Source organism: Mobula birostris, chromosome 11 (assembly GCF_030028105.1).
Source record: "Mobula birostris isolate sMobBir1 chromosome 11, sMobBir1.hap1, whole genome shotgun sequence".
Lineage (NCBI taxonomy): Eukaryota > Metazoa > Chordata > Chondrichthyes > Myliobatiformes > Myliobatidae > Mobula > Mobula birostris.
Genome location: NC_092380.1, coordinates 27,031,893 through 27,316,854, shown reverse-complemented (window position 1 = coordinate 27,316,854; position 284,962 = coordinate 27,031,893). Strand labels below are relative to the sequence as shown.

Here is a 284,962-nt window from a genome sequence, read left to right as displayed (position 1 = left end):
AATTGCAGCAGGTCAAGGTCCTTGCTGAGGCAGGAGTTGATTCTAGCTTCTCAAAATTAGGGCACATGGTATTGGGGGCAGAGTACTGACATGGATTGAAAATTGGCTGGCTGACGGAAAACAAAGAGTAGCGTTTAACGGGTCCCTTTCGGAATGGCAGGCGGTGACCAGTGGGGTACCGCAGGGTTCAATGCTGGGACCGCAGCTGTTTACAATATATATTAATGATTTAGATGAGGGAATTAAAAGTAACATTAGCAAATTTGCCGATGACACAAAGCTGGGTGGCAGTGTGAAATGTGAGGAGGATGTTATGAGAATGCAGGGTAACTTGGACAGGCTGGGTGAGTGGGCAGATGCAGTTTAATGTGGATAAATGTGAGGTTATCCACTTTGGTGGTAAGAACAGGAAGGCAGATTATTATCTAAGTGGAGTCAAGTTAAGAAAAGGGGAAGCACGAGATCTAGGTGTTCTTGTACATCAATCACTGAAAGCAAGCATGCAAGTACAGCAGGCAGTGAAGAAAGCTAATGGCATGCTGGCCTTCATAACAAGGGGAATTGAGTATAAGAGCAAAGAGGTCCTTCTGCAGCTGTACAGGGCCCTGGTGAGACCACACCTGGAGTACTGTGTGCAGTTTTGGTCTCCAAATTTGAGGAAGGACATTCTTGCTATTGAGGGAGTGCAGCGTAGTTTCACAAGGTTAATTCCCAGGATGGTGGGACTGTCATATATCGAAAGATTGGAGCGACTGGGCTTGTATACTCTAGAATTTAGAAGGCTGAGAGGGGATCTTATTGAAACATAAGATTATTAAGGGATTGGACACGCTGCAGGCAAGAAGCATGTTCCCGCTGATGGGTGAGTCCAGAACCAGAGGCCACAGTTTAAGAATTAGGGGTAGTCCATTTAGAATGGAGTTGAGGAAAAACTTTTTCACCCAGAGAGTGGTGGATATATGGAATGCTCTGCCCCAGAAGGCTGTGGAGGCCAAGTCTCTGGATGCTTTCAAAAAAGAGATGGATAGAGCTCTTAAAGATAGCGGAATCAAAGGTTAAGGGGATAAGGCAGGAACTGGATACTGATAGTGGATGATCAGCCATGATCACAGTGAATGGTGGTGCTGGCTCGAAGGGCCGAATGGCCTACTCCTGCACCTATTGTCTATTGTCTAAAACACTTCGTCACAGTAGATGTGAGTGCCATTGGGCGATGGTCTTTGAGGCAGCTCACTCAGCTCTTCTGGGGCACTGGTCTTAAGGATATCATGGTTGAGAGCAAGAAACTGTTATGGAACCTGGTGGCGTCAGACTTCAGGCTTCTGGCATGGCCCAGATGGTGGGGATCTTTGGTGATGGCTGTTGCCTTCTTGAGGCAATAACTCATGTAGGTACTACTGATGGTGGGAGGGATGGGACCATGATGTATTGGGCTGAGTCCACCTATGAGTATAATTCAGTAATGTTCTGCTCTGTTATATTCTGTTTGAAAACAAGGCCTGCTCACCCAACCTGGAACAGCTAGTGGTCAAATGACATCTTTTTTTATCTGCTGAAGGGAGATTTCCACCAACATCCTGGTAGCAGTGTACATTCCCCCTCAGAGCAACATCAGGCAGGCACTGAAGGAGCTGGGCATCACAATCAGCAGGCACGAAACAGGGCACCGTGAGGCCTTCCTTATCATTGTGGGAGATATCAACCAGGCCAGCTTGAAGATGTCTCTGAACAGCTACCACCAACATATCACCTGTGAAACCCAAAGGAGCCAACACACCTGACCACTGTCATACCACCATCAACTTACCATGCCATCTCACAGCTGCACTTTGGAAAGTCTGATCACCTGGCTGTACTTCTACTCCGAGCGTGTACGCGGAGACTAAAGACCGCAACGCCAGTGATGAGGACCAAGAAGGTATGGTCAAGAGAGGCGGAGGAGCACTTACAAGACTGCTTTGAGTCAGCGGTCAGGTCAATATTCAGGGATTCATCTTTGAATTTGAAGGAATATGCCACAGTTTTCACTGACTTCAAGACCAGTATGGATGAATGTGTGTGCTTTTGAGAGCACACCAGACATACCCAAATCAAAAGAAGTGGATGAACCAGGAGATTTGTAGTCTGGGGCAGAGTATATCTGTGGCATTCAAGACTGGTGATCCAGAACTATACAAGAAGTCCAGGTACGACCTATGCAAGGCTAATTTAAGAGGGAGAAAAACCAACTCTGACTGAGGTCTGAGATGGAATCGGATACACGTCAGCTCTGGCAATTACTTTCCTACAAAGCAAAACCGAGCATCACGAATGGCTATGATGCTTCACTCCTGGATGAGCTGAATGCCTTTTAATCACGCTTCGAGAGGGAGAATAAAACTACCCCTGTGTGAATCCCTGCAGCATCTGATGACCCTGTGACCTCTGTCTCGGAACATCTTTCAAGTGGGTGAGCTCTCGCAAGGCGCCAGGCCCTGATGTACCCAGTAGATCACTGAAAACCTGTGCAAACCAACTGGTGGGAGTGTTTAAGGACATCTTCAATCTCTCACTGTTACAGTCAGAAGTTGCCACCTTCTTCAAAAGAGCAACAATGATACCAGTGCCCAAGAGCAGGGTGAGCTGCCTCAATGACTATCAACCAGCGGCATTCACAGCTACTGAGATGAAGTCATAGCTCAGTTGGGACCTGGACCTACTGCAATTTGTCTATCACCACAATTGGTCTACAGTGGATGCTTTGTCTCTCCACTCAGCCTTGGATTACCTGGACAATAGTATTACCTGTGGTTATTGATTATAGCTCAGTGTTCAACACCATCACACCCTCAGTACTAATGAACAAGCCCCAAACCTGGGCCTCTGTACCTCCCTCTGTGATGGGGTCCTTGATTTCCTCACCAGGAGACCACAGTCAGTGCCGTACAGAAATAACATCTCCGCTTTTCTGACAATCAGCACTGGCGCACGTCAAAGACGTGTGCTTAGCCCACTGCTCTACTCTCTCTATACCCACGACTCTGTGGCTAGGCACAGCTCAAATGCCATCTATAAACTTGCCGACAACACAACAATTGTTGGCAGAATTTCGGATGGTGATGTGTACGGGAACAGGGTGGATCAGCTGATTATCCTGGGCCCAACATATTGATGTAATTACAAAGAAGGCACGATAGCATATTTCATTAGGAGTTTGAGGAGTCTGGCTATATTACCAATGGCACCGTCCAGTATGAAGAGGACACTGTACGAGATCAGAAAAAGCTGCAGGAAGTTGAAAGCTCAGCCAGCTTCCCCAGCATTGAAGACGACGCCTCAAAATGGTGGCATTCATCACTGAACTGCACAATGGTGGGGGTGGGAGGGGGGAGGAGATTAGATTAGATTAGATTATGAGGACACGCAGTCCTCTTTTATTGTCATTTAGTAATGCATGCATTAAGAAATGATACAATGTTCCTCCAGGATGATATCACAGAAGCACAAGACAGACCAAGGCTGAAAACTGACAAAAACCATATAATTATTACATATAGTTACAACAGTGCAAGCAATACCGTAATTTGATAGAGAACAGACCATGGGCACGGTAAAAAAAAATCTCAAAGTCTCTCGAAAGTCCCATCATCTCACGCAGACAGTAGAAGGAAGAAAACTCTCCCTGCCATGAGCTTCCAGCGCCACAAACTTGCCGATGCAGCATCCTGGAAGCACCCGACCACAGTCCGACTCTGAGTCCGTCCGAAAACTTCAAGCCTCCAACTAGCCCTCTGACACCGAGCACCGAGCGCCATCTCTGCCGAGCGCTTCGACCCCATCCCTGGCCGTCAGCAACAGGCAAAGCCGAGGATTTGGGGCCTTCCCCTCCGGAGATTCTCGATCGCACAGTAGCAGCGGCAGCAAACCAGGTATTTCAGAAGTTTCACCAGATGTTCCTCCGTGCTTCTCATGTCTGTCTCCATCAAATCAGAATCGTGCACGGCATCCTACTTACATATACCGATATCATTCACCGGAGAGGCCGCACACGCTGAGTCGCGCCGCCATCTTCTCCTCCCTCCCAAAGAGTTACAGGGGGATGGGAACCAGAGCACCACAACAGATAGTGGAGTACTTGCGGAGAAAATGTTGTTAAAGCTTCATACAAAGTCAGGAGTCAAAAGTTTCAACATTGTCGGACTAAGATTCTGAGCTATGTATACTTCAATGCAAAGACTATTGTAGGAAAGGCTGACCACATTCCTCAACGTTTTTACTCCCTCTGCACCCACAATATGTGAGGATCTTGTCTCAAGCAGGAGAAAATGTGCCGATGCTGGAAATCCAAGCGACACACACAAAATGCTGTCAGCAACTGTCAGCAGGCTGGATGGAAAGCGAGGTGTCTCCCAGTGGAGGTTGGTTGTAGGGGATTCGTAGCCTGTTCCTTATTTAGAACCTTCAGCAATTTGGGCATCGAGGGAGAGAGGAAGAGGAGAGCCATCCGCAGTACCACCACCACCGATGTGGCAGAGAGGGCCTCAAGATGGCTGTGGCTCAAAAGAGGGGAGCCATGGAGTCATAAGTAGCTAGCCATCTGGACACAAGCTGGGGTCTGATCAGCCCCGGCTGGGTCACCTGGAGGAGGTTGTATGATGTTGAAAGACCTGAAACACCCGATGATTCCAGGAACATCACTGAAGATGTGTCCAGAAGCATCAATAGATGTATGTACACAGCAGGCCAGGCAGCATCTGTGGATAAGAGCACAGTCAACGAGTTGGGCCGAGACCCTTTGGCAGGACTTGTCTGTGGGTTTTAGCTCCACCTTCAGCACTGCTGATCCAGAGTTGCTCCACAACAAGCTAACCCAGCTAGTAGTACCCTGCAGTATCTGTCAGTGGATTACAAACTCCCTGAAGCAATATGTAAGGCTGAGTTCCTACTTGCCTGATCCAATATCTACAGAGCTGGAGTCCCTAGGGCAGTCCTACATTGAGTTCAATGCTGACTGGCAACTCCTGTAATGTTGCTGGTGTTAAACTATATCAATGTCTGCTGTTCCTTTGGGTTCATTGGATGCGTGGAGAGGGGGAGCTTGCTACTTAGGCACCCGCTTGCTCTCCATGTTGTACTGCCCAGGCATACATATCTGGACAGCAAGTATGCAACGTCCAAGGTCAACTCTGACTGACGGAGGCCCTCACTAATACCAATATATTGAAGTGGGACAAGCACGTTTCGCTCGTCACCAGGAAAGCCCAGCTGAGATTATTCTTCCCACACCAGCCAGAAAACAATATCTCAGGGCGTGTCCTGATGAACTTTTACTCAGCTATCATTGAGAGTGTTGTGGCCACCTCTATCGCCATTTGCTTTCCCGTTGCCTCCTCCCTCTCGACGTCCAGGTTGTAGTGAGTGGTCCACTCGTTGGAGAAGATCATTGGCTGTCAGCGACTGATATTAAACAACCTGTTCATCCCCGGAGTGAAGGAAAGAGCTGAAAGAATTGCTGCTGACTCCACCCATCCTAGCAGTCACCTATCCAGCAAAATTGTCGCCAGGGAGATGCTACGAGTCCATCACCACCAGACTACACACCATCTCCGAAGCTTCTTTCCTGTAGCCATCCAGCTCCTCAACAAAACTCACTCAGCTGTAATACCCTGACTCTCCCCGCACAGCATCCGTTAAATGGCCTTTCCTGTTCTTCTTGTTCCATTGATATTCATTGAGTCTGTTCATATGTTCACATTTATTAAGTTTGATTATTAACATTTGCAGATGTGACCGTTCTGCTAAGTGTAGCTTTCTCATGGCTGTTTGCACTACTGTCTTGTAAATTGTTGGTTGCTATTGTGTTGTCTGTTATGGTATTGTCTTGTGTTTTGTGCTTGGCACCAAATGACAGTCAATTCAGGTATGTCTCACATGCTGGCAATAAAATGATTCTGATGAGCTTTTAGATTTTTAGATTATGAGGACACTCAGTCCTCGTTTATTGTCATTTAGAAATGCATGCATTAAAAAAATGATACAATGTTCCTCCAGTATGATATCACAAAAACACAAGACAGACTAAGACTAAAACTGACAAAAACCACATAGTTATAACATATAGTTACAACAGTGCAAAGCAATATCGTAATTTGATAAGAGCAGCCCATGGGCACGGTAAAAAAAAGTCTCAAAGTCCGGATAGCCCAGCATCTCACACAAATGGTAGAAGGAAGAAAACTCTCCCTGCCATGAGCCTCCAGCACCGCAAACTTGCCGATGCAGCATCCTGGAAGCACCCGACCACAACCGACTCTGAGTCCGTCCAAAAGCTTTGAGCCTCCGACCAGCTCTCCGACACCGAGCACCGAGCACCGTCTCTGCCGAGCACTTTGATCCCGGCCGCGGCTGCCAAGCAACAAGCAAAGCCGAGGACTCGGGGCCTTCCCCTCCGGAGATTTCGGATCACACAGTAGCGGCGGCAGCGAAACAGGCATTTCAGAAGTTTCACCAGATGTTCCTCCGTGCTCTCACGTCTGCCTCCATCAAATCAGAATTGTGCACGGCACCCTACTTGACAGATTACAGATATCCATCACCGGAGAGGCCGCGTGCACTGCATCGCGCCGCTACCTTCTCTTCCTCGAGCTTAGGGCATGAATCAGCACGTGGAATTATTACATTGTAGCCATTAGTGAGACTTGGTTGTAGGAGGGTCAGGACTGGCAGCTCAATATTCCGGGGGGTTCCGTTGTTTTAGATGTGATGCAGTGGGAGAGATTAAGGGGGGATGGGTGGCATTACTAATCGGGGAAAATGTCACGGTCATCCTCAGACAGGACAGATTAGAGAGGTTGTCTTGTGAGGCTTTATGGGTAGAAGCAAGGAATAAGAAATTTACAACTATGTTAATAGGTTTATATTATAGACAACCCAACCACCTGCAGGATTTTAGCCGAGCAGATTTGTAGAGATCGCAGACTGTTGCAAGAAACTTAAGGGTGTGATAGTCATAGTCATACTTTATTGATCCCGGGGGAAGTTGGTTTTCGTTACAGTTGCACCATAAATAATGAATAGTCATAAAACCATAAATAGTTAAATAGTAATATGTAAATTATGCCAGTAAATTATGAAATAAGTCCAGGACCAGCCTACCGGCACAGGGTGTCTGACCATCCAAGGGAGGAGTTGTAAAGTTTGATGGCCACAGGCAGGAATGACTTCCTATGATGCTCTGTGCTGCATCTTGGAGGAATGAGTCTCTGGCTGAATGTACTCCTGTGCCCACCCAGTACATTATGTAGTGGATGGGAGACATTGACCAAGATGGCATGCAACTTAGACAGCATCCTCTTTTCAGACACCACCGTCAGAGAGTCCAGTTCCATCCCCACAACATCACTGGCTTTACGAATGAGTTTGTTGATTCTGTTGGTGTCAGCTACCCTCAGCCTGCTGCCCCAGCACACAACAGCAAACATGATAGCACTGGCTACCACAGACTCGTAGAACATCCTCAGCATCGTCCGGCAGATGTTAAAGGACCTCAGTCTCCTCAGGAAGTAGAGACAGCTCTGACCCTTCTTGTAGACAGCCTCAGTGTTCTTTGATCAATCCAGTTTATTGTCAATTCGTATCCACAGGTATTTGTAATCCTCCACCATGTCCACACTGACCCCCTGGATGGAAACAGGGGTCACCGGTACCTTAGCTCTCCTCAGGTCTACCACCAGCTCCTTAGTCTTTTTCACATTAAGCTGCAGATAATTCTGCTTACATCATGTGACAAAGTTTCCTACAGTAGCCCTCATCTCTCTTGCTGATGCATCTAACTATGGCAGAGTCATCCGAAAACTTCTGAAGATGACAAGACTCTGTGCAGTAGTTGAAGTCTGAGGTGTAAATGGTGAAGAGAAAGGGAGACAAGACAGTCCCCTGTGGAGCCCCAGTGCTGCTGATCACTCTGTCGGACACACAGTGTTGCAAGCACACGTACTGTGAGTCTGCCAGTCAGGTAATCAGGAATCCATGACACCAGGGAAGCATCCACCTGCATCGCTGTCAGCTTCTCCCCCAGCAGAGCAGGGCGGATGGTGTTGAACGCACTGGAGAAGTCAAAAAACATGACCCTCACAGTGCTCACTGGCTTGTCCAGGTGAGTGTAGACACGGTTCAGCAGGAAGATGATGGCATCCTCAACTCCTAGTCGGGGCTGGTAGGCGAACTGGAGGGGATCTAAGTGTGGCCTGACCATAGGCTGGAGCAGCTCCAGAACAAGTCTCTGCAGGGTCTTCATGATGTGGGAGGTCAATGCCACCGGTCTGTAGTCATTGAGGCCGCTGGGGCGCGGCGTCTTCAGCACAGGGACGAGGCAGGACGTTTTCCACGGTACAGGAACCCTCCGGGGTTAGTAGTGATAGTAGGTGATTTTAACTTTCCACATATTGACTGGGACTCCCATATTGTAAAAGGCTGGGAAAGAGTTTGTCAGATGTGTTCAGGAAAGTTTGGTGATTCTTAACTTGGAGTGTTGTGTGCAGTTTGGGTCACCTACCTACAGCAAAGATGTAAACAAAACTGAAAGTGAAGATAAAATTTTCAAGGATGTTGCCAGGACTTGAGGATCTGAGTTATAAGGGTGAATAGGTTAGGAACACCGAATATTGAGGGGAAATTTGATAGAGGTATACAAAATAATGAGGGATATAGATAGGGTAAGTGCAAACAGGCTTTTCCCACTGTGGTTGGGTGGGATTACAACCAGAGGTCATGAGTTCAGTGTAAAAGGTGAAAAGTTTCAGGGGAACATAAGGGAGAACTTCTTTACTCAGAGGGGGTGAGAGAGTGGAATGAGCTGCCAGTGCAAATGGTGTATGGAGGGTCAATTTCACTACTTAAGATAAACTTGGATAGGTACACGGATGGCAGGGGTATCGATGGGTGTAATCCTGTTGCAGGTCAATGGGACTAGGCAGTTTAATGGTTCAGCAGGGACTAGATAGGCCGATGGGCCTGTTTCTGAGCTGTAGGTTTCAATGATTCTATGACCCACATCACCCAGTACATGCCGTCCTCTCATTGCTACAGGAGCTTGAAGAGACACACTCAACAGTTCAGGAATAGCTTCTTCCCCTCTGCTGTCAGATTTCTGAATGGACAGTGAACCCTTACTATTTTTCCCCTCTTTGTGAGCAACTTATTTAATTTTCATATACTTAATTTATTGTTTTTATTATCATGTATTGCATTGTACTGCTGCCACAAAACAACAAATTTCACAACATATGCCAGTGATATTGAACCTGATTCTGATTTTGAAAAATTCCAATTCCAAACCACCAGTACAATTGCAATTCCCGAAGGAACCAGCAAGCGGCAGCAAAGCTGCTCAAAGTGATTAACTCACAAATTTAACCCTTCTTTTGCCTCACACATCAAAGTTGCTGGTGAACGCAGCAGGTCGGGCAGCATCTCTAGGAAGAGGTACAGTCGACGTTTCAGGCCAAGACCCTTCGTCAGGACTAACTGAAGGAAGAGCTAGTAAGAGATTTGAAAGTGGGAGGAGGAGGGGGAGATCCGAAATGATAGGAGAAGACAGGAGGGGGAGAGATGGAGCCAAGAGCTGGACAGGTGATTGGCAAAAGGGATATGGGAGGTTCATGGGACAGGAGGCCCAGGGAGAAGGAAGGGGCGGGGGGAACCCAGAGGATGGACAAGGGGTATAGTCAGAGGGACAGAGGGAGAAAAAGGAGAGTGAGAGAAAGAATGTGTGTATAAAAAAAATAGCGGATAGGGTACGAGGGGGAGTTGGGGCATTAGCAGAAGTTAGAGAAGTCGATGTTCATGCCATCAGGTTGGAGGCTACCCAGACGGAATATAAGGTGTTGTTCCTCCAACCTGAGTGTGGCTTCATCTTTACAGTAGAGGAGGCCATGGATAGACATGTCAGAACGGGAATGGGATGTGGAATTAAAATGTGTGGCCACTGGGAGATCCTGCTTTCTCTGGCGGACAGTGCTTAGGTGTTCAGCAAAATGGTCTCCCAGTCTGTGTCGGGTCTCGCCAATATATAGAAGGCCACATCGGGAGCACCGGACGCAGTATATCACCCCAGCCGACTCACAGGTGAAGTGTCGCCTCACCTGGAATGCACAGGAAGGGTGTGTGGGATCCATCATTATGTCACTGACCCTTTTCCAGCACCTTTCTGTACATGTGTTCTTGATGGTGGGTAGGCTGTTGCCAGTGATGTGTTGGGCAGTTTTGATTACTTGGTGTAGTGGATTCCTGTCCACTACAGTACAGTTCCGTACCATGCAATGATGTGGCATGTTAGGATGCTCTCCAGCATGCATCTGTAGCAATATTCTTTCCATTTTTACTTTACAGCTGTGTTTCTCCCACACTATCACCGACTTTATCCGCTCAGGGGATCTCCCATCCACTGCTACCAACCTTATAGTTCCCACACTCCGCACTTTCCGTTTCTACCTCCTACCCAAGATCCACAAACCTGCCTGTCCTGGCAGACCTATTGTCTCAGTTTTCTCCTGCCTCACAGAACTCTGGAGCACCTTGATGGCATGAACATTGACTTCTCTAACTTCTGCTAATGCCCCACCTCCCCCTAGTACCCTATCCGTTATTTATTTATATACACACATTCTTTCTCTCTCTCTTTTTTTTCTCCCTCTGTCCCTCTGACAAGACCCCTTGCCCATCCTCTGGGTTCCCCCCCCCCCCCACTTTCCTTCTCCCTGGATCTCCTGTCCCATGATCCTCCCATATCCCTTTTGCCAATCACCTGTCCAGCTCTTGGCTCCATCCCTCCCCCAGCCCCCCGTCTTCTCCTATCATTTTGGATCTCCCCTCCCCCTCCCACTTTCAAATCTCTTACTAGCTCTTTCTTCAGTTAGTCCTGCCGAAGGGTCTCGGCCCGAAACGTCGACTGTACCTCTTCCTAGAGATGCTGCCTGGCCTGCTGCGTTCACCAGCAACTTTGATGTGTGTTGCTTGAATTTCCAGCATCTGCAGAATTCCTCGTGTTTACTGTTTTTTTTTGCCTGTTTTGTTCCCAGGCAACAACCTTTCCCCACGAGCCACACCTACACCGGCTAGCCATGGGGACCAGCAGATTAATCGCTGCGATGCAGACAGGAAACAGTTAATGGGTGGCTCACGCCTCTGGTATGTAGAGCTGGAGCGGACATACGAGTCCAATGCGAGACCTGCAGAACCTGCGATAGGCGGGATAGTGGGAAAGGTGGGGGAATGGGTGTTGGGGGTGTGGACAATTCGGCCGTTTATGTTGGTAGTCTGTGCTCCTGTTGAGTGGACTCCTCAGTGCCCCCCCAGAATCCCGCCTCTCCGTTTTGTGGATTAGGGTTCCGCTGGGATAGTGAAGAGGTTAGAACCCTGTCAGGGAGTGTTTGAGAGGTCTGTGGTCTCTCCCCTCGGGTCTCGTTAACCCTCATGTTATGAAGGAGCCCAGGGGAGAGAAACTGCTTCCGAAGCGCAGCCAGAAACACAGGGATATCGGGGCCTCGAAATCTACTAGGAATGCGGACAGCGGGAATAGGAACGGATTGTGGGAATGGGAGGGAGAGTGGGTATAGGAGAGAGAATGGGAATGGAAGGCAGTGGGAATGGCCGGAGCCTGAGGCGACCTGGCATTAAAAGCCTTTTGTGTCACAATGTCAGCATTTCGCAATTAACCGCATGGGGTACTCAGTTCCCCCTCCCCCACCCCCACATCACAACGACATACGAATTGGCCAACTAGCGTATGGTGGAACCTGGGGAGATCTATAGGGATCAGGGTGTAGATAGTAGTAGATAGTTGGATGGCTGATGTTGGTGTGATCTCCGTGAGCTGAAATTTCAGTGCCGTAGCTCTCGCTTGCTTATTCAGTGAGAAAGCGCCCACAAAACAGCACAGTGACAATAAGCATATCGTGAAGTTTGCTGAGGGATAAATCCTGGCCCCCGGACCCTGCTCTTGCCTGTCATGGACTGTCTGTACATGTCGGGCAGGACAGGCACAGCCTCGATTTCAATAGACAATAGACAATAGGTGCAGGAGTAGGCCATTCGGCCCTTCGAGCCAGCACCGCCATTCACTGTGATCATGGCTGATCATCCACTATCAGTATCCAGTTCCTGCCTTATCCCCATAACCTTTGATTCCACTATCCTTAAGAGCTCTATCCATCTCTTTTTTGAAAGCATCCAAAGACTTGGCCTCCACAGCCTTCTGGGGCAGAGCATTCCATATATCCACCACTCTCTGGGTGAAAAAGTTTTTCCTCAACTCCGTTCTAAATAGCCTACCCCTAATTCTTAAACTGTGGCCTTTGGTTCTGGACTCACCCATCAGCGGGAACATGCTTCCTGCCTGCAGTGTGTCCAATCCCTTAATAATTTTATATGTTTCAATAAGATCCCCTCTCAGCCTTCTAAATTCCAGAGTATACAAGCCTAGTCACTCCAATCTTTCGATATATGACAGTCCTGCCATCCCGGGAATTAACCTTGTGAACCTACGCTGCACTCCCTCAATAGCAAGAATGTCCTTCCTCAAATTTGGAGACCAAAACTGCACACAGTACTCCAGGTGTGGTCTCACCAGGGCCCTGTACAGCTGTAGAAGGACCTCTTTGCTCTTATACTCAATTCCCCTTGTTATGAAGGCCAGCATGCCATTAGCTTTTTTCACTGCCTGCTGTACTTGCATACTTGCTTTCAGTGACTGGTGTACAAGAACGCCTAGATCTCGTTGTGCTTCGTCTTTTCCTAACTTGACTCCATTTAGATAATAATCTGCCTCCCCGTTCTTTCCACCAAGGTGGATAACCTCACATTTATCCACATTAAACTGCATCTACCCACTCATCCAGCCTGTCCACGTCACCCTGCATTCTCATAACATCCTCCTCACATTTCACACTGCCTCCAAGCTTTGTGTCATTGGCAAATTTGCTAATGTTACTTTTAATGCCCTCATCTAAATCATTAATAAAAATTGTAAACAGCTGCAGTCCCAGCACTGAACCCTGCGGTACCCCACTGGTCACCGCCTGCCATTCCGAAAGGGACCCGTTAAACGCTACTCTTTGTTTTCCGTCAGCCAGCCAATTTTCAGTCCATGTCAGTACTCTGCATCCAATACCATGTGCCCTAATTTTGCCCACTAATCTCCTATGTGGAACTTTATCAAAGGCTTTCTGAAAGTTCAGGTACACTACATCCACTGGCTCTCCCTTGTCCATTTTCATAGTTACATCACCGGACTACACTTACAAAGTAAATTCTTTCTTCAAAATGTTGCATTACTAAGGGTGGTTCTAGTAAATGAAACTCAAGGATGAGCTTGCAGAAACAACAAATAAACAAGAAGGCCAGAGGAATGTTGGCCTTTATGGAAGGGCTGTGCAATACATAAATCACGTAAGTCTCCATGCTTGAGGAAGGATAAGGTTAGTTGGTTGGAGGCAATCCACAGACTTTCATTTGGCTGCTTGCCTGGGAAGAAGTAAAAGATGCGCGAATACAGATTGGGCCCATACTTCTTGTATGTAGAATGAGAGGCGGCCTCACTCAGCACAAGACACAGGAACAGAAAAAGGCCATATGGCCCCTCAATTTCCAACGCACCCCCAACCATTCAATATGTTAGTAGATTGGGAAAATCAGGAAGGTGCCGGATCGTAAAAGAGGGAATTTGAAGAATGCCTATTAGAAGTATTTTTAGAACAGGTTGTGGTTGAGCCCACTAGGGGAAAGGCAATTCTGGATAGGATGTTGTACAATGAGCCAGATTTGCTTAGGGAGCTTGAGGTAAAGGACAGTGATCATAGTATGATAGAATTCACCCTGCAGTTTGAGAGGGAGCAGGTAAAGACAAATGTGCCAGTATTACAGTGGAGTAAAGGGAGGCATGAGGGAGGAGCTGTCCAAAGTTGATTGGAAGGGAACACTAGCAGGGATGAAGGCAGAACAGCAATGGCTGGAGTTTCTGGGGGCAACTGGGAAAGTGCAGGATAGATGCATCCCAAAGATGAAGAAGTATTCTAAAGGGAGGATGATGCAACCATGGCTGAAAAGGGAAGTCAAACACAGCATAAAAGCAAAAGAGAGGGCATATGATATAGCAAAGAAATCGTGGGTAGTTAGAGGATTGGGAAGTTTTTAAGAACAAACAGAAGGTAACTAAAAATGCATAAGGAGAGAAAATATGAAATATTAGTCTTGCGAGACCATGGATCTGTGCCTGGAAAATCTTCACTCTGGGCAAGGTTGTATGGAAGACCAGCAGTTGCCCATGCTGCAAGTCTCCCCTCTCCACAACACCAATGTTGTCTAAGGGAAGGGCGTTAGGACCCATACAGCTTGGCACCAGTGTCGTCACTGAGCAATGTGTGATTAAGTGCCTTGCTCAAGGACACAACACACGTTGCCTCGGCTGGGGCTCGAACTCATGACCTTCAGGTCACTAGTCCAATGCCTTAACCACTTGACCACGTGCCCACACGTGGTAATGTAAAGGTAAGCTCGCCAATATTATCAAAGAGTAAAAGAGAGATGAGAGTGGACAGCAGACCACTGGAAAAAGACGCTGAAGAGGTAGTAATGGGGGAACAAGGAAATGGTGGATGAACTTAACAAGTATTTTGCATCAGTCTTCACTGTGGAAGACACTAGCAGTATGCCAGAAATTTGAGTGCGTCAGGAGGCAGATGTGAGTGTAGTTTTGATTACTAAGGAGAAGGTGCTTGGGAAGCTGAAGAGTCTGAAGGTAGATAAGTCACTTGGACCAAATGGATTACACTCCAGGGTTCTGAAAGAGGTAGCTGAAGAGATTATGAACTTTCAAGGATCACTAGATTCTGGAATGGTTTCGGAAGACTGGGAGATTGCAAATATCACTCCACCCAAGACGGGAGCAAAGCAGAAGAAAGGAAATTGTAGGCCAGTTAGCTTGACTTTGGTGGTTAGAAGATGTTGAAATCCATTGTTAAGGATGAGGCTTCAGGGTACTTGGAGGTACATGATAAAGTAGCCCAATGTCAGCATGGTTCTGATTGGCTGCTGGTGACTAGAGGTGTTTGCAGGGGTTCGTTTTGGGACTGTTTCCTTTTATCTTATATGTCACTGAGTTGGATGATGGAATTGATGGCTTTTTCCAAGTTTGCAGATGATAAAAAGATAGGTGGAGGGGCAGGCAGTGTTGAAGAAGCATAGAGTTTGCAGAAGGAATTTGACAGATTAGGAGAATGGTCATAGAAGTAGTAAATGGAATATAGTGTAGTAAAGTGTATGTTCATGCACTTTGGTAGGAGGAATGAAGGCGTAGACTATTTTCTAAATGGGGAGAAAATTCAAAACTCAGAGGTATTAGGAGTCCTTGTGCAGGGTTCCCTAAAGGTTAACTTGCAGGTTGACTCGGGGGTAAGGAACGCAAATACAATTTTAGGATTAATTTCAAGAGAACTAGAATATAAAAGATGTAATAGAAACATAGAAAACCTACAGCACAATACAGGCCCTTTGGCCCACAGAGTTGTGCCGAACATATCCCTATCTTAGAAATTTCTAGGCTTACCTGTAGCCCACTATTTTACTAAGCTCCATATACCTATCTAAAAGTCTCTTAAAAGATCCTATCATATCCACCTCCACCACTGTTGCTGGCAGCCCATTCCATGCACTCACCACTCTCTGAGTAAAAAATTTACCCCTGACATCACCTCTGTACCTACTCCACAGCACCTTAAACCTGTGTCCTCTTGTGGCAACTATTTCAGCCCTGGGGAAAAGCCTCTGACTATCCACACGTCAATGCCTCTCATCATCTTATACACCTCTATCAGGTCACCTCTCATCCTCCGTCGCTCCAAGGAGAAAAGGCCGAGTTCACTCAACCTATTCTCATAAGGCATGCTCCCCAATCCTTGCAACATCCTTGCACCCCTCTGCACCCTTTCTATGGTTTCCACATCCTTCCTGTAGTGAGGCGCCCAGAAGTAAGCACAGTACTCCCAGTGTGTTCTGACCAGAGTCCTATATAGCTGCAACATTCCCTCTTGGCTCCTAAATTCAATTCCATGATTGATGAAGGCCAATACACCGTATGCCTTCTTAACCACAGAGTCAACCTGCGTAGCTGCTTTGAGTGCCCTATGGACTCGGACCCCAAGATCACTCTGATCCTCCACTTAGCCAAGAGTCATACCATTAATACTATATTCTGCCATCTTATTTGACCTACCAAAATGAAGCACTTCACACTTATCTGGGTTGAACCCCATCTGCCACTTCTCAACCCAGTTTTGCATCCTATCAGTGTCCTGCTGTAACTTCTGACAGCCCTCCACACTATCCACAACACCTCCAACCTTTGTGTCATCAGAAAATTCACTAACCCATCCCTCCACTTCCTCATTCAGGTCATTTATAAAGATTACGAAGAGTAAGGGTCCCAGAACAGATCCCTGAGTCACTCCACTGGTGACCGACCTCCATGCAGAATATGACCTGTCTACAACCATTCTTTGCCTTCTGTGGGCAAGCTAGTTCCGAATTCACAAAGCAATGACCCCTTGGATCCCATGCCTCCTTACTTTCTCAATAAGCCTTGCATAGGGTACCTTATCAAATGCCTTGCTGAAATCCATGTACACTACATCTACTGTTCTCCCTTCATCAAAGTGTTTAGTCACATCCTCAAAAAATTCAATCAGGCTCGTAAGGCGTGACCTGCCTTTGACAAAGTAATGCTGAGGTTTTATGGTCAGACCACACTTGGAATATTGTGCAACACACCCAAAATGGTGGAGAACTCAGCAGGTCAGGCAGTGTCTGTGGTAAAGAGTAAACAGTCGAGGTTTCAGGCTGAGACCCTTTGATATATTGAGCAGTTTTGGGACACTTATCTAAGAAAAGATGTGCTCGTATTAGAGAGGGTCCAGAAGAAGTTGTGGGAATGAAAAGCTTAACCTATGAGGAGCATTTGATGGCTCTGAGCCTTTACTCACTGGAGTTTAGAAGAATGAAGGGAGAATCACATTGAAAACCATCAAATATTGAAGGGCCTAGATAGAGTCAATGTTTCCTATAGTGGGGGAGTCTAGAACCAGAGGACACAACCTCAGAATAAAGGGACATCCATTTAGAACAGGGATTAAAAGAAAGTTCTTTAACCAGACGGTGGTGAATCTGTAGAATTCATTGCCATGGATGGCTGTAGAGACCAAGAGATTGAGTATATTTAAAGTGGAGGCTGATAGGTTCTTGGTTAGTCAGGGATTCAAAGGTTATGGGGAGAAGGCAGAAGATAGGGTTGAGTTGGTTGGGGTTGACAGTGGGTGTTGTATCCCAGCTGTCTACATGATACAGAAGCCAGGGCAGTACACAGCTGATGAATCCAAAGGAATGGCAGAGAGAGGCACAGTTTAGCGCCAGTGGCATTACAGAAGTTGCCAGTCATTGTTGAAGACAATGTGATCCTGCCTTAGGGACTCCAGCTCAGGATTTTTTCTCGGGGGTTTACTCCTTAACCTTTTCCCTTGAGCGGGCGTAGCTGCTAGACAGTAGATGTTAGAGATCAGTGTTCCTTCTCCTGGATGAGCTGCCAACCACGGCTGACGAGCCCCTTCTGCTCGAAGCGGCTGGTTTTAAGGCACCAGTAACCCACTTTTGCCCCCTCCCCTGCCAGCCTTAGTAGTCAAGCCCAACATGAAAGCTAGGAGCTGGACTGGGTTGTCAGAGGCTACTTGAGATGCATGACATTGGGAGCATTTAATATGTAGTGGGAGCCTATTCCCACTACTACTCCCAATTATAACAACCTTAAAGAATCAGAATGGGGTTTGGAAGGCATCACCCATCATTAACGACCCCCATAACCCAGGAAATGCCCTCTTCTCATTAGTACCATCAGCGAGGAGGTACAGGAGCCTGAAGGCACACACTCGACGATTCAGGAATAGCTTCTTCCCCTTGGCCATCCAATTTCTGAATGGACATTGAACTCATGAACACTATATTTCTGAGTATTTTTTGTTTTTATTATTATGTATTGTAATGTACCGCTGCCACATAGCAACAAATTTTATGGCAAATACCAGTGATATTAAATGTGATTCTGATAATAAGTTAGCCCTGATGAAATGGAGGAGCAGACTCACTGGCTGAGTGGCCCAATTCTGATCCTATGTCTATGGGTCTTCTGATCGTAATGGATTTAACCCAGGCAACATCTCTGCTTGTGTGCCAGTTCCCCAGTGCTCTCAATTTTCTGATACAGCGCTGCAGGAGAATGTTTCAGAGGTTTGTGTCCACCTCCGGAGCTACGATGGCGCTCGACAGTGACTTCTTCGAGCTCATGCGTGAAAACAACTTAATTTCTACCTTTAATGTTTCCCTTTTACCTTTTCAAGGTGGATGGGGTTCTGTCGAAAACCCTGACCTACAGCTCCACTCAAACTTCGATTCGTTGCCGTGATGGGACCCGCTCCCAGGCCTCACCAACCAGACACTTCTCCATATCCCAAGGATGTGGCCTAGAAGACGACCGAGCCTTCAGGGTCCCAAGGCTTTGTGGCCCTGGAGATGAGCCAGTTCTGTGCCGGTGCCACTGACTGAAGAGTCGCGGGAGAAAACGGAACATCGGGAACAGCGGATCAGATGTCAGGGGCTCTGTACTCGGATCACACACTCTCTTTCTTTCTCTCGTTGGCGGGGGAGAGTTTGTTGCCGAGTCGTGAGTCGGAGAACTTGGGGTAAAATGCGATGTGGCAGACTTTAACACCGTAAATCAGCAAGTTGTTTGTTTTCGTTGATCTCCCCTCTCGCTGTGAAGGGAGGGTTGATCTCCCCTCTCCTTTATTGGGGGGGGAGAGCCTGTGGTATGTCAAATTGTTGGGTGAATGATTATTTTTTGTTGTACTGTGGATCATGGTCTTTCTTGGGGGCTTTGCTATGGCTGGCTTGGTGGGTAGAGAGTGCTGAGGATTTTTCATTGCTGAAGTAAGTGGGGGAGGGGAGAGTCATTGCTTTGCTGCTGCTTGTGTGTGGGAGGGGTGAGTGGGGGGGCTTTGGGGTTCTAACATTCTCACTGTCACCCATTTATTGGGGCACTCTTCTGTTCTTGTGGATGTCTGCGGAGAATAGGAATTTCAGGTTGTATATAGTACACATTCTCAGACATTAAATGGAACTATTGAACTAGTGAACCTCCAACATTCTTCTCTCCACAAGCCTCTGGGGTCAAGAAGTAAGGAGGTTCAGCCCTCCCTGTGAGAAGGTGGAGTTGGATATGACGATCGGCAGGGTGGACACTGACTGGATCAAAATCAGGTTTACTACCACTGACATTGGACATGAGACTTGTTGCTTTGCTGAAGCAGTTTAGTGCTAGACTTAAACATCTATAAGTTACTAAAATAAATAAGTATTGTAAAGAAAGGAAAAGCAATGTGTGTTCTGTGACTGTTCAGAAATGACTGGAAGAAGTGGTTTCTCAAATGTAGAGTGCGTGCCTTCAGGCTCCTGTACCTCCTGCTTGATGGTAGTAATGTCCTGGCTGGTGGGGGTCCTCAGTGATAGATGATTCCACCCAGTGGGGTATCTGGAACTGGGGGGATTATTTCATTCTAAATGGTCACATGATTGTAAGCAGAAAATTCTGCTGTCTGGGATTCCCTGCCCCAGAAAGATGTAAAGTGGAGACTGTAGACACGTAATCGACTGGGAGTCAAATGTTTGGGGAGAGGGAAGGGCAGTGAATTGGATCACTGTTTGCTTCTCTTTGCAAAATTGGAGTCCACCCATGCAGCCTGTGCTCAGTCTAGAGGTCAGTGCCCAATTCATTGACCAACCCAACTTCACCTGAATGATGTGCCTGTTAACTGGCCTCTGTAAACTGATGGGAGAGAGTGGGTAGAACACACTGAAATTAGGTGTTTAATGGTCAGTACAGACTCAGTGGGCTGAAGGGCCTGTTTCTGTGCTGTTTGACCCTATGACTGACGTAAGCTTGACCTCAATCCCTGGAAGGTCAAAGTTGACACAGGTCTTGCTTGGTATGAGGAGAGAAGATGGCAGGGCACGCTCCAGTTGTTCTCACATCTATGGTCACAGATGCTTCAGGATAGAGGCCCCGATGAATGTTAATCGGGACCAGCCCCTCGCCGCTCTTCCCATTCAATCATTATTTCAGGCCAGTGAACTTGCAGACAGACGCCAGGCACGGTCTTCCCCCGGGGAGACGGCCCCTCCAACTGCATCCCAGACGGACTGACTGTCCCCAGGGAGAGTGAGCCTGCTTGGGACAGTGACCAGAACAAGCTGGCAAACAGATTTGGTTCACTCCCCCGCTGTGTGGTCCTGACGGGGAGGGGCGGGCGGGGCGAGCTGGGTGGGTGGGTGACTGGGAGCAGCGCAGGGAGTCACAGCACTCTGACAGCAGGTGGCTGCATTGTCGGACACAATTGCCTGCTGACTTAACGCTCACCCAGGTCTGTATGAAGTGGGCGGTCCAGCAGGAGCCCACAGCGGCTGTTTCACTAATTAATTAATCATTGGCAGGAGATCAATTGTTACTGAGATCCAAGAGCCTGTCCCACAGCTCTGGGTTACTGACTGCCTGGTTAACCCGACATTCCCACTACTGCTCCTGGCTCCTGGACTGGTGTGTGTGTGTGTGTGTGTTTGTGAGAGATAGAGACTGTGTGCGCACCCTGACGTGGTGTGAGTGTGTGTATCTGTGTCTGTTTGTGGGTGTGGGTGTAGGTGTATGTGCTTGTGTGTCTGTAGGTGAGTGAGTGTGGGTATGTGCTCATCTTTGTGTGGGTGAGACTGTGTGTGTGGGTGTGTGCATGTATTTGTGTGGGTGTGTGAGCCTGTGTGGCTGTGGGTGTGTGCTCATCTTTGTGTGGGTGAGACTGTGTGTGTGGGCATGTGGGCATGTATTTGTGCGTGTGTGTGTGTGTGTGTGTGTCTGTGAATGGTGAGACAGTTGGCCTTGAATGGTGAGACAGTTGGTCCAATGTTGGCCTTGATATCCCGATCATCAAAAAGTGTCTTTATTTTTGAAGATCAGGAATATCAAGACCAACACTAAGCTTCTGGTCTATAAAGCTAAAGTTCTCCCCTCCTTGCTATATGGACAACATTCGGCAGGCACACAAAATCCCTAGAAACCTACCATCAAAACTGCCTCCGAAAGAGTCTGAGAGTTTGCTGGAAGAACAGGCGTGCTAACTCCTGCGTCTTGGAGGAGGCTAACATTAACTCCATAGCCACAATCGTGACTCAACACCAACCGCAGTGGGTCAGGCACACCATCCGTATGTCTGATTCCCGTCTCCTGAACCAACTCCTGTTCACCAACTCAAGGATGCAAAGCATATCCCCAGAGGGCACAAAAAGTGGTTCAGGGACAATATCAAGACTTACCTGAGGAAGTGTCACATCACCCAGAATGGGTGGGAGAAACTAGCACAGGATAGGAAAAGCTGGAAAGGACTGTCTATCAGGGGACTGCACAGCTCGAAGAATATTCCACTGTGCCACTGAAACTAAGGGGCTTCAACATAAGGAGAGATTGGGAAACACAACCAGCTACATCCACCACCACCTCAATGACCTGCGCCTGCCAACACTGCAATAGGACTTGTGGATCACAGATCAGCCTCTTCAGTCATCTCACAACCCACAAGTGACCAAATCAACCACCAGGAGAAGAATCATACTTGACTATGAGTTATCGCAGATGATGATGGGGGTGAGACACTATGTGTAGGTGAGACTGTGTCTGTGTATGTGACTGTGTGTCCATGTCTGGATGTGTGTGAGAGAGAGAGAGTGTGTCAGTGTTTGTGTTTTGTTTTGTGTGAGTGTGTGTGTGTGTATGTATGATTGATTGTGTGTTGGTATTGATATGTGTCTGTGTGTGGGTGGGTGTGTGTTTTTATGTGGGTGAGACAGTGTCTGTGTATCTGACTGTGTGTGGATGTGTATGAGTGGGTCTGTACGTGAGTGTGTGTGTCTGTGTGTGGTTCTGGGTATGTGTGAGTGTGTGTATCTATGTGTGGGTGTGTGTGTGTCTGTCTGTATTTGAATATGTGTGACTGTGAATGTTTGTGAGGGTGTGTGTTTGTTTAGGTGAGTGTGTGTGTGTCTATATGAGTGTGTGGGTGTGTGCATGTGGGTGTGGCCGTAAGTGTGAGTGTGTACTGTAATATCCAATAAGGACCAATGCTGAAATGCTTGCTGTTTGTGTACAAATTGGACATGGATGTGGGAGGCAGGATCAGCATTTCATTGGTGACACAGAGATTGGAGATGTTGGTTCATGGTTGGGTTCTAGTTTACCCCATGTTTCTTCCAGGTTTCATTTTTATATTCTTTACCCCACTCCTAATAAGCCTGAAATGCTCTCTACATTTATACCTTTTTTCTCCACTAGGGTGACTTTATACGCACATGATATTTCCTCAGATATCCTTTTGAAAGCAGAGCTTCACGGCAGTTTTCTCTGAGTTGGACAATTAACGTCAGAGGGGTGTAAAGAGAGCTGTCTTTCAATCAGGATGGCGATTGAGATTCCAAAGGCAGAGCTTCGTGCCAGTTTCTCTGAGTTGAGGAGTGACCAATCAGCAGGAGACTGTGTGTAAAAAGCACTACCTTCTAGTCAGGTCCGCCTTCAAGACTTAAAAAACAGAGTTTCATGGCAGTTTTCTCTGAGTTGGATGTCAGGGGAGCATAAAAAGAGCAAGTTTTCAATCCGGACGGTGATCGAGATTTTGAAGGCAGAGCTTTGCAGCAATTTCTCGGAGTTGAGAAGCGACCAATCAGCGAGAGGGATTCATTAGAAAGGGCCAATAAAAATAGCACAGGTGGAAGCAGAGCGACCTTTCTTGTGAGTGCGCCTTAGTGTTTAGAGTGGCTTCGGCTCATCAGGCTTGGGCCAGAGTTAAGTATTCTCTCTTTCCGTTCTTATTTGTTCATCCTTATCTGTTAGGCATTGTAGTTTACTGAGAATGGCTGCAGGCACAGTGCTTTGAACTGTGTGTGGGATGTGGGAAGTCTGGGGATGTACCTCCAGTCTCCCAGATAGACACATCGGCACCAGATGTACCGAGCTACAGCTCCTGCGAGAACGTATTAAGGATCTGGAGCTGCACGCGATGACTTTTGACTCATACGGGAGAATGAGGAGGTGATAGGCAGGTGCTACAGGGTGGGAGTCACTCCTAGGTTGCAGGAGACTGGTAACCAGGTGACTGTCAGGAGAAGGAAGGGAAATACACAGCCAGACAGAGTATATTTGTGGCCATTCCCCTCAATAATAAGTACACAATGTTAGATACTGTTGAAGGGATGATCTACCAGTGGGAGCCACACTTGTTCATACCAAGGGGCTGGAGACTACCTAGACAGTATATGAGGTGTTGTTCCTCCAACCTGAGTTTAGCCTCATCATGGCAGTAGAGGAGGCCATGTATGGACATATCTGAATGGGAGTGGGAAGCAGAGTTGAAGTGGGTGGCTACCGGGAGATCCTGTCTGTTTTGGCGGATGGAGCGGAGGTGCTCGACGGAGCGGTCCCTCAATCTGCGTCGGGTTTCACCGATGTAGAGGAGGCCGCACCGGGAGCACCGGATACAATAGATGACCCCAACAGACTCACAAGTGAGGTGTTATGAACATAGAACTCTCCAACTTCCAGTAATTCCCTCCTCCTCCCTTCCCCTATCCCTATGTCACTCTGCCCCTCCCCCAGCTGCCTACCACCTCCCTCTTGGTTCCGCCTCCTTCTACTACCCATTGTGTTTTCCCCTATTCCATCTTCACCTTTCCTGCCTATCACCTCCCTGCTTCCCCTCCCCCACCCCTTTATCTTTCCCCTTACTGGTTTTTCACCTGGAACCCACCAGCCTTCTCCTTCCCACCCTCCCCCCACCTTCTTTATAGGGCCTCTGCCCCTTCCCTCTTCAGTTCTGACGAAGGGTTCTGGCCCGAAACGTCGACCGGTCTTTTCCACGGATGCTGCCCGACCTGCTGAGTTCCTCCAGCATGTTGTGAGTGTTGCTTTGACCCCAGCATCTGCAGAGTATTTTGTGTTTAGTTGTATCTTCATAGAAAATATTAGAAAAACATGATTTTAGAAAAATCATATCAGAAAAACATGATTTCCCCTTTATGAATCCAATCTGGCTTTCTGCTAACATATCTATTCTTATCAGCTGCTTTCCCATCTCATACTTTAGCATTGTTTCCATAATCCTACCTACGATACACGTTAAGCTTACTGGTCTATAGTTACCAGTGTCAGTGCTTCTCCCAGCCTTGGGTTTGAACATTTTGCTCCACTGCGTGTATTACCACTTTAAATCAACCCCATTGTTCCTCAATTGATTCAACATCAAGCAGTTCCTTCCAGTTTACCTTCTAAAATCTTGGCCGTATCTGCGCAAACTTTGCCTTTCTGAAATTCAATTTAATGGCTTTGGTTTTTACTGATATACTCTCCCAAAAACTTTGAGACTAACAATATTATGATCACTTGCTCCTAAAGGCTCAATAACTTCCGTACTCAAAATTCTATCCTGATTGTTACAGAATATCAGATAGAGATAGGCTTCCCCTCTTGGAACTGGAGTGATAGTGCTGAAGATGAGGTAGGTGGTTTACAAACGGAGGCAATATGTAGTGAGGAGAGGCTGTTGATAGGGCAAAATTGCAGTCAACAGGATGAGTTGCAACTTAAAAGGTGGACAGAATTGAAAGGGGTGAATACTGGACAGAAGGTGTTATATTTGAATGTGCACAGTATACAGAATAAGGTAGATGAATTTGTAGCACAGTTACAGATGTGTGTGTAAGTTGTTGTAGGCATCATTGAATCATGACTGAAAGAAATTATAGATGGGAGCTTAATGTCCAAAGATACACATTGTATTGAAAGGACAGGCAGGAAGACAGAAGGGGTGGTGTTGCTCTGTTGGTAAAAAATGGAAATCAAATCATTAGAAAGAGGTGACATAGGGTGAGAAGGTGTTGAACCATTGTGGATAGGGCTAAGGAACTGCAAGGGTAAAATGACCCTGATGGGAGTTGTGTACAGACCCCCAAACAGTGGCCAGGATGTGGTCTACAAATTAAATGGGAGATAGAAAATGCATGCCAAAAGGGCAATGATATAAGTCATAGGAGATTTCAATATGCAGGTAGATTGGGAAAATCAGGTTGGTGCTGGATCCCGAGAGGGGGAATTTCTATAATATCCATGAGATAGCTTTTTAGAGCAGCTTGTGGTTGAACCCACGAGGAGATCATCTGTTCCTGATTGGGTGTTGTGCAATGAACCGGAGAGCTTAAGGTGAAAGAACCCTTAGAGGCAAGTGATCAGATTGAATTCACCCTGAAATTTGAGAAGGAGAAACTAAAGACAGATGTGTCAGTATTACAGTGGAGTAAAGAGAATCACAGATGCATGAGCAAGTAATTATCTAAATTTCAGGGAGGGTAAGATGAAGGAATACATACCAATCCTCATAGAGGGACCAGAAGTGGAGAGAGTGAGCAGTTTCAAGTCCCTGGGTGTCAAGATCTCTGAGGACCTAACCTGGTCCCAACATATCGATGTAGATATAAAGAAGGCAAGACAGTGGCTATACTTCATTAGGAGTCTGAAGAGATTTGGTATGTCAACAAATACACTCAAAAACTTCTTTAGATGTACCATGGGGAGCATTCTGAAAGGCTGCATCACTTTCTGGTATGGGGGGGGGGGGGGTGCTATTGCACAGGACCGAAAGAAGCTGCAGATGGTCGTAAATTTAGTGGGCTCCATCTTGGGTACTAGCCTACAAAGTACCCAGGACATCTTCAAGGAGTGTCGTCCATTATTAAGGACCTCTAGAACCCAGGGCATGCCCTTTTCTCACCGTTACCATCAGCTAGGAGGTACAGAAGCCTGAAGGCACACACTCAATGATTCAGGAACAGCTTCTTCCCCTCTGCCAGTTGATTCCGAAATGGACATTGAACCCATGGACACTACCTCACTTTTTTAATATAAATTATTTCTGGCTTTTTTGTATGATTTTTAATCTATTCAATACATATATACTGTAATTGATTTACTTATGTATTATTATTATTTTAGTTTGTGTTTTTTTCTTCTATATTATGTATTGCATTGAACTGCTGATGCTAAGTTAACAAATTTCACAACACATGCCAGCGATAATAAACCTGATTCTGGTTCTGATTTGATTGGAAAAGAACATTGGCAGGGATGACAGCAGAGCAGCAATGGCTGGAATTTCTGGAAGCAATGTGGAAAGCACAGGATATATACATCCCAAAGAGGAAGAAGTATTCTAAAGGTATGGTGACACAACCATGGCCAACAAGAATAGTCAGAGAATAGTTAGAATGGAGATGAGGAGGAATTTCTTTAGCCAGAGAGTGGTGAATCTGTGGAATTCTTTGCCACAGGCAGCTGTGGAGACCAAGTCTTTATGTATAGTTAAGGCAGAGGATGATAGGTGCATGATTGGACAGGGCATAAAGAGATACGGGGGCGGGGAAGTCATGAGATTGGAGCTGGGAGGAAAATTTGATTAGCCATGATGAAATGTCAGGATTGGTCTCCTTTCGGATTAACCGGCTCGCGATATGAACGTTCCCGACTCGACCCTTGTTTTTTATGAGGCCCAGTGGCCAGCTTGATGCTCAGCCTGGCACGGATGGAAAGCGTGCTCGGAGGGTGGCCCGACCTGGATTTGAACTCGGGAGCCTTCGCTCCGAAGCCCGGTGCTGATGCCACTACACCACCAGTCATAGTCAGACCAGATATAACCCCCAGGGAGACAGGTCAGATTTGAGAGTTAACTGAGTCATAGAAGTGGAGCTATGATACAAAAAGCAGGTCAAACTTCCACCCTTGTGGACTTCAACATCTCAACAAACAGAACAGTAGGAAAAACAATAATTCCAACAGCTAATTCCATTGGAAAATTGCAACAAAAAAAGTCCTCAACCCAATTTAAAGCAGTGCCATTCCACCTGGAAACTATTCACTGCTGCGGAAGCTAATTTTGCAAAGGCTAGAAGAGTCTTAGCTACAGTTTGAGGTAGAGTGTTAAGCCCAATAGGGATTAGTCTTGCCAAAGGGTTTTGGTCTGAAATGTCGACTGTACTTTTTTCCGTAGATGCTGCCTGGCCAGCTGAGTTCCTCCAGCATTTTGTGTGTGTCGTGGGGATTAGTACGAGTCCGCTAAGGAAACTTGTAAAACAGTTTTTCCCAACCTGAGGTCCACAGACCCCTTGCTTAATAGTATTGTAAACCGTAATAAACCTTAAAAAGTGATGCTCCTCTGAAAGCAGTATGTCAGAACAACTTCTGTAATTGAAAATTTGCCCTTCTGATTGAACCGAATCAGTGCTATAATGAGAGCTGTACAGACAGCTTTAGACTAATACATGTTTTTAAATTCATGAAAATTGTTTAGGGCCAAATAGTTTAGGCCTCAAATCATTGGCTTTGCCTATTGCCTGTTGCCGGGACGGGGTCGGAGTGCTCGGCAGAGATGGTGCTCGGTGCTCGGTGTCGGAGAGCTGGTCGGAGGCTCGGAGTTTCTCGGACGTACTTGGAGTCGGACTGTGGTCGGATGCTTCCGGGATGCTGCACGGGCAAGTTGGCGGCGCTGGAGGTTTACTGTCTGCATGAGATGATGGGACTTTCGAGAGACTTTGAGACTTTTACCGTGCCGTGGTCTGTTCTTATCAAATTACAGTACTGCTTTGCACTGTTGTAACTATATGTTATAATTATGTGGTTTTTGTTAGTTTATAAGTCGGTTTGTCATGTGCTTTTCGTGATATCATTCTGGAAAAACATTTTATCATTTCTTAATGCATGCATTACTAAATGACAATAAAAGGAGACTGCGTGTCCTCATAATCATAATCATAATAGTTTTTTTCTCTCTCTGCTTGCTGATGATAACACCATGCAACTGAATACACAGCAATAACTGAAGGCTTGTCTGTGTATGTAACATTGTCTATTTAGGAAGTGATATTATAAATGTAACCCAAAATTTAACATTATCAATTGGTCTCCATCAGTAAAATTTGTTATAAGCTTGTGTCTCTGTTTCCAACTTGTAGTCGAAGTCTATCTGAAATAGAAATGTATTTGCAGGAACACCAATAGTTCTGAAGTATTATTCACACCACAATATGAGCTACGCAAACACGAGGTATTCTGCAGATGCTGGAAATTCAAGCAACACACATCAAAGTTGCTGGTGAATGCAGCAGGCCAGGCAGCATCTCTAGGAAGAGGTACAGTCGACGTTTCAGGCCGAGACCCCTCGTCAGGACTAACTGAAGGAAGAACTACTAGCTTACTACTAGCTACTCTCTTACTAGCTCTTCCTTCAGTTAGTCCTGACGAAGGGTCTCGGCCTGAAACGTCGACTGTACCTCTTCCTAGAGATGCTGCCTGGCCTGCTGCGTTCACCAGCAACTTTGATGTGTGTGACAACATGAACTATTCAGGTCTGTTGGATTAAGGACAAATAGGAAATCTGGGTAGGCGCAATAGTCTATGGGACCAAATGTCTAAAATGCTTCTTGGACCTGTCAGTTTCAGTCCACCAGGGAGGAAGACATTTCATTTCATCTTAGCTTCAGCTTCAGTGCATCTTTCCACTTCATCTCCCCATGCAAGAACATGGGTCAGGAGCTCTGCTGAACCAGTTAGAACTGCAAAAAAATTGTTGTGTCGCTGGGACTTTTAACAATGGCGTGGGATCAGGGCCATAACTGGAGAAAGGGAAACACCAGACGGCCTTTGTGTCAAATATATTCATATACTTATTGGCCATAAAGGGAAAGTACAATAAGATACATGACCAATGGAGGTCTTCATTTAAAAAAATGGGTTTTCACAATGTTCTAGTCTAATGGTTTCAATGCCATATTCCCATGAGTGGGACCATTCAATGCCATAACAGTGTCTATACTTTTCTTCAAGTGTAGACAGATCCATGTCAAGGGATTCCTCTATTATTTATTTATTTACGTAGCGATACGGTGTGGAATAGACCCTTCCAGCCCTTCAAGCCACACTGCCCAGGAACCCCCAACAATCTCTGATTTAATCCTAACCTAATCACGGGACAATTTACAATGACCAATTAACCTACTAACCTCCCTTGGACTGTGGGAGGAAACTAGAACTCTTGGAGAAAACCCACACATTCCTCAGGGACAAACTCCTTACAGAGACGCTGAATTCCAAAGCCCCAAGCTGTAATAGTGTCGCACCAATAGCTATGCTACTATGGTGCCCCAATATTGAAGGTATTAGTTTACTTGCAATATCTGGGTTGGAATCTTTCAGTTTTGATATGGGTGTTATTAATAATTTCCACAAGTGATTCTTTACCTTCCCGTGTATCTACGTTCATTTCACCTGCAAGACAGTCGAGTGAAAGTTTAGTGGATGGGAACAATCATTTTGCCGGAGGCAAGGATTAAGAGAGCCAGTGAATTAGTTCACATATGACCAAGAGGTAAAGGCCATTTCATGAGATTTAAATTAGAATCATGATTGTTCACAGATCCCCTAAATCTATTATTCTCTGAGTAATTAAGTTTTAGGGGTTTCTGAGCCAGATAAGACAATTCTTGTAGAAAATGTGAGTTCATCTATGAATGGGCAAAAGGTAAGTAAGGCAGCACTGAACAATACTAGTATATGCACAAATATTAAAATTAAAATACAGCAAAAGCAACATTTCTTCCTGGAGTTTGAGTCTGTCCTACTCTGAAAACAAGAAGACAGTCTGGATGTATTATCCCTGGGCAATGAGCCTATGAGATCTTCCTCGAGTGAACAGGGATTATTTCATTACTTTTCAGATCTAAACATATGCTTTAAATCTTCAGTACATCTCATCCCCTCCACCAGGGGGCAGTAGGGGTTTGGTGGTGGATCCATGTGCTATAAGGGTTCTACTCATTCTGGGGCAGTTTTGATGTTATCTTCGGAGTTTGGGTTTGGTAGTATCTCAGAGAATTCTTAAACAATCATCCTGGTTATTTTTATTTGTTACTTAATTACTACAAAAATCCCTGGCCTCCCTTAAAGTCCATCTCGGCAGCTTCTTTTACTTGTTCGCTTCCTAGTTTACTACCATAGTTGTGTTAGAGGTCTGCAGTATGTCTTGGGATGTGTAACACCTGTACTGGTAGTCTAGTCCAGGGGTTCCCAACCTGGGGCCCACAGATCTCTTGTTTAATGGTGTTGGTTCATGGCATAACAATGGTCTAGTCAGTAATAATTCATAAATATTCTTCACTGTGGACAAATGTGGGAGCAGTGTTCTCCGTCCGGCAGTTGATCAGATGGGAAGATCTCTTTCTACCGCTTCCAGTGCAGACCAAGCTTGATTCTGTTCTTACTTGTTTTAGGCATAGTTCTAGGGCTTGAGCCTCTGCAAATTGAGTTGTGTGATTCATTAAAGGTTGCACTCATGTGGTTCAAATTAAATTTCTGATGAACAGTTTCCTTTTAAAGTTCAACGTTCACATTTCTCAATTTTATACTCAAGCGTTGCATTCCTCCCCCGCATCTTGTTTGGCGCACCGGCTGGCAACCTTGCCATTTCTTTCACGTTTGTCTGCTTTACGGGGCTGAGCTTCCGGCTCGACGCTCAACCCAGCATGGATGGACAGCGTGCAGGGGACCTCTTGTTGTGAGGTCCGGAGTGGAGACTACTGGACCACCAGCACAGACAGTTATATTCAGAGAGTATAAATGAGTGGACCCAGCTGTCTGAATTTCCATTGCTGATCCATCACAGTCCCATATTTGAGAATTGTGCTCAAATATAGGATGTTCTGCTACATTGGGTCATAGAGAAGACAGTGCTGTATCTTCCATTAAAGGGAAGGCTTGTAAGTCAGAGCTCTCAGGAACATATTCCCACTTTAAAGTGTCATCTTGTAAAAGTATTAGCCATTTCCCATATCTAATTATGGTAGCTCTCTGTTCATTTATATAATAGTTGGTTTGTTTCCCTGCAGTGGTCCTACTGCAATGTGTATGGAATACCATATTAAGACATCATTCCAAGGCAATAGATTTCTGTTCTGTTGGGGTAAAATTATGAGGTACAGTGTAAGGGGGCTTGTATTTCTTCTCCCTCGTTGTAGGAGATGACTGCAGCAGTTTTTGGAGAAACATGAATTCACAGAACAAGAGATTTTGTTAGCTCTCTTGTCTGGAGGTCTATTGCTTGCTGAGCTGCATGCATGAAAGATGTAAGTAAGATTGAAAGAGTACAGAGAAAATTTACGAGGATGTTGCCGGGACTGGATGACCTGTGTTATAAGGAAAGATTGAACAGGTTGGGAGTTTATTCCTTGGAATGTAGAAGACTGAAGGGAGATTTGACAAATGTGTACAAAATGATGAGGGGTATAGATAGGGTAAATGCAGGCAAGCTTTTTCCACTGGGACTACAACTAGAGGTCATGGGTTCAGAGTGTAAGGTGAAATGTTTAAGGGGAACAGGAGGGGAAACTTCTTCACTCAGAGGGCGGTGAGAGTGTGGAACGAGCTGCCAGTGCAATTTCGATTTTAATGTTTCAGAGAAGTCTGGATAGGTACATGGATGGGAGGGTTGTGGAGGGTTATGGTCTGGGTACAGGTCGCTGGGACTAGGCAGTTTAAATGGTTTGGGATGGACTAGATGGGGCAAAGGGCCTATTTTTAGGTGCTGTAGTTTTCAATGACTCTATGATTCTATCAATTTCTCTGGTGCCTTGCTGGGGTGAAATTTTTCCGGTTTGCATCTGTCGTATAACAGTTTTAACTATTGAGATATCCATTCTGAAAGCACTAGTATAATTCAATAGGCTTAGGGTTAATTGTAATAATTTTATGGTCTTTGGATATCCTACTCATGTGACGTTTTGTCTAAATTCAACAGTTAAACCGTATTCCCAATTGGTGATTGTCACACCGAGGAAACTTACTTCTGTAGGAGAGAGCCAAGATTTTTTAATGTTAAAATGTCTGTCTCTTATACCTTTGTGAGTTAATCGTTGCAGCATTTATTGTAATGAGTGTTGCTGTATCAAAATGGCAAGGGTTGAAATTTACCAAAAATACGAGCTTTGGCAAATGGAACAGCGAAGCCAGGTACGCCACTATACTATTCATCAATGGGGCATTGATTAGAGTTGCTAAATTGAGTAGAGTTGCTAAAATTCTCCTGTGCAGTTTTTATTGCGTTAACATTGGCTTTCTCTTTCATTTGCCCTGTGTTGCAGGGGAGGGAGTGGATGTTTGAGATGGTCCCATTTGAGATGAGACACCAGCCCATTCAGCTCCTTCCTCACTGCCACTCAGGGCCCCAAACAGTCCTTCCAGGTGAGGCAACATTTCACTAGCAAATCTCCTAGGGTTGTCTATTGTATTTGGTGCCTCCAATGTGGCCTTCTTTACATCGGTGAGACCCGTTGTGAATTGGGAGACCAGTTCTTTGTGCATCCCCGCTCCATCGGCCAAAAGCAGAACTCCTGGTGGCCCAATGTTTTAATTCCTATTCCCATTCCCATTCTGACATGTTACATAGAAAATAGGTGCAGGAGTAGGCCATTCGGCCCTTCGAGCCTGCACCGCCATTTATTATGATCATGGCTGATCATCCAACTCAGAACACCGCCCCAGCCTTCCCTCCATACCCCCTGACCCCCGTAGCCACAAGGGCCATATCTAACTCCCTCTTAAATATAGCCAATGAACTGGCCTCAACTGTTTCCTGTGGCAGAGAATTCCACAGATTCACCACTGTCTGTGTGAAGAAGTTTTTCCTAATCTCGGTCCTAAAAGGCTTCCCCTCTATCCTCAAACTGTGACCCCTCGTTCTGGACTTCCCCAACATCGGGAACAATCTTCCTGCATCTAGCCTGTCCAATCCCTTTAGGATCTTATACGTTTCAATCAGATCCCCCCTCAATCTTCTAAATTCCAACGAGTACAAGCCCAGTTCATCCAGTCTTTCTTCATATGAAAGTCCTGCCATCCCAGGAATCAATCTGGTGAACCTTCTCTGTACTCCCTCTATGGCAAGGATGTCTTTCCTCAGATTAGGGGACCAAAACTGCACACAATACTCCAGGTGTGGTCTCACCAAGGCCTTGTACAACTGCAGTAGTACCTCCCTGCTCCTGTACTCGAATCCTCTCGCTATAAATGCCAGCATACCATTCGCCCTTTTCACCGCCTGCTGTACCTGCATGCCCACTTTCAATGACTGGTGTATATTGACACCCAGGTCTCGTTGCACCTCCCCTTTTCCTAATCGGCCACCATTCAGATAATAATCTGTTTTCCTATTTTTGCCACCAAAGTGGATAACTTCACATTTATCCACATTAAATTGCATCTGCCATGAATTTGCCCACTCACCCAACCTATCCAAGTCACCTTGCATCCTCTTAGCATCCTCCTCACAGGTTGGTCCATGGCCTCCTCTTGTGCCATGTTGAGGCCACCCTCAGGGTGGTGGAATAACACCTTATATTCCACTTGGGTAGTCTCCAGCCTGATGGCATGAATATCGATTTCTCCTTCTAGTAAAACAATTCCCTTCCTCTTCCCCTCTTTTTCTATTCCCAAATCTGACCTCTTACCTCTTCTTGCCTGCCTATCACCTCCCCCTGGTGCCCCTCCACCTTCCCTTTCTCCTATTGTCCACTCTCCTCTCCTATCAGATTCCTTCATCTCTAGCCCTTTTCCTTTCCCACCCTCCTGGCTTCATCTACCAGCTTGTAATTATCCTTCTCCTCGCTCCCCCACCCACCATCTTTTTATTCTGACATCTCCCTCCTTTCCTTCCAGCCCTGAAGACGGGTCTTGGTTCAAAACGTTGACTGTGTGTTCATTTCCAGGTATGCTGTCTGACCAGTTGAGTTCCTCCAGCATTTTGTGTATGTTGCTTTGAATTTCCAGCAACTGCAAAATTTCTTGTGTTTATAATAAGAATTGCTGAATATGTTGGGGAGTATGACTGGCCCAGAAGGCCTGTAACCTCCCAGAATTCAGAAGTAGCTACTTCAGAAATTCCTTCAGCATCAGCTGGGGGTGTGGTGCATACTGCCTGCAAACTCTGAATGGTCAGAGATCCAGCAACTCGATGGGGTATTTATACTGGGGAAACTGCAACAGCTCTCTGTACAGATGTTCATGTATTCTTCTTCTACTGACTAGAGTCAATCTTTCTCGTAATTCTAGTACATGTTCCCAAGTATCTGGTCCCCAGGCTTCACTTGTACCTCTAGGGTTTACTTGTGTGGGCACGACCTCATGTGTGTCTGGAAGGAGTACACAATATCCCTATAAGCTATAGATCACATAAGCATGTGGTCTCCATCTAAAAAGGGGTCAATTTGTTGTCTTTAGGCATGAATTATTGTTACATTGTTAGGATCTGGTACAAATTGTGATGGTCCAAATCCAGCAGGTCATACCACCTGCTAAGAACTCTCTGGGTTGGACCACTGCTAGATAATAATTCTACCTAAAGTGATACTTTTGTTGTAACATGACCACATTTGATGGTATTCAGTTTGCTGACCGCAAAGTTTTAAACTCAAATGAAGACCTTAAACTTTATCAGATATAAATAGCCACTAGTACTCTCACTAAAGGGAGATTATACTGTAGCTATCCAATCTTCAAAACTATTTTACTTCCTTGTTTATCCTCTTTGGTGAGTTTAGCTGCCAATACCCACTATTTGAGCAGTGAGTCCCCTCCCCCCGCCAATGAAAAAAACATTTCCAGATAACAAAGTAGTTTAAAACATAGCTCATTTAGTGATACACATTTAAATGCACACAACACTCTTAAAAGACATTTAAAACTTACAGAGGATTTCTATCTTAAACATTTTTGAATTACAAACTATTTCTAATACACAAGACATCTCCTAAAAATAAAGCAGAAATCATTTCTAAGCGTAAAGGATTTCTCACATAGGATTTCCAAAACAAAGGTACAATTCCTATGAATTGAGAAACATACCATCAAGTTGCAGATGAACAAGTAGTCCATCACAGAAGCTGGAAGAATGGATTCTAGTTCACCCCGTGATACTTCCACATTTTCTCTTTATGTTCTTTATGTTCTTTACCCCATTCCTAATAAACCTGAATACAAAAAAAATCTATGCCCCTTTTCTCCGCTTGAGTACTTCACACTTGAATTATATTTGTTCAGATATCCTTCTAACACAAATGTTCTACAAGCTTTTTTTTTGAGACATAGATCTTAGCTAGCTACCTTCAGAGTACATAAACCTTTATATATTGATATACGTTTATTTATTGATATACTAAATGATATTATCCAACTGTTCTGCAAGGGATAGTGAGCCAGCATCTACTTTTACAGACAAACCATCTGCAAAATACGGAGCTTGTTTGTAAAGCTGTGCTTTTAACTTCAGACTGATTACTGCCTCCATTTACATTTTAAGAACTGAAGACTGACTTCCTTTTATGACCAGAAACTAAGTAGACTGCCAGCTGGCAGTTCACTTACAACTGTTTGTGATCTTACAAGTGGCAGCTGCTGTGTTTGGAAAGCAAGCTTAGTAAATGCGAGACAAGAAGAAAATATCCAACACACCTCCACTTATCTTTGTATTGTTCACAGACTTGGCCACAAAGCCATCAATTCTGTCATCCAAATCATCGACATATAACATGAAAAGAAACAGTCCCAATTACAACCCCTATGGAACACCACTAGTCACTAGCAGTCACCTAGAAAAAAACCCTCTTTATGCCTACTCTTTGTTTCTTGCCAGTCAGCCAATCTTTTATTCATGTTTCTATGTTAACATCTTTCCAGTAATACCATGGGCTTTTATCTTGTTAAGTAGCCTCACATGTGGTAATTTATCAAAGGTCTGCTGAAAATCCAAGTAAACAACATCCATTGACTCTCATTAGTCTATCCCGTTTGTTATTTTCTCAGAGAATTATAACAGATTTGTCAAGCAAGTTTTCCCCTTAAGAAAACCATGCTGGCATTGTCTGATTTATCTAAATCCCTGCGTTGGCCAGGGTCGGCCATGGATATTGCAGCCTGGGTGTCTATTTGATATGCAAGCCAGATCAGTGTGATATGGAGAGCAAGTTTTTGCCTATGCAGTAGGCTTCCCCTCCCCACATAGCTGATGAATCTGATGGAACAGCAAAGACCAATATGGTTTGGCACCAGTGGTGCTGCAGGGATTGTCAGTCAGCATTAAACTTAACACGGGACTGCCTTAAGTACTTTAGCTCTGGATTTTTCCTTGAGGGAAACTCCCAAAGTCTTCCTCATGAGTGGGTATTCCCGCAAGGCAGCAAAGGGTTGAGATCTGAGTTTACCTTCTTCCCGATGTGATTGGTGTTAAGGTGCCAGTAACCTGCCTTTGCCCTTCTCTTGTCAGAATAAAATGGTGCCTTTTCTATTACTCATTGAAATCTGGTATCTCACATCCTGGCTTCTGTTAGGGGCTGTATATAACTCCTATCATGGTATTTTTAACCTTGCAGTTCTTAACTCTATCCACAAGGATTCTACATCATCCGATCCCATGTCACCTCTTTCTAAGGATTTGATTTCATTTTTTACCGACAGAGACATCCCATCCCCTCTGCCTACCTGCCTGATTTTTCAATACAATGTGTATACATGTGGAGGAGGGGTTAGCGATTCAGAGAGGGCCTGAAGGGAACTTCCTTCACCCAGAGAGTGGTGAGTACCAGCAAGACTGTAGGAGAGAGTGGTTGAAGTTGGGTCACTGATCATATTTAAGGATTTAAGGAAAGTCTAGGGAGTGACCGACCATGTGCTGGGAGATGAGACTGATATGATGGATGCTCACTGGCAGGCATGACCAAGATGGGCCAAGTGGCCTGTTTCCCCACTATCCAATTCGACGATGGTACAATGTGCGGATGTGAGTGTGTCGGTGTGAATACTGTAGGTGTGTGAACTAGTGTGTCTCTCTAAGTATCTGTGCATGAGTGTGTGAGTGTGTATGTGTGTGAGTGTGTGAGTGTGTGTGTGTGTGTCCGTGTCCATACAATACTCTGTAAAGGTCCTGGACACATATATGTGCTTAAACTAGGATGCCTAAGACTTTTTGCACAGTACTGTATACTGGTTAAAATAAGAAGGCAGTTGGGAAATAGAAATATATGTGTTTAGCTCAAGTGTTATTTGGTAAGTGGAAAAACATAATATTTAGTATTGTGTAAAAGTATTAGGAACCTTAGCTAAATAGATGAGCCGAAGACTTTTGCAAAGTACTGTGTGTGTGTGTGTGCGTGTGCATTTGTGGGTGGGTGTGTGTGTGTGTGTGTGTGTGTGTGTGTGTGCGTGTGCATTTGTGGGTGTGTGTGTGTGTGTGTGTGTGTGTGTGTGTGTGCATTTGTGGGTGTGTGTGTATACACACCACATTTCTATCTACTACGTAGGGACACAGCTGTCCCGAGAGTGCAAACCCCACCCCCTGAACAAGCTGTCATCGGAGTTTTGAATGTGTAAGAAGCCTCTCCTTACACAGAGAGTCTCTGTCGAGATGTTAACATGAAAGCCCTGGCAGCATCATGAATATGATGAAAAGATGCAGCCGCGAGGCCTCGGCAGTATCTGGCCCGGCAAATGGGGCTTGGATTTCCACAGAATGGGTTTCGTAGCAGAAATTACAGCGAGGAGTGCAGAGAAAAGCAGCTGTTATCAGCCAGTCCACACAGAGCGAGGGAGAGAGAGAGAGAGAGAGATGGGGACAGAGAGAAAGGGTGAAAGATTGGGGGGAAGAGAGAGGAGTAAAAGGGAGTGAAGGGAGAGAGAGGGGAGAGGGGGAAGAGGGGGAGATTGGGGAGAGAGCAAGGAGGGGGAGACAGATTAGATAGAAAGGGGAGAGAAGAATTGTCCACTTATCAAGTGCAAAACCATGTCAGGGTGTTGTCCTGTTCCCCAGGGAGATGACAACATTTAACAGACAGCTGCGAGGCACACAGAGATATTGTGAAAAGCACCTGCATCCTTCCCTTCCCCATCCGAGTTACCCTTCAATACAGAACAATACTCATTTATTCATGAGTGACCGAGGATGGAACGCCAGGTCATACAGCCTGGAGACAAACCCTTCAGACCACTGCTGAGTTCAACCTCCCATCTCCGCTGGCCTACAGGGACATCATTCCACTCTCGTTAACTGCCCGCCAGATTCTACACATGAGGGGTAAATTCTTGCAGCGTATTAACTCTCAGACCTGGGGTGCCTCACAGGAGCATCCTTTGATACCAAACCATAAACAGAAAACTTGGTTTGAAGGGGTTTTTTGGAGATGAAGGTCTGGGGAGGAACAGATGCAGGGGATGGTACGAGGGTCCCCATCTCTAACCTCAGCCCAGTCTCACTTTAATCCAAGTGAAATAAAATCTGCAGATGCTGAAAATCTGAAAGCAAACAGAAAATGCTGGGAACTTTCAGCAGGTCAGGTAGCATCTGTGAAGAGAAACAGTCAACATTTCAGGCAAAACTAATTGTTTTTATACCTGTTTCACCAACTCCTATGATCAGGCTGACTATCCAATCTCTCAACTTCATTCATTTGACTTTTGTTAAACAATCTGAGCTAAACCTCTGATATGACGTCTCTCAACCTCCCCCCACAACCCCTATCCTGTCCTTGTTAACATGCTCTCTCTCCTGATTCAACTGTGACACAACTTTAATTTCTTGTTCCTGCATTATCTCTGTAACCTCTCCTGACCTCTGAGATTACTGATAGTATCTGTGCCTGTCTGCAGATTTAGTTGCTGCACCACACCTTCAGCTGCTGAATTCTTTCCCCAAACCTCTGCCTTCTTCTTCAATACAGAACCATCTCTTCTCAGCACCTGCTCCAGCTCAGCAACAAGCTGCATGGATTCTTGTGGCTGCTACAGGAACTGAACTCTCTTTTGTATCTTTGATGTCCAAGAATGACTCTCTTCCCCTATCCTATTTTGGTTTGTACCCAGACTTGGCACTGAAGGATGTTGGGTTCATGACCATAGCCAATTTTGTCATTTCCTCCACCACCCCACCCATCCACGCATGGTTACCATTCTGAGCAACCAGAGTTTACGGTGAGTCAGAATGACTGAGCAAAATTGGACAACAATCGAATGAAGTATGTGCAGAAACCTGGTGGCCAGCCCAGTTCCATAATCTCAAAATGGAATTCTTCCTACTGCTAAGTAGCAATGTTGGAAATCCTTGCATTATTCACTGCAGCAGTTCAAAGCTTCACTCAGTCCAACAATGTTGCCACAAAACTTCAGCGCTGTTAAACTGAGCTGGTCCTCTTCAACGACTCTGCCCGAGCTCAGAGCTCCACTGAGACAGACCAGCGCAGAAGATACTTTGGGAAACCACTATCTCAAAGACCTTCTCCAAGTCACATTCCATTCACTATGCTTGTTCCTTCATCATTGTTTGGTCCAATTCCTGGATTCTCTCCCCAACAACACTGGGGAGCACGGCATGGTACAGACTTCAGTGGTTTTAGAAGATGCCACCATCAACTTGTCAAGGAGCCATTGGAGAATGGACAAGGATATTTATCTCTTAAGGATTAATTTAATGAATTGCAAATGTTTGTAGGCTGTTGAGAAGGAACAAAAGCCAAGGTGACAATATCTCCCAACAATGGTGATCTGGACACCACCAACCACAACACCCAATCAATTAACAACACTTGCCCGAGGTTGGTGGTTTTGTAGGTGGTGAGCAAGGTTGTCAAAGCAACAACGTGGCATGGGTCAGTAGGAAAGCTGAGTGAAGCAATGGTAGATGGAACTAAATCTGGAAAGTGTGAGCTCGTGCATTTCGGGAGGCTACACAAAGGTAGGGTGTACACAGTAAATGGCAGGGCCCTCAGGAGTACTGATGATCACATGGACCTTAGATTCAAGCACAGAGATCACTGGAAGTGGCCACACAGGTGATTAGGGTGGCAACACGACATGTGGCATTCTAGGATTCCGAGGTCGGGACATAAAATATAAGAGCTGGGGGGCGGGGGGTTCCTGATAGAACTGCATAAAGCACTGGTTAGGCCACAGCTGGAGATCTGAGTGCTGTTCTGTTTAGCACTATGGGAAGATGTGGCAGTGTTGGAGAGGCTGCAGATGACGTTCACAAGCACGTTGTCCAGGGTGGAATGTTTCGGTTATGGGGTGAAGAAATATACATCACTGAAATAGATCATCTTGTCAGTGTCACATCACAGTTTGCGGGAGCTTGCTGTGCACACTTTGGCCGCAGTATCTCCTACTACTCTGGACACTGGAGGGGAAAGAGCAGAGTAGTGCAATCACACATTACTGTGCTGCAGAGTGCAGTGAAAACAAGTAAAAATATTGGAAATAATCAGCAGGTGAACAGCATGAACAGAGAAAAGCAGGATTAGTTCCAGGTCATGGACCCTTCACACAAGAACATCTTCCTTGATGTCACTTTGACCAGCTCTCAGTCAGCTGTCACGGCAGCCTAATACAATGCCAGGTTTGTTGGCATTTGTTAAAGTTCCTGGCAAGTGGTTCTGCTATGTCGGAGGTGTCGATGTGCAAATCGATGTGAGGTAAACATTTGCCTCTCTGGACTGGGGGAGTGTTCACCAGACCTTCATTTCTAGACAACTTTCATCCTGGTCAGGTGATCCCCATTGTTGGTGAGGGAGCACAAGGTTTGGTGACGACCTCAGCCTGGATCAGCGAGAGGTCCAGACCATCCTTCACACTAGCACAGTGATGACAGGCTAGCTCTCAGAGGAGAGGCAGGTGAGAGGGCCTGCTGGAGTCTGCACAGCCTGTTTTCCTGACGTGGAACCTAAAATTAGGTCATGATGCTGGACAGCTCCAGTGAACCCCGGTTTGATCCTTGGGTGCTAGCTGTGTGGAGTTTGCACAATCTCCCTTCCTTGGTCTCAGTTCCTTTCTTGGTCTCAGACCCCATGCTGGACAGATCTCTGGTATCCAAGAGTCTGCTTCCTAGACTGCCCCCAGTTTTGAACCATTGCCTTCAAACTCCTCCCCTTAACACTGAAGTCCCAGCCCACTCCCCCAACAAAAACCTCACCGAGGAATTATACTTCCAAAACCATCTCTGACCAAATGGCTGGACACCTGGCCGAGCAGATGCTGATGGTACTTTCGACCAATGTCTGTCTCTGGCTCAAGGTGAATGCCTGTATTCCCTGGAGATAGATATATACTGTATATATAGTTGTGTCAAATACTCTGTGTGCATTTATGTGTGACTATATGAGAGAGGGAGAGAAGGGGAGGAGAGGAGGGAAGGAAAGAGGAAGGGAGAGAGATAGAGAGAGAGAGAGGAGGGAGACAGAGGAAGGAAGAGAAGGATGGAAAGAGATGGATTGAGAGAGGGGAGGGAGGGGAGAGAGAGAGGAAGAGAGGAGGGAGAGAGGGAGGGAGAAAGAGGGTGAGAGAGGGAGAGAGAGAGGGAAGAGGGAGAGAGCGAGGAAGAGAGAAGGAGAGAAGCATGGTGTGTGTGTGTGTGTGTGTGTGTGTGTGTGTGGACTGGATGATATGAGAGAGAGGGACAATTTGCTGTGTGTACACAGTGTGTGAGTGTGATCGCGGGTGCCGTATGCACTCTCGGGGCTTTACGGAATGGCTCCCATGACCGATGCATGGACCCAGTGTTGGCTATGACACTGACGCAGGAGGCTGCCAGTCCCGGCTAAAGGGAGTCCCCCAGGGAGACGTTACTTTGAGGAGAGGGAAGTGTTTTTGGAAAGCGGAGAGCCTTCTGTCAGAAGAGAGTTGAGTGAACTGACTGAGGAACTGAACAACAGGGGAGGAGACAAGTACTCTAAAGAGCCAGGGGGCTGTGCCCAGTGAAGTGACTGACACTGGACTATTCACAGGGACACAAGGCATGTGTTGAGTTATTTCACTGCGCAGAGGGAGGAGTTAGGTCTCGGGGTATTTAACCCAGGCAGGGGCTGGGAAGTTCAGAAGCTGGAGTTTCAGGGACATGGAAGGGGTGGGGAATGCGTGGGGCAGCTGTGGCTCAGGAAGGCTCTGCCGGGCCCGGCCGGACCCCAGCCTGCTGCAAGGGCGCGTGTTGCTCACGTTACTGGAGATGGAGCTGAGGTATCTGCCGTGCCGGAGGACCATGGCGAAAGTGCAGAAGGAGATTCGGCCTCACATGCGGAGCAGGCTAGCTGTGTGGATGCTGGAGGTAATGTGTTCACTGATCCAGGCCTGAATGCAGACAAATGTGTTCAGTCACGGAGCACAGGCTCCAAAGGGAAGATAATCAATGTCATTTCTACGTTTAAAGTGAGGAAGATGTTATTTATAAATAACATTTTCCATCTCATTCTAAAGCATTTTACTGCTAATTTTACGCCTTCAAAGTGCACTCGCTGTAACAATGGGGCAGTCAATGTACGCACAGCAAGCTCCCACAAAACAGCAACATGATGGCATATTTCTGCCATGTTGTTGTGGGATTAAAGGTTACTCAGGGCTGTGGTACTCAAGCCTCTTGACCCACTATTCCTGGTTAAACCAGAGTGGGAGTGTGACACACTGCACTTGGGAGAAGAGTCAGAATAAGGACACCAGGCTTCAAGAGTAAGGTCAGACCACTCAAGGGTGATTCCAGGAAGGACTTTACACACTGAGGGGCAACATTCTCTCTATTTTTCTTTACAGCTGTGCAGACCAACCATTGCTTTGAGCAGGAAATTTTTACATGGCCTGAAAACTGCGTGAAACTGTAAATGTTTTTCTCTTGTAAAATGCACATTAAACAAAGAGAAATCACAACTAAACAATGTCAGCAGTCAAAACAAATGACAGGCACAATGGTAAAAATAAAATATTTTGACCAGATGGAGTTGGCATTGAGTGGGCCGGTGGTTTATTAACAATGAGCTACCAAATTCCGTTCTGTGTTTATTGTTACAATTTGTAACAGTGTTGTAACTTGAAACACTGACAGTGTAAATACGCCGAAACTCTAAAATTTATTATTTAGAAAACGTATGGCTTATATTCATTAACACAACTAGTTACAGTATATTTCACAAATATATTAACAGATTTCAAAATTATGTTAACATAATTTCAAAATTAAATTAACATTATATAAAATAAAATTCCACCTGTGTGGCAACAAAGGTAATGTGCATGGGAGCATTTCAGTTGCTGTGCAGCCACGCATCCACACAGTTTAAAGGGAAGAGTGCCAAGGTGGTGTGGATATCTGGAAGCCTCTCACTCTCCTCTTGAGGCTGGAGAAGGGGTTTGATTGAATATTTTGAATTTGATGCCCTACATTTTATTTGGGTTATTGAACCAAAAAGAATAGATCACAAGCTACAATTTAATTAACAGTTTGAAGAGACTAAAGGGTCTTTTGCTTTTCTTATGCCGGACAGGGTGAGGTGGGTGTAGCTTAGTCAAAGCCTGTTCACATGGCACTTGAAAAGGAGGAATTTTCACTAAATGATAACACTGAAGGTTATAGAATAGCACAGCATGGAAACAAGCCAGCTGGCCCATCTTCGTGATGCTGACCAACTAGTCCCGTTTGCCTATTTGACCCATATCCTTGGACCTGTCCAAATGACTTTTAAACATTGCAATGCTACCCTCCTCTACCACTTCCTCTGGCAGCTCATTCCATCCTGGGTGTAAAGGTTGCCCCTGCAGTCCCTTTTAAATTATTTCCTTCTCATGTTCAATCCATGTCCTCTCGTTTTTGACTCCCCTACTCTGGGAGAAAGGTTGTGACCTCCTTGTCCGCGCCCCTCCTGATTTTGTGTACCTCTATGAGGCCACTTCTCAGCCTCCTACACTCCTGTAAAAACAGTCCCAGTCTATGCAGCCTCTGCTAACGACTCAAGCCTTCCAAGTTCCTGTAAAATCCTTGAGAATCTTTCTTGCACCTTGTCAGCTAAACTACATCTGTCTTGTAGCTGAGTGATCAGAACAGTAACAATATTCTAGGGAGGTCATACCAGTGTCTTGTTAAGCTGCAATGTAACATCCCAACTCATGTATTCAGTGCCCTGACTGATGAAGGACAATATACTGAGCACTGTCTTCACTCTGACAGATGAAGACTAGTGTACCAAATGGATTCTTCACTACCCTGTCTGCCTGTGACACTACTTTCAAGGAACCACGTACCTGGAACCCTAAGTCCCTCTGTTCTATAACACCCAACAGGACCCTATCATGTACAGCGTAGGTCCTGCTCTGGTTTAATTACTCAAAGTAACAATAGTTAATCATTTGGATAATCTTAATCTAATCAACAGAAGTTAGTATGGTTTTAGAAACATAGAAAACCTACAGCACAATACAGGCCCTTCAGCCCACAATGCTGTGCTGAACATGTACTTACTTTAGAAATTACCCATAGCCCTCCATTTTTCTAAACTTCATGTACCTGTCCAAGAGTCTCCTAAAAGACTCTATCGTATCCACCTCCACCACCATCACAAGCAGCCCATTCCACACACTCACCACCCTCTGCATAAAAAACTTACCCCTGACATCTCCTCTGTACCTACTTACAAGCACCTTAAAACTGTGCCCTCTCATGATAGCCATTCCAGCCCTGGGGAAAAGCCTCTGATTACCCACATGATTATGGAAGATAAATCCTTGTTAATAAATTTGCTGCAGTTCTTGAGGATAAGAGTAGCGTTATCGATGGGGGGGCGGGGAGGGACCTGTAGATGTAATATATGTAGAGTTTAATAAGGTGTCACATAAAAAGCTGGTGCAGAAAATAAAGGCCCATGGTGGTGGGTTTGCATGGATTGAAGACTGATTACAGCAGAGGGGACAGTTGAAATAAATGGGCCTTTTCCAGGCTAGAAGCACTGGATACTCTGGGGATGAGATTTTGGCTCTGAATTATTTGTAGTCTAGATTAATGGCCTGGAGATTGGTTAGGGTGCAAGATATCCAATTCTGCCAAAGATACGAAAATCACTGGAAGGTTATCTTGTAATGAGGATAGTGGGATCTGTAGCAGACTGCAGGTATTTTGAGTAAGTATTGAAAACTTGGCAGACAGAGTTAATGAGCAAAACTGTGAAATCACACACTTCAGTAGGAAAATTCTAAAGGCAAACTATTATCTGAATGGAGAAGGCCATAAAGGCATAGGAGGAGAATTGGGCCATTTGGCCCATCGAGTCGGCACATCAATTCCGTCATGGCTGATTTATTTTTCTCAACCTTATTACCTTGTCTAAGAAGGATTACAGAGGAGCAAAGTGGGGACGGATTTGGGTGTTCCTACATATGGATCACTCAAAGTTAGCTGAACTGGTTTAGCAAGTAGTTAGGAAGACAATGTGTAGAATCAGAACTGGGTTTATCATCACTGGCATGTGTCATGAAATTTGTTAACTTAGCAGGAGTAGTTCAATGTAATACATAATATAGAAGAAAAAATAATAAATAACTAAATCAATTACAATATATATATTGATAAAATTAAAATTGTGTAAAACAGAAATAATATATATTAAAACAGTGAGGTTGTGTTCATGGGTTCAATGTCCATTTTAGAATCAGATGGCAGAGGGGAAGAAGCTGTTCCTGAATCACTGTGCGTGTGCCTTCAGGTTTCTGTACCTCCTACCTGATGGTAACAGTGAGAAAAGGGCATGTCCTGGGTGTTGGACGTCCTTAATAATGGACGCTGCCTTTCTGAGACACCGCTCCTTGAAGATGTCCTGGGTGCTTTGTAGGCTAGTAGCCAAGATAGAGCCGACTAAATATATGACCCTCTGCAGCGTTTTTCGGTCCCGTGCAGAAGCCCCCCACCTATCTTTATTGGGAGCTAGAGTGGCCTTTATTGGGACAGTTTTGGAGTTTGGGATAGGAAGGTATTGTTACTATTGTTCAGGGTGTTGGTGAGACACCCTGAGTATTGTGTACAGTTTATGTCCTCTTGATAGACCGACATTGGAGAGTGCCCACGAGAAATTCGCAAGGCAAGAGGCTTGTCCTATCACACGTGGCAAAAGAAATTAAGTCAGGTCTAATTCATCTCCTTTTTAATGTTCTTATCCAACTGACCAAACGTTCCGTATCAATGAATTAGGGTTTAGACCTTCACAATTGTCTTAATCCTGGTTCTCAGAACTGGGACGCCATACTCCAAATGCGTCCACAACAGTATTTTATCAAGTTAGCCCATCATTTCCTAACTCTCGTGTTCATTCTCCGCGTAAACTATTTTCTCAATCGGTTCTGCCACAGCTCGTGGTTCTCGCTCCCCTTTTAGAATTGTCGTTGGTGTAGTTTACCAGCGGAAGTCAGAATTTGTACAGTACGATGGAGTCATCTCCACAACATTGATCTAAGACAATTTGCTGAGCCGCGCAAAAGGCGATCTGTGCGGATCAACTTCACAAGCATTGGAGGAACATAAGCCATAAACGAGGCTTTAATAGCATTCAATAATAACAACCTTCAGGAACAGGCCAGGTCAAAGTTTGTGGGAAATTGGTGCTCTGGAGACGCGATGAAATCTGCCCCCAATGTCGGTCAATGCTGCCCTCTGCTGGCCATAGTCAAAGAGCATGAAGACAGTCCTTTCGATTTGTTAGACTCGTACGTAGCATCACATACCCACTTACAATAATCTCCTCACATTACCATCAATTTACCCCGAATTTTACCACCGATCGACTCACTGGGGGCAATTTACAGTGGCTAATTAACCTACCAACCCGCATGTCCTTGGGGAAAAAGCCGGAGCACGTGGCGGTAAACCCCTATCGTCGCAGACTCCACAAGGACAGCACCCGAAATCAGGATTAAACGTAGTTCTCTGGGCTTCCCGGTTTCAAACCTTAAGAAAATTCTTTGAGAGAGGGAGTCCAGGCTCCCTTGAGGAAATGTTTCCTGCCCAGAGCGAAGGGTCCCTGACCTGAAGCGACGGTTGGCGCTTTCTGCTGGCGGGCTGTCAAACGGGATTAAATGGGGTTGAGACGGATAATAAATGAACCACGATCCATGGGCTACTCTTATATCTTATAGTGTTACGGAATGTCAGATTTCCAGCCTCTGCATTTGGTATTTTAATGCAAATGTCGCCCTTCTTTCTGCATCATTACCCCGCACCAGAGACCTGCATATTCTTCTTTCAAATGCTGCACACGCGGGGTCAGGGGAAGGTCGGGCACTTCATGCAGATATTGAAAAGGGCTGTTCCTAGTTTTCGCAGAGAGCTTCCCATCGCCCCTCCATCGTGTTCAGTCCCACAGCCGCTCCAGTGCTTAAACATCCCCCAGTTTCCAACGATCCTTCATTGGTAGCATGTTCTCCAATTAACACCCGCCACTCTCTCCTCCTCAGCGCCCTTCCTGAAACTGTCATCAGCTTTTCAGTCTCAGCGGGCGGCTTGCTGTCAAACCTCAATCCAGTCAGGCGTCCTGAGCGGTAATCACCGCCTAACGTGCCTATGTTTCTTTAACGATAGGTTTGTGAACAGGAGACCTGTGAGAAGGAGGTGTTCCCTCTGTCCATGAACTACTTGGACCGCTTCCTGACTGTGATGCCGTTGGAAAAGTCCAGGTTCCAGCTGCTGGGGGCCGCCTGCTTACTCCTGGCATCGAAAGTCCGTCAGACCAACCCGCTGCCTGTGGAAACCTTGTGCACCTACACGGCGCACTCGTCCCGGCCGGAGGATCTGAGGGTAAGTTGCTGGGGGACGGGGACGGGGACATAAACACTCTCTCCCCCCCCCCCCGCCCCCCGCAACAAGTTTGATTCCACGGTGGAGCTCAGTTTCCTAGAGTCAAAATCACTAACCGGACGCTAAATTACGTACCCCAGCGGATCGCCGCTGATCGAGCTGCTCCTTGGGTTAGTTCGGGACCAGCTGGGCTTCCCATGACGCTTACAACCTCAAGTATTCTCCGTTAACAGCCCTCAGGGCTTGGTATGATACCGAGAAAGCGACACATTGTCCTTACCGTTTCCGGGTCTGAGGTGTTTATGGAGTTAAAGTATACCACAGAGGCAATGAGTAAAATGGGGGAAGAATGCAAGACTGAAAGTGTTGTTTCTAAATGCGCGTAGCATTCGGAATAAGGTGGACGAACCCATGGCACAATTAGAGATTGGTCGGTATAACTTTGTGGGCATCATTGATTCGTAGCTGAAAGGAGTCCATAGTTGGGAGCTTAACATCAAAAGGATGTACTTTGTATCGAAAGGACAGGCAGGGAGGCATAGGCGGTGGTGTGGCTCTGTTGGTAAGAGATGGAATTACATCTTCAGAAAGAGGTGACATAGGGCCGAGAATGTTGAATCTTCACGCGTGAAGTAAAGAAACTGCAAAGGTGAAAAAAAAATGGGAATCAAAGGATCCGGATGTAATAAGGATAATGTCACAATTGTAATGGTGGATTTCAATATGCGAGAGGATTGGGAAAATCAGGTTGGTGTCGGATCACGAGGGAATTTGTTGAATGCCTATGAGATTGTCATAAGGGGACGTTGGGAGCGGACCCTTATGCAAGACACAGACTCTGAAGTACCAGGAACAGGACAAGGTTTATCAAGAAAGCAAGGGGAAGAAACAACGCTGGAAATGGACACAGGCCCTGGAAGAGACAAAGACACTGGGTCTGGGCTAGGACTAAGACTAGGAAAGCGGGACCACGACAAGGAACTTGGAATTAGGAGTCTGGGCTAGGACCCCGAGCCAGAGACTGGACAGAGACCCGGAACCTGGGTCTTGACTCAAGCTCGGACCCCGGATCTAGGCGAGGGCAAGACGTGGCTACAGGACTGGACGTGGATCTCCTGTACAGGACGAGGCACATGGACAGGACCAGAACACAAAGCCTTGACTTGGACAGGTCGAGGTGCTTGGACTAGACGAGGTTCTTGGGCGTGGCTTGGACTAGACGGCGTTCTTGGGTGTGGCTTAGACTAGACGAGAGGCTCCTGGACAGGACGAGGGAACTCCAGCGCAGGACGTGTCTCTCAGACTAGGTTTGGCTCGGTTCTTGGACTCAGCTTGATTAGGCTCTTGGGTATGGAGCCGGGACCCTCCTTGAGGGCAGGAGCAGGACTCACCTAGGACGCAGGGCTGAGGAAACTGTGAGAGATTCAGAGGGGGAGGGAAAGGAAAAAGTCCAGCAGGGAATCCTTGGTTTGCAGAGGTATTTATGTGCCAGCCCAAAACGAGAATCAGGTGCCTCAATTAAGGCACCCAATGGAACAAGAGAAAACAGGAAAACCCGGAATAAGGATCGATGAACTGGACCGTGAACTGGAATGCGGATTTCATGGACCGGACCATGACAGAGATGGCTTTTTAGAGCAGCTTGTGCCTGAGCCTACTCGGGGAAAGGCTATCTTAGATTGGGTGTTGTGCAATAACCCAGATCTTATGAGGAAGCGCAATGTAAAGGAACTCTTAGGAGGCAGTGATAATATGATTGAATTCATACTGTAATTTGAGAGGGAGAAACATAACTCACATATATCAGTATCTTAATGGAATAAAGGGAATTGCAGAGGCATGCGAGAGGAGTTTGCATAGGTGGATTGATATGTCGCACAGAGGAGGGGGTTCTCAAATGGTAGGTGTAGACAACCATGGCTGACAAAGGAACATAAGAACATAAGAAATAGGAGCAGGAGTCGGCCATCTGACCCGTCGAGCCTGCTCAACCATTCAATAAGATCATGGCTGATTTGGCCATGAACTCACCTCCACCTACTTGCCTTTTCCCCATAACCCATAATACCCCTACTATGCAAAAATGTATCCAACCTTGTCTTAAATATATTTACTGAGGTAGCCTCCACTGCTTCAATGGGCAGTGAATTCCACAGATTCGCCACCCTCTGGGAAAAGCAGTTCTTCCTCATCTTCATCCTAAATCTACTCCTCTGAATCTTGAGGCTATGTCCCCGAGTTCTAGTCTCACCCACCTGTGGAAACAACTTTCCTGCCTCTATCCCTTTCATAACTTTATATGTTTCTATAAGATCTCCTCTCATTGTTCTGAATTCCAAAAGGTAGATAAGGGCTGCCTTTTAAAAGCCAAGGAAACGGCAGATAAGGTAGCAAAAGTGAGTGGGAATCTGGATGATTGGGAAGCTTTTTAAGTCCAACAAAAGACAACTAAAAAGGCTATAAGAAAAGGAAAGATGAAATATGAGGGCAGATTACCCAATAATATGAAGCAGGATACTAGAAGCTTTTTTTTCAGTTATATAAAGAGGGAGGTGAGAGTTGATATTAGACCACTGGGAAATGATGCTGGTGAAGTAGAAATGGGGGACAAAAAATGGCGGATGAACTTAATGGGTACTTTGTATCGGTCTTCACTGTGGAAGACACTAGTGGTGTGCCAGAGGTCCGTGAATGTCAGGGCACAAGAGTGAATGCCATTGCTATTACAAAGGAAAAAGAGCTAGGCAAACTCAAAGGTCTGAAGGTAGATAAGTCACCTGGACCAGATGGACTATATTCCAGGGTTCTGAAAGAGGTTGCTGAAGAGATAGCAGATGCATTGGTGACAATCTTTCAAGAATCACTTGATTCTGACATGGTCCTGGAGGACTGGAAGATTGAAAATGTCACTCCACTCTTTAAGAAGGAGGGAAGGCAAAAGAAAGGAAATTATAAGCCAGTCAGTCTAACCGCAGTGGTTGGTAAAGTATTGGAATCTATTATTAAGAATGAGTTGTTAGGGTACTTGGAGGCTAATGATAAAATAAGTCAAAGACAGTATGGTTTCTGGTAAGGGACATCTTGCTTGACAAATCTATTAGAATTCTTCGAGAAAGTAACAAGCAGGGTGGACAAAGGAAAGGCAGTGGATGTCCTTTACTTGGATTTTCAGAAGGCGTTTTATAAGTGCCACACATAAGGCTGCTTAACAAGACAAAATCCTATGGTGTAACAGGAAAGATACTGGCCTGGATAGTGGAATAGCTTACAGACAGGAGGCAGTGAGTGGAATAAAGAGGGCCTTTTCTGGTTGGCTGCCAGTGACTAGTGGGGTTCCTCGGGGGTCAGGATTGGGACCGCTACTTTTCATTTTGTCAATGATTTGGATAATGGAATTGATGGCTTTGTGGCAAAGTTTATGGATGATATGAAGATAGGTGGAGGGGTAGATGGTGCTGAGGAATGTGATTGCAGCAGGAGTAGACAAATTGGAAGAATGGGCAAAAAGGTGGCTGATGGAACACAGTGTTTGGAAATGTATGATAATGTATTTTGGTATAAAGGAACAAAAGTGCAGACTGTCATCTAAATGGGGAGAGAATTCAAACATCAGACGTGCAATGGGACTTAGGAGTCCTTGTGCTAGACTCCCAAAATGTTAATTTACAGGTTGAGTCTGTGGTAAAGAAGGCAAATGCAATGTTGGCATTTATTTCAAGGGGGATAGAATATAAAAGCAAGGAGATAATGCTAAGACACTAGTCAGGGTGTACTTGGAGTATTGTCAAAGATTCTGGGTCCCATATCTCAGAAAGGATGTGTTGTTATTGGAGAGAATCTGGAGGAAGTTCACGAGGATGATTCTGAGAATAAAGGGGTTAATATATGAGGAGTGTTTGGCAGCTTTGGGCCTGTACTCACTGAAATTTAGAAGAATGCGGGGGGGCGGGGGTCTCATTGAAACCTACGGAATGTTGAAAGGACTAGATAAGGTGAATGTAGAGAGGATGTTTCCTATGGTGGGGTATCGAGAACTAGAGGGCACAGCCTTAAAATTGAGGGGCGACCTTTTAGAACAGAGATAAGGAGGATTTTTTTTAGTCAGAGAATAGTGAATCTGTGGAAAGCTCTTCCATTGACTGCTGTGGGGGCCAGATCCGTTGGTATATTTAAGTCAGAAGTTGATGGTTTCCGGATCAGTCAGGGCATCAAAGGATACGGCGAGAAGGCAGGTGTAAGAGGTTGTGTGGGATCTGGGATCAGTCATGATGGAAAGGCAGAGCACACGGGATGGGCTGAATGGCCGTATTCTGCTCCGGTGTCTTATCCCAGGCAGCCTCTGGGGGAACTGGAGGGGTCGTGTCCTGCGCCGATATCTATTCACATCCCACTGTTCATTATATCAGGCTATGTTCTGTTATCTCATCGTTGTTTGTCATAGAGTACGGAATCAAGCATTTCAGTCGACGGAGTCCATGCCTCCACCAGCCACACATTCCACTGTCTGCCGGAGCTTGCCGTGTAGAAATCCGCTCTCCCGTTCCACTGTCTGCGGGAGCTTGCTGTGTGGAAATCCGCTCTCCCGAACCACTGTCTGCCGGAGCTTGCCGTGTAGAAATCCGCTCTCCCGAACCACTGTCTGCGGGAGCTTGCTGTGTAGAAATCCGCTCTCCCGTTCCACTGTCTGCTTGCTGTGCGGAAATCCGCTCTCCCGAACCACTGTCTGCCGGAGCTTGCCGTGTAGAAATCCGCTCTCCCGAACCACTGTCTGCGGGAGCTTGCCGTGTAGAAATCCGCTCTCCCGTTCCACTGTCTGCGGGAGCTTGCCGTGTAGAAATCCGCTCTCCCGTTCCACTGTCTGCCGGAGCTTGCCGTGTAGAAATCCGCTCTCCCGTTCCACTGTCTGCTTGCTGTGTGGAAATCCGCTCTCCCGAACCACTGTCTGCCGGAGCTTGCCGTGTAGAAATCCGCTCTCCCGTTCCACTGTCTGCGGGAGCTTGCCGTGTAGAAATCCGCTCTCCCGTTCCACTGTCTGCCGGAGCTTGCCGTGTAGAAATCCGCTCTCCCGTTCCACTGTCTGCGGGAGCTTGCCGTGTAGAAATCCGCTCTCCCGAACCACTGTCTGCGGGAGCTTGCTGTGTGGAAATCCGCTCTCCCGAACCACTGTCTGCGGGAGCTTGCCGTGTAGAAATCCGCTCTCGCGTTCCCTGCAGTACAGTACTCGACTCGCGGGGTTCCGGACAGACTGGGAGTGAAGGTGAATGGGCATCCTCACCAGTTACACTTAGGCTGCCAACAATTCCGAAAACAAGGCAGCTGCTGAACAAGATAATTGGCCGGAAACACCATCCAGCCCTCGCCGCAGATGTGTCGGGGGTTCCTCAGGACCTGTTACTCTCATGTGTTGGTCTCCATGGAGACGAGGCCTCAGTGTCCCCCCCTCTTTATATCTTCCTTGGAGCCGTGGCCATTCGCCATGACGCCGAGCCCCTGATTACCCATTTTCAGCGCGGACGTCATTGATTAGTTGAGTTTCAGCACTGGTTCCATGCGGTCGGCCTGCACCGACCAGCGCCCGCTGTCCAGAGAGACCACTGGCTCGCTCCGTCCACTGACCGAGTGACCCTTTTCCTTGCAGTTTCCGGATCCACTGGGCGTGCCCATCATACTCCACACGTTCTCGCCATCGCACACCTGGCAGAGAAAACCACGGACCTGACGCGGGGAGGTGGTCAGTCTGGACAAGATAGGCCGAAGGGCCGGTTTCTGTGCTGTGACTGCGAATCCAAGACTCGAAGCGTTCAGGGCCACAGAAACGCAAAACCTTTAATGCCCGATTTGCTGAGTCGCCCTTCTTAAAAATAAACCGGGGAAGGTCACGGTAAATGGGGAGGGGAGTGTGGAGCAGGAAGGGGCGCTCCCTTTCCATTGGGATAAGGCAGGGGTCCCCAACCTTTTTTGCACTGCGGACCAGTTTAATATTGACAATATTCTTGCGGACCGGCCGACCCGGGGGGGGGGGGGGAGGTAGGGTTGCCAACGGACAAGAGTAGCAGTCAAATACGTTGTGTTTACCCAGATAAAGACTACAATGACCATGAAGCCTTGCGCGGGCACCGGTGCGCATGCGTGACCTTCGTGTACATGCCGATCTCATTCTACAAATCGTTTTTGGCGATTCTGTTCCGGGGGGGGTGTTAATCACGACCGGAATATAGGTGATAAGTGGCTAATACACTCAATTTCCTTTCTAAAAGGGTTTACCTAACGAATTTAATATTAAACACACAGCGCATATTTTCCTCGCATGAATACAGTGATAAGTCGATTATCGGGGAGGACAGGGGAGCTTCAAGTAAGTATGGAACGAGCTTCCAGTAGAAGTGGTAGAATCAGGTTCGATGTTGTCATTTAAAGTTAAATTGGATAGATACATGGACAGGAAAGGAATGGAGGGTTATGGGCTGCGTGCAGGTCGGTGGGACTAGGTGAGAGTAGCGTTCGGCATGGACTAGAAGGGCCGAGATCGCCTGTTTCCGTGCGGTAATTGTTATACTTATAATTGTTATAAGTCAATTGCATCTTAACATTTTAAGTAACGTTTGGATATTAAACACACAGCACATATTTTCCCCGTATGAATATATAAAATTATTGCAACACACCAATATCGCTGAATCAGTGGGAGCCCTGGGCTTGTTTCCCTGCAACAAGACAGTCCTATCGAGGGGTGATGGGAGACAGCGATACTCGAAGGGGGTTCCTTATGTCCAGTCTATTCCGCAGTTTAGTTTCCGTTGCATTCATCGCAGAAAATTACGCTTCGCAGAAAAATGTTGGAAATGGAAGCAACGTTTTCAGTGCTTTTGTGGCTATCTCAGGATATTTAGCCTTGACTTTGATCCGGAATGCCGGCAGAGATGTTATGTCAAACATACTTTTCAGCCCGCCATCATTTGCAAGCTCGAGGAGTTGATCTCGTTCCCGCGCTGACATGGACGACGCGCGCGTAATGGCTCAACAATGGGCGGAACAGGGAATGAGGAAAGGTGCAGCTGACTCATATCGCCAAATCATATCGTTTCTTCGTGGCCAGGTAGCAAAAGCTTTGCGGCCCGGTGGTTGGGGACCACTGGGATAAGGGCTGGGAGCGCTGTTGGGTCCGGAACACCCCTTTGAAAGGTCCCGTCGTTGTGTGGCGTCCCCACCCCACTAACTCCCAATCTGCTGTGCTGAGTGAAGATATCGTTTCAAGGGTCCCGCTCCTTCTGGTCTCTCGGTTACCGTCGTCCTTAAATTATCGTCAGAATTGTCTAAAACGCCTTTCTAAAATGTCCAACCCGACTTCTAAAGTGCTTTCAGACTCTGGAATTTTTCCAGTAAACCCCGTCTCGTTCGCCCAGAACCTTGCAGACTGGAAGTGAACACAGTTTTCTCGCTCTCTCACACGTTCGGAAGTCACAGTGACATGCTCGTTCACCCTGCTTACAGGAGGTGCTCCCGGGGGCTGGGGCCCGCTTGGTGCCGAGAGCAGGGGCAGATGTGGGGGGCGGGGTCCCCGTGAGCCGGGCTTTGTCTGACGGCCACTCTCACTCGACAGGCGATGGAGTTGCTGCTCTTGGACACGCTGCAGTGGCACCTCGGCGCGCCCACGCCGCAGGAGTTCGTGGAGCAGTTACTCGAAGTACTCGGAGCACAGGCGGCTGGGGAACGGCTGATCCGCAAACACACCGACACCTTCATCGCGCTCTGCAACACAGGTGCGGGGTGTCGGGTCCGCGCGTCTGAGGAGGGATCGGTGTGGTGATGGTGGTGGTAGGGGAGAGGAGGGAACATTTGTGTTGGTGGTATAGGGTTAATGGGGGGTGGGTATGTGCGGTTGGCGGAGCACGGGGTTGGGGCTGGCCGGAGAAACGTCGGTAGGGGTGGGTATAGGCGGGTGAGCTCTCTCCACAGTGTTTGAGGGAGGCTGTAGATTCCCAAGGCGGGCGATCCAGGGACTCGACCCGCCGCCGCTAATTCCCGCATCGTTGCAGACGCTGAGTTCGTGTCGTTGCCGCCTTCGGTGATCGGTGCCGCCAGTCTCGCCGCCGCCGTCTGCGGCCTTCGCCTGTGTCTGCCGGGAATTCCTCCAGGACCCCGGGTGCTCACCGACCACCTCGCCCGCTCCATCCGCTGCGATCCGGTAAGTTGGTGCTAGGACCCCTGTCTCCCAGTCCCAACCCAACCCACCTCCACTCTCTTCCCCCATCTTCCCGTCCCCTCCACTGCCCTGGCGGGTCTCCGTTCCCAGTCTACGCCCCCTGGGTAAACTTGTCCCTGACTCCCCAACTCTCCCAACCCATTTGCCACTGGTGCGTTCTGACCAGCTGTGGGGCAGAGATGAAACCTTTCCCAGCCGGGGTCGAGGTGAACACCCGCTGCCTCTGCGTCCCTGCCGGCTTGTCGGTGACCATAAGACAGAGGAGAAGAACCAAGTAGTTCAGCCCATCGAGTCTGCTCCGGATTCCATCACGACTGATCTATTATCCCTCTCAACCCCATTCTCCTGCCTTCTCCCGTATCCTCTGAAGCCCCGACTGACCAAGAACATATCAACCTCTGTTTTAAATTTACCCAATGACTTGGCCTTACAGCCACCTGAGGCGATGAATTCCACAGGTTCCCCATCCTCTTGACTAAAGAAATCCCTCCTCATCTCCGTTGTATCTGTACGTTTCTCTAGTCTGAGGCTGTGGCCTCTGGTCCCTGATCCCAGGCACCTCCTCTCCACTACCACTGTCCAGCCTGTCACTATTCAGTAAGTTACAATGAGATCCTCCCACATTCTTCTGACCTCCAGCGAGTACAGGCCCAGAGCCATCATATGCTTCTCATATGTTAACCCTTTCATTCCCAGGATCATTCTGATGAACCTCCTCTGGACCCTCTCCAACATCACCACATCTTTTCTGAGATAAGGGGCCCAAAACTGCATGTTCCAAGTGCGTTCTGACCAATGCCTTATAAAGCCTCAGCATGACATCCAAAGGGCCCGTGGTGAGCGTGGGTCGGTTAGGCCGAAGGGCCTGTTTACACATTGTATTAATTCTATGACTCTATCCATCTCTCTGCCTACTGATAAACAACTTCCCTCCAAAGAACATTTTTACATACTCACGCCCTTCTATTCCAATTCCATCACCTCCCACCCTACCCACTTCCCAGTCCAATATGCCCTCAGGCCTCCCTCACCCCCTCAGTGTCAGCACCCTGCACTCAGGACAGGTTGCACACAGGGTCGTTCATCACTGGCATCTTTCAAATGGGTTACAAATCTGCGATGGTGAAGATACCAAGGCCAGCCTGTCCCAGTGGGGGCGAGGGAGCTCCCGGGGCTGTTCCTGCTCCCCATTCACCCTCAAACAGTACCATTACCCTCATGGTGTGCTTCATCAAAGGACGAGTTCAGGGGATGAGGGGCAAGTCCAAAATCACAGATGTACTCTGCAGGTCAGTCAGCATCTGTAGAGGGAGGAACAAAGTCAACGTTTCAGCTTGGAGCCCCTTCATCATAACTGGAACGTTGGGGGGACTTTCCTCTACCCAACTACCGAGTGTTTCATTGTTCTCTGATTCGATTTCAGATTCCCAGCATTGAGGTTTCTCTGATTTCCATGAAGAGAATTTATTGAAACAGACAGGGTTTGCTTCGGTTATGCGGGGGGGGGGGGCGCAGGAAGCAGGCGAGAGCCCTTCGGTAGTATCAGGTTCCTGTAAAGAGAGGATGCTCATCTCTGGCAGCAGTTTGGACCAGATGGAATACTGGAGGGGGTGGGTTGTTTTATGGGAGGCTGGGATTGTACCTGGTGGACAATTGAAGCACTTGTAGATTTGACTGATTCTGCATTCTGCCCCCAGGCTGATGGGAGATTGGGGGGTGGTGGTGCGGGATGGACGGGGTTGTTGTGAGGGCTGGCATAGACTTGAATGGCCAAATGACCTGCTTCAATGTTGCAACAAAATCAACAAAGTGAGTGGGATCTTGCTGTGCATAGATTGGCTCCTCCTGTACTTCCATGGCTATGATGTTTCTCGTTTGCTGTAAAGCACTTCTGGGGAAACGCAAGGCACTTTGAAAATGCAGGGGAAGTGCCCTGTTGTTCATTGTCAGGATGGGATCCAGTCCAATTCTGTCCAACCTGTGTTCTTCCCTTGTGCAGGAGTGTGTGAGGACGTGTCAGGAGCAGCTCGAGGTCTCCCTACACACCCGCCTGAGACAAGCAACCCCCCAAACTCTCCCCCCGCCAAAGTCGGAAGAACCGGAACGTTCCAGGACACCCACAGACATCCAGGACGTGAACTTGTGAGGACGGAACACACTGTTGCCCAGCCCTCGAGTCCTGCACTGTTTGTCTATGGAATTGCCCCTGTAGCCTGCCATCCAGTCCCGTACTCGCCACCTTGTGACAACATGGTCCCAGTTCCCAATTCCGCAGATCCTCCCAAATGCCCTTGCTCTTCCCCCGCGAATTCTCGAGTCATTTTGATGTGATAACCTTCATCGTCGTGTCTGGGGATATGGGAAAATAGCCTTGTACCATTGGATCAGTTGTCAAAATAGAATGGGCTCGTTGAGCTGAGCAGCTGTTTCTATCTTGCGTTTAATCTTCAGTCTTTTAAATCAGTGAACACACCATGTTTCTCCTGTAAGGCCTGTGCTATTTCAGTTTGCATCGGGATCCACCTCTGGGACTTGATCTGTCTGAGGTGTTGAACCCAGTATCTACAGGGCCTGGCTGTTTGCCCAGGGTGGGGATGAACTGGAGGGAGAGGGGACTACAACCTGAGAGCAGTGGGCCAGTTTCCATCCTGGTGTTGGACCCTCTGGAAGGGGAAGCGATCCCACAGGATTCCTAGTCTCCAACATGGAGGCAATTTCATAGGAAAGCTCCCTGGAGGAGACATTCCTTCCCAAACCTCCCACTCACCCCTTCACTCATCTACTTCATACTTCCCATTGGCCAATCCCAGTGGCTGCATTACTCCTCTGACCCTGGAACTGGCTGAACTGGGTTGGCCTTGGAGCAGGAAGCCAGGGCGATGATTCATGCCTTTTGCTGTCAATCATCCAAAGTGCTCACCATTCACTGGCTCTCTCAACTGTTTCATTATTTAACTATTTATTTTAACTGTTTATTTTAATTAAAATAAAGTCTGTATTTAAGTTAATGTTTAAAGTAATGTTAATTATTTTCAATGTTAAAATAAAATTCATACTAAGCTGGTCAGATTCTGATCGCATGTGCATTAACCAAGGCTACCTGAAGAGACTTAAAAGTCTGGTTTCTCACATCCAGTGCGATTATTTCACTCTGGAGACATCACAGTAGAGCCCTGTTTCTTCTCTTGATGTGCAATCCTGAGCACAGGACCAGAAAGCCATGACCAGGAGGGATTCCTTCATTCTCCCTCACACCTGGAAGATTGCAGAGCTCCCTAGTCAGTCCATAAAGCAACAGCTCAATCAAATAACTGACTGGTCTGGCCATAGGTGGGGTACTGAGTGCAGTGCTGCTCACCATACCTCAGGGAAGTTGTGGTAGTGCTGAGGAGATTCATCTGAATGTTGCTTGGGATTGAGCAGAGACTGAGATTGTTCTCCTTGGAGTAGATGGGGTGGAGGAGCGGGGCTGACTGAGGAAGACAATATTACGCAGTGACCAACATTTCCTCTTAGCAGAAGTGTGTAAAACTAGAAGGCCTAGGTTTAAGGTTGAGATATGAGGAAGACGTGGAGCGAGGTTGCAATCTGGAACACACTGCTTAAGGGCACGGTGGACACAGACTCGCAGAACTGATGGATGAACACTTGAAATTCCGGGGCTTAGCGTGTCACAGACTGAGTTCTAGGAAGTGGCCAATTAGTGTAGGTAGATACCCAGTGGCTGGAAGAAGCATGGAGTGCAGAAAGGATTGTCTCAGGTGTCTCCTTTAGCCTCAGGACTGCACAGCTTGGCACAAAATGCAGGTTGACCCTCCCAGTGTGGTGGTAAGGCAGTGCTGCACCCTCAGAGGTACTGGTATGCAATGAGGCACTGAAAAAAATATCCATGGCACCATTTCAAATGTTCATGGTTGTGACCATTATTTCTCAACCTACATCTGACCATGACTTAACAGTCAGTTTCACACTGTGGAACCTTTTGCTGTGTCCACATTGCTACAACTGGCTACACTTCAAAGCAATGGCACTGGTTGCTTTAGCTTGGTAGAGATCCCTGGGCCCCAGATCCTACTGCACAGGCTGCCTTCCTTCACAATGTCCCAGCAGCAAGTTCAAAGGACAACTACAAATTGGTCAATAAACTTCAGCTTTCCCAGCATTTGCAGTCTCTTGTGTCTCCGGCCTCTTGCTTGACTGGATAAGCCCTCTAAAACTGTTGCACACTTTAAGACGATGATTTTCAAACAATATGAGCGTATTACACAAAACATCTGGCAGCCGGTGGCGTAGTGGCATCAGCGCCGGACTTCGGAGCGAAGGCTCCCGAGTTCGAATCCAGCCGGCTCCCTTGCACACTTTCTATCCGTGCTGGGTTGAGTGTTGAGCTAACAACTCTAGCTAGAAAGCCTGCTAAAAAAAACGCCATCATGACGGTGTCCCGATGACTCCAGTCGGAGTTAAGGGCTTTCTTCTTCACTCAGAACGTCTGTTGGACAGACCTCATCCTAGAAGTCTGTGAGATGATCTTTGTTACATCTTTCTAAGGGCCCTACTGAGAGGTCGACATTAATCTTCAGGTCTGATCTTACCGGTAGCCTCTACGTATATAACAGACATTCAGGACCAGCTGTGGGACTGTGAGACACACATATACAACCACACAGCACAGTTCAGGCCCTTCAGCCCACGATGTGCTGATCTTCTAACCTACTCCAAGATCAATCTAACCCTTCATAACCATCAATCTACATTGCCCATTTCTCTTTCAGTCATGTGCCTATCTAAGAGTCTCTTAAATGTTCTTAATATACCATCACCACCACCCGAAGGTGCATACCATGCACCCACTACTGTGTGAAAAACCTACCTCTGACATCCTCCCTAAACATTCTTTCAATCACCTTAGAAGTATCAGCCAATACCACACTGAGAAAAAGGCACTGGTTGTCCACTCTATCTCTGCCACCTATGACCTTATACACCTCCATCAAGTCTCCTCTCATTCTCCTCCTCATCAATAAAGGCTCTAACTCACTTCACCTTTCCTCCGAAGACACGTTCTCTAATCCAGGCAGTATCCTGGTAAGTCTCCTCTGCGCCCTCTCCAAAGCCTCCACATTCTTCCTACAATGACCAGACAGGGTGTCATCAATGAGGTCAGTATTTAGTGTCCATTCCCTGAGAAAGGGGTGGTGAGTCCATCTCCGAACTATAGTTTGTTCTTCTGGTGACAGCTCTATAGGTATGGAGTCCCAACAAGGAACACCTTCTCAGTGAAGGTCATGAATGCTTGCTAAGGTACAAAGAATCAATGATTAACTGTACTGAACAGTGGAGGGGCATCAGCCAGACCCAATGGGGTTGGTTGTCCCCGGACATATAGTTAATGCAGTTCTCCCACCTGTGAGAGGTGAAACAGTTCAGGTAGGCTGTCTCTGATGAAAAAAAAATATTCAGCAGCTTTAGGTTTCTGTATCTTGCCACAGGATTGCATATGGAGGAAGGGAGAATTGATGGGGTGTCAATTTGACAATGTGTCTTGTCAGCATCCAAGGAAAGTTGGGAATGTTGGAACACTGAGCCGACATTAGTTCTACTGTCTGGGAAAAGAGCAGATTGGGAGATTGTTTGAACATTAAGCATTGGGATATTGGGAATTACCTCTGGGATACTGACCACTTAAGGTTGTTGTACCTGGTGGTGGTGATGGAGACAGGCTCCCACGATCTATTAAATGCTCCAAATGGCTTGCAGCTCAAATAGCCTCTGACAACCAAGTCCAGCTCCTGGCCTTCACGTGTGGCTTAGCTACTACGTCTGGGGGAATTGTTTATACTGACAGGAGAGGGGGCAAAGGTAGGTTATTAGCACCTTAAAACCAGTTGCTTCGGGCAGATGGTGCTTGTCAGCATTGGTTGGCAGCTCATTTAGGAGAAGGAAAACTCTGATCTCAAACCTCCACTGCATTTCAGCTGTACCCACTCATGGGGAAGGCTTCGGGTGTATATCCCGAGGAAAAAATCCGGAGCTGGAGTCCCTGAGGCAGTCCCACACTGAGTTCAATGCTGACCGGCAACTCCTGCGACCCTGCTGGTACCAAACTGTATCAGTCTCTGCCGTTCCTTTGGGTTCATCAGATGCGTGGAGAGGGGGAGCTTGCTACATGGGCAACAGCTCGCTCTGCATATTGTACAGCCCAGGCTTGCATATCTAGGCAGCTAGGACACAATATCCATTGTCAACTGTGACCAACAGAGGCCTTCACCTCACCTCACTGACCACTGCCATACTTGGTATTGAAGCCAGAGACTGGAACACCAGAACATTGTACACCGGTTGACGGAGGAGTGGGTGATGGGCGGCGGTGAGAAGGTGGGTCGGCGGGTGAGAGGGTGGCGGGTGAGGGGGTTAGCGGGTGGGTGATTGGATGAGCGAGTTCTTATGCCTCTGCAACAGCCGCCACGTTTGGACAGCTCTGAAACATTGGCATTCAGTTTAGATTTGCACCAGGACTGTCAGTAAAGCTAGGAGGTAGAAGTTTTGACACAGACCTTTATGTAAATACATTAAATACAATTTCACTCACCTGGAAACGCGCGTGGCACTAATAAATTAAATAAAAAATAGACGTGACGATGAAGTGCGTCGGGCTGACATATAAAAAGGGAGAGTCTTTTCCTCGTTCCAAGTATAGAGTAAAAATGAACAAAAAAAGTCAAAGAATGTTCCAGAACAATGACAGAACATTGCACAAGTTAAATAAATACAGTAATTGTCCATTTACAAAAGAAACACTGAAAGGTTTGAAACCATTCAATGCGTTAACAGCAAAGCCTGATTTACATGTACAACAAGAATTAAACTGGCCATACTTCACACGAGGACTCCCTCAGGCTACCGTGGTTTCAGCATGAGATGTGCTGAGGGTAGAGGGAGGGGAGAGCAGGGGCATTAGAAGGTTGCCGAGGGAGGGGGAAGTGATCTACAACAGGGAGAGGGACGATTTCCTCCGCAGTTACCCTGTTTTATCAGCCAGAGGAGAGGCCCCTGTCGTGCTGTTCTCCTGGTCCCGGTGTGATGCACAAGGCAATCTCGGGGACTGGGGACAGCTGACCAGGCCGTTGCCTCTGCTTCCCTGCGGGAACCCACTCCACCCCCTCGGACAACAGGACCCCGTGCTCCGGAGACAAAACTTCCCTAAACGGGAGAGTCCTTGGGACACACGCATGCTCAATATCGATATAAATAAAACCAAGGTTCCGCTGCGCACGGCACTGGTGAGGAGTGGGGGAGGTATTAAATGTAACCAGTCAGTGACAGCACCTCAACAATACTCCGTGGCCAATTGAATTTGTACCTGGGGCAGCCCAGCCCGAGCTGCGGGGGGTTAAGGCAGCAGTCAGTGGCCACATGAGGGGGAGCGACGAGAGTGGGTGAGGCTGCGCCAAGCCCCAGGCAGAGGCTAACTTACATCTACGCCTTGCTCCAGACTTAGCTGGTTTTAGCACCGCACTCTCTTTGGAGCCTGTGGCCAGAACCCATCCCCATCGCTCCTGAACCCGCGGCGCCCAGGGACCCGACCATCTAGCTCCAGGGGCCAGAACAGCACCGAGCGATCCCAGAGCAGGGCGAAGTACAGAGTAAAGCTCCCGCTACACCGACCCGTCACACGCTCTCAGGTCAGGGAGAGCAGGAGTCAGGTACGGAGAAGAGCCCCCGGCGGTCTGCGGACAGCTGAAGTGACAATTTCGAAGAGCTAGTCGCTGTTCCCGGTTGCCCTTTACTCGTGCCCCTCTCAAGACTGCTGTCCAGGTACAGTGGGTGGGAGGGGGTGGGGTTGGGAGATGTCCAATTCTAAATGGTTCGGGCAGGCAACGGGTTTGAAAAATAAAGTTCAAGGTCTTCAGCACGGATGCCTTTGAAATTCACACACACACATACTCACACTCACACGAATAAAACCCCAGCCTCGGAGAGGGAGTATGGGAGCAGGGTCGTTCTATTTACATCCCGAACCGAATGACGCTTTAAACCGGTGTGGACCTTCTCCATCAGCGTGCACCCTGCCAGCCACCTGAACAAGCCAGACAGGCTCTGCACTGTAGGGGCCCCGAGCTCTGATCTGGAACCCACAGAGTAACAGGAGAACAAAAAACAAGGCAGCGTCGCAATCGTGATCTCGGAGTCTCTCTGGGCTCTCGCCTGCTCGTCCTCGACACGAAGAAAGTCTTTTGCTCTCAGCAATCGGATGAGGTTTGCTTGCTCGTTGCTCCTTCCTGTGATGGTGCACACACCCCGACAGCTGCTCAACCCAACACTCAGAATCTGCGGAGGAACAAGTCCCACTGAGTCAGAGCTGGGAACAGACCCTTCGGCCCATCGTCGCGGTGCACACACCCCGACAGCTGCTCAACCCAACACTCACTAGGGCTAAGTTACAGTGGCCAGTCAACCCACTGCTCGTGATATGGGAGGAAATTGGAGCACCAAGTGCCGAAGGGAAAGTAACATGCACGATCAAAGCACCAGGCATTCAACCTGTGTCAATCTTCCCTCACACACGCCCCGGGACGGACCCTCACATGTAGCTCCCCCCATCTCCCCATTCAACCCGTGTCGTTCGGTCAAAACTTCCCTCGCAGACGCCCTGGAACAAACCCTCACGCGTGACTGCTCAAACACTCCACATAACTTCCCCTCACACAGGCCCGCGACGCCCCCGTCCGCCGCGGTCTCGAAGCGTGCTCACCTGCTGAGTGCTGTTAGCATGAATACGTCCGGATTGATGGGGTGTCGGCCCGCGGAGTCCCTGAGGCGGCACCTGTACCGACAAGAGGGGCGGCGTTAACTCCGAGTGCAATCTGTTTTTAATTAATTAATTTTTTAAATGAGTTTCTACAAAGCAACAAAAAATACAGTGCAAAACAAACATGTCTAATATACAATTCATAACAATAAAGAAAAAGCACCCAAAATAAAATCATATAAAGTTAGTATCCTCCCCACCCTCCCACTACGCAACTCCAAACCAACCATTTCGGTGTAAAGAAAGTTAAACAGAGCTTTCGTCACCACAGAGCTGTAAATATAAAAAAAAAGTATATTGCCGACTACCTAACCTATAATATATTTCACATGAAAAAAACCGTAAAACTTAACCAGAAGAAAAAAGCTGAAAGCAAGGGAATAAAATACAAAAAAAAGATAAACCTTTAATCCAAAGAGGAATTATGAAAATATTCAAGAAAAGGTCCCCACACTTTATGGAACTTCATGTCCGAATTAAGAAGTGAATAATGAACCTTTTCAATGTCTAAGCAGGACATAATGTCTCTAAGCCATTGAGAAGAGTGGGTGGGGCAACATCTCTCCACCTAAGAAGAACTATAATTTAGCCAGAAGAGAGGCAAAAGATAATGTTCGACGTTTAGTCGGAGGCAAATGCATGCCAACTTCACCCGAAGTGCCAAAAAGAGCAATCAAAGGGTTGGGTTCTAAACGGCAATTAAGAATATGGGATGCAATCTGTTTCTGCTCCACTTCGTGGCGATGTGCCTGGAGTCACTGAACACAGACCCGGGTTGTCTGCGGCCCACTGATCAAGGACCTATCTACAGTAATCCCATTTACCAGCACTTGGTCTGTGGTCTTTGACAATTCAAATACTTATGTTGTGAGAGTCGATCTGGTGACTCTATGCACTCTCTCCAGTGTGATCACGGTCTTCCTATGGTGTGGCAACCAGATCGTATGCAGTACTCCAGCTGAGGCCAGAGCAACGCTTCAGAAAGCTATATCACGACCATCCTGTGCTAATGTTCTAAAAAACATCTCGTATCCGATCTTCATCACTTTATCCGTGTGCCCTCTCCTTCACCAGTGATCCTCTCAATGCCCTTCTTTGCTGCTGCTAGTGCCTCCCCCTGCAGGCCCATAAGAACATAAGAAATAGGAGCAGGAGTAGGCCATCCGGCCCACTGAGTCTGCCCCACCATTCACGGCTGATCTGTCCGTAAACTCAGCTCCATCTACCTGCCTTTTCCCCATAACCCTTAATTCCCTTACTATGTAAAAACCTATCTAACTGTTTCTTAAATATATTTAGTGAAGAAGCCTCAACTGCCTCCCTGGGCAGAGAATTCCACAGATTCACCACTCTCTGGGAAAAACAGTTCTCCTCATCTCTGTCCTAAACCTTCCCCACTGAATCTTGAGGCAATGTCCCTGAGTTCTAGTCTCACCTACCAACGGAAACAACTTTCCTACTTCTGTCTTACCTATCCAGATCAGTGACAGTAGCCAGAAGTGGGTTCGAGCCCCTTTCCTGTTGTTAGCAGATATACACAACAAGCCTGCCCAACACCGAAACCTTGGAGGGGGATGTGGTGTTGAATTCTTCTCAGGTTGACATGGAAAATTCCCTGAGTCCTGCCAGTACCAAGTCCTCAGCCAGTATCACTACTGAGTGATATTCTGCTTTCTGCTGTGGGGCCACTGACTTACACAGTACTGCACTTTGATTTAAGTGTTCAGGGGCTGTGGAGTTAGTGCAGGAAAGCAGCACTGAGGTAGAATTTAAAAACGCAAACACGAGGAAATCTGCAGATGCTGGAAATTCAAGTAACACACACAAAGTGCTGGTGGAACGCAGCAGGCCAGGCAGCATCTATAGGAAGAGGTACAGTCGACGTTTCGGGCCGAGACCCTTTGTCGGGACTAACTGAAAGAAGAGAGAGTAAGAGATTTGAAAGTGGGAGGGGGAAGGGGAGGGGGAGATCGAAATGACAGGAGGAGACAGGAGTGGGAGGGATGGAGCTAAGAGCTGGAAAGTTGATTGGCAAAAGGGATACAAGGCTTGTGAAGGGAGAAGATCATGGGACGGGAGGCCTAAGGAGAAAGAAAGGAGGAGGAGAGCCCCGAGGAAGATGGAGGGCAGGCAAGGAGTTATAGTGAGAGGGACAGAGGGAGAAAAAAGAGGAAAGAAAGGGGAGAAAAATAAAAAAATAATAAATAAATAAGAGTTGGGGTAAGAAGGGGAGGAGGAGCATTAACGGAAGTTGGAGAAGACAATGTTCATGCCATCAGGTTGGAGGCTACCCAGACGGAATATAAGGTGTTGTTCCTCCAACCTGAGTGTGGCTTCATCTTTACAGTAGAGCAGGCCGTGGATAGACATATCAGAATGGGAATGGGATGTGGAATTAAAATGTGTGGCCACAGGGAGATCCTGCTTTCTCTGGCGGACAGAGCGTAGGTGTTCAGTTACAATCTCACTGGACGGTGTCTTCCTCTGTGTTCCTGCAGCGCCCCCAGCACAAACTATTCCATTCCCCCGGTTGGCCAGTCTCCATTGTGTCTACGGAGAGAAGTGGGCTGGGTGCGTCTGGTCAATGGCTGCCCCACTTACTGTCTGCCTGCACCTTCCGCAGCTGGACGCTCTGTGAAGCAATGGCTGCTGCCGTCACCCGGAAGTTGGCGGGGAGCGTTTCCGACGTGTCCGACGTCATATCACGCATCTCCTTTGCTCGGAACCGCTTGCGCCACGACGGGGCTCGACTGAAGTTCTTGGCGTCGCCCTGGAAATGATCGGAGGGGAAGGAGGAGAGGCTGCGTCACTGGTGACACACTGGAGCGGCAGGTAGTGCTGATGCCTCACAGTTCTAGTAGACCCACTCAGTCTGACCTTGCTGCTATCTACGTGGAGTCTGCACGTTCAACCTGTGACTATGAGCACATTGAGTGCCTCAGCCTGGACAGGACGGCACAAATCCTGCTCCTGGATTTGGGCGGGGGGGGGGGCGGTGGCGGTGGTCAGATTAGCTGAGTGTTTGTGGGTCTCTCCAGACCTTTGGGGTGGCTGATGTTAATAGTCCAGGTCATACAGCTTCCAGACAGGTCAGGGTTACTGTTGGTCAATAGACCAGGAACTTTCTACTGGGTCTGATGTCATGACATCGGGGAAAAAAAACCCTTTCCCCAAGATAATTTGTGAGGTTTCTCTGTCAAAACCAAGCCTTGCCCCTCATCTCCATTATTAAATCATCCACTTTAAGTATTTTTTTTAAGAAATTTCCAGAGTTGTACACCATGGCGCTTTCACACACTGAGTCCCCCCATCTACACTAATCCCATTATATTTTCTTTTCATTGCCTCCACCCAAATTTTACCAGTGACAATTTACAGTGACCAATTAACCTAACAACAGGCACGTCTGTGGGACGTGGAAGGGAACTGGAGCACCTTGGGGAAACCACATGTTCACAGGGAGAACATGCAAACTTCACACAGGCAGCACCAGAGGTCGGGATTGAACCAGGGTTGCTGAAACTCTGGTGAGATAGCTCCACCAGCCACACAGCTGTGCCGCCAACTTTATTGTGATCTCCAAAAACCTACTTTGTAAAATACAATGAGTACTTGTCCTTCTCTACATTCTCCACTCCCTTACAAACCATCAATACCAACATGTTTCAGACAGACCAGAATGTCAAGGATATCGCTCTACAGGAAGGCCACCACCTTTCAGAGAGACGACAGTGCGCTTTTCACGAAGCTAATGACCTTCGAGCAGACCAGTCAATGCTGGTCTCAATGTTGTCACTGAGACAGCCCACAGAGTAAGCTTCTTGGAGTGAACCTTGACAATGACCACCTCATCCCTTTCCAGACCTCTTTGGCAAATGCACATCCACAAGGAAGTGCACAACTGTCTCATCTGTACCAAAACCAGTGTGTGGTTGGACTGAGTTCTAGATCATGCATAAGGGATCTCACTGGGAGTCTCTCACGATCAGCCAGGAAAGATCTCATCTGTGGATCCCGGGAACGAGGCATCCTGCCAAATGACTGACAGTCTTCCCTGGGAAGTCATCCCACAGATCTCTGGACATTCTGTGCTGACCACTGCCTGATCGACAAATAGTCACAAGTATTTTTCTACTCTGGTGTCTCTATGGAGGACAGGTGGTGCTGGGCGGGACACAGGCCAGGCATCATGGGGACAGGGAGCACCTTAGTGTTTGCGTATTGCAGTCCCACGTGGTGCTTGATGCAGCGCCATCAGGTGGCCATCAGGATGAGGGCAATGTCAGGTACCAAAACCAAATCCTAATCCCAGTCTGGGCTTCAAGGCCCACTACTTTGTGATTCCACAACCCCCCTCCCCCCCCCCCCCAGTCCTGCTCCCACTCTCCAACCCACCAACTCAATGACTGAGCGATCAGCTGGGATTGCACCGACCTCTTCATGTCGTCTGTCTGTTCCTTGAAGCAAGAGGTTGTTGAATTCATTTTCCAATATCTGGCGAGCCTGTGGAGGCAAAAGACAGTTTTAGGAGCATGTAAGTAAGATGCTGCAGCTAGTCCAACCCCGCAGGAGGCTCCAAGAACTCGTCACCCCCCTCTCCAGCTTCAGGCAGCCGTGAAGGGCAGCTCCTAGACTTCACTGAAATGACTAGAACTAGAGGTGAAAGGTGAAAACCTGCAGGGGGGGGGAAGCTTCTTAACTCAGAGGTGTGAGAACGAGGAACGAGTTGCAAGTGGAAATGGTGGATCCAGCCTCGATTTCAATTATTAAGAGAAGTTTGGATAAATACATGAATGGGAGGGTTTCGGAGGGCCAGATGCAGGTCAATGGGGCTAGACAATAATAGTTCATCACAGACTAGATGGGCTGAAGGGCCTGTTTCTATGCTGTAAAAAAGACAAGTTGCATCCAGAGGAAAAGGTACAGACAAGATCATCAGGTGAAAGATCATTAACTCAAAACATCAACTCTATTTCTCTCTTCAAGAATCCAACCCAATCTCGTTTCTGACACCTTTTGTCCTTACTTCTCATTTCCAGAATGCTGCTTCTTTTTTCAGTTTTATCAGACTTGAGTAATTGACCTTGAATTGAATGGAATTTTGCTCTTTGTAAAAGGAGACGATTCTTTCAAGGTGCAAACATTACTTTGAAGGTCATCACAAGTTCAGGGAGGCGTTAGATTCCTGCGCCCTTGGCTAACCTGCCGTCAACCACTTGGTTCCCAGCGATGTGGGCTCCCACAACTCCTCAGGAACTGTTCCTGACAATCAACTCCAAACTCTAGCTGAGTCATTCTTCCATGTTTAGAAGGAAATCTTTTGATCTACTGCGTTGTATGAATTAAATTAATTTTACTGACTCTCAATTCTCCAACCTGATACTTCTTATATTCTGTTATAACACCTGACCATTCAGCCCATCTCATCTTTACGCATTTTCAATGCAATCCCAACAATCCACTAATTTCATGGGAATCTCTTTCTTGCCCGTGAACTCCAGCCTGATTCTCCCATCACACTCACCCCAGGGCAATCTATAGTAACCGATAAACCAGCACAACTTTGGGATGAGAGAGGAAACTGGAGCAGCCAGGAGGAATCCCATTAGTTCACGGAATGAACATGTGAAACTGCACACAGACAGTTCCCGAGGTCAGGATCAAACCCGGGTGGCTGGAACTGAGAGGCAGCAGCACTGTGGCTGTGCCACTGAGCCACCCCTTCTTTCTCTCCAAGGGTCCCACCATGTTCCTCTGAGTCCGCTGCTAAGTTGTCACCAGCTGAGAGCTCTCCCAGCTCACCAAACCTTGCCTGGACTTGGCAGGTACGTAAAAGGTGAACTATGTCCGTGCACGCAGTCCCATTCTGTTGCCTGTTCCCTAGACGGGACTGTGCACCAACTGCAGTGTGAGGGCACATGGTAGCGACCTGTGATCTCTCAGGCACTGCTATCAGTATTCCCCCATTCACGCTGAGGTCCCTTGTATATTCCAATCCCCTTTCCCTCCCCATCACCCACCATCAGCAGCTCCCAAAATCTCCAACCGCTTTCTAACCAATCAAAATGCTGGAAAAGATCTACACTGGGCTTTGCAACCATCTTTGGTGGGAGTGGGCGAGATCATCCACCACCCAGGTTTGACATTACTCCCATCCCCACCTCCCATGACCCCTGTCGGGGGCTGTCTGTCCACTTGGGGAAGGTCTGCAGCTGGCTTTCTCTCCTGTGCCACCTGGCCCTTGCCCTCCTACCCCACCACAGCCTTCTACAGCCTGCTCCCCAGCACAGCCGCGCCACAGCGAGGTTTCAGCACTCCGAGCATCACGTGTACCTGCGTGTTCTGCATTGGGATCTGCAGCAACAGCGCGATGTCGTTGTGATCGAAGGTGTCGTCCAGGGCGATGAGAGCCCCGTGCACCCCACTCTCCTGAAGGTTATTGCTGTATTCCTTCAGCCCGATCGCCTGGACCCACGCCATCATCCGGTCATTTGTCCACACCATTACGTCTGCGGAGGACAGGAAAGGTCTGAGTGATGCCTTCGATGTTCCGATACGCCACACGGGGTCAGGGGATAAGGTCAAATGTAAAGGGGGACTAAAGTGGGGTAAATCTCCCTGTTACGGTTGGCATGGGGGTGAGCGAGTCTGCTGGGAGAGTTGGTAGCTGCAAGTCACTGTGACCGTATAGAAACTGGCTGAAGTTGGAGGGGTGTTGGGAGAATAATGCACGGGATTCGTGTCCAGTCAGTGAAAATATGTGCTTGGTATTCAGCTGGGTTTGAAGGGCTAGATTTGCTAGAAATGCTGAGATTTATACAGTGTAGACAGATTATTTTGTTTCCTCATCACATGGGAATGTTTCCAGGCGTTGGGGAAGACAGACCCTGGTAATATAACAAGCATTAGCACTGAATCCACAACACGAGACTAAGCTCGGCCCCACTGCCCCGGCGGGAGATGGCCACTCTCTCTGGGGATCTGCACGGCACTCACCCTTCACCTGTGACAAGCTCCCCTCCCGTTTGCTCTCCAGTTCCTTCTTGTCGTAGTTTAGCCGCTTCAGACACATGATGCCGTAGTGGAGACTGATCCTGCAACATAGAAACTCCACCATCAGAATGGCTCGGACCGGACTGAGAGGAGAGAGACCTCGAGTTACAGCCGGTGGTCACTCAGGGAAAGTGTGTCCTGGAGGACAGACTGTGGTCACTGAGGGTGGGGAGTTTCCTGGGGTACAGACTGTGGTCACTGAGGGTGGGTGTTTCCTGGGAGACAGACTGTGGTCACTGAGGGTGGGGAGTGTCTGAGGGTATAGAGTGTGGTCACTCAGGGAAATGTCCTGGGTGCTTGAAACTCACGCCAGGGTGACCGGATCTCATGGTTGGGTGACTGGAACTCACACCTGGGTGACTGAAACTCATGCCTGGGTGACCGGAACTCACGCCTGGGTATCTGGACTGCACGCCAGGGTGACCGGATCTCACACTAGGGTGGGGGTTGGGAGCTGATATTTGCCTTATGGGAAACACCTGTTCTGCTGTGGTCCCGTCCCACCGAGGTGGTGACTCCAGTGCAGTGAGCTCCCACAATCGGCGTGGCGAAGACATTGGTGTCAGAGTGGCAGGCTTTCTGAATGGCACACTGTCGCTTCTCTTCGTACCCAAAACTTTTCCTGCATGCGCTTGTCAGGACAGGAATAGGATGATGGCACAGAGGAATGAGTGGCTGAGGAGCTGGTGCAGGGGCAGAGTTTCAGATTTCTGCATCACTGGGATCTCTTCTTGGGAAGATATGACCTAAACAAAAAGGACGGGTTACACCCGAACCCGAGGGGGACCAGCATCCTTGCAGGCAGGTTTGTCAGAGATGTTGGAGAGGACTTAAACTAATTTGTCAGGAGGATGTGAACTGGAATGATAGGGCTGAAGATGGGGCACTTGGTACACAGGCTGATGCATTGTGTAGTGAGACTGTGAGGAAGGGCAGGCAGATGATAGGGCTAAATTGCAGTCAGTGTAGTGAGCTGAAGTGTAACATGGGGGCAAAATCGAAAAGGGTGATGAATACAGGATGGAAGGAATAAAGTAGATTATCTTCTAGCAGTTTGAGATCGGCAAGTGTGACATTATGGGCATCACTGAGTCGTGGCTGAAAGATCATTATTGAGAATTGGCATCCACGGATACACCTTGTATCGAAAGAACAGGCAGGTAGGCAGAGGGGGTGGAGTGGCTCTGGTGGTAAAAAATGAAATCAAATCCTTAGAACGAGATGGCATGGGATTGGAGATGTAGAATCCTTCTGGGTAGAGTTAAGAAACTGCAAGGGTAAAAAGACCCCGATGGGAGTCACATATATGCCTCTGTCAGTAGCCAGGATGTGGGATATATATTACAAAGGAAGATGGAAAAGGCATGTAATAAGGGCAATGTTACAATAGTCATGGGGGATTTCAATATGCAAGTAGATTGGGAAAATCAGGTTGGTGCTGGATCCCAGGAGAGGGAATTTGTAGAACACCTATAAGCTGGCTTTCTAGGGCAGCTTGTGGTTGAGTCCACTAGAGAAAAGACCCAATTCTGGATTGGGCTTTGTGTAATGAACCAGATATTGATTGGGGAGCTTAAGGTGCAGGAATCCTTAGGAGACAATGATCACAATATGAGAGAATTCACCCAGCAGTTTGAGAGGGTGAAGGTAAAGTCTGATGTATCAGTATTACAGTGGAGTAAAGGGAATTAGAGGCACGAGAGAGAGGAGCTGGCCAAAGTTGATTGGAAGGGGCATCAGCAGGGATGACAGCAGAACACCAATGATTGGAGTTTCTGCGGGGAAGGCACAGGATACATACATCCTAAAGATGGAGAAGCATTCTAAAGGGAGGAGGCAACCGTGGCTGACAAGGGAAGTCAAAGAAAGCATAAAAGCAAAAGAGAAGGCATATAATAAAGCAAAAATTAGTGGGAAGTTAGTAGAATGGGAAGCTTTTAAAAACCAACAGAAGGCAATTAAAAAGTCATAAGGAGAGAAAAGATGAAATATCAAGGTAAGCTAGCCAATAATATCGAAAGTTTTTTCAGATGTATAGACTAAAAGAGACGTGAAACTGAATACTGGACCACTGGAAAATGACACTGGAGAGGTAGTAGTGGGGGACAAAGAAATGGCAGATGAACTTAATTAAGTATTTTGTATCAGTCTTCACCATGGAAGACACTAGTAGTATGCCAGAAATTCAATAGTGTCAGGGGCAAATGTGAGTGCAGTTTATGTTACTATGGAGAAGGTGCTTGGGAAGCTGAAGGGTCTGAAGGTGGATAAGTCACCTGGGCCAGATGGACTACACACAGGGTTCTGAAAGAGGTGGCTGAAGAGAATGTGCAGGCATGAGTAATGATTTTTCGAGAATCACCAGATTCTGGAATGATTCCAGAGGACTGCAAAATTATAAATGTCACTCAGCTCCTTAAGAAGGGAGGGAGACAGAAGAAAGGAAATTATAGGCCAAATTCAGTGGTTGGGAGGATGTTGAAATCCATTATTAAGAATGAGGTTTTGGGGTACTTGGAGGCATATGATAAAGCAGGCCAAAGTCAGTATGGTTTGTTTAAGGGAAAATCTCGCCTGATGAATCTGTTGATAATTTTTGAGTGAACAACAGACAGGATAGACAAAGGAAAGTTAGTGGATGTTGTTTACTTGGATTTTGTTTTCTTTGACGAGGTGCCACATATGAAGCTGCTGAACAAGATAAGAGCCCATGGTATTACAGGAATGGTACTCACACAGATACAAGATTGGTTGATTGGCAGAAGGCAAAGAGTGGGAGTAATGGGGCCTATTCTGGCTGGTTGCTGGTGACTAGTAGTGTTTCACCGGAGTTGGTACTGGGACCGTTTCTTTTCACATTCTATGTCAACGATTTAGATGATGAAATTCAAGCAACATGCACAAAATTCTGGAGGAACTCAGCAGGCCAGGCAGCATCCATGGAAAAGAGTACAGTCAATGTTTTGGACCAGGACCCTTCATCAGGACTGGGAAAAGAAAGATGAGGAGCCCAAGTAAGAAAGTGGGGGGAGGGGAGGAAGAAACAGAAGGTGATAAGTGAAACCAGGAGAGGTGAAGTAAAGAGCTGGGAAGTTGATTGGTGGAAGATACAGGACTAGAGGAGGAATCTGATTAGAGAGGACAGAAGACCACGGAAAAAAAACAAAAAGGGGGAGGAGCACCAAAGGGAGGAGATAGGCAGATAAGGTGAGAGGGGGAAATCGGAATGGGGCATGGTGGGGTGGGGGGGGTGGAATCTCACTACTGGAAGCTTGTGCCATCAGGTTGGAGGCTACCCGGACGGAACATAAGGTGTTGCTCCTCCAACCAGAGTATGGCCTCATCATGGCAGTAAAGGGGGCCGTGGACAGAAATGTCGGCATGGAAATGGGAAGTGGAATTAAAATGGGTGGCCACTGAGAGATCTCACTTTTTCTGGCGAACAGAGCGAAGATGCTTGGCGAAGCAGTCTCCCAATCTGTGTCCCATCTCACTGATATACAGGAGGCCACACTGGGAACACCGGATACAGTAGATGACCGAAACAGACCCACAGGTGAAGTGTTGCCTCACCTGGAAGGACTGTTTGTGGCCCTGAATGGTAGTGAGGGAGAAGGTGTAGGGGCAGGTGTAGCACTTGTTCTGCTTGCCAGGATAAGCGCCAGGAAGGAGATCAGTGGGGAAGGACGAATGGACAAGGGAGTTGCATAGGGAGCGATCCCTGCGGAAATCAGAAAGTGGGGCGGGGTGCAGGGGGAGGGAAAAGATGTGCTTGGTGGTGGGATCCCGCTGGAGATGGAGGAAGTTATGGAGAAACCATAACTTAGATGCTGGAATTGATGGCTGTGTGGTCATGTTTGCAGACATATGAAGATAGGTGGAGGGGCAGGTAGTTTTGAGGAAGCAGGGTCTGCAGAAGGACTTAGATTGGGAATGGGCAAAGAAGTGGCAGATGGAATATAGTGTAGGGAAGTGTAAGGTCATGCACTTTGGTAGAAGAAATAAAGGTGTAGACTACTTTCTAAACAGGGAGAAAATTTTAAAAAATCAGAGGTGCAAGGACTTAGAAGACCTTGTGCAAGATTCCATAACGGTGAACTTGCAGGTTGAGTCAGTGGTAAGGAAGGCAAATGCAATGTTAGCATTCATTTCAAGAGGACTAGAATATAAGAGCAGGGATATAATGTTGAGGTTTTACAAAGAACTGGTGAGGCATCATTTGGAGTATTGTGAACAGTTTTGGGCCCCTTATCTTAGATAAGATTTTCTGGTATTGGAGACGGTGGAGAGGGTCGAGGAGGTATACGAGAATGATTCCAGGAATGAAAGGGTTAACACACGAGGAGCTTTTGATGGCTCTGGGCCTGTACTTGCTGGAGTTTAGAAGAATGAGGGGGGGTTCTCATTGAAATTTATTGAATATTGAAAGGCCTAGAAAGAGTGGATTTGGAGAGGATGTTTCCTATAGTGGGGGAGCTGAGGACCAGAGGGCACAGCCTCAGAATAAGAGGATATCCCTTTAGAACAGAGATGAGGGGCGATTTCTTTAGCCCAAGGGTGGCGTATCTGTGGAATTCATTGCCACAGGCAGCTGGGGAGGCCAAGTTATTGAGTATATTTAAAGCAGAGGTTGATAGGTTCTTGATTAGTTAGGGTGTCAAAGGTTACCGGGAGAAGGCAGGAGAATGGGGTTGAGAGACATAATAAATCAGCCATGATGGAACGGCAGGGCAGACTCAATGAGCCAAATAGCCTAATTCTGCTCCTGTGTCTTAGTTTTATGGTCTTTTCCTGAGCAGATTACACATTGGTGGTAAATCCCTCAGCGAGTTGAGGGGGTGGGGCAACACTGTCCTCACCGACTAATGTCACTCCAGCCAACCATCGAAGGGCTGCTGTGGGATCTTGCAGTGTAATCCGTAGCATCCTGGTGCATGCTGGTATCTGATTGTGGGAATATCTGCATCGGACTCACTTGGCAGTTCACACTGACAAATCAGGGGCACGGCCGTGTAGTGGTTAGTGTCGTGCCTCACAATGCCAGTGGTTAAGGTTCAATTACTGCCCCTGCCTCTAATGCGTTCGTACGTTCTCTGTGGGACGATGTGGGGTTTCCATGGGGTGCTTTGCTTTCTTCCCACATCCCAAAGAAGTCCGGGTTAGGGTTAGTGAGATGTGAACGTGCATGGTGACACTTGCACACCCCTGGACTGTGTTGGTTGTTGACGTACATAACGTGTATTTTGTGATGCACTCACGGACGAACGAAGCTGATCTTTGACGGGCTGGGACACAGAAGGACCCTAACCCACCCTGATGCCTGATCCCCAGCCCAGAAGTCAGCTCTCTTTCAACCTGGACCCCCGTGCACGTGGCAGATCTCCGACGTGGATCAGAGGAGCTCAGTTCACGTACGATGAGATCAATGCGCTCACCAGTGAGCCACGTGCCAAACATCGGGGTCTAGGAGTATCTAAGATTTACAGCCGCTCTTTATCAAAGACGTGGCCAAACCCACCGGTGCAGACGTTCACCATGGTCCCACTGGAAGGGCAATGAGGAAGCCCCAGGATTTGTATCGGGGTGCGGGTTGTGCACAGCAAGATCCCACGAGAGCCTCTGGACCACTGGCTGGAGTGTTGTCAGTGGGTGCGCTGACCACGCATCAGTAGGGTGGGGCAGTTCTCTGGGTGAAGAACGTTGAGGGGGCAGCACTGGGACAGCGTGGCTGAGAGTTTCAACCCCCGCCCCACCTGTGGAAACTGTCCACCATCTTCAGCTGGCCGCGAAGTTCTTTCTTGGTGAGATGGTCCAGCATGCGGGCGTCAACCAGAGACTCCATGAAGTAACTGCGGTACTGCGGCAAGCCAAGGCTGGGAAGCCAGTCGTTTCCCACCCACTCGTGGTTCATGTCTCCGTGGGCCAAGATCTGAGGGTGTCAAAATAAATAAAGTCTCACGTGAAGCCGGCCACTCTCAAGGTCCACGTGCCTACCCCGATTTTAATGATCAATGGCATGCCAAGGACCAGGTGATTGATGAGAATAACAACTGCTGCACAAACACAACGTGAAGAAACGTCAACCGGAGCTCCACAGGAATGGAATCAAACATCCGAAACTGGAACTACCAGGAGATATGGGGAAAGAGCAAGTCTGCAGGTTTTAAGATGCTTTTACAAAGGGAAATGGCTTCATGGAAAGAAGTCCAGAGTTTGGGAAGTTGCCAGTTGAAGGAGATACCAACAGCAAACTGATGGAAATCCGGCACAAGCAAGGCAGAACTGGGCAGAGACTGTGAGGCTAGAGGTGGTCACTGATTCAGTAAGTCTTTTCTGTACTGAACAGCCACTCTAACCTACCTCTCACAGCGGCTAACGCCAGCGACCAGCGTTTCCATAGCAGCTAGGAACTAAAGGTATTGGCCTTGTTTCAAGCATTTGGTTGGTCAAACACTTGCAGCTGGAATCCAGTAAATAATTTTAAAGCCCTATTAGATTAAAAACAAATGGAGAAAAAAAAATTGCCCAGAATAAATGTGAGGAATTTGGTCTCCAAATATCTCCAGTAAAACAACGTTCAAGCTTCAGGCAGCCTCTGGATTTTGCTGGACAGTGTTCGGAGCTTCCCAGGGTCACTGACTGCCTCCATGGGTCACCACTTCTGTTTGTATTTGGCCCCGGACGTCCCAGTATATGACCCTCCTCATCCACAAAATGCTGGAGGAACTCAGCTGGTCAGGCAACATCTATGGAGGAGAATAAGTCGACGATGTTTTGGGCCGAGACCCATCATCAGGCTGTGTCTCGTCATAAACATCACTTTCATCACCAAGTCTTGGCCCAAGACATCAACTGCTTATTCCCCTCCATAGATGCTGCCTGAGCTGCTGATCTTCCCCCAGCATTGTGTGTGTGTGTTGCTGAATCTCCACTCCCTCACCACAAACACCACCTCCACCATCCCAACCATTGTTTGGCCACTCATCCACCACACAAACCCCCACTTACCCATCCTCCAATGGACTGTCAATCAAACATTAAGCCCCACCCCCACACACCACCATGTTGACACGTTTGTCCATAAAAGAGAAGGTTTCAATGATTAATGTCCTGGGAAGGTTCCCAGTGATAGCCCGGAACTGTGCCCCATTCCTTGGGGCTCCAGGACAACCCTGCTGGCAGGATTGCCATCAGCTCCTGGAGAATCAGGGCACAGCTACCAGCTCCTTGCCTGTTTGCCGTCCGCGACCCCCAGCCCAACTTCAATACCCTAAAGCGAGATGTGAACGGAAAACAGGAACACAAAACCCACCTGGTCCCAGCTGATTTCCTTGGCTTCCTACCACCGGACAGGTTAGAGGTTAGTGAGGCAGAGGGTGAAAGGATGCAAGAAAAAAGTTAGTACAGGGTTAGTGTGAAGTATGTCCCACTTTGTGTAGACCACAGGTACCAGGAGTGAAGGGAAGGAGGAACTGGGGAAGAAGTTTGGCCGTGAAGAGTGGCAGAGAAGGCTCGAGGAGTCAAACACTTCCCCCTGATCCTCTCCTTCTCCTGCCCTCTTCCCATCCTCCGACTCCATCCCTGCTCCTCCTCCTGAACCACCACCCTTCCCCCTCTCCAATCCTCTTCCTCCTCCCCATTCTTCCTCCTCCTGAATCACCTCCCTTCCTTCTCTCCAATCCTCCTCCTCCTCTTCTCCCTATTCCTCTTCATGAAGCTCCTCACTTCCCTATTCCCACCGCTGACGCCATCCGCAGCTCCTCTTCCCCCGTGTCACTATGTGTGCCGGCAATATCAGAATCCAAGTGCAGAGGAAAAACAGTCTCCGACGTAGGGACGGTGATGACAGTTCATTCATCATAAACATCGGCGACTCAGCCGTGCAACACTGTGAGAATTAACATTCTCAAAACTAGGACCCTGCGATTAGTGCCAATCAGGCATCCACTAGTAACATGGAATCCCTGAGCCTATCAAAATAAACTTAATTAAACAGAAAGCACCAAGAAAACATATTACAAAGAGCAATACAACTTGAGAAAAAAAACACAAGAAACTCTAAATGACTAACTACTCTTGTTAAACTGCAATAAGCCAATTCAGGTGCTATAAAAACCTCAGAACCCAATGCTCTCCAGTGCCTCTCACAGGCCTGTTGAGCTCATTACTTCCTGTTCCTCCTCCTGAAAGCCTTCCTCTCCTCCTGCTCCACTTCTTCCTTTATTCAACAGGCTGGTGGTGTCAACCTGAATAATTTGCCCAGGATGCCTTTAACTGACCACGGTGCCAACCTAACCCACCCCAGTGGCCTGCACACGGACTGTATCCGTTTATTGCCTGTCCTGTGTACATATACAGCTCCTCACACACACAGGAGTACAGGTCCTGAGGGTGGTAGTTTCTACAGCTAGGTCTTGGGACAAGGTCTCTATTCAGTGCTCTTCAATGATCACGTTTAATCTTATGATATTCTCCCCATGCCCAAGAGGCAGGATGCAGGGAGGACACTGGCCTCAGCAGATCAGGAGAAGGATAAGAAGGATTGGGATAAGAAAAATCTTCAGGACGTTCTTCCCTGGAGGATGTGAATGTTAAATAATTGAGTTTATTCCAAACAGCCGTCAAAGGGTTTCTGGATATTGAGGGTTATGGGAAGAGCGAGGAAACACACTATTAGATTAGCTGTGATCAGCCTCAGAATCGAAGGACATCTGTTTCGAATGGCAATGAGGAGGAATTTCTTTAGCCTGAGGCTGATGAATCTATGAAATTCATTGCCACAGACAGCTGTGGAAGCCAAGTCATTGGGTATACGTAAAATGGAGGCTGATGGGTTCTTACATTAATGTTGTTAGAGATTAGAGAAAGCAGGAGAATGGAGGTAAGAGAGACAATAAATAAATGACTATGACTATGACTAAATCAGACATAATGGAATGGCAGAGCAGACTTGATTTGCTGAATGGCCTAATTCTGCTCCTATGTCTTATTAAATAATGCCACAGGAGGCTGGAAGGGTTGAATAGCCTGCTGCTGTCCCTATTTCCAATTTTCTTCAGGCCAGAGTCTGCCTGTTCCCTCAGGGGGACAGAACCATCTCACAGTCCTTATTCAAAGCAGATCTACACCCCCACCCCATGTATGTAGCCCCCAACTAACAAGATAAACAGAATACATAATGAGAGCTGCTGTGTGTGAATTGGCTGCATTTGCTAGAAAATGTTTGATTATGGTTCAGACATTATGTCATTGAGTACAGTGTACTGCAGATGATATGGGAAGTGCCACCCTGAACACAAGTTAAACACCATGAGTTTTTCACTTCGTGAAGTATTTCTGAAGCTGGAATCTTTTCCCCACGGCAGGGGTGTCACTTCATGTGAACTCTTTGTTGAACCTACACTCTCCTTCAACATACCCTCTGGAATTCCTCGATCAAACCTCTTAAAAGTGTGACAGGTAAACTTTAATAGTCCCAAGCAATGAACAAAACCAATGACACCTTTTCTTCGTGAACTTCAGTTTGGAACGTTACTTGCTTATTTTCATTGTTTGCGTGATTTAGTCCTTTCTGCACACCGGGTGTAGTCAGTCTTTTGTTTTTAAATGGGTTCTATTGGGTTTCTTTGTTTTGGGGCTGCCTGTCAGGAGACAAAACTCAAGGTTTTAAAACTACGGAATACTGTGCATACGTTGATAATAAATGTACTTTGAACTTTTAAGTCCATGCTGTTGTAGTCCGGAGCACATCACTGATTGTGTTCCCATATTCAATACTGTCCAATAAACTGCGGCATAAACACAACCCAGGACAGCTGTATCTCCAAATGCAGACAACGGCCTGCAGTGTAGTAGGATAGCTTTTTATTTTTTTTATTTATTGAGAAAGTGCAGAATAGGCCCTTCTGACCATTTGAGCCTAGCAACCCTAGCCTAATCACAGGACAATTACAGAGACCAATTAACCTGCCATCTGGGGCATCTTTGGACTGTGCGGGGAAAGCAGAGTACCCAGAGGAAACCCACACCGTCACGGGGAGAACATCTAAACTCCTTATTGACTTTACTGTCTCAGAGGGATTTGCAGGGAACGAGATTTTACACAGCGAGTGGTTGATGTGTGGAAGGAGGTGGTGGAGTCAGATACAGATTTTATATCTTGCTGTGACAAAGCAACACATTTCACAATATCTGTCGGTGATAATAGACCTGATTCTGATTAGTCACTGTGTTCAAGAGGCGTTTAGACAGACACTTAAATTGGCGAGGCATAGAAGGATACAGTCCTATTGAGGGCAAATGAGATTAGTGTAGGGGGAAGGTCAGCATGGATGCGTTGGGCTGAAGGGCCTGTTTCTGTGCTGTTTAACTTTGACTTAATGAAGTTACATGATTGGCTACATTTAGTTTGGCCCCTGGGTGTAACACCAACCTCCCACCAGCAGGGGACAGTAAGGCTCCACCTCTGTCTGCAGCAGCAACTACCATATGGAAATTCATGAGCATTTCTATCTGAAAATTGCCGGCGACCTCTCAGCCCCTCAAACCTATCCCACTGTTTCAGGGCTGATCTGACTGTAACCTCAAACACTGCACTTGACTACTCATGGTAACCTTGCAACCCTCACTTGTCAAACACCTCTTAAAAAGCATTTGGACTGCTACCACTGCCCAATAAGCGGAATTCCAAAGACTCTCAGCCATCAGAGAAAAGAAATTCACCTCATCTTGGCCTTAACTAGGTGAACCCTTACATTAAAGACCTGTTTCCACACCCACTCTATCAAACCGTTCACAATTTTTCAGTCAAGTCCCCTCTCCCTCTCTGGTACCTATTCAGTACAAACTTAGCCTGCCCTCCCTGTTATGAGACAACCTTCCCCTTCTAGGTATTGGTTGGGTGAACCTTACCCCAACTTGTTCCAGAACACTGTGGCCCCACCAATGCCCAATGCAACTGAAGGGTAACCTCCCTGGTTGCACTTTTAATTCTTGCAACAACTTGCTCATTTCTCCCTGTGTCTGCAAACTAGTGTTTTGTAAATTCTCTGCCTGTTCGCTCTACAATCTCCAACCATCTGCAAGCCGTGCTTCTTTAAATTGCTGCCATGGTCAATTTCACATTTTCCATTTTCCGGAGCTTTGGCCATGATTTAACCCAACTATGTCTCTTTGTTTAGGTGCCGTCATCTTTGTCAATCATACCATAGGGGAATTATATCAAAATAGGGACTGAATGTTCATCAGTAATGTGGACTAACCACGGTCAAAGCAGCAACACCTTTAACCTCAATTTATTATCAGAGTACACAGATGTCACCATATACAATCCTGACATTAATTGTCTTGCAGGCATACTCAATAAATCCAATAACCAAATTAGAATTAATGAAAGACTGCACCAACTAGCATGCAAAATATAACAAACTGTGCAAATGCAAAAAGAATGAAGAAATAATAATAAATAAATAAGCAATAAATAAAGTAATAACCTTCATCACCTTATAACCAACAGCCCTGACACTAACCAATAAACATAGGAGTAGAGGGAGAGGATAATTCCGACAATTCGGCACCCACAGGTTGGCAGATTTTCTGAACTACTGGATGTGACTCCCACTAACATACCAAAATGTTTCAATACACTTTTTGTATCACATTTACAATAAAAAAGCTCAAGAAATATACAAACACTCCCACGTTTCTGAGTCCGGTCCCAGCTGTGGCCACACCCTGGCTCACGGTCCGGACCCCTGTCTCCAACTCCGGTCAGACACCGGCTCACGGTCTGGACCCACGTTTCCAGGTCCAATCCCACCCACATTTCCGAGCCCTGGTCTTGTGGACACTGAGCCTAGCTCCAGTCACGCCCCTGGATCCCCGGCTTCCAGCTCCAGTCTCGGCTCTGGCTACAATCCGGACTAATGGGTGAGCCTGTTGCAGGAACGTCAGGGTCCCCAAACAGCCGGAGGCTGGATCACCTGAATCTTGCTGGCATTTAAGATGAACATTCTTAGTCTATGAATTCTTCTACAGAACATTCAGGAGGTGGTGGACATTGAATCAGAGGGCAGATAAGATAACAGGTCACTTTTAGTAAGAGGGGAACAGAGAAAACAAAATAACAAAGAAAACAGAGCAACAATTGCAGGGTGTTTTAAACAAGGTACTAAGTTTAAAGACTTAATTGTTGCTTTCACCTGGCTCGGCTCAAAGTTCCAGCTAGTAACAGAGAGCCAGGCAAATTAAATCTCAAATCACAATATCCACTCAAGCTGAGCCTTTACCACAGTGAAACATCCAGTTATTAAGAAAATAACAAATTTGGGCAGATGATCAACGGCTCATTCAATGGCCTTAAGGAGAGTAAAGAGGAGAAGTGGCACAGGATGACAGAGTCACAGCCTAGAAACAGGCCATTTGGCCCTTCCAGTTCATGCTGACCATCAATCACACACACAAGGAGCAAATTCCAGAGCTTTGACCCAAGCCAGGTGAAAGCAACAATTAGGAGAGAGTGAGATCAACGAGCGGTGTGAGAGCGAGAGCAAGGTGTTTCTACGAGGCACGGCTTGACTGGGAACCCGTACAGATTAGTGAACACAGAGACCAAGTGCACTGGGGCATCGGGGTTCGGATGACCTCACATTACGGACGTTAAGGGGAGCCGGCGGGAGTGCACTGGGAGGGTTAGATCTGGAGTAAGAGTGGCGTGGCTGGGAGTTTTGGACAAATTAAGGGAGAGGGGCAGGTCAGATACAGGTGGAACCATGCAGATCGAGTGACGGAGTTGTCCGAAACGCACCACAGGCTCAATGTCATCACTGGGTTTGCGAGGGCCTCGTTTGGTTTTGGGAAGGGAGAAAGTTTCTGCTCATCCAGTACACGGTGTTAAATGATGTCTGATGCCAGGGGCAGTGGTGTGGGGTCTGGGGGTGGGGGCAACCCTGGAGGCACCGGGAGAAAGAGCTGACAAAGGGAACACCCAACTTTAACTAACATGGAAATTGAAAACGTGGAAATAATCCTGTTAGATAAAACTAGTTTCAAACTATCCCTCCCCTCCCTCACTTTCTTCTTTCCATAGGGATCACTCCCTACACGACTCCCTTGTCCATTCGTCCTTCCCCACTGATCTCCTTCCTGGCACTTATGCTTGCAAGCGGAACAAGTGCTTCACCTGCCCCTACACCTCCTCGCTCATTACCATTCAGGGCCCCAAACATTCCATAGAGGTGGGGCCACATTTCACCTGTGAGTCTTTGGGGTCATTTACTGTGACTGGTGCTCCCGATGTGGCCTCCTGTATATCGGCAAGACCCGAAATAGATTGGGAGACCACTTTGCCGACCACCTACGCCTCATCCGCCAGAACAAGCGGAATCTCCCAATGGCCGCCCATTTTAATGCCACTTCCCATTCCCATTCCAACATGTCAGTCCATGGCCTCCTCTACTGTCGTGATGAGACCACACTCAGGTTGGAGGAGCAACACCTCATATTCCGTCTGGGTAGCCTCCAACCTGATGGCATGAACATCAATTTCTCAAAGTTCCTGTAATGCCCTCCTATCCTTCAGCATTCCCCATTCCCATTTTCCTCTCTCACCTCATCTCCTTACCTGTCCATCACCCCCCTCTGGTGCTCCTCTCCCCTTTTCTTTCTTCCATGGACTTCTCTCCTCTCCTGTCAGAGACCCCCTTCTCTAGCCCTGTACTTCTTTCACAAATCAAGTTCCCAGCTCTTTACTTCACTACTCCCTGGTTTCAACCCTCACCTTGTGCTTCTCTTTCCCCTCTCCCTCCCTCCCACCTTCTTACTCTGACTCCTCATCTTTTCTTCTCCTGTCTTGGCTGGAAATGTCGACTGTACTCTTCTCCAGAGATGCTGCCTGGCCTGCTGAGTTCCTCCAGCATTTTGTGTGTATTGCTAAAACTACGCCAGCCTTAGTATAAAACTGTTCGGACCCCAGCAAAGTGCGGATACCTCAGGATAAAGAGGGAATTTGGTTGCAAGCTTGTACTGGAAGAGCTGGGGTTGTCCTTACAGTGGGGAAGATGGAGAGAGATGAGAGGTTAACGGGATGAAGACAAGGTCACAGGGCAGAGCTGTTCTCAGGGGCATTAGGACTGAAGGAGGAGGGAGAGAGGGAAGAGCTTGTTATCTGAATTCACTGCCATTAAGGTGGTGGGAACAGAATTATTCTAGATCTTAAATACAGCATTTTCCTGTTGGAAAATAAACTGCTGGAAAAGAGTAAAGAACGGGAATAGTGGGTTTGCTCCACCAGGAGATGGCACAATCTCAACGGGCTGAATGTCCTCACTACAATTATAACTACCCAAGCAAGTAGTCATTAACAAGAGAGCAGAGTTCTGCTGAGCAACCAAGGGCCCACACAGAGGGACACCATCACACTCACCGTCTTCGTGGCTGCGGCCAAGGACTCCATCTCCTCGTGGGTCACCCACACGTTGCCCGTGTTCTGCTCACGTGGCCCAGGATGGTTCAGGCAGGTCAGAGGACAGGCAGAGAGCAGCCAAGAGAGAGAGGGAGATATGGGTTCAGAATCTTCATCCCAGCAAGGAACTGCACAGACATTATACACTGTCACCATGTTACACTGACTTGCACGGGGGGAGAAAGGGGGAGGGGAGGAAAAGGAAGGGGGGGGAAGGAAGGGGAGGAAAAGGAAGGGGAGGAAAAGGAAGGGGAGGAAAAGGAAGGGGAGGAAAAGGAAGGGGAGGAAAAGGAAGGGGAGGAAAAGGAAGGGGAGGAAAAGGAAGGGGGGGGAGGAAGGGGGGGGAGGAAGGGGGGGGAGGAAGGGGGGGGGAGGAAGGGGGGGGGAGGAAGGGGGGGGGAGGAAGGGGGGGGGAGGAAGGGGGGGGAGGAAGGGGGGGGAGGAAGGGGGGGGAGGAAGGGGGGGGAGGAAGGGGGGGAGGAAGGGGGGGAGGAAGGGGGGGGGAGGAAGGGGGGGGGAGGAAGGGGGGGGGAGGAAGGGGGGGGAGGAAGGGGGGGGAGGAAGGGGGGGGAGGAAGGGGGGGGGAGGAAGGGGGGGGAGGAAGGGGGGGGAGGAAGGGGGGGGAGGAAGGGGGGGGAGGAGGGGGGGGGAGGAAGGGGGGGAGGAAGGGGGGGAGGAAGGGGGGGAGGAGGGGGGGAGGAGGGGGGGGAGGAGGGGGGGGAGGAAGGGGGGGGGAGGAAGGGGGGGGAGGAAGGGGGGGGAGGAAGGGGGGGGAGGAAGGGGGGGAGGAAGGGGGAGGAAGGGGGGGAAGGGGGGGAAGGGGGGGGAAGGGGGGGGAAGGGGGGGGAAGGGGGGGGAAGGGGGGGGAAGGACAGGGTGAACAGGGAAACAGAGGGTTGGCAGGAGGAGAGAGGAGAGGGGACAGGGAGAAAGGGAAGGTGAGTGGTGGAGAGGAGAGAGGGATGGGATTAAAAAGGATGGGAGAGGGAGAAGAATGTGTGAGGCGGACAGGAGAAGCAAGAGAGTGAGAAAAGGAGATAGAGAAAAGAATATGGGGAGGGGGAGCAGGGAATGGGGGAGATGGGGGGATAGGAGAGACAGGGCTCTCCTAGGCCTCTGCCCCATGCAGTGTCCGTACCATTCGCGATGTGGTGGGGGCCGAGGGGCTGGTGAGAGACACCATTTCCTGGATGGCCAGTCGAAGCTTGAGCCTGTGCAGGGGGTTACTGATCCCGATCTCCCGCTGGATCTCTGTGTCGGACAGGGCTGACATGATGGCCCCGCTCTTGACGTTGGCCCTACAGGCAGCCACGTACCAGGCCGGCATTCCAACCCACAGCTGGAGGGAGAGAACAGAGGTGCCATGAGTACAGACACACCATCCGTCTGCTCAAGCTGAGGACCCAGTCGGCTGGAGTATTGATCGCAAACAACTGGTCTGAATCCCGAGGCAAAATGTTGAGGAAGTGCATTGCCTTTATTAATTCATTAATACTGATAACAGTGACCATGTAAAGATTGGACTGCAGGAAAGGCCAGCTGGTTCACTAACATACTTCAACGTGCTGTCATTACCCAGTCTGGACCACAGGCGACTGTATCTGACTGCTCCCTGAGATGGCCACAATTCACAGGGCATTAGAGATGGGCAATGACTGTTGGCCTTGCCAATGCACCCAGAGACCACGAAAGAATAAATGAAAAAGAGAGACAGCAAAGCCCTTCGGCCCACCACCTCCATACTAACCATCAACCACTCATTTACACAAATCCTACACTGATCCCATTCTCCCCCCTCCCAGATCCCACCACTCCCACGCCCCCTGGTGGCTAATTAACCCGCTGACACACACGCCTTTGGGCCGAGAGAGGAAACCACGCGGTCGCAGGGGGAGCCTGCAAACTCCGCGCAGACAGCCCCGGAGGTTCGGGGTTGAAACCGGGTCTCTGTCAGGTCACGGCCGAGCACTCTGTCCCCAGATCAGGCACAAGATGCTGTCACCTCCAGCCACGCCACGACGGTGGGTCCATCCCAGGAGGCAAACGGGAGTCCCTGGCGACAAGCTTCTTCCAGCAGCTCATGCCTACAAAGCAAGGGGACATTTCTTCAGTGAGAACAGCCTTGGAGAGTCAAGGTAAAGAAATAATACAGGCACTGGAACAGGCCATTTGGCCCAACATTCTGTACTGTACCAGAACCCAGTCATCAAGGTCCTTTACCTACAACAGATCAACGTTTCATTTTGAGTTCCTTTTTCTGCTACATTATGGGGTCGAGAGATTATTGTGTTTTACACGTGACACCTCACTGCAGTTTCATTTTGTATATGGGAATCTTCCCCTACCAGTGGAGAGGTTTCAGCCTGTGTTTATCAGTGTAAAATTTTAAGTGTCAGGATGTTTGAATCAGGTTTCTGATACAGAGCATCTCTAATGTTCTGCCTTCAACCATTCAGAAATTCCACCAGTCCTGGCTACATCACTGGGTAATGTTTCCTATCCTCTGTTCAGACTCTCTGGGGCTCTAATTCCACTGCTGTCTTTAAACCTACTGGGTTCATTGGGACATTTATAGCCAGGGGTGGGTAATGGGGTCAAGCTCTCACTACCTATAAAATGCTGCCAATGGTGTGCACCTTAAATAGCCTCAGACAACCAAGTCCAGCTCCTGGCCTTCACGCGTGTCTTAGCTACTAAGCCCCGCAGAACCATTTCTACTGACAGGAGAGGGGGCAAAGGCAGGTTACTGGCACTCCGGGCAGATGGGGCTCATCAGCCGTGGTTGGCAGCTCATTCAGGAGAAGGAAAACACTGATCTCAAACCTCCGCTGCCTTTTGGCAGTACCCACTCAAGGGGAAGGCTTTGGGAGTAAATCTCGAGGAAAAAAATCCAGAGCTGGAGTCCCTGAGGCAGTCCGATATTGTGTTCAATGCTGACTGGTAACTCCCGCGACCCTGCTGGTACCAAACTGTATCGGTCTCTGCCGTTCCTTTGGGTTCATCAGATGTGTGGAGAGAGGGAGCTTGCTACATGGGCAACAGCTTGCTCTCCATATCGTACTGCCTAGACGTGGTATCTAGACAGCTAGAACACAATATCCATGGTCGACTCTGACCAATGGAGGCCCTCACTCACTCACATCATCTACACAGGAATTAAAATTTTGTTGGGATATTAATAACCTCCATAGACCAGACAATCTGTTGACCCAGCACCCGCAATGTTGCAAACACACTGGATAATCATGTTATCCTGTAGTCACCGCATTAGGGTTGCGGTTGGGGGTTTAGTTTAGGGGGTTGGAATTCCGGTCAGAGTCGGGGTCGGAGTCAGGGTCAGAATGTGTGCTTAACGCTACAAAGGATTCTGGTCTACATCCAGTAACAAGAATGGGTAGACGTACTTTTTCTTATTCCTTCGGTCTTTGTCCACCGGTCCTCCCAGTTTTGAGAGCCCCAGGGTGTCTTGCGGAGAGACCTCTGTGTCTGATGTCCCTGCTGAGGAAAAGACAGATGAGCTAGTGTTAACATCCTGTTCCTGGGGTGCAGTGAGGGAGATGCACACCCACCCCCCACCCCAAAGCAGTCTGCCATATTTCCAGAGAGTGTTTGCACATCACTAAAGGTTAAACACGCTCTTTATTATTAATCCTATGCCTCGGGGCTCTCTGATGTCTTAGTAACCCTCTCTGGCCCAACAACCTGTGAGTGCCAGCGATTCCAGCCGCTCTCTGTCTCGCTCGCTTTGCTCCATTGGGATTTGCAATTAGGTCCACTCACTCTTTCTCTAAACACTCGTTAAACGTCCTTTCAAGCGGATTCTTTTATCCTTTGTCGAACTAGTATCAGTGTCAGATTTTAGTAAATCTTCTCAAGCCCTTGTTGACACATTTGACAATGAGGATTACTTGCAACCTACGCGGGCGACCACAACCCTCGCCACCATGCTGAAAATATTCACTCTAACCTTTTCTGAAATGAAGTGGCTTCAGCTATTTTTTGCATCGAAGTCCCCCAAAACTCCTCGTTAAAGGCAGAGAGGCGTGCAGTGTGGAAACGGGTTCTCCAGACTCCATGTCTCCCAACATCTTCAGACACACACTCCGACATGAATCCACGCCAGGTTTCACCCCTCACTCACTCACTCACAAAGTGAATTTCCAGCACACAATTACCTTACCGATCGAGGTGTGCCTGGGACGTGGGGGCAAACCAGAGCACCCGGGGGAAACCCAAGCTCCACACAGACAGTGCCGGTGGTCAGGATTGAACCCAGGTCTCTGGCGCTGAGAGGCAGTGGCACCACCGTCCCACTCAATCCCTGCTCCACATCCCGGAGGATGACCTCATTCAGGGATTGAGACCCCCTCAGGTAAGGTCAAGGCAGTAGCAAATAGGAATAGTCTCGCCAGACGGACTACACGGACCGCTGGAGTTTGGTGCTTATGATGATCTGGGGGCACTCACCCCCTCTGACAGGCATCATCGGCTCAAACGTTAACCCACCTCCTCCACACTTGTCCAACAGTGAGAAGCCTGCCTACCTTGTGATGGAGAGTCTCTGACACCGTGCCCCAGGCGACCTTTCTCCTTCTTTCCAAACAGCCGGCCAATCGACGACTTGATGCTCTTCTTCTTGGGCACCTTGTGCAGGGAGTCCTGACTGCTGTTGCTGCTACTGCTGCCCAGGCCGTCATGGAAACCTGACAGACTGAGAGCAACGAAGGGACATCGTGAGCTCGGGTACACCCCATCCCACCCTGCACATCCCCCAGGGATCCGTCTACCGTCAGCCAGGCACATGAGGTTTACAGCCATCCTCTCTGGCCTCACCGGGAGGGGCTCTGGTCTGACTCACACAGAGAACATCGAACACGAGAGCACAGCAGGGGCCCTTCGGCCCACAATGCTGTGCCACCCCTCTAACCGACTCCAAGATCATTCTAACCCTTCCCTCCCACATAGCCCTCCACTTCCTTTCCCATCCTCGTGCCGGTCGAAGAGAGGCGTCAAAGATCTGACCCTGGCGAGACTTCGGCACTGAAACACAGGGGGTGGGGAGCGCATGTCAGAGTTCCTTGCAAGGGTCACATTTGACCACGGAAGAACCTCTGGATGCTGGAGGTTCTGCACCATTGGAAGACGCGAGTCACCCACCCTAGGGGTTTTGTGCACCCTCAGTACCACCACAACACCCACCCACAGAGGCGGGTGGAGGAAGGAGCTTCCACAGTCTAATCCCCTCCCCACAGGGTAAACACTCCCTTGATCTTGGCTGTGATACATTGTTAAATTAACACAGGACAAAGGCAGCACAGTCTGACACACTGTCACACTAAGTCTTACGCTGTCAAGTCCTCCAGTTCCACCGGACCTCCCCGTCAGGCCTCTCACCTGTACAGTACAAGCACAGTCTGCATCACTTGGAGACGCACTTCCATGACCTCAGATTCCTCCATGACGACAGCCACAGCTTTTAAAGCAGTCATGTCTCTCTACCGGGCATGACCACTGCTCACTGGGAAACAGGCCATTGGGCCCGACAGACTGGTGCTGGACACTGCTCTCCACACAAGCCTCCTGCCCCTTTCCCTTCCTTCCAGTGCCATCTCCAGTCTACGGATATTACACAAAATGCCGTCAACGATTATTTATCCCAGATTCCAAAGAGCTGAGGGGGTGGCTCGACTGCTGAGTCTCAGGTAGATCCGACTGGGAAAGGCAACTTCCTTCCTCTGGGCCCAATCATCTGACAATCACCCTCTCACACGGACAGATGTATCTCTCAGTTCTTGGTGGGATCTCCAGGACAAGAGTTTTTAGCTCTGGCTAATGAACTGGTATACTAACTAGCACAACATCGTCCCCTGTCCCAGCGACCTCCCTTGTTCCCCATGAGAATGAGCTCCGCCCTCTCTCGGGCAAGAACATTGTCCAGAACTGGCCGCTGAAACCGAGTGACTCCCCCCCCCCCCCCACTGTGTCCAAACTGTGGGTTCATTGCCGGTAGAAGTGCTACCCCTTGCCCAACTCTCTGCCTTCCCGAGACCCTTTGGCCCCTCGCTCACCTGCGAGTCTCGCGGCCGTCATCCAGAGCGCTGGCCTGCAGAGCCTGAGTGACCCGTTCCAGTCGCACGGCGCGAGGGGTCGGCGGAGGGGACGTCTCGCACTGGATGGTGGTCTTGTCTTCGCGGGAGTCTTCCCGACTCAGGGAGTTCTGCCGAAGGGACAAACATTTTATTTTATTGTATTTTATTGAGATACAGCGTGGAATAGGCCATTCCACCCTTCGAGCCAGCAATTCCACAATTTAATCATGGGACAATTTACAATGACTAATAACCCTACCAATCGGTAAGACTGCACTGTGGGAGGAAACCAGAGCACCCGGAGGAAACCCACGCGGTCATGGGGAGAACGTATAAACTCCTCACAGGCAGCGGGGGGGAATTAAACCCAAGTCACCTGTACCGTAGAGCGTTGTGCTAACCACTATGCTACCGAACCACCTCAGTCTGTGAGTGGATCACCTAACCTGCTACATGCAGAAACACCACGTTTGAAAAGCAGAACAATGGGGTTAGTATGTCCAGGTCTATACAATGATGGTAGTTTGAGGGGGTGGGGGTGCATTCAGCCGATTGAACCAAGAGCTGGAAATATTGAAAACACTCAACAGGTCAAACAGCATTTGTGGAGAGAGAAGCAGTAAATGCTTCAGGTCTCAGACCCTTCACCTGACCTGAGAAAGAGAGAGAAGCAAGTTAGTCCTGTAGCACCGAAGGTGGGAAAGGGATGGGTAGAACAGAGGGAGTATCTCTGATACTGTGAGAACAAATTTGTGAGCGGGGCATGGGCACACAAGACTACAGGTGCTGGAGGAAAGAAAACTCAGTGGGTCAGGCGGCATCTGTGGGAGAGAAAGGGGATGGTCAACGATTTGCATCAAACCTGCCTCCCGGTGCAAGGTCTCAACGAGACACTTCACCCACCCCTCTGCTGCCTGGCCTGCCGAATTCCTCCCGAGTTTGGCGTTTGCTGAATAATGTAGCAGTTAGTGTCAGACCCAGCTTCCCACCTGTGCAACGTGTTGCCAGTGGAAGGTTGTGAGATGTGGGCAGCTGCTCAGACACATCTGAAAGGGTGGCCTTTCTTCACACAGAGCTGGGAACCCCTACAGTTCTCCCCAAGGCTCTCCGTGCACTCTCAGCCAAACACTTTTTGACTAAGGCAAGGAGAGATTTTGGGGAATTGTCGGGGGGGGGTGGGCTGGCCCGTGGGTTCAGCCACCTTACTGAATGGGGAGCAGACTGACGGACTTGGCTGTAGGGCCTCAAATTGTTACCCATAAACTTACCTTAAAAATAAAAGGGTGGGGGGGCTGTTACAATTTCAAACAAACAGATGAAATGCCACTCTACTGGGGGGGGCGCCAGGAATTCCAGAAGTCATTCATTGCGATTCTACTATTGATGGAAACGGAGTTTGTTTTCAATGGGACCAATACCTGCACACAGAGACTGTAGGAAGGTACAGCCCACAGAGGTTCATTGTGGGGTCTGCAGTTCCAGGAGGCGATGTGCACAGTATTGGTCCCTACACCTGTCAGCCTGAGTAGTCAAGGTCAAGGAAAGGGTCAGCTAAGCGATGTCCTGCCTTTTTCTGCAAAATTCCTTTTCGTGGATGTGGACATCACTAACTACCCTTGGGAAGATGGTGATGAGCTGCCTCGCATCTAGCAATCACACACCCCACTCCCCGACTAGCACTGGATTTGATGGAGTCACTGACGTTGGGTTCGACCCCCCCCCCCGGGGAGCTGGGCTGACCGCCGCACTTACCGCGTTCCCAATGCTGAGCCGGTCACACTCTCGGGCTGGGCTGTGCGGAGTCATCCTGGGGGTGGAGTGCCCGCTGTTGGGAGGCGAGGGGCTGGCGAGGGTGGAGGCAGTCACCGAGTGCGGGAGGGTAGCGGCCGTGCGGTAGCGGCCGGACTGTTGTCCCTCCAGGGTCCCGCTGCCCACCCGACTCTCGATCTCTTCTGCCCGCAGTTCCGTTGTCTCCTTCTCCTCCTGAATCATCCTGGAAACAAAGATGAATCTGAGCACAGAGGGAATGGCTCCTGTCATGGAGTCCACGGATAGTGGTGAGGGTGAGGGTGGGGAAGGAGGGAAGGATGGGGAGGTGAGGTGCATGTGTGTGTGGGGGGGGGATGTGTGGAAGGGTGTGGAAGGGGAGAAATGGGGGGGAGGAGGGGGAGGGGGGAGGAGAACTGTGATGAAGGGACAGTGAGAGAGAGACACTACATGGGAGCATAAACCCCCTTCTGTTCCCAGTATAACCCAGCCACTGTTCACAGTTTAACTCTGTCACCATTCCTGGTGTAACTTGGCCTCCTTTTCCGGGTGTAACCTGCCCGCCTCACCCCACCATTCCCAGTGTAACTTTCAACCAGTAACTGAGGGACACTCCCCACCAACACGTCCCTCTCCCCTTCTCCTCACCGGATTTCCTTGTTGATGGCTTCCAGCTGCTCCTGGAGCATCAGAGCGAGCGTCTGAACATCTGTCTGGCCACTGGGAGACAGGATGTCAGCAGAGCTGAATATCGTCTCCCTGTCGTCATCATCGATGTCCGAACCATCAACGTCGCTCTCAAAGGCCTGGGTTACGTTTGCCAAGACGTTGGCCTGTTGGGCTCGCTCCCACTCCTGTTCGTTCAGAGTCTGCACCTGTCCGGTCAGGGTGAGCAGTCAGAGAAGGAACACGATTCCCCTGTCCCCACAACCCTCACTTCCAGTGTCCCTAAACCATTCACATAACCCCCATAGACCCTAAAGGGTCTGACACCGCAACCCTATACACACACACCCCAAAACTCAACCTCATCACTCCTCCCAAACCAACACCACTCACCCCACTCAGATTCCAACCCCTCAGGCCCCTAAACCCATCTCACTCACCCCACAAACACAGTCCTCATACGCTAATCCCTCACGTTCCCAGTCCCCTGTCAAACTCAGCCCGGTTCCCACACCCCTAATCTCACCTCACTCACCCTGACCCCCATTGCAATCCTTCAACCCACACCCCTCACAATTCCCCAAACTCACCCATTTGCTCAAAACCCCAACCCCCTCACATCCTTAAACCTATGCCACCCACCCTCCACAGACCCAACATCTTCAAACCCCCAACATCTTCAAACCCCCACAGGCACCAGCACTTCCCCCGACCCCCCACCCACCCCGTGTTGCACTACATTTGCCCCACACTCTGTCGCCTGGTTTACAGGTAAATCCGGGCCCTGGGCTGAGCTGCACGGAACACAACCAGGGCCCAGCTATGCCACAGTGGCCAGCCTTGCCTGCGACTCACGCGCAGCCCTGAAACGAGAGCAGCCGCAGACGGAGCAGGAATGGCGGGAGCCGGGGGAGTGATTGCCGTTGAAGTTGCCCAGTGAGCGGAAGGGGTTGGGAAACCACACATCATCAGGCCTGCCTCCACAGAAACTGTACCCTCCACAAACAGAGAGGGATATGAGGTGATGATTTATCCAGCAAACACAGACCGGCGATGCCACACAGTCCGCCCCACGCTCACGACGAAGGACACGTGATGTGGTGGCTCTCTGCGCCTGTTCAGAGGGAGTCACACTCACCACAGTGAAGTGGGCTGGAATCCCATACAGGATGGAGCACGAGGAGGACAGAGTCTGATGTCAACCTACCGACGATCCAGTCATGTCTCACACTTGTCTTACCAGGATAGGCTGAGTGAGCTAGGGCTTTTCTCTTTGGAGAGAAGGAGGGTTTGAGGTAACTTGACAGAGGTGTATACTTAGATAGAGTGGACAGTCAGAATTATTTTCCCAGGGCAGCAATGGCCAATACCAGAGGATATCCATCCAAGGTGATTGGACGAGTGTAGGGGGGATGTCAGAGCTAAGTTTTTATTTACGCACAGAGGGTGGTGCGTGAAATGCCCTTCCAAGAGTAGATGTAGTTACATTAGGGACATTTAAGAGACTCTCATATGGGCACATGAATGAAAGAAAAATGAAGGGCTGTGTTGAGGATAGGGGTAGAACAGGTTTAAAAAGTCAGCACGACACCCTGGGCCAAAGGGCCTGTACTGTTTTATGTTCTATGGTCTTGCCCAGCCTTACTGACGCAGCAAGTGACAGAGGACAAAGCTTTTTCAGAGGATACGGAGCATTAGCACCTTTTGGCAAAAGAGTGCAATGAGGCAGCGGCGCAGTGGGTAGAGACTTGGTGTCAATCCCGATCTCCACACTATCTTTGTGGAGTTTTCACGTTCTCCCTGTGACTGCGTAGGTTTCCCCCGGGTGCTCGGGTTTTCTCCCACATTGGGTCAGTAGGTTTATTGGCCCCTGTAAAGTGCCCTTGTCGTGGCCAATTAATAATGAGATGAATAGAGTGTACGTGTACGTGTGCAGGGGGTGGGGGAGTGAACAGGAATGCGAAGGAGGTGGGGAGAGACAGTGACACACAACACGCGAGTCTGCCATTGCTCGAACCTGGAGGAACTCAGTGGGTCAGGCAGCATCCGTGGAGGTGGAGGGAGAGTCGGGGTTTTGGCCCGAGACCTTGCCTCAGAGCTGAGATGCCATTGGCATAAATGGGCTGCTGGAGACGGCGGGCAGGAGGGTAGGGAGCTCTGGATAGAGCACACAGCCCATTACCTACATCTGCTTTCAGTTATTTCTGACATGGCCCAGCAAGCCGCAAAGTTCAGCAACAATAAAAGCTGCAGGACCCGGAGCTTGACAAAACTGACAAATAGAAAGTCAAAGTGAGAAAGGAGCTTTTTAATGTGCAAACATAGTTCGTGGTGCACAGGTTGTAAAGCCAGAGAAGGGTCAGAATTTCTGAGGAGGGTTGGGGGAGGTTTGAAATCCCGACTCTGGATGGGTGACCGAGCCAGAATCTCACTGCACCACTCCAGGTGATTACATACTGCCCCATTGTACTACGCTGGATGTTACTTGCATTCCCCGACAGCAGTCTGCTTCTCATTAACAGGCTTACACAGAAACTACTTACGTGCTGCAGAATCCGGATGGAAGCAGGAAAGAGGGTTGAAAGAGTGAGAGTGAGAGGCAGCACTGACATTTAGGAGGGTTTATACACTGTGAGCAGGACGAGGGTGCTCCTGCCCTGTTTTTCTACTCGATAAACCCTGATTCAAACCTTTGCTCCACATCCCTCAGTCTCATTTCTCAACAAAAACTGTGCATCTCTCTCTTAAAGGGCAACACACACACACAATGCTGGAGGCTGCATCAAGGGAAAGGAATAAAGACTTGACGTCTCGGCCCGAAACATGGACTCTTTTATACCTTTCCATAGATGTCTCATGACCTGCTGAAATCCTCCGGCATGTTGTCAGTGTTATTTTGGATTTCCAGCATCTGCAGAAACTCTCAAAGGGGCCAACGCTCACCCAACAGACGGTGTGGCAGGGAAAAGGTTCAGAGGAACTTGATAAGATAAAATTTTATTTATCCTGAAGGAAGTTATTGTTGCAAGGTTGCTCAGTCAGAAATATGTACTTTAAAATAAAAAAAAATAAGCATTGAAATACAAAAAAAACCAAAATGTGCATTAAAAAGTAATAGTGCAAAACACACAACACACATCAAAGTTGCTGGTGAACGCAGCAGGCCAGGCAGCGTCTCCAGGAAGAGGTACAGTCGACGTTTCGGGCTGAGACCCTTCGTCAGGACTAACTGAAGGAAGAGCTAGTAAGAGATTTGAAAGTGGGAGGGGGAGGGGGAGACCTGAAATGACAGGAGAAGACAGGAGGGGGAGGGACGGAGCCAAGAGCTGGACAGGTGATTGGCAAAGGGGATATGAGAGGATCATGGGACAGGAGGCCCAGGGAGAAGGAAAGTGGAGGGGGAACCCAGAGGATGGGCAAGGGGTATAGTGAGAGGGACAGAGGGAGAAAAAGGAGAGAGAGAAAAAGAATATGTGTATATAAATAAATAACGGATGGGGTACGAGGGGGTGGTGGGGCATTAGCGGAAGTTTGAGAAGTCGATGTTCATGCCATCAGGTTGGAGGCTACCCAGACGGAATAAAAGGTGTTGTTCCTCCAACCTGAGTGTGGCTTCATCTTTACAGTAGAGGAGGCCGTGGATAGACATGTCAGAATGGGAATGGGACGTGGAATTAAAATGTGTGGCCACCGGGAGATCCTGCTTTCTCTGGCGGACAGAGTGCAGGTGTGCAATGAAACCATAAACTTATGTACTTGAGGAGGAGTTGTCGAGTCTTATAGCCACAGGGAGAAAGGATCTCCTGTGGTGTTCAGTGATGCACCTTTAGAATCAGTCTGCTCCTCTGTTTGTCCAGAATGTGTGGCAGTGGGATTAACCTAACAGCATGGGGGCGATGGGCTGATTGGTCTTTCACGATATTGTACATTCCTATGATTCCATGTTATTCCATGCAATTTGGGAGAGAAAGTTCCATTTAGTTTTGATTTTGAATCGGACCCCCTGTTCTCAATTCCAACATCAGAGGAGACAGGCTGGTAACAGCTCCTCTGATAAATGTGCCTAACACATCAGAGACTCTGATCAGTCACAACCACTTCCCTCGGTTCAACAGGTGCCAGACCCTGGGACAGCAAGCACCACGTGGCGCCCATGAGTGGCGGTACTGGATGAACCAACGCAGAGACCGGCTCACGTCCAGTCAGCTCCGAGTCCCGGCGCCTGCGGTTTGTAGGAAAACCCTTGGAAGTCCAGAAGAGCCAGAGTGAAGCATGAGTAAGAAATGTCACAGTGATAATGGTGCAACAGGAGGAAGGGCTACCTTCAATGCCCCAGTACTCAGTTGAGACCTGGTACTATGAAACAATTTATTTTTATTATTATTCCTAGCTTGGACCACAAGATCATCAGACGTGGGAGCAGAATTAGGGCATCGAGTCTGCTCTGCAATTCCATCATGGTTGATTTATTATCTCTCCCAACCCCATTCCCCTGCCTTCTCCCTGTAACCTTTGACCCCCTTGACTTGGAAGACTATGTGTGATGGAGGGGCTATATTGATCTTGAATCTAGGGTAAAAAGACCTGTAAAATGTTCTTAAATATGTTTTGAAAATATAGGGGAATTGGCAAACTACCCCTTCAGCCATCAGGCTCTTGAACCAAAGGGGATAACTTCACTTGCCCCATCATTGAAATGCTCCCTCAACCTATGCATTCGCTTTCAAGGACTCTTCATCTCACGTTCTCAGTATTTATTGTTCATTTATATATTATTATTATTTCTTTCTTTTTGTATTTGCACAGTTTGTTGTCTTTTGCACAGCGGTTGAACGCCCAAGTTGGCGCGGTCTTTCATCGATACTATTATGGTTATTATTCTACTATTGATTTACCAGGTACGCCCAAAAGACAATGAATCTCAGGGTTGTATATGTGACAGGTAAGTACTTTGATAATACATTTACTTTGAACTTTAATAAAGTCAGATTTCTGACAATCAGATCATTCCTAACCTGGGCCATCTATGTTGAGACACAGGGGAGGTGATGAGGGTACGGGAAAATGAGAGTAGGATCACTAGGATTGCTCCCGTTAGCAAGAAATGACCTGATGGGTCAAACGGCCTCCTCCTGCACTGTTCTAGGTGTTTTTGAGCACAGGTGAGGAAAACCTAAGGAGGGAAGGAGTCTGGTGAGATGGTGACTGGACAACGTTCCCCAAAGGGGCTGCGGGGTGTGGGGTTGGAACAGGTACGTGTAAAGGGGATTGGATAGAGATCTGCAAAGGAATAACTTGCATGTTCGGCTGAGACCAAATGTTGGCGGACCAAATGGACACAGTGTTGCCTACACATCATTTAGTCAAAAGATTCCACAGGATGGTGAATCTGTTTAAAAATATTGCCACAGACTGTGAAGGCCAAGTCATCGAGTATATTTAAAGAGGAGGTTGACAGGTTCTTGATTAGTAACGGCATCAAGGATTACGGGGAGAAAGCAAGAGAATGGGGATGAGGGGGAAAATAAATCAGCCATGATTGAATTCAGACGCAATGGGCTGAATTCTGCTCCTATGCGTTCTGGTCTTAAAAGCTTTAGACTGAGGATGCTCATGTTGCACCTGACACTCAGCCATCCTTCTCTGGAGGAGAGGCCATTCAGCCTTCTGTGCTTGCCCTTTGGAAGGCTGATCCAATAATCCCACTAACCCTACAGGCTCCCCATCACCCTGGAATGGTTTTCAGCATCAGCCCAAATTTTTCCACAATTTATATATTCTGTCATTTTTTTTTTTTGGACTATACTGCAGCCACTAAACAACAAATTTTGTGCCAAATGTTAGTGGTGATAAACCTGATTCTGAAATACTTGCAGACGTTACTGATGGATTTACTTAAACACCGTCAGAATCAGCTTTATTATCACTGACATACATGTGACAGCAGTACACAAAATATACTATACAAGTTACAATAGAAATATTTAAAAATAACTAGTGTTAAAATAAGGCCAAAGTAATGAGGTGGTGTTCATGTGCTGTTCTGAAATCTGATGGTGGAGGGGAAGAAGCTGTTCCCAAAATGTTGAGTGTCCAGATCACAGTCTCCGTCTACAGTTACCCTGCTTTGGGTCTCTATTGTCCGGTTAATGAATTGCTTGCAGTTCTGTGCACAGTCTTAGGCACATATATAGCCAGGGTGCCCAAGTCTTTTGCCCAGTTCTGTAGTAATTTTATGTATTGCACTGTATTGCTGTCACAAAAAAAAAAAATTCATGACGTGTTGTTTTTTTTGTGTGCCATACTCTGTCAGAGCCTCGGCGACCACTTTTCAAGTGGTTGTCTTAGAGGAAAGATTCTGTGAGTGGTCCCCCGCGTCCTTCTCACAGCGCAGTCTTTTTCTTTTTACGAGGCCGAGTTGCGAGCTCGACACTCAACCCAGCACGGATGGAAAGCATGTCCGGGAGCAGCCCAACTGGGTTCGAACTCAGGAACCTTCGCTCCAGAGTCCGGCACTGATGTCACTGCGCCACCAGCCGGCTAGACATGTGTAGGTGATGATAAACCAGATTCTGATATGGGGTCTATTTTGTGGACTGAGAGCAGGAAGGGGAAAGGAGAGAGGAATCGTGGTTGGAAAAGGGGGAAGGGAGAGGGGAGGCAGTGGGAAGCACCGGGGGGGGGGGGGCATTCTGTAATGATTAATACGCCAATATTTGGAATTAAGTGACCTTGCCTGGTGTCTCAGGGCTGGGTGCGTCTGCACTTGCGCCACCCCTCCCCCTCACCTCTGGCACTCCTCTGCCACCTGTTCCCCACTCCTCCCCTAGGAATCCACCATTGCCATTCTCAAAATCCTTTGCTCCCACCAGATTTACGAACTTGCTCTCCGCTCCACACTGCAGTACTGTGCAAAAGTCTTGGGGGCACATGGCTATATTTGTGTGCTGAAGGCGTTCGCATAGCACTGTCCCTATAGTTAGTTTCCCCTTGTTTATTCCATCAAAGCTCCCGAGAACTAAGAATTTTAACCGTGTTTGTCCTTAGCCCCTGCTGAAAGTCAGCCCATTGGAAGAGACGACCAGGCTCACTGACAAACTTCCAATGTCTGCACTCGGTGCTCAGTTCGTACCAGAGGGGCTGGGTCCCATCAACTTGCAGTCTTCCGGCCTACCTTGGAAGGATCATCCTTCAGAGCTGCCCAGCGGCCTTTGTGGGGCCTCCGAAGGACCCCAGTGGTGCTATAGATGTCCATGTGACTGCTCATCGAAACTCCAGAGCTGTGGGAATAGCGTAGCTCTGATGCACTGCCCGGGAGGGACCTGTCGGTCAGCGGAAAGGGCAAGAAGTCAGGAGAAAGTCCCAGCAGACCAATACCTAGTCACAGTGCAGGAGCCTCTGCTCCCTGTCGCTGGAACGTCAGCTCTAATCGTGCAGGAGGGAATGGACGCTGCTCAAAAATCTCCCTCAAAATGAGTAATCATTCACAACTTCGGGTCCGGAAACCCAGCATGAGTAACTGCTGGTAAAGCGTTACCCACAGCCACAACCAGGACGTGTTCCTGTTACGCCCCCCCACCATGGGGCGGAGGGGAGGAAGGCGACGGAAAGGGGGGGGGGGAGGTGCGAGGGAAGGAAGGGAGGCAGAAGGAGGGGGGAGGAAGAGAGGAGCAGGTGCGTGGAGAGCAGCGGAAGAGGGGAGGAGGGAGGGAGGTGGGGTCTTGGAGGTGGAGGAGAGGGCGAAAGAGGAAGTGTATGGTGGAGGGCGAAAGAGGAGGGAGTGAGGAAAGAGGTGGGGAGGCAGATGGGATAGGGCAGTGAGAGGAAGAGAGGGGAGGGAGTAGGGCGGTGGAGGGGAAGAAGACAGAGAGGTGAGGGAGTAGGGAAGCCGGGCGGGGGGGTGGGCAGAGGCCCCTTGCTGCCTTTCGGGTTCATCGTCATCATAGCTTGTCACACTAGACAGCCAGCCACTCTGGTGTTGTTTGGTTGATGTTGAGCAGGTCAGTGTCAGCTAAATCAGGTGAGAGTGGGCAGTTGCGCAGAACGTGATCAATGTTCAGGTCACAACCAGTTTACCTGGAATAAGCATCGCGGACCCCGGCCTTCGTCCGTAGCTGTTCCAGCTCCGTCTGCATCCTCTCCACCTCTGTCATCAGCTGCTCCTGAGAGGAGATATGGGTTAGTGACAGCAGCCCGAGATTCCCAGCACCACTGCTCTTTGTCCAACCATACTGTGACGGCTTTAATTCCATAGTCAGCGGTAAGAGAATCTTCAGCCAGGACCCACAGTCTTGGCACAGACTCTCAGTGCAGGGTTGGAGACTGCAAATTCTTGCCTGGTATCGCCCATTCACAGTCTCCGCACCCCTCCTACTGTGGAACACCTAAGATCAACACTGTTCCATCACCGTGGCTGAGCCCTCTGCTCTCTGGGTCCCAGGTAATGCAAATCCATTAACTGCTCCTCTAAGATACTTCGCTTCAAACAAACCTTTGGTCACTTGCCCTAACATCCCGTTATGCAGGCAGTTTTGGTAATTCTACTGTGACATACTCTTGGAATAGTCAATATATTTTTGAGAGAGCTGCTCATGCCCGAGATAGAAGTTAAAGGTGCATTTCAGGAAAGGGTGGGTGGTCTGGCTCGAGGTCTGTCTCAAGAGAGGGTGGGCTGGTCCAACCATTGAAATGTCGCTGGGCAGAGTTGGCCGAGACACTTGGGGGGAGGAGGGAGAGAGCGAGAGGGGGAGAGAGGAGGAGGGGGGAGAGAGGAGGAGGAGGAGGAGGAGGAGGAGGAGAAGGAGGAGAGAGGAGGAGGGGGAAGAGGAGAGAGAGAGAGATGGGGAGGGGTGACGGGGAGGTAAGAGGGGGAACAAGGACGGGGAAGGGGCTGGAGGGGGGAAGGAAGGGACTGGAGAGTGCGGAATAGGCTGGCGAGTGGGGAAAGGGGTGTGTGATGGTGGTTCAGGCTGGTGTTGCTGTGAGCGGAGGCTATGTGGAGGAGTGTGTTTTCAGAGGTTGTATGAGGGTGTATTAGTGTGTGGGAAAGATGCGTTTGTGGTGAGGATTTGTGGGAAGTATTAGTGTGAGGAGGTATGCACGTGTGAGTGGGTGCGTGTGAGGGGGTGCGTGGGTGAGCGGGTGCATGTGAGAGTGGGGGCCTGCTGAGGAAGGTATCTGTGTGCAATGGGCTTGTCGATGGGAAAGCGGGCAGACTTTTACAACAATGCATCGGGTTGATTGTGTCCACGACTGTACTCAACCACACCCGGCTCTGTGGTGTGACAGTCCGAGCCTCCTTCACCACTCTGCTGTTCGACCTGTATCGACAACATCGATTGCCACTCTCCTGTCCAACTGGACTAGCTGGGGAAACCCAGACGGTCGACTGCGCCCGGCTCTGTGGTGTGACCTGTTATCAGTCCGACCTCCTGCGGGCACTCTGCTATAGACCCAGTGGTTCCTGAACTGCACAGACCACATCGCAACTCCACCCTCCCGTCCAGCTCAGGGCTGATGTCTGCTGTAGTGATGTGTAAACATTCAGCCAGCTTGTGTCAGCTGTTGACTCACTGGAGAACAGGAGAGGGCAGTGTCGACTCTCAGCTGGTGGAGCTGCTTGCTCATATCCAGAGACCTGGGCTCAACCCTAACCGCATCACATCGCCTCCTTCCTGTTTAACTCGATACACCTGACAGGTCCCATGTGGTGATGTGGAGGCGTTTGTACAACTTAACCTATTTGTACGAGCTCTTCCCCAACTGGAGGACAGGAGAGGATGGAGCAGGTTCTCAGCTACAGGAGCAGCAGCCTCACGTCCAGAGACCTAGGTTCAATCCCGACCTCTGGTGCTGTCTCTGTGGAGTTTGTACGTTCCCCCTCCGACCGTGTGGGTTTCCCCCGGTGCTCCGGCTTCTAACCACATTAGCGGTGGACCATTGGAGACCATACGGCTTGAAGGGATAGTAGAGGTTTCATGATGGCTAGGCCAGTCATGATGGGCCAAAGGGTTTCTGTGCTGTGCCAATATTGGCCAGCATTCAATGCCCCTCCGTTAAGCCCCAGAGGGAATATTTGTCGGAATGACGTAAAAGTACAGGGGAGGAGTGTTGCACGGTGGGGAATTTCCCAGCCCATTATAGTCTCCATCCATGGTCACCTCCTTGCACTAGTGCAGTGGGAGAGTGACTGGTGGTGTTTCGTCAGCGAACAAGGCCCTTAATGCTCTCTAGAACAGCAGTGCCCAAGTGATAGCATCCAACGTGGGCACGAGGCAGGGGTTCTAACCGGAGGGAGAGGCCATCCTTCAGGAGTGCTTTGGTGGAGGGCTAGCCTTTGTACTGGAGGTGGAGAAGTGGAGTGGGGGGATAGTGTTGTCTGCCTGGCAACGCTGATGGAGTAATGAACATTGCCATTTTGGAAGGCTGGGAGAAGGTGGGGCTCCACAAGAGGGAACAATGGCAGGAAAGGTGAGGCGGGATTGGTTGAAGTCTACAGGTGATATGATGGTATTAATTCCTATCCCTGACCACCCTTGGTGGTGATGATACTTCTCCCAGATTAGGAGCAGATACAACCTCAGTACCAGGCAGCTGGATCCCACTACGTGACACTAACTAGAAATGCAGTCAACATGGATGGTCTGTCCCACCAGAACCACAACAGCTCCTCTGGCCTCTTGCCTGCCACCTTGAAATAACCTCATTGTCCCCAGTCACTGTCAGTAGAGAAGACCAGAGAGGAAATACCTTATTCATCAGCACCTCTTCATGGGCTTTTTTGACGTTAGACAGCTCCTGACTGAGCGTATTCTATGCAGGCAAGGAGTAGAAAGAAAGGGGAGGAGGGAAGGAAAGAGACAGAGAGAAGGAGAGGTATTAGAGCAAGCCAGTCAGACAGCATAGCAGAAGGGTTTGGAAAGTTTGCCAAACAGAAGAGTTACAGGTCATTGTGTCTCTCTCAGCGTGTGGACAACAACTACCAGTTCATTCCATGGTACCTCTTCACTGAACAATCCTCCAGCAGTTATCATATTATTTTGCTGGTACCTTCTCCATCAGCGGTAGTTTCTAAAAGCCCACTGGTCTCGCGGTGAAGAAGGGTTAACCGGGTAGAGAACCGTGACCTGGACTATCTTTGGTGGAGAAGTCAAATCAGGAGCCGGGCAAGTATGAAGAACCAGGAGCTTCCCCCTGCTGAAAGATTCTCCGGGCACCCTGTTGCCATGCCAACACCACAGGCTGCACATTAAGGACCTGAACTGAAACATCTCAGCTCCCTGTCCACTAGAGGACAGCGGGCACAAGTACTGAGCTTCCAACCATGCCTTGTCCATCCTTGTATGACAGACCTGAAGGTCCCCCTTACAGAACCCAGTGGCAGCTCCCTCATGTGGTGGAGCCAGTCTTCTACCATTTTTTGTGCATCTCTTGATTGAACTGGTCTCTCCCTGGTACCCTTGTGGAAGAAACGTGACTTCCCACTCATCGATCTGTGCCTCACTACTGGCTGTACATGGCAAGGTGTGGTAGCAAAGCATCCACCATCCTAAATGTTCAGTGCTTCCAGCTTCATCACACAGTGACTGCAATGCTCTCTGCCAACCCCTCAGGCATCGTGGGAATTAGCAACAGCATCAGTATTCACCGAGTCCTGAATTCACGTAGAGTATTCAGCGGGCCCTGGATTTGCGTAGAGAGGGAAGTAGCCAACATTGTGAGTGTCTGCCTCACATCTCACCAAAGGATGATGGACACTAAACCCTCACTGCATTTAAAGAACACCTGAATGAGGTGCAGTCAAAAACTTGGGACAATAGAGGACAGGAACAAGCCCTTCAGCCCACAATGACTATCCCAATCAGAATCCCAACTGCCTGCAGATGATGCATATCCCTCCATTCCCTTTCCTAAACATCACTACCAAACCTCCTCCCACCATCACCCCTGTGAACCCATTCCAGGCCACTCTGTGCTAAAAAAAAAATCTTTAAACTTAAAACGATGCTCTCTAGAATGTGACATTTCCACCCGGGGTAAAGACCGTCTCCTCAATCTATGCCTCTCATAATTTTATAAACTTTTGTCAGCCCCTTAAGGGAAAACAGCCCAACCTAACCCTGACCGCCTCTTGCAGCTAACACCTCACAACATCCTGGTGAACACAATACTCCAAGTGTGGCCCAGCCAAGGAGTTATACGACTGCAACACGACTTACATTTTTTATACTCAACACCCTGAGCAATGAAGATAAATTCCATACACTTGTTCCACTTCCCCTCCTGCTTATGGTGCCACTTTCAAGCAGCTACAGACTTGCGCCCCAAGATCACACTGAATACCAGAGCTGCTAAAAGACCCTGCCACTTACGAACCAGATTCAGATTTATTTATCACAAAGCATCCAGTGAAATGCTTTGCTTGCATTAACAGCAAATACACCAGAGGATGTGTTAGGGGCAGCCCGCGAGTGCCGTCGCACATTCCTGTGCTGACCCCATAGTGTTCCACAGAATAATACAAGCAACAATAACAATGACAAAAGAAAACACGGCAACAAAAGCAAAGCAAGAGACTCACACACCCAAGAGCGACCTCTAACCCCAAGATGCCAATCACAGGCTTGAGCTTCAGGCCTTGGCTTCCGGACTTGCACGGAACCACGACCCAGACACTCATGACACCTTTGGGCCTCTACCTTCAGCCTTTTCTAAAGATCCTCTCCAATAATTTCCCTGCCACTGATGCAAGGCCTGTAAGCTCCTGGTTTGTCCCTATACAGAGGAACAACAGTCTAGGCCTCTGGGACCTCATCTGTGACTAGAGAGGACACAAATACCTCTCTCAAGGTCCCAGGCATCTCCTCTCTTGCCTTCCTCCATAACCTGAGATTGATCCCATCAAGACCTGTGGAAATCCTCCTCAATGTTCCTCAAGAGATCCTACACCTCCTCTGCTCTAGGATATCAGTATACCACTCCCTGATCCCACCATCTTCCATGTCTTTCACCTCAGCGAATACCGATGCGAAGTACTTATTTACTATCTTCCCCACTAACTCTGGCTCCAGGCGTAAATTCGCTCCGTTCTCCTCGAGTGGTCCTGGGCTACCCTCTTGTTTTTAAATGATGTATGAAATACCATAGGGTTCTTTATAATCCCACCAGTCAAGGACATTTCATTGTTCATTTTAACTTCCCAATTCCTTGCTAAAGTACTTTCCTGCTTCTTACATACTCCTCAAAAGCCCAGTCCGATTTCAGCTTCCTGAATCTTGCACATGATTCCTTTTTCTTTTTGACTACATTTGCAACATCTCTCACCATCCAAGGTTCATGAACTTGTTTCTTAATCTCCTGCTGGCCACTGGGAGACCTGGGGCACTAAGCCCATCGTAATGAACGAGTGAAATCTACAACCCACTGGGCTATTGTGACCAACAAAGACGTGATGGATGGAAAGGCCTCCTGTGAAGGTCACGTGGTCACAGTGCTTCATACAGTCGGTGCTGGATGTGACACAGCACTGGAGACGCGTGCCATCCCAGCCAGGATGCACAATGTAGGACAGCACCAGTTCCTGAGTGCATCACTGCAGTCACACACAACCACCGGTGCTCTGCTCCATCACAGCCCAACAAGTCAAAGATGTTTTAGATAAGGCACCTTGGTTCCATTGGGTAGCTGGTCACAATGTCTCAAAAGCACTGGAGACCATTCAGCCCACTCTGCTGGAACTAGCTTTCTGACTTCCAGAGGCATTTTTCACTGAAGTGGTTCTTCTGCTCCTCCCACTGAAGGGAGAGGCATCAGATGGGGTAGTGGGTACTGGGCAAAAGTGGGCGGTAGGGAGCAGAGGAAGGAAGGAGGTGAGCGAAAGGAAGGGCAATGATGAAATCCAAGGGACTTTGGATTGGAGAAAATTGATGAAATGAATGGGTTTATGTATTGGAAGGGGGGAAATGATGGATTGGAATAGCAGTTGATGGACTGGAGGGCGGGGATTGATGCAGTGGAAGGGACGTGATGAAATGGAAGAGGGGGTTTGATGAGCTTAAGGCGGTGGGGGTTCGACAGATTGGAAGGCGGGGGGTCCGACCGATTGGAAGGCGGGGGGGGGTCCCGACCTACTGGAAGGCGGGGGGGGGTCCGAGCGATTGGAAGGCTGGGGGGGGGGGGGGGGGGGAGGTCCGACGGATTGGAACGGGGGTTGACAGATTGGAAGAGGTGTTGATGGATTGAAGGGGGGTTGATGCACTGATTGGGGGATTGATGGATTGGGGAGGTGACATAAAGGAAGCTTTATCAAGAAAAGTGTGCTCAGTATGGATTAGACACAGTTTAACCTCTGTGGGATTTCCCTACCCCTGCTCCCTCTCCCCGCCCCCACCCCCGCCAACAATCGCAGCCCACCCTGGCACTTTTGCCTGGTCCCACCTTTTCCTCCAGCGCGGCCATCCTCTCCTTCAGGTGCAGCTGCAGCCGCTCATTGGACTCGGAGAGCAGTTTGTCGACTGTTTCGGACAGACGCTTGTTGTGCTCATCGTTCATTTTCTCCCTCTGCCGAGCCTGGGGTGAAAAAACGCAGGTGTTAGACGGGCAGAGTGGACACCGGCATGGGACAAGGAGGCACCTGGTGTGCGGGAGGGAGAGGACGGACACCTGGAGTGGGGAAGGATGGGGTAGCACTACTCCCTCTAAGCTGCGCGGGTGCTCGGCGTGCTCCCGCCCACGTAGCCTTCATTGCCGCACAGCTGGATTGGACTCAGCTAGAAAAAGTTTTCAAAACGTGAAAGATTTCCTTTGTTGTATTTTATTTCATTATACCTTTCAATAAATAAATAAAATCAAAAACTTGTGCTTTTCCATTTTTAATTCTAAATATTCCTAGTGTGCATATTACAAAATAAACCATTTAAAGCACCACCCAATTTTCAAGCCGTGTGAAAACTTTCCTGCTCAGAGGGGAACATTGCAGGGTGGGCACTCAGCGTGGTATCTTTTAGACACTACCTTCCAGCTGTATGCCAGAATACCCCCAGTACGTCAGTCACACCGTACTGCTTCACAACTCTCCTGGGAAACACCTCCGATGGTTTCCATGGTAATCGAGGTGCCGTTAATGGAAACGCAAACCTCACCTGCCAGTAATGAGGCCACATTCTCCCATTGCCCGACGGCAGACAGCAGGCCAGAGCGGGCTAATAGCAACCTCGAGCTTGAAAGCCACCCTACCCCCACACCAGGGCACCTGCTCCTCATCAAGCCTCACCCAATCGGCAGTCCTGACTGTAAACTTGCAGTGGATCTGTGCATAAAATCTGCCTTTAGTTCATTGGATGAATTACAGCTATGCTACTGGGATATTATTCTGGAGGCTTGACGAGCAGGAGGTGTAAATTCAAATCCCAGCACACCATGTGGAATACTTACATTCAATTAATTACATGATCTGAAATATTTTTCTTAAATAGGACTGCTATTGAGTGGTTGCGACTGGAGTATTGAAACAGTTTACCTAGTTTTCCAAAGCCTTTCGGAGAAGGAAGTGTCCGATCTGTCACTTACACCGAAAGGGTGAACATCCCTCTGGTGTGACAGTGAGCTCAGAGGAACCATGTCAAACCACCACCACCCCCCTCCCTAATTTAATGCACGTGGTCTGTTTGGGTTTTTTTTTTCCAGCTATAGAGATTATTCTGAACACCCAATTGCTGAATGGTGTCATTAAACTGGAAAGGGCACCAAAAAGATTCACAACGGTGTCACTCGGACTGGTGGGGCTAGAGTCACAAGCAGAGACTGGATGCACTGGGATCATTCTCCCTGTGGCAATAGAGGCTGAAAGGTGACACTAGAGAAATTCATGCAATCACAAGAAATACAGACAAGGAGAGTGGTTACTATCTTTCTCCCCCAGGGTCTTTTGTTTGCTAAATGCCATTGAGTCATCGTGGACTAATGGTGACCCTATGGGTAGTTGCCCTAAATGAGTGTTGATTCTCGCAAAGGCGGCTCATTGTAGATAACATTGCGTTCATAGCTGTCCTTATTATGCCATCCATCCGATTGGTGGTCTTTCTCTCTTCCACTGTCCTTCCACCTTGCCGAGCATGATATCCTTATCCAGAGCCGTTTCTTCCCATGATGTGGCCAAAGAGTGATAGGCGGAGTCTTGTCATTTCAGCTTCTAGAGAGAGAGACTTGGTTTCATCTTGCTGAGGACCGATTCGTTTGTTCTGCCGGAGGTCCTCGAGATGCGTAGTGCAGGGAAGACTAAAACTAGCCGATGAGGTTTAAGGTACCAGGAGAAAGATTTAAGTGGGAGCTGAAGAGCAAGTCTTTTTCTCTCCCCACCTCCCCACACAGAGGGTGGTGGATACAAGGTCCAAGATTTGGCGAGGAATACGATTACAACATGTAAAAGACATTTGGACTGGCACATGGGTATGAAAGATTCGGGGATGTGGGCCAAACACAGGTAAGTGAGACCAGATTAGGATGGCACCAGGGTTGGCAGGGATGAGTTTAGCCAATGGGCCTGATTCTGTGCTGCGTAACTCAATCACCCTCTGTGTTTCGTTCTGGCACTTCCGTCCATGAGTAAATTTGTTTTTAAATCTTCTTTTCAAAAGGTGAAACATTAAAATATAAAAACAGATCTGAAAGGGAGAATGCATGAAGTTTTATTTGCTGAACTGAGGTATACAACTTACACATCACCTAGTGTCACTTTAGGTACGTACATTCAGTCAAAGTGTACAAGTTACTTGCACTTGTGCTTTTATACAATTGCTTTTATATTTATATTTATTGTGTTTTTTAAATTGTGTTCTTTAACTTATTGTGTTTTTTATGCTGCATTGGATCTGGAGAAATAACAATCCTGTTCTTTACAAATGTGCAGCAAAGTGACAATAACCAACCTTGAACCGAATGTCGAGGAGAAAAGATTCAAAAATTGTCTGCACTTCCACTTTTAAACATGATCTTACTCAGAAAAGCAAATGTTACCTACAACAGAACGTTAATTTCCTTCTTCTTTTGGCGTGCGCCTGCGTGTGTGCGAGTCTGTGCGTGTGCGTCTGCGTATCCGTGCGTGCGTGAGTGATGATGTCTTTTTCATGGCTTTTACAAGGCACAGAGCGAGAGAGAGACTGTGTGGCGCGCCACTCCTCACACAGACATTTTTGCAGTATTGTTCCCTTTATTTTATGAGGTTGAGTTGCGATCTTGACACTCAACCTGGCACGGATGGAAAGCGTACTCGGGAGCGGACCCGACTAGTTTCGAACCCAGGAACCTCCGCTCCCTGGTCCGGCACCGATGTCATTGTGCCACCAGCCGGCCTGTTAATTTCTTTTTTCATTTCTTCATGGGGAGTGGGCATTACTGGAAAGGCTAGTACTTATTCCATGGACACCATAAAAATAGGCTCTTTGGCCCATCGGGTCTATGCTGATTGGCCACCCATTCACCCTCATCCTACATTAATCCCATTTTTATTATTCTTCCTAGATTCTCGTCACGTTCCCGCAGATCCTTCCCTTCACCCACACACACGAGGAGAAAACATACACAGTCACAGGGACGGTGTGTAAACTTCATACATACAAAAAAGGATTGAGTGCTTTCCCGGCATATATGATGAATAAACTCTTCTCAGGTTTCCATCCGGGTACAGGTATCAATTTAACCAATGTTTTAATGACAAACTCCGCCACCTTCATCAGGGATGGCACCTGGGCATGTCTAGTTTGGTGGTATTTATACCCCCGTCATCCATCCCTCCTGATTGGTTAGTCCTCATCCAATCAGGTTTCCGTTCTCCCACCTTGTTGACAATCAAATTCCACTTCTTACTTAGAGTGAGACCTTTGTCTCTGGTAAAATTCTTTTCCTCTAGTTTTATTTCAATGGCTGTCCCAAAAGCCATTGGTGTGACACAGTAGTTTGTGCCCAAGTCAATCCTATGACCATTGCAAACGCAATGTTCTGCTACCACTGATTTCTCTGGGTAACCCAAACAGATACACCTCCTGTGCTCCTTGATGCGGGTTTCCACCGTGCGTCCAATCGTGGAAACATAGGGAAGACAAGCGGTAGTGACAGGCTCCTCATCGTTGTTAGGTTTCCACTCAAGGGTCCAATTGATTTCCTTCACCTTGAGGCCATTCTGTAGGAAACCCGTATGGAAGCTCAAATCTCAGCTTTGCAGATCAAAGATGACCTGGGACAGGATAGCTGGTATTTACAGAATTCCTTGTGAACGTGGAGCGGCGTATATTGGCCAGAAGGGGCACACGGCGGAAAACCACATCAAGGAGCACAGGAGGTGTATCTGTTTGGGTTACCCAGAGAAATTGGAGATGGCAGAACATTGCATTCACAATGGTCATGGGATTGACTTTAATGGCACAAACTACTGTGCTACCCCAGTGGCTTTTGATTCTGCCTGAAGGAAGCTATTGAAATAAAACTAGAGGAAATTAATTTTCACAAAGCCAGAGGTCTTGCTCTAAGTAAGAACTGGAATTTGATAGTCAATAGGTGGGACAGTGGAAACCTGATTGGGTGAGCACTAACCAGTCAGGAGGGATGGATGACGGGGCTTTAAGTACCACGGACTAGACATCCCTGAAGAAGATGGCGGAGGTTATCATCGAAACGTCGATTATAATCTATAACTGTACCTGGGTGGAAGACCGAGAAGAGTTTATATATGCTGGAAAGCACTAGATCCTTTCTCATTGGGAGACCTTACCCTTTGTAGCTCCTGGTTCTTCTCCTCCAGCTCTGCTTCTAGTTGGCACAGCCGCTCCTCTATGTTGCCATGTCTCTCCTCAGCCTGGGAAGAAGGAAACACTTCAGATTAGTGCGATCGGACCTTAGAGTGCAGCACAAGTCGTCGAGGTAGGGTATGTGGGATCTCTCTGTGCCCCGAAGCACCCACAGCTCAAGTCATTCTAATCCCTTGACTCTCGGGTCCAGGGGTTTAGGCTCCACCTCAGTGAAGGACAGAGGGAGGTACCATCAGAAATAAGACATCACCCCTCGGTCAACATAACGATCTCTTATTCCACATAACCACGTCCTTCACTGCATGAGGGCCAACAGATCCCCCCGATTACACCCAGTGACGCAGGCCTCCTGAGCACTAGTACCTTGTGGGATCTTGCTGTGTAGGATATGGCTGCTACTGGAGTCCTTCACCATGCAGTGTACGGTGGAGATCACAATGCTACTTTACCCTGTGCAGCAGTGCCAGTGACCCATAAGACCACAAGATGAGGGAGCAGAATTAGGCTATTCGACCCATCGAGTCTGCTCTACCATTTCACCATGGCTGATCAATTTCCCTCTCAACCACATTCTCCTCATAATCTTTCATGCCCTGACTAACTGAGAATCTATCAACCTGTGCCTTAAAGACACCCAATGGCCTGGCCTCCACAGCCAATTGTGGCAAAGAATTTCACAGATTTGCCTCTCTCTGGCTAAAGAAATTCCTCCTTATCGCCATTCTAAACGGACCTCCCTCTGTTTTGAGGCTGAGGCCTCTGGTCCTGGACTCTGCCACCACAGGGAACATCCTCTCCGCATGCGATAGGTTCCAAGCAACCATCCCACCACAGGAACCCTACCTTGTTGAGGGCGGCCACGCGCTGAGCCAGTTCTGCCTCCACCTCGGGCAGGGTCTCTGCCTTCCGCAGGGTCTGCTGAAGCTTCTGCTTGGAGGAGTCGAGCCACTCCTGGAGCTGGCGGTTCTTGTCTTCGCTCTGAAAGATGAACGCACCCTCAGTGAGGATGTGACAAGGGTCAGCAGTTCCCACCCCACCAGAGGACGCTGCCCCTCCCTCATGCACACGAGCCATTGGGCTGTCTGCCTCACAGGATAAAGTAGCTGCTTTATTTGTTACGTGTGTACATCGAAACGTACAGTGAGATGCGTCACTTGCATCAACGACCAATAGTCCGAGGGTGTGCCAGGAACAGACCACAAGTATCACCATGCTTCCAACACTGAGTTTGCATCCCTACAACTCACTAACCCTGGGACGTGCAAGGAAACCGGAGCACCAAGACGAAAACTCGCGTGGTCACGATGAGAACATAAAAAACTCTTCAGACAGCGGTGGAGTTGAATACGGGTCGCTGGCGCTGGGTTAGCGTTACACTGGCCACTACGTTACCGAGTAGCCCGAGGTAAGGAGCCAAAGTGAAACCCTGGCCACCACTCCGTTAGTGTGTTCAGTTATGAAGGCTGTACCTTAAGGAAGTGTGGGCACATGGCCAAGTGGTGAAGGCACTCGACCAGCGATCTGAAGGTTGTGAGTTTGAGCCCCAGCTGAGGCAGCGTGTCGTGTCCTTGAGCAAGGCACTTAACCACACGTTGCTCTGTGACGACACTGGCGCCAAGCTGTATTGGCCCTTGCCCTTCCCTCGGACAACATCGGTGTCGTGGAGAGGGGAGACTTGCAGCATGGGCAACTTCCATACAACCTTGCCCAGGCCTGTGCCCTGGAGGGTGAAGACTTTCCAGGCGCAGATCCATGGTCTCGCAAGACTAACGGATGCCTTTACTTTAAGGAAGGTGTCTCAATACCTTGGAGAGGGTGCAGAGGTGAGGCACCAGTGCCAGAGGTGAACACCAGACAGAGGTAGTTAAAGTCATGAAGGATATGGGAAATACAGATGGAGAAAATGCACCCAGGGGCCAAGGGCCAAGGAAACAGAATAAAGTTTTGGCAAAAGGCCCAGAAATTATACAAGGAAGATTTTTTCTTTAACATAATCTGTGGTTAGGACATGGAAAGCACTGCCATGGATGATGATGGAGGCAACTACAGTTGGAACAGTACTTTGGCCCATCTTCAGAACAGAGCTCAGTAAACATCTGAAAAGGCCAAGGGGCGAGAGCTGGCATGAACTCACCTTGGAAATGTCCACTTTCCCTGCTGTAACCACTCAACAACAACGGTACTGACGGGGTGGGGCAGGGGGTTGTGAGCTTTCCCTGGGGACAGGGACGGGAGAGAGTCAGTAACCAAGAGTTAAGGGAAGGCTGAGCAAGGAAGTGGTGATCCCTTGATGGAAATGGTGGAGAGGTCAGAGTTCAAAGTGCCATGAGTAGGTGACTGAGGTTATGCCAAGTCAGGCAGGTAATGAAGATGGCACTGAACGCAGTTGTTAGGCACAGGTACCAATGGAGACGGGCATGGGGAAGGGTAAAGAGAAGAGGGGCTGGGGTAGGACAGCCAGCGCTGGATGGCTTTCTTTTCCCTGGAGTGGAGGAGGTTGAGGGGCATAGATAGTGTAGGTAGTAACAAAACCAGACAGCAAAAGGAGATTGGCGTAGGCAGGTACCCAGTGGTTGGCGTGGGCATGGTCTCTATGCCACGCACTGTCTGAATCGTAAGAGGGCATTCACATGGCAGGGGAAGGGGTGTGCACCACGAACTGGATGACCTCACATTGGGATAAACGAAGGGGGTGAACAGTTCACTTTCTAACAGCCAGGGTCTACATGGGAGACAGCAGGAGCACTCCCTCACAAAGAGTGAGTAGGTGGTATAGCTGATGGTGCTGTCTTCCAGCTCCACTGAGCTGGGCTCGATCCCAAGCTCGGGCCCTCCAGTGGCTGGGCGAGCTTCCTCTCAAGTCCATAAAGGCATGGTGGCTGGTGGGTTAATTGGCCGCTGTATCCACTGGTTACCCCCAGTGGAAGTGGGGGGCAGGAGAACTGGGATAGGGAAGGGTCATGTGAGGAATCTGGGAAACTGAGGAGGGGAGGGGAATGTGAGACTAATGGGAATGATTCGAGAGCCAGCATGGACTCGACGGGCCAAATGGTCGCTTAAATGATGCGAAATGTTAAAAAAATGAAAATAAGAAATATGAGTGGATTCTCTGTGCCAGACTCAGTTGAGTAAAATTTTGGTGTGACCACACCCTTCAGGTTCATACAGGTACCACAGGGAGAGTTATGGACTGGCCTTGATCCAGTTAGCATGCAAGAACCCGAATTGCTCCTCCTGTAAAGAATTCTAGGACTGGTTTGTGATCCGTGGACACAACCAGTTTGGTGAAGAGTTAATTCATGGGGTTTTTTGTCTCGACCCGGAAAACAACCGTAGAGGTAAAAAGTTGCATATGGTTGTGGTGAAGCGTTTTATTGGTTTCATGCGATAGGTTGGCAGGGATCTGATGGGGAGTTTTTGTACAGAGGGTGGGGGGAGGGGGGTGGTTAGAGTTTGAAACACACTACCTAAAGGATATGCACTATCGAGAAGCACTATAGAGAAGCCTACAGACTTATTGGTAAATGGGATCGGTGTAGATCAGTACAATGGGGGCTTGAACATGGGGGGGCCGAAGGACCTGTTTCTATAGCAACCAACAACTTGCTGGAGAACCTCAGTAGCCAAGCAGCATCTGTGGAAGAAAATGAATTGTTAATAGTTGGGGTCAAGACCCTACTTCAGGACCAGGCGTGACTCGATGACATCAGGACAGTTACCTGTTTGTAGAGGGACTCCTTGCTCGCCAGCTCATTCTCCAGCTTGTCGTTAGCATCGTGCAGAGATGTCGCTTCCCGCTGGGCGCTGAGGTAACGTTTCTCCAGGGTTGTTATTCTCTCTTCCATGTCCTCCCGTTGTGCTAAGGCCTGGGACAGGGACACAGGGTCAACACAGAGGTACAGAGGTCTCTGAGCACATGGGTACCAACCTTCACCAGAAGCAATAACTTACAATTATATAGCACCCTGAACTAATTATTGGGAGTGACACCCTCAGTCATATTAAGCCTCAGCTGTCCCCCTGCAACCTATTCTCTCTCATCAACTATCTTTCTGCAACTATCTACATGAATGGGGTAGCTTACATGGTCAACTAATATAACAGCACATCTTTGTGATGTGCGAGTCACCAGGTGACTCCAAGGTGAGCATGAAAACTCCACACAGACAGTATCCAACGTCAGGATCGAACATGGGTCTTTGGAGACGCGAGGCCACAGTTTGAACCAGTGCACCACTTATCATCATCATTATGTGCTGTGTCATATGACATCATTGTCATGTCATATGACATCATTATGTGCTGTGTCATATGACATCATTGTGTCATGTCATATGACATCATCATTATGTGCCATTTTGTATGTTGTAGGTGATCATGTTATCTGACCATGATTGTTCTGTACAAATATTTCTACAGAATTTGTTTTCCATTGCCTTCTTCTGGGCAGTGTCTTTACAAGACGGGTGACCCCAGCCATTATCAATACTATTCAGAGATTCTCTGCCTGGTGTCAGTGGTCACATAACCAGAACTTGTGATATGCACCAGCTGCTCATACGACCATCCACCACCTACTTCCATGGCTTTGTGACCCTGATCACCTTGCCCAAGGGCGACCTGCAGGCTAGTGGAGGGAAGGAGTGCCTTACACCTCCTTTGGTAGATACGTACCTCCACCCTACCACGCATTAGAGGAGTCTCCAAGGTTTTTCCTGTCATTCACCTGGGAGAACCAGGAATTGGGAGCTGGACCTGGAACCCATGGATAATGGGATTGCTCTGACAGCTGGCAAAAACTAAATGGTCCAAATAACCTCCTGTGTTGTCAAATATGGAATGCAAAGTGGTACATCTAAATATGTTTCCTATGTTTCGCTTTCGATTCTTCCGCCCATAGCCTTTTATGTCTCAAAGTTCTCCGTCCTTCTGCCATGGGCTCCCCCCGTCGAATCCCGGCAGATCCCTTTGTGATCTTCAGTGCCTTACTGTTGCCGTTGGTGGGCCTGCACTTGTGAAATCTGTGCAACATTTTATGTGCTCACAGGGGAGAATGCGTAAGCTCCACACAGACCGCAGCCGAGGTCGGGATTGAACCGGGGTCTCTGGTGTCGAGAGTCAGCAGCACTGTTCCCAGGGTGACTGAGCCTCCCTTGGGGAGGTTGAAATCGCAGATGTCGGGGTTGCGGTGGAGGTAGTTTCATTTGGTGTCCTGGAAGGAGCTGGACACATTCTGTGCAAGGAGACAAAAGCTGTGGGGAGTGTGTGGGGGTGGGGTGGGGTGCAGGACAAACATAGCACATAGAAACATTCCCTGTCAAATGAGCAGTGGAACTGCAGTCTCCGCTTCAGCAAGAACTATCTCTTCAACTCCCCGTCACTCAGCAGCACTGCAGGCAATAAAGTGCCCCCACATCGAGGGGCAGAGCTTTGCATCACCCATTGGGTAAAGGAGCCAGTCTGAGTGCCCATAGAAGGGCAGCCCTCTGCTGGATCAGACTTCTCCTTCCGGACATGGATATCACTTGAAATGCCAGAATTCATTACTCATGCCTATCTGAGGAGGCACATAGGTGGCATGGAGTCACATTTAGACAACAGAAGGTAACAATGGAAACTCTTCTCCCTGAAGCAATGGGGTTCTACTGCCTGGATCCCACGAATGAGACCAGCGTTAGTTCCAAAACTCAAACAGTGAAAAAAACCACAAAGGAAATGTGAAAAGGCAGCAGGAAGTGCTGGGAATATTTTGCTGGACAGGCTGAAGTTATGGAGAGAGAAAAAGAGTTAACATTTCAGGTTCAACATATTGCCATTCACACTGTTTCATCAGAGTTCTGATGAAAGGTCATCATCAGGTGGAAACATTAACCTTTCTCTCTCTCTCTAAAGACATCTGCCTGCCTATTGGATCTTACTGTCTCTACTTATAACACAGTTTTATTATACCATGCATTAGGGTTAGGTTTAGGGTTTAAATTTAAATTTCCCTGTTACCACGATGAGAATAGAACTCAAGACTTTGAGTCAATGCTCCAGAACATCTACTGCTTCACTGCTCTGTAGCAAACCCCCTCAACGTTCACGGGTGGGAACCAGGTACCTCTTTCAAATCCCGCTGGAGCTTGGTGTTGGCCTCCTCTGACTTGATGAGATCCTTGCGCGCAGTACTGAGCTCGTCCTCCACCTCGGCCACCTTCCGGCACAGGACGGCCAGCCGCTCCCTCATCTGCAGCAGCTCTGTGCTCTGCCTCTCGATCAGGTCGTGGCACTCGGAGTCACCGTCGCCGGACAGCGCCGTACCGTTCGCCAGCCTCTGGGGAGACGGACATGGAGGGGATCTTGCGTTAGTGCGGACAACCCCCACCACTTGGCAGAACCGCCCTTGGTCCGGATCCACAATGTAACCGATCCGGGGACTACTCAGGAATATCCACGGACATCTCTCATGGCCAAAGGTCCAGTGCAGATGACCAGCCACTTGTGACACCAAGGTAGCTCTGGGCGAAGGTGGAGGAGGGCCACTCCCTCGCTTGGGATGTGGGGTTAGAGCTGTAACTGGGGAGGGGGATGGTTTTGAGTGAGAGATTGCAGGTCGCGAAGCTGGGAGTCGAGCAGAAGCGATGATGGCAGGGCAGTGGGTGAAGGGTGTGGAAGTTGGGGTCATGGTTCTTTGGTTAGGGAGGTGGGCAAGGTGTGGTCCACAACACAAGCACAGTTGATTGCGGCCTGACCAACACACTCACTCCTGCACTAATTTCCCTCAGTACTCAATGGCAGTGTGGTCCAGAGTTGGTGTACTGAGTCCTGAGGGTCTCGGCCTGAAATGTCGACTGTTTATTCATCTCCATAGATGCTGCCTGGCCATCTGAATTCCTCCAACATTTTATGAGTGTTCATGTGGTACAGGATGAGTGTATTTGATGAGGAAATCACATTGGAAGTGTAGGCACGTCATGCTGGGAAGTCCCTGCTGGAACCTCCGGGGTGACCTGAGACTGCGTGGAATGGGTCCCGATCCCCGTTTAGCCAGGGTGGGGTGTCTGTCTGCAATCGCTTGGCCCTGACTAAAAAAAGGATAACACAATGGAAGTCGCTGATGCCAGACCGCTGCCACACCCTCCCATCAGTCACTGACACAAGGAACCCAGGGGGAGGGAGTAACAAAGGCAGAGAGTCACCAACCTTTAGAGCAAAGTTCAGTCTCAATGCTTCATGATCACAGGAAGGACTTGTCCAATTCACTACCAATAAATTTGCATGTTAATGAAATTTAATTTTTAACTTGAGGCAGATTTTAACATGAATTTGCGTCAGTGTTACATGATGGGATGGATAAATTGCAAATTTTCTGCCCATTTTATTGTGGAAAACAAGGAATGGAAAGTTGCTCAAAGCTCAGATTCTTCTCTGTCTCTACAAGAATCTGAAGAGTTTGTAAAAATGAACCTGAACTTTAGGTGGGGGGGGGGGAAGAGGAGGGTTTACTCTCACCACTGAAGACCATTGAATGATCAGAGTTATGGACCAAGTGCTGGTAAATGGGTTTGGATGGCTGGCATGGAAATGATGGGCTGAATGGCCTGTTTCTGTGCTGTAGGACTGTGATTGTAAAGGCAGGATAACCTCCCACACAGTGCTGCTTGTTGTCATTTTACAGAAGGCACCACACACACTTACATCCTGGGCTGTTGATTCCAACTCCTCTTCCAGAATTGAGACCCTTTCCAGAGCCACTCGCAGTCTCTCCCGAACCTGACAATCAGACAGCACAGAATTACCGCTCGGTATCCCCAGGAATGAGAGAGCAAGCACGAACTAAGAATAATCCAGGCTACTCTAATGTGGAGAATCGTGTAGTGGACATGATGGCCCATTCCAGTCTCTGCACTGTGGGAATTTACACAGGTTTCCCCCGGGTGCTCTGGTTCCCTCCCACATCCCAAAGAAACAAGGGTTACGCGCTAGACAGTGCCTGTGAATTTCTCCACCATTTGGTGAGGGGTAGAGTCTTGGGGAGGGGAAGGAGGTGGTGCGGAATTGATAAGAATGTGAGAAAGGGAGAATGGATCTGTAGGATTCACACAAGTGGGTGTCTGATGGTTGACATGGATTTGATGGGCTGAATGGCCTGTATGAATTCTGTATCTTTTCATGATTCCATAATAGTTTTGGAGCAATGGACTTTGCTCTGTCGACAGCTGGAGAAGGTGGAATCGGTCAGAGGAGCTTAAAAGGGAAGGTAGATCGTGATTTCTGAACGCAATAAGGGTTTGGTAGATTAGAGAAGAAGAAAGGGATTTTGGTGGCAGGGGAGGCAGGTAACCAGAGGAAACAACGGAAGAACAGGTGGTGAGGGGGAATATTTTTACACAGACGTGTTACTGAATTAAAAGGCTCTACTTGTGGAAGCAGATTTCACAGCATCTTTGAAAAGGGATTTCAGCCAGTGAGTGGTGAATCTGTGGAATTTGTCACAGGCGGCTGTGGAGGCCAAGTCATTGGCTATATTTAAGGCAAAGGTTGATAGAAATTTGATAAGTCAAGGCATGAAGAGTTACGGGGAGAAGGTTGAGATCCGCCATGGTGAAATGGTGGAGCAGACTCGAGGGCCAAATGACCGATTTCTGCTCCTATACCTTATCGTCTACGTTCTTATGGGTTTTGATACATATGCGAGACAGGGAACGAGCAGGGAGAGGAACTGCTGCAGAGCTCTTGCAAGGAGCCAGCACGGGTGTGACGGGACAAGCGTGGACCTCACCTCTGCTGCTTTTCCGCGAACAGGGACAAGAGCAAAGACGGAACAGCATGAGATTGGCCAAGTGGCCTTCACCTCCACTGCTTTCCCCACAAACGGGAGCACGAGCAGAGACGGCACAACGTGGGGTGGCACCTTCTCATCTAAAGCTTTGTGATGTTCGAAGAGAGACTTCAGGGCCTTGAGCACCTCGACCTCGCTGGAGACGCCGGCGGGAGACTGGGCCTGGCGCTTCACCACCGTCATCCTGAGGGAGCGTTCGTGCCGCGACACCAGGCACTCCAGGTGCTCCAGCAGTAGCTGCAGGGAGCGACAACAAAACCTGAGCTGCAGCCGCGGATCTAACCTGCCCGGAGCAACGCAGCCACCCCACAGCCCCACAGCGCAGTCCGTCGCACAGCCAGAGATAAGGAGCACAGCACCCTGGTACCTGGAGAGAAACAGCTACAAAATCTGGTGGCTACACCTCATTCGGAAGAGTCTCCGATTTTACCAGAACTACCAATTTCTCAGGGTTCTAGCTCTATTATCAGTTAGTTTGTTTGATCCATTAACATCACATTTGCCTTTGTAGCTTCACCTTCCCACCCCCTTCTGTCTACTCTCCCTCATCCACCATTCCATCTACTTGTTTCCTCATTTTAACTTTTCATCAAATATCTAACCTCTCCCAGTGCTAGATCTTCTTTTTCCCACTCCACAGATGCTGACAGGCCAGCTGAGTCATTCTAGCCTCCTCAGTTGCTGCTGGATTTAGATAGCACCTGCGATGCATGAAAACGGCCCGCAGGAAGGGTTATCAATTAAAACATTCATAGCCAGCCACACAAGGGGGATCAGAGCAGGACACCCGAAAGAATGAGGAGAGGTGTGGGAGAGACACGGGGAGAGAATTCATGGTCTTGGAGCCGGACAGTGAAAGAGAAGGATAGGACTGAAGTGATCTCAGAGGGGTCTGCAGATGGAGGAGATTGGGAGAAGGAAGGAGGAAGGTGAGGCTGGGGAAACAAAGGGGAAATTTAAGTTACAGCAGTGCTGGTGATGGGCACAGTCCAGGCCAGCAGGCCTGGGAGAACAGTGGCACAACTGGAGGGAAAGTTGGCTCTTGTGAGTATTTTCTCTGCGTCTACAGGGAATGATCGCTGGGCAACCCAACGGTAATAGTTCCTGCTGTCATCACTGAGGGCAAGGCTATGGCTGAGGAAGAGACTCCAGACGTGAATCTGATTTTCATGTCCTGCTCCAAGAAGGTTAATGGACAAGTAGACCAACGCTGGTGACCACAGAACTACTTTCATTGGCTCACTGCTAATTCCTCTGACAAACCATTTCTGCTGTTCCTTTCCCATGGCTGTTGCCCAGGGTGGGGGAAGATTTGGGGGCGGCGTTTGGGAATTTCTCACTGGGGGTGAGCTGATAGGAGCACATTTTTGGGCCAGGGCACAGAACTCACCCGCGTGTTGTTCCTCTCTGCCTTCAGCTCTGCGATCTCCTCCTCCCTCTCCAGAAGTTGCTCTCGGCACAAGTTCAGTTCCTTCGTGAGGACGGCAAACTCCTACAGCGGAAAAAGGGTATCGGGTAAATGACGGGTGACAGGTTTCCACTGCCTGCAGGAGTAGAGAGGGTGAGGAAAGGATAAAGAGGTGGTGGATGGGAAGGAGACCTTGGTGTTAGGGGGTTGGTCAGAGCACTGGCCATTAAGTATGAGAATATTACATATCTAGTGGGCTCAGCGCAGTACATCATGGCACATTTGTTCCTACCATCGTAAGTATCTACTGCCTCAAGGAGGCAAGATCCATTATCAAAGATCCCCATCATCTGGGCCATGCTATCTTCTTGCAGGAGGTACAGAAGCCTGAAGTCCCACACCACCGGGTTCAAGAACAGCTTCTCCTCTTCAACCATTCAGTACTCGAACCAACCAGCACAACCTAAACACCACGTCCCTATAGCAACACAGCGGCCACTTTGCACTACACTGGGAAAATTGTGTTCTTTTTTGTCAAAAACGTGTGCCACTTTTGTTTTCCTTGTGAAGCTGCTGGGTGCCTGCGATGCTGCTGCAAACATGTTTTCCATTGCACTGTGCACACAATAAAATCCGCTTTGATGAGCATGGACTAGGAATATTTAATAGCAAGTTCTTACCGCACAAAATGGGAGTGGTGCCATCACAGACAGGTCTGCAGGGACCTAGAGCATTGATCTGGAGACGTGTGCTGCAAACCCCCGCCTTCTGTGGCAATAATGGAACCTAAATTCAGAGCCGTTGTATACAGTGACATATATATATATAAAATTGGATAATAAATTTACTTTGAGCTTTGAACTTTAAAGGTAAACAGGACGTTGCCAGTCAGCGGAGACCCTGAAATAAATTGGGAGCAAAAGGCCAGTGGTAGTAATGCTGACCGGGAATCTATCGGCTGACAAAGCCTCTTTTCCTCTGTGCAGAAGGAAACACAACAACTCTACCTGGCCTACATTCTGTCCAAATGCAAATCCACCAAGGTGGTTGACTCCTAACTCACTGAGTCACAGGAAACAGACCTTTCAGCCCATCAAGTCTCTGCTGACCATTAGCCACCTGGTTACCTGCAAAGTTCAAAGTAAGTTTTTTATCCAAGTATATACGAGGGGTGATTGATAAGTTCGTGGCCTAAGGTAGAAGGAGTCAATTTTAGAAAAGCTAGCACATTTATTTTTCAACAGAGTCCCCTCCTGCATTTACACACTTAGTCCAGCGGTCGTGGAGCATATGGAATAACTCAACAGGGTGATTGATAAGTTTGTGGCCCAAGGTAGAAGGAGATGAGTTATACGGCTCTCGTTACATGCACATGCAGTTCAACTCTTTGCGTGATTGTGTAGAAAGCTTGAAGTTAATAACTCATCTCCTTCTACCTTAGCTACGAACTGATCAATCACCCCAGACGAGTTATTAACTGATGAGTTATTCCGTATGCTCCACGACCGCTGGACCATGTGTGCAAATGTAGGAGGGGACTATGTTGAAAAATAAATGTGCTAGGTTTTCTAAAGTTGACTCCTTCTATCTTAGGACACAAACTTATCAATCACCCCTCGTATCTATGTCACCACATTCTACCCTGAGATTCATTTCCTTGCGGGCATACTCAATAAATCCAAAACAGAATAATAACCATTATAGAACCAATGAAAGACCACATCAACTCGGACACTCAGTGTGCAACAGACAATACACTTTGCAAATACAAAACAAATACAAGAGAAGGTGCAGGTGCTGGAAACACACAAAATGCTGGACACACTCATCACCTGTGGAGTGGAATGAACTATCAACGTTTCAGGCTGAGACTCTTCATCAGAGCAGACGTGCTTACACAGGCAGCGCCCGAGGTCAAGGTTGGACCCAGGTCAAGGGAGTTGTGATGCAATAGTGCCACCTTGTCTGAAGACGGCCCAGAGGATACTCAGGGATGGGATGAAATGAGAGCCTTACTGGGCCCACAATCCCAGCAACAAATATATGAACAGTGGCATTAAACTGGTGGCTTTTCCCCACAGATACGAGACTGAGAATGAATCTCTGCAGACACAGGACAAGGGATCAAAGTTCAGGGTAAAGTTCACCATATACAACCCTGATAGTCACTTTCTTGTGAGCATATTCAACAAATCTATAGAATAATAACCATAACAGAATTAATGAAAGACTGCCCAACTTGGGCGCTCAATCAGTGTGCAAAAGACTTCAAACTGTGCAAATACAAAAAGAAAGAAACAATAATATTAAATAAGCAAGCAACAAATATTGAGAACATGAGATGAAGAGTCCTTGAAAGTGAGTCCATAGGTTGTGGGAATGTTTCAATGTTGGGGCAAGTAGAATTATCCCCTTTGGTTCAAGACCCTGATGGTTGAGAGATAATGTGTTCCTGAACCTGGTGTGAATCCTGAGGCCTCTGTACCTTCTTCCTGATGACAGCAGCGAGAAGAGAATCACCAATATTGATAGCTGATTATGGGACTCCAGGAATGCATCCTTGGAGTTTACAGCAATTGAGATTAAATCAATGATTCACTAAGATATTTATACACCCTCCCAATGTCTGTGAGACTTGGAGAGGAAGAGCTTCTCCAGTTGTAGCAATATTTACTCCAGGACTCTGGGAAAGAGATGTGGGGGTTGTGGGTGAATATTTGTCTGTCACTGGCTGTGATCTTGGGCTGCAGAAAGTACCTCAAATCCCCAACACGCAGCCCTGGACAAGACCTGGTTAGACCCAACGGGCGGCCCTGGACAAGACCGGGTTAGACCCAACGCGCGGCCCTGGACAAGACCGGGTTAGACCCAACGCGCGGCCCTGGACAAGACCGGGTTAGACCCAACGCGCGGCCCTGGACAAGACCGGGTTAGACCCAACGCGCGGCCCTGGACAAGACCGGGTTAGACCCAACGCGCGGCCCTGGACAAGACCGGGTTAGACCCAACGCGCGGCCCTGGACAAGACCGGGTTAGACCCAACGCGCGGCCCTGGACAAGACCGGGTTAGACCCAACGCGTGGCCCTGGACAAGACCGGGTTAGACCCAACGCGCAGCCCTAGACAAACCCAGATTAGACCAACATACAGAGAATTGGATGAAAAATAAACAAGTCACTGATGCTGCTTCCTCTAAATCTTGTTCTAGCATTGTCATGGCACAGCCACAGCCATTTGTCCCACTGCGTGTATGCTGGCTCTTTGGAAACCAGGTCCCACTCCTAGCTCAGAGATTTCTCCTTTTTTTTTTGCTGCTTTCTAATACCCAACCACCCTGGCCCTTCCCTGCACAGAATAATAAACTGCTTAGTCATACTCTCACCTGTGAGGCAGGAGGTTGTGGGAGGTAAGGTACTCATTCAAGTTTGGCACTCTAGGCAGCAGTGGGGGAATGCCAAACTGTGGCAGTGTCATCTTTTGGAAGTGGTTGGACAGGTCATTGGGTTCATAGAGTCAGGCCCTATGGGCCACCAATGCTCTTGCTGACCATCAACCACCCATTCACATTAATCCTACACTAATTTAATTTTATTCTCTCCATGTTCCCATCACTTCCCTCCAGATTCTCTTGCTGACCTAAAAAACTAGGGGAACTTGGCAGCCAACTAGCGTGTTAACCCACCCATGTCTGGGATGTGGGAGGAACCAGAGCACCCAGGGGAAATCCACTGGGTCAGAGAGAGTGCACAGGCTTGTTCTGGACTGCGCTGTTCTGCCGAGCATTGCGGGTAGGACCCGCTGGCGCCAGAACGTGTGCCCACACTTGCAGGCTGCCTCCAGTACAACTTTGGACATGTCGGTCGTTCGCTCAAATGATGCATTGCACTCTATGTTTCAATGTAGATGTGATAGATAGATCTGATTCTGGAACCTCCACACAGTCAGCGTTGAACTCAAGGGCTCACGAGCTGCGAGCAGAGACTCCAGTAGCTAAACCCCACTGTGCTACGGCTTGAATCGGGGTCCTGCAGGGAATGCAAAGGTCCAGCTACTGTCAGCAGCCCTGGCCAACATCCCAGCCTCAGGCTCTGGGGTTTAAACACTTCTTGCTTCAGATTTCCAGCTGAGGGAGAAACGCCAAATCATTTCCATTGGCAACAGCACCTCAGAAACATTCACAGAAGTCATTTGGATTTTTCTGTGGGTTTGGTGAGCTGCAATGTGTATGTAAATTCCTCTTCTGACATTTACAAAGACTCAGCTGTGACCCAGAGCACAATCCCAGCTTGGTGAAGTAAACCTCCATCTTCTCCACCAATTCGTATCCTTCTGCCACTGAGGAAGGCCAAGGGCCATGGCTCCTCTCACACAGCGAGCACTAAACAGAGTCATGACTGTGGGCAGCAATCTGTGCACAGCAAGATCTCACAGACAGCACAGCGATCACAGCCAGATTACCTGACACTGTCATCAATTTGACAGTGATCAGTTAAGCTGTTTTAGTGATATTAATTGGAAAGAGATGAACGCAGATGGTGCTGGGCCCCAAGATCTCCATGTTCCTCCACATTGCTAAGAATCCTGCCATTAACTTCGTACTCTGCTTTAAAGTACAACCTCATTTTCCAGGATTGAGCTCTCTCTGCCACTTCTCAGCCCAGTCTGCATCCTGTCAACATTCCATTATAACCGACAGCAACTTTCCACAATGCCACCAATCTCCGTGTCATCCGCAAACATGAGGAGGGGAGGAGAAGATGGCGGCGCGACGCAGCACGCGCGGCCGCTCCAAAATGATATCGGTATTTGTAAATAGGTACCGTACACAATCCTGATTTGATGGAGACAGATGTGAGAAGTACGGAGGAACATCTGGAGAAACTTCTGAAATGCCCGCTTCGCTGCTGCTGCTACTGTGCGATCAACAATCTCCGGAGGGGAAGGCCCCAGATCCTTGGCTTTGCCTATTGCTGGGGCCGGGGTCGGGGTCGAAGCACTCGGCAGAGATGGTGCTCGGTGCTTAGTGTTGGAGGCTCGAAGTTTTCAGATGGACTCAAGAGTCGGTTGTGGTTGGGTGCTTCCAGGATGCTGCATCGGCAAGTCTGGGGGGCTGGAGGTTCATGGCAGGGAGAGTTTCTCCCTTCTACCATCTGCGTTAGATGATGGGACTTTTGAGATACTTTGAGACTTTTTTTTACCGTCCCCATGGTCTGTTCTTTATCAAATTATGGTATTGCTTTGCACTGTTGTAACTATATGTTATAATTATGTGGTTTTTGTCAGTTTTTTTAGTCTTGGTTTGTCTTGTGTTTCTGAGATATCATACTCGAGGAACATTGTATCATTTCTTAATGCATGCATTACTAAATGACAATAAAAGAGGACTGTGTGTCCTCATAATCTAATCTAATCCACCCTATCACTTACTCAATTACACTCAGAGGCCACTTTATGAGGTATCTCCTGTGGCTAGTAAAGTGGTCACTGGGTGTATGTTCGTGGTCTTCTGCTGCTGTAGCCCATCCACTTCAAGGTTCAACACGTTATGCGTACAGAGACGCTCTTCTGCACACCACTGGTGTGAATCATGGTTATTCAAGTTACTGTCACCTTCCTGTCATCTTGAACCAGTCTGGCCATTCTATTTTGACCTCTCTCATTAACAAAGTCTCTTCACGCACAGATCTGCCGCTCACTGGATGTATGTTTGCTCTTTGCATCATTCTCTGTAAACTCTAGAGACCGCTGTGCATGAAAATCCAAAGAAATCAGCAGTTTCCGCCATACTCGAACCCCCTTCCCCCAACACCACTCGGTCAAAGTCACCAAGATCATATTTCTTCCCCATTCGAAACACAAGAGATTCTGCAGAAGATGGAAGTTGAGAGCAACACACACACACAAAATGCTGGTGGAACTCAGCAGGTCAGGCAGAATCTATGGAAGTAAATGAACAGTTGACATTTTGGACCAAGACCCTTCATCAGGACTGGAAAGGAAGGGGGAAGATGCCAGAATAAGAAGGTGGGGGAAGGGGGAAGGAGTGCAAGCTAGGTGACAGGCAAAGACAGGTGGGTGGGGGAGGAGTAGTGGGAACGAAGAAAGAAGTTGGGACGTGATAGGTGAGGGGCTGAAGGAGCAAGAATCTGATAGGAGAGGTGAGTGGACCATGGGAGAAAGGGAAGGAGGGGGGGTCACCAAGGGAGAAGAGGTAAGGGTGGGGAATTAAAGAGGAAAGGGGGAGGGGAAAATCACTGGAAGTTGGAGAAATCAATGTTCATGCCATCAGGTTGGAGGCTACCTCGATGGAATATGAGGTGTTGACCTCATCAAGGCAGAAGAGCAGGTGATGGACTAACACGTCAGAATGGGAATGGGAATGGGAATGGGGACAGGCTACCAGGTAATCCTGCTTTTTACAGATGGAGTGGAGGTGTTCAACAAAACTGTCCCCCAATCTACATCAGGTCTCAGCAATGTAGATGAGGCCGCATCGGGAACACCAGATATAATAGGCAACCCTAAGAAATTTGCTCACCCCATTTTCCTGCTGCCTTACAAGCGATAGAATCCTTTTCATCTTCCTCTATGGCCCATGAGCCTCCGCAACCAACACATCATTCTCCGTAACTTCCCCGATCTTCAACGTGACCCTACCACCAAACACAGCTTTACCTCCCCTCCTCTCCTCTTTCCACAGGGATTGTCCCTCCTTTACCCCCTTGTCTGTTCATCCCTCTCCATTAATTTCCTTCCTGGCAGTTACCCCCGAAAGTGGAACAAGTGCTACACCGGCCCCTATACCTCCTCTCTCACTACTATTCAGGCCCCAAATAGTCCTTCCAGGTGAGGCAACACTTCACCTGTGAGTCTGTTGTATCTGGTGTTCCCGGTGTGGCCTCTTGTATATCCGTGAGACCCAACATAGATTGGAAGACCACTTTGCTGAGCACCTACGCTCCATCTGCCAGAAAAAGTGGGATCTCCCAGTGGCCACCCATTTTAACTCCACTTCCCATTCCAACATGCCGGTCCATGGCCTCCTCTACTGTTGTGGTGAGACCACACTCAAGTTGGAGGAGCAACACCTTGTATTCCATCTGGATATCCTCCAACCTGATAGCACGAACATCGATTTCTCGAACTTCTGGTACTGCCCCCTACCACCCCTCTCCTTCAACATTTCCCATTCCCTTTTCCCTCTCTCACCTTATCTCCTTGCCCACCAATCACCTCCCTCCGATGTTCCGACGGCCTTCTGTCCTCTATCAGGCTCCTACTCCAGCCCTGTGTCTCTTTCACCAATAACTTCCCAGCCCTTTACTTCACCACTCCCCCTCCCGGTTTCACACATCACCTTGTTTCTCCTCCCCTCCTCCCACCTTCTTATTCTGACTCCTCATCTTTTCTCTCCAGTCCTGCCGAAGGGTCTCTGCCCGAAACGTCCACTGTTTACTCTTCTCCATAGCTGCCGCCTGGCCTGCTGAGTTCCTCCAGCGTTTTGCGAGTGTTACATGACTTTGTGAGGGGCAGGTTGTGTCTCAGGCTCATGGGGCATGACCTGCCCGTCACAAAGCCAGGGTGACTATCCCAACTCAGGCAATGTTCCTGAACTGGAAGCGGGGGGGACCAACATCCTAGTAGGCAGATTTGATAAAGTGTGAAATAGGTTTGAAGCGGAACTGGAACCGGAGTGAGAGGTCAGATATTTATTTATTATTTATCTCGTGATATAGCGTGGAATAGGCCCTTCTTGCCGCTTGAGCCGAACAGCTCCAGTTAAACTACCTAGTACATCTTTGGACTGTGGGGGAAACTGAAGGACCCAGAGGAAGCCCATGCACTCCACAGGGAGGATGCACAGAGACTCCTTACAGAGGGTGTTGCAATTGACGTTTAAATCCATCACCCTGAACTGTAATGGTGTTATGCGACCGTGGGGATAATGGAGTAGTTGGTGTAAAGGCAGACACCTCTTACAGCAAGCTCTCCGGTCAATCTCTCCTAATATCTCCTTGTGCGTTTCCTGAAAAGCTGTTAGGGATATTGCAGTATTAATGGTGCTATGTAAATGGCAGTTGTTGTTGGACTTGGCAACATATTTACTCAAAAGCAAAGGAGCAATAAGTGGGATTTGTCAGAATCTGAAAGCACTGTAGCGCAAGAGGAGGCTGTTCAGCCCATCAACACCTCTCTCCACCAAATCCCACAGCCCTGCTAATTCCACTCATTTCCAGTACGCTTTTCAATTTTGTGGTTCTTGCCCTAACATCCTCCTATTCCCCTGTCACTCCACATCTTCCTTACACCCCATACTCTGCCTCCACACCACCTCACCCCTCCATGCCTCCTTTCTCTCCACCTCCATGCAAAATGACTCAATCACCCCTCCCCACACCTCACTCCTACCCCCTCTACCCCTCCCCACCACAAATGCCCCTCCATCCCACTCCAGCACAACTACCCCCTCCATCCCTCCCCACCTAAACTACCCCCTCCATCACAACGACCACTCACTCAACTCTCCCTCTTTATTTTGTTTTACATCTGTGCGGACCAACCATGCTCTGAGCAGAAAGTTCATTCAATTTATTCATTTATTTAACATGGCCTGAAAACAGCACTGGCACTAGAAATTGTCTTTTTTTGTAATATGTATATTATGAATATTTAGAATAAGAATCGAATCATATACTTTAGAATATTTTAATGAAGGGTATAATGAAACGCAGTACAACCAAACAAACTCTTTCACATTTCACAAACATTTAAACTTAGAAGGCGTTGGTGTTCAAGGTGCCAGTGGTTTATGACCAATGAGCTATTGACTTCCATTCTGTGTTTATTGTTACAATTTGTTACAGTGTTGCTACTTGAAACACTGTCAAAATATGCTGAAGCTCTAAAATGTTTCAAAGTGAAGATTGTAGTATGTTTATTATTTAGAAAATTAATGGATTATATTCATTAACATGACTAATTACGTATTTTTCAATATTAGCATAATTTCAAAATTATATTAGCATTATGAGAAAGAAAATTCCAGCTGTGCAGTAACAAAGGCTATGTGCACATCAGCATTTTAGTTACTGCACAGCCATACACCCACACAGCCGAGCAGGAACACTCTCACTCCACCCGTCTCCCACTTCCATCACAACTACCTCTCACCCCCACCCTGCCTCCACAACCCTCTCCCACCCACCACCAGTACATTCCAGGTTTAAAATAGGCTTACAAACACGACTGCAATAGGATTAGGAGGCCGGTAGCACCAGAGACCCCAGTGAGGCTGGTCACACCTCAAACACATTGACCAGCACCCTCAGGTACAAGGGGAAAAGGAACTGAAGGAGTGAAGGAATCCTGCTACAAATACTTTGCGAGCAAAGTGAAACCATGGGGCATTAAAAAAAAAAATTGAAGTACATTTTGCTGAAAGCGACAAACGTCACAGTTGGAGGAGAAAGAGCATGAACCAACCAGGGAATGAGAAGCCCCATCATTTTCCGATTGGTCAGATAACTGGTGCGCTAAGGATAGGCAGGTCGAGTGGTCAATGATGGGAGTGTGAGGATCAGGGCAGGTCGAGTGGTCAGTGGTGAGAGTGTGGGGGACAGGAGTGTGGATCAGGGTAGTTGGTAATCACTATGTAGGGTGATATAATGGGTGACAGATGACAAATTGAATGTAATAGAAACTAGATTTACTAGAATGTTACCTGGGTTTCAGCACCTAAGTTACAGAGAAAGGTTGAACAAGTGGGGTCTTTATTCTTTGGAGCGTAGAAGGTTGAGGGGGGACTTGATAGAGGTATTTAAAATTATGAGGGGAATAAATAGAGTTGATGTGGATAGGCTTTTTCCATTGAGAGTGGGGGAGATTCAAACAAGAGGACATGAGTTGAGAATTAGGGGGCAAAACTTTAGAGGTAACACGAAGGGGAACTTCTTTACTCAGACAGTGGTGGCTGTCTGGAACAAGCTTCCAGTAGAAGTGGTTGAGGCAGGTTCGATATTCTCAGTTAAAGAAAAATTGGATAGGTATATGGACAGGAAAGGAATGGAGGGTTAGGGGCTGAGTGCAGGTCGGTGGGACTAGGTGAGAGTAAGCATTCGGCACGGACTAGAAGGGCCAAGATGGCCTGTTTCCGTGCTGTAATTGTTAAATGGTTATATGGTTATTCTATATGACTCACAAACACCTTCACTGAGTTACTGGGTTCACTCAAAGAGCAATGACATCAGTGTAAGGTGACTGCTTCTGGTTTGCTCGTAATCGAAGTAACGAGCTGCGATTTTTTGTGAAGCACACAAAATGGCTCACGCATGCTTCAATCACAAAATCCTATGACTAACCTGCAGATCTTTGGAATGCGAGAGCAAACCGGATCAGCCGGAAGAAATCCATGCAAACTCCTTACAGACAGCTGTGGGATTGAACCCGGGCTGCTGGTGCTGTAACAGCATTCTGCTGACCGCTGCGTTACTGCGCCAGACATAACGAAGCCTCGAGGTAGAGGTCCAACCACAGTCGGTGATGGGAACTTCCACAGCAGTGGCTCGGGCTACGGGTCATGGATTAATTCCGGCCACTGCTCTTCACCAGGTAGGAAGGCCCTGGCAGGATGGGTGGAGGGAGCACAGCGGTTCACAGGGGCTGAACGGGCAGGGGAGCTCCCAGCCCCCTACTTCAGGAGCTGGTGCGGGAGAGAAAAAAAAATCTCTGATCTTAGAAAGAACCATACTTCAATAACCAGCACTGACTCTGCAGAAAAATGGTCTCAGTCCAAGGGAGCCACCAATCCAGTGCCTCCAAGAACAAAACCATTTGGCCTATTAATTAGAGGAATGAACGAACATGAAACAAGTCATGGCCCCGGAATATTGCTCAGTTAAATTCCACAGCAAAAGAGCAGAGCGCTGCAGGCAAATCATTCCTACACTGGCCCTGTGCCAGGATCACACCAACCCGGGCTCACAGAGGAGGGTCTGAAGTGTACGAGTCAGCTGGCACAGCTGCAAGTGCTGGATTGAGGGAGGAGGCTATTCGGCCCATTGTAGCAGTCCCAGCTCCTTAAGAAGCAATATTTAAAATCACTTCACACTTTACTGATACAGTCTCACTGCCACCTTCGCTGATCGAAACCCCTTGCACTGACATCGTTGCCCACCCTCTCCCCAGCATGCCACACGAGTCCACTTTTCCCTCTGGTTACCCCCCTCATTTTAATCCTCCGTTCCCATTCTTTCTCTGAAAGCCACGATTGAAACTACTTCCATTGCAGAACTGCTGTGGTGCATTGCAGACTGCAGTGTTCTCCGTACAGTTCCCCATCCCAGTTGTATTAAACCAACAGCCTGAAATAGAAGCCAATGGAAACTACTTCCTGCTGTTGTTCCAAAGCCACAACACAGACAGATGTCTGATCATCGGTAATCAGCACTCCACGATCCATCAACAACCTTCGCCCCCTCTCGAAATCTCTGGGTCGTCCTAGCCTCACCTGGTTAACCCAACACCGTAAACTCTGCACAAAACAACCAACTCATTCCTGACCAGCATAACCCAGATCAAACAATGGACCGTGTCAGCTCAACCTGCCCTTGATATAAAGGGCATGAAGATAACTTTCACTCTGTTACTCAAAATACAATTTGAGTGCACCTCCAGCCACACGCAAGGAGAAAGCTCCTTACAATTTTTCTCAACTTTCTGTGATCCCAAGATCTGTCCACTCCAAACCCTTGGTGCCAATCCAGTACATCTCCATTCCAATATTTCTGCTTGATACCATTGGGTCAAAGCCAACACAACTGATTGACATTGTAACTGTCTTTAAGAAACCCATTTTGTGAGAAGGTTTAGCAAACTCTAAAAGAGCAGAAACATTTTTGCTCATGACACAAACGCCGTCTCGCCACTGACATTGATAAATCCAGGACTCTATGAATTCTCTTATTGCACAACTCTGACAGTGGCTTCACAGAGGCTAATTCATACGTTTAAGAAATAGTTTCCTGCCGAGTTCTGTATTTGCAACAACAGCAGTTGGGTCTCAGCTGCAACTTAGTGGCCATCTCACCCCTGAATCAGGAATGTGAACTCCAGGCCCACACCACAGACCTGGCACAAATATTGATGCTGACACATCCAGAATGAAGTCCTGGATCTAAAGCTGCTCACAGGGCTAAACCTCCAGTCCCACTCAGACACTCTTTCCCACTGCAAACTGTGCCCTCCCCCATACTCGTCTAAGCCCAAATGGCTCTGCTAGACGCTGTGGGCATGCTATGTTAGCACCAGAATGTGTGCTGACATTTGAAGGCTGTCCCCAGCATATCCTTAGGTGTCTGGTTGTTAATGTAAATGACACATTTAACTGTACAGTATGCTTCCATATACAGTACTGTGCAAAAGTCTTTGGCACATATACATAGCTAGGGTGCCCAAGACCTTTGTACAGTACCATATTAATTTTATGTTTTCCACTGTACTACTGCCACACAGAAAAAATTCATGACATGACAGTGATGATAAACCTGATTCTGATATGGATCTCCATTGTGGACTGATAGTGGGAAGGGGGCAGGGAGAGGGGAATAATGGTTGGGAAAAGGTGAAGGGAGAGGGGAGGGAGTGGGAAGCACCAGAGAGACATTCTGTAGTGACCAGTAACCAATTGTTTGGATTCAAATGACCTTGCCTGATGTTTCAGGGCTGGGTGTGTCTGCAGCCACGCCACCCCTTACCCCTAACACCCGACCCACACCCCTCCCTTGGTGCCCCAACCTCGCCATTCCGAACATCCTTTGCTCCCGCCAGATTTACGAACTCGCTCTCCACTCCACATTGACAAATACAGTACTGTATAGTCTGCTCCACATTGACAAATACAGTATTGTGCAGTCTGTACCTTTGAACAAACTTTTACACATGATAAATAAATCTGAAATCCGAATCTGAATTCTCTGCCCCCACCAAGTAGTGAATTCAAGATCTCTCTCTGTAACAAAAGGCTTTCCCCACATCTCCCCTCCCCTTGTGTCTCTTGTCAAATTTATTTTAGTGCTCCCACTGAAACAATCTGCTAACCTATTAACCCATTCAACTGATAACAATGTCCACCTCTTTAAAACTGCCTCTCAGCCTTTTGGTGTCCGGGGAGAACAAACCCAGCTGCTCCACGCTTGCCCACACGTCTGCACCCCTGGCTGCGACAACAGACTGCCTCACCTGCGGTGCCCCACACTGGGACGTCCTGAAAGGGATGTGGAAGGCACTGCACAAGTTGCAGGCCACTCTCTCAGTTGTGGGTCCAGCTCCGTCAGAGTGAATGGATGAGGAGATTACTCATGTTAAATGTACCTGCCCTGTTTCAGATGCCTTAGACACACATGGAAGGAATGTCTACATCTCTTCTCTGACCTATGACCTCCTGACTGACGAGCCCACCAAACCTTTCACCAAATACACCACCAGCACTGTGGTAACCGGAGGAGCGAACCAGAAGTTCCGTGAACAAACGCAGGAAGAACTTGCCATGGCCTCAGAAGATTGCAGGCTCGAGCACAACGTTCTACAAGCCGGAAGAAGTGAACGACAGAGCAAAGTGTAGGCCGTTGCTCGTGTGCAAGTAGAGGGGGAGCGTTGCGTTGCCATCACTAGCCGAGGGGTTCGAGCAAGGATTGGGAAACCTCTCTCAACCTGTATCTTACAAAACAGAAGCTCACTTGTAATTTAGGGAACCTTCTGCACAGAGGCTGGGGAACCAATAATTGTGCACAATGGTCGATCGGTTTGTTGTTATCACACATAGTGAAGCAGCAAGAAGCTCGTCTTCCATGCTGTTCATTCTGATCAATTCATCACAACAATACATTGAGGGGGTACAGGGTTAAACAATAATAATATTGAGGAATACAGAACAGACAAGGCACAGTTTAGTCAAACCATAAGGTACCAATAAGGTCACAGGGAGGTAGATTGCGATGTCAAGAGCCGAGGGAAGCATTCAAAAGTCTTATAATGGCAGGATAGAAGCTGAAACACCAGAGATTCTGCAAATGCTGGAAACCTGGAGCAACACGCACAAAATGCCGGAGGAACTCCGAAGGTCAGGCAGCATCTGTGGAAGGGGACTAAACAACTGTCGCTCTGCTTTGAGACTCTTTGTCGGGACTGGAAAGGAAGGGGAGAGACTGTGGGGGGGGGGGGGAGGGGAAGAGTCACCAGTTGGCAGGTGAGTCCAGGTGAGGGTGAAGGTAGGTGGGTGGGGGAGTTGCGTTAAGGGATAATGAGAGATGCTGGGAGCTGACAGATGGAAGAGGCAAAGGGGTGAACAATAATGAAATCACGTAGGAAAGGACAGTGGGCGATGGAATAAAGGGAAGGAGGTAAAGGTGATAGGCAGGTGGGGAGGGGGCATAGACTGGGTAATGAGGCCGCAGGAATAAGGACAAACCAAATTTGTGTCTCTGGGGTGGGGGTGAAGAAGAGGGGGGAGGAACAGAAGGGAGTGGTTACCGCAAGTTAAGACAAATTGATGTTGGTTTTATCGGATGGGAGGCTACTCAGATGGAACGCAAGGCCTTGCTCCTCCAACCTGCACCCGACCTCACTGTGGCAGTAGAGGAGGCCGCGGACAATCAGGTCAGTGAGGGAATGGGAAATGCAAATGAAAAGAGTGGTCACCGGGATGCGCTGGCTGTAACAGCGGATGGAGTGAAGTACTCAACAGGGCAGCCTCCCAATCTGCGTTGGGTCTCATCGACGTAGAGGAGGCTGCACCAGGAGCGGGAGGCACTAGCTAAAACAAGTTAGTGTCACCTATTGCATCCTGTGCTCCTCTCCTACCTAGATGTGGACTGAAGAGCTTGTTCCCACATTGTACTATTCTATTATCTCCCAGCTTCTCACATCATTGCCTTTCATTCCTCTTCTCCTGGACTCACCTACCATCTGACAACTCAAGTTCCTCCCCCTCCCCCTACCACCGTATTCTGGTTTCTACCCTGCTCCTTTCCATTCCTGATGAAGGGCCTTCCATTGTAGGTACTGTCTGACCTGCTGAGTTCCTCCAGCATCTTTTACGTGTTGGGATAGAAGTCGTCTCTGAGCCTGTTGGTATCTGCCTTCATGCTTTAGTATCTGATGGTGGTGGGTGAGTGGGGAGGGGGGTGTGAAATGAGAATGTCCAGGGTGGGAGGAGTCTTTGATTTTGCTGGCTACTTTCCTGAGGCAGCAAGAAATGTAGACAGGGTCCATGGAGGGGAGGCTGGTTTCCGTGATATGCTGAGCAGCACCCGCAATTCTCTGCAGCGCAATAGCTATACCAATACATTACGCATCCAGACAGAATGCTGTCTAATAGTGTATCAATAAAAATTGGTAAGGGTCACTGGGGACGTGCCAAATTTCCTCCCATTCCCCCACTCCCAGTGACGCTGAGCCGTGACAGATTGAATCACTGTCAGAGATGGGCACAGTCTACTGCCAGGACTGTGCCCACCCCACACTAATTCCCACGGAAGTAACCAGGGCGTAAAGGTGGGCGCAACCCTGACCGAGGAGAAAGTGGGACCACAAGCACCTACCTCCATAGCTGTGCCAAAAAGGGTCCCTCCACACGTGCCGAAGAACATCTGGCTGTGAATCTCCAGAGTTACGTAGACTGCCCGGTGTCCGGAGGCGTACATCGTGAGGGACTAACGGTGGGCAACAGGAACCCACCCGTACACAGTGCTCCACCCGGGCAAAGGCTGGAGGTGAGCGGCCTGCATTGTACTGATCAAAGCTGCGGCTGGACAGGAAGAGAAAAGCGTCCTGCCTAGTAGTGGCCTTTTGAACAGGAGCTCTGGTAATGGGTCCGGTGGCGTTTGGTGTAGCCTGGATATCTGCACAAGAACTGGCCACGCTGGGCTTCTGTCTGGTGTGGAGCTGGAGTCAGCAGCAGGAGCCTGCCAGCCTAGGCTTTGTGCCCGGAGCCAGCGGAGAGGGAAAGGTAGAGCCGGCAGGTATCCTGGGCACTGCTCAACTAACGCCGATGTTGCTCCTGTGTTGAAGCATTAATTTAGAATCCCTTTGTTCAGCTTGCCTGGCTGCTCCTGCACCATACTTCTCATAAACTCTGCTGCCTGTTCAGCTCAGATATTTAACCAGCACTGGATCCTGACAATCACAGTCCTAAAGACTCTGCTCTTGCCTTCAAAGCCTTACATACCAAGAGAGAGGACGAGAAGCAGGCTGCCTGGCCCGACCAAACAGTATGAGCCTCACCCTCCTCATCATTTCTTCATTGCCCTCAATATATAACCAACATATAGGAAAGACCGGCGCGTGGCCAAGTGGTTAAGGCATCGGTCTGGTGATCTGAAGGTCGCTAGTTCGAGCCTCAGCTGAGGCAGCGTGTTGTGTCCTTGAGCAAGGCACTTAATCACACATTGCTCTGCGATGACACTGCTGCCAAGCTGTATGGGTCCTAATGCCCTTCCCTTGGACAATATCGGTGGTGTGGAGTGGGGAGACTTCCAGCATGGGCAACTGCCAGTCTTCCATACAACCTTGCCCAGGCCTATGCCCTGGAAACCTTCCAAGGCACAAATCCATAGTCTCACGAGACTAACGGATGCCTATAAGATAGATAGGAAAGAGATTGAAAAGTCAGGCTAAATAGTGCCACAACCACCTCTCACTCGACATCAACAAAACCAAGGAGCTGATTATTGACAAGAGGAGGAGAAAACTGGAGGTTCACGAGCCAGTTCAAATCAGGGGATCAGAGGTGGAGAGGGCCAGCAATTTAAAATTCTTCAGAGGAGAGGATCTGTCCTGGGTCCAGAATGCACAATTTCAAAGAAGGCACAGCAGTGCTTCTATTTCCTTAGAAGTTTGCGAAGATTCAGCACGTCATTTCAAACGTTGACAAACTTCTATAGATGTGTGGTGGAAAGTATACTGATTGGTTGCTTCACTTCCTGGTATGGAAACACCACTGGCCTGGAAAGCAAAAGCCTATATAAAACAAAAGGTAGTGGCTACAGTCCAGTTCATCACAGGTAAAGCCTTCCCCACCACTGAGCACATCTACAAGGAGCACGGTCACAGGAAAGCAGCATCCATCATCAAGGATGCCCACCAAAGGCCATGCTCTCTTCCTGCTGATGCCTTCGGGATGTATCAGAGCCTCAAGCCCCACACAACCAAGTTCCCCTCAACCATCAGGCTCTTGAATCATATAGGATAACTTCATTAACCCCAACACCGAACTCATCTCACAACCTATGGACTCACTTTCAAGGACTCTACATTAGAAATATCATCCTCCCCCCCCCCCCACCCCTTTGATGACAATCAACACTGGCACACCTCAAGGATGCATGCTTAGCCCACTGCTCTACTCTCTCTACACCCACGACTGTGTGGCTAGGCACAGCTTAAACACCATCTGTAAATTTGCCGATGACACAACTACTGTTGGCAGAATTTCAGGTGGTGATGAGGAGGCGTACAGGAGTGAGATCGATCAGCTGGTTGAGTGGTGTCGCAGAAACAATCTTGCACTCAACGTCAGCAAGACCAAGAAATTAATTGTGGACTTCAGGAAGGGGAAGTTGAGGGAACACACACCAGTCCTCATCGAGGGATCAGCATTAGAAAATGTGAGCTACTTCAGGTTCCTGAGTGTCAATATCGCTGAGGATCTATCCTCGGTCCAACACTGATGCAACGACAAAGAAGGCACAACAGTGGCTATATTTCATTAGGAATTAGAGGAGACTTGGTAAGTCACCAATGACTTTTACAAATTTCTACAGATGTACATTGGACCATAGTCTAACTGACTGCATTAACGTCTGATACGGAGGATCACTGCACAGGATTAGTAAAAGCTGCAGGAAGTTGTGAACTCAGCCAGTTCCATCATGGGCACTAACATCCCAGCACTGGGAACACCTTCGAAAGGCAATACCTCAGAAAGGCAGCATCCGTCATTAAGGACCCACGTCACCCTGGTCATGCCCTCTTTTCATTGCTACTGTCAAGGAGGTGGTACAGGAGTCTGAAGACACACACTCAACTTTTCAGGAACTCTTTCCCTCCCTCCGCCATCAGATTTCCGAATTGACAATGAACCCATGTGCACTATCTTACTATTTTTCCCCACTTTATTTTTGCACTATTTATTTTTTTTAATATACAGTGGATTCTGGTTAATTGGGTCATTGGTTAACTGGGGCAGCTGCTTATTTGGGACAACTCTTGAAGAACAGGAACTAATTGAGAAAATAGCCAGGATACCCTTCGTTTGTCTGGGACACTGTGCAACTGAATTGGGTCAGGAGACTGTTGCCGAACAGTTTCTAACTAGCGTCAGTCTCACATACGCATTAGACACTACACCCTGCTGACAGCAAACAGTTGCTTGTGTTATTTTATCCATTTGGGCCAACAGACGCCAATTCAAAAAGCACTGGTTTTTGTTCTTTTGTTTTTTAATTTTGACTTTTAAAAAAAAAACTTGAGACCCTTGCCCAGAGGCCATGAAAAGATTTGACACTGGCTGGAAAAAAGTTACCAAATTGGGCCGAATTAAAAGCCTAACACCACTCGTCGTCAACTGACAGAGATAACGGGAGTGGCAAAAATCTACAATTGCACACTTGATACATCAGCAAGATAAACTGAGAGAAGAATGGGCACTAGGCAAGGCACAACAGGGAACAGCTAAAAACAAAAGCGTGAAGGTAAGAATCCAGAGTTTTTAATTAAGATGCAATGCAGAAGAAGCCCTTTGAGCCATGCTGATCAGCAATCCACAAATTTAATCCCAGGGACAATCTACAATAACCAATTAACCTAGCAATCGGTATGCCTTTGGATTGTAGGAGGAAACCAATATGGTCACAGGGAGAATGTGCAACCTTACCGGCAGCAATGGGAATTGAACCCAGGTTACTCAGACTGTAAAGTGTTGTGCTAACCACTACGCTACCATGCCACCTCATGCTGAGGAGGCCCTCAGTCAACGGTTTTTCATTGTAACTGGGCGAGGTGTGTGTCAGTGGAGAAATGTTTTTAAAAAAAAAAATCAGGAACTAGCTAAGAAGCCGGTCATGAAGATTTTAAAGCAACAGATGGTTGGAAGTCTCATTGGAAATGTAGAAACCACATTAAATTCAAGAAAGTACACTGCAAGAAAGGTAGCACTGATGCTGGAAATGCAGAAACACAGAAATCTACAAAAATTTCCGACTTTTGAGCAAATGATATAACAACCTCGATGAAACATGCCTTTTTTTTTAAAAAAAATTATGCCATGCCAAATAGTTCCCTTTGCTACAACCGTGCAACACTATCGGGTTCAAAGAAAGCCATGGATTGCATAACAGTGTTGTGTTCAAATTGATCAGGAACAGATAAAACAGGGAAGTGTTAAACCTCGATGCTTTAAAGAGACTAGGAATGGATAGTTTACCAATCGAGCACCATGCTAATCAAATGCATGGATGACTTCCAGAATTTTTAAGAAATGGCTGAAAAGTCGGGATGTTGAGCTGCAGCAGAAATCAAGAAAAGCTCTGCTTGTTGACAATTGAGCAGTACACTCTAAAGTAGAATGTTTGAGAGACATCCAGCTGGAATTTCTGCCTGTCAATACAAAATCCTTGGCGCAGCCAATGGATATGGGAATCATAAAAATTTTCAGAAGATATTATATCGCAGAAAGTTGGTGAACTACATTCTCAAAGCAATTGAAGAAAATCTACTAGCATTTTCAAAAGCCAAGGGAGTAAGTGCAAGGGTTAATCTTTTACAGGCTGCACAATTTGGCAGTGATAGCTGGTGAGGAATAAGCAGCAAGATAATTCATAACTATTTTGCTCACTGTGGTTTCAAGCATTCTGGCTTGCAGATGCAGGAAAGAGCCAGGAGTGAAAATGAAACAATTTTGCTACTTCAACAAGTTAGTAGCTGAAGAACGGTCTTGGCCTGAAATTTCAACTGTTTACTCTTTCCGCAGATCCTGCCTGGCCTGCTGAGTTCCTCCAGTATTTTGTGTGGGTGGCCGAGAAATTGAAGGTATCAACAATCATCTTGAATGTTATGATAAAAGTAAAGCTTTGGAGGATGCAATCATTGAAAGCATTGTATCAAAAAAATCACCAAGGCAAAAGATCTGAAGGTGTGGAAAATGATGAAGGTGACACACTGAATCTGAGCTAGTGACTACACAGGATGCCAGGAAATGTGCTGTTGTATTACGACACTACTTCATGCAGAAAGTCAATGAAGATAGTCCATTATCTGCACTACGTGTCATAGAGAAGTACAGCACACAAACAGACCTTTTGGTCCACCTAGTTCATCCCATCGACCTGCACCTGGACCATTGCCCTCCATATCCCTACTATCCATGTACCTATCCAAATTTCGTTTACACATTGAAATCAAGCTTACATGCACTACTTGTGCTGGCAGCTCATTCCACACTCTCACAATGCTGAGTGAAGAAGATTTTCCTCATGTTTCCCTTTAACTTCCCACCTTGCACTTTTAAGCCATGACCTCTGGTTGTAGTCCCTCCCAACCTCAGTAGAAAAAACTCTGCTTACGTTTACCCGATCTATACCCCTCATAATTTTGTACTCTTCTATCAAATCTCCTCTCAATCTTCTACGTTCTAAACAATACAGATCTAACCTATTCAATCTTTCCTTATAACTCAGATCCTCCAGACCCGGCAACATCCCTGTAAATTTTCTCTGTATTTTCAATCTTATTTACATTTTTCCTCTAGGTAGGTGATCAAAACTGTACACACTACTCCAAGTTAGGCCTCACCAATGTCTTATACAACTTCAACATAACATCCCATTTTCTGCATTGATTTATGAAGGCCAATATGCCAAAAGTTTTCTTTATGATCCCATCTACCTGTGATGCCACTTTCAATAGGTTATGGACCTGTATTCCCAGATCCCTTTGTTCTACCATGCTCCTCAGTGCTATGCCGCTCACTGCGTAAGACCTATCCCGGTTGGTCCCTATCAAAATACAACACCTCGCACTGGTCTGTATTAACTTCCATCTGCCACTTTTCTGCCCATTTTTCCAGCTGATCCTTCTGCAAGCCATGATCGCTTTCCTCACCATCCACTACACCCTCAATCTTGGTGTCATACGCAAATTTGCTGATCCAATTAACCACATTATCATCCAGATTATTGATATAGATGCCAAGCATCTATGGACCCAGCACCGGTCCCTGTGGCACATCACTCGTCACAGACCTCCAGTCAGAGAGAGGACCGTCTACTACCACTTGCTGGCTTCTCCCACAAAGTCAATGTCTAATCCAATTTACAACCTCATCTTGAATGCTGAGTGACTGAACCTTCTTGACCAACCTCCATAAGGGACCTTAGCAAATGCCTTGCTGAAGTCCATGTAGACAGCATCCACTGTCTTGCCTTCATCCTCTTTCCTGGTATCTTCCTCGAAAAACTCTACAAGATTGGTTTGACTAACTTACCACTTATAAGATTAGTTTGCCATGCTGACTTTCCTTAACCAGTCTATGTCTATCCAAATACTTAGATATCTACCTTCTCATGGCCAAGTGGTTAAGGTGCTCGTATAGTGATTTGAAGGTTGCTAGTTCGAGCTTTGGCTGAGGCAGTGTGTGTCCTTGAGCAAGGCACTTAACCACACATTGCTAAGCGACGACACCAGTGCCAAGCTGTATGGGTCCTAATGCCCTTCCCTTGGACAACATCGGTGGTGTGGAGAGGGGAGACTTGCAGCATGGGCAACTGCTGGTCTTCCATACAACCTTGCCCAGGCCTGCGCCCTGGAAACTTTCCAAGGCGCAAATCCATGGTCTCATGAGACTAATGGATGCCTATTATATTACCTTCTCATACCCTCTTATAATGTGAGATATTTAAATAATATCACCATTGTTTTCCAACCTCTGGAGTGTTTAACACCTCACCTATACTTCTTTCTGGTTCACCCAGACCTTTGCTTTCCTAATCTGGTTAGTTGAGTAGCCTTGGTAACTGCTCCAATAGTAACAGCTGCTGTACGCCGCAAATCGCTCTCCTACTTAGTCACGTTCCTCAAAAACTGATCCACCATGATCTCACACATAATTAAGCAGAACCTTGTCTATGGAGAGGTGTTACCGCGTTGGAGGTGCTACACAAATGCAGCCTCTTGTACTGAGCTGCCTCAGAAATGGGCACAACTGTCGTTCCCAGAAGGTGAAGGTAGACGTTGAGAGATCGCTGGAGACCAGGTCCGATATTAATGTGAAGCCTTCGGACCCCATTCGAAAGCACGGTCTCAGTGAGGAACTGATTTAGCTTCAGATGTGCAGATACTGACAGGACATAGAGGGTCATTTCAGCAGCTGACGGTGTACTGAGCAAGCTGCAGTGAGGGAAGAGAACCCAGGCATTGAGTGGTGTGAAAGCACAGCAGGACCCTGGTGTACGTGAACAGGTCCATAAAGGTCAGGTCTATCCCCACCCCCTCCCAGACTTAACAGGAGTAGGCCATTCAGCCCCTCGTATCTTTTGATGAACCTGTGGCTGCCATCCCTGTCTGGAATGCACTCCAGAAATGAGTCTCTGAAGTACACTTGGGGAAGGAATTCACTACACTCTGGGTGGAAAAAGATTCTTCTCATCGGAGTTCTGAATTACTCAACCAGTTGTGACCCAGTTACCGAGTCCCATCAGAATGTCGATGCTTCAGTGAGACCATAGGCCAGTCTTCTGAAGTCCAGTGCATCTCAATACAGTTGCTTATTATTCCTACGACATTCTGGTGGACATAGTCTGCACTTCCTAGGTGAAGCCGTGAGCATGGAGTACTTTCCCTTTGTCAGGTGGGGGGGGGGAGGGAACTTCGACTCAGACCATGAGAGGCCTGTGTCAGGCATTTTCATGCCTTACAAGGCACAGATCGGAAGTCTGTGTGGGGTGCCATTCCTTGCACAAACTAGAGCAATGTGTGGTTAAGTGCCTTGCTCAAGGACACAAACACGCTGCCACAGCTGAGGCTCAAACTAGCGACCTTCAGATCACTAGACGAACACCTTAACCACTTGGCCACGTGCCCAACACAGGCAAGGTAGGGTAAACAAGGGGTTACACTAGATAAGGGCACACAGTCGGGAGTAGGTAGGTGGAATGGGAGATATAGTGGTGTGCTTGTCCCAGGCCTGGCCAAGATGGCTATTGACTGGTCCAGCTCTCTGCCTGAGCCTTCTTCCAGGGTCCATTCATGCCTGGGAGTCCTCGGAGAGGACAATCTTTAATTGCCCTTGGGACGTGGAGCTGCCTTCGTGAACGACCGCAGTCCTTCAGTTGAAGATACTCTCACAGTGGTATTGAGCAGAGAATTCCAGACTGACACAGAAGAACTGAAGAACTACTTGCAATAAATCTCCGTATCATTATGTACAATGTGGAAAGGAGCCCTGTAGGCAGTGGTGTCTCCATGTACGCAGTGATGGAGTACCAGAGATCTCCATATTATTGTGTACGACTTGGAGGGGAGCCTGTGGGCAGAGGTATCCCCAAGCATTTGCTGCCTTGGTCCTTACTGGTTGAGGTTTCAGGATTTGGAAGTGCTATTGAAGTAACCACGGTCTCTTTTGTTGTTATTTCACTCTGCAGCCAGCATGGAACATGCTAGGGGAAATATTTAGGATGGGTGCACTGGGAGCCAGTCAAGCAGACTTCGTCCTGGAGCGCGCATGAGATCCCCTTGCCTAACGGATGGCTGAAGGCTGTGGGAGCTGACGGGATACCAGCCTCCGACCTCTTGTCGATAAGGCGTGTATGTGGCTGGTCCACTTCGGTTTCTGGTTAACGGAGAATCCCTGGACTAGGTTACAGCATCACTACCGAAGGTTGAAGCTGGGTGTAGCAGGTACAGCTCAGGGCATTGGAGTTCAGAGTTCAATTCCAGTGTCCTCTGTAAGAAAGTTTACACATTCCTACTGTGTGTGAATGGGCTTTCTCCCACAGTCCAAAGATGTACTGGTTAGTAGGTTAATTGGTCATTGTAAACTTTCCTGTGATTAGGCTAGTGTTAAATTGGTGGGTTGCTGGTCATGACAGCTTTGTGGTTTGCAAGGGCCTGTATCTTTAGAATTAAAAAAAAAATCACTGCATCTCTAAAATAAAAAACAATTCTCTTTTATTGGAACTAAGCACTATCCATTGGTTCACTTGTTAATACAGCACAAAAACAAGCCCTCATGCCAATGAGATGATGCCAACCATTGATCACCTAATTACACTAATCCCATTTTGTTTCCACCCCACCCAACATTCCCAGCACCTCCCCCTAGATCCTACCCCTCCCACACACACACACACACACAGTAGGCAATTTACAGTGGCTAATTAACTCACTGATCTGCACATTATTGGGATGTGGGAGGAAAGAGGAGTGCCCAGAGAGGGGAAACTCACGCAGTAACTGGGAGGACATGCGAACTCCACACAGACAGTGAAGGATGAGGGGAATGTTTATCGGCCGGAGGGTGGTGAGGGTCTTGATCCCTCTGCCTGGCACATCAGGTTTCACTGGACAGCTGGGACCAGAAGGCCACATTCCAAGTGCGGGAGGAAGGAGTTAGATGGTCATCGGCCAATGGCCTCAATGAGACCATGATCCAGATTCAAATCCGTGAAAGGAAACTGAATTCAATAAATCAGAGCAGACACCAAATCCTGGAGGGAAAAGATCAATTCCAAAAAAAGGATACGTCACAAAAACCTACAGGTGAACTCACTTGCTCCGGGAAGGAGCAGATCTCACCGGTTGGGACTTGTGTACAAGTTTGCTGGGAGGTCCGAGCATTAACCGGGCAGAAACTTGTGCCTCTGCACTGCTGGCATTTGGGGCATGAAGAGGAGGCAGGTCTGAGAGGCTGTAAGTATGTCAGAAATGCCTGGCTCGATTCCACAGTAACAGAGGTGTGACTGTGAGCGGTCAGCAGGGACGAGGACAGATTGAGAGAGAGTCAGGGTGCAGATTAAACTGATTACGTTGTTTTCGAGAAGGTTGGGCTCCTGCTGTAGAGAGAGGAACAGACAACAGTTCCGACTGCTGATCCATCATCTGTAAATGTTAATGTTGCCCCCCCTCTCCAAGGCAGAGTACAAGGCAGTTTCCCTTCTGGCTTCAGATTGCTTAAGACAAAAGCGGCTGCAGAAGCTAGGACCTAGATAGAGAGTAAAGCTCTGGAAGGGGCCAGAAGGTTGAGCAGTACCCGAGTCGGCAAAGGGTGCAGGTTGAGGCTGTGCACAGATTCCACGTACAGGGACTTTCCAGGATAGTACAGGAAACAATGCTGAGTACTTGCAAAATCACTGAGCTTTGGTTTGATGACTCATTCACAAGAGCCCATGGTTCCTGCAATTTGACAGATGGTGCAGTGGCAGCTTCGTCAGAATCCCCGGTTCCAGGAAGACGCAGCAAAGGACCGCTGCTGAGGGAGAGCTGCCCTGCCCCAGGCTCCACACTACGGATGAGTCGGTAAGCCGAAGGCTCACCCCCCCACAAACCCTCCGATGGCCATCCTCGTTCAGCACAGCCAGATCCCCGACCAGTGACCATACTGCAGCTTGTGGGATCTTGCTGTGCACATTAGCCACCATGTTTCCAGCATTGCAACATCTGCAAGGATTTAAATCCAGACAGCATACAAACGGGCCCTTCAGCCCATCAAGTCAATGCTGACCATGAAGCACTCATTGATATACTAAATGAGATACTATCCTCATTTTATTCTTCCCACAGTTTCAACTCTTTCGCCCCCCCGCCACACATTTCACCGGTCACCCCTTCGCCAGGGACAATATACAGTGGGCAATTTAGCTACCCACTGGTATATCTTTGGGATATGGAAGGAAACAGGATCACCCAGAGGGAAAGCCAGTCACAGGGAGAATGTGCAAACTCCACGCAGACCGCAGATCAAGCCGGGGTCACTGGTTCTGTGAGGTAGTAGCTCTGCTTGGGTGTAAAACACTTCTGGGGAGTCAGTAATTAAATCTGAGATTTTTCCCCCCCTTACGCCTAGTACAACACTGAAGATTTACAAAATACTTCTCACCTCTGCTGCTCAGGCTACGAGCTTACTTTGCTAGCGTTTGACAGTAAACACTTTTACTGCCAGCTTCCATAAGATATGGGAGCAGAATTAGGCCATTTGGCCCATCGAGTCAGCTCCGCCATTTCGTCATGGCTGATCCATTTTTCCTCTCAGCCCCAGTCTCCTGCCTTCTCCCCATATCCCTTCACACCCTGACCAATCAAGAATCTATCAACCTCTGCCTTAAATATACATAAGGACTTGAACTCCACAGCTGCCTGTGGCAAAGAATTCCACAGATTCACTATTTTCTGGCTAAAGAAATTCCTTATCTCCATTCTAAAAGGACACCCCTCTATTCTGAGGCTGTGTCCTCTGGTCTTAGACTCTCCCTCCATAGGAAACATCCTACCCAGATCCATTCTATCAAGGCCTTTCGCCATTCAATAGGTATTAATATCATCCCTCATTCTTCTGTATTCTAGTGGATACAGGCTCAGAGTACATCAAACTCTCCTCATATGACAAGCCATTCACCCCGGGATCATTTTTGTGAACCTCCCTTAAACTCTCTCCAGTTTCAGCACCTCCTTTCTGAGATAAGGGTCCCAAAACTGCTCACAATACTCCAAGTGAGGCCTCACCAGTGCTTTATAAAGTCCCAACATCACATCATTGCTTTTACATTCCAGTCCTCTGAAATGAATGCTAACATTGCATTTGCCTTCCTCACCACAGACTCGAACTGCAAATTAACCTTTAGGGAGTCCTGCACAAGAGCTCCCAAGTCCCTTTGTACCTCAGATTTTGTATTTTTTCCTCCATTTAGAAAATAGTCAACCCTTTCATTTCTTCTACCAAAGTGCATGGCCATACACTTCTCAACACTGTATTCCATCTGCCATTTCTTTATCCATTCTCCTAATCTGTCTCAGTCCTTCTGTAGCCTCTCTACTTCCTCAAAACTACCTGCTCCCTACCCACCTTCATATTGCCTGCAAACTTTGCAACAAAGCTTTACCATCAATTCCATCATCCAAATTATTGGCATACAACCCAAAAAGAGTCTGTCCCAACACAGATCCCCATGGAACACCACTAGTCACCACTGCCAGCCAGAAAAGGCGCCCTTTTTTTACCCCAACTCTTTGCCTCCTGCCAATCAGCCCATCAGCCCCTTCTTTATCCATGCTAGAATCTTTTCCCCGATGTCGACGTTGCCTATCTGATCCCAACACATGGTCAGTATTCATACTCACTTCCCACCACCCAGTAGTGCAGTGGGTACAGTCATTGCCTCAGAACTTGAGTGACGCGGGTTCAATCCCGACCTCTGGCATTGTCCGTGTGGAGTTTGCAGGTTCTCCCTGTGACCACGCGGGTTATCCAGTTTCCTTCCTCATCAGGGTTAGCGTTAAGGTTAAAGGCCAGCAAGTTGGTTAATTGGCTAGTGTAAATAAACTCATGTGTAGGTGAATAGCAGAACCTGGGGCAGCCAAAGTGAATGTGGAGAATAAAATGGGTGCTTGATGCTTGTCACAGAACTGATGGGCTGAAAGGCCTCTTCTCATGCTATAGGAATGTAAGGCATTTAAATTACTTTCACTCCTACCTCAATGGTCAATGTTGGGAATGGCTGTTCAGCAGGCGGCACACACAGTTGATGTGGTGTGCTGACGGCAGAGGGCAGAGAGCTGGAGGACAACCAACCATCCAACAGTGCTCACACCCGAACCAATATGTTCAGACTGTCAGACGCACTCCCTCACGGCACCGTGTCAGAGGAGCCGGAAGCAGACTGAGAAGCGAAGGGCCGTGAAGCGGCCCGCAAACGGTTGGGTCGTTTCATTCATGAGTGCGGCCACCCGTCAGGTGTTCTGTCGTCATGGTGGAACCAGCACACAGCTCCTGCACAGCAAGTGCCCACAAAAATGGGATGCGACAACTACCAAATCAGTTACAAAAAAACAGAAAAATAAAACATTTGGAGCAAGGCACTCAACCCATCGTGTCTGTGCTAGCCCCATCACTTGCCTCTGCAGGGTTTGGCTCTTCGAGTGTGGAGTTTGTCTCCTCTTGCCTCCAGGCAGCGCGTTACAGACCCAAGCCCTCTCATTATCTTTGTTCCTAAGTCATATGCCATGTTGTATGGCATGGGCGATCATGGTCTTCCCATGGCCATGACTGTTCTTGGCCAAATTTTCTACAGAAGCGGCTTTCCATTGCCTTCTTCTGGGCAGTATCTTTACAGGACGGGTGACTCCAGCCATTATCAATACTCTTCAGAGATTGTCTGCCTGGTGTCAGTGGTCGCATAACCAGGACTTGTGATGTGCACCAGTTGCTGGTACGACCATCCACCACCTGCTCCCACGGCTTCACGTGACCCTGATCGGGGGTGGGGTGGGGAGCTTCGCGGGTGCTACACCTTGCCCAAGGGTGACCTGCAGGCTGGTGGATGGAAGGAGCACCTTCCACCTCCTTTGGTAAAGACCCCGACACCCATCTGATTACGCATACTTTTTGAAGATTTAAAAAAAACTTCTGTCTCCCCTCCTATCCTTCTTCAGACTACTTGCAATCTAAACTCACTTGGTTTTTGACCCCTTCAATTAATGTCCGCTCCCTCCAGGATCCTGATACTTCAACTCTCTCAGCACTTTTCTGTTCCACGGGAACCCTGTACCTAATCCTGCCTCAGTAACGGGGGGGGGGGGGGGGGGGGGGGGGTTAGATTTGGACCACATCACCAAGCTCAATGCCTGTGGACCTGTGATTTTGAAATGATCACCTGCGAGATCAGATTGAAGCCCCGGGAAGTCAGCAGCTCAGTGTTCCCTCCACACCGCCTGGACTCCTCTTCCCCGTATCCCGCAGCCGCGCTCCAAAATCCCCAGTGCCCTTCCTGCTTCCCCGATAACGTGGCTCTTCCCACTGCTCCCGTAATTTGCAAGGACGCAGTGAAGAGTGGATTTTCCCCAATATCCAACATCACAATTGGCAACGTCAGCTCTCTCCAGCAGCATGTGGCGTGCAGGGCCAAAGAGAGCGACTGTGCGGACAGATTAAACCACTCGGAGCTGTTGCTATAATCAGATCTCCCAGGCTGGGTGACAATCTGCTCCCAGCAGTAATTAGCATCCACGCCAATCAGAAGTCGTCCACACCACCGGGTGGCAATCAGCGTGCTGGAAAAGGAGATTTTGTTCATTCATGGGATGCAATCGTCGCCGGGAGGGGCGGCATTTACAGCCCCTCCCCAAACAGCCCTCACCGTTCCAACACGGACGAGATGTCGATGGAATGGCGCCAATCGCCCCTTTAGAGATCCTAAGCGAGCCCACATTGGGGAACATCACAGCACAGTCTGTGCACATCTTGGCCAATCTCTTGCACCGCTCTGAGATCTTTGCTAGATTACTCACAGAATCAATGACGTGAACATTGCCAACAAAGTCAGCATTCAAGTCCTCCTCAAGTCACCCGTGGCCCCTATCTAAGGAAAATAGTCAAGATTTCATGATAAAAATCAACAATTGTAAGTGCGAGGTAAATTTAGAAAATACTGGAATGTTTAGCCATTACACAAATCTGTGGAGAGAGAATTATCGTTTCAGGTTAATATGAAACAACTGCCTCACGGCCGTCAATCCCAACCTCCAATGCCCTCCATGTGGAGTTTGTATGTCCTCCGTGACCACGTGGGCTTCTATCCCACGTCCCCCAATGTCCCATCAACCTGTAAATTAGCCCGGGGGCTGTCACCCGAGATATAATCAAAGAGACGTCACTGGACGTTCAGGAGAAAGCTGCAGCAATGCAGGAAAGTAAGGTGGGGAGGAATGTGGGACAAAGTATTGCAGCTCAGAACCAGCAGGCACACAAAGGGGTGAATGGTCTCCATGTGTCATCATGAATATTGCGTGTTTCTCCCTCCACAGATGCTGCTTGACCTACTGAGCACTTTTCACCAATGAAATGGGTTTTATCTTAGCCCAGGAGTGATGTTATCATCTTTTACCCCCCCCCCCCGACTAAAGTATACTCTGTTTGATTTCAACTTCCCCCGCTGCCAGGAATGGGCTACTGTCTCCGAATCTTAGTTTCGGACGGCTAGAGCAACGGACTAGGAGCACTACTGTAAAAACCCCCTCACCTCGTCCACTGCTCTAGATTCAAACAGGCAAAGGTCGACAGGAATAGGGGTTGACAGCAGGCTTGTCCGTCATCGGTGGGGGCTCATCTCTTGTGGCTCCAGCTATCCGGGTTCAACCCCACTTCTGATGCTGTCTGTGCACACTCTCCCCGTGACTGCTTTGGTTTCCCCAAAGTGCTCTGCTTTCCTCCCATATTCCAAAGACATGCATTTTAAAAAATAATGTAGAGATACAGTGCAGAATAGGTTCTTCTGGTCCTTTGAACCGTGCTGTCCAGCAACCCCTGATTTAACCCTAGCCTAATCAAAGGACCATTTGTAGTGACCAATTAACCTACTGAACAGGAGGTCTTTGGACTGTGGGAGGAAACTGGACCACCCAGTGAAACCCATGTGGTCACAGGGAGGACATACAGACTCCTTATAGATGACGTCAGAATTGTACTACAGATTCTGATGTGCTGAACTGTAAGATTATCTTGCTGACCGCTGCAGTACCGTGGGTTTGTAAGTTAATTCCCCCTTCTGTAAAGTAGTACAAGGCGCAAGAACCTTTTTAATCGCCAGTGAGATCATTCTGCTATGGAGAAGGGAGACTGTCTTTTCTAATTGGTCGTGAGATCGTTCTACTATGGAGAGGGAGAATGTTGCCCAGGTTTTCTGCGTTTTGGATGTGGACTTGGACTGTGGATTCCAACCTCCCACTCCAGTCTTATGGTTTTCTCGTATTGTGCAATTTTTGCCCGATCTTTCTCATCTTTTGTGCGCAGGGGAGGGAGAAGCGGTGTGCCTGTTCTGTACGTGTTCATTTTTTTTTTTTGCACAGCGAGAGGAGGGATTTGGGGGTTGATGATCGTGCTGCCATTCTTTTCCTTCTTGGTTTTGTGGCTATCTGGAGAAGAAGAATTTCAGAGTTGTATACTTTGATAATAAATGAACCTTTGAAATATGAAAAAACCATGCCCCATTAAAAGTTTCCTCCCCCAGACAGTTAATCTGATCAACCATTCTATCACCCCCTCTATTACCCCCATCACTGCACTGTAAACACTTTAAACCATTTTTTAACAATCCTGCTTACATTGTAAGTACATGCTGGTGTTAATGTATTTATGCACATTTTATTCTATTTCCATAGTTTAACCTCTTATTTTTATATAAATTTGTTATTCTTTATAATTGTCGAATGTTGTTTTTGTTGCATGTTGTGGCAACACACCTCAGCAAATTCCTAATGCATTTAAATTTATATAGAGCTCAGAAACAGGCCATCAGCCCACCAAGTCAGTGCCGAACTATTATTCTGTCTAGTTCAATGGACCTGCACCCAGACTGTAGACCTCCATACCTTTCCTAGTCATGTATCTACTGTATCCATATTCCTCCAAAATGTTGAAATCGAACCCACATCCACCACTTCCACTGGCAGCTTGTTCCACATTCTCCCTGAGTGAAGTTCACTCAGACTCACTCTCTTCTGAGTGAACCCACCCCCTCACCCAATGTTCACCTGAAACATTTCAATTTCACCTTTCATCCTTAACCCATGACCTCCAATTCTGGTCTGGCCCAACCTCTGAAAAGAACCTACTTGCATAACTATATTCCCCTCATAATTTTGTATATGGTGAATACAATTGATCTTTGATCCTACAAGTTGCCTTCCGTGTAGATCAGTTGTGGAATCTGTGGCGAGTGGAGCAAGGGATGATTAAATAGGATGATTACAAGTGGGTGTTGGATGACAGGCTGAACTCCGTGGCTCAAAGAGGCCTTGCGCCTGCTGTATGGTGTGGCTCTTTCAGAATGACTCCTGGCCCTCCTGCGCAATATCCATCTTTTTTTTTTTAGGAACCTGAATCCCGAGCCTGAACAGACAGAAAGTTGGCTTATGTCCACGAATACCAATTTTAATTTGAAAGACACAACAATTTTGAAAGAGGCCGTGGGGCCTGGTTTGTTGCCAGGGAGAAGGAAAATAGCAGCTATTATGGAGAGTTTGTCAACATGAAGACTTCATCAAAAACACCGACAACTCAACTTCAAGTTGAAGCAAGTTGTTCTCATCTTGAATAGATGAAAAGTGAGGTTATGCTGAAGGACAACGTGGAAACAAACCCACTTTGATATATCGACCTGTGTTGGGGAAAGGTTGCAAGAATAATGTCATGAATTCAAATTCCAACTCCGAAGGAAAGAGCTGGATAAACTCAGAACAATGAATCGGGAAATATCAACACTCCCCAGGCAACTACAGGCATGCTCTTTTCCTTCTCTCACAATACCAGTGGAACAGGACTCCCCAGGGCAGAGTGGCCCTTCCTGGGCACTGTGCATCCCCAAAGGTTCATTTATTATCAAAGCATATATCCCTATACAACACTGAAATCTGTCTTCTCCGGATAGCCACGGAACAAAGAAAGAACATGAAAGACGTTCAGATAGAAACATCAAACCCACACTCCCCTTGCACAAAGAAAACAGCATCCCAACCATTGACACCCAAAAAAACCCCTCGCCCGCACAAAAAAAAAAATTGACAGACTGTCATTCCCCAAACACCTTCCCCTTGCACAACAAAATTGAAAAGGAACAGGCTATAAGAAATAATATATAAAAACCATAAGTCTGTAAAAATCCACAGTCCATAAACACAATAGTCCAATCCATAAATGCAGAAACATGATCCCATCCTACGATATCTAAGACATTCATCGAAAGTGAGGCCTACCCGCCTGCCACAGTGAGCCTCACAACAGTAGGCTGCTCACAGATTCCTTATCAGGCAGCAATCAAAAGGAAGGCAGTCGGCACTGAAACTTTTGCCTGCCTTACACATTCACCTCAGTGTCTCAATCTCCCTCACTGAAGCACAGGTGGATAAGGCAGCACAAGGATCAACCAAGGGAATGCATTTTAGACAGGGAACGACAGAACTTGATCATTTTATTTCCTTATTTTTCAGGATTTCGACCACTGACAGGACCAATGTTTAATGCCTGGACTCAACTGCCCCTTGAGAAGGCAGTAGTAATCGAGAGGTGAGGTTATTGAAGAAGGCATTGTGGGAAAAAAAAATCAAATACAGTCCAAACTGGGTGAAGATGGCAAATTTTCTTTAATCCTACACTACAGTAGGGTTGAAAGGCTAGAGTAACATAATTAGAGTGCTATTACAGTTTCCTCTGGGTGCTCTGGTTTCCTCCCACATTACAAAAGGCATACAGGCAAGATGTGGGACCGGCAACGTTTATGGGTTGGCCCCAAGCACAATCCTTGCTGATTTTGTTGACACATTTCACTGTATTGTTTGATGTACGAGTGACAAATAGAGCAGATATTTAAATCTGTAATTAGTGAATTGGAACAACCGGGTGCGGTTTGTAATGAGCTCTGTTAAAATAACTGAGTTACTGAATTCAAATTCCACAGTGGATTTTGTGATCGAGTGCTTGGATAGGGTGTGGCACGTGACCAAGTGGTTAAGGCATTGGACTAGTGATCTGAAGGTTGTGAGTTCGAGCCCCAGCCGAGGCAACATGTTGTGTCCTTGAGCAAGGCACCTAACCACACAATGCTCCAGTCCACGCAGCTGAAAATGGGTACCAGCAAAATGCTGGGGGTTAACCTCGCGATGGACTGGCATCCTATCCGGGGCGGTGGGGGGGGGGGGGGGTGGTAGTCTCATACTCTCAGTTGCTTAATGCCAGCCTGATAAGCTTATAAGGCTCGGGACATACTTCAATTGTTTGGACTTGCAGTGCAAGCTGGGTAACTTCAGCAGGGTTTACAGAGGGTCAAGTGGGCAGCACTGGTTCCCACATACCTGGGACAATGTGATACATTCTCTCCTAGGAGAATTAGAGAAGACAGATTCACTTTCAATATGATAAAGGGAACAGATTTAGATGTAGTTTTTAAATGTGAGCTGAACAAGGACCCACTCCCCTTGGCAAAGTGGGTTCATAGAAAAGACCCTTTGGCCCACATAGCCCAAACGTATCTGCTATTCCAACGACCTGCATCTGGACCAAAACCCTTCATACCCCCTCCCATTCAGCACCAATCCAAACTTCTCTTGAGTAGGCATCCTGGTCAGCATGGAGTAGCTGGGTCGAGGAGCTATACCACTTGCTCACTGCTGGAGGAGGAAAATGGAAGGATCTCCAGTGGGATGGGGAAAATTCTGCCTGGAGCAGCAGTAGAAGCACCAGCCTGAATATGGGGGAAAAGCACCTGAACAGAAGTGACCTACTGGGGCTGCAGCTCTGCTTTCACCTAGCTCAGACACGATGGGCCAAACGACCATCTCCTGTACTGCAAATTTCAATGGATGTTAAATTAGCCTAAATTGATTTCACACGTTTCCACAGCCTCAGAAGCACATCCCACGTCCTTTGTTGCCTGTTCCCATAGCAATAGTGTGCGGACTGGGTAGACGGACTATCGAGTCTGTCTCACACCTTTGCCCCAACTTCCCATGGCTCCTGTGAGCTCTCGATACAAAAACAACCTTTCCTGCCTGGATTCCTCCCACTCATCTGAAAAAATGGAGCTTCTCCTCCCAGTCACCGACCTGAACCATTGACAATCTACCGGACGAACTCATTGGGCCAAGCAGCCTCTGTGGGAAGAAAGGAGCCGTCAACGTTTCAGACCAAAACCCCATGCCAGGGATCCTGAACATTCCTTCTCCACTGAGATGTTGTGGGGCAGCAGGACTCGGCCGCTGAGGGGGGAAAACGTCCTGAAAGCCTCTGGGTATTCCTTGAAACTTTCAAAACGAGGCCCACCTCCATGACAGGACCTCTAACTAGAGGGCTCTCTTTGGGAGTCTGGTGTCAGCTGGGAGCGTCCTGATGTCCCAGTGAAGGGTTATGGTCCAAAATGTCAGCTGTTTATTCCTCTCCATAGATCCTGCCTGACTTGCTGACCTCCTCCTGCATTGTGTTGTCAGCCCAGCAAGTGGGTTTGGAGATCCGGCTGGGGGATTAGGAGATACCACCAGCAGTGATTATTTGTCCATGCTGTGGCCATGTTCTCTGAAATTGGAGTCAACCATGTCTGATAAACCATAAACTTTCTAGTTATGTTTGAAGCTTTGATCTAGAACTTTCTCATAGTTGCATACAACCATTTGGCCCATTAGGTGCATGCCAGCTCTCAGAACCCTCCTAACAATCACGTTTCCCCAATTTTCCTGGTAACTTATTCCTCCAACCCTGCAATCAAACTACTCCTGCAAGTGCTGTTGTTCACTTACACACTAGTTACAGTCAAAAACGCCCCGTAACGGCACATCTGTGGGATGTGGGAAGAAACCAGAGCACCTGGGGGCTATCACAGGGAGAATATGACCTCCGGAGCAGTGTGGCAGTGCTTTTCCTCAGACACTCCATCAACATCTGCTTCATCCAGTGGAGACTCCTGGGATTGAGAATTGGCCATGGTTTCCGTTCTACTTGTGGGCCTTTCTTATTGGAGGAAGGTTTAGTAAGCAGAGGCATGCCAGTAGAGGAACTTTCCAGATGTTGAGTGCAGGGCCCACCCACTCCTATTTCAACGGACAAGTCCTGGATGAGTAGCCAGTCCACCATCAAACATCTCTACACCAATCCTGTTTACCCGCACTCAATCCAGGGCCTGGGGTTCAGATGCTCGTCTAGATACTAAAATGCAGTGGGTACCTGCCTCCACAGGCAGTGTGTTCCAATACTGATCACCTTCAGGGAAAAAGATGTTTTTCCCCTGAACACGCTTGTTGGTAAGTGTAGTCTGTGTGCTGCATGTAGAGAACTGAGACTGTGATGACCGGTTCTGGGTGGTGGAGACGAGGAGCAGTTCCCCGTGTCCTCTGGGTGCGCCCCATTGCAGCAGGAAACTCAATGGAGGAGAGTCATAACATCGCTGGGAGAGTTCGTGAACGATTCCTTGGTTTACGGCACAACCTTACTCAGTCTACACAGAGACTGGGTCAGCCATGGACCCATGGTTGATCACAACTTGTACGCTCTCAAGCAGCAAAGGCTGGTTAGAGGCGAGTTTCTTCAGGCAGCTATATTTGAGGAGTACATGCTACAGCCCCTCTTAATTGGTGGAGTTAAAGGTTTTTGTAGGATGAGGATGAGGATGCTCTTCTCCTGGGGTTTCCCCAGCGGTGAAGATTACATCTGCCTGTTTCCAAATGCACAGAATCCACAGTGCAGTGCGGGGAGTGGCCACGGCAAGCCAGCAGTTACAGAGTCTGTGGCAGAGACCACCCCCCCACCCCACCACCTCTGGTTGCCAGAATCCAGTTCATCTTCTTGAAGGTGGTCCTGATTACAGGAGCTGAGGTCCCCCTCGCACGCCCTCTTTATCTCTGACAAACGAAATGAGCTGAAAATGATTCTGATTGCAGCAGCTGAGATCCCCTGGCACATCCTCCTTGTACCAGACATAGGAAAGAGGGTCGTCACTTTATTACCAAAGTCCCTACCCACAATGTCCTGGTCTGTTGCTGTCAGAAGAACCAGATCATTTGCTGTGGCCAGGTTAAACTCCACCCATAGGTGCAACTGATCTATATCCACAGGTGCCCTTTGCCAGTCTTCTAAACAACCCACAACACCACCACTCCTTGTTTCCTATGCAAACTTACTAACCCATCTACATTTTCATCCAGGTCATATACAGTACATCTACCACAAACAGCAGAGGTCCCAGTATGGATCTCACAGGTCACGCTTGGTCTCAACAACGCTGAAGAATCAACACACATTGCACTCGAGAGAGCCGCCGGATCTCCGACAATATGTGAAGCTCTCAACATCTCAAATAGTTCTCATGAAAAATAGTCATCCATTGTCTCAGCAAGTCCAGGATTTGCATTCTCAAAGCGACTTCAGAGCTCTAAATATCTTTATTCCCACCTCATTGAGGCTCAATTCATTGTGCATGTTCACTGAAAACCAGTCAATAAAGGTTAAAAATAGTTAGAAATCAAAAAGAGGCCGGATCTCATTGCAGAAATTCCTCCACTTTCATCCTGTGTGTGATATTATCTGCACACGAACATGTGGATGCTGTGGCAAGCCGTAAGCAGAAGGAAATCTGCTCTTTCATCCAGGATCAAGATCAGAATGCTGCCAAGAGCCTCTGACACGGCCAGGGGCTTCAGCTTACACACAGGATCTCAATCAGTGGCTTTTAACTTTCAAAAAACGTGCCACAAAGTACTGTGAAGTACCCCACAGTTCATCGAGATATCGTGTACAAGTTCACCCCGAGTGTGCAGCTTCAGTGAACAGCTACTGTTAACAGCATTACGTCTGTCTTTGACTGACATTGATATTGCGATTTTCAAAATCTTGAGTTGTCTCAGGGCATTGGATGAGGCTCTTCAGGGCGATGGCTCGTGTTTGGCCTTTGGAGGTACTGAAGCCGATAGCTGGCCTGTTAACCCAGAAACTTCAATCCAACCACAAACCTGCTCCCTGTCCAAAATGACAACTGTCATCCGCACACCCCCCGCCCCCACATACCTCCATCTCGCATCTCCTTGTTCCTATAGCCCTTCCCACACCCCAAGTCCCTCCCAGTCGCCACCTCCAGCAATTAAGCCCCTCCCAGCACTCACCTCCACCCCCAACACCTCCCAACCCCACAACCCAGTTAAATATCTGGAATTATGGCGCTTTTAAAAAGCAACAGAAAGCAACTGAAAAGTTATTGAGGAGGTAAAGATGGAATATAAAAGTAAGCCAGCCAGTAATATTTAAGAGGATACCAAAAGTTTCTGCAGATACACAAAGTATAAAAGAGGTGAGTGGATATTAGATAACTAGAAAACAATACTGGAGAGGTAGTAATGGGGGACAAGGAAATGGCAGATGAACTGACCAAGTATTTTGCATCAACCTTCACTGGCAGTATGGGGGAAGTTCCAGGTGTCAGGAGTCACAAAAATGATGGATGAACTTAATAAGTATTTTGCATCACTCTTCACTGTGGAAGACACTAACTGTATGCCAAAAGTTTGAGAGTGTCGGGGGGCAGAAGAGAGTCCAATTGCTATTACTAGGGAGAAGGTGCTTGGGACGCTGAAAGGTCTGAAGGTAGAAAAGTCACCTGGATCAGATGGACTTCACCCCAGGCTTTTGGAAGAGCTAGCTGAAGAGATTGTGGAAGCATTAGTAATTATCATTCAAGAATGATCTTTTAAGCTTGCCGATGACACCACGGTCATGGGCCAAATCAAAGGTGGTGATGAATCAGCACATTGGAAGGAGATTGAAAATATGGCTGAGTGGTGCCACAACAAAAATGTCAGCAAGACCAAAGAGCAGCTTATTGACTTCAAGAGGAAGAAACCAGAGGTCCATAAGCCAGTCCTTATCAGGTACAGGAGCCTCAGGACTCAGCACCAGGTTCGTAAACAGTTATTACCCCTCAACCAATGAACTCTTCACCTCATGTTCTTGATATTTATATTACTTTATTCCTCTCTTACTTCAGTGGTTAGTAAGTTGTTGGAGAAGATACTGAAAGGCAGGATTTATGAACATTTGGAGAGGCATAATATGATTAGGAATAGTCAACATGGTTTTGTCAAAGGCAGGTCATGCCTTATGAACCTGATTGAATTTTTTTGAGGATGTGACTAAACACATTGACGAAGGTACAGCAGTAGATGTAGTATATATGGATTTCAGCAAGGCATTTGATAAGGTACCCCATGCAAGGCTTATTCAGAAAGTAAGGATGCATGGGATCCAAGGGGACCTTGCTTTGTGCATCCAAAATTGGCTTGCCCACAAAAGGCAAAGAGTGGTTGTAGACAGGTCATATTCTGCATGGAGGCCGGTGACCAGTGGTGTGCCTCAGGGATCTGTTCTGAGACCGTTACTCTTCATGATTTTTATAAATAACCTGGATGAGGAAGCAGAAGGATGGGTTAGTAAATTTTCTGATGACACAAAGGTTGGGGTGTTATGGATAGTGTGGAGGGCTATCAGAGGTTACATCAGGACATCGATAGGATGCAAAATTGGGCTGGGAAGTGGCAGATGGAGTTCAGGCCAGATAAGTGTGAGGTGCTTCATTTTGGTAGGTCAAATATGATGTCAGAATATAGCATTAATAGTATGTCTCTGAGCAGTGTGGAGGATCAGAGGGATGTTCGGGTCCAAGTCCATAGGACACGCAAAGCTGCTATGCAGGTTGACTGTGTGGTCTTTCATTGATTCTATTGTGGTTCTTGGACTTTCTGCGTATTTCCACAAGAAAACAAATCTCAGAGTTGTATATGGTGACATATGAAGTTTGATGATAAATTGTAGATTCTGCAGTGGTTCCAGAGGACTGGAAAATTGCAAATGTCACTCCACTCTACAAGAAGGGAGGGAGGCCAAAGAAAGGAAATTATAGGCCAGTTAGCCTGACTTCAGTGGTTGGAAAGATGCTGGAGTCCATTAGTAAGGATGAAGTTTCGGGGTACTTGGAGTCACATAGTATATAGTAAGCATATTTTGCCTGACAAATCTGTTGGAATTCTTTGAGGAAATAACAAGCAGGATGGACAAAGGAGAGTCAGTAGCTGTTCTTCATTTGGCCTTTCAGAAGACCTTTGACAAGATGCCGCACATGAGGCATTCCACATACCCGCCAATTTGTGCAAAAAAAACTTGCCTGACATCCTTCCAGTCACCTTAAAATTATACTCCCTTGTGTTAGCCACTTCTTCCCTGGGAAAAAGTCTGACTATTCCCTCGATCTACGCCTCTTACCATCTTGTACATCTCTGTTAAGTCACCTCTTATACTCGTTTGCTCCAAAGAGAAAAGCTCTGCCTTGCTCAACTACCCTCATACGAATTGCCCTCTAAACCGGGCAGTGCCCTGGCAAACTCCTCGGGGTATGAGGAGGTTAAAATGGGGTTAGGGGAAACATGTGCTCAGTACTTAACAAGACCCAGAAGGCTGAAGGCCCTGCTTCTACCATAGTCTGACCTTTCTGACTGAACTTTTTATCCCTGATTCTATCCAAAAGTAACGATTGCAGCCGTGAATATCCTATCAATAGGGGATCCCTTCCTCTCTGGAACAGAATGCAAAGTTTCACATTCCCAAGAGGAAAATTTAATCTCAATCACTAGCTCTGGATCACACCCCCACCCCCCGCTAGCACTGATCCTTCTAAGCTGCGTGGGTGCGCGGCCGCGCAGCGACTGAAATGCTCCCGTGCAAATGGTCTTTATGCTGTGCTGATGGAATTTCCTCTTATAGAATTTTAATTGAAAGTGCCACGCAGTTATTCCTGCTCAGAGTAAAGGTTGCTCGGCACGGCTGTAAATAAAATATTGAGGGAATATTGCCCCCTGAACAGGGAACAGGCTCCTACCCTCTCAGGATGCCTCCCTGTCAACCAGTTGACCTCCCATTCCTTGCACTTGGGAGAACACAGTCCACTCTCCTTGATCACTCCACAGGACAATCCTGAAGTCAATCTAATAAAAACAAGGACAGGGAAAGTGGCAGGAAGCTGGGCGACAGCTTGTTGCAGAGAGACTCAGCTGGCTGGATGCCATTCACCAAGACAATTCCACTTTGAGATAAAGCTTGTTCAAACTGCACAGGATTATAAAGGGAGAAAGAGATACAAGAACCAAACTACAACAGCTGTAACCAAATCCAGATGTGCCAGGTCCACACCACAGCTGAGCCTGTGCCGACTCCGAGATGTCACCCCCCCCCCCAGATGACAAGCTGATCCAGTCGTCATTGCCAAAGCAAACACTTGCACGTCAGGATCCCTGCTTTAATATGCATAGCCTCACAGCCGTCAGTACATTAAAATCCATCTGCCATTTCTTAACCCATCTGCTGAACTAATCCATTCCTAATCTTCGCACCCTCATCCTCCTCCAGCCCTGCAACCTTCAGTCACTGCTGTGTGCCATTTCAGCCTCGGATTCTCAACTGCTCCACCCACTGGAGACGATGCCCCACACCCTGGCCTCTGGTTCCTCCCCCCTTCAACCTCCAATTCCTTCTCTGAGAGCAGGGGTTCCCGAACTTTTTTTATGCCAAGGCCCCCTACCATCAACCGAGGGGTCTGTGGACCGCAAGTTGGGAACCCATGCCCTAGGGTCATATAGGCCATTCAGCCCAGCACTCTGTTGCTGACCATCCACACGATACTATTGGCCAGCATTTGGCCAATTGTCACCTTTGCCTTGGCAATTCAAATTCTTAAGTGTTGAATTTTTTTTCCCCCACTTCTAAAAACTTTAGAACTATCTTTCTGATCATGAAGACAATGTTTGTTCCTCTCCGTAGATGCTGCCTGACTTTGAGTTACTTCAGCGGTTTGTGTGTGATACCACTCTGATCAGGCTTTTTTGTTGCCTTGACGGGCACCTTAGAATCAAGCTGCTCCAATAACCCTCCTTAAAGCACATTCTCTTCTTTCCTTCCAGCCTTGAAAATTATTTTTGCCTTTTCAATGCATTTACCAACTTCCGTTTTCAAAGTCAAAAGGAAAAGGAACTTTATTATCAAAGTACTTACACTCAACAGCCTCTCTGTTAGGTACAAGCACCAAATAAAGTGGCCACTGAGTGTACGCTTCTAGTCCTCTGTTGCTGTAGCCTGTCCACTTCAAGGCTCGACAACAAGAAGCTTTCACTCACAGAACGGCTGTTCACTGGATGCTTTTGTTTTAATCGCACCATTCTCTGTAAACTTTCGAGACTGTTGTGTGTGTGAAAATCCCAGGAGATGTAAAATACTCTGACCACTCTGTCTGGCAATCATTCCACGGCCACAGTCACTTAGCTCACATTTCTTCCCCACTCTGGTGTTTGGTCTGAACACCAATCAAATCTCTTGAATATGCCTGCATGCCTTTACACACTGAGTTGCTGCCACATGATTGGCTGATTAGATATTTGCATTAAAGGCCAGGTGTACCCAATAAAGTGGCCACCAAGTGCACGTCACCATGTACGACCTTGAGATTCCTTTTCTTGCGGGAATTTATGGGGAAACTTCCTTTCACTAAGTTGCTGCTTCCACTTTAACACCAGTTTGGTGCCCAATTCTTTAACAGTGAATTCCCATCAAGGATCACTCAACATGCTGACTCTACACTCACGACGACACGGCCAGATTCTGACCCAATTCCATCTACAGGCGATAGTCGGCCGTGTCCCAAATAATGGTGTACAGGAAGGAGAGAGGGTCTAATGGCATGGTAGTCATGGCAACAACCTTCCCCTCGGTGCCAACAAATTAAGTGCGTTGATCATTGACTTCAGGAAGGGGGATGGTGTTGAGAGGGTTCGGTGCTTCAAGTTCCCAGGAGTCCTGGTCCATTCATGCAGATGCCACGCCCAAGAAAGCTCCCCTACACCTCGACTTCCTCAGGAAGTTAAAAAAATATTTGGCACATCCTTGTTCACCCTTACCAATTTTTTTTTTAAAAAAAAACAGATGTACCCTAGAAAGCATTCTGTATAGACGCATCACAGATCGGTATGGCAACTGTACTGCATGTGACCGTAAGGGGCCGCAGAGAACTGTGGACACAGCTCAGCACATCACAGAAATTAGCCTCCCCTGCACGGACACTTCTTGCTGCCTCAGTAGAGCAGCCAGAAAAATCAAAGACCCCACCCACATTCTCACTTCTTCCCCCTCCCATTGGGCAGAAGATACACAAGCCTGAAGGCACACTCCGAGAGGCTCCAAGATGGCTTCTATCCCAACACATAAAAAAAAACTGGAGGAACTCAACAGGTCAGACAGAATCTACAAAGGAAGACGCTTCATCAGGAATGGAAAATAACAGAAGCCAGAATAAAGGGGTAGAGGAAGAGAGGGTGTGGAATAGTAATACAGGGGCAGTCTAAAGGAGATTCACCAGGCTAATTCCTGGCATGACAGGACTGTCCTGTCAAGAGAGGCCAGACAGTTTGGGTCTGTTTTCCTTCAAGTTTAGAAGAATGAGGGGTGATCTTATTCAAGCATATAAGATACTAAGATCGGGAGGGAGACTGACCGGACAGATATTGCGATATTTTCACTATTATTGGAATCAGTAATGTGGGAATGTGGTTACAGGCAATGTTCCCTCTTACTTGTACTGATCAGTGTGTGCAAAACTCTTGTCCTGTTCAATTTTTATCCCAGTGACAACATGTGCACACTGAATTTTATATATAGAGGTATTCATTTTAACAGCTGGCAAAACACACTCAATCAGAATTTGCTCTCCTCTGGGTTTGATTGTTTTTGCTCTCATTTATCTGCTCTCACAAAACATACGTAGCAGGCCTGTAGCAGGTAATGAAGGATTTTCTCACCGGAGCTTTTGCACTGACGATATGCAACTTGCTTTCTAAATGACGCTTTAAAAAATCAAGTTTCCAAATATCACTCCACTTCATCCCACTTGCAAATTCTCCAACAACTTTTGCATCGCGACAATACACACAGGTAACACCAGTTTCTGTATTGTACACAAATAGTTCTCGCAGCTGCACATTCCTGACCTCATGAGCTTTCGGTGTAACAGTTTCTACTGTTTCATTAAGACATTACGCTTTCAAGTCAAGTCAAGTCAAATTTATTTATATAGCACATTTGAAAACAACCCACGTTGACCAAAGTGCTGTACAGATCAGAGCAGAATAGCTAAAAATACAAATACGAGAAACACAGACATAACCAACAAGGCAAACAGCTTATGACACAAAAGAAACAACACAAGGGCCTAGGCACAAGACAAAAATCAACCACATCAGGAGGATTCAAACACTAGTGAATAAAAGTAAGATTTGAGCCTGGATTTAAAGGAGTCAATGGAGGGGGCAGATCTGATAGGGAGGGGAATGCTGTTCCACAGTCTGGGGGCTACAACAGCAAAGGCACGGTCACCCCTGAGCTTAAGTTTAGATCGTGGGACAGCCAGGAGCCCCAAGTCAGCCGACCTGAGGGACCTGGAAGTAGAATAAGGGGTTAGAAGGTCTGCGATAGAAGGGGGAGCCAGCCCATTTAGGGCTTTATAAACAAACAGGAGAATCTTAAAATCAATTCTGAACCGTACTAGCAGCCAGTGGAGGGAGGCCAGGACAGGAGTAATATGGTCCCTCTTCCGGGCACCTTTAAATGAATTAGCAGTTCTTTTGCACTTCATGCTCTTTGCTTCTTTGGAATTCGACATAGTGAATCAATAATTCCTTCAATAATAACAGTATAAATAAGCCAGCTCTAAAATCTGCAGACAAATCATCACAAACTCCATGTTGTCAACACCGTCCGCGTCAGAAACTGGAAAAGGAAATGTGATCGTTGACGATTGTGAAATATACTTAACATGCCAACGAGGTAGAGGGTGACAACCTTCTGTGCACAGTTTAAAATCCTCTGTGCACCAGTAACAAAAGATGTGTGCACGTGCACACTCATACATCTTAGAGAGAGGGAGCGTTGGTCACAGGATAAGGGGTTGGTCACTTAAGACTGAGATGCGCAGAAACTTCTTGTCTCAGAGTGAAGGAAATCTTGAATTATCTGCCCGTGGGAGTGGTGGTGTTCTGATTATTTAATGTAGAGGTGGATAAATCTTTGAAATGTGGAGAAATAGATGGTTGAGGAGCAAGCACTCAAGAGCTGAGGCCGACAATGATCAGCCACGATGTGTTTGTGTCAAGTTGCTAATAGGTGCGTCCTACCTGGGGCAAGGCGATGCTGAGCTGTCTCTGCAGTGACTCCTTCTCGTGGCCCAGCTCGCGCAGACGGAGCTGAGCACCGGACAAGCTCTCCTGGGTCTCCCTCAGACTTTCCAGTAGGCGTTCGCGCTCGTTCAGCATGTTCACCATCAGCTGCTCGAAGTTGGCGTCGTCCGACCCATACTGGGAGCCCCGGCGATTGTCCTCGTTTATGGTGGGCATCACCTCGCACATCATCTTGTCCAAGTTAGACCATTGGAAGCCCCGAGAGACAGCAGGACGGCGACCAGCGGCCAGAGGCTCGCAGGCAGCTCCTCAGGTCAAGATGGCGTGCTGCAAACAGAGGTAATGAGAAATCAGAGCCCCACGGTTAACACGGCCGGCCCACCCACAGCTCTGCCACGAGCAACACAGCCAACTGCCCACTTGGTCACAGAACAGAAACAGGCCCTACAGCCCATCTACTCCATGTCAACTATGGTGCTAACCCAGCTAGTCCCAACTTTCTGCTGAAATTCGACCCATATCCCTCTAAGCCTCTCTCCTCCATGTACGGTACTTGTCTAAGTGCTTCTTAAGTGATACTATTGTGCCTGCCCCAACCACTTCCTCTGGCAGCTCATTCCATATACTCACCTCCCTCTGCATGTAAAATGTTGCACCTCAGGCCCCCTTTAAATTTTTCCATTCTCACCCCAAGCACATGTACCCCTTAGTTAGATTCTCCTACCTTGGGGAAAAGATAGTTGCCACAAACAAGAGAAAATCTGGATCTCCCAGTGTCCACCCATTTTAAATTCCACTTCCCTTTCTGATATGTTCACCCATGACCTCCTTCACTGTCATGATGAGGCCACACTTGGGTTGAAGGAACAACACCTTGTATTCCATTTGGGTAGCCTCCAACCTGATGGCATGAACATCAATTTCTCTAACTTCCAGTCATGTCCCCCAACCCTACCTCTCTCCATTTCCCATCCCCTTTTCCCTCTCTCATCTCATCTCGCCAATCAACTTCCCAGCTCTTTACTTCATCCCTCCCCCTCCAGGTTTCACCCATCATCCTGTGAGTCCCTCTCCCCTCCCCCCACCTTTTAAATCTACTCCTCAGCTTCTTTTTTCCTCCAGTCCTGCCGCAGGGTTTTGGCCCAAGATGTCGACTGTACCTTTGTTCCCCCATAGATGCTGCCTGGCCTGCTGAGTTCCTCCAGCATTGAGTATGTTGCTCTACCATCCACTTTATCAATACTCCTCATAATTGGAAATACTTCTACAAAGTTGCTCCTCAATACCCCATGTTCCTTGGAATAAGAACCTAGCCTGGCTAACGTCTCCATATCACTCAAGCCCTCTAGTCCTGGCAACATTATAAATCTTTTCAGCAACATAATAAAACCATAAGACATAGGAGCAGAATTAGGCCATTTGGCCCATCAAGTCTGCTCTGTCATTCAAATCATGGCTGATCCTTTTACCCACTCCTCTGCTCCACTCCCAGCTTTCTCCCTGTAAACCTTGATGCCATGTCCAATCAAGAACCTATCAATCTCCGTCTTAAATACACCCAACGACCTGGCCTCCACAGATGGCTGTGGTAACAAATTCCACAAATTCATCACCCTCTGGCTAAAGAAATTTCTCCACATCTCTGTTCTAAATGGATACCCCTCTATCCTGAGGCTGTGCCCTCTTGTCCTAGATTCCCCCACCATGGGAAACATCCTTTCCACATCAACTCTGTCTAGGTCTTTCGACATTTGAAAGGTTTCAATGAGATCCCATCCTTCTAAATTCCAGTGACTACAGACCCAGAGCCATCAAACATTCCTCGTACGATAACCCTTTCATTCCCAGAATTATCCTTGTGACCTGCTCCTGGACCCTCTCCAATGCCAACACATCTTTTCTTAGATGAGGGGCCCAAACACTGTTCACAAGACTTGAGGTGCAGCCTCATCAGTGCCTTACAAAGCCTCAGCATCACATCCGTGCTCGTGTATTCAAGACCTCTGGAAATGAATGCTAATAAATAATGTCCCAACTCCTATATTTAGTACTAACTATGAGGGCCAGTGTGCTAAACTCCTTTTCCGCCACTGTCCACCAGTGATTGCACTTTCACCCCATCAACAATATTGCTTTTCTTCTACCCGTCAATACCCCACCTAGTTCTAGGAGAGTTTCTCTCTCCACAGATTCCACCTGACCTACTAAGTGCTTCCAGCATTTTCAGCTTTCATCATGAGAGATCAAGGAAGTCTTAAGTTAACAAGATGCTCAAGAAACTTGTCAAGCTTCAGAACATCTAACTGATGTTCTACCACTCTAGCCCCGTACATACAGAGAAATGGTTCAAGATGCAACTGGCCCAGAGTAGAACCTCCTACCCTGGCCCACTGTTTTCCAGCTTCCCTACACCTAGAGCGTCCAGGAAGGTCCTCAGAATTTCCTCTTTCTCCCGCAGGGGCTTTCCGTCATCGGCAAGGCCATTAACATTACCCCTGAGAAGTTTGTGAGGTTGAGGGTGAATAGTTTATGGCATCAATTACATTGGTGGGGTTGGACGTGGAAGCAAGTTCCCTCAATGTCCCTTGGAATAAAGCATCACCCCTGGGATGCGGGGATCGCCGGTGTTACCAGCATTTATTCCACTTCAAAAGCACGCAGAAAAAATTTACAAGGACGTTGTTGGGACTTGTGGACCTGAGTTATAGGGAAAGGTTGAATAGGTTAAGACTTTATGTCCTTGAGTGTAGAAAAATAAAGGGGAACCTATATGGGTATACAAATTTGAGGGGTACAGATTGGCTAAATGTAAGCAGGCATTTTCCCTCTCTGGTTGGGTGGGACTAAAACTAGAGGTCATTGGCTTAGGGTGTGACGAGAATACACATAAAATTAAGATGTTTGCTGGCCTGGGTTAGCATCAGTGACATCAGCAGTTGGTCTGTCACCTGTCCTCAGGGGAAGGAGAGATAAGGAACAATGGAGCGGCGTCTGGAGATGTGTAATGAAGGGACGGGAGAGAGAGCTGTCTGGAGCGGCTCCCCCTTTGAACCCTGAACTGTTTGAAGTGATGGATGGGCGATACCCCAGCAGGGGGATAAAAAGGGACAGGTTCGCTAAGGCGACACCCACGACACCCGAGGTAACGAGACCCTGGAAGCGGTGCGCCTTTCACGAGTCGGTGGGAAGTACCGGACCTTAAACGCACAGGGTGGAAAGGTACGATCAGCGGGAACCCGGTGTGTGTCCACCCTCACTTGGGTGCCAGGTTCACTGCAGAGGATCGACCGCATCTGGAGGAGGGGTCACAGTCGGTGACCTCAGGTGACATCACAAAGGACCCGCCCGGAAAGCTATTTGTGAGCAATATCGCCGGTCTGTGAGTGGAAGCCGTTTCTGAATGATCAGTCGTTCCCGTTCTCTCTCTCCCTCTCTCTCTCTCTCTCTCCCCCCCCACCACGTTGTCCATCGCCATGGCAACGATTACTGCAAACTGAACTACTAAATTGGACTGAACTTTGTGTCACTTTGAAACTGGTCATTTACCCCTAGACAACGATAGAGCTTGATTGATGCTGTTATCTTAATTCTGTGCACATGTGTGTTTATCATTGCTGAATTGTTGCATTTATTATCCTTTCGATTACTGTGTTGCTTGTTTCTTTAATAAAACTTTCTTAGTTCTAGTAATCCAGACTTCAACTGAGTGATCCATTTCTGCTGGTTTGGCAACCCAGTTACGGGGTATGTAACAAGGGTGAAAGGTGAAATATTTAAGAGGAACATGAGGGGGATCTTCTTCACTCAGAGCAACACTCACAACATGCTGGAGGAACTCAGCAGGTTGGGCAGCATCCGTGGAAAAGATTGGTCGATGTTTCGGGCCGGAACCCTTCGTCAGGACTGCAGGGGGAAGGGGCAGAGGCCCTATAAAGAAGGTGGGGGGAGGGTGGGAAGGAGAAGGCTGGTAGGTTCCAGGTGAAAAACCAGTAAGGGGAAAGATAAAGGGGTGGGGGAAGGGAGGCAGGGAGGTAATAGGCAGGAAAGGTGAAGAAAGAATAGGGGAAAACAATGGGTAGTAGAAGGAGGCGGAACCAAGAGGGAGGTGTTAGGCAGCTGAGGGAGGGTGCAGAGTGACATAGGGATAGGGGAAGGGAGGGGGAGGGAATTACCGGAAGTTGGAGAATTCTATGTTCATACCAAGGGGCTGGAGACTACCTAGACGGTATATGAGGTGTTGCTCCTCCAACCTGAGTTTAGCCTCATCATGGCAGTAGAGGAGGCCGTGTATGGACATATCTGAATGGGAGTGGGAAGCAGAGTTGAAGTGGGTGGCTACTGGGAGATCCTGTCTGTTTTGCGGACAGAGCGGAGGTGCTCGACGAAGCGGTCCCCCAATCTTCGTCGGGTTTCACTGATGTAGAGGAGGCCGCACTGGGAGCACTGGATGCAATAGATGACCCCAACAGACTGACAAGTGAAGTATTGCCTCACTTGGAAGTACTGTTTGGGGCCCTGAATGGTGGCAAGAGAGGAGGTGTAGGGACAGGTGTAGCACTTGCGCTTACAGGGATAAGTGCCGGGTAGGAGATCCGTGGGGAGGGACGTGTGGACCAGGGAGTCGCGGAGGGACCGAACCCTGCGGAAAGCAGAGAGGGGTGGAGAGGGAAAGATGTGCTTAGTGGTGGGGTCCTGTTGAAGATGGCGGAAGTTGTGGAGGACAATGTGTTGGATCTGGAGGCTGGTGGGGTGGTAGGTGAGGACAAGGGGAAACTCTGTCCCTGTTGTGGTGGCGGGAGGATGGGGTGAGGGCCGAAGTGCAGGAAATGGAGGAGATGCAGGTGAGGGCATCATTGATGACAGCAGAAGGGAAACCACAATTGTTAAAGAAAGAGGACATTTGAGATGTCCTGGAACGGAAAACCTCATCCTCAGAGCAGATGCGGCAGACACGGAGGAACTGGGAATAGGGAATGGCATTTTTGCATGTGGCGGGGTGGGAAGAGGTATATTTGAGGTAGTTATGTGAGTCAGTGGGCTTGTAGAAGATGTCAGTGGACAGTCCGTCTCCAGAGATGGAGACCGAGAGATCGAGGAAGGGGAGAGATGTGTCCGAGATAGACCAAGTGAATTTGAGGGCTGGGTGGATGTTATAAGTAAAGTTGATGAAATTGACGAGCTCAGCATGGGTGCAGGAAGAGTTTGGCGAGAGTGTAGATTGAGCCGTCACTGGCAGTGGTGGGTGCAAGTTTGACTGTAACATTTCAGAGAAGTTTAGAAAGGTGTTTGGATGGGAGGGGTATGGAGGGTATGTCCCAGGAGCAAGCGGATGGGACTAGTTTGGCATTGATGGGATGCACCTGAGGGACTGCTTCTCTGCTCACTTACTGAAATGGTTTACGGCAAGGTAAAGCGAGTGATTCCATCAAAGACAACAGTAGTCAAGGCCCAGGAGAGCGATCCAGATGGTTTATTCTTTTGCAATGGGTTATCCAACTTGTAAATCAACTTAGTTTTTTCTTGTACTCCCACAATCCTGACAGAGAATGGGGCACAGTGTTTCAGTGTGGTCCAATCAGAGGGTGGGAGGGGGGAACATTTCAGTGTGGTCCAATCAGGGGGTGGTGGTGGAGGGTAACACATTTCAGTGTGGTCCAACCAGAGGGTGGAACATTTCAGTGTGGTCCAATCAGAAGGTGGAACATTTCAGTGTGGTCCAACGAGAAAGCAAAGTACAATTGATGTCGTTTCTTATTGCCACGCAGTCCCTGTGGCAGTGGTGTTTTCCTTAAATGTTCTTTTCAACAGGGTTATTAAGCACAGCTCCCTTGAGTGATATACGGATCTGTATTCCTAAATGTTTTGATCCTTTCCCTCAAGGGAAATACTTCTCTCTCTAGGATTATGGGACTTGCTTACTCATCCTACTAAACCTGCAGCCTGCAAGGAAGGGAAGATGCCCACATGCACTCCAGACTGGCACCCTTTTCTGAGGAGTTTAGGGTTTTCAAACTAACAAGTCCTGCTTCTAACAAAACAGGGCAGCAAGGGAGAAGGGGATTTCTGCCTGGATATTTTCCAAATCACTGCTCGGTTTCTTTGCAAAATTCTCCGCAAGCCTCTGCAGTGAGCCTGCGAGGACAGTTCTGAAAACCTCCTGGTTATGCAACGTTCACCGGAAGCACACACATCCCACAAAGCTGTCACATGCAGGCCACAGAATTATCCTTCGTTACACAAAACCCACAGTCTAATACAATCCAACCACAAACAGCCACAGTGCAACCAAAGACTCAACCACACACACACACACACACACCAGGATCCCCTTGATTACAAAGCTCAGGAGCAGTCTTGCTACCATGGTACAGAGCACTGGTGAGACTACAGCTGGGGTACTCTGCATAGGTTTCGTATCTTTAAGGGGCGACATTCTTCCATTGGATGTAACACTGACAGTTCACTTCAAAATGTATTAACTGAATGACTCCAAGAACGCAAAATGTTTTGCATTGCACATTTTTCTTCTTAATGAATAAAGTTTATCTTTGAAATTAAAACTCAGACAGTTGACTCGGGTGAGCTCTGGTACAGAGAATTTAGGTTACAAGGAGCTTGAAGTCACTTCCGTTGAGAAGAGGATATCTTATTGAGGTGCATGAAGTTTGCAAAGTGCTGTGGAACTAAGGAGAGTTCTAAAGTTTGGGAAGATTTTAGCCCAACAGCTATGAATTTGTTGTGTACCAAGTGTGTATCAAGCTTCAAATTCCTTGGTGTCCACATTTCCCAGGATCTCACTTGGTCCCTGAACTCCTCCATCCTGATCAAAAAGGCACAACAGCGCCTTTATCTCCTGCGGAGCATCAAGAAAGCTCACCTCTGTCCCAGGATACTGACGGACTTTTACTGCTGTACCATTGAGAACATACTCACCAACTGCATCGCAGTGTGGTATGGCAATTGTCCTATATCAGACTGCAAAGCACTCCAGCCTGTGGTGAAAACTGCCCAGTGGATTATCAGCACCCAATTGCCCACCATTGAGAACATCTACCATAAACGCTGCCTGGGCAGGGCAAAAAGCATTATCAAGGATGCATCTCACCCTAACCATGGACTTTTTACTCTCCTCCCATCCGGTAGGCACTACAGGAGCCTCCGCTCCCGTACCAGCAGGCACAGGAAGAGCTTCTTCCCTGGGGCTGTGACCCTGCTGAACCTCACATCACAGCACTAAGCAGTATTGCACCCATATTGTACTGTCTCAGTACTTTTATATTTGTGTGCTGTAGCACTTACTTTTTATTCGCAGTTATTTTGTAAATAACACTATTCTTTGCATTTCTGGTCAGACGCTAACTGCATTTCATTGGTTTTGTATCTGTACTCGGCACAATGACAATAAAGTTGAATCTAATCTAATCTAATGTGGCCCAGTCTACTTATATTCAAGGACCAAATGCAACATCAGGCAGAAGTCACATACACAAATCATGTTACTGGGCCTGGGGGCAGGGAGATAGCAGACTGACCATCAAGGCTAGGAGAGATTGCCAGCAAAACCCTGGCCTGAAGATTGGGGTACAGGAAGTGGATGGGGAAAATATTCTTGGAGAAATTTGCTATCAGCTTGAGTACTGGAGGAGGAGAGGGCTGTTTGGAATCTGACCCATTTTTTTCCCCTGCATCAAATACTCGAAACAATGTGTGATGTGAGTGTGGAAGAAAAGCAAGAGCTCTTCTCCCTTCCCATGCTGTTTACCATTTATGCAGCAGTTTGGCAAATTAGCCCCATTGGGAACTTTTAACAAATCTATCCTTTGGGAGTTTGTCAAGGCAAAACAATAAAAATAAGCACAAACTTAAACATCAATGGACGCAAAATTTAATATCAAATCATTTTTAACTGACTCAACCTACCCATCTCTGGTCTTGTCTCAGAAAGAGCGGCACGGACTAGAAGGGCCGACATGGCCTGTTTCCGTGCTGTAATTGTAATATGGTTATAATGCTGCCATCTTTGATATTTGCTGTTACATATGGGCATTGGGGAAGAGACAGTTGTGACACTTCTGGAGGAAGGCTCAGGGCCACCAAGATCATTCACTGGGCCAACAGCGATGGAGGGGGAGATCCCAACTGCTGCCCATCACCAGTGCAAGGGAGCGATCGGTCAAGGAAGCTGGGGGATCAGGATGGAGTTGAGAGCAGCTGACTGAACGGCAGTACATTCTGAGAAGGCATGTTAGCCACTAATGTTGGTCACTGGCAGAAGGGTGAGAACTTGGCAGAGGGTGAGAACTCGGCAGAGGGCAATCCATGCAAAGGCTCTGGAATTGGAAGAGATTTCACCAGGCATCCCAGGCCTTCCATCTCCTCGACTCCACCACTAAATGAACACAACACCCTTTGGTTTCAGGGTGCAGCATTCTGTGGGTGATGCACAAGGCGAGGGTGGGTACAACTCTGAGCAATGCTTAATCCAAATGATGACTGGGCCGTAGGAACCCCCACAGCTACACAGGAACAATAGCACCAGAGACAATGGACCAGACACCTACCAAGCCCATCTGTGTTTGAACAAATGAAGAATGGAGATATGGGGCAAGCATGGAAAAGAGAGAGGAAAGCCAAGGATGATAGCTCAGTGTTAGAGCAGGATGCCATGGTGTTTCACGGAGTCCTTGGAAGACAGCCCCAAGTTCGTGCACCTCCAGCTGGGGAGGGGACATCTTCACACAAGTCCATTGCAGATGCCCAGTCATTAACTTTCCTCTCTCGGCACAAGATGTTTCTTCAGCCTTATCTGGGGAGAGGGAGCTTCCTCACACCTAGTTCACAGTATTCCCATCCCGCCAAACCCGAACAAAAGCAGGATACCAGCACCGTATCCTAACATCTGCCAGGTTTTATAGTGACCAGGTTCAGTAAAGTTCAACAAGGAACAGGAAGGTAGAAGAAACGGAGGAAATGGGCAAACGCAGCCAGAGATGGAGATGTTAATGGACCACCTGGCACACACAGTGGTGAGCAGAAAGGGCTGGCCACCAGCAAACAGTTCCAAGGATACAGTTCCAAACTCATCTGGCACCTTGGTTGGAAAGTGATGATGTAACACAGTGACATACACGCCAAAGACTGACCCCAAGCCTCCACACCCTTCGGTGCTCCTAGCCAGGCTGTTTTCAGCTAGCCTCATGAAATGTGCTGACACAGGGCGTTTACTTTTTCTCAGCTGCTTGGTAGGTGAAGTTTCTCCTCAACCTCTCTCGAACTCTCGCTGCTCCACTCTCGGTTGAGTCAGAGTCAGACAGCACGGAAGCAGATCCTTTGGTCCAACTGGTCTATGAAAACCAAAGCATCAATCTGAGCTACTTCCATTTGCCTGCATTTGGCCCCCATCCCTCTAAACCAGGGGTTCCCAACCGTCTTTAGGCCATGGACCAATACCATTAAGCAAGGGGTCCATGGACCCAGGTTGAGAAATCCTGCTCTAAACCTTTCCTATCCTAATATCTTTTGAACTTCGTAATTTTACCTGACTCTACCACCTCCTCTGGCCAGTCATTGCAAAAACTCACCTCCCTCTATGTAACGCTGTTGCCTCTCAAAGTAGCCTTCAAGTCTTTTCCCTCTTACCTGTGCCTTCTGGTTGTAAGCATCCCCTTACCCCGGGACTGTAAGATATAGGAGCAGAAGTAGGCCATTCAGCCCATCAAGTCTGTTCTGCCATTCAATCATGGGCTGATCCAATTCTTCCAGTTATCCCCACCCCCCGCCTTCTCCCCATACCGTTTGATGCCCTGGCTAATCAAGAACCAATCTATTTCTGTCTTAAATACACCCAATGACTTGGCCTCCACAGCCACTTGTGGCAACGAATTCCACAGATTTGCCACCCTCTGACTAAAGTAATTTCTCTGCATCCTTGTTCTAAAGGGACGTCCTTCAATCCTGAAGTCATGTCCTCTTGTCCTAGACTCCCCTACCATGGGAAATAACTTTGCCATATCTAATCTGTTCAGGCCTTTTAACATTTGGAATGTTTCTATGAGATTCCCCCCACCGCCCCCATTCTCCTGAGTTCGTTTGAATGTTCTGCCATCCTCCCCTGTGCAGGGCAGAATTCAAGCTTTTTGCATCTTCCTTGAGACCCTCCATTGATCAGGGTGGACCATGGATACTGAGTCCTGGCTGTCCACGTGATACGCAGGCCTGGGAAGTACAACATTGAGAACAAGCTGTTGCCCATTTCTCAGGCTCCCCTTCTCTGCACAGCTGATAAATTCAAAGGAACTGCAGAGACCGATACAGTTTAGCACCAGCGACATCGCAGGAGTTGCCAGTCAGCATTGAACTCAATGTAGGACTGGCTTAGGGATTCAGCTCCAGATTTCCCCTTCAGGGTTTATTCCTGAAGTCTTCTCCAGGAGCGGGCATAGCCGCAAAGCAGCGGAGTTTGACGTCAGAGTTTTCCTTCCCCTAGACGAGCTGTGAGTCATGGCTGATGAGCTCAATCTGGTTTTAAGACACCGGTAACCTCCCTTTGTCCCTTCTCCTGTCAGTAGAAACAGTTCTACCAACTCAAACATCTCCCAGCATCTGAGAAAACCATCTCTGCTATACTTTCAACTGCCCTTATTTTATCAATGGACTGTCATTTCTTCAGGTATATAAAGTGTAAAAGAGAAGCAAGTGTAGATATCGGACCACTGGAAAATGATGCTGGAGAGGCAGAAATGGTGGATGAACTGAATATGTATTTTACATCGACTTTCACTGTGGAAGACACTCGCAATATGCTGGAAGTCAGGGGCAGAAGTGTGTGGGTGTGGGTGTGGGTGTGTGAAGTTGCCATTACAAGGGAGAAGGTTCTCGGGAAACTGAAAGGTCTAAAGATAGTCACACTACCTGCACAAGGTAGTATACACTCTGGGTTCGAAAAGAGGTTGCTGAAAAGATTGTGGAGGCATTAGTAATGATCTTTCAAGACTCAATTGATTCTGGCATGGTTCCTGAGGACTGGAAAATTGCAACGTCTTTGAGGCACATGGTAAAATAGGCCAAAGTCACCATGGTTTCCTTAAAGGAAAATCTTGCCTGACAAATCTGTTGGAATTCTTTGAAGAAATAACAAGCAGGATAGACAAAGGAGAATCAGTTGATGTGTGTACTTGGATTTTCAGAAGCCCTTTGAACAGGCGCCACACACGCAAGGCTGCTTAACAAGTTAAGAGTCCATAGTATTACAGGAAAGATACCACCATAGATAGAGCACTGGCTGATTGGCAGGAGGCAAAGATTAGGAATAAAGAGAGCCTTTTCCGGTTGGCTGCCAGTGTTCTACAAGGGTCTGTATTGGGACTGCTGCTTTTTACGTTATATGTCAATGATTTCAACAACAGAATTGACGGCTTTGTATCCAGATTTGTGAATGATACAAAGATCAGTGGAGGGGCAGGTAGTGCTGAGGAACCAGAGGCACTACAGAAGGACTTAGATTAGGAGAATGGGCAAGGAAACAGCAGATGAAAGTGTTCAGGAAGTGCATGGTCATGCACCTAGGTAAAAGAAATAAAAGCATAGACTGTTTTCTAAATGGAGAGAAAATTCAAAAATCTGAGGTGCAAAGGGACTTGGGAGTTCTCATGCATGATTCCCTAAGGGTTAACTTGTGGTTGAGCTGGTGCTGAGGAAGGAAAATGTGATGTTAGCATTCATTTCGAGAGGACTAGGATATAAAAGCAAGGATGTAATGTTGAGGCTTTATAAAGCACTGGTGAGGCCTCACTTGGAGCATTGTAGGCAGTTTTAGGCCCCTTATTTCAGAATTATTGCTGATATTGGAGAGGGTTCAAAGGAGGTTCATGAAAATGATTCCGGGATTGAAAGGCTTTTCATATGAGAAGCATTTGATGGTTCTGGGCCTCTACTCACTGGAATTCAGAAGAATGAGAGGGGACCTCATTGAAACCTATCGAATGTTGAAAGGCATCAATAGAGAGGATGCCTCCTATGGTGGGGAGTCTAAGACCAGAGGACAGAGCTTCAGAATAGAGGTACATCCTTTTAGAACAAAGATGAGAAGGGATTTCTTGAGCCAGAGAGTGCCGAGTCTGTGGAATTCATTGCCACAGGCAGTTGTAGCGGCCAAGTCACTGGGTATATTGAAGGCAGAGGTAGAAAAGTTCTTGATTAGTCAGGGTGTGAAGGGATACAGGGAGAAGGTAGGAAACTGGGGCTGAGACAGGAAAAGGATCAGCCATGATGAAATGGGCCAAACGGCCTAATCCTGCTCATATATCTTATGGTCTTATTTACACGTCACAAGATGCACCAAACCAAATTACATCTATCAGTGTAGAAACTGCCCTTCGCCCCACCCAGTACGTGCAGACTGTGAACCACGCTCATATGCTAATTCCAATCTATCAGCTCTCCTAGATTCTACGCCTCACCTACACACTAGGGACAGTTTGCAGCCACCAATTAACCCAGCAACATCAACACCGCGCCCATAGGAAACCCAAAAGGTCACAGGGAGAACATGCCAATTCCAGTGTTGGCACCCGAGTTTGGCATTGAACCCATGTCCCTAGCGCTGAGAGGTAGTGGCTCTACCAGCTATACAACAGTACTACCCCAAAGCTAAGTAACATGAAATCTACATTTAAGTACTTAATGAATGAAGCTACCCAGGACTGCATAATGCTTCACAAATGCAAGACTGCAGAAATTAAGTTGGTGCTGCTCTCTGGAATACTGGAGATTGGTACAATTACTGTGCTGAATAATAGAAATTGTTGTCTGTAGGCAGAACCGTCTGCATCCAAGCAGAGGGCAGATGCAAGTAGGAGGTGATACATAGAAATAAATGTGTTGTCCGCGGCACATGGGCGAAGCATGAAGATCTGACTGCTCTCCCAATGAGCTACCAGGACAGATCTAGCCTCACTCCCTGTGGAGGGGAAGACAAGTTCATGGGGCGGGGTGGTGAGGAGGCTGTGCAGGGTAGGTCACAAGTAATACAGCCAAATGTGCAGAGTTTCACAAGCGGTCCATCAACATATAGTCCTGCCCATGGTGAGCTGGTCTCCAGGAAGGAGACAGGTCTCCTGCCATGTTGGAAAGGGCAGCAATGTTTATCCTTGTTTCTATTGCTGCATGGAGGGTGGGTGTGGGTGTGATTCTGTGTTTAATGGGGAGGGAGGGAATCATGATGTTGGAAACACTCTGCAGGTCAGACATCTAGAAGGGAAACAGAGCTAATGTTCAAGGCCACCCAGTCCCGAGGAAGAATCTTCAGCCCGAATCTTCCATAGACGTGGCCTGACCCGAGAGTAGTTCCAGCATTTTTCTCTTTGTGTTTGCTGGGTCCAGCATCAAATGGGCCAAGTCTCAGAAGAGACTATGGCACTGACATCCAAGAGGGCAGATGCAACCCAGAACAGGGAGCTGCTGCTCAGAGTGGGTGGGTGCCAGGGATACATCAACACAAGAGAACACCACCTCATTGGAATGAGGAAGCACATGGATGAGAAAGGGTTGACCGTGGAAGAGGCTGCAACACCATCTCCTGCATCTAGTGTGCTCCATCCCTCCGAACGCGAGGAATGAGGTGAACGCTCGAGGTAGCCGTGTCAAATCCAGAACTTGCCAGCTTCCCTGGACACACGAGTCACAGGAGTAGCCACATACAAAGTGTGCAGCAGAGCAGTCAGCAAACCTAACATTTCATCCCAGCCAATCCAGAGCAGCAACTTAGCACTGCTGCAGGAGACACCGCTGCTAGTTATTGTCAGAATCATAATTCAATACCTAGTTAACATCACTAGTGCTCAATGATGAACCTGTGAGGAATGTCAGGTCAAGGTCTAATATGGTGTAAACATATCATTTGAGGAATGTCAGATCAAGATTTAACCTGACCAAGTAAATATAGTGTAAACACATCATCAGGGAAAAGTCAGATCAAGATCTAACCTAGCCAGGTAAATAGGCAGATTCCAACAAGTAACACAGATGTAACTTCGTCAGGAGACGGACATGGAGTTGGAGCTCCTACCACCCCACCACTCCCTAGAGATAAAGACAAGCAATATACTGTCTATGTACTCCTTCAGTCAAGATGAACAGATTAACCATTAACAGAGAAGAACCAGGCAGAGTAAGGCACACAAAATGCTGGAGGAACTCAGCAGCTCATGCAGCATCTCTGGAAAGGAACAGAGTGGACATTTTGGGTTGAGGCATACTGATGAAGGGTGTCAACCAGAAATTTTGACTCTGTTCCTTTCCAGATATGCCGCCTGACCTGCTGAGATCCTCCAGCATTTAGTGCGCTTTACTCTGGATTTTCGGCGTCTGCAGAATCTCTGGTGCTTATGAGAAACAAGCCGTCAGCTATGATGGCACTGTACTGAACTGCTGGCCAGGAGACAGGTTCAACTTCCCTGGAGGACATCCCCTACTTGGACAGGTTCGTGGGTCATTTGGAGTCCACACAGGTGAGCTGAATAATGCCAGCTCATCCCCCACGTCTATCCCATTGTAGTGTCCCCGAGTGGGAGCAGGTACCGCACAACAAGCTTCCTACTGAGAAAGTGGCCTTGGGGTCGTGGTGCACAGGAACACCCACCCACTGGAAACTGTCTTCCCGTTTTCTATACAAGATGTTAATTAAAAGTAATTAACCAGCCACTGATAAATTTCAATAATACATTTTTTTTACAGAATGACATTTGTCATAAAGTAACAGTCCACTGGGGTGTAACTCCTGAGTACAGGGTGATCAGCCCCACACATGATACGTGCACATATATGAACACACGTTTCCATTACGTTACGAATGCTCGCCTCCAAAAGCGACGGGGCACGAGGTCTGGCATAGGTCAGCCGACGGAATACACGGGCACACCACCCACAGGACTACGGACTTCACCGATCACAATCTGCCGGCTTCTCACCGCAGAGTTGTCCCCGAAGCACCATTCGGACAAGCACAGCACTCGCTTTTCTGTCCGTCCCACAATCGCGGTTATTAGCGGCGATCATTGACACAAGCTCGCCGCAGCCACCGAGACGAAAGCAAAGACACAGATTCGGAAATAGAGAATCGATTCTGTTTTGCATAAACGCTGCATTTTTAAGAGAACGGAGCCGTATCACAAGCCAGTAATGGAGACAAGTCCGTCTTACGGAAACGTTTATAAATCACTGAGGTGGCCAAGGCGGATCAGGAAATACAGGTATTAGACAAATAACGCTGCATATTTAAATATTTTAAGTACAGAGGCAAAGACAGACACCTTTCCCCACAGACCTCCCCTCATCAGTGAAACCCGGCATCCCTTTATAAGGACTGGACTAATTTTATTTTGGTGCACAGATCACACAGGAACCCACAGCCCAGTCCATCCTCACAATGACAGAAATTCGGTTGGAAAAATTACAGGGTGTATGTTTTTTAAAAAATGCAACACCGTTTTATTGCACCTCGCACATTTTTTTTTGGTAAAAATTAGGTTATTTGTAGCCGTCATGTGTAAAACACACAGATGGAGAGAATGAAACTCGCAGTTTTTAAAAATCATAACCCAAAGCCATCAATAATTTCAAGAAGGCACAAAGGTTACATTTGGTTCTGTTGACTATAGTTGAGTCTGATAAAATACAATATGCGTTTGATAGTGATGCTCTCTCTCTCCTCGCCCTCCTATGGAAGAAGCAGGCATCCGGTTCTTAGCCCCACAAATCACTATAACACCCCCCCCCCATATCACGATGAACGCATCACCCCAGAAGCGGGCTGGCGGAGGGAGGGAAAGATTGAAACAAATTGAAAGGCATACACAACCCCACATTTTCCAGAAACTCCTCGCACTTTCCTACACGTTTCTTTTATTTCATGCGGATAGAGGGGTTGAAATGCAATCGCGCTCATGATGGGCACACTGTGGAGATCTCAGCAACAAACGAATGCAAGCTAAATAACCACAGCTGATAGTGTTTGCAATACATTCCAATTAAACCGGTAAACGTTTACAGCGCAAAGCTTATTTTAATTGTATATAACACATACTCACATTTGCAAGCCGGGCTCCCAGCTTCTCGTCCTCTCCTGATTCCCCCCGTTCTCACTTTACCTCTGCATTCCTCTCCAAAGGTCCTTTCACTTTAAAGAGAAGGGGGATGCAAAAGCAGCTAAAATTAAACTCCCCCTCCCATAAAAAAAGAATGAAATGCCTCTCACTCATCCACTACTTCCCATTGAAAAAAAGGGAGCCAAGGTTCCCAGAATCCGTCCCTGCAACTCCCGCCCACTTTCACTCCAAAGGAAAATTAGTTGGAGCCATTTCTGCTCAGACTCGAATACCCGGCTGTCAATCACACCGATTGACAGTGGAATCGTCCAATCGCGACTGGAGTCGCTGCTATTCCCCGGCCAGCACTGCAGAGGCAGGAGAGCCAGAGGGCGGGGACGAGACTGATTGACGACAATGTAAGCCTATGGAGTGGGTGGGAACGGGCGCCTCCAGCCATTGAGAACTGAGCTGGGAAGGGACTTCTATAGGGATGATGTCATGCTAAAGTGTGTGATGTCATTCCAGGGTTGGGCCAGGTGCGGTAACCTGGGGTAAATGAAAACTCAAATTCCTGCAGTCTCTCATTGCCTTGATACCTTGCAATAAATCAGATGAATAATGATAGGATTTATCCATTTTCTAAAGGATAGACAATGATATGTTAATAATAACCATTTTCCTAACTTAAATTTTTCATTCCAAACAAATGATTTAATTAACAATTTGGAGTGGAACCACTCAGTGAGGTTTTATTTTATTGCCAAACAGGCATATTAATTCCATGCAACATGTGTCAAGATAAACATCTTAACATTCGGCTAAAAACGAGGACAAAAATCTCATGGGAATACAGTGGCAGCTTTGTCTGGGTGTAAACAGAGAGAAGACCGCTGAATGTGTTCCTCCAAGGGTTAATACATGGCATTTCAACCTGGTCGTTTCCCGTTTTAAGGCTTGGCAGACCTCTGCATTTCCAGCATTTTCCATTTCAAGCATTAGCAACCTTAAAAAAAATACATCGCACTTAACCTGAGGATGATTCTGCCGTACACAGTCCTTGTAAGATTAATTTAATTTCAGATGGCCTGCTTTACACCGCAACACAATCAGGTCCGGTATATTGTCCCTCTTTTTTCCTCCTTCCGCACTCCGGTCCCGTGATTGGTCAGTACTCTATCACCCTACTGTGAAGGCACCTGGCACTTCGCACTCTATATTTCCATTAATCACCCATATTTAATCTTATTCTTAGATACCCTGTTTCTATTTATATTGGTCAGTTTATTCTCTTGGAGTGTTTTTTTCCATCACCATTTTCTGCAAACGTTTTATTGAGTGCTCCCCTTCATCATTACCACAATTACCTCGCACTGCAGAGTACCGAATGCAAAGTGGAAAAAATACTGTTTTCTGTATTGACAATGCTTGCCTGGCCAGTCTCCCAACTACTCCTACCTACAAAATTTGTGCTAATGCAAAACTGTTGTTTTAACTCTCTCCGGGTCTCGTTCAGCCACTCTGCCTGACTCCTAACTCCTGGCACCTCAGTTTTAAAATCCTTATCCTTGCTTACTGCATGTGCATTTGGGGGTTGTTTTTGGAATAGTAACGGTGAGAAACTGTGACCTGTTTTGTGATGGGTAACGGCAGCTACAGTGTGGTGGCAGTGGGAGTAAGGGTTTAACTCCTATCAGGAAGATGGGACTCCGCGCCCCCCCCCCCTTAGGGCAGCACCCCCTCGTCACCGGCGAGTTGAATTTTGTGCTTGAGCAAGAATGTTGGACTCCAACGCAACCATTTATTGCCATGTTGTGGGTATGTAGAGAGCACAGAAAAGGAGTGGAGGGGCGAGAATCAGCCATGGCTGAGTTTTCAAGGGCTGAATGGCCTTGTGTTCTAATGTCCCTCCATAGATCTGTATTCCACACCCCAACATCATTCTGTCCATTCAACCTCCTCGATCTCTTTGCTCCTCTGATCCTGGTCTCTTGCACCTTTTTGAGTTTTATTGCAGTGCCAGTTGCTATGATACCATGCTTATCTGGCCTGAACTGTGAGTTCTCGAGTCCTCTCCACTTCTCTTTGTCTGGCTCACCCTTCCACCTTGTCTTAATCTTCAGTCGCCTGTCCCTTTTCTGAAATACTTAGTCATAGGCTCAGGGTGCTGCTGGAACGCTGATGTTTATTGCTATCCCCGACCCAACAGGTTCGCTGGGCAATTCAATGGTGACACTTGTGGGCTGCCCCCACTACATCCCAGGTTGTGTTTTTTGTTGGCGCAAAGAGAAGGTTTCAAATATGTTTCCATGTACATATGCTAAACAAGTTTGAATCAACAACAGGCTGGAGTCACATATTGGCAGACTGGAGATGGATGAGAAGTCTCATATTTGAAGGACTTTATAAATCCAAGTTGGTGTTGTGCACAGCATTCCATGCTCCTGTAGGACTTGGCTGCAGACAAGGGGTCTGACTACAGAACAGCAGAAGAGAGGGAGGAAGGGAGGACTCTAAGCCAGAATAAAACAGCGAGGTATGAAACATCCTCTTCCCAGTATCTTGTTAGCGAATATACAGTCACTGGAGTACAAGATTGAGAAGCTAAGGGCAAGATTGCTGTATCAGAGGGAAAAGAGGGATTGCTGAATTCTGTGTCTCACGGAGACGTGGCTAACTCAAGACATGCTGGATTCACCGATCAGACCTGAGGGCTTCGCGATACCCCAAATGGAATGGACTGCTGATTTGGAGAAGGCAAAAGGTGGGGGTCAGTGTTTCATGTAAACTCTCTGGGGTGCTCGGATGCAGAAGTCTGGAACCAACCTGGAACACCTGGTGGTTACGTGCCAACTGTTCTACTTACCAAGGGAGTTCTCCTCTGTGATTCTGACTGCAGTTTACATAACGCCAATGGTCAATGTTAAGTAGGCACTTGAGGAACAAGAAACAGCCTACACCGACACATTTCAAATCATTGTCGGGGATTTCAATCAGGCTTGTTTGAAGAAATCTCTGCTCAATTGCCATCAACATATCACTTTCAGCACCATGTTACCACCATGAGGAATACCTACTGTTCAATCCCTAGACCACACCTTCAGAAATTTGATCACATGCCTAACCTCCTATGTGCACACAGGCAGAGGCTGAAGTGCAAAGACAGTGAAGAAGTGGTTGCAGGAGGCAGGGGAGAGGCTATGGGATTGCTTCGGGTCGGTGGACTGGATCGTGTTCAAGGACTCATCAAGTTATACACCACGGTTGTCAAGGACTTTATAAAAACAGCTGTAGACAAGTGTGTATCCTCAAAAATCATTTAGAGTGTTTCCCAACCAGAGGCCCTGCATGAACCATTCTGCAAACTGCTGAGGGCCAGATAAGTGACGTTAAAGTCTGTTGACCAAGTAAAATATGAGAGTTCCAGGTACCATTACAAGGTGGGAGTTGATGGCAGACCCAAATGCAAGACACAGACACTGAAGTAGTAGGAACTGGACAAGGTTTATCAAGAAAGCAAGGGGAGTCAGGAAGAAATGACGCTGGCCATTGACACAGGCCCTGGATGGGACTAGGATTCAGGGCCTGGGTTAGAACTTGGGCTAGAAGCACGGGACCCGGACGTGGAATGAGGAAGAAGGAGCCTGGACTAGGAACTCGGAACTCTGGAACCTGGGTCTTGACTCAGAACCGGAACCCAGGTCTTGGCGAGGACTCGGTACTAGGATCTTCACAAGGACTCAGGACTAGGATCTTGGCAAGGATAGGACGCTGCTACAGGACAGGACAAGGTACACCAGCACAGGACGAGGAATCTCCAGCACTGGGCTGGGCATGGAAATCCTGGGCTGGGTGAGGAACCGGAACTAGGTGAGGACACGAAGCTCAGATTTGGACAGGGCTGGAACACCGCGCCTAGACTTGGTCTTGCAACACAGGAACACAGAGTCTTGGACTTGAACTGAAGGCTCAGAGCCTTGGACGTGGACTGGATGAGGTATTCCAGGGCAGGACGTGGCTCTTGGACTAGTTTTGGCTCGGCTCTTGAACTCGGCCTGGTTAGGCTCTTGGGTACGGGGCCAGGACCCTTTCTAGGACGTAGGGCCGGGACCCTTTCTTGGATGCAGGGCTGGGATGACTGCCGGGGCAAACTGCCAAGGATTCAGACGGGGACGATCCAGCACGGGACAAGGAATCTCCAACACTGGGCTGGGCGAGGTACTCCTGGGCTGGGCGAAGCACATGGACAGGACGAGAACACGAAGCCTAGAACTTGGAACAAAGGAACACAGAGTCAGGAAGCCCCCTTGGGAACAGGACATAGGGCCAGGACTCGTACACAGAACATGAACACTAAACACGAGGACACAAAGGGACAGTTCCAACTCAACGATAGATAGTTCCATCTCTTGGCTTGGCAAGGCTCCGGTCTCACGTCAGTGGTTGAACTTGACGAGGTTGCAGGCGAAGGTTTCAGAAGGAAGGGGAAGGGAAGGGAACAGTCCAGCAAACAGTCCCTGGTTTGCAGAGGTATTGATGTGTCATGGTCCAGTCCGTGAAGTCTGCATTCCGGTTCATGGTCTGGTCCATCGACCCTTGCTCCAGGTTTTCCTGTCTACCCTGTTTCTGTTCCTGTTGAGCACTAATTGAGGCAGCTGATTCTCATTGGGGCTGGCTGCATAAATACCTCCAGAGACCAGGGCGTGGCTGCTTGATTGTTCTTGTCCTTACTCCTTGTATCCCTTCCCCTGCCTTCTGTTTCCTCATCTGAAGCCCTGCCTTGTCTTGCCGGTAACTCACGCCTCGCCTGAAGTTCTTGTCTCGCCTTGCATTGCCTGAAGCCTTGCCTTGTCTTGCCGGTAACTCTCACCTCGCCTCGCCTGAAGTCTTGTCTTGGAGCCACCCTGAACCTAGATCCCTCCCTGTCCCTTGCCTCCATCAGGTAAGTCAGGCCAGATTGCCATTACCCTGCGGTGGGTTCTGTGCCTTCCTGTCCCTTGCCTCTGTCGAGTGGAGATCCGCGCCTACCCAGGAGCATCGCGCCCTGAGCAGGAGGAGCTTCAAGACCCCAAGCCTCTAGCCAAGCCTTGCCTCAAGCCTCACCTCAAGTCTCTAGTCTCAAGCCTCTGGTCCCCAGCCTCGCTTCAAGTCTCTGGTCCCCAGCCTTGCCTAAAGTCTCAAGCCCGAAGACTCCAGCCTCGTCCTGCCTGCCAGCCAAGTCACATCCTTGCCTAGTTCTGGGGTCCGAGCCAGAGGAAAGACCCAAGTTCTGGATCCTTGTTCAGTCTCTGGCTCGGAGTCCAAGCCCTGGCTCCTAGCTCTCTTGTCCTGTCCTGTTCCGGGTTGCCGGTTTTCGTGTCCATGTCCCAGCCACCACCTTATGACAGAACAATCCAGCCAACCATGGACCCAGTGGCACAAACACTGTCATTTTCCTCTTGCCACCCGGGGTTCCTTTCTGTTAAATACCCTCCCACCCGCCCGGGTTGTCCATAGTCTGGATAGCCTGTTTGGTCGGCAGGAGGCTCTCATGGAGGCGGGGGTGGTGCTGTCATGGTCTGGTCCATGAAGTACGCATTCCGGTTCACGGTCCGGTCCATCAACCCTTGCTTCAGGTTTTCCTGTCTACCCTGTTTCTGTCCCTATTGAGCACTAATTGAGGCAGCTGATTCTCGTTGGGGCTGGCTGCATAAATACCTCCAGAGACCAGGCCATGGCTGCTGGACTGTTCTTGTCCTTACTCCTCGTATCCCTTCCCCTGCCTTCTGTTTCCTTGCCTGAAGCCCTGCCTTGTCTCGCCGGTAACTCTCACCTCGCCTGAAGTTCTTGTCTCGCCTTGCCTTGTCTTGCGGGTAACTCTCGCCTCACCTGAAGTTCTCGTCTCTCCTTGCATTGCCTGAAGCTTTGCCTTGTCTTGCTGGTAACTCTCGCCTCGCCTGAAGTTCTTGTCTCGTCTTGCATTGCCTGAAGCCTTGCCTTGTCTTGCTGGTAACTCTCGCCTTGTCTCGCCTGAAGTCTTGTCTTGGAGCCACCCTGTACCTAGCTCCCTTCCTGTCCCTAGCCTCCATTGGGTAAGTCAGGCCAGATTGCCATTACCCTGCAGTGGGTCCTGTCCCTTCCTGTCCCTTGCCTCTGTCGGGTAAGTCAGGCCAGATTGCCATTACCCTGTGGTGGGTTCTGTCCCTTCCTGTCCCTTGCCTCCGTCAAGTGGAGTACCGCGCCCTGCCCAGGAGTACCGTGCCCTGCCCAGGAGGAGCTTCAAGACCCCAAGCCTCACCTCAAGACTCGCCTCAAGTCTCTAGCTGAGCCTCGCCCCAAGCCAAGCTTCAAGATACCAAGCCTCTAGCCAAGCCTCGCCTCAAGTCTCTAGTCTCAAGTCTCTGGTCCCCAGCCTCGCCTCAAGTCTCTGGTCCCCAGCCTCACCTCAAGTCTCTGGTCTCCTGCCTCACCTCAAGTCTCAAGTCGGAAAACTCCAGCCTCGTCCTGCCTGCCAGCCATGTCACATCCTTGCCTAGTTCTGGGGTCCGAGCCAGAGGCAAGACCCAGGTTCTGGGTCCTTGTCCAGTCTCTGGCTCGGAGTCCAACCCCTGGCTCCTAGCTCTCATGTCCTGTCCTGTTCCAGATTCCCGGTTTTTGTGTCCATGTCCTAGCCCTCACCCTGTATCCTAGTCCTGTCCCTAGTACTTCAGTGTCTGTGTCTTGCACTTGGGTCCATTCCCAGCCACCATCTTATGACATTATGTGCCAGACTGAAATGAGAATCAGGTGCCTCAATTAAGGCACCCAACAGAACAAGGGAGAAAACAGGAAACCCCAGAACAAGGATCAATGGACTGGACCGTGAACCGGAATGCGCATTTCACGGACCGGACCATGACAGGTACAGTCTCAGGAAAGCCATTTCACATACAAAGTAGCAATTCTGAACCAAGTTTGAATCATTGAAGCATAGAAAACTTACAGAACAATACAGGCCATTCGGCCCACACATCTGTGCCGAACATATCCTTACCTTAGAAATTACCTAGGGTTACCCATAGCCCTCTATTTTTCTGAGCTCCATGTATCTGTCCAGGAGTCTTTTAAAAGACCCTATCATATCTGCCTTCACCACCATTGCTGGCAACCCATTCCATGCATTTGCCACTCTATGCGTAAAAAAAACTCACCCCTGACACCTCCTTTGTACCTATTTCCAAACACTTTAAACTGTGGCCTCTCGTGCTAGTCATTCCAGCCCTGGGAAAAAAGCCTCTGACTATCCACACGATCAATGACTCTCATCATTTTATACACTTCTATCAGGTCATCTCTCATCCCCCGTCGCTCCAAGGAAAAAAGTCAAGTTCACTCAACCTATTTTCATAAGGCATGCTCCCCAAACCAGGCAACATCCTTGTAAATCTCCTCTGCACCCTTTCTGGGGTTTCCACATCCTTCCTGTAGTGAGGCGACCAGAATTGAGCACAGTACTCCAAGTGGGCTCTGACCAGGGTCCTATATAGCTGCAACATTACCTCTCAGCTCCTAAACTCAATCCCACGATTGATGAAGGCCAATGCACCTTTTTTGAATCTTGAATCTTGAAGTAGAGGTCCCAGAACAGATCCTTGTGGGATACCAATAGTCACAACCCTCCAATCCGAATGTATTCCCTCCACCACCTTCTGCAGGCAAGCCAATTCTGAATCCACCTGGCCAAACTTCTCTGGATCCCATGCCTTCTGACTTTCCGAATAAGCCTACCGTGTGGAACCTTGTCAAATGCCTCACTAAAATCCATACAGATCACATCCACTGCACTACCCTCATCTATATGCCTGGTCACCTCCTCAAAGAACTCTATCAGGCTTGTTAGACACGATCTGCCCTTCACAAAGCCATGCTGACTGTCCCTGATCAGACCATGATTCTCTAAATGCCCATAGATCCTATCTCTAAGAATCTTTTCCAACAGTTTTCCGACCACAGACGTAAGGCTCACTGGTCTATAATTACCCGGACTATCGTTAATACTTTTTTTGAACAAGGGAACAACATTTACCTCCCTCCAATCCTCCGGTACCATTCCCGTAGACAATGAGGACATAAAGATCCTAGCCAGAGGCTCAGCAATCTCTTCCCTCGCCTCGTGGAGCAGCCTGGGGTATATTCTGTCAGGCCCCAGGGACTTATCCATCCTAACGTATTTTAATAACTCCAACACCTCCTCTGCCTTAATATCAACATGCTCCAGAACATCAACCTCACTCATATTGTCCTCACTGTCATCAAGTTCCCTCTCATTGGTGAATACCGAAGAGAAGTATTCATTGAGGACCTCGCTCACTTTCACAGCCTCCAGGCACATCTTCCCACCTTTATCTCTAATCGGTCCTACCTTCACTCCTGTCATCCTTTTGTTCTTCACATAATTGAAGAATGCCACCCATGGTACCTTCACCCTACCACTCTTTATCTTCCTCACCAGGACAAATTTATCCCTAACATCCTGCAAGAGATCTCTAAACATCAACCACATGTCCATAGTACATTTCCCTGCAAAAACATCATCCCAATTCACACCTGCAAGTTCTAGCCTTATAGCCTCATAATTTGCCTTTCCCTAATTAAAAATTTGCCTGTCCTCTCTAATTCTATCCTTTTGCATGATAATGCTGAAGGCCAGGGAGTGGTGGTCACTGTCCCCCAGATGTTCACTCACTGAGAGATCTGTGACCTGACCCAGTTCGTTACCTAATACTAGATCAGGCATGGCATTCCCCCAGTCGGCCTGTCAACACACTGTGACAGGAATCCGTCCTGAACACACTTAACAAACTCTGCCCCGTCCAGACCCTTGGAACATATCAGGTGCCAATCAATATTAGGGAAGTTAAAGTCACCTATGATAACAACCCTGTTATTTTTGCACCTTTCCAAATCTGCCTCCCAATCTGCTCCTCGGTATCTCTGCTGCTACCAGGGGGCCGATAGAATACTCCCAATAGAGTAACTGCTCCCTTCCTGTTCCTGACTTCCATCCATACTGACCCAAAGGAGGATCCTGCTACATTATCCACCCTTTCTGTAGCTGCAATTGTATTGCTGACCAGTAATGCCACCCCTCCTCCCCTCCCCCCCCCATCCCTTTTAAAGCACTGAAATCCAGGAATATTGAGAATCCATTGCTGCCCTGGTGCCAGCCAAGTCTCTGTAAAGGCCACTACATCATAATTCCATGTATGTATCCAATCTCTCAGTTCATCACCTTTGTTCCTGATGCTTCTTGCATTGAGGTACACACATTTCAGCCCTTCTACCTTACTGTCTTTACACCCTTTATTCTGCTTCTCTTTCCTCAAAGCCTCTCTGTATGTTAGATCTGGCTTTACTCCATGCACTTCTTTCACTGCTCTATCGCTCCGGATCCCATCCCACTCACAAATTAGCTTAAACCCTCCCGAACCCTGCTAGCAAGCCTAACTGCAAGGATATTGCTCCCCCTCGAGTTCAGGTACAACCCATCCAATCTGTACAGGTCCTGCCTTCCCCAGAAGAGATCCCAATGATCCAAAAAACTAAAACCCTGCTCCCTACACCAACTCCTCAGCCACGCATTCAACTGCCATCTCCTCCAATTCTTACCATCACTGTCACGTAGCACTGGCAGCAATCCTGAGACCGCCACCCTTGAGGTCCTGTTCTTCAGCCTTCTGCCAAGTTCCCGAAACTCACACTTCAGGACCTCATCCCTCTTCCTGCCTGTGTCATTGGTACCAACATGTATCATGACTTCTGGTTGCTTTCCCTCTCGCACCAGGATGTCGTGCACCCAGTCAGAGTCATCCCGGACCCTGGCACCCGGGAGGCAACAAACCATTCGGGTGTCCTTCTCACGCCCACAAAATCTCCTGTCTGTTCCCCTGACTATAGAGTCTCCAATGACGACAGCTCTCCTCTTCTCCAACCCACCCTTCTGCACCACAGGGTCAGACTCAGTGCTGGAGGCCCTGCCACCGTGGCTCACACCTGGTCGGTCGTCCCTGCCAACAGTATCCAGGACAATATACTTATTATTCAGTGGAATGGCTACTGGGGTGCTCTGCACTACCTGTCTGCTCACCTTCGCTTTCTCCCCTCTGATGGTCACCCAATGACCTGCTTCCGGCAGCCTAGGTGTGACTACCTTCCTGTAGCTCTCATCTATGACTGCCTCATTCTCCCTTACGAGTCGAAGGTCATCCAGCTGCTGCTCCAGATTCCTTACACGGTCTTCCAGATCGCCCAGCCGCATGCACTTCTGGCAGATGTGACTCTGCGGGAGAGAGGACACATCTCCCACATATGTGATGGGACACATATGTGATGAAACATATTAACTCCTGCCTGGGAAACAACTTGGATCTACTCCAATTTGCCTACCATCACAACAGGTGAACAGCAGATGACTTTGGCTCTTCACTCAACCCTGGAACATTTGGGCAGTGAAGATCAGGATGTTCTTCATTGACCACAGCTCGACATTTGATTTGGTTAAAGGGGGGATGGAGTGAGTTGTGCCAAGAGTTTCTATGGCAGCACCTCTGCTTTCTTAAATTTTAAGAAGATTTGGTATGTCATCTCAAACACTGACTAACTTCTATAGATGTGTGCTGGAGAGTACACTGACTACTTGCATCGTGGCCTGGGATGAAAACCCCAATGCCCTCGAACAGAAAAGCCTACAAAAGGTAGTGGGTGTCAACATCTATCATCAAGGACCCCCGATCATCCAGGTCATACTTTCTTCTAGCTGCTGCCTTCAGGAAGGAGTTATAGGAGCCTCAGAACCAATACCACCTGGTTCAGGAACAGTTATTACCCCTCAACCATGAGGCTCTTGAACTAAAGAGGATAATTTCACTCACCCCAACTCTGAACTGCTCCCTCAACCTGTGGACTTGTTTTCAAGGACTTCATCTCATGTTCTTGATATTCATCTCTTATTTATTATTATTATTTCTTACTTTTTCTTTCTTTTTGTATTTGCATTGTTGCCTTTTGCACATTGGTTGCTTGTCCGTCATGTTCAGCATGGTCTTTCATTGATTCTATTGTGTTTCTTGTATTTACTGTGAATGCCTGCAAGAAAATGAATCTCAGGGTTGTGTATGGTAGCACACTGTGTATTTACTTTGACAATAAGTTGACTTTGAAATTTGAACTTTCAACTTTGAACACTGGGTGTGTTTATGAAAGGATACGCGTTATGTTCACTTCCTGACTTCCTCAACCGAAGCAGAGATGTTTGGCTGCTGTTCACTTTCCCAGAACCCAGGAGGGAGTCTTCAAAAGGCACCGTGGAGAGACATGCTTCGAGAGACACCATAAAAGTTCCGTTCAATTTATTTTTGGCAATCTGCATTCAGTGTGATTGTAATTTTTTTATCGAGTATTAAAGAATTATTTTCTAGGCCAATTTTCCACTTCTCTTTTGAAAGTCAGCCCAGACATGTGGCCCAGCTCAAGGTGGTCTTGCCTCTGATCTATAATCCAGACTAACACACCCAGTGTGGTACAGAGGTGCTTCTGCAGTGTCAGAAGAGCAGTCTTTTAGATACTGTGTAAAATGTGGAGCTAAGGATTCCACAATTTCAGTGAAAACCATGGCATTTAACCCAGAGTGAGATAAATATTTATTCTTTAATAACTGTGGTTGCGGCAGGGCTCGAATACTATCACCTCCTATAAAGTTAACTCAAGCAACATGGGAGACAGCAGGGCCTTGCTTCCAGTTGAGCTCAGTGTCTTCTATGCTCGCTTTGACTGTCAAAATATGGAAGAACCATCACAAACTCCCTCATTCCAGATAATCCGATGATTTCAGTGTCTGAAGCCCAATGCAAGCTGCCTTCAAGAGAGCAAACCCACATAAAGTAACCAGCCGTGATGGAGTACCTGGTCAAGTACTAAAGACCTGAGCTAATTAACTGGCTGGTGTGTTCACTGAGATCTTTAACCTCTTGCTTCAGCAGTGAGTGGTACCCATCTGCTTCAATTATACCGGAGCTCAAGAAGAGCATGGTGACCTGCCTCAGTGACTATACATCCACAGTGTTTTGAGATGTTGGTGATGAGACGTATCAACTCCTGCCTGAGAAGTGACATAGACCTGCTCCAATTTGCCTACCAGAGCACAGGTCCACTGCAGATGCCATCTCACTGGCTCTTCACTCAACCCAAAGACGCACACATCAAGATGCTCCTTATCGACTACAGCTCACCATTCAAGACCATCATCCCCTCAAAACTCATCAATAAGCTCCAAGTCCTTGGCCTCAATACTTCCTTGTGCAATTGGATCCTGGATTTCCTCACTCGTAGACCCCAGTCAGTTCGGATTGGCAACAGCATCTTCTCTACGATCTCCACCAGCACAGGTGCACCACAAGGCTATGTGCTCAGCCCCCTGCTCTACTCACTTTACACTATACTTGAATGCTCTAATTGGGCGGTTGTTCATTGATTCTGTTAGTTACTATTCTACATAGATTTGTTAAATATGCCCACAAGAAAATAAATCTTGGGGTTTATATGGTGACATATATGTACTTTGATAATAAAATTTACTTTGAACTTAATCTAGCTTAAAGATGAGCTGATTTGGTCCACGTTCAAAGACTCAGCACTCGGCCTAGATGAAGATGTCATCACAATCATGGACTTTATCAGCAAGAACATTGATGACTGAGTACCGAAGAGGACAATCTGGGTTTTCTCAAACCAAGAACCATGGATGAACTGAAGTCTAGGTCTGTGGCATCCAAATCAGTTAGCCCTGACCTTTACAAAAACATTGTAAAGAAAAGAAACCATAAAGCTATCAGTAAGGCATGGACAGCATCAGTCCTAAAATGAGTTGGGGATCAGCCATCAGCTCTGGCTGGGCTTTATACGATAACGGGCTACAAAACAAAGTCAGGCAGCATAGCCAAATACATATTCCCTCCTGATAAGCTTAGTGCCTTCTACATGCATTTTAAACAGAATGGAATGGGTATGTCACCACCCATCCCAACAGCCTCCAGTACGCCAGAACCCGCTGTCATTGTAAGATGAGATTGAACCTCTGGAAAGCATTGGTCCCAGATGGAGTCCTGGCCGCGTCCTTAGCTCCTGTGAAAATCAGCTGGTGAGGCTATTTGCAGACATTGTTGAACCCTCCATGTTTCAATCTGTGGTTCCACCTGCTGTAAGATCAGTATCATCCCAGTATTGAAGAAAAACTAGGTAACGTGCTTTAATGACCACTAGCCAGTGGCTCTGATTTCTGCTGTCATGAACTTTGAACTTTGAGATTGGAGGAGATTCAAACAAGAGGACATGAGTTGAGAGTTAAAGGGCAAAAGTTTAGGGGTAACATGAGAGGGAACTTCTTTACTCAGAAAGTGGTAGCTGTGTGGAACGAGCTTCCAGCAGAAGTGGTTGAGGCAGGTTCGATGTTGTTTAAAGTAAAACTGGACATATATGGACAGGAAAGGAATGGAGGGTTATGGGCTGAGTGCAGGTCAGTGGGACTAGGTGAGAGTAAGAGTTTGGCACGGACTAGAAGGGCCGAGATGGGCTGTTTCCGTGCTGTAATTGTTATATGGTTATATAAGTGCATTGGAAGGATGGTCAAGGTACACATTAACTGCGGCCTTCCTGATAACCTCAACCCACTGTAATTTGCCAATCACCAAAACAGTTCTATGGTGGACGCCATCTCCCTGGCCCTACATTCACCTCTGGAGCATCTGGACACCTGTGTTAGACTATTGGTTATTGACTGCAGATCCACTTTCAACACTATACTTCCAAACAAACTCATCTCTAACCTCTGGATCCTGAGAGTCACTGCAATTGAACCCTTGACTTCCTGGCCGATGGACCACCGTCAGTAAGGATAGGCAGTAACACATCTGCTACGATTGTTCTAAACACTGATGGTCCACAAGGTTACATCCTCAGCCCCTACTCTACTCCCTCTGCACTTATGTCTGCATGGCCATATTCTGCTCTAACACAGTCTAGAAGTTTACAGGCGATAACACCTTAGTGGGCCATATCTCAAATGTGAATTAGAGTACAGGGAGGAGATCGAGAGTCTACTGACATGCTGTTATGACAACAACCTTTCCCTTAATATCAATGAAACAAAAGAGCAGCACACACAAAATGCTGGAGGAACTCAGCAGGCCAGGCAGCATCTATTGAAAAGAGTACAGTCGACGTTTCGGGCCAAGGCCCTTCGTGCCGAGTTCCTCCGGCATTTTGTGCGTGTTGCATGGATTTCCAGCATCCGCAGATTCTCTCTTGTTTGTGAAGTTTGTTGACTTCAAAAAGGAGGGGGTGGGGGTTCTGTGCAAGCTGCTGTCTACAGGAATGATGTTCGGGTTGAGAGGGTTGAAAGCTTCAAGTTCCAAGGTGTGAACATCACCAATAGCCCCTCCTGGTCCAATCACATTGACACCCTGGCCAAAAAAGCCCACCAGCACCTCTACTTCCGCAGGGGGCTAAGGAAATTTGTCATGTTTCCTTTGACCCTCACCAATTTTTACCGTCGCACAGAGAAACCATCATGGCTTGGTATAGCAACTGCTCTGCTCGTGAATACAAGAAACAGCAAAGAATTGTGGATGCAGTTCAGCATTTCACAGAAACAAGTCTCCCCTCCATACACTCTGTATACACTTCAATAAAGCAGCAAGCACAAAGACCCCTCTCACCTGGATGATCTTTCTTCCATCTTCTCTCATTAGGCAGAAGATACATAAGCCTGAAAGCATGTTCCACCAGGCTCAAATACAGCTTCTACCCTGTTGTTCTAACGCCATTGAACAGTTCACTAATATAATAATATGTATTCTTGACCTTACAATCTATCTCCTTATGATGGTACACCACACTGTTGACTTGCAGTGCACTTTCTCTGTACTATAACATCTTATTCTGCACTCTGTTATTGTTTTCCTCCTTTATTAGTTCAATATAACGTTGTAATGGATTGATCTGTAGGGACAGTATGCAAGACTAATTTTTCACTGGACCAATTTACCAATTCATCACCTTGCTGTTTGTAGGAGTTTGCTGTGCATTTCAATTTAGCCGCTGCAGTTCCTACAGATCACATCCACTATTCCTCATTGATTTTGGAATATATTGGTAAGTTCAGAAATGTGCCATAGAAGCCCTATTGGTCCACTCTATCAGCTGGCAGCCAAGGAATTAATCTATTCATTGACGCTTGAGTCAAACGGAAGTGTTGACATGGAGCCAAGCAGATGGAATTTTTCTACACTTGCCTCCAAAGCAAAGGAAACTGATAATCCATCATCACTAACAGTTGTATTACTCTGTAGCAATCCAAGCTTGGCATAATCCTGCCTGCATATAATGTTATCTGAGGCGCTGTGACAAGAAGGCTCAACTGAGACAATGCCACAACATAAAGGCCCGATATGCCCATTGAACTTATTCAGATCTCACCATGTGAGCCTGTCCATCATTGCTCAGACAGTCTGGTATGGTCATCATTGCTCAGTCTGGTATAGTTATCATTGCTCAGTCTGGTATTGCTATCATTCCTCAGACAGTCTGGTATGGTCATCATTGCTCAGACAGTCTGGTATGGTCATCATTGCTCAGACAGTCTGGTATGGTTATCATTGCTCAGGCTGGTATGGTCATCATTGCTCAGACAGTCTGGTATGGTCATCATTGCTCTGACAGTCTGGTATAGTCATCATTGCTCAGACAGTCTGGTATGGTCATCATTGCTCTGACAGTCTGGTATGGTTATCATTGCTCAGACAGTCTGGTATGGATATCATTGCTCAGACAGTCTGGTATGTTTATCATTGCTCTGACAGTCTGGTATGGTCATCATTGCTCTGACAGTCTGGTATGGTCATCATTGCTCAGACAGTCTGGTATGGTTATCATTGCTCAGACAGTCTGGTATGGTTATCATTACTCAGTCTGGCATGGTTATCATTGCTCAGACAGTCTGGTATGGTTATCATTGCTCAGTCTGGTATGGTTATCGTTGCTCTGACAGATTGGTATGGTTATCATTGCTCAGACAGTCTGGTATGGTTATCATTGCTCAGTCTGGTATGGTTATCGTTGCTCTGACAGATTGGTATGGTTATCATTGCTCAGACAGTCTCGTATGGTTATCATTGCTCAGTCTGGTATGGTTATCATTGCTCAGACAGTCTGGTATGGTTATCATTGCTCAGTCTAGTATGGTTATCGTTGCTCTGACAGTCTGGTATGGCTATCATTGCTCAGTCTAGTATGGATATCATTGCTCAGACAATCTGGTACAGTCATGATTGCTAAGACAGTCTGGTATGGTTATCATTCCTCAGTCTCGTATTGTTATCATTGCTCTGACAGTCTGGTGTGGTCATCATTGCTCAGACAGTCTGGTATGTTTATCATTGCTCTGACAGTCTGGTATGTTTATCATTGCTCAGTCTGGTATGGTTATCATTCTTCAGTCTGGTATGGTTATCATTGCTCAGACAGTCTGGTATGTTTATCATTGCTCAGTCTGGTATGGTTATCATTGCTCAGACAGTCTGGTATGGTTATCATTGCTCAGTCTGGTATGGTTATCGTTGCTCTGACAGTCTGGTATGGCTATCATTGCTCAGTCAGATATGGATATCATTGCTCAGACAATCTGGTATGGTCATGATTGCTCAAACAGTCTGGTATGGTTATCATTGCACAGTCTGGTATGGTTATCATTGCTCTGACAGTCTGGTATGGTCATCATTGCTCAGACAGTCTGGTATGGTTCTCTTGCTCAGTCTGGTATGGTCATCATTGCTCAGACAGTCTGGTATGGTTATCATTTCTCAGACAGTCTGGTATGGTTATCATTGCTCTGACAGTCTGGTATGGTCATCATTGCTCAGACAGTCTGGTATGGTTATCATTGCTCAGTCTGGTATGGTTATCATTGCTCAGACAGTCTGGTATGGTTACCATTGCTTAGTCTGGCATGGTTATCACTGCTCAGTCTGGTATGGTTATCGTTGCTCTGACAGTCTGGTATGGTCATCATTGCTCTGACAGTCTGGTATGGTCATCATTGCTCAGACAGTCTGGTATGGTTATCATTGCTCAGTCTGGTATGGTTATCATTGCTCGGACAGTCTGGTGTGGTTATCATTGCTCAGAAAGTCTGGTATGGTCATCATTGCTCAGACAATCTGGTATGGTCATCGTTGTTCAGACAGTCTGGCAGGGTCATCATTGCTCAGACAGTCTGGTAGGGTCATCATTGCTCAGACAGTCTGGTAGGGTCATCATTGTTCAGGCAGTCTGGTATGGTCATCATTGCTCAGACAGTCTGGTATGTTTATCATTGCTCAGTCTGGTATGGATATCATTGCTCAGTCTATCTGGTATGGTTATCATTTCTCAGTCTAGTATCGTTATCATCGCTCAGACAGTCTGGTTTGGTTATTATTGCTCAGACAGTCTGGTATGGTTATCATTGCTCAGATAATCTGGTATGGTCATCATTGCTCAGATAATCTGGTATGGTCCTCATTGCTCTGACAGTCTGGTATAGTTATCATTGCTCAGACAGTCTGGTATGGTTATCATTGTTCAGTCTGGTATGGTTATCATTGCTAAGACAGTCTGGTATTGTTATCATTGTTCAGTCTGGTATGGTTATCATTGCTCAGACAGTCTGGTATGATTATCATTGCTCAGACAGTCTGGTATGGTTATCATTGTTCAGTCTAGTATAGTTATGATTTCCCAGTCTGGTATGGTTATCATTGCTCTGACAGTCCGTTATGGATATCATTGCTCAGACAGTCTGGTATGGTCTTCATTGCTCTGACAGTCTGCTATGGTTATCATTGCTCAGACAGTCTGGTATGGTTATCATTCCTCAGACAGTCTGGTATCGTTTTCATTGCTCAGACTGTCTGGTATGGTTATCATTCCTCAGATGGTCTGGTATGGTTTTCATTGCACAGACAGTCTGGTATGGTTATCATTGCTCAGACAGTCTGGTATGGTTATCATTGTTCAGTCTGGTATGGTTATCATTGCTCAGACAGTCTGGTATGGTTATCATTGCTCAGTCTAGTATGGATATCATTGCTCAGACAGTCTGGTATGGTTATCATTGCTCAGCCTGGTATGGTTATCGTTGCTCTGACAGTCTGGTATGGTTATCATTGCTCAGACAGTCTGGTATGGTTATCATTGCTCAGTTTGGTATGGTTATCGTTGCTCTGACAGTCTGGTATGGTTATCATTGTTCAGACAGTCTGGTATGGTTATCGTTGCTCTGACAGTCTGGTGTGGTCATCATTGCTCAGACAATCTGGTATGGTCATCATTGCTCAGAGAGTCTGGTTGGGTCATCATTGCTCAGACAGTCTGGTAGAGTCATCATTGCTCAGACAGTCTTATATGGTCATCATTGCTCAGACAGTCTGGTATGGTTATCATTGCTCAGTCTGGTATGGATATCATTGCTAAGACAATCTGGTATAGTTATCATTGCTCAGTCTAGTATGGTTATCATTGCTCAGACAGTCTGCTATGGTTATCATTGCTCAGACAGTCTGGTATGATTATCATTGCTCAGACAGTCTGGTATGGTTATCATTCCTCAGACAGTCTGGTATGATTATCATTGCTCAGACAGTCTGGTATTGTTATCATTGTTCAGTCTAGTATAGTTATGATTTCTCAGTCTGGTATGGTTATCATTGCTCTGACAGTCTGGTATGGATATCATTGCTCAGACAGTCTGGTATGGTTATCATTCCTCAGACAGTCTGGTATGGTCATCATTGCATTGACAGTCTGGTATGTTTATCATTGCTCTGACAGTCTGGTATGGTTATCATTGCACAGACAGTCTGGTATGGTTATCATTGCTCAGACAGTCTGGTATGGTTATCATTGCTCAGTCTGGTATGGATATCATTGCTCAGACAGTCTGGTGTGGTTATCGTTGCTCAGACAGTCTGGTATGGTTATCATTGCACAGACTGTCTGGTATGGATGTCATTGCTCAGACAGTCTGGTATGGTTATCGTTGCTCAGACAGTCTGGTAGGGTCATCATTGTTCAGACAGTCTGGTAGTGTCATCATTGCTCAGACAGTCTGGTATGGTCATCATTGCTCAGACCGTCTGGTCTGGTTATCATTGCACAGTCTGGTATGGATATCATTGCTCAGACAATCTGGTATGGTTATCATTGCTCAGGCAGTCTGGTATGGTTATCATTGCTCAGACAGTCTGGTATGGCTATCATTGCTCAGTCTAGTATGGATATCATTGCTCAGACAATCTGGTACAGTCATGATTGCTAAGACAGTCTGGTATGGTTATCATTCCTCAGTCTGGTATTGCTATCATTGCTCTGACAGTCTGGTGTGGTCATCATTGCTCAGACAGTCTGGTATGTTTATCATTGCTCTGACAGTCTGGTATGTTTATCATTGCTCAGTCTGGTATGGTTATCATTCTTCAGTCTGGTATGGTTATCATTGCTCAGACAGTCTGGTATGTTTATCATTGCTCAGTCTGGTATGGTTATCATTGCTCAGACAGTCTGGTATGGTTATCATTGCTCAGTCTGGTATGGTTATCGTTGCTCTGACAGTCTGGTATGGCTATCATTGCTCAGTCAGATATGGATATCATTGCTCAGACAATCTGGTATGGTCATGATTGCTCAAACAGTCTGGTATGGTTATCATTGCACAGTCTGGTATGGTTATCATTGCTCTGACAGTCTGGTATGGTCATCATTGCTCAGACAGTCTGGTATGGTTCTCTTGCTCAGTCTGGTATGGTCATCATTGCTCAGACAGTCTGGTATGGTTATCATTTCTCAGACAGTCTGGTATGGTTATCATTGCTCTGACAGTCTGGTATGGTCATCATTGCTCAGACAGTCTGGTATGGTTATCATTGCTCAGTCTGGTATGGTTATCATTGCTCAGACAGTCTGGTATGGTTACCATTGCTTAGTCTGGCATGGCTATCACTGCTCAGTCTGGTATGGTTATCGTTGCTCTGACAGTCTGGTATGGTCATCATTGCTCTGACAGTCTGGTATGGTCATCATTGCTCAGACAGTCTGGTATGGTTATCATTGCTCAGTCTGGTATGGTTATCATTGCTCGGACAGTCTGGTGTGGTTATCATTGCTCAGAAAGTCTGGTATGGTCATCATTGCTCAGACAATCTGGTATGGTCATCGTTGTTCAGACAGTCTGGCAGGGTCATCATTGCTCAGACAGTCTGGTAGGGTCATCATTGCTCAGACAGTCTGGTAGGGTCATCATTGTTCAGGCAGTCTGGTATGGTCATCATTGCTCAGACAGTCTGGTATGTTTATCATTGCTCAGTCTGGTATGGATATCATTGCTCAGTCTATCTGGTATGGTTATCATTTCTCAGTCTAGTATCGTTATCATCGCTCAGACAGTCTGGTTTGGTTATTATTGCTCAGACAGTCTGGTATGGTTATCATTGCTCAGATAATCTGGTATGGTCATCATTGCTCAGATAATCTGGTATGGTCCTCATTGCTCTGACAGTCTGGTATAGTTATCATTGCTCAGACAGTCTGGTATGGTTATCATTGTTCAGTCTGGTATGGTTATCATTGCTAAGACAGTCTGGTATTGTTATCATTGTTCAGTCTGGTATGGTTATCATTGCTCAGACAGTCTGGTATGATTATCATTGCTCAGACAGTCTGGTATGGTTATCATTGTTCAGTCTAGTATAGTTATGATTTCCCAGTCTGGTATGGTTATCATTGCTCTGACAGTCCGTTATGGATATCATTGCTCAGACAGTCTGGTATGGTCTTCATTGCTCTGACAGTCTGCTATGGTTATCATTGCTCAGACAGTCTGGTATGGTTATCATTCCTCAGACAGTCTGGTATCGTTTTCATTGCTCAGACTGTCTGGTATGGTTATCATTCCTCAGATGGTCTGGTATGGTTTTCATTGCACAGACAGTCTGGTATGGTTATCATTGCTCAGACAGTCTGGTATGGTTATCATTGTTCAGTCTGGTATGGTTATCATTGCTCAGACAGTCTGGTATGGTTATCATTGCTCAGTCTAGTATGGATATCATTGCTCAGACAGTCTGGTATGGTTATCATTGCTCAGCCTGGTATGGTTATCGTTGCTCTGACAGTCTGGTATGGTTATCATTGCTCAGACAGTCTGGTATGGTTATCATTGCTCAGTTTGGTATGGTTATCGTTGCTCTGACAGTCTGGTATGGTTATCATTGTTCAGACAGTCTGGTATGGTTATCGTTGCTCTGACAGTCTGGTGTGGTCATCATTGCTCAGACAATCTGGTATGGTCATCATTGCTCAGAGAGTCTGGTTGGGTCATCATTGCTCAGACAGTCTGGTAGAGTCATCATTGCTCAGACAGTCTTATATGGTCATCATTGCTCAGACAGTCTGGTATGGTTATCATTGCTCAGTCTGGTATGGATATCATTGCTAAGACAATCTGGTATAGTTATCATTGCTCAGTCTAGTATGGTTATCATTGCTCAGACAGTCTGCTATGGTTATCATTGCTCAGACAGTCTGGTATGACTATCATTGCTCAGACAGTCTGGTATGGTTATCATTCCTCAGACAGTCTGGTATGATTATCATTGCTCAGACAGTCTGGTATTGTTATCATTGTTCAGTCTAGTATAGTTATGATTTCTCAGTCTGGTATGGTTATCATTGCTCTGACAGTCTGGTATGGATATCATTGCTCAGACAGTCTGGTATGGTTATCATTCCTCAGACAGTCTGGTATGGTCATCATTGCATTGACAGTCTGGTATGTTTATCATTGCTCTGACAGTCTGGTATGGTTATCATTGCACAGACAGTCTGGTATGGTTATCATTGCTCAGTCTGGTATGGATATCATTGCTCAGACACTCTGGTGTGGTTATCGTTGCTCAGACAGTCTGGTATGGTTATCATTGCACAGACTGTCTGGTATGGATGTCATTGCTCAGACAGTCTGGTATGGTTATCGTTGCTCAGACAGTCTGGTAGGGTCATCATTGTTCAGACAGTCTGGTAGTGTCATCATTGCTCAGACAGTCTGGTATGGTCATCATTGCTCAGACCGTCTGGTCTGGTTATCATTGCACAGTCTGGTATGGATATCATTGCTCAGACAATCTGGTATGGTTATCATTGCTCAGGCAGTCTGGTATGGTTATCATTGCTCAGACCGTCTGGTCTGGTTATCATTGCACAGTCTGGTATGGATATCATTGCTCAGACAATCTGGTATGGTTATCATTGCTCAGGCAGTCTGGTATGGTTATCATTGCTCAGACCGTCTGGTCTGGTTATCATTGCACAGTCTGGTATGGATATCATTGTTCAGTCTGGTATGGTTATTATCGGTAAGACAGTCTGGTATGGTTATCATTGTTCAGTCTGGTATGGTTATCCTTGCTCAGACGGTCTGGTATGGTCATCATTGCTCAGACAATCTGGTATGGTTATCATTGTTCAGTCTGGTATGGTTATCATTGCTAAGACAGTCTGGTATGGTTATCATTGTTCAGTCTGGTATGGTTATCATTGCTCAGACAGTCTGGTACGGTCATCATTGCTCTGACAGTCTGGTATGGTTATGATTGCTCAGACAGTCTGGTATGGTTATCATTGCTCTGACAGTCTGGTATCGTCATCATTGCTCAGACAGTCTGGTATGGTTATCATTGCTCAGTCTGGTATGGTTATCATTGCTCAGAAAGTCTGGTATGGTTATCGTTGCTCTGACAGTCTGGTATGGTTATCATTGCTCAGTCTGGTATGGTTATCATTGCTCAGACAGTCTGGTATGGTTATCATTGCTCAGTCTGGTATGGTTATCATTGCTCAGACAGTCTGGTATGTTTATCATTGCTCAATCTGGTATGGTCATCATTGCTCAGACAGTCTGGTATGGTTATCTTGCTCAGTCTGGAATGGTCATCATTGTTCAGACAGTCTGGTATGGTTATCATTGCTCAGTCTGGTATGGTTATCATTGCTCAGACAGTCTGGTATGGTTATCATTGCTCAGTTTGGTATGGTTATCGTTGAACTGTCAGTCTGGTATGGTCATCATTACTAAGACAGTCTAATATGGTTATCATTGTTCAGCCTGGTATGGTTATCATTGCTCAGACAGTCTGGTATGGCTAGCATTGCTCAGACAGTTTGGTATGGTTATCATTGCTCAGACTGTCTGGTATGGTTATCATTGCTCATACGGTCTGCTATGGTCATCATTGCTCAGACAGTCTGGTATGGTTATCATTGCTCAGACAGTCTGGTATAATTATTATTGCTCAGACTGTCTGGTATGGTTATCATTGCTCAGTCTGGTATGGTCATCATTGCTCAGACGGTCTGGTATGGTTATCATTGCTCATACGTTCTGGTATGGTCATCGTTGCTCAGACAGTTTGGTATGGTTATCATTGTTCATTCTGGTATGGTTATCATTGTTCAGACAGTCTGGAATGGTTATCATTGCTCAGTCTGGAATGGTTATCATTGCTCAGGCAGTCTGGTATGGTTATCATTGTTCTTTCTGGTATGGTCATTATTGCTCAGACAATCTGGTATGGTCATCATTGCTCTGACAGTCTGGTATGGTTATCATTGCTGAGTCTGCTATGGTTATCTTTGCTCTGGCAGTCTGGTATGGTTATCATTGCTCAGACAGTCTGGTATGTTTATCATTGCTCAGTCTGGTATGGATATCATTGTTCAGTCTGGTATGGTTACCATTGCTCAGACAGTCTGGTATGGTTATCATTGTTCATTCTGGTATGGTCATCATTGCTCAGACAATCTGGTATGGTCATCATTGCTCTGACAGTCTGGTATGGTCATCATTACTAAGACAGTCTAATATGGTTATCATTGTTCAGCCTGGTATGGTTATCATTGCTCAGACAGTCTGGTATGGCTAGCGTTGCTCAGACAGTTTGGTATGGTTATCATTGCTCAGACTGTCTGGTATGTTTATCATTGCTCAGTCTGGTATGGTCATCATTGCTCAGATGGTCTGGTATGGTTATCATTGCTCATACGGTCTGCGATGGTCATCATTGCTCAGGCAGTCTGGTATGGTTATCATTGTTCATTCTGGTATGGTTATCATTGCTGAGACAGTCTGGTATGGTTATCATTGCTCAAACAGTCTGGTATAATTATTATTGCTCAGACTGTCTGGTGTGGTTCTCATTGCTCAGTCTGGTATGGTTATCGTTGCTCTGACAGTCTGGTATGGTTATCATTGCTCAGTCTGGTATGGTCATCATTGCTCAGACGGTCTGGTATGGTTATCATTGCTCTTACGTTCTGGTATGGTCATCGTTGCTCAGACAGTTTGGTATGGTTATCATTGCTCAATCTGGCATGGTTATCATTGCTCAGGCAGTCTGATATGGTTATCATTGTTCATTCTGGTATGGTTATCATTGTTCAGACAGTCTGGTATGGTTATCATTGCTCAGCCTGGTATGGTTATCGTTGCTCTGACAGTCTGGTATGGTTATCATTGCTCAGACGGTCTGGTATGGTTATCATTGCTCAGTCTAGTATGGATATCATTGCTCAGACAGTCTGGTATGGTTATCATTGCTCAGCCTGGTATGGTTATCGTTGCTCTGACAGTCTGGTATGGTTATCATTGCTCAGACAGTCTGGTATGGTTATCATTGCTCAGTTTGGTATGGTTATCGTTGCTCTGACAGTCTGGTATGGTTATCATTGCTCAGACAGTCTGGTATGGTTATCGTTGCTCTGACAGTTTGGTGTGGTCATCATTGCTCAGACAATCTGGTATGGTCATCATTGCTCAGAGAGTCTGGTTGGGTCATCATTGCTCAGACAGTCTGGTAGAGTCATCATTGCTCAGACAGTCTTATATGGTCATCATTGCTCAGACAGTCTGGTATGGTTATCATTGCTCAGTCTGGTATGGATATCATTGCTCAGACAATCTGGTATAGTTATCATTGCTCAGTCTAGTATGGTTATCATTGCTCAGACAGTCTGCTATGGTTATCATTGCTCAGACAGTCTGGTATGATTATCATTGCTCAGACAGTCTGGTATGGTTATCATTCCTCAGACAGTCTGGTATGATTATCATTGCTCAGACAGTCTGGTATTGTTATCATTGTTCAGTCTAGTATAGTTATGATTTCTCATTCTGGTATGGTTATCATTGCTCTGACAGTCTGGTATGGATATCATTGCTCAGACAGTCTGGTATGGTTATCATTCCTCAGACAGTCTGGTATGGTCATCATTGCATTGACAGTCTGGTATGTTTATCATTGCTCTGACAGTTTGGTATGGTTATCATTGCACAGACAGTCTGGTATGGTTATCATTGCTCAGACAGTCTGGTATGGTTATCATTGCTCAGTCTGGTATGGATATCATTGCTCAGACAGTCTGGTGTGGTTATCGTTGCTCAGACAGTCTGGTATGGTTATCATTGCACAGACTGTCTGGTATGGATGTCATTGCTCAGACAGTCTGGTATGGTTATCGTTGCTCAGACAGTCTGGTAGGGTCATCATTGTTCAGACAGTCTGGTAGTGTCATCATTGCTCAGACAGTCTGGTATGGTCATCATTGCTCAGACCGTCTGGTCTGGTTATCATTGCACAGTCTGGTATGGATATCATTGCTCAGACAATCTGGTATGGTTATCATTGCTCAGGCAGTCTGGTATGGTTATCATTGCTCAGACAGTCTGGTATGGTTATCATTGCTCAGACAATCTGGTATGGTCATCATTGCTCAGATAATCTGGTATGGTCCTCATTGCTCAGACTGTCTGGTATGGTTATCATTGCTCAGACAGTCTGGTATGGTTATCATTGTTCAGTCTGGTATGGTTATTATCGGTAAGACAGTCTGGTATGGTTATCATTGTTCAGTCTGGTATGGTTATCCTTGCTCAGACGGTCTGGTATGGTCATCATTGCTCAGACAATCTGGTATGGTTATCATTGTTCAGTCTGGTATGGTTATCATTGCTAAGACAGTCTGGTATGGTTATCATTGCTCAGACAGTCTGGTACGGTCATCATTGCTCTGACAGTCTGGTATGGTTATGATTGCTCAGACAGTCTGGTATGGTTATCATTGCTCTGACAGTCTGGTATGGTTATCATTGCTCAGTCTGGTATGGTTATCATTGCTCAGACAGTCTGGTATGGTTATCATTGCTCAGTCTGGTATGGTTATCATTGCTCAGACAGTCTGGTATGTTTATCATTGCTCAATCTTGTATGGTCATCATTGCTCAGACAGTCTGGTATGGTTATCTTGCTCAGTCTGGAATGGTCATCATTGTTCAGACAGTCTGGTATGGTTATCATTGCTCAGTCTGGTATGGTTATCATTGCTCAGACAGTCTGGTATGGTTATCATTGCTCAGTTTGGTATGGTTATCGTTGATCTGTCAGTCTGGTATGGTCATCATTACTAAGACAGTCTAATATGGTTATCATTGTTCAGCCTGGTATGGTTATCATTGCTCAGACAGTCTGGTATGGCTAGCATTGCTCAGACAGTTTGGTATGGTTATCATTGCTCAGACTGTCTGGTATGTTTATCATTGCTCAGTCTGGTATGGTCATCATTGCTCAGATGGTCTGGTATGGTTATCATTGCTCATACGGTCTGCTATGGTCATCATTGCTCAGACAGTCTGGTATGGTTATCATTGCTCAGTCTGGTATGGTCATCATTGCTCAGACGGTCTGGTATGGTTATCATTGCTCATACGTTCTAGTATGGTCATCGTTGCTCAGACAGTTTGGTATGGTTATCATTGTTCATTCTGGTATGGTTATCATTGCTCAGACAGTCTGGTATGGTTATCATTGCTCAGTTTGGTATGGTTATCATTGATCTGTCAGTCTGGTATGGTCATCATTACTAAGACAGTCTAATATGGTTATCATTGTTCAGCCTGGTATGGTTATCATTGCTCAGACAGTCTGGTATGGCTAGCATTGCTCAGACAGTTTGGTATGGTTATCATTGCTCAGACTGTCTGGTATGTTTATCATTGCTCAGTCTGGTATGGTCATCATTGCTCAGATGGTCTGGTATGGTTATCATTGCTCATACGGTCTGCTATGGTCATCATTGCTCAGACAGTCTGGTATGGTTATCATTGCTCAGACAGTCTGGTATAATTATTATTGCTCAGACTGTCTGGTATGGTTATCATTGCTCAGTCTGGTATGGTCATCATTGCTCAGACGGTCTGGTATGGTTATCATTGCTCATACGTTCTAGTATGGTCATCGTTGCTCAGACAGTTTGGTATGGTCATCGTTGCTCAGACAGTTTGGTATGGTTATCATTGTTCATTCTGGTATGGTTATCCTTGTTCAGACAGTCTGGAATGGTTATCATTGCTCAGTCTGGAATGGTTATCATTGCTCAGGCAGTCTGGTATGGTTATCATTGCTGAGTCTGCTATGGTTATCTTTGCTCTGGCAGTCTGGTATGGTTATCATTGCTCAGACAGTCTGGTATGTTTATCATTGCTCAGTCTGGTATGGATATCATTGTTCAGTCTGGTATGGTCATCATTGCTCTGACAGTCTGGTATGGTCATCATTACTAAGACAGTCTAATATGGTTATCATTGTTCAGCCTGGTATGGTTATCATTGCTCAGACAGTCTGGTATGGCTAGCGTTGCTCAGACAGTTTGGTATGGTTATCATTGCTCAGACTGTCTGGTATGTTTATCATTGCTCAGTCTGGTATGGTCATCATTGCTCAGATGGTCTGGTATGGTTATCATTGCTCATACGGTCTGCTATGGTCATCATTGCTCAGACAGTCTGGTATGGTTATCATTGCTCAGTCTGGTATGGTCATCATTGCTCAGACGGTCTGGTATGGTTATCATTGCTCATACGTTCTAGTATGGTCATCGTTGCTCAGACAGTTTGGTATGGTTATCATTGTTCATTCTGGTATGGTTATCATTGCTCAGACAGTCTGGTATGGTTATCATTGCTCAGTTTGGTATGGTTATCATTGATCTGTCAGTCTGGTATGGTCATCATTACTAAGACAGTCTAATATGGTTATCATTGTTCAGCCTGGTATGGTTATCATTGCTCAGACAGTCTGGTATGGCTAGCATTGCTCAGACAGTTTGGTATGGTTATCATTGCTCAGACTGTCTGGTATGTTTATCATTGCTCAGTCTGGTATGGTCATCATTGCTCAGATGGTCTGGTATGGTTATCATTGCTCATACGGTCTGCTATGGTCATCATTGCTCAGACAGTCTGGTATGGTTATCATTGCTCAGACAGTCTGGTATAATTATTATTGCTCAGACTGTCTGGTATGGTTATCATTGCTCAGTCTGGTATGGTCATCATTGCTCAGACGGTCTGGTATGGTTATCATTGCTCATACGTTCTAGTATGGTCGTCGTTGCTCAGACAGTTTGGTATGGTCATCGTTGCTCAGACAGTTTGGTATGGTTATCATTGTTCATTCTGGTATGGTTATCCTTGTTCAGACAGTCTGGAATGGTTATCATTGCTCAGTCTGGAATGGTTATCATTGCTCAGGCAGTCTGGTATGGTTATCATTGCTGAGTCTGCTATGGTTATCTTTGCTCTGGCAGTCTGGTATGGTTATCATTGCTCAGACAGTCTGGTATGTTTATCATTGCTCAGTCTGGTATGGATATCATTGTTCAGTCTGGTATGGTCATCATTGCTCTGACAGTCTGGTATGGTCATCATTACTAAGACAGTCTAATATGGTTATCATTGTTCAGCCTGGTATGGTTATCATTGCTCAGACAGTCTGGTATGGCTAGCGTTGCTCAGACAGTTTGGTATGGTTATCATTGCTCAGACTGTCTGGTATGTTTATCATTGCTCAGTCTGGTATGGTCATCATTGCTCAGATGGTCTGGTATGGTTATCATTGCTCATACGGTCTGCGATGGTCATCATTGCTCAGGCAGTCTGGTATGGTTATCATTGTTCATTCTGGTATGGTTATCATTGCTGAGACAGTCTGGTATGGTTATCATTGCTCAGACAGTCTGGTATAATTATTATTGCTCAGACTGTCTGGTGTGGTTCTCATTGCTCAGTCTGGTATGGTTATCGTTGCTCTGACAGTCTGGTATGGTTATCATTGCTCAGTCTGGTATGGTCATCATTGCTCAGACGGTCTGGTATGGTTATCATTGCTCTTACGTTCTGGTATGGTCATCGTTGCTCAGACAGTTTGGTATGGTTATCATTGCTCAATCTGGCATGGTTATCATTGCTCAGGCAGTCTGATATGGTTATCATTGTTCATTCTGGTATGGTTATCATTGTTCAGACAGTCTGGTATGGTTATCATTGCTCAGCCTGGTATGGTTATCGTTGCTCTGACAGTCTGGTATGGTTATCATTGCTCAGACGGTCTGGTATGGTTATCATTGCTCAGTCTAGTATGGATATCATTGCTCAGACAGTCTGGTATGGTTATCATTGCTCAGCCTGGTATGGTTATCGTTGCTCTGACAGTCTGGTATGGTTATCATTGCTCAGACAGTCTGGTATGGTTATCATTGCTCAGTTTGGTATGGTTATCGTTGCTCTGACAGTCTGGTATGGTTATCATTGCTCAGACAGTCTGGTATGGTTATCGTTGCTCTGACAGTTTGGTGTGGTCATCATTGCTCAGACAATCTGGTATGGTCATCATTGCTCAGAGAGTCTGGTTGGGTCATCATTGCTCAGACAGTCTGGTAGAGTCATCATTGCTCAGACAGTCTTATATGGTCATCATTGCTCAGACAGTCTGGTATGGTTATCATTGCTCAGTCTGGTATGGATATCATTGCTCAGACAATCTGGTATAGTTATCATTGCTCAGTCTAGTATGGTTATCATTGCTCAGACAGTCTGCTATGGTTATCATTGCTCAGACAGTCTGGTATGATTATCATTGCTCAGACAGTCTGGTATGGTTATCATTCCTCAGACAGTCTGGTATGATTATCATTGCTCAGACAGTCTGGTATTGTTATCATTGTTCAGTCTAGTATAGTTATGATTTCTCATTCTGGTATGGTTATCATTGCTCTGACAGTCTGGTATGGATATCATTGCTCAGACAGTCTGGTATGGTTATCATTCCTCAGACAGTCTGGTATGGTCATCATTGCATTGACAGTCTGGTATGTTTATCATTGCTCTGACAGTTTGGTATGGTTATCATTGCACAGACAGTCTGGTATGGTTATCATTGCTCAGACAGTCTGGTATGGTTATCATTGCTCAGTCTGGTATGGATATCATTGCTCAGACAGTCTGGTGTGGTTATCGTTGCTCAGACAGTCTGGTATGGTTATCATTGCACAGACTGTCTGGTATGGATGTCATTGCTCAGACAGTCTGGTATGGTTATCGTTGCTCAGACAGTCTGGTAGGGTCATCATTGTTCAGACAGTCTGGTAGTGTCATCATTGCTCAGACAGTCTGGTATGGTCATCATTGCTCAGACCGTCTGGTCTGGTTATCATTGCACAGTCTGGTATGGATATCATTGCTCAGACAATCTGGTATGGTTATCATTGCTCAGGCAGTCTGGTATGGTTATCATTGCTCAGACAGTCTGGTATGGTTATCATTGCTCAGACAATCTGGTATGGTCATCATTGCTCAGATAATCTGGTATGGTCCTCATTGCTCAGACTGTCTGGTATGGTTATCATTGCTCAGACAGTCTGGTATGGTTATCATTGTTCAGTCTGGTATGGTTATTATCGGTAAGACAGTCTGGTATGGTTATCATTGTTCAGTCTGGTATGGTTATCCTTGCTCAGACGGTCTGGTATGGTCATCATTGCTCAGACAATCTGGTATGGTTATCATTGTTCAGTCTGGTATGGTTATCATTGCTAAGACAGTCTGGTATGGTTATCATTGCTCAGACAGTCTGGTACGGTCATCATTGCTCTGACAGTCTGGTATGGTTATGATTGCTCAGACAGTCTGGTATGGTTATCATTGCTCTGACAGTCTGGTATGGTTATCATTGCTCAGTCTGGTATGGTTATCATTGCTCAGACAGTCTGGTATGGTTATCATTGCTCAGTCTGGTATGGTTATCATTGCTCAGACAGTCTGGTATGTTTATCATTGCTCAATCTTGTATGGTCATCATTGCTCAGACAGTCTGGTATGGTTATCTTGCTCAGTCTGGAATGGTCATCATTGTTCAGACAGTCTGGTATGGTTATCATTGCTCAGTCTGGTATGGTTATCATTGCTCAGACAGTCTGGTATGGTTATCATTGCTCAGTTTGGTATGGTTATCGTTGATCTGTCAGTCTGGTATGGTCATCATTACTAAGACAGTCTAATATGGTTATCATTGTTCAGCCTGGTATGGTTATCATTGCTCAGACAGTCTGGTATGGCTAGCATTGCTCAGACAGTTTGGTATGGTTATCATTGCTCAGACTGTCTGGTATGTTTATCATTGCTCAGTCTGGTATGGTCATCATTGCTCAGATGGTCTGGTATGGTTATCATTGCTCATACGGTCTGCTATGGTCATCATTGCTCAGACAGTCTGGTATGGTTATCATTGCTCAGTCTGGTATGGTCATCATTGCTCAGACGGTCTGGTATGGTTATCATTGCTCATACGTTCTAGTATGGTCATCGTTGCTCAGACAGTTTGGTATGGTTATCATTGTTCATTCTGGTATGGTTATCATTGCTCAGACAGTCTGGTATGGTTATCATTGCTCAGTTTGGTATGGTTATCATTGATCTGTCAGTCTGGTATGGTCATCATTACTAAGACAGTCTAATATGGTTATCATTGTTCAGCCTGGTATGGTTATCATTGCTCAGACAGTCTGGTATGGCTAGCATTGCTCAGACAGTTTGGTATGGTTATCATTGCTCAGACTGTCTGGTATGTTTATCATTGCTCAGTCTGGTATGGTCATCATTGCTCAGATGGTCTGGTATGGTTATCATTGCTCATACGGTCTGCTATGGTCATCATTGCTCAGACAGTCTGGTATGGTTATCATTGCTCAGACAGTCTGGTATAATTATTATTGCTCAGACTGTCTGGTATGGTTATCATTGCTCAGTCTGGTATGGTCATCATTGCTCAGACGGTCTGGTATGGTTATCATTGCTCATACGTTCTAGTATGGTCATCGTTGCTCAGACAGTTTGGTATGGTCATCGTTGCTCAGACAGTTTGGTATGGTTATCATTGTTCATTCTGGTATGGTTATCCTTGTTCAGACAGTCTGGAATGGTTATCATTGCTCAGTCTGGAATGGTTATCATTGCTCAGGCAGTCTGGTATGGTTATCATTGCTGAGTCTGCTATGGTTATCTTTGCTCTGGCAGTCTGGTATGGTTATCATTGCTCAGACAGTCTGGTATGTTTATCATTGCTCAGTCTGGTATGGATATCATTGTTCAGTCTGGTATGGTCATCATTGCTCTGACAGTCTGGTATGGTTATCATTACTAAGACAGTCTAATATGGTTATCATTGTTCAGCCTGGTATGGTTATCATTGCTCAGACAGTCTGGTATGGCTAGCGTTGCTCAGACAGTTTGGTATGGTTATCATTGCTCAGACTGTCTGGTATGTTTATCATTGCTCAGTCTGGTATGGTCATCATTGCTCAGATGGTCTGGTATGGTTATCATTGCTCATACGGTCTGCTATGGTCATCATTGCTCAGGCAGTCTGGTATGGTTATCATTGTTCATTCTGGTATCGTTATCATTGCTGAGACGGTCTGGTATGGTTATCATTGCTCAGACAGTCTGGTATAATTATTATTGCTCAGACTGTCTGGTGTGGTTATCATTGCTCAGTCTGGTATGGTTATCGTTGCTCTGACAGTCTGGTATGGTTATCATTGCTCAGTCTGGTATGGTCATCATTTCTCAGACGGTCTGGTATGGTTATCATTGCTCTTACGTTCTGGTATGGTCATCGTTGCTCAGACAGTTTGGTATGGTTATCATTGCTCAATCTGGCATGGTTATCATTGCTCAGGCAGTCTGATATGGTTATCATTGTTCATTCTGGTATGGTTATCATTGTTCAGACAGTCTGGAATGGTTATCATTGCTCAGTCTGGAATGGTTATCATTGCTCAGGCAGTCTGGTATGGTTATCATTGTTCATTCTGGTATGGTCATCATTGCTCAGACAGTCTGGTATGGTTATCTTGCTCAGTCTGGAATGGTCATCATTGTTCAGACAGTCTGGTATGGTTATCATTGCTCAGTCTGGTATGGTTATCATTGCTCAGACAGTCTGGTATGGTTATCATTGCTCAGTTTGGTATGGTTATCGTTGATCTGTCAGTCTGGTATGGTCATCATTACTAAGACAGTCTAATATGGTTATCATTGTTCAGCCTGGTATGGTTATCATTGCTCAGACAGTCTGGTATGGCTAGCATTGCTCAGACAGTTTGGTATGGTTATCATTGCTCAGACTGGTATGGTCATCGTTGCTCAGACTGTTTGGTATGGTTATCATTGTTCATTCTGGTATGGTTATCATTGTTCAGACAGTCTGGAATGGTTATCATTGCTCAGTCTGGAATGGTTATCATTGCTCAGGCAGTCTGGTATGGTTATCATTGTTCATTCTGGTATGGTCATTATTGCTCAGACAATCTGGTATGGTCATCATTGCTCTGACAGTCTGGTATGGTTATCATTGCTGAGTCTGCTATGGTTATCTTTGCTCTGGCAGTCTGGTATGGTTATCATTGCTCAGACAGTCTGGTATGTTTATCATTGCTCAGTCTGGTATGGATATCATTGTTCAGTCTGGTATGGTTATCATTGCTCAGACAGTCTGGTATGGTTATCATTGTTCATTCTGGTATGGTCATCATTGCTCAGACAATCTGGTATGGTCATCATTGCTCTGACAGTCTGGTATGGTCATCATTACTAAGTCAGTCTAATATGGTTATCATTGTTCAGTCTGGTATGGTTATCCTTGCTCAGATGGTCTGGTATGGTTATCATTGCTCAGACAGTCTGGTATGGCTAGCGTTGCTCAGACAGTTTGGTATGGTTATCATTGCTCAGACTGTCTGGTATGTTTATCATTGCTCAGTCTGGTATGGTCATCATTGCTCAGATGGTCTGGTATGGTTATCATTGCTCATACGGTCTGCTATGGTCATCATTGCTCAGGCAGTCTGGTATGGTTATCATTGTTCATTCTGGTATCGTTATCATTGCTGAGACAGTCTGGTATGGTTATCATTGCTCAGACAGTCTGGTATAATTATTATTGCTCAGACTGTCTGTTGTGGTTATTATTGCTCAGTCTGGTATGGTTATCGTTGCTCTGACAGTCTGGTATGGTTATCATTGCTCAGTCTGGTATGGTCATCATTGCTCAGACGGTCTGGTATGGTTATCATTGCTCTTACGTTCTGGTATGGTCATCGTTGCTCAGACAGTTTGGTATGGTTATCATTGCTCAATGTGGCATGGTTATCATTGCTCAGGCAGTCTGATATGGTTATCATTGTTCATTCTGGTATGGTTATTATTGTTCAGACAGTCTGGAATGGTTATCATTGCTCTGTCTGGAATGGTTATCATTGCTCAGGCAGTCTGGTATGGTTATCATTGCTCAGACCGTCTGGTATAATTATCATTGCTCAGACTGTCTGGTATGGTTATCATTGCTCAATCTGGTATGGTTATTGTTGCTCTGACAGTCTGGTATGGTTATCATTGCTCAGTCTGGTATGGTTATCATTCCTCAGACAGTCTGGTATGGTTACAATTGCTCAGTCTGGTATGGATGTCTTTGCTCGGACAATCTGGTATGGTTATCATTGCTCAGTCTAGTATGGTTATCATTGCTCAGACAGTCTGGTATGGCTAGCATTGCTCAGACAGTTTGGTATGGTTATCATTGCTCAGACTGTCTGGTATGTTTATCATTGCTCAGTCTGGTATGGTCATCATTGCTCAGATGGTCTGGTATGGTTATCATTGCTCAGTCTAGTATGGATATCATTGCTCAGACAGTCTGGTATGGTTATCATTGCTCAGCCTGGTATGGTTATCGTTGCTCTGACAGTCTGGTATGGTTATCATTGCTCAGTTTGGTATGGTTATCGTTGCTCTGACAGTCTGGTATGGTTATCATTGCTCAGACAGTCTGGTATGGTTATCGTTGCTCTGACAGTCTGGTGTGGTCATCATTGCTCAGACAATCTGGTATGGTCATCATTGCTCAGAGAGTCTGGTTGGGTCATCATTGCTCAGACAGTCTGGTAGAGTCATCATTGCTCAGACAGTCTTATATGGTCATCATTGCTCAGACAGTCTGGTATCGTTATCATTGCGCAGTCTAGTATGGTTATCATTGCTCAGACAGTCTGCTATGGTTATCATTGCTCAGACAGTCTGGTATGATTATCATTGCTCAGACAGTCTGGTATGGTTATCATTCCTCAGACAGTCTGGTATGATTATCATTGCTCAGACAGTCTGGTATTGTTATCATTGTTCAGTCTAGTATAGTTATGATTTCACAGTCTGGTATGGTTATCATTGCTCTGACAGTCTGGTATGGATATCATTGCTCAGACAGTCTGGTATGGTTATCATTCCTCAGACAGTCTGGTATGGTCATCATTGCATTGACAGTCTGGTATGTTTATCATTGCTCTGACAGTCTGGTATGGTTATCATTGCACAGACAGTCTGGTATGGTTATCATTGCTCAGACAGTCTGGTATGGTTATCATTGCTCAGTCTGGTATGGATATCATTGCTCAGACAGTCTGGTGTGGTTATCGTTGCTCAGACAGTCTGGTATGGTTATCATTGCACAGACTGTCTGGTATGGATGTCATTGCTCAGACAGTCTTGTATGGTTATCGTTGCTCAGACAGTCTGGTAGGGTCATCATTGTTCAGACAGTCTGGTAGTGTCATCATTGCTCAGACAGTCTGGTATGGTCATCATTGCTCAGACCGTCTGGTCTGGTTATCATTGCACAGTCTGGTATGGATATCATTGCTCAGACAATCTGGTATGGTTATCATTGCTCAGGCAGTCTGGTATGGTTATCATTGCTCAGACAGTCTGGTATGGTTATCATTGCTCAGACAATCTGGTATGGTCATCATTGCTCAGATAATCTGGTATGGTCCTCATTGCTCAGACTGTCTGGTATGGTTATCATTGCTTAGACAGTCTGGTATGGTTATCATTGTTCAGTCTGGTATGGTTATTATCGGTAAGACAGTCTGGTATGGTTATCATTGTTCAGTCTGGTATGGTTATCCTTGCTCAGATGGTCTGGTATGGTCATCATTGCTCAGACAATCTGGTATGTTTATCATTGTTCAGTCTGGTATGGTTATCATTGCTCAGACAGTCTGGTATGGTTATCATTGTTCAGTCTGGTATGGTTATCATTGCTCAGACAGTCTGGTACGGTCATCATTGCTCTGACAGTCTGGTATGGTTATGATTGCTCAGACAGTCTGGTATGGTTATCATTGCTCTGACAGTCTGGTATCGTCATCATTGCTCAGACAGTCTGGTATGGTTATCATTGCTCAGAAAGTCTGGTATGGTTATCATTGCTCTGACAGTCTGGTATGGTTATCATTGCTCAGTCTGGTATGGTTATCATTGCTCAAACAGTCTGGTATGTTTATCATTGCTCAATCTGGTATGGTCATCATTGCTCAGACAGTCTGGTATGGTTATCTTGCTCAGTCTGGAATGGTCATCATTGTTCAGACAGTCTGGTATGGTTATCATTGCTCAGTCTGGTATGGTTATCATTGCTCAGACAGTCTGGTATGGTTATCATTGCTCAGTTTGGTATGGTTATCGTTGATCTGTCAGTCTGGTATGGTCATCATTACTAAGACAGTCTAATATGGTTATGATTGTTCAGCCTGGTATGGTTATCATTGCTCAGACAGTCTGGTATGGCTAGCATTGCTCAGACAGTTTGGTATGGTTATCATTGCTCAGACTGTCTGGTATGTTTATCATTGCTCAGTCTGGTATGGTCATCATTGCTCAGATGGTCTGGTATGGTTATCATTGCTCATACGGTCTGCTATGGTCATCATTGCTCAGACAGTCTGGTATGGTTATCATTGCTCAGACAGTCTGGTATAATTATTATTGCTCAGACTGTCTGGTATGGTTATCATTGCTCAGTCTGGTATGGTCATCATTGCTCAGACGGTCTGGTATGGTTATCATTGCTCATACGTTCTGGTATGGTCATCGTTGCTCAGACGGTTTGGTATGGTTATCATTGTTCATTCTGGTATGGTTATCCTTGTTCAGACAGTCTGGAATGGTTATCATTGCTCAGTCTGGACTGGTTATCATTGCTCAGGCAGTCTGGTATGGTTATCATTGTTCATTCTGGTATGGTCATTATTGTTCAGACAATCTGGTATGGTCATCATTGCTCTGACAGTCTGGTATGGTTATCATTGCTGAGTCTGCTATGGTTATCTTTGCTCTGGCAGTCTGGTATGGTTATCATTGCTCAGACAGTCTGGTATGTTTATCATTGCTCAGTCTGGTATGGATATCATTGTTCAGTCTGGTATGGTTATCATTGCACAGACAGTCTGGTATGGTTATCATTGTTCATTCTGGTATGGTCATCATTGCTCTGACAGTGTGGTATGGTCATCATTACTAAGACAGTCTAATATGGTTATCATTGTTCAGCCTGGTATGGTTATCATTGCTCAGACAGTCTGGTATGGCTAGCGTTGCTCAGACAGTTTGGTATGGTTATCATTGCTCAGACTGTCTGGTATGTTTATCATTGCTCAGTCTGGTATGGTCATCATTGCTCAGATGGTCTGGAATGGTTATCATTGCTCATACGGTCTGCTATGGTCATCTTTGCTCAGGCAGTCTGGTATGGTTATCATTGTTCATTCTGGTATCGCTATCATTGCTGAGACAGTCTGGTATGGTTATCATTGCTCAGACAGTCTGGTATAATTATTATTGCTCAAACTGTCTGGTGTGGTTATCATTGCTCAGTCTGGTATGGTTATCGTTGCTCTGACAGTCTGGTATGGTTATCATTGCTCAGTCTGGTATGGTCATCATTGCTCAGACGGTCTGGTATGGTTATCATTGCTCTTACGTTCTGGTATGGTCATCGTTGCTCAGACAGTTTGGTATGGTTATCATTGCTCAATCTGGCATGGTTATCATTGCTCAGGCAGTCTGATATGGTTATCATTGTTCATTCTGGTATGGTTATCATTGTTCAGACAGTCTGGAATGGTTATCATTGCTCAGTCTGGAATGGTTATCATTGCTCAGGCAGTCTGGTATGGTTATCATTGTTCATTCTGGTATGGTCATCATTGCTCTGACAGTCTGGTATGGTTATCATTGCTGAGTCTGCTATGGTTATCTTTGCTCTGGCAGTCTGGTATGGTTATCATTGCTCAGACAGTCTGGTATGTTTATCATTGCTCAGTCTGGTATGGATATCATTGCTCAGATAATCTGGTCTGGTCATCATTGCTCTGACAGTCTGGTATGGTCATCATTACTAAGACAGTCTATATGGTTATCATTGTTCAGCCTGGTATGGTTATCATTGCTCAGACAGTCTGGTATGGCTAGCATTCCTCAAACAGTCTGGTATGGTTATCATTGCTCAGACTGTCTGGTATGTTTATCATTGCTCAGTCTGGTATGGTCATTATTGCTCAGATGGTCTGGTATGGTTGTCATTGCTCATACGGTCTGGTATGGTCATCATTGCTCAGACAGTCTGGTATGGTTATCATTGCTCAATCTGGCATGGTTATCATTGCTCAGGCAGTCTGGTATGGTTATCATTGTTCATTCTGGTATGGTTATCATTGCTGAGACAGTCTGGTATGGTTATCATTGCTCAGACCGTCTGGTATAATTATCATTGCTCAGACTGTCTGGTATGGTTATCATTGCTCAGTCTGGTATGGTTATTGTTGCTCTGACAGTCTGGTATGGTTATCATTGCTCAGTCTGGTATGGTTATCATTCCTCAGACAGTCTGGTATGGTTACAATTGCTCAGTCTGGTATGGATGTCTTTGCTCGGACAATCTGGTATGGTTATCATTGCTCAGTCTAGTATGGTTATCATTGCTCAGACAGTCTGCTATGGTTATCATTGCTCAGACAGTCTGGTATGATTATCATTGCTCAGACAGTCTGGTATGGTTATCATTGCTCAGACAGTCTGGTATGATTATCATTGCTCAGACAGTCTGTTATTGTTATCATTGTTCAGTCTAGTATAGTTATGATTTCCCAGTCTGGTATGGTTAACATTGCTCTGACAGTCCGTTATGGATATCATTGCTCAGACACCCTGGTATGGTCATCATTCCTCAGACAGTCTGGTATGCTTTTCATTGTTCAGTCTGGTATGATTATCATTGCTCAGACAGTCTGATATTGTTATCATTGTTCAGTCTTGTATAGTTATGATTTCCCAGTCTGGTATGGATATCATTGTTCAGACAGTCTGGTATGGTTATGATTGCTCAGTCTGGTATGGTTATCATTGCTCTGACAGCGGTATGGTTATCATTGCTCAGACAGTCTGGTATGGTTATCATTGCTCAGTTTGGTATGGTTATCGTTGATCTGTCAGTCTGGTATGGTTATCATTGCTCAGTCAATCTGGTATGGTCATCATTGCTCTGACAGTCTGGTATGGTCATCATTACTAAGACAGTCTAATATGGTTATCATTGTTCTGCCTGGTATGGTTATCATTGCTCAGACAGTCTGGTATGGCTAGCATTGCTCAGACAGTCTGGTATGGTTATCATTGCTCAGACTGTCTGGTATGTTTATCATTGCTCAGTCTGGTATGGTCATCATTGCTCAGATGTTCTGGTATGGTTATCATTGCTCATACGGTCTGCTATGGCCATCATTGCTCAGACAGTCTGGTATGGTTATCATTGCTCAATCTGGCATGGTTATCATTGCTCAGGCCGTCTGGTATGGTTATCATTGTTCATTCTGGTATGGTTATCATTGCTGAGACAGTCTGGTATGGTTATCATTGCTCAGACAGTCTGGTATAATTATTATTGCTCAGACTGTCTGGTATGGTTATCATTGCTCAGTCTGGTATGGTTATCGTTGCTCTGACAGTCTGGTATGGTTATCATTGCTCAGTCTGGAATGGTTATCATTCCTCTGCCAGTCTTGTATGGTTATCATTGCTCAGTCTGGTATGGTTATCGTTGCTCAGACAGTCTGGTATGGTTATCATTGCTCTGACAGTCTGGTGTGGTCATCATTGCTCAGACAATCTGGTATGGTCATCATTGCTCAGACAGTCTGTTAGGGTCATCATTGCTCAGACAGTCTGGTAGGGGCATCATTGCTCAGACAGTCTGTTAGGGTCATCATTGCTCAGACAGTCTGGTAGGGGCATCATTGCTCAGACAGTCTGGTATGGTCATCATTCCTCAGACAGTCTGGTATGGTTTTCATTGTTCAGTCTGGTATGATTATCATTGCTCAGACAGTCTGATATTGTTATCATTGTTCAGTCTAGTATAGTTATGATTTCCCAGTCTGGTATGGATATCATTGTTCAGACAGTCTGGTATGGTTATCATTGCTCAGTCTGGTATGGTTATCATTGCTCTGACAGCGGTATGGTTATCATTGCTCAGACAGTCTGGTATGGTTATCATTGCTCAGTTTGGTATGGTTATCGTTGATCTGTCAGTCTGGTATGGTCATCATTGCTCAGACAATCTGGTATGGTCATCATTACTAAGACAGTCTAATATGGTTATCATTGTTCTGCCTGGTATGGTTATCATTGCTCAGACAGTCTGGTATGGCTAGCATTGCTCAGACAGTCTGGTATGGTTATCATTGCTCAGACTGTCTGGTATGTTTATCATTGCTCAGTCTGGTATGGTCATCATTGCTCAGATGTTCTGGTATGGTTATCATTGCTCATACGGTCTGCTATGGCCATCATTGCTCAGACAGTCTGGTATGGTTATCATTGCTCAGGCCGTCTGGTATGGTTATCATTGTTCATTCTGGTATGGTTATCATTGCTGAGACAGTCTGGTATGGTTATCATTGCTCAGACAGTCTGGTATAATTATTATTGCTCAGACTGTCTGGTATCGTTATCATTGCTCAGTCTGGTATGGTTATCGTTGCTCTGACAGTCTGGTATGGTTATCATTGCTCAGTCTGGAATGGTTATCATTCCTCTGCCAGTCTTGTATGGTTATCATTGCTCAGTCTGGTATGGTTATCGTTGCTCAGACAGTTTGGTATGATTATCATTGCTCAGACAGTCTGGTATTGTTATCATTGTTCAGTCTAGTATAGTTATGATTTCTCAGTCTGGTATGATTATCATTGCTCTGACAGACTGGTATGGATATCATTGCTCAGACAGTCTGGTATGGTTATCATTCCTCAGACATTCTGGTATGGTTTTCATTGCTCAGACAGTCTGGTATGGTTATCATTCCTCAGATAGTCTGGTATGGTTTTCATTGTTCAGTCTGGTATGAGTATCATTGCTCAGACAGTCTGGTATTATTATCATTGTTCAGTCTAGTATAGTTATGATTTCCCAGTCTGGTATGGATATCATTGCTCAGACAGTCTGGTATGGTTATCGTTGCTCAGTTTGGTATGGTTATCGTTGATTTGTCAGTCTGGTATGGTTATCATTTCTCAGACAGTCTGGTATGGTTATCGTTGCTCTGACAGTCTGGTGTGGTCATCATTGCTCAGACAATCTGGTATGGTCATCATTGCTCAGACAGTCTGTTAGGGTCATCATTGCTCAGACAGTCTGGTAGGGGCATCATTGCTCAGACTGTCTGGTATGGTCATCATTGCTCAGACAGTCTGGTATGGTTATCATTGCTCAGTCTGGTATGGATATCATTGCTCAGACAGTCTGGTATGGTTATCATTGCTCAGACAGTCTGGTATGGTTATCATTTCACAGATTGTCTGGTATGGATGTCATTGCTCAGACAGTCTGGTATGGTTATCGTTGCTCTGACAGTCTGGTATGGTTATCATTGCTCAGACAATCTGGTATGGTCATCATTGCTCAGACAGTCTGGTAGTGTCATCATTTCTCAGACAGTCTGGTATGGTCATCATTGCTCAGACCGTCTGGTCTGGTTATCATTGCTCAGTCTGGTATGGTCCTCATTGCTGAGAGAGTCTGGTATGGTTATCATTGCTCAGACAGTCTGGTATGGTTATCATTGTTCAGTCTGGTATAGTTATCATTGCTCAGACAGTCTGGTATGGTTATCATTGCTCAGTCGGGAATGGTTATCATTGCTCAGGCTGTCTGGTATGGTTATCATTGTTCATTCTGGTATGGTCATCTTTGCTCAGATAATCTGGTATGGTCATCATTGCCCTGACAGTCTGGTATGGTTTTCATTGCTCAGACAGTCTGGTATGGTCATCATTCCTCAGACAGTCTGGTATGGTTTTCATTGTTCAGTCTGGTATGATTATCATTGCTCAGACAGTCTGATATTGTTATCATTGTTCAGTCTAGTATAGTTATGATTTCCCAGTCTGGTATGGATATCATTGTTCAGACAGTCTGGTATGGTTATCATTGCTCAGTCTGGTATGGTTATCATTGCTCTGACAGCGGTATGGTTATCATTGCTCAGACAGTCTGGTATGGTTATCATTGCTCAGTTTGGTATGGTTATCGTTGATCTGTCAGTCTGGTATGGTCATCATTGCTCAGACAATCTGGTATGGTCATCATTACTAAGACAGTCTAATATGGTTATCATTGTTCTGCCTGGTATGGTTATCATTGCTCAGACAGTCTGGTATCGCTAGCATTGCTCAGACAGTCTGGTATGGTTATCATTGCTCAGACTGTCTGGTATGTTTATCATTGCTCAGTCTGGTATGGTCATCATTGCTCAGATGTTCTGGTATGGTTATCATTGCTCATACGGTCTGCTATGGCCATCATTGCTCAGACAGTCTGGTATGGTTATCATTGCTCAGGCCGTCTGGTATGGTTATCATTGTTCATTCTGGTATGGTTATCATTGCTGAGACAGTCTGGTATGGTTATCATTGCTCAGACAGTCTGGTATAATTATTATTGCTCAGACTGTCTGGTATCGTTATCATTGCTCAGTCTGGTATGGTTATCGTTGCTCTGACAGTCTGGTATGGTTATCATTGCTCAGTCTGGAATGGTTATCATTCCTCTGCCAGTCTTGTATGGTTATCATTGCTCAGTCTGGTATGGTTATCGTTGCTCAGACAGTTTGGTATGATTATCATTGCTCAGACAGTCTGGTATTGTTATCATTGTTCAGTCTAGTATAGTTATGATTTCTCAGTCTGGTATGATTATCATTGCTCTGACAGACTGGTATGGATATCATTGCTCAGACAGTCTGGTATGGTTATCATTCGTCAGACATTCTGGTATGGTTTTCATTGCTCAGACAGTCTGGTATGGTTATCATTCCTCAGATAGTCTGGTATGGTTTTCATTGTTCAGTCTGGTATGAGTATCATTGCTCAGACAGTCTGGTATTATTATCATTGTTCAGTCTAGTATAGTTATGATTTCCCAGTCTGGTATGGATATCATTGCTCAGATAGTCTGGTATGGTTATCGTTGCTCAGTTTGGTATGGTTATCGTTGATTTGTCAGTCTGGTATGGTTATCATTTCTCAGACAGTCTGGTAGTGTCATCATTTCTTAGACAGTCTGGTATGGTCATCATTGCTCAGACCGTCTGGTCTGGTTATCATTGCTCAGTCTGGTATGGATATCATTGCTCAGACAATCTGGCATGGTTATCATTGCTCAGGCAGTCTGGTATGGTTATCATTGCTCAGACAGTCTGGTATGGTTATCATTGCTCAGACAATCTGGTATGGTCATCATTGCTCAGATAATCTGGTATGGTCCTCATTGCTGAGAGAGTCTGGTATGGTTATCATTGCAAAGACAGTCTGGTATGGTTATCATTCTCAGTCTGGTATAGTTATCATTGCTCAGACAGTCTGGTATGGTTATCATTGCTCAGTCGGGAATGGTTATCATTGCTCAGGCTGTCTGGTATGGTTATCATTGTTCATTCTGGTATGGTCATCATTGCTCAGATAATCTGGTATGGTTATCCTTGCTCAGACGGTGTGGTATAGTCATCATTGCTCAGACAGTCTGGTATTGTTATCATTGTTCAGTCTAGTATACTTATGATTTCTCAGTCTGGTATGGTTATCATTACTCTGTCAGTCTGGTATAGATATCATTGCTCAGACAGTCTGGTATGGTCATCATTCCTCTGACAGTCTGGTATGGTTATCCTTCCTCAGACAGTCTGTTATGGTTATCATTGCACAGACAGTGTGGTATGGTTATCATTGCTCAGACAGTCTGGTATGTTTATCATTGCTCAGTCTGGTATGGATATCATTGCTCAGACAGTCTGGTATGGTTATCGTTGCTCAGACAGCCTGCTATGGTTATCATTGCACAGACAGTCTGGTATGGCTATCATTGCTTAGACAGTCTGGTATGGTCATCATTGCTCAGACAATCTGGTATGGTTATCATTGTTTAGTCTGGTATGGTTATCATTGCTAAGACACTCTGGTATGGTTATTATTGTTCAGTCTGGTATGGTTATCACTGCTCTGACAGTCTGGTATGGTCATCATTGCTCAGACAATCTGGTATGATTATCATTGCTCAGACAGTCTGGTATGGCTATCATTGCTCAGACAGTCTGGTATGGTTATCATTGTTCAGTCTGGTATGGTTATCATTGCTCAGACAGTCTGGTATGGTTATCATTGCTCAGTCGGGAATGGTTATCATTGCTCAGGCTGTCTGGTATGGTTATCATTGTTCATTCTGGTATGGTCATCATTGCTCAGATAATCTGGTATGGTCATCATTGCCCTGACAGTCTGGTATGGTCATCATTACTAAGACAGTCTAATTTGGTTATCATTGTTCAGCCTGGTATGGTTATCATTGCTCAGACAGTCTGGTATGGTTAACATTGCTCAGACAGTCTGGTATGGTTATCATTGCTCAGACTGTCTGGTATGGTTATCATTGCTCAATCTGGCATGGTTATCATTGCTCAGGCAGTCTGGTATGGTTATCATTGTTCATTCTGGTATGGTTATCATTGCTGAGACAGTCTGGTATGGTTATCATTGCTCAGACAGTCTGGTATAATTATCATTGCTCAGTCTGTCTGCTATGGTTATCATTGCTCAGTCTGGTATGGTTATCGTTGCTCTGACAGTCTGGTATGGTTATCATTGCTCAGTCTGGTATGGTTATCATTCCTCAGACAGTCTGGTATGGTTATCATTGCTCAGTCTGGTATGGTTATCGTTGCTCAGACAGTCTGGTATGATTATCATTGCTCAGACAGTCTGGTATTGTTATCATTGTTCTGTCTAGTATAGTTATGATTTCTCAGTCTGGTATGGTCATCATTGCTCTGACTGTCTGGTATGGTTATCATTGCTCAGACAGTCTGGTATGGTTGTTCTTGTTCAGTCTGGTATGGTTGTTATCACTAAGACAGTCTGGTATGGTTATCATTGTTCAGTCTGGTATGGTTATCCTTGCTCAGACGGTCTGGTATAGTCATCATTGCTCAGACAATCTGGTATGGTTATCATTGTTCAGTCTGGTATGGTTATCATTGCTTAGACAGTCTGGTATGGTCATCATTGCTCTGACAGTCTGGTATGGTCATCATTGCTCAGAGAATCTGGTATGGTTATCATTGAACAGACAGTCTGGTTTGGCTATAATTGCTCAGACAGTCTTGTATGGTTATCATTGCTCAGACAGTCTGGTATGGCTATCATTGCTTAGACAGTCTGGTATGGTCATCATTGCTCAGACAATCTGGTATGGTTATCATTGTTTAGTCTGGTATGGTTATCATTGCTAAGACAGTCTGGTATGCTTATCATTGTTCAGTCTGGTATGGTTATCATTGCTCTGACAGTCTGGTATGGTCATCATTGCTCAGACAGTCTGGTATGGCTATCATTGCTCAGACAGTCTGGTATTGTTATCATTGCTCAGACAGTCTGGTATGGCTATCATTTTTCAGACAGTCTGGTATGGTTATCATTGTTCAGACAGTCTGGTATGGTTATCATTGCTCAGTTTGGTATGGTTATCATTGCTCTGACAGTCTGGGATGGTTATCATTGCTCAGACAGTCTGGTAGGGTCATCATTGCTCAGACAGTCTGGTAGGGTCATCATTGCTCAGACAGTCTGGTATGGTCATCATTGCTCAGACAGTCTGGTATGTTTATCATTGCTCAGTCTATTATGGTTATCATTGCACAGACAGTCTGCTATGGTAGTCATTGCTCAGACAGTCTGTTATGATTATCATTGCTCAGACAGTCTGGTGTGGTCATCATTGCTCAGACCGTCTGGTCTGGTTATCATTGCTCAGTCTGGTATGAATATCATTGCTCAGACAATCTGGTACGGTTATCATTGCTCACGCAGTCTGGTATGGTTATCATTGCTCAGACAGTCTGGTATGGTTATCATTACTCAGACAATCTGGTATGGTCATCATTGCTCAGCTAATCTGATATGGTCATCATTGCTCAGATAATCTGGTATGGTCCTCATTGCTCAGGCAGTCTGGTATGGTTATCATTGCTTAGTCTATTATGGTTATCATTGCTCAGACAGTCTGCTATGGTAATCATTGCTCAGACAGTCTGGTATGATTATCATTGCTCAGACAGTCTGGTGTGGTCATCATTGCTCAGACCGTCTGGTCTGGTTATCATTGCTCAGTCTGGTATGAATATCATTGCTCAGACAATCTGGTATGGTTATCATTGCTCAGGCAGTCTGGTATGGTTATCATTGCTCAGACAGTCTGGTATGGTTATCATTGTTCAGTCTGGTATGGTTATTATCGCTAAGAATGTCTGGTATGGTTATCATTGTTCAGTCTGGTATGGTTATCCTTGCTCAGACGGTCTGGTATAGTCATCATTGCTCAGACAATCTGGTATGGTTATCATTGTTCAGTCTGGTATGGTTATCATTGCTAAGACAGTCTGGTATGGTTATCATTGTTCAGTCTGGTATGGTTATCATTGCTCAGACAGTCTGGTATGGTCATCATTGCTCTGACAGTCTGGTATGGCCATCATTGCTCAGACAATCTGGTATGGTTATCATTGCTCAGACAGTCTGGTATGGCTATCATTGCTCAGACAGTCTGGTATTGTTATCATTGCTCAGACAGTCTGGTATGGTTATCATTGCTCAGTTTGGTATGGTTATCATTGCTCTGACAGTCTGGTATGGTTATCATTGCTCAGACAGTCTGGTATGGTTATCGTTGCTCTGACAGTCTGGTATGGCTATCATTGCTCAGTTTGGTATGGTTATCATTGCTCAGACAATCTGGTATGGTTATCATTGCTCAGACAGTCTGGTATGGCTATCATTGCTCAGACAGTCTGGTATGGTTATCATTGTTCAGTCTGGTATGGTTATTTTCAGTAAGACAGTCTGGTATGGTTATCATTGTTCAGTCTTGTATGGTTATCCTTGCTCAGACAGTCTGGTATGGTCATCATTTCTCAGGCAATTTGGTATGGTTATAATTGTTCAGTCTGGTATGGTTATCATTGCTCAGACAGTCTGGTATGGTCATCATTGCTCTGACAGTCTGGTATGTTCATCATTGCTCAGACAATCTGGTCTGGTTATCATTGCTCAGACAGTCTGGTATGGCTATCATTGCTCAGACAGTCTGGTATTGTTATCATTGCTCAGACAGTCTGGTATAGTTATCATTGCTCAGTTTGGTATGGTTATCGTTGCTCTGACAGTCTGGTATGGTTATCATTGCTCAGACAGTCTGGTATGGTTATCGTTGCTCTGACAGTCTGGTATGGCTATCATTGTTCAGACAGTCTGGTATGGTTATCATTGCTCAGACAGTCTGGTATGGTTATCATTGCTCAGTTTGGTATGGTTATCATTGCTCAGACAGTCTGGTATGGCTATCATTGCTCAGACAGTCTGGTATGGTTATCATTGTTTAGTCTTGTATGGTTATCCTTGCTCAGACAGTCTGGTATGGTCATCATTACTCAGGCAATTTGGTATGGTTATAATTGTTCAGTCTGGTATGGTTATCATTGCTCAGACAGTCTGTTATGGTCATTATTGCTCTGACAGTCTAGTATGGTCATCATTGCTCAGACAATCTGGTATGGTTATCATTGCTCAGACAGTCTGGTATGGCTATCATTGCTTAGACAGTCTGGTATGGTCATCATTGCTCAGACAGTCTGGTATGGCTATCATTGCTCAGACAGTCTGGTATGGTTATCATTGCTCAGTTTGGTATGGTTATCATTGCTCAGACAGTCTGGTATGGTTATCATTGCTCTGACAGTTTGGTATGGTCATCATTGCTCAGACAATCTGGTATGGTCATCATTGCTCAGACAGTCTGGTAGGGTCATCATTGCTCAGACAGTCTGGTATGGTCATCATTGCTCAGACAGTCTGGTATGGTTATCATTGCTCAGTCTATTATGGTTATCATTGCTCAGACAGTCTGCTATGGTAATCATTGCTCAGACAGTCTGGTATGATTATCATTGCTCAGACAGTCTGGTGTGGTCATCATTGCTCAGACCGTCTGGTCTGGTTATCATTGCTCAGTCTGGTATGAATATCATTGCTCAGACAATCTGGTATGGTTATCATTGCTCAGGCAGTCTGGTATGGTTATCATTGCTCAGACAGTCTGGTATGGTTATCATTACTCAGACAATCTGGTATGGTCATCTTTTCTCAGAAAATCTGGTATGGTCCTCATTGCTCAGACAGTCTGGTATGGTTATCATTTCTCTGACAGTCTGGTATGGCCATCATTGCTCAGACAATGTGGTATGGTTATCATTGCTCAGACAGTCTGGTATGGCTATCATTGCTCAGACAGTCTGGTATGGTTATCATTGCTCAGACAGTCTGGTATGGCTATCATTGCTCAGACAGTCTGGTATGGCTATCATTGCTCAGACAGTCTGGTCTGGTTATCATTGCTCAGACAGTCTGGTATGGTTATCATTGTTCAGTCTGGTATAGTTATCATTGCTCAGACATTCTGGTATGGCTATCATTGCTCAGACAGTCTGGTATGGCTATCATTGCTCAGACAGTCTGGTATGGTTATCATTGCTCAGACAGTCTGGTATGGTTATCATTGTTCAGTCTGGTATGGTTACCATTGCACAGACAGTCTGGTATGGTTATCTTTGATCTGACAGTTTGGTATGGATATCATTGCTCAGACAGTCTGGTATGGTTATCATTGCTCAGACAGTCTGGTGTGGTTATCATTGCTCTGACAGTCTGGTATTGTTATCATTGTTCAGTCTAGTATAGTTATGATTTCTCAGTCTCGTATGGTCATCATTGCTCTGACTGTCTGGTATGGTTATCATTGCTCAGACAGTCTGGTATGGTTGTCATTGTTCAGTCTGGTATGGTTGTTATCACTAAGACAGTCTGGTATGGTTATCCTTGCTCAGACGGTCTGGTATAGTCATCATTCCTCAGACAATCTGGTATGGTTATCATTGTTCAGTCTGGTATGGTTATCATTGCTTAGACAGTCTGGTATGGTCATCATTGCTCTGACAGTCTGGTATGGTCATCATTGCTCAGAGAATCTGGTATGGTTATCATTGAACAGACAGTCTGGTTTGGCTATAATTGCTCAGACAGTCTGGTATGGTTATCATTGCTCATACAGTCTGGTATGGTTATCATTGCTCAGTTTGGTATGGTTATCGTTGCTCTGACAGTCTGGTATGGTTATCATTGCTCAGACAGTCTGGTATGGTTATCATTGCTCAGTTTGGTATGGTTATCGTTGCTCTGACATTCTGGTATGGTTATCATTGCTCAGACAGTCTGGTATAGTTATCGTTCCTCTGACAGTCTGGTATGGTCATCATTGCTCAGACAATCTGGTATTGTCATTGTTGCTCAGACAAGCTGGTAGGGTCGTCATTGCTCAGAAAGTCTGGTAGGGTCATCATTGCTCAGACAGTCTGCTATGATTATCATTGCTCAGACAGTCTGGTATGATTATCATTGCTCAGACAGTCTGGTATGGTTATCATTGCTCAGACAGTCTGGTATGATTATCATTGCTCAGACAGTCTGGTATTGTTATCATTGTTCAGTCTAGTATACTTATGATTTCTCAGTCTGGTATGGTTATCATTACTCTGTCAGTCTGGTATAGATATCATTGCTCAGACAGTCTGGTATGGTCATCATTCCTCTGACAGTCTGGTATGGTCATCATTGCTCAGACAATCTGGTATGGTTATCATTGTTTAGTCTGGTATGGTTATCATTGCTAAGACAGTCTGGTATGGTTATCATTGTTCAGTCTGGTATGGTCATCATTGCTCAGACAATCTGGTATGATTATCATTGCTCAGACAGTCTGGTATGGCTATCATTGCTCAGACAGTCTGGTGTAGTTATCGTTGCTCTGACAGTCTGGTATGGTCATCATTGCTCAGACAGTCTGGTATGATTATCATTGCTCAGACAGTCTGGTATTGTTATCATTGTTCAGTCTAGTATACTTATGATTTCTCAGTCTGGTATGGTTATCATTACTCTGTCAGTCTGGTATAGATATCATTGCTCAGACACTCTGGTATGGTCATCATTCCTCTGACAGTCTGGTATGGTTATCCTTCCTCAGACAGTCTGGTATGGTTATCATTGCACAGACAGTCTGGTATGGTTCTCATTGCTCAGACAGTCTGGTATGTTTATCATTGCTCAGTCTGGTATGGATATCATTGCTCAGACAGTCTGGTATGGTTATCGTTGCTCTGACAGTCTGGTATGGCTATCATTGTTCAGACAGTCTGGTATGGTTATCATTGCTCAGACAGTCTGGTATGGTTATCATTGCTCAGTTTGGTATGGTTATCATTGCTCAGACAGTCTGGTATGGCTATCATTGCTCAGACAGTCTGGTATGGTTATCATTGTTTAGTCTTGTATGGTTATCCTTGCTCAGACAGTCTGGTATGGTCATCATTACTCAGGCAATTTGGTATGGTTATAATTGTTCAGTCTGGTATGGTTATCATTGCTCAGACAGTCTGTTATGGTCATTATTGCTCTGACAGTCTGGTATGGTCATCATTGCTCAGACAATCTGGTATGGTTATCATTGCTCAGACAGTCTGGTATGGCTATCATTGCTTAGACAGTCTGGTATGGTCATCATTGCTCAGACAGTCTGGTATGGCTATCATTGCTCAGACAGTCTGGTATGGTTATCATTGCTCAGTTTGGTATGGTTATCATTGCTCAGACAGTCTGGTATGGTTATCATTGCTCTGACAGTTTGGTATGGTCATCATTGCTCAGACAATCTGGTATGGTCATCATTGCTCAGACAGTCTGGTAGGGTCATCATTGCTCAGACAGTCTGGTATGGTCATCATTGCTCAGACAGTCTGGTATGGTTATCATTGCTCAGTCTATTATGGTTATCATTGCTCAGACAGTCTGCTATGGTAATCATTGCTCAGACAGTCTGGTATGATTATCATTGCTCAGACAGTCTGGTGTGGTCATCATTGCTCAGACCGTCTGGTCTGGTTATCATTGCTCAGTCTGGTATGAATATCATTGCTCAGACAATCTGGTATGGTTATCATTGCTCAGGCAGTCTGGTATGGTTATCATTGCTCAGACAGTCTGGTATGGTTATCATTACTCAGACAATCTGGTATGGTCATCTTTTCTCAGAAAATCTGGTATGGTCCTCATTGCTCAGACAGTCTGGTATGGTTATCATTTCTCTGACAGTCTGGTATGGCCATCATTGCTCAGACAATGTGGTATGGTTATCATTGCTCAGACAGTCTGGTATGGCTATCATTGCTCAGACAGTCTGGTATGGTTATCATTGCTCAGACAGTCTGGTATGGCTATCATTGCTCAGACAGTCTGGTATGGCTATCATTGCTCAGACAGTCTGGTCTGGTTATCATTGCTCAGACAGTCTGGTATGGTTATCATTGTTCAGTCTGGTATAGTTATCATTGCTCAGACATTCTGGTATGGCTATCATTGCTCAGACAGTCTGGTATGGCTATCATTGCTCAGACAGTCTGGTATGGTTATCATTGCTCAGACAGTCTGGTATGGTTATCATTGTTCAGTCTGGTATGGTTACCATTGCACAGACAGTCTGGTATGGTTATCTTTGATCTGACAGTTTGGTATGGATATCATTGCTCAGACAGTCTGGTATGGTTATCATTGCTCAGACAGTCTGGTGTGGTTATCATTGCTCTGACAGTCTGGTATTGTTATCATTGTTCAGTCTAGTATAGTTATGATTTCTCAGTCTCGTATGGTCATCATTGCTCTGACTGTCTGGTATGGTTATCATTGCTCAGACAGTCTGGTATGGTTGTCATTGTTCAGTCTGGTATGGTTGTTATCACTAAGACAGTCTGGTATGGTTATCCTTGCTCAGACGGTCTGGTATAGTCATCATTCCTCAGACAATCTGGTATGGTTATCATTGTTCAGTCTGGTATGGTTATCATTGCTTAGACAGTCTGGTATGGTCATCATTGCTCTGACAGTCTGGTATGGTCATCATTGCTCAGAGAATCTGGTATGGTTATCATTGAACAGACAGTCTGGTTTGGCTATAATTGCTCAGACAGTCTGGTATGGTTATCATTGCTCATACAGTCTGGTATGGTTATCATTGCTCAGTTTGGTATGGTTATCGTTGCTCTGACAGTCTGGTATGGTTATCATTGCTCAGACAGTCTGGTATGGTTATCATTGCTCAGTTTGGTATGGTTATCGTTGCTCTGACATTCTGGTATGGTTATCATTGCTCAGACAGTCTGGTATAGTTATCGTTCCTCTGACAGTCTGGTATGGTCATCATTGCTCAGACAATCTGGTATTGTCATTGTTGCTCAGACAAGCTGGTAGGGTCGTCATTGCTCAGAAAGTCTGGTAGGGTCATCATTGCTCAGACAGTCTGCTATGATTATCATTGCTCAGACAGTCTGGTATGATTATCATTGCTCAGACAGTCTGGTATGGTTATCATTGCTCAGACAGTCTGGTATGATTATCATTGCTCAGACAGTCTGGTATTGTTATCATTGTTCAGTCTAGTATACTTATGATTTCTCAGTCTGGTATGGTTATCATTACTCTGTCAGTCTGGTATAGATATCATTGCTCAGACAGTCTGGTATGGTCATCATTCCTCTGACAGTCTGGTATGGTCATCATTGCTCAGACAATCTGGTATGGTTATCATTGTTTAGTCTGGTATGGTTATCATTGCTAAGACAGTCTGGTATGGTTATCATTGTTCAGTCTGGTATGGTCATCATTGCTCAGACAATCTGGTATGATTATCATTGCTCAGACAGTCTGGTATGGCTATCATTGCTCAGACAGTCTGGTGTAGTTATCGTTGCTCTGACAGTCTGGTATGGTCATCATTGCTCAGACAGTCTGGTATGATTATCATTGCTCAGACAGTCTGGTATTGTTATCATTGTTCAGTCTAGTATACTTATGATTTCTCAGTCTGGTATGGTTATCATTACTCTGTCAGTCTGGTATAGATATCATTGCTCAGACACTCTGGTATGGTCATCATTCCTCTGACAGTCTGGTATGGTTATCCTTCCTCAGACAGTCTGGTATGGTTATCATTGCACAGACAGTCTGGTATGGTTCTCATTGCTCAGACAGTCTGGTATGTTTATCATTGCTCAGTCTGGTATGGATATCATTGCTCAGACAGTCTGCTATGGTTATCATTGCTCAGACAGTCTGGTATGGCTATCATTGCTTAGACAGTCTGGTATGGTCATCATTGCTCAGACAATCTGGTATGGCTATCATTGTTTAGTCTGGTATGGTTATCATTGCTAAGACAGTCTGGTATGGTTATCATTGTTCAGTCTGGTATGGTTATCATTGCTCAGGCAGTCTGGTATGGTTATCATTGCTCAGACAGTCTGGTATGGTTATCATTACTCAGACAATCTGGTATGGTCATCATTGCTCAGATAATCTGGTATGGTCCTCATTGCTCAGGCAGTCTGATATGGTTATCATTGCTCAGACAGTCTGGTATGGTTATCCTTCCTCAGACAGTCTGGTATGGTTATTATTGCACAGACAGTCTGGTATGGTTCTCATTGCTCAGACAGTCTGGTATGTTTATCATTGCTCAGTCTGGTATGGATATCATTGCTCAGACAGTCTGCTATGGTTATCATTGCTCAGACAGTCTGGTATGGCTATCATTGCTTAGACAGTCTGGTATGGTCATCATTGCTCAGACAATCTGGTATGGCTATCATTGTTTAGTCTGGTATGGTTATCATTGCTAAGACAGTCTGGTATGGTTATCATTGTTCAGTCTGGTGTGATTATCATTGCTCTGACAGTCTGGTATGGTCACCATTGCTCAGACAGTCTGGTATGGCTATCATTGTTCAGACAGTCTGGTATGGCTATCATTGCTCAGACAGTCTGGTATGGCTATCATTGTTCAGACAGTCTGGTATGGTTATCATTGCTCAGACAGTCTGGTATGGTTATCATTGCTCAGTTTGGTATGGTCATCATTGCTCAGACAGTCTGCTATGGTAATCATTGCTCAGACAGTCTGGTATGATTATCATTGCTCAGACAGTCTGGTGTGGTCATCATTGCTCAGACCGTCTGTTCTGGTTATCATTGCTCAGTCTGGTATGAATATCATTGCTCAGACAATCTGGTATGGTTATCATTGCTCAGGCAGTCTGGTATGGTTATCATTGCTCAGACAGTCTGGTATGGTTATCATTACTCAGACAATCTGGTATGGTCATCATTGCTCAGATAATCTGGTATGGTCCTCATTGCTCAGGCAGTCTGGTATGGTTATCATTGCTCAGGCAGTCTGGTATGGTTATCATTGCTCAGACAGTCTGCTATGGTAATCATTGCTCAGACAGTCTGGTATGATTATCATTGCTCAGACAGTCTGACATGGTCATGATTGCTCAGACCGTCTGGTCTGGTTATCATTGCTCAGTCTGGTATGAATATCATTGCTCAGACAATCTGGTATGGTTATCATTGCTCAGGCAGTCTGGTATGGTTATCATTGCTCAGACAGTCTGGTATGGTTATCATTACTCAGACAATCTGGTATGGTCATCATTGCTCAGATAATCTGGTATGGTCCTCATTGCTCAGGCAGTCTGGTATGGTTATCATTGCTCAGACAGTCTGGTATGGTTATCATTGTTCAGTCTGGTATGGTTATTATCGCTAAGACAGTCTGGTATGGTTATCATTGTTCAGTCTGGTATGGTTATCCTTGCTCAGACGGTCTGGTATAGTCATCATTGCTCAGACAATCTGGTATGGTTATCATTGTTCAGTCTGGTATGGTTATCATTGCTAAGACAGTCTGGTATGCTTATCATTGTTCAGTCTGGTATGGTTATCATTGCTCAGACAGTCTGGTATGGTCATCATTGCTCTGACAGTCTGGTATGGCCATCATTGCTCAGACAAGCTGGTATGGTTATCATTGCTCAGACAGTCTGGTATGGCTATCATTGCTCAGACAGTCTGGTATTGTTATCATTGCTCAGACAGTCTGGTATGGTTATCATTGCTCAGTTTGGTATGGTTATCGTTGCTCTGACAGTCTGGTATGGTTATCATTGCTCAGACAGTCTGGTATGGTTATCGTTGCTCTGACAGTCTGGTATGGCTATCATTGTTCAGACAGTCTGGTATGGTTATCATTGCTCAGACAGTCTCGTATGGTTATCATTGCTCAGTTTGGTATGGGTATCATTGCTCAGACAATCTGGTATGGTTATCATTGCTCAGACAGTCTGGTATGGCTATCATTGCTCAGACAGTCTGGTATGGTTATCATTGTTCAGTCTGGTATGGTTATTTTCTTTAAGACAGTCTGGTATGGTTATCATTGTTCAGTCTTGTATGGTTATCCTTGCTCAGACAGTCTGGTATGGTCATCATTACTCAGGCAATTTGGTATGGTTATAATTGTTCAGTCTGGTATGGTTATCATTGCTCAGACAGTCTGGTATGGTCATCATTGCTCTGACAGTCTGGTATGGTCATCATTGCTCAGACAATCTGGTATGGTTATCATTGCTCAGACAGTCTGGTATGGCTATCATTGCTTAGACAGTCTGGTATGGTCATCATTGCTCAGACAGTTTGGTATGGTTATCATTGCTCAGACAGTCTGGTATGGTTATCATTGCTCAGTTTGGTATGGTTATCATTGCTCAGACAGTCTGGTAGGGTCATCATTGCTCAGACAGTCTGGTATGGTCATCATTGCTCAGACAGTCTGGTATGGTTATCATTGCTCAGTCTGTTATGGATATCATTGCTCAGACAATCTGGTACGGTTATCATTGCTCAGTCTATTATGGTTATCATTGCTCAGACAGTCTGCTATGGTAATCATTGCTCAGACAGTCTGGTATGATTATCATTGCTCAGACAGTTTGGTATGGTCATCATTGCTCAGACCGTCTGGTCTGGTTATCATTGCTCAGTCTGGTATGAATATCATTGCTCAGACAATCTGGTATGGTTATCATTGCTCAGGCAGTCTGGTATGGTTATCATTGCTCAGACAGTCTGGTATGGTTATCATTACTCAGACAATCTGGTATGGTCATCTTTTCTCATAAAATCTGGTATGGTCCTCATTGCTCAGACAGTCTGGTATGGTTATCATTGCTCTGACAGTCTGGTATGGCCATCATTGCTCAGACAATCTGGTATGGTTATCATTGCTCAGACAGTCTGGTATGGCTATCATTGCTCAGACAGTCTGGTATGGTTATCATTGCTCAGACAGTCTGGTATGGTTATCATTGTTCTGACAGTCTGGTATCGTCATCATCGCCAAGACAGTCTAGTATGGTTATCATTGTTCAGTCTGGTATAGTTATCATTGCTCAGACATTCTGGTATGGCTATCATTGCTCAGACAGTCTGGTATGGCTATCATTGCTCAGACAGTCTGGTATGGTTATCATTGCTCAGACAGTCTGGTATGGTTATCATTGTTCAGTCTGGTATGGTTATCATTGCACAGACAGTCTGGTATGGTTATCATTGATCTGACAGTTTGGTATGGATATCATTGCTCAGACAGTCTGGTATGGTTATCATTGCTCAGACAGTCTGGTGTGGTTATCATTGCTCTGACAGTCTGATATGGTTATCATTGCTCTGACAGTCTGGTGTGGTTATCATTTCTCAGACAGTCTAGTGTGTTAGGGTGGTGTTGAATCGTTGTGGATAGAGCTAAGGAACTGCAAGAATAAAAAGACCCTGATGGGTGTTATGTACAGCCCCTCAAACAGTAGTAAGGATGTGTTATACAAATTACAATGGGAGTCAGAAAATACATGCCAAAAGGGCAATGTTTCAATAGTGATGGGGTGTGTTTCAAAATGCAGGTCGTTCGGGAAATTCAGGCTGGTGCTGAATCCCAAGAGTGGGAATTTCTATATGTATGACTTTTTAGAGCAGCTCATGGTTGAGCCCCCTAGGGGATCAGTAATTCTGGATTGGGTGTTGTGCAGTGAACTTGAACTGATTAGAGAGTTTAAGATAAAGGTACCCTTTTGAGGGAAGTGATCATAATATGATCAAATTCACCCTGAAAATTGAGAGGGAGAAGCTAAAGCCCTATGCATCAGTATTGTAATGGCTCTGCCTCTGTCGCTTCCCAGCAGCTCATTCCACATATCCACCACCCTTTGCGTGAAAAAAATGTCCCCTCAGGTCCCTTTTAAAGCTTTCCCTTCTCACCTTAAATCTATGCGCTCTGGTTTCAGACTGCATTTCCCTGGGAAAACAGATTGTGACCATCTTTTTTTTCTTCAACTTTTTATGTTAGGTCACCCCGGTGCTCTCCAGTCTCTCCTTAAAACTCTGGCTCTCCAGTCCCAGTAACATCCTTGTGATTCTTTTCTGCACCCTTTCTAGCTTCATAACATCCTTCCTATAGCTGGGTGACTGGAATTGCACACAGTACTTTAGGTGTGGTCTTACCAACATCTAATACAGTTGTAACATGACACCCCAACTCCCATACTCAGTGTCCTGACTGACAAAGACCAGCGTGCCAAACACCTCTTCCATCACCCTGTCTAGATGTGCTGCCACTTTTAGCGCACTCTATTTCTGCACACCTTTCCGTTCCTATCACGGGTAAGTCCTGCCCAAGGTTAATCTACCAAAATGCAACACCTTACACCGTCCAAGTTCAATTCCATCTGCTAACCCTTGGCCTGTCATAAACCTAAATAACTTCCTTCACTTCTACTACAACACCAATGACTAAGTTTATCATCCACAAACTTACTCATGATGCCACCTACAAATCTCATCCAAATATATATGACAAACAACAGAGGTCCCTGCGCTGCTTCACTTGGAACAGCACAGGTCACAGGCCTCCGACAAGAATACCATCCTTTCAACACCAGTGCACCTGTTGTGACACTGTTCAAAGGTGAAGGGTATGGTTGCACTGGGGAGAGCGTAGACGAGATTCGCGAGAATGTTGCCTTTACTGGAGCACTTCAGTGATGAGGAGAGATCGGAGAGGCTGGGCTTGTTTTCCTTGCAGCAAAGGGGTTGAGGGGAGACGTGCTAGGGGGATATAAAGTTACTGGAGGCACAGATAGGGGCGATAGTCGTGGCAGGCATACTGAAAGGGCATAGTTTTAAAGTGCGAGGAAACTATTTTAAAGATGATTTGAGAGGAAAGTTTTCACACAGAAAGGTTAATATCTGGACCAGAGGTGATGAAATCATGTACAATTACTGTGCTTAAGAGACAGTTAGCCAGACACTTGAATAGACAAAGCAGAGGAGTGTATGGACCTAATGTGAGTAAAGGGCTTGGCGGAGAAGGGTTAAAAGTTCTGCATGGATATGTTGGGCCAAAGGTTATTTTTCCGTGCCTTATACCCACAAGGTTGGGACAATACCTCACTTCACAAGGGCACATTGTCCTGGCCATAGGCTCCTTATTATTCAGCTTAGCTTTGGGATTCCTGTGTTAAAGCCACAATCTAGTTTCCTTCAAGCCTCTACAAACTCTTAAAGGTGTAACAGGCAAATTTTTTTAAAGTCCCAAGAAATAGCCAAGTCCAATGACACGTCTGTTTTAAAATCCATGCTGTTGTAGTTCTGGGTACATTACTAACCGTGTTCCCACATTCAGCTCTACCCAATAAACTGCGGCATAAACACAACCCAGGGTATAGATCAGCTGTCTCTCTAAATGTAGACAATGGCCTGCAGTGTAGTAAGATAGGCTAAAGTAGGTTGTTTAGGGTTATCACAGATTAAACACGGGTAAAATGGATTAGCTATAATTGAATTATAAAGCGTTATTACAGATTATGGTAGGTTTAGATGGATTAGAATAAGAAACTCTGAAGGATTTGATGTAATCCTTGGGGAACAATGAGTCGTGCTGGTTGGCAAGTCCGTGTCCTACAAAATTCTACGGTGAGAGAGAACTAAAGAATTTCTTTATATAGTAGTCAGATAATTGGATGGTTTGTCACAGAAAGTAACTGAAATATAGACCAGCATAGCCTTTGCAAGAGCTGTAGTTTTTAAGGGAAGACTGAATGAATTTTGAAAGCAGAAGCGTGAACAAGAGCCAATCCAGTCAAGTGTGGTAGAAGAGCTAAAATAAAAACCTGCAGATGCTGGAAACCTAAAATAAACACAGAAACTATGGTCAGACAGCATCTGTGGGAAGAGAAACAGAACTAACATTTCAGGTGGGAAATGGGATGATATGCGATGAGAGGAAGGGACTGTTAAGATGAGAGAGGGCAAGGGAGGGATGATTGATCATATAAAACTGGGGTAAACCTTTGGGGAGAAGATGTAAACGGGGCCAAGGAGTGAGTGGGAGTGCACAATTGGCCCTGGAGGTTTGTACACTTTGTCGCTGCAGACGTGATCTGTTTTTGATCTCCAGGTGAGTAAGACTCAGTCACCACACAGAGCGGTAAGAATGGGTGGAGAGACACAGACTCATACAGTACAGAAACAGGCGCTTCGTCCCGAATCTTTCAAGCCAAATCAGCTGCCTTCCTGAGCTGGTCCCATTATCTGCATGTGTCCCATATCCTTCTATGCCATTCCTATCTGTAAACACGAGGAATTCTACAGGTGCTGGAAATCCAGAGCAATGCTGGAGGAACTCGGCAGGTTGGGCAGCATCAATGGAAATGAATAAACAGTCAACATTTTGGGTCAAAACCTTTCTTCAGGACTGGAAAGCAAGGGGGAAAGGCCCCAGAATAAAAAAGTGGGTGGAGGAGAAGGAGGCTGGCTAGAAGGTGATAGGTGAATCCAGGTTTCCTAGACATGTACTTATTCAAATATCTTTTAAACACTGTAATTGGAAACCCCCCCCCACCCATCAATATTTCCGCTGGCAGCTCGCTCCACATATTCAGTATCCCCTGTGTGAAAAATACACATCTCAGATTTGCTTTAAATTCTTTCCTCCTCACTTTAAACCTCTGCTCTCTAATTTTAAATTTCCCTCCCCTGTGGAGAGGGCTATGACCATTCATCTTATCTATGACCCCATGACTTTACAAACCTCTAGAAGGTCACTGGTTTCGCTCCAGGGAAAAGTCCAAGCCTGCCCCGTCTCTCCTTGGATAACTCAAGCCGTCTGGCCCCAGCAATATCCTTGTGAATCTTTTCCGTACCCTCTTTGTCTTAATCACCTCCCTTCTATCCCACTGCACACAGGATTCCCAGGTAAGCTCTCACAATATAACCATATAATAAAAATATAACAATTACAGCACGGAAACAGGCCATCTGGGCCCTTCTAGTCCATGCCGAACTCTTATTCTTACCTAGTCCCACCGACCTGCACTCAGCCCATAACCCTCCATTCCTTTCCTGTCCATATAGCTGTCCAATATACAGCTGGTCCACAGACTAAAAGAAAGTGGGAGGTGTGAAAAGTGGAGCACTGGGTCGAATAGTGGCTGAAGAACAAGACTTCTCGCAGTAAACAAACTTCCAATGACCCCGTATAACAATAACGGTGATCCTGTGGCTTATGACCAGGAGTTCCCTCCCTTAAAGCCCAAACGCTTTGAGCAGGCCGATCGTCACCTGCCTTACTGATGTGCCAACGATATCCAAGTGAAGCAGGATCTGGGAAGGAACCTGGATGTCACGTGCAGATGTTCCAAGCACATCTGCGCATTGACCTCACCTCTTGTCATGTCACAGTGGTTATCCAAGACGTGCTCCATTTCCTCTAGAGACCGGAAATCGGTTAGGTCTGCAGAGGTAAAGTGCGCACATCTCCAGTGAAAGTGGGGAGAAATGTCCCCAATGCTGACCACACCTCTGTCTGAGTGTTTGCCTGTACCCAGGTAAGCAAGCACCAAGTGTCACCGTGCCTCAATGGTCGGCCCATGTTGTCACAGAATATTCCACCATTCAGAGATACAGCATAGTAACAGGACACTCCAGCCCAAACAGCCCCTGCCACCCAATTACACCCATGTCAAACAATTAACCTACTAATCCCGTACGCCTTTGGAATGTGGGAGGATACGCAGATAGGTGGAGAGGCCGGTAGTGTTGAGAAAGCAGGGAGCCTGCAGAAGGACTTAGATAGATTGGGGGAATGGGCAAAGAAGTGACAGATGGAATACAGTGTGGGGAAGTGTATGGTCATGCACTTTGATAGAGGGAATGAAGGTGTGGATTATTTTCTAAGTGGGGAGAAAGTTCAAAAATCAGAGGTGCAAAGGGACTTGGGAATCCCCATGCAGGATTCCCTAAAGGTTAACCTGCAGGTTGAGTCTCTGGTGAGGAAGGCAAATGCAAAGATAGCAATCATTTTGAGAGGACTAGAATGTAAAAGCAAGGATGTAGTGCTGAAGCTTTATAAGGCATTGGTCTGACTGCGCTTGGAGTATTGTGAGCAGTTTTGGGCCCCTTATCTAAGAAAGTATATGCTGGCATCGGAGAGGGTCCAGAGGAGGTTCACGTGAATGATTCAGGGAATGAAAGTGTTAACATTTAATGGCTCTGGGCCTAAACTCACTGGAATTCTAGAAAATTGAGAGGAGGGGGTGGATTTCATTGAAACCTACCGAATATTGAAAGGCCTACATAAAGTGGATGTGAAGAGTACGTTTCCTATAGTTGAGGAGTCTAGGACCAGAGGCCACAACCTCAGAATAGAGGGACATCCATTTAGAACAGGGATGAAAGAGGAATTTCTTTAGCCAGTGGGTGGTGAATCTGCAGAATTCATTGCTACAGATGGCCTTAGAGGCCAAGTCATTGGCTATGTTTAAAACAGAGGTTCTTGATTAGTCAGGGCATCACAGGTTATGGGGAGAAGACAGGAGAGAAGGGTTGAGAGGGAGAATAAATCATCCATGATGGAATGGTGGAGCAGACTTGATGGGCCGAATGGTGTAATAGCGATACACTTACTCCATGCTACATACCGCCCGTTTGGTCAGACCGCATCTCAACCACCCCCGAGGGGTTTGCGCAAGGTACCTTGATCCCTGGCCAGTTGGCTGTGCTCTGTGCGGAATGCCATCGAAGTCCTGCTGGGAAAGAAAATGAAGGATCCCACTGGATGGTTTCCTGAGCAGGCGTGCAAGGCCACTTGGGCAAGCCTCATCACCAGCACTTTCAAGCGCACACTCAACTTTGCTTGGTTGGCGAGGAGGGGCTCCCCACACTCCACCTGACGCCGAGCCTGCGAAGGACCGCAAGTCGCTCCCTACAGTTTGTAGACAGTCATCGAGCCAAACAGCATGAAGAAAGACCCTTTGGCCCATCTAGTCCCTGCCAACTCCGCTGCCCAGTGAGCTCATCCCATCCGCTCATGTTCATTAGCAAAACATGAATGAACTAAACTAGGATAGCCAAGATTCATTTCTTCCTTCTTCTTTGTTGCCCTTTTCTGTAAGATGTAAGGAAGGATTTCACCAGGTAGTGATACTGTGGTGTGTATCATTTTATAAAGGGTCTTCTGCTTGCGAGAGAGACGGTGTGTCTAAGCTGTATTCTACTTTGTTTATCCTACCTCCACATGAATCAGCAGGCACATCATTCTGTTGTGGTGACTTTCCACAGTGTTTCCGTATGATTATGGCCCATGCTCCCTATCATTAACATGCTTTTCATTAATTAGACCATAATATTTTTGTAAAGATATAATGCATGGATGGCATTGAGTAATGAGGTAGTCGTGTAACTGAGGCTTTCACTTTATAATCCTCTCTCTGTGTGCGAGTTTTTCTAACATCAAACCCAGTCCCTTGACACTTACATACGTCCAGCGATCCATACTGGCTTCATTGTTGTGATCCCCTCTGCACGATGTTAACTGTTTCCAGGTAAGACTGTAGAAAGCATCTCTTTTGTCGAGCTTTAGGGCTCAGCCCCAGTCTCTCGTTTTGGCACAGTGCCACTGTTAATTACTGCTCCTGTCAAGTAGCACAATGCCTTTTTTGTGCTGGAATCAGCACAGTGCAGCAAAGCCATTCAGTCCATTATGGAGCGTAGAACGTGGAACAGTAGGGCAAAGGACAGACGAGAGGCAATGGCGTAGGTCTCCTCTCCGAATGGAGTCTCTTGACAGAATCCTTAGGAGATAGAAATTACACTACAGCACAGCACAGGCCCTTCAGCCCCCAATGTTGTGTCGACCTTTTAACCTACTCTAAGATCAATCTAACCCTTCCCTCCTACATAGCCCTCTATTTTTGTATCATCCATGTGCCTATCTAAGAGTCTCTTGAATTCTCTAATGTATCTGCCTCTACCTCCACCCTGGCAGTGTATTCACATACACATCACCCTCTGTACAAAAAAACCTACCTCTGACGTTTCCCACCCACCCCACATACTTTCCTTCCATCAGCTTAAAAGGATCCTCCTGGCATTAGCCATTCCTGCCCTAGGAAAAGTCTCTGGCTATCCACTCGAGCAAAGCTTCTTATCATCTTGTACATTGCTGTCAAGACACTGCTTATCCTCCTTCGCTCCAAAGAGAAAGGCCCTGGCTTGCTCAACCTATCCTCATAAGACAAGCACTCTAATCCCAGCAGTATCCTGGTAAATCTCCTCTGCATCCACTCTATAGCTTCCCCATCCTTCCTATATTGAGGTGACCAGAAATGAAGTGTGGTCTAACCAGGGTTTTATAGAGATGCAACATTAAATCACGGCTCTTGAACTCAATCCCCTGACTAATGATGGCCAACACACCATACACCTTCTTAACCACCATATCAATCTGCAGGGATCAATAAGCATGGACGTCTCTGTTCCTTCACCATAAGACCATAAGACATGGGAACAGAATTAGTCCATTTGGTCCATCGAGTCTGCTCCACCGTTACATCATGGCTGATCCAATTTTCCTCTCAGCCCCAATCTCCTTCCTTCTCCCAGTATCCCTTCGTGCCTTGACCAATCAAGAATCTATCAACCTCTGTCCTAAATATATGTAAAGACTTGGCCCACAGAGCTGCCTGTGGCAAAGAATTCCACAGATTCACCACTCTCTGGTGAAAGAAATTCCTCCTCATCTCTGTCCTAAAAGGGCGCCCCTCTATTCTGACGCAATGTCCTCTGGTATTAGACTCTCCCACCATAGGAAACATCCTCTCCACATCCACTCCATCAAGACCTCTCACCAATTGACAGGTTTCAATGAGGCCGCTCCTCATTCTTCTGAATTCTAGTGAATTGAAGCCCAGAGCCATCAAATGCTCTTCATTTGACAACCCATTCAATCCTGGAATAATTTTTGTGAACCTCCTTTGAATCCTCTCCAATTTCAGCACATCTTTCCTAAGATAAGGGGCCCAAAACTGCTCACAATACTTCAAGTCAAGCCTCAGCAGTGCTTTATAAAGCCTCAACATTACATCCTTGCTTTTATATTCTAGTCTTCTTGAAGTGGATGCTAACACTGCATTTGCCTTCCTCACCACAGACTCAACCTGAAAATTAACCTTCAGAGAATTCTGTACAAGGACTCTCAAGTCTCTTTGCACCTCAGTTTTTTTTTTTGTATTTTCTCATTTGAAAAAAGTCTACCAAAGTGTATGACCATACACTTCCCGACATTGTATTCCATCCACCATTTCTTTACCGTTTTCTTAATCTGTCTAAGTCCTTCTGTAACCTCTCAACTTCCTCAAAACTACCTGCCCCTCCACCTATCTTCGTACCTTCTGCAAAACTTGCAACAAAGCTATCGATTCCATCATCCAAATCATTCACATAAAACATAAAAAGAATCAGTCCCAACACAGATCCCTGTGGAAAACCACTAGTTACCAGCAGGCAGCCAGCCAGGAAAGGCTTTCTTTATTCCCACTCTTTGCCTCCTGCCAATCAGCCACTGCTTTGTCCATATTAGAATCTTTCATGTAATACCATGGGCTTGTGGTGTGTTAAACAGCCTCATGTGTGGTACCTTCTCAAAGGTCTTCACAAAATCAACCAATTCTCATTTATGGGCACCCGTATGGGTCCTAGCTATGCCTGCCTTTTTGTTGGCTTTGTGGAACAATCTATGTTCCGTGCCTATTCTGGTATCTGTCCCCCACTTTTCCTTCACTACATCGACGACTGCATTGGTGCTGCTTCCTGCACACATGCAGAACTCGTTGACTTTATTAACTTTGCCTCCAACTTTCACCCTGCCCTCAAGTTTACCTGGTCCATTTCCAACACCTCCCTCCCCTTTCTAGATCTTTCTGTCTCTGTCTCTGTCTCTGGAGACAGCTTATCCACTGATGTCTACTATAAGCCTACTGACTCTCATAGCTATCTGGACTATTCCTCTTCTCACCCTGTCTCTTGCAAAAATGCCATCCCCTTCTCGCAATTCCTCCGTCTCCGCCGCATCTGCTCTCAGGATGAGGCTTTTCATTCTAGGATGAGGGAGATGTCTTCCTTTTTTAAAGAAAGGGGCTTCCCTTCCTCTACTATCAACTCTGCTCTTAAACGCATCTCCCCCATTTCACGTACATCTGCTCTCACTCCATCCTCCCGCCACCCCACTAGGAAAAGGGTTCCCCTGGTCCTCACCTACCACCCCACCAGCCTCCGGGTCCAACATATTATTCTCCGTAACTTCCGCCACCTCCAACGGGATCCCACCACTAAGCACATCTTTCCCTCCCCCCCCTCTCTCTGCATTCCGCAGGGATCGCTCCCTACGCAACTCCCTTGTCCATTCGTCCCTCCCATCCCTCCCCACTGATCTCCCTCCTGGCACTTATCCATGTAAGCGGAACAAGTGCTACACATGCCCTTACACTTCCTCCCTTACCACCATTCAGGGCCCCAAACAGTCCTTCCAGGTGAGGCAACACTTCTCCTGTGAGTCGACTGGGGTGATATACTGCGTCCGGTGCTCCCGATGTGGCCTTTTATATATTGGCGAGACCCGACGCAGACTGGGAGACCACTTTGCTGAACATCTACGCTCTGTCCGCCAGAGAAAGCAGGATCTCCCAGTGGCCACACAATTTAATTCCACATCCCATTCCCATTCTGACATGTCTATCCACGGCCTCCTCTACTGTAAAGATGAAGCCACACTCAGGTTGGAGGAACAACACCTTATATTCCGTCTGGGTAGCTTCCAACCTGATGGCATGAACATCGACTTCTCTAACTTCCGCTAATGCCCCACCTCCCCCTCGTACCCCATCTGTTACTTATTTTTATGCACACATTCTTTCTCTCACTCTCCTTTTTCTCCCTCTGTCCCTCTGAATATACCTCTTGCCCATCCTCTGGTTCCCCCCCCCCCTGTCTTTCTTCCCGGACCTCCAGTCCCATGATCCTCTCGTATCCCCTTTTGCCAATCACCTGTCCAGCTCTTGGCTCCATCCCTCCCCCTCCTGTCTTCTCCTATCATTTTGGATCTCCCCCTCCCCCTCCAACTTTCAAATCCCTTACTCACTCTTCCTTCAGTTAGTCCTGACGAAGGGTCTCGGCCTGAAACATCGACTGCACCTCTTCCTACAGATGCTGCCTGGCCTGCTGCGTTCACCAGCAACTTTGATGTGTGTTGCTTGAATTTCCAGCATCTGCAGAATTCCTGTTGTTCTCATTTGTCTATCCTGTTTGTTATTTCTTCAAAGTTTTTCTACAGATTTGTCAGGCAAGATTTCCCCTTGAGGAAACTATGCTGACTAGGGCCTATTTTATCATGTGCCTCCAAATACCCTGAGACATCATCCTTAATAATTGACTCTAACATCTCCCCAATCACTGAGGTCAGACTAACTGGCCAATAGTTTCTTTCCTCTGCCTCTCTCCCTCTTGAAGAGTGGAGAACATTTGCAACTTTCCAGTGTTCCAGAACCATTCCAGAATCTAGTGATTCTTGAAAGATCATTACTAATACCTCCACAATCTCTTCAGCCACCTCTTTCAGAACCATGGGGTGCACATCATCTGGTCCATAACTTTCAGTTTCCCAAGAACCTTCTCTCTAGTAATAGTAACTTCACATACTTCATAACCTCTGACGCCTGGAACTTCCACCATGCTGATAGTGTCTTTCACAGTGAAGGCTGATGCAAAATACTTATTAAGTTCATCTGCCATTTCCTTCTCCCCCATTACTGTATCTCCAGCATCATTTTCCAGCAGTCCAATATCCACTCTTGCCTCTCTCTTACACTTTGTGTATCGAAGAAACCTTCAGTATCATCTTTAATATTACTGGCTAGCTTTCTTTCATATTCCATCTTTACCTTCTTAAAGACTTTGTTATTTGCCTTCTATTGGTTTTTAAAAGCTTCCCAATCCTGTAACTGGCCACTAGTTTTGTTCTATTATATGCCCTTTCTTTGGCTTTTACGTTGGCTTTGACTTCGCATGTTAGCTATGATTGTGTCACCTTTCCTTTAGAATACTTCTTCCTCTTTGGGACGTATATATATCCTGCACCTTCCAAATTGCTTCCAGAATTCCAGCCATTGCTGTTCTGCCGTCATCCCTGCCAGTGTTCCTTTCCATTCAATTCTGGCCAACTCCTCTCTCATGCCTCTGTAATTCCCTTTACTCCACTTTAGCTCCTCCATCTGACTTTGGCTTTTTCCTCTCAAACTTCAGGGAGAATTTGATCATATTATGATCACTTTCCCCTCAGGGTTCCTTTATCTTAAGCTCTCTAATCAATTCTGGTTCATTGCACAACACCCAATCCGGAATAGCTGATTCCCTCGTGGGTTCAACCGCGAGCTGCTCTAAAAAGCCGTCTCGTAGGCACTCCAGAAACTCCCCCTCCTGGAATCCTTACTACTGTCTGGGGGTCTGTATACAACTTCCATCAGGGCTTTCCTTTAACCCTTGCAGAAGCTTAACTCTATCCACAATGATTCAACACCTTACAACCCTATGTCACCTCTTTCTAATGGTTTGATTTCATTTTTTTACCAACAGAAAAACGCTACCCCCTCTGCCTACCTGCCTGTTCTTTTGATACAATGTGTATCCTTGGACATTAAAATCCCAGGAATAATCTTCTTTCAGCCATGATTTAGTGATCCCTACAACATCGTGCATACCAATTTGCAACTGTGCTACAAGTTCATCTAATTTATTCCGTACACTGCGCGCATTCAAATATACCACCTTCTGTCCTGCATTTGCTCTCTTCGGTTTTGTCCCCCTTTTACATTGCAATTCATCCTGTTGTCTGCAATTTTGCCCTATCAACAGCGTCTCCTCACTACACATTTGTAAACTAGCTACCTCATCAGCAGCAGCATTATCCTTTCACACTGTTCAGAATACTGCTATTAGGAATAATTGCATCCATGCTAGTTCCTTGCTAGCCTTAGCTATTCTCACTCTCCTATTCTTCACCCTGACATAGCACTTCAAAGCTATTCCCTTCTAAATATTTACAGTACTGTGCCAAAGTCTAAGGCATATATATATATAGCTGGGGTGCTCAAGACTTTTGCACAGTACTGTAGAGATTTTATGTATTGTACTGTACTGCTGTCACAAAAAAAAATTTCATGGCATATGTGAGTGATGATAAACCTGGTTCTGATATGGGTCTCTATTGTGCACTGAGAGCGGGAAGGGGGCAGGGAGAGGGGAATCATAGTTGGGAAAAGGGGAAGGTAGAGGGGAGGGAACGGGAAAGCTCCAAAGAGGCATTCTGTAATGAACAATAAATCAATTGTTTGGAACCAAATGACCTTGTCTGGAGTACCTCAGGGTTTGATGTGTCTGCACCCACGCTGCCCTCCCCACCCCTGACACCTTCTCTGCCACCTGTACCACACCCCTCCCCTGGCGCTCCACCATCACCATTCCCGATATCCTTTGCTCCAGCACAGATTTACAAACTCGCTCTCCGCTCCACATTGACAAATACAGTACTGTGCAAGTGTCTTTAGGCACCGTAGCTATATAATATGTGCCTAAGGCTTTTGCACATTACGGTATATCCCCACATTCCCATTTTGCTACTGAGCTATCATGCTGGACCCTATTCCATGCTGGATCATATTCCATGGCACCGGTAAACATACTGAGTTAAAGATCCACCTTGTTCCCTAAGATACCAGTAACTAATCTCATCAGTCACTTTTCCTGCTCTTGTGTCACACAGGATGGCTGGAACAGGAGGAGGCCGTTCAACCCATTGAGCTGGTTCTAACTCTGACTTCTCCAAAGCTCGTCAAATTTTTGTGGTGGAGAAGCTTGTGAGCTCCTGTGATCCTGAGATCAATGTCGCCTGGAGCTTAGCTCTTGGGCGGGTCACCCCTTGGCGGAAGGGTCAAGGGGGATGTCCCAGACAAAGAGCGATCCAACCAAGACTTCAATGGTGGAGCTGGCAGATGATGATGATACATCACGATGGCTGTGAAGGAAAGCTGCAGCAGTGAAAGGCCCCCTGTCATCTTGCACTCCATCCAAATGGACTCTGACTTTGATCTGTCAGAGACTGCCTATGTTAAACAAAGTCATGCATAGGCATTCTCCATTAAGGGAATATCTCCTTGGAAGAACATCATACTCAACTTGAGTAATCACACTGCTACTATAATTGACAAGGACTGGCTTGATTTGGTCCTTGGTTAACAAAAACTATTAGCAATCTCAGATTAAAATATCCTGCCTTGTTGCCTTTGGTAGAAGAGTTCCAAACTTCAACCACCACAATTTGTAGGAATTCGGTATCTATATTCACCAGGGAATGCCAGGCTGGAAGTATAGACAGGGAAGTTTGGAGAGAGAAAGAGGATGAAAGAGCTTTGTGTCTACTTTGCTGTTCAGATCCTGGGGGCACTTCCGTGAAGTATACTCTGTGATGATGTCCGAGACAACTGCAGTAGTAAGCCCCCAACATCAACAATAAGGAAGCAAAAGTAGTTAGTTTTTAGTAATGTTGGTTAAGGATTAAAAATGCCATGTTCTACTCAGAATACTTGGTAAATTTAAAGGAAATTTGAAAGATTTTTCCCCCAGACTGTAAAACAGCAGGACATTAGAAGAAGCAGTGGTCTTTCAGACTCTGATAACAGCTTCACCAAGATTGATCTTTACCCTCAGCACCCTGCACGATAAGCATCTCCCTCCATTCTCTTCTCATCCAAGAATCTACTCCTATCTCTCCACCAAACCCAGAGACTGAGCCTCTGCTTCCCTGGTGGAGGGAGGATTCCAAGCACTCACTCCCCTCCATCTGAAAAATTTAATTTGCAGCTCTGTCCTGAGTTGCCAATCCCTTATTATGTACCGCCGGCTCCAGACTGCCCAGCCAGGGAAACAACATCTCCGAGTCTACCTCATCAGGTCCCATGTTGCCAATGTAAATTTTAATGAGATAACCTCTCATTTTTTTTAACCATAAGGGTGTGTAGCTGGTTTAATCCACACGTGACAATCGTGCCCTCCCTCCCCATCCACTCATCAATCAGTGAACCTCTATCCTCTCCCTCTGTCACAAGTTTATCCTTACCTGAGCAAGGAGACCAGAGCTGACCACAAAATTCCTTGGGGAGGGGATGGCACAGTAGTGAAGTGGTCAGCACAACACTTTTCAGCACCGGCTGTAAGATCAGCGTTCAATTCCTGCTGTTGTCTGTAAGGAACTCTTTACATCCCCCCGTGACCCCGTGGTGTTCGGTACAGCGCCAGCAATCAATGATCGGGCTTCAATTCTGCAATTGCGTCAGCACTTGCACAATCCTCGCTGCATTGCGTCGTACTGTATGTCTGTATATACATTTCACAAATAAAGCTAATCTTTCATCTTCAATATTCCACATGTGGTATCGCCGGGGCCCTATACAAAGTGGAAGACACCTCTCCTCTTCGTCAGCTTCTTATGCAAAATAAGGTCCACAGTACTGTTCCCTTCCTAACTGCCTGTCATACGGCCTTCATTTCAAGTGACTCACCTGTAAGGACATCATCAACACCAATCCTCTCCGTCTCTTGGTATTTAAACAATACCTGGGTTTTTATTTTCCATTCAAAGTGAGAAAACCCTCTGCCCATTCAATGAACCTGTAGAGATGCTTCCGAATCCTCTGCATTGCCTCTTCACCTCATACCCACCTATCTCTGAATGACTGGCAGCTATTGTGGCAAAGGGAAATTTCTGCCAGAGAAGTGGGGGGAGTGCAATGCGTCAGTGCGTGAAATCATGTAGAAAATTCACAGCTTTAGCAAGTTAACACCTTACAAGGGAACTGTTGGTGCAGTGTTTCAAAGGATAATGAAATTATTTGAGGTGAATATGTGGCTGCCCATCTGGTACCAGTGGAAAGCTCTTTACTTACAAATAACTGGGACTCTGTCATGTGACATTTAATGTCGGCGGTTACCAATCAAGAAATGAGGGCTGGAACAAAGGAAGTTGGGAGGGGTGACGATAACAGGTCGTCTGTAGATCGAAACAGAGATGAGTGAGTTTAGGGAGTGAGGGGTTACTGACAGCTGCTGACTGGTGAGGTGACAGAGAGGGAGGACTTATCGGTAATGTGCTCAAGGACAGGAATAGCTTAAATTCTTAACCTAACAAGAAGATCTTTAAAAGTTGGAAATGTGCACTTCACCAAAGTCTCCTGCAAAGCAGCAAAAGGTAAGATGCAAAAAATTAGTTCCAAAGGAATCTAAATGTGAACAATTCTACGTTGAAGTGTCTTCTAGGTTCTTGTTTTAAAAAGAAATTAGACCACAGAATTAATTAACACACAAGGAAGCTTAATTAAAGACAGAATCTGTTTCTTGCAATGATTTAAGCAATTGGCCTAGAAACTCCCCTGGACAGAGCAAGGTTTTCTGGACGAGATTTTAGATTTGAAATGGAATATTAATCATTCGAAGCTTTCCGGCAGCACTGAGGAAGGTGATACCGCTGCCCAGAGTGTGAGGTTCCTCACACCGGATACCAACGTGTGATACAAACACGTAAGTTAGGAACAGGAAGAGGCCACTCGGTCCCTCACATGCCGCCCCCTTTAACAAGCTCCTGAGTGATCTGACTGCATCCGCCCACACCCTGGTAACCTTTGTTCATTGTGAGTCCTTCTGCGAACTTTATCTTGGGGCCATTGATGTTCTCAATGTTACCGCAAGTTGGATTTTATGGACAGATTTCAAAAAGCTACTTGTTTTTAAATATCCCCACGACTTGTCTGTGCTCCAGGACCTCGACGTTCCTCTGTTTCCAACCCTTCCATGCATCCACATAGAGAATTCAGCTTTTCCAGCCATCTATGCCAATCAAAGACTATCTATGCTAGTTCCATTTGTCATATCAATTTAACCCTTTTCTAAACACATAGTGCTTTTTAAATGTTGTAATCGTACCTATCTCTACCACTTCCTTTAGCAGCTCGTTCCATATACCCACTGCCCCCTGTGTGGAAAAACTTGCCCCTCAGGTCCATTTTAAATGTTTCCCCTCTCACCTTAAACCTATGACCTCTAGTTTTATACTCCTTTACCCTGTGATCATCCACCTTACCTATGTCTCATATGATCATACAAACTTCTATCCACCCCTCAGCTTCCTTCACTCCAGGGAAAACAGCCCCACCCTGTCCAGTCGTAACTCAAGCCCTCCATTCCTGTTAATCTTTCATTTTTTTGCACTCTTTCACATGTTATCACACCCTACTTTTAGTGTGGTGACCAGAGGAGCACACACGTACTCACCTCACCAGTCTAACTTAAGTGGCCTTCACTTTAGCTCTGGAATTCCAACCCCCCCCCCCCCAAAACAATATTTTATACCCCTTTCTTCCTTGAAGACATAACTTAAAATGGATCTCTTTAACATAATTGCAAAGTGATTGGAGGAAAGCATCGGGGGATGTCAGGGTTGGGTGGGTGGAATGCCCTGCCAGGGGTGATGGCAGAGGCAGATACATTAGGAGCACTCAGAAGACTCATAGATAGGCACATGCATGCTAGAAAAATGGAGGGAGGGCTATGTAGGAGAGAAGGGTTAGATTGATTGATCTTACAGAAGGTTAAAAGGTCAGTACAACATTGTGGCCAGAAAGGCCTTTCATGTGCTGTGGTGTTCTGTGCTCTAAGTTCTTAACTAGGCTTTTGGCTGTCTGTCCTAATATCTCCAGAAGTAGTTAGCTTTTTTATTTGATAACATTCTCACAAAGCTCTTGGGGTGATTTACTACATTTAAAGATGCATTATAAGCGTGGAGCCAAACGCGTTGCCTCATAAGCTTTCCTTTGGACCACACTGGTGAGGCCGAGAGAGGGACCTTGATGGGCGTCTCAGGATCTCAATACCTTCTGCCCAGGCTTGTGATAATGAGGATGGTCACCCTTCGATGCCAACCATAAATGCATTGCTGTTATTAACGTCACAAAACAGATGCCCGGCATTCCGCGGGTAATGCTTTCAAGGAGTGCAAGCTAGAAGGGGATATTAGGGCAAATAGGCAAAGTTTAGGTAAGGAATAAGTTTTAAGCTCATCTTATAACTGGAGAGGGGTAGGACGTGGAGAGAGTTAGAATATGTTTCAGAGCTTCAAGAGGTGAGCTAGAGTCTGAAACCCACAAGGAGCTGAAAATGGAAGAGCTCCGAGTCCTTACAGTGAAGCTTGGCTGGAAGATGTTATTAGGTCTAGTGCAGGTACAAACCACAGAGAAAGTTCAGAACAAAGGTTGCAGTGACGGACAATCTGCTGGAGGAACTCAGCAGATCGGACAGAATCCTTGGGGGCAAAGGAAACGCTGACGTTTTTGGTTGAGGCCTGCATCGGGAAAGGTTTTGGTGTTCAGAATTTGAACATAAAGGAGTTAAAACTAAGCCACAGTTCTGGCTTGAGTGTGTTTCCTCCTCAGCAAGCAGGGGATTTTCTCTTTGGAGTGGAGGAGGATGAATGGTATTTGACAGAAGTATAAAAAATGTTAAGAAGCACAAATTGTGTGGATAGCCAATGACATTTTCCCGGGGCAGAAATGGCTTATAGGAGAGGGCTTAATTTTATGGTGATTGGAGGAGAATATAGGGGGGATAAGAGAGGTAAATTTTTTACGGAGTGGTGGTACGTTGAATGCATAGTGGTGGAGGCAGATGCAACAGGAGCATTTAAGAAACTCTTGGGTACTTGGACGAAAGAAAATGAAGAGCTACGTAGGAGGGAAGAGTTAGATTGATCTTGGATTAGGTTAAAAGGAATAGCACAACACTGTGGGCTGAAGGACCTGTACTGTGCTGTACTGTTCTATATGTTGATGAGACTCCATTCCGACGGGAGATTGGCACCACTGTCATTTATCAAAACTTTATCGCCACTTTGATCTTCAGACAATGGGATATAAAAGAAATGCATCGTACTGTACTCTTGTATCACAAGCAGTGTGCAAAGGAGCTCCAGGGTGACAGTTTGTTTTATATATTTCACAACAAAGCCTCTATCCAAATAAGCTGGAGGTTGTGGGGTCTGCAAAGTCAAACAAAGACAGGCTGAGCTTGTACACACATGCAAGACTGTGCAAGATCACTGCTTTATGATAAGCCCAGAACCACAGATGTATTGGATGGGCTTCCAGCTCGGTTTAGGAACTCGTGCCTCCCATATCTTTCGAACTGAGGTATGAATACTAGACTCATTCATTCCTGGCTCACTGCCGCACTCACTTCCATTCACTCCGAGAGAATCTTTTTGAAAGCTGATTCAGCAGCAAATCAGCTGGGCACTCGCAGAGATTCTGATGGTTCAGCGGGGTCAGCGATGGAGTGCAGCTGGGAAACTGTCCTCGTAAACGTAGAGAAAGGACGATGAAGCACATTTCACATCAGCTGGTCAGATCCACAGGAATGGCCTTCTCAGGTACAGGCTGTGCTATGGAGAACCAGTTAGTTCAGGTCGCTAATGGGTAAACTGGTAATTAATGGGTTATCAATGAAGGAGACAGGGTCACAAATAACTCAACCTGTTTCATTTCAGCAATTTTCGCTCCTGGTAGGAAAGCTAAGGTACATGGGATATGGAAGAGCCGTTTCGATTCGTTCACAGAATTCCTGTTGTTCTTGTCCATCCCAAGCAGGAAGATATTGGGGCAAATGAGCTGGGCTCTAGAATTTACACATAGAAACAACTTCACTGGTCACGGCATTGTCGAACCTCAGAGAATCCATGACAGACCCGGTGTTAAGAACACTTCACTGGTTACCAGCATTTTAATTGATGCCAAGGTGTGATAGCTGGGATGGGACTTGCTGCTAAATAATACCCTGTATCAGCTGACAGAACTAGTGGCCAAGGGTCACCTGTCCAAGACGTTCAACTTGAAGCCATTCCAACCAACACATCAGCCTGGTCCGGCATTCCGTTCAACACAGAACTTTCCTGGGACACAGTTATTTTTGGCTCTACCTCTCCTAACCTGCCCCTTCACGTTTCCTGGGCCACTGAAGTAGCTGGGGGGGGGCAGGGTCTGGAGTCCATATTCATTCATGGTCAAGAATGAATTCCTCAAGAGAAATTGCTGATGCAATTCTGGGATTAGGGTCCCAGTGGGCCTGGATTATTGACGACATCCAATTACTCTATTGCAGGCACGTAGACTGTCTCAGGGAGCTCAGGGAACAGATTCCCACCAGTCAGCACCGGACACACAGTTGACCTCTCTGCCCTCTTCTCCAAAGGTGCCAGGGCTGACTTTGGAGAGAATGGGTCTAACCCTACAACCTTTAAACTCACTTTCAAAGACTCTACAACTCATGTTCTCAGTATTATTTATTTTTCTATTTGCACAACTTACAAGTTGGTTGTTTGTCAATCTTTGTTTATGTAGTTTTTCATAAACTCTTTTGTATTCCTTTATTTTCCTGCCAATGCCCGCAAAACAATCTCAAAGAAGTATATGTCTAATTTGATAATAGATTATTAGATTAGATTATGAGGACACGCAGTCCTCTTTTATTGTCATTTAGTCATGCATGCATTTAGAAATGATACAATGTTCCTCCAGAATGATATCACAGAAACACAAGACAGACCAAGACTGAAAAAACTAACAAAACCACATAATTGTAACATATAGTTACAACAGTGCAAAGCAATACCATAATCTGATAAGAACATACCATGGGCACGGTACAGTCTCAAGTCTCTCGAAAGTCCCATCATCTCACACAGACGGTGAACCTCCAGCGCCGCAAACTTGCCGATGCAGCATCCTGGAAGCATCTGACCACAGTCCGGCTCCGAGTCTGTCCGAAAACTCCGAGCCTCCGATGAGCTCTCCGACACCGAGCACCGAGCACCATCTCTGCTGAGCGCTTCGACCCCAGCCCGGGCAACAGGCAATAGGCAAGACCGAGGATTTGGGGCCTTCGTCTCCGGAGATTCTCGATTGCACAGTAGCAGCGGCAGCGAAGCAGGCATTTCAGAAATTTCTCCAGATGTTCCTCCGCGCTCCTCACGGCTGTCTCCATCAAATCCGGATTGTGCACGGCATCCTACTTCAGAAATACGATATTCATTCGGAACGGCTGCATGTGCTGCTTTGCGCCGCCATCTTCTCCTCCCTTAAATTTACTTTGAACTTTGATCGGGTCAGTTTGAAGGTGTGAGTTCAGCATCCATGAGATGTAAATGATCCTGAGTGTTCTTGGCAGTATTGATGCTTCCTCCAGTGGGAGAAGATAGAACCAGGGGCCACCTACTTAAGATGGAGAAGAGGTGAAATTCTTTTCTCTCAGAGAGTCATGCTCCTCCTGAGGATCTTCTCCTCCTCCTCCTGTAAGGTGGAAGCAGTGAATACATACTTTAAGGCAGGGGGAAATGGTTGAGTACGCAGAGGGTTGGGTGGGGAGGGAGGTTGAGAGATTACTCACAGAAATATAGCAATGTCTTACAGAGAGATTGATTGTGAACTTATTGAATGCTGGCACGGGCCAGAGTGGCCAAATAGCCCGTTCCTGCTTCTGACCCATATGTTCTGTAGCCAAAGGGCGATATAGGATGTGTATCGGTTGTGTACGGTCAGGATCAATGATACTCAGCTCATCACCACATCCAGTTCCTTCTGTACGGCCCACTCCCACATTGCGGCCATCCACTACCTGAACATCTGAGACGCTCGATAAAATTCACTCTCATGCAATCTGTGTGAAAACTGAAGCAAATACAGCAACACGATCTTTTTTCTTTAATTCGAATTTCTTGATGCATGAACAGATGGCATGGTTTTGTGTTCCAAGAAAATCCACGATGCAGACCATTTTCTAGGAATGCCTCCCCCAGTTCCACTCTGATGATGTGGGGTCACGTTACTACCAGAAAGAACTTTCTGTAATCTGCCTGATACTCTGTATTAATCTCCTGCCATTTGCTTCTTTACTTCCTGCTCTGCTCTGCTCTCTACATGGGATAGATTTCTGGCATTAATTTCCCTGCCCTTCTCCCTCAAGGGAACGGACTGAGATTCCACTTTAAATGCCAATCAGTCAACAACTCTGTTATAACCTGCCAAGTTTTGACTACAATTTACCTGAGCCAGATCTTTCTCATTCCACTGATGTTGGCCCAACTCCAGCTGACGATAGATCACTTTGTTCTGTCTTCAGACCACGGGCTGGGATCAACCACGTCACAGTGTTATGTGTTCCAGATATGCTTTGGAGATGTAATTATTGTGGTGAACAGTCACTCCCAAACAAGTGGAGAGGAGGAGCAGATGTCAAGTAGGAAGGTGACAGAAATGAAGTATTACATGGGAGTGCCATCTGTAATATTTTAGGTGGATATAGGGCAGGCTTGGAGGAAGATGTTAGTACAGATTATGTGCCTTCTCAGCCACGTTACACCCTTCTTCAAAGGAGATGAACTCATTAAGAACAGAGCTGTCTAACCTCAATGATGGAGAAAGACCGAGAAACAATAATCAGAGCCAGAAGGAGTAGAAGCCACCTCTCAGGTCTGCTCTGTCATTTAGAAGGTCAATGAGGAGCCACAAGAGATTGCAGAATCTGGAGCAGCTACAAGGGACTCAGTGGTGAGGTGGACAGTCAACGTTAAGGGTCGTGACTCTTCACCTGAGTGTAAGCTCGACTTGGCATTCCTGCCACCCACTGTGATCTTCCACTTGCGTGTTTATTAAGAGCCAGCTCTGTTTTAAAAGTATTCAAAGGCTTTGGGGCAACTCTTCGAAGACTTTGCTTCCACTCCAGTTGAGGAGCAGAGTCTTAGAGAGCCCCATATCTTTGAGAGGAAATATTTCAGGTCTGCATTGAGCTGGTGACCTACTGGTGGCAAGGCTCCCTGGCCCCTTTCTAACAACTTTCTACAGGAGCACCCTCAAGATCGCCCCGTCTGGCCGCAATATTGTGTAGGGTGGAAGCTGCAGGGTGTCTGACTGCAAGACGCTACGGAAGATAGTGAAAACAGCCAAGAAGATCATTAGGGACTCCCTCCTCCCTATTTGTGTTGTATACAAAGGGTCCGAAGCATTGATAGATAGTTAGATAGACATACTTTATTGATCCCGAAGGAAACTGGGTTTTGTTACAGTTGCACCAACTAAGAATAGAGTATAAATATAGCAATATAAAACCATAAATAATTAAATAATAATATGTAAATTATGCCAGGAAATAAGTCCAGGACCAGCCTATTGGCTCAGAGTGTCTGACCCTCCAAGGGAGGAGTTGTAAAGTTTGATGGCCACAGGCAGGAATGACTTCCTATGACGCTCTGTGTTGCATCTCGGTGGAATGAGTCTCTGGCTGAATGTACTCCTGTGTCTAACCAGTACATTGTGTAGTGGATGGGAGACATTGTCCAAGATGGCATGCAACTTGAACAGCATCCTCTTTTCAGACACCACCGTCAGAGAGTCCAGTTCCATCCCCACAACATCACTGGCCTTACGAATGAGTTTGTTGATTCTGTTGGCGTCTGCTACCCTCAGCCGCTACCCGAGGATCCCTACCACCCATCGCACAATCTCTTTGACCCACTGCTGTCAGTAAGGATGTGCAGAAACATCAAGGCTAGGAGTACCAGACTGGGCAACAGCTTCTTCCCTCAGGCTGTGAGACTAATGAATACCCTGCCACAATCGAGGTCTCGTCACCAGGAGCTGTTTACTGTTCACCTGCACTGTGCACTACATACACTTTCAATTATATTTGATATTTTATTAACATTTGTGGCAATACTTTGTTTTATGTGCTGTGTGTGATATGTTTTGTGGGTGCACTGCGGTCTGGAGGGACGTCGTTTCATTTGGTTGTACAAGAAAGCTGAAGTTGAACCTGTAGATTCTCCTGCAAGAGAAAACCTCTCCTCCACATTCCATCCTGCAAAGACCCTTCAGGGTCGACATTCCCACTGGATTATGAACTGAGCCCATCCAACATTTCCTCTGTTGACAACCTGCCTGCTCCAGGTATTAATTCAATAAACCTTCTTTGAAATGGTTCCAAAGCACTCTTGGCTATTTGAACGTTCAAGCTTGTTTAATATCATTTCCTGTACACAAGTGTAAAGGAGAATGAAGTAATTGTGACTCCGGATCCGATGCAGCACAAAACAATACAAAAGATAAAGAAAAGAATAACAAAAAAATCCCAACAAATCTAAACACATGAGATAGCTTATGGAACACCCTGGTTTCCTTGGCCGTGTAAGTCTAGGGACGACAACCTCCGGCCCTGCCAAACACGTGAGACTGAGGTGCGCTCGATCCCACCCAAGACCCCAGTTTGTGTGGATTTGCTCCCCTGTTACAAATTAATGCCATGAAATAACAGATAGTAGTACACTACATATGATCAAAGGGATTATATTTATGAATCTTAACTAAAGGGTTAGGAAAGAATAACAAAAAGAAAAGGGCCCATTCTAATTAAACAGTCAAACGTGCACAATTTGGAGCTCATTTTGAACTTCTCTGTCACTCACGCGCTGGGCCCTCGGTCAATGTGAAAGCACACACCACCCTCCGAATGGTGCTCGCAATCCATCCCGAACAAACGTGTCTCCCACCGGACCGTATGCTACGACCGGTTCTCCCCAGCGTCTTCTCTCTTCATCTCCTCTCGAACAAAATCCCAAGTCCAACCTTAGTGTCCCTCAGAGAAACCTCCCCTTAATCTGACCATCCTGGTTGGATGGCATACGTTTCTCCGCTCTTTTATCTTCAGCAGTAACCTAGACAAGCTGAAAACAGGCTGCTCTCACAGAACAGCACAAAATGAAATACATACAGCATAACAGTAAAAAATACAAACCAGGGCATTACACTTAGAAACAACTCGAGCAAACCATCACATCATTCATAAAGAAGTGGCTCGATGTCCCAGGGTGCATCAGTAACATCAGTCTCTATGGTAAAGGAGTCCTTGAACTACCTTTCACTGGCCTTACAGAGGGATGGTGAGAAGGCAGTGGAGTGAGACTAAGTGGGAGAATGGATCAGCTCATGATAAAATGGCGGAGCAGACTTGATGGGCCGAATGGCTGACTTCTGCTCCTTTGTCTTATGGTCTTATGGATTCAAGGTGCATCTACAGGTGACAGTCAAAGACTCACGTGACAAGACCATCAGTAACGCTGCACTGACCTTATCAGCTGGGCGGAAATGGACCCCAGCTGATGTGGTGCAGCACGCAACAGCAGCCCTTAGGCACAGAGACATTGTGGAGCAAGTCTAACAGGGCAAGGCTGGCTTTGGCCTGGCAGTAAGTGGACCCACCTGGCACAAGGGCACAATTCCAGGCGAAAGAAGGTAGCGACAGCAAGAGGAAGAGCAAAGGCTGTCTCTCTGGCTAAGAGGGGCAATGGAAGCAGTGGGAAATCATCTGGAAGGACATATGGGAGATGGAAGCAAACAGACTTATCTTTCTCATCAGAGCTACATATGATATGCTTCCCTCACAAAAAAACCTCCACCAGTGTTTCGGTGAGGACACAACTTGTTCCCTGTGCCCGATTCCAGCTACCCTCAGGCCTATCCTGGCAAGCTGCAAAACCAGCCTCACACGAGGCAGATACATGTGGCATCACAACCAGGCCTTGCAGAGTCTGACAGCAGCAATTGAGACCAAGAGGATAGCAACCAACTCCATTCCCCCTAGAATGACTAACGCTCTGACACCAGCAGCATTCATTCAGGAGGGAGGGAAAAGTCCAAAATCTCCCTCCTAAGCCAGAAACAGGGCAGATGAACATGACCCGTGACTGGAAAATGCTGGTGGGTGTCAATAAACAACTCACCATTTCACAGGAAATTGCTGCCACCAACCTTGGGCCAGGCTTGGTTCTCTGGTGCAGTTCATTACAGATCGTCTACATCGTGGAACTCACAGTCTGGTGGGAGGTTTCAGCGGCTGAAGGATATGAGCACAAGCGACTACACTATACAGATCTAGCGGCTGAAGCTCAGCGACAGGGCTGGAAAACCAACGTTTGTCCTGTGGAAGGGGCTTTATAGCCACATCCACCATCGAATTGCTGAAGGAGCTAGGGATCTGTGGTCAGACTCCACGGCAAACCATCAGAGCCACATCAGAGGCAGTGGAAACAAGCAGTCACTGGCTTTGGATCAAGCATAAAGACCTCGCCTAGGCTCCAAGACAGCATCAAGAGATTGGGAGGACACAAGTGGAGTGACTCTGGGAGGCCAGAAGTCTTCATCGAGCCCCCCGGGGAAGTAGTGAGCTAATCAATTAAGCATCGAGGAAGGAGGGTGCCCACTTGAAAACCCCCGCATGTTAACATTGTGCCACTCCCAACATCAAGGCAGTCTCCAGCAAGTGCTCATGACTCATTGGCACGAAGGATATTAACATCTTATCCTGTGTACTTTGATTTTAAATTGATTGTATGTCCATAAAGTGACACAAGGTTACTGACAGAGAATAACAAGGTAGTGGTGGAGTTAGTGGGTGGAGATGTTGATCAGCCTTACTGCTTGAGGAAAGTACGTGTTTCTGTGTTTGCTGCTCCTGGCGTTAATGCTGCATAGCCTCCCCCCAATGGGAGTGCTGCAAACAGTCCATGAGCAGGGCACGTGGGATCATTCAAGATGTTACTGGCCCTGTTCTGGCACCTTTCTATATTTATGTCCTTGATGGCAGGTAGTCTAGTGCCAGTGATGTGCTGGGCAGTGTTAACTATTCATTGTAGAGCCTTCCTGTCCACCACAGTTTCCATACCCAGCAATGACGCAGCTTGTCAAGATGCTCTCTACTGTGCATCCGTAGAATAATGTGAGTAAGGATGTGCATGGTCCTGCTCTCTTCAGCCTCCTCAGAAAGTAGAGGGTTGATAAGCTTTCTTAACCATGTCAGATGTGTTCTGGGACCATGAGAGGCAGCGTGTGATGTGCTCTCCCAGGAGTGTGAAGCTGCTTGCAGTTTCCACTGCTGTGCCGCTGACGTAAAGAGGGGTGTGAGTCGTGTGTGTTCTCCAGAAATCAGTAAACATCTCCTTTGTCTTATTGACATTAAGGAAGAGTGAAAAGGAGAAGAAGATGGTGGCGCGAGAGCAGCACGCGCAGCCTCTCCGGTGATGAATATCTGTTATCTATCAAGTAGGGGACCTTGCAAAATTCTGATTTGATGGCGACGGACATGAGAATACGGAGGAACGTCTGGAAAACTTCTGAAATGCCCGCCTTGCTGCCGCTGCTACTGTGTAGTAACCGGAATCTCCGGAGCAGAAGGCCCCGAATCCTCGGCTTTGCTTGTTTCAGAGGCCGAGGCGAGGTCGAAGGCGCTCGGCAGAGGATGGCGCTCGGGAGGCTGTATCGGAGAGGCTGGTCGGAGGCTCGAAGTTTTCGGACGGATGGACTCAGTGTCGGCTGGGGTCGGCTGCTTCCAAGGCATCGGCAAGTTGACGGTACCTGGAGGTTTATGGCAGGGAGTTTCTCCCTTTTGCCGCCTGCTATCGGGGACTCGGGAGTCGATTGACTCGGGGACTTCTGAGACTTTTTTTTTACCGTGCCCATGGTTTGTTCTTCATCAAATTACGGAATCGCTTTGCACTGCTGTAACTATGTTATAATTATGTGGTTCTGTCAGTGTTTGTCTTTGGTTTGTCCTGTTTTCTGTGATATCACTCCGGAGAAACATTGTATCATTTCTTAATGCATGTATGCATTTCTAAATGACAATAAAAGAGGACTGAGTGTTCTCATAATCTAAATCTAAATTTGCTTGGAAGCAAGCCTTGAGCTCTTCTACCCCCGTCACATTGTTGTTGGTGATGAGCCCCACCACTGTCGTATCAGCAGTGAACTTGACAATGTGATTACTCGGGTGTTATGTCCGTGCGGTCCTGGGCGAGCAGGGTGTACAGCAGTGGGCTCAGTGGGTTCCACTCGTGCTGAGGGTGATGGGGAGATGGAGGAGTTGTGCCTCCTGACTACCTGAGGCCTGGTGGTTGGGAATTCACTATTGAGGTCAGTGTTGCCAGACGAGAACTCCGAAGGTGTGGAGTTCTTTTGGTACAGAAATGATGGTGGCTGACTTGAAGCAGGTGGGGTCAGCCGGCCGGAGGGGCAAATTGTTGAAGATGTCCAAGAAGACGTCATTGAGCTGTTGGGCGCACTCCCTGTGTACCCAGCCCTGCCGCCTTATGGGGGTTGACTCTCTGCAGAGGTGGGAGGTGGGTAGCTTTCACAGCCGGCGTTGTGCTGAACGTTGAGTGTGGATTGATCAGTGAAAACCAGTGCAAGCTAACTCGGTAGAGCTTTCGATGAGGTCGCAGAAAGGGATAGCGGCAGAGGTGTGAGTGATCTTCCAGATACGGACTGTCCTAAAGGCACCCCTTTGTAGTTTTGCGGTGGTGGGGGAACATGGAATAAAGATGGCTTGTAGCAGACAGACAGAAAGCTGGAGAAGTAATAGAAAACCGATTGACCTAAACATGACATGAAGTCATGGATACCCTGCAGGGAAGAGCAATCCCCTTGGCCCCACAAATCCACACTGACCATCAAATTCCCATATACGCCAATCCCACGCTGAATGCATTTTATTCCCCCCTCCACACACACACACACACACACACACACACACACACACACACACATTCTCTTCAACTCCCCTCAGATCCTTCCACCCACGGGACAATTTACCAGAGGTCTCATTAATTGACCAACCCACATGTCATTGGGATGTGTGAGGAAAGCGTTCTGCCTGGAGACCAGTGACATGGAGAACATCCAAACACTGCACAGGGAACGCTGGAGGCCATCGTCGGACCAGGGTCTCGGGAGCTGTGAGCCAGCAGCGCTATACAAGGGTTGATTGACACGTTTGTGGCCTAAGGTAGAAGGAGTCAATTTTAGAAAACCTAGCACATTTATTTTTCAGCATAATCCCCTCCTACATTTACACACTTAGTCCAGCGGTCGTGGAGCATATGGACCTTGGACCTCCAGAAAGTGCCCACAGCAGGGGTGATTGATAAGTTCGTGGCCTAAGGTAGAAGGAGATGAGTTATACAGCTCTCATTACATGCACGTGCAGGTCAACTCTTTGAGCGATTATGCAGAGAGTTTGAAGTTAATAACTCATCTCCTTCCACCTTCGGCCGCGAACTTATCAGTCACCCCTCGTAGCACTGCTCTTCAGCGGGCAGTTGCTTTTCCAGGTGAGTGTTTGGCACCTGGAATGAACTTCTGCGGAAGCATGGCGGCAGATTTATTTGTCACATTCTAAAAGAGCCGGATAAGTATCTGAAAAGCAAGAATTTATTGAGATGCACAGAGAGCAGAGAATTGGGGATCAACTGAGCAGCTCTCCCATGGAGCCAGAGCAGATATAGATAGAGATAAAGATTAGCTTTATTACAAGTAAACAAGAAGAGCTTATTCGTCATATATGCCGGGAAAGCGCGGGGTCCTTTTCCATAAACGTTATTTCTCACAAGTACATTGTAACATTGAAACGTACAGTGAAAAGCATCATTTGTATCAAATCAAATGAGCGAGGATGTGCTGGGGGCAGCCCACCAGTGTCGCTAAGTCTCCAGCGGCAACAGAGCATGCCCACAGCTTACTAACCCCAACCCGTACATCGTTGGAAGGTGGGAGGAAACTGGAGCACCCGGAGGAAACCCACACGGCTACGCGGGGGGGGGGGCTCCTAGAGAGTGGCAGGAATTAAATGTGAATGGGAATCTCTGGCGCTGTGTAGTGATGCGCTAACCACTACACCACTGTGCTGCCCTCACACTCAATGGGCCAAACGGCCGCTTTCCGGTGGGGAATCTGTGGGAAATATGCTGCAGCTGTGGAGGCCTAAGTCTGTACTGGTATATTTAAGGCAGAGGCTGATAGATTCTTGATTGGTCAGGGCAGGAAGGGATATAGGAAGAAGGCAGGAGACTGAGGCTGAGGAAAAATGCATCAGCCATGACGAAATGGTGGAGATACTCAATGGGCCAAATGGCCTAATTCTGCTCCTACATCTTATGGTCTTCCATACTACTATCAACCTGTCGACACAATAGCCACAGTAAATGGAGCCAATATCTCCAGGGTTAATCATTTCCAGGAATACAAAAATTATTTATAATAACTTTGAAGGTTACTTCCTTGAATATGTCACCGCGGCACACATAGTCTGACAAGTTAATGCACGTTCGTGGGAGGGGCACACATATGCTACAGCCTCGCCCGAGGCCCCAATGTAACTCAGTCTGTTGGAATGAAAACACTGAGGTAACATAGGAACAAAAACATGTTCAAACATATTACCGAGGCTCCCCTGTCACTCCAGCATCACTGTCACCAGGTTCACCGAGGGGGGCTCACATTTCACACAAGGCCTTATTTAAACTGAAGCTGGGCGGTTTGTTTTATTGTAATTAGTGAGGCAAGAAGTCACCCCTGAACGATGAAGAGAAGAGCAGCTGTCGGGATAGAGGCACGTTTACTTGGATTTTTACCACACATGAAGTTGCCAAACAAGATAAGTGCCCGTGATATTACAGGAAAGACACCAGCCTGATTAGAAGCTTACGAGCAGGAGGCAAAGAACGGGAATAAAGGAGGCCTTTTCTGATTGGTTGCTGGTGGGGTGACTAGTGGCATTCCGCAGGGGTAGGTGTTGGGGCCACTTCTTTTCACATTAAATGCCATGGTTTAGACGACGGAATTGTTGGCTTTGCAGATGATATGAAGATTTTTAATTTTTAAGGAAGGAGGGAGTCTGCAGAAGGACTTGGACAGATTAGGAGAATGGGCAAAGAAGTGGCGGATGGAATATGGTAGAGGGAAGTGTAAGGTTATGCACTTCATTAGAAGGAATAAAGGCAGAGTATTTTCTAAACAGAATTCAGAAACTGGAGGTGCAAATGCACCTGAGAGTTTCGGATTCTCTGAAGGCAAACTTGCAGGCTGAGTCGGTAGTGAGGAAGGCAAATGCATTCACTTTGTGAGAGAGCTAAAATATAAAAGCAAGGATGTGATGCTGAGGTTTTCTTTGAGGCATTGGTCAGGTTGTACTTGGAGTTTTCTGAGCAGTTTTGGCCCCTTATCGATGAAAGTGCCAGTGGCACTGGAAAGAGCCCAGATGGGGTTTATGAGAATGATCCTGGGAATGAAAGGGTTAATGCGTGAAGAGCTTTCGATGGTGTTGGGCCTGTTTAGAAGAATGACGGGAGGGGGGATCAGAATCGGAATCAGGTTTAATATCACCAGCATATGTCGTGAAATTTGTTGCTTTGTGGCTGCAGTACATTGCAGTACATAATAATAAAAATGTGGAAATTACAGTGAGTATATTTTAAAAGTTAAATTAATAAGTAGTGCAAAAAGGGAAAGGAAAGCAGTAAGGCAATTTTCATGGTTTCATGTCCATTCAGAAATCTGGCAGAGGGGAAGAAGCTGTTCCTGAATTGTTGAGTGTGTGCCTTCAGGCTTCTGTACCTCCTCCTGACAGTAACAATGAGAAGAGGGCCTGTCCTGGGTGATGGGGTACTTAATGATAAATGCCACCTTTCTGAGGCATCACCTTGAAGATGACCTGGCCATTGGGGAGGCTAGCGCTCATGATGGATCTGACTGAATTTACAACTTTCAGCAGCTTTTTCCCATCTTCTGCAGTGGCCTCTCCATACCAGAGAGTGATGCAGCCATCAGGAATGCTCTCCATGGTATATCTGTAGAAATCTTTGAGTGTCTTTGGTGACATACCAAATCTTTTCATACTCCTATTGGAATATAGCTGCTCTCCTGCCTTCTTTATAACTGCATCAATATGTTGGGCCTCAGAGATGTTGACATCCAGGAACTTGAAATTACTCATCCTTTGTACTTCAGATCCCTTGATGAAGACTGGTGGGTGTGTCCTCGTGTTATCCTTTCTGAAGTCCATAATCAATTCTTTGGTCTTACTGATGTTGAGTGCGAGGTTGTTGCTGTGACATCACTCAACTAACTGGTATATCTCGCTCCTGAACAACCTCTCGTCACCAGCTGAGATTCTGCCAACAATTATTGTGTCAGCAGCAAAGTTATAGATGGCATTTGAGCTGTGCCTAGCCACACAGTCATGGGTGTAGGGAGAGTAGGGCAGTGGGCTAAACACACCATCCTTGAGGTGTGCCAGTGTTGACTATCAGCAAGGTGGAGATTTTATTTCCGGTCCGCACAGACCGTGGTCACCCGCTGAGAAAGTCAAGGATCCAGTTGCAGAGGAAGCTACAGAGGCCCAGGTTTTGGAGCTTTTTGATCAGAACTGTAGGAATGATTGTGTTAAACGCTGAGCTGTAGTCAATAAATAGCAGCCTGACGTAAGTATTAGTATTGTCCGGGTGATCCAAGGCAGGTGAAGAGCCAATGGGATCGCATCCACTGTAGATCCAATGTGGTGACAGGCAAATTGCACTTGCTCAGGCAGGAGTTGATTCTGACCATAACCAACCGCTCAAAGTACTTCATCACCGTAGATGTGAGGTTCACTGGACGATAGTCAATAAGGCAGCTCACCCTGCATTTCTTGGACACTGGTAAGATTGCCGCCCTTTAGAAGCAGGTGAAAACTTCCGACTGTAGCAATGAGGAATTGAAAATGTCTTTGAACACACCTGCCAGTTGGTTGGCACAGGTTTTCAGAGCCCTACCCACGTACACCATGTCACCTTGCGAGGGTTCACACTCTTGAGAGATGTTCTGACGTTGGCCTCTGAGAAAGATCACAGGGTCTGGATGCTGTAGTTTCATTCTCTCTTTCAATGCATGCATAAAAAGCATTGAGCTCATCTGGGACTGAAGCATCCCTTCCATTCCTTCAATCTCCTGGAAATCTACTAAATATTGAAAGGCCTACATAGAGCAGACATGGAGGGTATGTTTCCATTAGTGTGAGAATCTAAGAAGAGAGGGCACAGCCTTAGAATAGAAGGACATCCCTTTAGAACAGGGATGAGGAAGAATTTCTTTTGCCAGAGGGTGGTGAATTTGCGGAACTCATTGACACAGATGGCTGTGGAGGCCAATTCATTGCATATATTTAAAGTAGAGGTGGATAAGTTCTCGATTAATCAGGGTGTCAAAGGTTATGGGGAGAAGGCAGGAGACTAGGGTAGAGAGGGATAAGAAATCAGCCGTGATCGAAATGCCGAGCAGACTCAATGGGCCGAATGGCCTAATCCTGAGCCTGTATCTTATGAGGGGCAGACATTGGGTCTTCATCAGAAACGTTTCCCCCATAGCAGAGGTATCTAAGACACCAGGGCACGGGTGTGGGTATAAGGGCTAGAGGAATTCAGAAGAGACCGATGAGAGGGCAAAGGTTTGAGGTTAGGATTTTAAAGGGATTCTGAGAGGGATTTTCTCCCCTGTGGAGGGGATGTTGGAATCTGGAACACAGAGCTTGAGGGGGTGGAGGAGTCAGAGACTCTCACAATGTTTAATAAATATCTGGACCAACACTTGAATCACCAAGGCAGAGAGGGTGACAAATTCTGGAAAATGGGATTAGACACATTAGGTGGTCAGAGTAGATGCAGTGTTTCCATGCTGTGCACTCTATGTCATAATTTTAGGCGTTGCCTAAACAGAAAAAAAATACCAGATTGTCCAAAGAATGGATCTAAAATAGCAGTCAGCTCCTCCCACAGATAAAACAATGTGTGAAGTGGGCAGAGGAAGCAACTTGGAGCGTGGTCAAAATCTTCAGGGTCAGAACTCTATTTCCCAGTCTGTGTCATCTACGTGATAAGCAAAGACAGCTAAAACCAGAAATAAATTAAAATGTAGAGAAGGATAATGGAGGGAGGCTGTTTATCCTGATTTCTAATGAGCAATCCCATTCCCATGTCTTTTCCCAAAGGCTCCAAACGCCAAACCAAATTCCTGTCTCTATTTCACCACCCCTCCTGACTGAATCATGAGAATTCTGCATATATATAAAGAAACATCCTCATTGAATTGTTTGACCATTTCTTTGTATCTACACTTTTGAACCATTGTCCAATGTGAACAACTTGACTCTATCCACCGAACCTTCCTGTCCAACCTCCTTCTCGTTTCTGGAGAACAATTGTCGGTTCTCCGCAGAACAGTACTGCTGGGGAACACCTTTCAGCTCACCGCCTGTGCAAACTACAATGTCAATCCAAGCAAATCCCACCTTCCCGTACATTGTCCTTATCCCTCAATTCCATGCCTGTCCATATTGTATGTCTGTCAAAACACCCTTTAAACATAGACAACAAGAGAAAAACTGCAGGTGCTGGAAATCTATGGAAAAAAGTGGAGTCGACATTTCTGGCCAAGACCCTTCAGCAGGACTGGAGCAAAGTGAATAGATTTAGAAGTGGATGATAGGTGAAACTGCGAGGGGGAGGGATAAAGTAAAGAGCTGGGAAGTTGATTGGTGAAAGAGATACAGGGCTGGAGAAGGAGGAGTCTGATAGGAGGGAACAGAGGGCCATGGAAGAAAAGGGGGGAGGAGCACCAGAGGGAGGTGATAGGCAGGCAAGGAGATAGGGTGAGAGAGGGAAAAGGGGATGGGAAAAGGGGATGGGAATGGTGAAGGGGAGGGGATTACTGGAAATTCGAGAAATCAACATTCATGCCATCAGGTTGGAGACTACCCAGATGGAATATAAGGTGTTGTTCCTCCAACCTGAGTGTGGCCTCCTCGTGACAGTAGAATGGGAGGTGGAATTAAAATGGGTGGCCACTGGGAGATCCTGCTTCTTCTGGTGGATGGAGTGTAGGTGCTTGGTGAAACGGCCTCCCAATCTACCTCAGGTCTCACCGTTATACGGGAGGCCACACTAGGAGCAACGGACACAGTATATGACCCTAACAGACTCACAAGTGAGGCGTCGCCTCACCTTGAATGGTAGTGAGGGAGGAGGTGTAGGGGCAAGTGTAGCACTTGTTGTGCTTGCAAGGAAAAGTGCCGGAGGGAGATCAGTGGGGAGGGACAAATGGACAAGGGAGCGATCCCTGCAGAAAGCAGAAAGTGGGGGTAAGGGAAAGACGTGCTTGGTGGTGGAATCCAGTTGGAGATGGGGGAAGTTCTGGAGAATTATGCACTGGACATGGAGGTTGGTGGGGTGGTAGGTGAGGACAAGAGGTACCCTAGCCCTGGTAGGGTGGCGGAAGGATGGGGTGAGGGCAGACATGCGTGAAATGGGAGAGCTGTGGTTGAGAGCAGCGTCAAAGGTGGAGGAAAGGAAACCCCTTTCTTTGAAAAAGGAGGACATCTCTTTCATTCTAGAATGAAAAGTCTCACCTTGAGAGTAGATGCAGTGGTGACGGAGAAATTGAGAGAAGGCGATAGCGTTTTTACAAGTAACAGGGTGGAAGAGGTATAGCCCAGGTAGCTGTGAGAGCCTGTGGGTTTATAATAGACATCAATAGATAAGCTGTCTTCAGAAACAGAAACAGTGAGATCGAGAAAGGGGAGGGAGGTGTTAGAAACGGACCAGGTAAATTTGAGGGCAGGGTGGAAGTTGGAGGCAAAGGTGATGAAGTCAATGAGCTCAAGCATGGGTGCAGGAAGCAGCGCCAATGCAGTCATGAATGTACCGTGGGAAAAGTGTGGGACGGTCGCCAGTGTAGGCTTGGAACATGGACTGTTCCACGTGGCCGACAAACAGGCAGGCATAGCTAGGACCCATGCGAGTGCCCATGGCTACCCCTTTTGTTTGAAGGAAGTAGGAGGAGCCAAAGGAGAAATTATGTAGAATGAGGACAAGTTGTGCTGGGCGGAGGAGAGTGGTGGTGGAGGGGAACAGTTTGGGTCTGGAGTCCAGAAAGAAACAGAGATCTTTGTGGCCTTCCTTGTGGGGAATGGAGGTGTATAGAGACTGGGCATCCATAGTAAAAATAAGATGATGGGGGCCAGGGAACCTGAAGTAATTGAAAAGATCCAGAGCGTGTGAGGTGTCACGGATGTAGGTGGGAAGGGACTGAACCGGGGGGATAAAACGGAGTCCAGGTATCAGACATGAGCTCAGTGGGGCAGGAACAAACTGAAATAATGGGTCTACCTGGACAAGCCAGTTTGTGTATCTTGGGTAGGAAGTAGAAACAGAAGGTGTGGGGTGTGGGAACTGAGCTTGGTGGCAGTGGATGGGAGATCCCCAGGGCTAATAAGGTCAGTGATGGTGTGGGAGACGATGGCCTAGTGCTCCTTAGTGGGATCCTATTGAGGGATAAGTAAGAGGAGGTGTCTGAGAGCTGGCGCTGGGCCTCAGCAAGGTAGAGGTCAGTTCGCCAGACTACTACAGCACCTCCCTTACCTGCGGGTTTGATGGTGAGGCTAGGATTAGTGTGGAGCGAGTGGAGAACAGAGCATTTGGAAGGGGTAAGGTTGGAATTGGAGAGAGGAGTGTTGAAGTCAAGACAGTTGATTCCCTGTCGGCAATTGGCAATGAAAAGGTCCAGAGCAGGCAGAATACAGGGCCAGGAGTCCAGGAGGAGGAGGAGGGTTGAAGACTGGAGAAGGGTCATCAGTGCGGGGTGAGGAGTCCTTGCCAAAGAAGGCAGCTCAGAGAATGAGGCAACTAAAGAAAAGCTCAGTGTCGTGGTGGGCACGGAACTCACTGAGGTGTGGTTGCAGGGGGACAAAGGTGAGGACAGAACATCCTGCCTCAGGGAGGGGAAGGTCGGAGGGAATGGTGAAGATCCAGCGCAGATGATTCGGAGGGGGGAAGAAGGTTGGTAGTGTCTGTGGAGAAGGGAGGTTTGGGATATTCAGGGCTGGTGGGGTGAGAAGAAGATGGAGTCTCTGAGGACCCAAGAGCTGGCAGTGGGACCTGCGAGAGATGGGATTGCAGAGTAGCAGTGGGGGGAAGGGGAGACAGGGGTTCCAGCAACAGCGTGTGGAGGTCAAGGCCAGAGCCAGAGTTGGAGGAAATGTCGACCGTACTTTTTTCCATAGATGCTGCCTGGCCGGCTGAGTTCCTCCAGCATTTTGCATGTGTTGCTTTAAACATTGCTGTCGAGTCTGCTTCTACCATCTACCCTAGTAGCCTGTTCTGCGCCTACCACTCTGAGAGTAAAAAATCCTGACTGTAAATACCTTTAAACTACACCCCTTCCCCCCACCATAATCAAGGAGACCTCCCACTCTAGGCATTCTCGCTTCTCCCCTCTCCCATTAGGCACAGGATACTGAAGATTCAGAGCACCTTCAGGCTCAAGGATGGCTTCTATCCCACTGTTACCTGGTCCAGTAGCATAGCAGTTAGCGCAATGCACCAGCTCAAAGACTGGAGTTCGATTCCGGCTGCTACCTGTAGGAGTTTGTACATTCTCCCCGTGACCACGTGGGTTTGGTTTCCTCCCACGTTCCAAAGACATTAGGGTTGCAGGGTCAGGAACATTCGGTGAATTATGGGCATGCTATGTTGGCACCGGAAGTGTGGAGATAGTTTCGGGCCGCCCAGCGCAATTCACGCTAATTTGATTTGACGCAAATGATGCTTATCACTGTATGTTTCGATGCTCATGTGATGAACAAAGCTAATCTTTATCAGACTCTTAAACAGACTTCTCATACGCTAAAAGATGAACTCTTGGACTACCAGTTTACCTCACCGTGCCCCTGGCACTGCCCACACTGTACTTCCTCTGCAACGGTAACACTATATTCTACCTTCTGTTTTCCTTCTTACAATCTTGATGAATGGAATAATCTATCTGGATGGTACATAAAACAAAAAAGCTTTTCATTGTATCCTGATACTTGTGACAATAATAAAGCAATCCCAATTTCCATCCTGGGTAAACGGCTTTGACTGTCTACCCTATCTATACCTCTCAAAGTTTTATGCATTTCCATAGGCTTGCTGTCTCAGTCTCTGACGCTCGAGAAAATAATCCAAGTTTATCCAGCCTCTCTTTGCAGCTAATGCTTTCTAATTTAGATAACATCATGATGAAACTCTTCTGCACTCTCTCCAAAGACTCCACATTGTTCCTGTAATGTGGTGATCCGACCTGCACACAATATTCCAAATGTGTCTGAAACAAAATTTTGTACACCTGCAGCACAATTTCCTGAATTATATACTCAGCACCCCAACTGATAAAGACACATATATTGCCTGCCTTCTTTACCACATTATCTACCTGTGTTGCCACTTGTACCCCAACATCCCTCTGTACATCAATGCTCCAAAGGCTCCTGCAACTTCCCTCTTTCATTTGACATTCGGAAGTGTAACACCTCACATGTGTCTGGATTGAATTCTATCTTCCATGTTTCTGCCAACTTTTCTAACATTGGTATCCTGGTGTATCCTTTGGCAACTTTGCACACTTTCCATAACTTTGCCAATTTTTGTGTTATCTGCAAACTTACTAATGAGCCCCTCTGTATTTTTGTGCAAATGATTTGCAGATATCACAAACAGCAGAGGCCCCAGCACAGAATCACACCGCTCCACCACCACTCTCTGCCTTCCATGGCCAAGCCAGTTTTGACTCCAGCCTCTGAAGTCTCTACGTATTCCATGTAACATAATCTTCTGGATCAGGAGACCATGAGGGACCTTGCTGAAAGCTTCACTAAAGTCAACATGACCTGCCCCAGATATGTCGAATCTTACAGCTGAAATAGAGTTATACAGGATGGAAACAGGCCCCTCAGGCTACTGAGTCCAGACTGTCCATCAAGACAGGTGACCCTAACCATGATCAATACTCTTCAGAGATTGTCTGCATGGTGTCAGTGGTCACATAACCAGGACTTGTGATATGCACCACCTGCTCCCATGGCTTTATGTGACCCTGCTCGGGGGGCAAAGCAGGTGCTGCACTTTCAGGATAGTGGAGGGAAGGAGCACCTTACGCATCCCTTTGGTCGAGACGTATCTCCACCCCGCCACCCACAGGGGCCACTTGCAGCAGCCAACTAACTCACCGATCTGTGCTTCTTTGGGATGTGGGAGGAAACCGGAGCACTCAGGGGAAACCTGTGCGGTCAGTGAGGGAACATGTGAACTCCACACAGACAGCACCCAAGGCCAAAACAGAACCTCGTCTTCAGGAGTTGAGACGGCATCTTTACTAGCTGCACTGCTGCGTGTCCCTTTCAACAATGGAGCTCATGGGAAGGCAGATGCCTACCATTGTTGTATGTGACTAGTCGTACCTGAAGTCAGTCTAAGGGTCTCAATGCCCCTATCAGATTGACCTTGGACACAGCTCCCTCTCATTAAGATTATCAGCATGCCAGGTTCTCAACAGGAGGAGGTAGATGAAATTAGTTAGCATTCTGTTTATGGAAGATGTTTCTAAAATTATGATGAGGGGTTTAGGAAGAGGGTCGAAAGGGGATCTGGGTAAGGGCAGTTTCACTCAGTGACTGGAACCTGCCTAGAGAGTGTGGTGGGCGAGCAGAGAGTGAAACATTTAGGAAATAAGAGAAGCAATCGAGTCACAAAGACATGAAAGACCAGGGCCAAATGCCAGTACCTGGGTTATCAAAAAAAAAGCTTCTGGAGGAACTCAACAGGTCAGGCAGAATTTGTGAAGTAAAATGGACACCTGATGTTTCAATGAGCATGTGAGAGATTACAGGGAAATATGTGGAATGGGACTGATGGGAATAGTCTAATGGTCCAAATAACCTCTTTCTCTGAAAACCGCTTCACCAGCTACCTACACACAGTTGTTTATAGGAGCTTGCTATGCAGAAATTCACGTTTCCAACTTCACAATGGTGTCTACGAACCTAATTATTTCATCAGCTATGAAGCACTTTAAAATGTCCTGGAAAAAAAGGGAGGTATAAGAATGCAAGATTTTTTTTGATATATTGAAATGTCTGGATACGTTACTTAACACTAATTTGTCTACTTATTATGGGGGATCAAGAAAGTAATCTGAGTGTTTGATTAACAAATTAACAGTGCACAGGGCTGAGAATATCCGTGTGGAATTATGTAACAGCTTGGTCTCCAAGGAACACTGGAAACATTCCATTTCTGGAAACGTACAGAATAAGGCCACCGGCTGCTGTTTAGAACGTAGAACATTGAACACTACAGCACTACAGGCTCCTCAGCCCATGATGTTTTGCCCACAAGTAGATCTGGGGAATGGGATGCTTAGATTTACATAGAAACATAGAAAATAGGTGCAGGAGTAGGCCATTCGGCCCTTCGAGCCTGCACCGCCATTTATTATGATCATGGCTGATCATCCAACTCAGAACCCCGCCCCAGCCTTCCCTCCATACCCCCTGACCCCCATAGCCACAAGGGCCATATCTAACTCCCTCTTAAATATAGCCAATGAACTGGCCTCAACTGTTTCCTGTGGCAGAGAATTCCACAGATTCACCACTCTCTGTGTGAAGAAGTTTTTCCTAATCTCGGTCCTAAAAGGCTTCCCTTTATCCTCAAACTGTGACCCCTTGTTCTGGACTTCCCCAACATCGGGAACAATCTTCCTGCATCTAGCCTGTCCAATCCCTTTAGGATTTTATACGTTTCAATCAGATCCCCCCTCAATCTTCTAAATTCCAACGAGTACAAGCCCAGTTCATCCAGCCTTTCTTCATATGAAAGTCCTGCCATCCCAGGAATCAATCTGATGAACCTTCTTTGTACTCCCTCTATGGCAAGGATGTCTTTCCTCAGATTAGGGGACCAAAACTGTACACAATACTCCAGGTGTGGTCTCACCAAGGCCTTGTACAACTGCAGTAGTACCTCCCTGCTCCTGTACTCGAATCCTCTCGCTATAAATGCCAGCATACCATTCGCCTTTTTCACCGCCTGCTGTACCTGCATGCCCACTTTCAATGACTGGTGTATAATGACACCCAGGTCTTGTTGCACCTCCCTTTTTCCTAATCGGCCACCATTCAGATAATAATCTGTTTTCCTATTTTTGCCACCAAAGTGGATAACTTCACATTTATCCACATTAAATTGCATCTGCCATGAATTTGCCCACTCATCCAACCTATCCAAGTCACTCTGCATCCTCTTCGCATCCTCCTCACAGCTAACACTGCCACCCAGCTTCATGTCATCCGCAAACTTGGAGATGCTGCATTTAATTCCCTCATCCAAGTCATTAATATATATTACGTATATCTCTGGTGATTGCACCCTTCGCAGTTTTTCAGGGGTGACGTAGAGATGCCCCTCCTTCTCTGTTTCAGCACTCCATTTAAACAAGGCAAAGAGCAGGAGGCAGAAATGTGAGGCTTTCTGCACAGGTAGGGTGAGGGGCTTATCCCGAGTGGGATGTTGTGGTTGGAGACTTCAGAGGGATGGGTGGGTGTTCGAGGGTGATAAACACAGGGCTAGGATAGCTTGGGTATGAGGTGGAGTGAATTCCCTACAGAGAGATGATCATGGACAATGAGGCCGATCAGCCCATTGAGCCTCTGCCATGTTGTTTTTAATTATAGAGTCATGGAGACACAGGAGACTGCAGATGCTGGAGTCAGGAGCAAACAGCAACCTGCTGGAGGAACTCAGCTGGTTTGTGGGATGGGGGAAATTATCAACGTCGCCTGTCAAAACCCTGCATCGGGATCAGTCACGGATTTACTGTACAGTACAGCCCACCACATCGATCTGACCTTTTCCCCCCATCTACACCTAAGCCATGTGTCTGTATTTGGATCATATGCCTTCCCCATTTGTGTCTAAATATCTCTTAAATGTTGTAACTGTGTTTGACTCCACACCTCCTCTGACAACATGTCCTGGTATCAGCCACACTCTGTGTGGGAAAAGAACACTTACCCCGCAGACCCCCTTTAAAAGTCTTTCCTCCCACTTGAAAGCTTGACTTCTTAGTTTTTCACCTGGTAAGGTGAATTGTGAAGATTGATTAAAAATATGTGGAATTAAATGATTGGTCCATTTTCCAATTCTCTTATACAGAAGATACTTTTAATTAAATTGAACTGCAAATTTCTGGAACAAGGTAGTCAGAAGGTGAGGTGTTAAGTCAAGGTCCCATCTGCTTTCTGGGGTGGAAGGGAGAGAGCCCGCAGAGACAGAGACTTCTCCACAATGTCTTGGCCAATATTTATCCCTCATTCAACCAAATTATGTTTGTGGGAGCTTGCTGTGCCCAAACTGACTGCTGTGTTACAACAATGACATGCTCCACTTACTGTTAAACATTAGCATATTCCAATGTTAGGAAAAAGGTAGAGGGGTAATGGATAACAAGAGAATTGACAGCCAAGGCAAGGGATGAAAAGAGACGGAATCAAGATGTCGCGGGGCTCTCTAATCTGCTTACTCACTCTATGAGCTGCTTGTAATGGTGGATGTATAGCTCCTCATGCATGTAAACTGGAAGAAGGTAGTCAGAAGGTGAGGTGTTAAGCCAAGGTCCCACCTGCTCTCTGGGGTGGAAAGCAGAGAGCCCGCAGAGGAAGAGACTTCTGTAACACAGTAAAATGGCCACATCAATGCAAATTATTTCTTCATTAAGTAATTGTGTTACAGGTAAGCAGTGTTTAATTCCAGAAACACTCAGCAACTGTGGAAAGTCAAACAGCCCTAGCATTTCAAGACCCTTCACAGATGCTGCTTGACCTTCAGAGTGCTTGCAGCATCGCTAGTTTTTTTCTTGTTATTTTGTGTTTAACCTTCAGTTTGTGGAGTTTCTGGACTGAACATATTCATCAAACCTCCAGGCTGCAACTTACAAGCACACGACTTTTATGTTTGACTTCTAAAATCAGTGAGTGCTGAGCAAAGGGTTTCTAATTTATTGAAATGTATAATTGATGAAACTCTGGTAAGAATTCTGGTCTTTCTCTTAGTGAACAGGTGCATGTGCAATGAGGGAAGAGGGCGGCCTCCCTGAGCAATGCAGGTTGCACAGTCCCATTTCTGCTCTGATCAGCCATAAACACTCTCCACTGGAGGAGGAACTGATTGCATAAGTGGATGCCAAACTTGCTTATTTAGCTATTGCTTTTCAAACAAACTGGTTATATTCAAAGTGTTTGGAGAATCCTCAGGGTTGTAATGAAATAGAGCTTCTCTTCTGTAGCTTACCAATACATATCACAGTGCAGGGGCAGCTTGTCTTTTTGAATCAAAGGCTAATGCACTGTTCATTCCTCAGATTGTAAATGGTTTGAAAGGGATCCCCTTTTGCTGGCAGGGTTTGAAGGCTTTCCTTAGATTATAACACACAGCCGGGCAGGGCAGTTCGAAGGACCGGATGGGTCTATTCCTCATTGCATCCCGATAAATAAATGTATAAATACCCTGTTTTATAGCATCGTTTTCAGTCTCTGTTACCTTTGCCCCTTTTCTCATTGATTACTTCAAACTTTGGTCCTCTCTCACAAACGAGCAATGGCTACAAATTTCAAAGTAAATTTATCATCAAAGTATGAATACATCATCATACACTACCTTGAGATTCACTTTCTTGTGGAGTTCACAGTAGAACAGAGAAATAGAGTACAATCAATGAAAACTACAAACAAAGCTGACAAACAACAATGTGCAAAAGGATACAAATGGCTCAAATAACAAACAAATAAATAATTAATACCGAGAACATGAGTTGTAGAATCTTTGAGGTGAGTGAATTTATC

The 284,962-nt window shown here is 46.8% G+C and overlaps 2 protein-coding genes across 4 annotated transcripts; one reads left to right on the top strand and one right to left on the bottom strand.

Annotated features, from left to right (window-relative positions):
• The first annotated feature begins 42,128 nt into the window (after positions 1 to 42,128).
• Positions 42,129 to 58,288, top strand: LOC140204645 (G1/S-specific cyclin-D1-like). Its single transcript, XM_072271342.1, has 5 exons — positions 42,129 to 42,335; positions 47,616 to 47,831; positions 55,432 to 55,591; positions 55,868 to 56,016; positions 58,034 to 58,288. Exons 1-5 carry the CDS (start codon positions 42,129 to 42,131, stop codon positions 58,178 to 58,180), a joined length of 879 nt encoding a protein of 292 aa, XP_072127443.1. The 3' UTR covers positions 58,181 to 58,288.
• A 4,339-nt stretch (positions 58,289 to 62,627) lies between these two features.
• LOC140205443 (liprin-alpha-3-like) lies at positions 62,628 to 185,122 on the bottom strand. Of its 3 annotated transcripts, none has more exons than XM_072273048.1 (27): positions 184,994 to 185,122; positions 168,906 to 169,235; positions 123,894 to 123,995; positions 122,576 to 122,740; positions 121,360 to 121,434; positions 119,783 to 119,995; positions 117,399 to 117,545; positions 114,523 to 114,657; positions 113,643 to 113,726; positions 109,316 to 109,447; positions 102,956 to 103,041; positions 102,054 to 102,201; positions 94,862 to 95,088; positions 94,199 to 94,439; positions 92,426 to 92,574; positions 90,902 to 91,068; positions 89,762 to 89,855; positions 88,360 to 88,441; positions 87,496 to 87,696; positions 86,319 to 86,381; positions 77,650 to 77,825; positions 71,840 to 71,937; positions 71,177 to 71,352; positions 69,278 to 69,346; positions 67,445 to 67,613; positions 64,787 to 64,858; positions 62,628 to 64,362 (listed from the first exon to the last, which is right to left on the bottom strand). In XM_072273048.1, the coding sequence occupies exons 2-26, from the start codon at positions 169,137 to 169,139 to the stop codon at positions 64,800 to 64,802; spliced, it is 3,492 nt and encodes a 1,163-aa protein (XP_072129149.1). In that variant the 5' UTR covers positions 169,140 to 169,235; positions 184,994 to 185,122; the 3' UTR covers positions 62,628 to 64,362; positions 64,787 to 64,799. The 3 variants fall into 3 exon arrangements, with proteins under 3 accessions (XP_072129149.1, XP_072129150.1, XP_072129151.1); XM_072273049.1 differs by having other exon boundaries at positions 89,762 to 89,852; XM_072273050.1 differs by lacking the exons at positions 62,628 to 64,362; positions 64,787 to 64,858; positions 67,445 to 67,613; positions 69,278 to 69,346; positions 77,650 to 77,825 and having other exon boundaries at positions 71,258 to 71,352.
• Positions 185,123 to 284,962: the final 99,840 nt, after the last annotated feature.

What these genes read in the sequence shown, in the direction of transcription:
- LOC140204645 (XM_072271342.1), top strand. Translation starts at nt 42,129, where the DNA reads ATGGAAGGGGTGGGGAATGCGTGGGGCAGCTGTGGCTCAGGAAGGCTC. An exon ending in CCCGGCCGGAGGATCTGAGG is followed by an intron (nt 47,832 to 55,431) that starts GTAAGTTGCTGG and finishes CTCACTCGACAG; the next exon opens with GCGATGGAGTTGCTGCTCTT. An exon ending in GCTCCATCCGCTGCGATCCG is followed by an intron (nt 56,017 to 58,033) that starts GTAAGTTGGTGC and finishes TCCCTTGTGCAG; the next exon opens with GAGTGTGTGAGGACGTGTCA.
- LOC140205443 (XM_072273048.1), bottom strand. Translation starts at nt 169,139, where the DNA reads ATGATGTGCGAGGTGATGCCCACCATAAACGAGGACAATCGCCGGGGC. An exon ending in ACAAAGCTTTAGATGAGAAG is followed by an intron (nt 121,435 to 122,575) that starts GTGCCACCCCAC and finishes TCTGATTGTCAG; the next exon opens with GTTCGGGAGAGACTGCGAGT. An exon ending in CCGTCGTGGCGTGGCTGGAG is followed by an intron (nt 87,697 to 88,359) that starts GTGACAGCATCT and finishes CTCTCCCTCCAG; the next exon opens with CTGTGGGTTGGAATGCCGGC.